Source organism: Lepidochelys kempii, chromosome 6 (genome assembly GCF_965140285.1).
Source record: "Lepidochelys kempii isolate rLepKem1 chromosome 6, rLepKem1.hap1, whole genome shotgun sequence".
Lineage (NCBI taxonomy): Eukaryota > Metazoa > Chordata > Testudines > Cheloniidae > Lepidochelys > Lepidochelys kempii.
The window spans coordinates 58,786,835-59,075,192 of NC_136385.1; the positions used below are offsets into that span (position 1 = coordinate 58,786,835).

At 44.2% G+C, this 288,358-nt stretch overlaps 2 protein-coding genes across 6 annotated transcripts; one reads left to right on the forward strand and one right to left on the reverse strand.

Annotated features, from left to right (window-relative positions):
- Positions 1-4,467: 4,467 nt before the first annotated feature.
- On the forward strand, positions 4,468-181,913 carry TSPAN18 (tetraspanin 18). Of its 3 annotated transcripts, XM_073348075.2 has the most exons (12): positions 4,468-4,713; positions 33,338-33,445; positions 99,820-99,948; positions 142,238-142,393; positions 146,653-146,742; positions 154,405-154,496; positions 155,242-155,436; positions 161,142-161,216; positions 174,340-174,438; positions 175,825-176,004; positions 179,970-180,053; positions 181,583-181,913. In XM_073348075.2, the coding sequence occupies exons 6-12, from the start codon at positions 154,434-154,436 to the stop codon at positions 181,628-181,630; spliced, it is 744 nt and encodes a 247-aa protein (XP_073204176.2). In that variant the 5' UTR covers positions 4,468-4,713; positions 33,338-33,445; positions 99,820-99,948; positions 142,238-142,393; positions 146,653-146,742; positions 154,405-154,433; the 3' UTR covers positions 181,631-181,913. The 3 variants fall into 3 exon arrangements, with proteins under 3 accessions (XP_073204176.2, XP_073204177.2, XP_073204179.2); XM_073348076.2 differs by lacking the exon at positions 142,238-142,393; XM_073348078.2 differs by lacking the exon at positions 33,338-33,445.
- A 4,407-nt stretch (positions 181,914-186,320) lies between these two features.
- Positions 186,321-231,626, reverse strand: TP53I11 (tumor protein p53 inducible protein 11). 3 transcript variants are annotated; one of them, XM_073348082.2, is made up of 7 exons: positions 231,374-231,626; positions 201,260-201,423; positions 196,976-197,034; positions 195,201-195,249; positions 194,675-194,771; positions 192,256-192,357; positions 186,321-190,299 (listed from the first exon to the last, which is right to left on the reverse strand). In XM_073348082.2, exons 2-7 carry the CDS (start codon positions 201,386-201,388, stop codon positions 190,166-190,168), a joined length of 570 nt encoding a protein of 189 aa, XP_073204183.1. In that variant the 5' UTR covers positions 201,389-201,423; positions 231,374-231,626; the 3' UTR covers positions 186,321-190,165. The 3 variants fall into 3 exon arrangements, with proteins under 3 accessions (XP_073204183.1, XP_073204186.1, XP_073204185.1); XM_073348085.2 differs by lacking the exon at positions 231,374-231,626 and adding an exon at positions 230,916-230,978; XM_073348084.2 differs by lacking the exon at positions 231,374-231,626 and adding an exon at positions 203,784-203,871.
- Positions 231,627-288,358: the final 56,732 nt, after the last annotated feature.

The following is a 288,358-nucleotide window of genomic DNA, read 5'->3' on the forward strand; positions in this document are numbered from 1 at the left end:
TACTGAGATACTGCAGGATTGGCATCCACAGAATTAGACTAGATCGATACTGACCTCTTTGCTGTCTATTCTAACTCTGGAAGACACTGTAGAATTGCAGGTGAATCCCAAAACTCTCCAAGATCATTTAATGTACTAACGGGGGAAAAGTGTGTGTTGCAAACCACAAAATGTATGCAAAATTGTGGACTGTGCAAAGTAAGCTAATAAAAATCAAAATTGTGGTGGAAGCCTAACATTACGGCATCCACAATTTCCGCATTATCACAAATGAAGTAGGGCCTTATGAATAAGGCATTTGACTGGGACTCAGATCTTAGTTCACTTCCTGGATCTGCTACAGACTTTTTGTGTCATTAGGCAGATCACTGAAATTAGTGAGAGTTAGACACCTAAATATGTTTTCTGATCTGGTTCATGCAGATCTCTGTCTGTTTCCCATCTGTTAAATGGGGATCATAATACTTCCTTTCTCCCACTCTATATCTGTTTCATCTTAGATAAGATTGTTAACTCTTGTACTATGTTTTTTCACAATGGGTTCCCAGTCTTGATTGTAAATAATATGGGGAAATGGGAAGGGAAACTGAGCAGTTGAATTACAGTTTCCAAGCCTAGCAGGTGCAACAAGTATTGATGAGCCTGAGATGCAAACTTCAGCTGTGGATCTCGAGAGGAACTTTTTCAAAGGACAATGCTGTTTTTAATTTTTTTCACTTTGATGACATACAGCCTGGGGTATTGTTAATGATATTGATGTGGCCATAGTTTTTAAGAAATACATTTTATTCTGAGAGTATCCTTTCAGTACAGAGTGTTTAAATTATTACACAGCTCTCTTAAAAGAGTTTTCTTCCTCTGAGTTGAGTCCAAGGATTCATTCAGTCTTTGTTTCTGGAGTTTTGGTTCTAGGGATTCCTGAGAGTTCTTCTGTTTCATATCACAGCTTCAAAAAGAGTGGGAAGGAAGGGGAGGAAGAAACTTGTTTAGCAAAATCGTAATGTCTGTTTGTATCTATCTGAGTATTCTTCATAGAATCAATTGTCTTCAGAAGTAAAAATAGGAATTATGCCATATACAAAAAATAAAGAAAAAGGGCTATGAGTTTTACAGCTTCACAGTCTCTCCATCTGACCCTGGGGAAACAGAGCAAGGGATGGAACACACGCTGGCAGAGTTTTAATTATGAATTTAATGATGACGTCTGAACAAACCCCCTGCTACCGGTATATCATCTGTCCCTCGTGTCACTTTCCCAGGGCCTGATGGGAGAGGCCCTGGGAAAGCAGAGTGATGGTAAATGATGTACAATACTGATTGATGTAGCTTTTATCAGAGCTACAGGAACTTACCGCCTTGGATAATCAGGTCACTTATTTAGGAGCCCAACTTTAGAGGATCAAATCTGAAAAGTTTGTGGGAAGCTCTTTGAGGCAGAGATTTTGTTTGTTATATGTTCTCTAAAGTGTCATATAAACTCATGATACAGTTAAGAATAATGTGTGATATCACTGAGCAAGGTAGCTGAAGCCAGTTCCAGGAGCAGTCTGGACAAAAGACTAATAGTCAAGTTCCAGCAAGCTGCTTCCTTCTGCTTATCGGCCTAGAGGCATTGAGCTGTGCTGAGTACACGTTCAGTACTAGGCACCACAAACAAACTGGACTGGAGTTGGGTCTTTTCTTCTCATGCTTGTAATGCAAGTTAGAGAAGACAATGGAAATAATGAGAGGAAACAGGAGGAGAGAGAGAAGCCTGGAGGCATAGGAAGTGGGAGAGACAAGGGGCAGAAAGAAGCAGAGGGGGGAGACAGGTGGGGAAATAGGAATAGGAAAAAGAGGCAGAAGGGCAGGTAAGGTGTGAGAAGTGGGAAACTGACATGAAGCACACACAGGAAATGGTTTGTGAGCGCTGAATTACACATGGGATCAAATTCATCCCTCGTATAACACCACTGAAGTCAATGGAGTTACCCAGATGAATCTGTCCATTTTATTTTTGGAGTCCTATCACTGCAATTTGTTTGAAAAATTGAAATTAATCAGCTGGATAATAGGGAGTGGTTATTCAGAATAGATAATCTGCTCTATAGTGGAGTGTTGCGGGAGAAGGAGATCATTCACATTGCTGGGAGTGCTATGGCTCTACACACTTCAGGGGCATTTGATCAGATTGTGATAGCCTTGAGAAGGCTGTTTGAGTGGTTTGTGCTGGGATGGATTCAAAACCATCCAACTTTATTTCTTTGTGCGAGATTTTAGATGACTGATAAATCACCTAAATTTGTAATAACAAAAACAGGCAAAATGTCCCTGATACATATTTAATTATACCTGGTAAAATGGGTTTTATTGAAGATTTGGTTTAAGTTTGCAGAGGATGCATTGTATTCTTTATACATAACAGAGGTTGAAACCCTGCTTTAAATGCAAAACTCAACTCAGCCCTAACTGGAGTCACAACCAGTAACTTCAGGACTGAGGAAACACTTCTCAAGTCTCTAAACTCTGGGAGCTTATGTTTCAATAATGGCCCCCCAAATTGTATGGTAAAAGGGTCATTATGTCTATGTGAGTACATACAAGATTCTGAAAACTGGGGTTACATTTAATTTAGTGCATTTGAACAATGGGGCCCCGCAGAATCAGGATGCAAATCCAGATTCTGCTTATTTTTTTATACACTTTTCCAAAGTAATTTCTGAACTATGATGTCAATACGATAGGGATGGGGGGTGGGGGAGAGTGGCAGGAGCAATCTCCTGCAATGTGTGCTGAGGACCCCCCTAAAGAAGAAGGGAAGATTATCTACATAAAGTGGACTGTTTAAAATGAGGAGGTATTGGGGAGAACATGAATGTGATCTTGGACCGAAAGATCCATGATCTGTAGTACAAGCTCTCCTTCTGGAAAATTACACAATGGCACCTTGGGTAACGAAGCAAATGAGGAATGTAGCTGTTATCCTGTGTCTAACATGTGCCCCATTCCTCCAGACCACAAAGAGTGGACAGAAGTAGTGCCATGCTGTGACACACACAGTAAAATACAAATGGAAAACCACAGGGCAAAATATAAGAAAATGTGGGATCCTTGAAATAATTTGACAGCATAACCAAGATAAGTATAATAAAGAGAAAAACAAAAATGTACTGATGATGCAGTTTTGTAGTCTTGCTCTGCAATTAGCCAGCAGTGGATTTCAGGGCCATAGTTGTTAAATACTGTGTGTGTCTATACATTAGAAAAAAGACAACATAATCCCCCCCCCCAGCAACCTGTGAAGCGTCCAAATTCTACACACATATGGTGCTGTGTTCCAGACGTACCTGTCTTCCTATTCTCTCTCCATTGTGTTCTTACACTTTCCCATTGCATCTTGTCCCTCTTGAAGTTGTTCCTCCAAACTCTGAAAGCCTGGACCCCCTTGCCTGTATGGAGCCCTATGGAAGTAAATAGGGTTCCATGTGAACGTGGGGGCTTGCCTGTATCAGACAATGTGCAGATCAGGACTTCATATTGCAAATTCTTTGGGCCAGTATCTGTCTTATTTTATGTGGGGACAGTACCTACCACAAGGGGACCCTGATAGGGACCTCTGCCATCCACTGTAAACCAAAAAATTAATGATGGATGTTGGGGAGAAGGTCACAATGTGCTGAGATCAGAAATCCTGCTACAACCCCCCTGCTATCTGTACTGTCTCTGGAATTACAGCAACTGTACCCACTTGCTGACCCATAGTTTATAACCCCATTACTCTTACCTTTGGGTTTGGCTCCCAAACTGCATGACATGTTGTTTTATGATGTAACAGGATTTTATGGACCAATGGGGAATCTGGGGCTACAAACACCTATAAGCAGGGTGCTAATATATGCATAATTAGCACTGGGTTCCAGCACCAGTGAGTTACCTGGTGTAATTTAACTGACTTCAGCGGCAGTTACACCAGGGATGAAATTAGCAGCCTAGGACACTTTCTCCTCCCACCTTTGTGGCAGTCCTTCCTACCCTAAGGTGTGTATCATGAAGAAAGGAGACTGTAGCTTAAGTAAAGCCCTTTGGGTGAACCTGGTGCCCCACCCCAAGATGTGTTCACTACATTTTCCCTATTGGAATTCCGGGGGGAGGGTGGGTAGCCTTAATTTACCCTGAGGCTGGAACCCTGCAGACAGGTGGCTTGGGAGGAATCGATAAAGTTCTCTGGGAGGGGCCGGTGTGGGGGAGAAAAACTTGAGATCGGAGAAGAAAAGAAACTTAGGAGGTCACCGGAGGGAAGCAACTGGTTTGCCACGGTGGGAGGAGAAACACCGAGCAGGAAAGTGAAGGAATAACGAATCCAAGGGGAAGGTGAGACGGGGAAAGCAGGACGAGTCTGCACAGTGCGGGGCGTAGGGAACAATGCGATGAGGGGAAGAAGAAAGAGCAGAGAAGCGGGAGGGGAGGGGGCTCTGGCGGGAGGTGGAGCTGGCTGCAGCTGGCGACTTCTAGCTCTCCCAGGTTGCTGGGCACGGGATCCGCGCAGCGAGTCAGAGCCGAGCGGCTGCAACTGAACGGAGCCCTGCCTGCAGCAGCCCGGGCGGCCGGAGCTCAGCGCCTCCCGAGAGCCCCGGCTGCAACTTGTGAGCCGGCGGCCGCCGCGGCTCTTGCCTGTGGAGAGGCGCCGCCTCCGCCGGCTGCAGCTCTTCGGAAAGTTGCCCCGGCTGCCGGACGGTAAGGGCGTCCCCGGTTCGCACGGTCCTTCCCGGTCCCCGGCGTGTGACCCCGGCCTGTCCTTATCAGCCCCACACCCCGGAGCCTCCCCCCGGCCTGCCCTTATCACTGCCCCCCGGCCTGCCCTAGTCACCCCACACCCCCGGAGCCCCCCCCCGGCCTGTCCTTATCACTGCCCCCCGGCCTGCCCTAGTCACCCCCAAACCCCCGGAGCTCCCCCTCCCGGCCTGCCCTAGTCACCCCCAAACCCCCGTAGCGCGGCTGCTCCTGCCTCTATCACCCCCTTTCCCCCCCCGTCCTACCCCAGTTACAGCGCAGGTTCCCCCCGGCCTGCCCTAGTCACCCCACACCCCCGGAGTCCCCCGTCCCCCCGGCCTGTCCTTATGCCCCACACACCCTGGAGCTCCCCCTCCCGGCCTGCCCTAGTCACCCCCACACCCCCGTAGCGCGGCTGCCCCTCCCCTCCTGCCCCTAACCCCCCACCCCCCCGTCCTGCCCCAGTTACAGCGCAGGTTCCCCCCGGCCTGCCCTAGTCACCCCACCCCCCTGAGCCCCCCCTCGGCCTGTCCTTGTCACCTCCCCCCGGCCTGCCTTAGTCACCCCACACCCCGGTAGCGCGGCTACCCCTCCCGTCCTGCCCCATCACCTCCTCCATCCCCCCGGTCCTGCCCCAGTCATAGCGCGGCTTCCCCGCGGCCTGACCTAGTCACTCCCGGAGCGTCCCCCCCCCCCCCAGGTACTGTCGTAATCACCCCATACCCCCGGAGCGCGGCTCTCCTTCCCCAGTTCACGCCCACCGTTCCCGGGTTCCCGCTCCAGTCAATAGACACCAGGGCTGCTGCTGCTGCTCCTTGCTCCCTCCCTTCAGCATCCCCCACTGGGGCGCTCTTCGGCCCTCGCTGAGGTCCTTTTTCATTCAATGCGCCCCCCTCCCCTCGCGGCTTGCTGCTCCATTAACCCTCCCCAGTGCTGCTGTCTCCCGCATCCGAGGGATGCTGCTGTCTCGGACGTTTCCAGGGTTTCCTTTGTACCTCCTTGCGCCCTCTTTTTGCCTCGGGACAAGGGAACAAATCTGGGCAGGAGGTTGCCCCCGGGTCACTCGGGTGGCTACGGCCTGGGATGGGCGAGAGGAACCGGGAAAGGCAGACAGAAGAGCGCTGTGCTTTCTCCTTTACGCCAGAGGCAGAGGGGGTGTTTCTTCGGCTCATCGCCCCCTTTGCCCCGGCAGAGGAGAGAGAAGAAGGTGCCTGTGTGTTGGATGCTGGGCTGCAGGGGTTTGTAAATTTCCCGAGGTTGAAGGGCCAGAGGTGCCTCCCTTGCAGTTGCCCATCTGATTCCTTCCCATGTCTGACTGTAAAAACAGAAAGGTGATGGTAACACCTCTTTCCAAGCTCAGGTTCCCAATGGGGGGAACTCTTGTGTACCAAGACAGGCTGGGCCACATTCATACTAGCTGAATTTGGCCGTATTGTCTCTTCTTCAAGCTGGGTATGGACATGGGTTGCTACCTTTAACATCTCTGCGTGTCCTTTTGCTTCGTGAATCCTGTTACCTCCAGAGGAATTGCTGAACGCGTTTTTCTCTCAAGAGTTACAAAGAGACTGGAATGTTCTGTTACTTATTCATATGTTTCTGGTCATGCTAACACATGAAGTTTCTGACTAGCCAAATGTCAGTGTTGCCCAGATTTCTGACTTCAGTACAGTAGGAACTGTTTAATTCAAATTTTGCTAATCCTCAAACACTATTTTAAAGGCAGCCCCAGTCTGTCCTCACTTTTCAAAAAAAGAAAATCTAATATCTAATTGCAGAAACAATGCTTTTAGTGAGGTCTGGTGTTACCAAAATGCACACCCAGGGTATTTGCTATTATAGTATGAAGTTTTATCACAAAAAAAGTTAACTACAATTGCCACAATAAATGAACTGATATTTTGTGATGCATCATCCTTGCTTTTTAAATGTTGCTTGATTGGTAACTAATAACAATTAGTGCTTTGCTGTGCTTTCCCATTAGTGATTAGTGATAGCCATTAGTGAGATGTGACTGTATATTGCATGTATTTATAGCATAACAGAACATTCAAACACATGGTGTTATTAATGGAATGAACTTTCTAGCAACGTATTTCACTTAATAGCCAGTGACTACCAAGAAGGGTCAATGGAAGTCAATTGTAGAATGTCAAATGGCTTGTCAGATAATTCTGAGTGCTAGATAATGCCGGATTCTGAGCTCAGTTTCACCAATATAAATCCAGGGTGAATTTACTGAAGTGAGTGAAATTACTATAGCTTTATACCAGTGTAACAGAATGTGGCACAATGCATTTTACAGCCTTTTCTGGTTAAGGGGTCGTTTAACATTTTCAGAAGAAAACAAAGTTTGTTTTCTTTCTTTGTTCTAAAAGTATACAAATCATGAGACTGAAAAAATCTAGCATTAGAACAAGTAGGTATTTTCTTTTATTCTTTATTTTAGAACATATGTTGTTCTCACAGCTGCTTCTTTCTCTGCCACTTTCTCTGGAGTTCTTTTGCACAGTTGATAAAATTATTGAAATGTGTGACAATCCCTTGAAGGCAGTTAATATTTCTATTATTTATTGCCGCCAGTGTACTATTTTTGTTGGATGCCCACTGGAATACCGTAGAAGACAATTTGCTAGAAAATTAAATTCTTTTTATTTTTAATAGATAAGAAGAGGGTGGGAAAAGGAAAGAAAGATTTGTTTTAATTTCTCCAAGAAATTCCAGACTGCCAGCAAAGTCCAGTTATAATTTCTGTTGAACTTCTCACGCTTTTTGCAAAGGGGAGCCTAGGCAGTGAATCATCTAGCAGCATGAGCTGTGTGCTAAGAATATGGAGATGTTACTGAGTTAGCCACTGTTGTCAATTACCTGAGTAAACATAACCCCTGAAAGTACAGATCCAAACAAAATATGCATTTTTTTGGGCCCATTCCTGTAAAAGTCAGTGGGAGCAGCACTGGGCCTTTAAAGGTTTATTTGAATTTGGATTTCTCAGTTCGCATAGCAGGTACTTGCAGGAGATTCATGAAATGATACTGGGATAGAATGGATTCCGATGACAGAGTCCAGTTTTTCCTTGTGATTTACAGAAAAGGTCTTTATTTTCTAGCTTTGTGAGAGTAAAATATCATGGGAAGACCACAAACCCTCCTCCTTCCAAAAAACCTCAATCAGATCCACTGCAACTTAATTTCCCAAAGTGGGAGTTAATAGGGGGCTGATGATTTTTTTTCAGGAAGGAGAAGTAGTATCTGAGAGTTTGCATTTTTTTCTATGTTGAAAGCATCTAATAACTCTATCCCTAGATGATCTCACTTTTGGCTAGTTGAATTGTATTATCCTTTTTGGGGTGGAGCTGGGGGAAAGGGAAACAGGAATTGTGTGCTTATGAAAATGCTGAGCTATCCTTAATTCCATTGCCAAGGTGTATGTGTGGTGTTTGATTCAAATATTTATTTCATACATGCAGCATTTTAGGTTGGTTTTAAAGAACAGAAACAATATTTGTAACCAAGTGTAACCAGTGGCGGATTAATGATTTTGCCGCCCCTAAGCCCTGAAATAATTGCTGCCCCCATATGAACTTGTTTTTAGTTTTTTTACAAATTTGCGCCGTCATTGGTGGTTTCAATACGCCCTGTGATTGGTAGAATCATGGCGTCCATAGACGCTGACTCCGTGGGTGCTCTGGAGCTGGAGCACCCACGGAGAAAAACTGGTGGGTGCAGAGCACCCACCGGCACTCCCCGCCCCTCCTCAGCTCACCTCCCCTGAGTGCGCAGCTGGGTCCTGCTTTTCCTTGCTCCCTGCCAGCGCTTGTGCGTGAAACAGCTTTGTGCGGCTGGGAGGGAGGGGGAATGTGGTGCGCTCAGGGGAGGAGGCAGGGCCGGGGCAGGGATTTGGGGAAGGGGACCAATAGGGGCAGGGAGGGGGCGGAGTTGGGGCGGGGACTTTGGGGAAGGGGTGGAGTCGGGGTGGGGCCGGGAGTGGGGGGATGTGCGAGCACCCACTGGCGTCGGGGGAAGTTGGCACCTCTGGCTGCTATTATAAATTTGCTGCTCTAGGCCTACGCCTTGTTGGCCTAGGTGATAATACTCCGCTGAGCGTAACAGTGCAGTTCATAAAACAAGAGCAACATCTGTTACTGAGACTTCAATTTGTTACTCTTTGAAGTAGCCAAGTTGACAGTTCAGATAGTTAAGTTTAATGTCCTGTGTTGAACCTTTGGTCTGGCTTAATAGTGACTGTGAAGAATCAATAACTTTAGCTTATGTTCAACTATAGCATGTCAATAGAGGAGTGAGAAGGGTTTAAAATTACCTGATTTCATGGAGCTAGTCCCTGTTAACAGATGACGATGGCTGATTTTGTGTTTCTGTAACCTAGTTCCATCATTCAGGCTTGCCAACTTGCTGCACTTTACGCATCAGAACGGGCTGGCATCTTGGATTTCTATCAGAGCTATGGCTGAACAAGCTACAGGGTCCTTACTGCTGTCAGAGTTAGTATTTTTCATCCTAGCACCCTTTTATCTTAAGTTAATATATCTGAAGTTCAGTACTGCAGGTGTTTGAAGCAGAGCCATGCCATACTTAGATGTGCATTTATTAGTGGTAGCCTTGCCTTCTCTTACACATTTTGAAGTCTCTTGCCAAAAAATAAATAAATACTAGAGATGGAAAAGTGAGTTAAATGGCTTTCTGTTTCTGTAAATGAATTTGCTTTTCTTTCACCTTTGTTCCCTCTCCCCCTCACTGTCTTATGTAGGATCCTTCCGTAATTAAAATATTATGACTTTCCTTATGGTAGCCCTTCACTTGTGGCGAGGCTCCTAATTTTATGTCATTGAAAAAAATACTAGCAGATGACATTGCATCAGCTAGTCCATGCCCATTTTCTTTTATTAAACCACAGTGCTAAGACCATATGGAAAGATAATGAGTTTAAGATGATAAACAGTTTACAGATTTGCCCAAATAAAGGACTTTCTTCCTAGAAGACACATTTTATTGCAAAATAAATAATCTGGTTCCTCTGTTTTATTTAATTACCTCTAGTCCTGTCTTTTCTCAACCTGCCGTAGGAAAACAGACACAACTGCTTTGTGATCATCAGCTACTGTAGATGTTGGGTCGTAGCTCTTACCTCAGGGAAGGCTTGAAAGAGGGTGTACAGATATTACAGAGATGAGAGACTTGTAAGTATGTGGATGGATGGGTGGCCCAAGTATTGTCCATGGAGTTCTATGATGCAGTGCAGTTTCCCATACCTTGCATATAGCTCATAGCCTGCCTGGAGAGCATACAAGCCTAAGGTCCACTTGGACCTTGTAGACACAGGCTGCGCCTCCATATTAAAGATGAGGGGCTGCACTCTATGCTAATCCTGGGTGGTTCCTAATGAAACTCTTAGTTTGGGGGTTCCAGCATATGCCATCTGAAAGCTGACCCCTCAATTCTTACGGATTTCTCCTAACAAATAATATCCCCTTGTTCTCTCATTGGGGTCTATCTCTCTCTCTGCCAGTGCTTGTCCACTGTGAACAGGGCATCCAGATGTGGTTTCAGATTGAGAAGAAATGTCTGAAATAAAGGTAGGCTCATTGGTAAAAGTTCCTTTGTACGAAGCATGAGGAATGAGGCAGAGAGAAGAGCTTCCAGACTCCTGTCTTTTCCTCATATGTCACTCTCCTAGACATTTTCCAAATGGGGGCACATCACAGGGCTGATGGCCTGAGACACATACATCACAGGTGACTGGCAGGAATTCGGACCAGAAAACCATGGGGGAAGCTGAGCTTTTCATTTTAGGGACTGAGGATTTAAAAAAACAACCACCACCAAAAAACAACACAAAAAACAAATACAAGCAGCTGGATGTGCAAAGTACATCACTGCCTTGCATTCACAGTATGACTGACTTCAGGCTGAATATTTGCACCCATGAGTGTTTCTAGTTAGCTATCTGCATGCATAGTTACCTGCTTTGAATCCATAATTGTAGTAATTGTGTCCAAATGCAAAACCTAACTTTTATGACAATCATAGAATCATAGGGCTGGAAGGGACCTCTGGGTTATCTAGATCAGTCTCCTGCACTCATGGCAGGACTAAGTATTATCTAGACCAGTGCTACTCCAAGTGGTGGTCCATGGACCGGTGCTGGTCCGCGAGCCATCGGCTGCTGGTCTGCGCGCACACTGAAAAAAAAATTGCAGGCCCCCACAACAGATAGCTTGAGAAGCACTGATCTAGACCATCCCTGACAGATGTTTGTCTAACCTGCTCTTAAAATCTCCAATGATGGAGATTCCACAAACTCCCTAGGCAATTTATTCCAGTGCTTAACCACCCTGACAGTAAGGAAGTTTTTCCTAATGTCCAGCCTTAACCACCCTTGCTGCAGTTTAAGCCAATTGCTTCTTGTCCTATCCACAGACAACAATTTTTCTCCCTCCTCCTTGTAACAACCTTTTATGTACTTGAAAACTATTATCGTGTCCACTCTCAATATTCTCTTCTCCACACTACACAAACCCAATTTTTTTAATCTTCCATCACAGGTCATGTTTTCTAGACCTTTAATTATTTTTGTTGCTCTTCTCTGGACTTTCTCCATATTTTCTACATCTTTCCTGAAATGTGGTGCTCAGAACTGGATACAATACTCAAGTTGAGGCCTAATCAGTGCTGAGCAGAGCGGAAGAATTACTTCTAGTGTCTTGCTTACAATACTCCTGCTAATACACCTCAGAATGATGTTTGCCTTTTTTTGCAATGGTGTTACACTGTTGACTCATACTTAACTTGTGATCCACTATGACCTCCAGATCCTTTTCTGCAATACTGCTCCTAGGCAGTCATTTCCCATCTTGTCTCTGTGCAACTGATGGTTCCTTCCTAAGTGGAGTACTTTGCATTTGTCCTTATTGAATTTCATCCTATTTACTGCAGGTCATTTCTCCAGTTTGTCCAGATCATTTTGAATTTTAATCCTCAGTGGTTCTCAACCAGGGGTACACAGAGGTCTCCCAAGGGGTACATCAACTCCTCTAGATATTTGCCTAGTTTTACAACTGGTAACAAGCACTAGTGAAGTCAGTACAAACTAAAATGTCATACAAACAATGGCTTGTTTATACTGCTCTATACACTATACACTGAAATGTAAATACAATATTTATATTCCAATTGATTTATTTTATAATTATATGGTAAAAATGAGAAAATAAGCATTTTTTCAATAGTGGTGTGCTGTGACACTTTTATATTTTTATGTCTGATTTTGTAAGCAAGTAATTGTTTTGTGAGGTAAAACATGGGGGTACACACGACAAATCAGTCCCCTGAAAGGGGTACAGTAGTCTGGAAAGGTTGAGAGCCACTGCTTCAAAGCACTTGCAACCCCACCCAGCTCAGTATCATCTGCAAACTTTATAAGTGTACTCTTATATGCCTTTATCTAAATCATTGACAAAGATGTTGAACAGAACCTGACCCAGAACTGATCCCTTCAGGACTCCATTCGATATGTCCTTTGAGCTTGACTATGAACCACTGATAACGACTCTCTGGTAATAGATTTCAGAGTAGCAGCCGTGTTAGTCTGTATCCGCAAAAAGAAAAGAAGTACTTGTGGCACCTTAGAGACTAACAAATTTATTTGAGCATAAAAGCTTTCGTGAGGGTTTTCCAACCAGTTATGTACTCAGAACCTAGATGGAGCTACTATAAAGTATTTCCCTAGTTTATTTATGAGACGGTCATGGGAGACAGTATCAAAAGCCTTACTAAAGTCAAGATATACCACATCTACTGCTTCCCCCATATCCACAGGGCTTATTACCCTGCCAAAGAAAGCTATTAAGTTGGTCTGACACAATTTTTTCTTGACAAATCCATGCTGTTATTTATCCCCTTATTATCTTCTAGGTATCTGAAAATTGATTGCTTAATTATTTGCTCCATTATCTTTCTGGTTACTGAAGTTAAGACGACCGGTCTGTAATTCCCTGGGTGGTTCTTATTTCCCTTTTTATAGATGGGCACTATATTTGCCCTTTTCCAGTCCTCTGGAATCTCTCCCATCTTTCATAACTTTTCAAAGATAATCACTAATAGCTCAGATACCTCCTCAATCAGCATCTTGACTATTCTAGGATGTACTTAATCAGGCCCTGGTGACTTGAAGACATCTAACTTGTCAAAGTAATTTTTAACTTGTTCTTCCGTATTTTAGCCTCTGATCCTACTTCATTTTCACTGGCATTTACTGTGTTAGATTCCAACAGCTACTAAGGTTAGTGGGGAAAACTGAAACAAAAAAGTCATTTAGCACTGCTGCACTTTCCACATTTTGTTGTTTTTCCCCCCTCATTGAGTAATGGGCCTACCGTGTCCTTGGTCTTCCTCTTGCTTCTGATGTATTTGCAGAATGTTTTCTTATTATTTTCTTTGTCTCTAGCTAGTTGAATCTCATTTTGTGCCTTGACCTTTCTAATTTTGTCCCTACATACTTGTGTTATTTGTTTATATTCATCCTTTGTAATTTGACCTTGTTTCCACTTTTTGTGGGACTCTTTATTTGAGTTTCAGATCACTGAAACAGTTAAAAACAGACATTAAGATTGTCTTAAAAATCATTCCCTGAATTTTTTCTTAATTCTAAATAGCAAATGTAGAGATGAAAAAGACATTGAAGAATATCCAGTTTATCTCATTCTCTCCAACCAGGTTTGTTCCCTATCAAACTTCCCCAAGTGTTGTTGTGTCCGATTGACTCCACTTCTCTCCTTTCATTAGCACAATTTCGCATAGTGATGTTAGTTCTTGGAAATTTTCCTGATGTCCAGCCCTTTGCTTTCCCATGGTCAGTTACATCCCGTTGGTAGCCAATATTGCAGCAAAGAAACCAAAGCATTCAGCTTTGTCTTTTTTTTTTTTTTTTTTTTATTGTCTGCAGAGCTCAGCATTCCAGTCACATCATAAACCTGTGAAATATCCTTTTCTGCTTTCCTTTTAGTTCTCATTGAGCTTCTGAGGTCCTGAGGATCACTTGCAAAATGTTGAGTGATCTGAACTCTTGTTTAGACTAGGGTTGCCAATTTTCTAATTGTTGAAAACTGGACACTCCTGCTCTGCTTCTTCCCCCACAAGGCCCCCCCCCTCGCTTCCCCCCCCTCGCTTCTCTTCCCCCCCATTGCTCACTCTCCTCCGCCCCCCGACTTACCTGCTAAGGGGCCAGGGGCCTGGTGGGGCAGAAGGGTGGGCAGTCCCCAGAATCAGGTGGAAGTGGAGGGGGGGTGGAACCCACCAAGCCAATGAGCCTGGCCCCTGTTCCTTTTCCATCCCAACAGCTAACACAATGGTGACTCCTCTTCTTTTTGGGACCCAGAGTACTTGTGACCTGAAGAGTTGAGCCTTTAGCACCTTGCAGTATTTGTTTTGTCCTACCACTGCACTGTAGTGGCTATTCCTTGTTGCACGTATATGATTAAGTTTTTAAGGAGCTGACTTGCATACAAGGAAGTTGCACTGATTTAACTAAATCAGTTTCTAAACCAATTTAGAGAAGTCTGTATAACTTTCTTGCACAGATGAGACCTACGCAAAAAAGTGGATACTAGTTTATAAAGCTAAAAATCTCGGATTTACTGCTGCTTCCTTGCCACCTGCTGATTAACTATGGATGTCTTTGAAATTTACAGTACTCTTTTTGCAGAGTTTAAAGAGGTATGGTGCTAATTTCAGGCAATTGGGTGCTGCAAGCACACCATGTGGTGCTGTGTCACACTTGGAAGCTGGAGGCGTGAGGTAACCTGAGGATACTGCAAAGATGCTTCATTTAAAGTGTGTGGGAGAGGACCTCCTGATTCAGGATTTGAAGGAGATGCCTCTAGAATACATGCAGAATGACTGCCATATTTAGGTTCAGTTAGAATGTGGATAATGATGGTGAAGAAAGTGTTCTTAAGGTGAAGTCAATGAAAATTTTGCCATTGACTTCAGTGGTTATAGAATTGGGCCCTTACAGGTCATGGTAATGTAGAGTTTTAGTACGAAGTAAGCAGGGAGGTGAAAGGAGTTTTGCATAGATTCCCTCAGTTCTGCTTGAGAAACTTCTTCAGAGGGACTGGAATGAATAGATCATTTCGTGGACTCTCACCCTCCTTTGTTAGCTATCAACCTGCTCCAGAAATAGGTGAAATTCCTTTATTTGCTATTTATTATAATTTCACATGCTCTAATATGGGCATTGCCAGCAACCTGATAAATTAATGGGGTCATCTGGTTTTGCTGGAACTGGTACAAGTTCCTCAACCCAGCTGCTATTTAGTAAATGTTTACAGCGATATATCCATTCAGCGAAAGATGGCTGATACTGTGAGTGACGTGTACAATGTTTGGAAAGTGAATGTTGTTATCAACTAACCAAGTATTGTTAGCTTATTTTAAAGGCAGCATGATCCAGTGGATAAGGCATTGAATTGGAACTCAGAATCTGGGTTCTCTTGCTGGCTCTGCCACTGACCTTCTGCATGACCTTGGGCAAGTCACTTCACTTCTCTGTTTCTGTTTTCCCCCTGTGCCTTTTGTCTGTCTTGTCTATTTAGGGTGTACACTCTTTAGAACTGCTGCTGACTCTCACTATCTATACGTACAGTGCCTAGCACAATGGGCCTCTGATCTCATTTGAGATCCCTAGGCACCTCTGTAACTCAAATACTAATAATTCATTATTAATTTCTTGGTATTCCTCCACCTTCTTTGATGTTAATGTCAGTCCAACTCTTTATGTCTTTCTGTTGATTCCAGCAGGAGTTGGCTCAGACCCTTTAATGTGGAAAGCTATTTTGGCAGAAATAATAACACTTTTATACTGTAAAACTGTTTTCACTCAAGGCTCATACCCGGCTTGAAATAGGTCTCACAATATGCCTGCCACATAGGAAAGCCTTTTTTATATGCCTTTTAAAGATGGATAAGCTGAAGCACAGAGAGGTGAATTGACTTGCTTGCTGTGTTTTAGTGGCACAGACTGGCATGGATCCCAGGAATCCTGTTGCCCGGTCCCTCTGACACAATACAGAGCTGTCTAAACTGGGGCACTGACCATTTCTGCAGTGCTTTCACTTTCCACTAAACTGTATATAAACTGTAGACCTAGCAGCTTTTAAGTGTCATGATGCCAAGTTCTTAAGAACGGTGATTTTGGTCATGTTGCTAGATATGTTTTTATGGCCCTGATTCATCTGTTGGATTTAATCTGTTGGTCTTTTTTTAGTTATTATGGAAACAGTTACTATATTTACTTTTTTATGAAGGGCTCAGTGTGTGACAGTTAAGTGCAGAAGGAGTTTTAAAGGGGTAGTTAGGGATTGTACTAAATGAGGGTGCCTGCATTTCTTAAAGAAAACATACTAAATGAAGAGAATAGCAAGCTTTCCTATTCTTGAAACGTGGCACTCACAGGACATCCATGTTAAACTGTAACAAGTGTTCTGGGCAAAAAACATGGGATTTTAAAAAATAATAATTTTTTATTTTTTTGCTTGCCTGCTAGATGGCACATCTCTCAGTCTTGTCTTGGGGACAAAGAGTGCCCAAACTGTTTCTGAGTAACAGCCGTGTTAGTCTGTATTCGCAAAAAGAAAAGGAGTACTTGTGGCACCTGAGAGACTAACCAATTTATTTGAGCATAAGCTTTCGTGAGCTACAGCTCACTTCATCGGATGCATGCTGTGGAAACTGCAGAAGACATTATATACACAGAGACCATGAAACAATACCTCCTCCCACCCCACTCTCCTGCTGGTAATAGCCCATCCAAAGTGACCACTCTCCCTACAATGTATATGATAATCAAGGTGGGCCATTTCCAGCACAAATCCAGGTTTTCTCACCCCCCCCCCCCCCCTTTTCCAAAAACCACACACACAAACTCACTCTCCTGCTGATAATAGCTTATCCAAAGTGACCACTCTCCCTACAATGTGCATGATAATCAAGGTGGGCCATTTCCAGCACAGATCCAGGTTTTCTCACCCCCCCACCCCCATACACACACACAAACTCACTCTCCTGCTGGTAACAGCCCATCCAAAGCGACCAGCAGGAGAGTGAGTTTGTGTGTGTATGGGGGTGGGGGGGGGGTGAGAAAACCTGGATTTGTGCTGGAAATGGCCCACCTTGATTATCATGCACATTGTAGGGAGAGTGGTCACTTTGGATAAGCTATTACCAGCAGGAGAGTGGGGTGAGAGGAGGTATTGTTTCATGGTCTCTGTGTATATAATGTCTTCTGCAGTTTCCACAGTATGCATCCGATGAAGTGAGCTGTAGCTCACGAAAGCTCATGCTCAAATAAATTGGTTAGTCTCTAAGGTGCCACAAGTACTCCTTTTCTTTTTGCGAAAACTATTTCTAGCTCTCAACCCACTTATGGTCTGATTTGAGAAACACTGAGAAACTATACAGTCCATTGAAGTCAGTGGGAGCTGCAGGGGCTCCTCACCTCTGAAAATCAGAACCAAGGTGTCTTGAGTTCAGCATTCTAAAAATCAGAACTTACTTTTGAAAACTTGAGCCCATATCGGGGAGACAGCAATGTAAAAGCTGTGCAGTAGATTCTTGAAATGGTGTCAAGGTCACTCTTGAGCCATGCCGGTGTTTCATCCATAATCTGCATGTGAAAACGGATCATTTTCTGGTTTCAGTATTTGGTGGTCATGAATGGTGAGGTTAGAGTAGGGAGTGAGATGAATTTGAGTCTCTACTGAAGGACACTTGGGAGAGGAGGCTTGGGAACAATTTATAGAACATGCTTGAGTGTTGAATCTGAGGACCTGATCCTGCTAGGTGCTGAGTGCCTGACTCATTCCTGATGAGTTAGGTGGAAATAGAGGGCTCTCAGAACCTCATGGAACTTCAGATCCTATGGAAATAGGTGTGGGGGCCTAGATAGTGCATCTTTGGAAAGGCCCTGTTATCTAAATTACTGTTTAAAAGAAGATAAAAATAAAATCTGAAGCTAAAACACTTCCTGACCCTTGTGCTGTGGATGCTCAAGATTTGATGATGGCTTTCGCAGGCACTGGTATATCTCATTGAATGGGATCTTGTTCCAGCACCTTCAGCTTTTGATAATTTAACACCTTACTATAGTTTGTCACCGTGGACACACAGTCCTAAGAAAAGACTTTGACTAATACGGGTGTAAATGCACAGTGGTGCCTGGCCAATTAAAGATGAGTCTTTCATTTTTAAAGTGGTGTGAACGGATGTTTCAGTCACGGGTGACAGAGACTGGAGAGATTAAGGAGTAATAGGGTTTTCCGGCTTCTGCGGCATTAAGAGTTTTTCTAACAACACAGAAAGGGGCAAAAGCTTTAGTGCTTCACATTCTGTACATTTGCTACTTTGGCTGTTTTGGGATAGTGGTGGGGAGAGCTGATTTTTCCCATCCAAAACTTAATTTAAAAGAAAACCCTCCAGTTTTGGAAAATGCTGCTGTTAATATTTTCTGGGCTTACTCCTTCTCTGCATCTTGGGTTGTTCATGGGATTCCTAAGCAGTAACACTGATCAGGAGCAGCACCAAAGTGTAGCTCTGCCCATGGGGAGCACAAGGTAATGAATGGGGTTGAGAGTCCAGTCCTTTCTCAGCACTGATCAGTATTCTCAGCATGCAGTGAGAAGCATGTTCTGGCCTCTGGACTGGGAGCCAGGTGCACCTAAACTCAAATCCTCGGTTTGATGTAGAATTCCCTCTGTGGTTGCTGACAAGTCAGATCACCTCTCTGTGCATCTGTTTCTCCAGCTGTAAAAATGACCATAATACCCAACTCCTATGGCTGCTGGGAGAATTCTAGTTAGCTAATCTTTGTAAAGTGGATCAATGATGAAAAGTGCCATGGGCTGTTTGCAAGTGCAAGAGGCTATGATGTCATAAACCCCAGGCTTGTGACTTCACAGCAGGAAAAGACAAAGCTGGGCTGATTGGAAGAAAGCCCTTACACAAACATAGAATGTGGAAACACACCCTGCCATGGAGAACCTCTGTGTGATCTTCTGCTCCATTCTGACTCTTAGCACAGGGCCTAAATGGGTCTGCTTAGTGCTTTGTGCAATCTGTCTGCACCTCCCACTTACCCCCAAATGATAGGATCTTCTTAGGGTGTCCCATTGTCTTTTGTGTTCTGTCTACTTAGTCTGTGAGCTCCTTGGGTCCCAGCACCTTGCCATTCGTTATGCCTTTTACAGCACTCTGTGAGCACTTATAAATATTAATAATAGGGTTCTTTGAATCAGTAGAGTGTTTGCTGCTTAAACTCACCTGGTCCTGCTGCTTATCCTTTATTAAAAGTTGTTATAATCCCCTGACTGTGACACCATAATAACTTCCGCAGCAGTGGAAGGGGATGTGGAATAGAGGATTATAGCTAAAGGTGGGGAAGCAGCAGCAGGAAAAGACACCTTTAAAGACGCAAAGATGCTGCTTTCCATTCAAACATTCCCTTGCAATAAAGAACGAGGAGCAGAAAATATGCTCTGGGAGCTGAACTGTTCACCTGAATAGTGCTTTTCAAACAGCTTTCCATAAACTGTCAGCGATCCTTTTATGATAATCCTGTGCTACATGTTAGATACCTTTTTTAAAAAAAGAAAATTTCTACATAGGAATACAATACTTTTAAAGGATTGAATTTTTAGTGAAGCTTTGAGGCCTGCTTGTGAGAAGAAAGTGTCTCAAACCAAGATGATGGATTGTTCACTTGAGAGCCCTCTGTGATGTTCCGGTATGTTTCTTTTTAATTCCCCCTGCAGAGAGTTACATTGTTTAGTTCTTCTAAGTGGAATGGAAGGGTATTCACTGAGACAGTAGCTTAAATACTATCATCCATATAATGGATGGGCCAGGCTCCAAAGCTAACTTTCCTCCACTCTTGAACTGCAGCAGTGCTTCCCCTGCCTTAGAAATCGGGTGGGGTGGGAGTAAAGTAAACAGGAATGAAGTGTGTGTGTGTTTTCCAGTCCCACCCACCTCCCTATTCCCCTCCTCTTATCTAGTAATTTAAGCTGCTGGCTGAGGAGAAATAAGCAGACAGGATAAGAGGTGTTTGGGCAAACTTCAGGAATCCGAAGGAGTTTGTTCTACATGGTATCAGTTAGCACTTGTCCAGAGGACCTGGGTGGTTCCTAAACAAAAATTCTGCTGGAGGTGTTGCTTTCAGGTCTCCGAGACAAGCCATCAACACAAGCCATGCTAGTTACAATATGAGGTCTCCTCCTGGGCTGGCCTGATCCTTCCTCTAGCTCTAGATTTTTGACACCATTGGATTCTGTGCTTATTGCAAAGTGGAGGGAGGAGGAATCTTTGTGGTAGCTATGTGCTGGTCACTGCATGGTGAAGGAGAGTGACTGTCTCTGAAGCACTTATGGTGTTTTGGGTCGGGTCAGGACTGTGCATGTGGGATTGGTTGAAGGATGAAAGGGCTTCTCAACCCCACACTCCCTTCTAGGACTGTTCTTAGAAAAGCAGCTTTAGCAGCCAAGTTAAATACAGCTGCATGTGCCTGGGTCATTATGTTGGTCAGGGTCTGCAAAATAATGCTTATAGCAGGAGATGAACTTCTTGGAATGCATAAAACTCTCTCCCTCTTGTGTGCCCCCCCCAAGCATTGGGGGAAAGGGTAGGGTAAGGCAGAGTTTGAACAATTAGTCTTACTTCTCTACTCTTACCTCAAAACAAACAAAAGTGGGAGGGAAGTGTTGCCCTTACTTCCTGTCCTCAAAAGCCTGGCGGTACATTGGCTCTCTGAGAAAGAAGCTTCTGGAGGTATTGAGCAAAGCTAGGCTCAGACCTACACAAGGGGCTTAGTTTTCTGCCCTATACCCCAGTTTTGAGGAACTTTTTGACTTGGAGATTTTGGGACAAGTCAGCCACCCAAATACTGATCTCCTGAATGCTGCCACCAGACATCTTGGCTGGCCCCAGCTGAAGCCCATCAGCAGTTCCTCTGCAGTAAATGTGCATCTAAATCATATGCGCTGGACACATGCTTGAGCTGTGATTGTATCAAAATTCCACTCTGCCTTTTTTGGGAGGATGAAAAAAATATGCCTGTTTGGTTTTAAACTGCACATTACATGGGCTGGAACTGAACACTCCTTTTAAAGACAAAATATTCCAGGCTGTTGCAATGTAATTGAATTTAAATGAAAGGCCATTCCTGTTTCTAAGTGGCCAAGTGCATCCACAATGGTCTGTGACAGAGGGAAGGATTCTGAGCCTGCCTCTTTCCTGCCCCTTGTCCTTCCAGCCAGGAATGTATATCAAGTCAAAGGGGGAACTTAAAGGCTGGGGACCCCGAATCAGATGCTAGGGTATCTTTACTCACTCCTATATTCTCTGGTGATAAATCTGCATGGGCAGACAACCATTAGGAATTAAACCTACTGTAGAGTTATCTGTGCCTTCCCATCACCCCCTCACCCAAAAAAGGGCATCCCTCCAAATGGACCAAGCCTGAGCCTCTCAATCTAAGGACCTTGATTCCTGAGCAACCAGACCTCAGCACATTTCTCCCCTCTTGCTTCATCACCAATGAGGAAAACTGTGATGAATGGACTGATACAGGCTTCCCTGAATACTCCCAGATGGATGAGGGAAAGCTTCTCTTTCTTCTGTAGAGCTGAGGTCTAGACTCTGTCATCTACTGGGAGGGGGAGGGGGTGTTGGGTGGCCTCTGTTGAAGACTGGATAGACTAGGGCATCCAGAAGAGAAAATGAACAAACCCCAGACAGTTTGGTGTACAGTAAAGTATGTAGCATAGTCAAGAACTTCTGGACATGCTGGAGACCCAGGTCAAGCTAAGAAATCTGATGTCCCAGAGAAACCTGTAAACTAAGCCTATGCCTGCTGTGAGGGAAGTGAGCCTTGGTATACAGAGAGATACTATGGCATCCCTACAATATCCTGTTAGGGTCTTGGGGGAAAGGAGCTGGGAGGATTCTAGTGATAATAGCCAACAGTGGGAAGGCAATAGAGTGCACAGGGCTTCAAGAAAGAAGTGAGATGTAAGCCATTGTAGTAAAACATAACTTTTTAAGATACTCAGTGTGTTGTTATGGACATTTATAACATAATCCTCACACCACCGAGCAACGTGGACAGAGTGGTTGCCCTTAAAAGGGCAATGGTTAGTATCAGTTCCTCTACTGTTACATCTCAGACACCTGAGTTTTTCTGCTATCTCAAGATTCCACTCTGCACTATTAAGTATTATGCCCATTTTACAGATTGGGAAATGGGGGCAGAGTGGTCCAGAGACATGCCTAAGGCCACCCAGAAAGTGATTGTCAGGGTTTCTGATACTCCCATCCACTTTCAGTCCCCCTAGAGTATGCCACTCCTGTATGGAGAGCTCTTACTATTGGTCTCACCATGTCCCACATACAGAATGGTGAAGGGGAAACCATCATTTTCTAGTCAGGGTTGTGAAGCTAAGATCCATATGTGGCAAAACCATGGGCCTATAGAACATGGAACTCTGCTTTTCTTTGGGATGAGATGCGGCAAGAGCACCTCTGGAGAAATGGAAGGTTTTGTCAGTGAAACTCAAGAGCAACCTGCAAACAAATAGGCTGCCCAAGGATCTTATAGCATAGAGGAATCCAACGATTGCAAGATGATTGGACAAAGTCATTTCACTGTGTGAATTTTTTGCTGCTTTGTGAAGTATTTTGCTTTCATCTGATATGACAACCATCTCCTCCTTTCTTTCCACATCAAACAGAAAATATGCTTATTCAGCAGTCATTTGATTGGAACCTAGTACTTTCTGGTTGGTGGTAAGGCACAGGATTCTGCTGTCAGTTATGCCAGTGTTAATCAGGAGCCACCCCGTTACTTTCAGTGGGATGACTCCAGATTAGTGTAATAGAATGTAGAGTTTGGCCTAGGTTATTTTTCCCTTCTTCCCCATCCCCACTGTAACCATTGTGGGTCAGATATTCTGCACGCTCACCCTGGTTGCTGTTATGTATTTTTAAATACATCTATTAATAAAGGTTTGTAATCCCCATCCTCAACCCTGAAAACAGGAAGTGAGTGTCTAGTGAGGAAAATATTTCTGGAAAATTGGGTGATTTGGATTCACTTTTGTTTGCAGAGAAACTCAGTGCATTAATTATACATCAAACTGGAACAGAAACATGCAGTAGTAATATGTCTGTGGGGGATTCTGCAGAGAACTGCTGGAACCCAGGCCATGCTGATTTTCCTAACTTATAAATTACAGGATCAGTTTCAGAGCTGTCTGCCAATCAGAACTGCACTCCTGAAGAGCTCTTTGTAGAGTCACAATGGATACAACAGAAGTGGCCAAAGAGGAACCTGAGCAGGGCAAAACTGCCTCCTATGAAGTCCTTCAGTCTGGCCTGCAGACATGCTCTTCTTTAATATAAAACTGAAGCCTTCAGGTCTCAGGATGCAATGGTGGTACTCTAATCAAGGTGGACCAGTGCACACATGACCTGCCTTCTGGGTGCCATACCTCCTTATTAAATAAAAGAATAACTACAATCTGCTTCATTTTATGCCAGTGAGGTTTAGCCCTCCAGCTCCTGCCAAGTTTCCTTAGGTGGACAAAGATTGGTCACTCCCTGATTTTATGGATGACTGTGCTGTTTCTCTGGTGCTTTCATCTATTTCACTGCCTCAGAGTCTTTTTTTAATTTTTACTGTAGGGAATTCTGACTTGTAGTAAAACTATAGTCTGTCTAGACTCTGCATTACTTAGCAAGGAGGTGAAACAAATACAACCACTGTAAGATGATGATACAGTAATTTTCTGGCCCTTCTAATAACTCTAAATGCATTCTAGAAAGGATTCAATTTATTAGCATCATTTGTTACTATGTATAAATTCCTGGAGATAAATCAGAGATTGACTGGCTGATAGATAATGAAATGGTGCAGTATGCACAGATTAGGCAGAGATCTGAAGTAGCCATGTTCTTGCCCATAAAACTGAACCTGTTGTTTGGAGTCCATACATGGCAGATGTAGCATCTTGATGTTAAATAGTCACTACAGCACATCTTGTGACATCGGCTCAGTCAGTCACTTACTCAGGAATCTAAACTGGTGAGACAAGGAGAGTTTGGATTTGTTAAACATCAGACTACATTGAGCTTATGTTCAATGCCTTGTGTAAAGGCTAGCATCTAACTCACCACACCCAGGTCCCTTCAATGTGTCTCAAGTTGAGTGTTCAAAATCACTACTTACTTTTGAAAGTCTTGGCCCTGGATTCTATTCCTGGCTCTGCCGCAGACATTCTGAGTGACCTTAGGCAACTCACTTTAGGATCAGACTTTCTCAGGGATTTGGGCACATTTTAACTTTGATTTAGGTGCCTAAATAACTTTGAAAATCTGACCCTTAGTCTCTGGCCTCAGTTCCTCAGCTGTAAAATAAGGATAATGCTTCTTTCTCCCACCCTTTGTCTGCTTTGTCTATTGAGATTATAAACTCTTCTGAACAGGGACTGTCTTTTGGGACTTTTCTATACAGGAAAATTTTACCAGTTTTAACGGGATAGTTAAACTGCAGTAGTTATGCTGCAGTAATTCCCCATGTGAGCACTCTTATTTTAGAATGAATGGCTTTTTTTGATTTATCTTACCCCCCTTCCAAAGCATCATAAGATGCACACTAAAAAAGGCACTCTAATTCTGAAATAAGTGTGTCCATCCAGGGAGTTATACTGATATAACTGTACTGGTTTAAATTTAGACTTTAGCTTATATCAGTACAGGTTTCCCATGTTTGAGTAACAGACTGATCTTTCTACTTATTGTTCACTGATGAAACTTGATCAGAAAGAGAGAGAGAATCTCTTGGCAACTACATCCAGATACCTGCATTTTGAAACCTTTCCTGCACAGTACTATTTCGGATAGCAGAACTTGCTAATGTCTGGCTTCTCATTCAAAAGAGCAGCATAGATTTAGGTTTTCAGTAATTTTGTGTTTATCTCTTAAGTACTTATATGGTCCCATTTCCATAGTATCGGAGTGCCTTACCACCTTTCAGTGCATTTATTTTTACAACCTCTGCATCCTTATTTTACAGATGAGAAATTGAGGTCCAGAGAGTGACTGCCTGTGGTCACATTGGAAGCCTCTGGCAGAGAAGGGAATTTAACCTGAGTCTCCCAAGACCCACACTATCGCCTGAAACACTGAACCATCCCTCCTCATTTTTAACAGCAATTGAATCAAAATCTGTTTCCAGAAATGGTTCCCAACTTATAGACACATAAAAAGCCAAATCCTGCAGTCCTCTTCCCATCTTCATGAAAGCAGAAGTCCCATTGACCTCAGTGAGGTTTTTAAGCTGTACCATCATTTTCAAGGTGAAAATTTTGACAGTCTTCACTATTGGTGATGTCTTTGATCCAAACTTTCACTAGTATCAGTGCATGGCTCTCAGAACATTCACCAATGTCCATTGCAGGGATAGAACCCTAACCAAAGTTTCACAACAGACATAACCCTTCCTAAACTCATGCTTTCCCCCTCAGTGATGCTGGCATAGCTGCTTGCTTGTGGGGGATGCAGAGGCACATGCTGGTTTGTTGCTGTAAGGTTGCATGACGATTTATTAAAGGCAATTTTAACATGCCCATCACCACAGTAGGGGTTGCTGGGTTGCTAATGCAAATAAACCACAGGAACTGAAGCTCTTTAAAAAAATATTTTAAAAAATTAGGCTTTGATCCAGTGAGGTGCAGAGCAACCACAATTCCCTGTGACTCAGGATCAGGCCTGAAGGGATTAAGCTGCAGAAGTGCTGAGCACTCACAACTTCCTTTGAAGTCAGTGGGAGCTGTATGTGCTCTGTACCTCTGCAGATCAGTTCCTGGGAATGTGCAGTTTGAGCAGTGATGCACAGATGCCAGAATCTCTCTGAGGGCTTCTTGGTGTCTGAGAAGAACAACACGAGTTTAATCAGATCTTCATGTAGTTGTTTATTAATTAAATCCAAGCTGCTGCACATGTTCTTTCTGACAGGAGGTGCCATGCATTTCTGGAACCATGGGACTCTGTTTTTACTGAGTGAGTTTGAGCCCTCCAGCCTGGCAGTTCCTTGGAGCCTTTTATAAAGGTATTAAAGAGCAGAAAACTTGGTGGTTGCCTCAAGCTGAGGAGGAAATGCTGTACTTGGAGGATTAATCTCAGTGCAATGAATTTTAAAGACTTTTTGTTATACGTGTTGTAGAAAGCTATCAAAATGCTTATGGTTCTGCTGTCTTACGTCCAACAGACTTTTATTTAACCCTTTCAATATTAGGAATATTTGTAAGAGGGGTGTGTGGGGGGTGGGAGGGGAGACTTAGTTTAATTGCACAAAGATAGTCCAGTGAGTTACCAAAAAGTAAGTTTTACAGCACTTGAGACAGATTCTCCACTTGCACCAGTTTTAAACCAGTGCAACTCTATTGTCTTCAGTGGAGTTTCTCCTGATTATATCGGTTTAAGGGAGAGCAGAAGCAGGCCCAAAGTTAGCAGCTTAGAGAATTTTATGGCTTAATGATGACATAGACATGACCTTCTGGACAACAGAGCTGTCCTGACCTGTATGAACTCTGAGACGTTTGGTTTGCAATGCGGTTTATGAACTGAGCCCTGCTGTTTGGTTCACAGGGGTTAGATTTGGATTAATCTCCAATCAAACCTGTGGAGAGGTGTGAGTTTGAATTTGGACATCTGAGGGAAATCTCTCAGCCACTGCTCCAGGATCCTCTCTTCTTATTTTTGATGCCTTCAGCTGGTTCATTTCAAGGGGAGGAAGCTTACCCATTTAACTCGTATCTGCTGAGCTAACAAGTGTGGACCGGGGGTTGTGAATGCATCACACCTTGAACATGTTTATGAGCGTTTGAGTTTTTAGGTAGATATTTTGCTCAGCTCTAGATAGGAAGCCTTTTGATTCACATTTTAATATAAAATAGCATCTTGTATGTGTTGGAGAGCTTCTCTTAAACCGGGGTGCCCAATCTAGGCCCCACCAGAGCATTTCATAAGCCTGCTTCAACACACTATACTAACGGCCGATTCATTAATGTTTTGTCATCACGTTTGTCTCATTTTAGTTTACACAAGTGTGTAAATAGACCATACATAGAAACAACCTATCTAAGTATATACGAAACAAGCTGAACTTAAAATATAAATCAATACAGGTGACTTTAAATCTTATTAAAATATGAAGAATCTGTTTGGCTCATACAAGGTTGTGCTCAGGTTTATATGACCATCCTGTGCAATAAGATTGGGCATCACTCTCTTAAACCATAATAGAGTGAGCACTCCAGTTTCTTGAACGTACAGCAGACCTCTGCACATCCCCAAACCTCCATTGTCTGAAATGGCTACACATAAGTATGTAATTTCCTGACCAGCATTTGCAGCCCCCATTTTGTCGTAAAACCTGCTCAAATGAGTTTGGTTCCCAGTGGCTCTGGAGGTGTGAAAGTATCTCTGTCAAGAAGGTAAACCAAGTAACAGAATAAATATCTACTGAAACCAATGACATTCCCTAACATACCTCCCTGCAACATATCCTCTCTGTAATGTATGTAAATGCCAGTGGATGGACATCAACTAAAATATAGAAAATTAGCCTCCCAGGAGGGAACTTTTGGACAGTTTCTTTTGGGGTTTTGGTTCTGTTTTTGACACATCTGTGTAACTCTTTACAGATCCCGTGAAATTGTGGTTTGGAGCCAGATAAATATTTGGATCACTTTGGAAGTATAAATAACAGAAATTGTGAGTGACAGTAAGCCGTTGAGATTGTGTCATTCCATTAACCCTCCATGAAATCGGCTGGAACAATGGATCTGTCTGTGTATACCTTTAATCATGCTTCACCAGGCAATTTCAGCCCTCCGCGGGGATTGAATGGTGAATTCAGAATCACCAAGCCCCTCAGGGTTACATTCACCATTAAGTCTTTCACTTTTAGGTTTCAGTAGACTTTGTACTCGAAATTTTTTTTTTTGTAAAGCTAGTTTGCCATTAAATGTTAGCTTTATACCAACTTCCTTTGTGACTCCTCACTTCAGAGCAGCAACATGGTTTTAGCTATAGTGCTACTCTTCTCCCTACTCTATGCCAGGCTAATAGGACGGCTAGTTCACTCCACTTTGGTGTAGGCATGGGGGTGATGGTTGGTGGGAGGAGGAATGCAGCAAAGATTATTATTTATTATTTTTATTTTTAGGTAGCACAGGGTAGTATAGCAGTCAGCAATGGGAAGAAACCAAGCAAAGACAAACCGACTGAATATCAGTGAGATTCTGTAAAAATTGAACAATAGTTATTTCCCCTCTATGCCTTCATTTCCTCCCCCCCCCCCCCAAAAAAAAAAGTTGGAGATACTGTTTCATTTGGGACATTTTAAAACAGAAGTGGACAGGACGCTGAAGAACAGGCTTTAGGAATAAATCCTGCTTTGTCTGGGATTGGGGGATGGGCAAGCTCTAAATGATACAAGATCAGGATGCTTTGAGCACAGGACTGAGAATCAGAAACTCATGAAAGCCACTCACACTATTGACACTCATTTCCTGTGTGGCCTTGGGCAAATCATTGAATTTAATTACATTTTCAATGAAAAACTATTAGCCCAGATGGAGGGGAACCAATAGACTTAATGTGTCAGTGAAACTGGGCTAGTAAATTTCACTTTTTTATTTATAGTCGGTTTTCCTTGGGTTACACTTTCTAATTCTTGCACTTAGCAGGATGGTAACAATGGATGGATTTAGATACTGCAGAGGAAGGTTGTCGTTTTCATAATAAACCATTTCCCTCTGAAATTTTCACATTTCATGGGAACATCTGCAGTTGAGATGCTTTGTAAAAGCTTGGGGTATGTTCTGTTTCATATATGGTGTCTTCTTTGATTTGAAAATGATACACATCTACACATAAATACCAAACCTATCATGGACAAGCAACAGTTGTGACCCCAATATCCTAGATTGCGATGCCATTTCCCTTTCAGATACCTGAACCTCAATAACTACATAGCAATCTACTCTGGCTGTGTGTGTGTGTGTGTGTGTGTGTGTATAATATAATATATGCGGGGGGGAGTAGGTTAAGGAAGGAGGAGGTTTATAGAGTGTGTGTGGGGCAAGGGAAAGAAGGGTTTAGGGATGAGTATATGGACATGACACTGCACCCTCTACTTCTGTGGTTAACTGGCCAGTTGATCTCTGCAGAGATCAAATATTAAACACAAAAGAAAAAATGTAAACATTTCTGAGGAAACCTTGTCTTGGAGCTGGGCTCTGAGGTGGGCCTGGGAAGCATCATTACTAAACTGATGAGAGACTTGGAGATGTGCATAAGTGTTCTAGTAACTGTGATTAGTAGATGGGCTGACTGGCACAGCATTTCCCTGTGAGAGAGCAGTGCAGGTGTTGAGATGGAGCATAGACTTGCTCTGATAGCTTCATTAAGAGCTGTCCTTGGGAGATGACTCAATTCAGAGTGGAACGGGACTGCTACTGGCTGCTTCATTACTGTTATTTTTAATTGCATAGGTAATTTGAAAATCCCAGCCTCTCTTTGTTTGGATGGAATGTTTGAAACACACCATTGCTGTTGGTCAGGGACTACAGATCATGCATCCTGCAGCTGTCAGCCTGGTGCATGTGTATGAATCTGCACCTACAAGGCAAAATAGAGGAACCTGTACCTTATGCTACCTTTATAGGATATACTAAACTGCAAGCTGTGTCCAGCCTATCACAGTACTCCCTTGGGTGAACATTGTTGCACCTGATACTATGCACAGCTTGGGCAGGGGGGAGGGAGGAATGATCTCTAAGGGGGAGGACAGAGAGAAATGGAGGTTTGAAATACCCTCCCCCCTTGCCCTCTCTCTGTTTGAGTGTAGCAAGGTGCTTTATGGCTGGGTGGCTGGTCTCCACCTTTTCAAAGTTAATGGGGCATGACAGGGAAGCAAAATAAAAGATAATTCCCCTTCCCCCCCCCTAAAATACATGACAAAAACTCTTCTTTTATTTTGTGTTGTGACTTGCATGATTTGGAATGAAGTTGGTGGGTCTCAGCCTGTCTACTGTTGGGCAGATGTCTGTATCTCACAGATCCACCCCCGTGGCTGGCATTAACTTCCCTCATTGGCAGTCTCCGTGGAGAAACCAGGGACTGAATGGACCTAGCAAACTGATCTCTTCTCAGTTGGGAGGGTGTCCCTCCAGTTCAGAGCTGTAAGTAAATTGACAGCATATTCTGTGGTGGAAGCCTGAATTTGACACGCTTCCCTTGACATATCCTGGGGGTGACCAGAGGACTTCATGGGAGCACCTCTTACCTGCAGTGAATTCTGTACATAAGAAAAAGAAGGTCTGTGATTCTATTGCAAGGTTCCCAGGGTGAGTTTTATGTGGACTGCAAATTGCCCCATTTGAATTCAGACCAAAGAGTGATCTGTCCCCAGTTTCAGTTCCTTGAGTACTTCTCCTTGACAGAGACCTTAGCCAGGCCCTCTAGAATTCACCTAATGGTTCCAGTTCATTTCTGTGTAGTGCTAGTGACTTTACTGGGGTTACACTGGGGATGAATTTAGCCCTTTGTGCCTCTATGCATCTTAGATATCACCTATAGGCAGTTAAACATGTCTTGGCAGCCACAGTGGGTTATTGAAGTGAAATGATGGGCAAACTATTTATTGGAAGGGGCAGTGACTGAGGCTGGCCTTGGTTCTATTTTAAAAACCCCCACAGAGCACTCAGTAGTGTGTTCTACCTAGTAACTGTTGCCCTCACAGGACTCCTGTGCTAGGAATCACAGGTGGTGCTCAGTTCCTGGGGGCAACTGTGGGAGCTTGCAGTGTTCTGAAGAGACTACCTATGGCAGACAGTCGGAGAGGAGGGAAGATGAAAGCAATATCTCCCCTGAGCACCCACTCACCTCAAATACTGATCTGTATAAGTGAAAACTACGGTGGTGACAGGAGTCACTTTGACGTTGGTCCCAGGGAATCGTTGCCTGAGCAGGAATGAAATGATGGATCTGACACTGGCAGTCCTGCTTACTGCGTTATTGGGACAGATGAGAGAGTAATGTGTCATTGTACTTGTTGGTCAGCCTAATCCTGCTCCTTACCTTCAAAACAGGGCTGAAATTAACAGGAAAGAACTACGAGAGGCTTTTTCGCCTGGAACCTTGCATAGGTACTGGAACTACGGTGCTACAGCACCCCCTGGTTTGAAGTGATTTCCATTCTATACAGGGATTACAGTTTGGTTCAAAATGTCTCTCAGCACCCCCACTATACAAATTGTTCCAGCCCCCCTGGAACCTTGCTCATTTGTGTTCCATCCTTCAAATCATCCATGCCCGTACTGCGCTGCTACAACTTGGTCCCAGCCTCCTTGCCGTCCCCCTCTCTCCTTTGCTGGGATGTTTGAGCAAACATGGCCAGGATTTATTTCTTGCACATATGAGGGGTTTAGCATTTGGCATTTGTGACATGGATCAGTGCATACAGCAGGATGCGGGTGCAGATGAATTCATATACAGTCGGCTTGTCCTGCACAATGATTTGGTTAAATGGGAATTGAGATTAATACTGGATTTAAGTTTCTCATAGTTGGCTGGTAATAACCTAATCTCCTCTAGGGCTGCAGGCAGGCAGGCAGCATTTCACTCAAGGCAGTTTGTGTTTGCAAAACCTGAAAGAAATTGAATTTTGATACTGAGAGGGCTTTAACCAGACCCTTTTAAAATACAGTATATGCACTTTCCATTGCTATCTCAAATGCAGCCTTTTAATTTCTATATTGTGTGACATTCACCTAGGTTCTCAGGTCTGATGGACGTTTGACAGTAATATTTCTCATTTTGTTCCCTAAGAGCTTAGCACCTTAGATCAGTTTTATAAATGTATAAATTACATTCTGGAAGTTGATAAAGTGAAATCTTTTTAGACAGATGGAGAAAAATGTTTGCACAGGGCAGTGAGTGCTCTTCAATTTAAAGAGAGTTTAGGTTCCTGAAAGCTCTTTAGGTGGCTCAGGAGATTGGTAATGGGATCTGTGGAGCATTTCATGACTGTGTTGTCAGTTCAAGTCCCATCTGGCTTGGTTGGTACTGTGTGATAGGGAGAGATGGGTTGGTCTATGCACTTTCCAGAACCAAACAGCACAATTAACACGAAGGCCCAAATTTTGAAGGTGTGTGCGCGTGCCTGCAGTTTTTGCATTTGCAATTAACTGAGACTGCAGTCCTTCCCCTTAACATCTGTGTATCTGGTTTGCATTTTCATTCAGATATTTAGCCATCTAAATAGTAAGATTTGCACCTGCAATTAATTGGGTGGGGCGAAAAAGTGAGTGTAATTTTGCAGGCTTAAAATTGCATCGGCAAAAAGGGCGGCTGGGCTGAGGTTTGCCTGAAAGTCCAGTCTAAATTTCTCTTGTTTCAGAGGAACTTGACTGACCTGGCCTGAGCCTAGGAGAGTACCTGGCAAAGAATAGCTCCCTGCCCTCCACACCAGCACGAAGGGGGTAAAAGAGGAGAAGATGAGAACCAATAGCTCCTTGCAGCTTCCTGATTCTCTTCCCCAGCCCTGGTGCAGGTTAGAACCGTCTGAGAGCTGCTCTAACTCGCACTAGCTAGCAAAGGTACCCTAGCTGCCACCCTCCAGCTGCTTCCCTTCCCTGCTCAGCCAAGGATTACAAATGAGCCACAGAGCCTGAATAGAACTGAGGCACATTGCCAGGGAATGGTGTGGGGAAAGCTTGCCCTGCCTGTGTTCTTGCAATAACAGCTCTGAGAATAAACGGAGGACTTGTTTGCAGAGCTGTCTGTATACCTTTGGGCAGAACTAAATCCATTCCATATTTTTTATTTTATTTAAATTCATGCCCTAATATTCTGAATCTCTCCCTCTGTTGTCTTTCAGCATCCGTTCCCTTGTTTGTTCTCCTTGCTAAGGTTGCTTTCCCTCTCCCTTTGCCTGCTAATGCAAAAACCTGTTATCAAATCATCATAATAATCTTCTTAAAACAGATACGCTTCAAAGCATTTACTGTCATCGTCTCCTAGGCTCCTATTACCATAAAGCATGAGGCCTTCTCTGAGGTTTGACATCCCCTGCATAACTTAAGTTTACTCTGCCAGCGCTCTCTGTGGATTTGAAGCACAGAGACAGATTGAAATTCTGACTTCCCAAGGCTCAGAGTTCATATGATGACTTGATTAAGATTTGAAAAGCAGCCTCTTTATTTCATCCATTATTTCTGTCTCTCTCTCCCACTCTTTGTTCACGGGGAATGGGAAAGTGTCAGAAATGCCCAAACAAATGGGATTCAGGTCTATTCAACAGAGCTGCAGCTCCATGAGTCCCACGCCTGGGAAGTTTGTTAGTTTGAAAACAGGATAATGGGAAAGATCCTATTTTAGTGCCTTGTAAAAAGATCGGAGGCTAATTTAATTCTTTATTTTTTCACTCCTTTTATTCACTTTCTTCTCCTTCACAGAGTATAATGGTTAGGAGAACTGAATAGAGAAGAAACCTGGAAGAACTTGGCACCTGGCAGTGACTGGAGGGAGAGAGAGATCTATGCAAACTGTACCAGCAGAAGGAGGTGTGTTTGGGGATAAGTAAGAGGATCTGGTCTTGTTTGGTTAAGAGTCTTTAGGCCCCAGCAGGGGCCATGCAGCCCAGTTTACAGGTGCACACCTCTCTGTGTTACCTGTTGCTTTGTTTGTTCTCTCAGCTGATAGGATATTTTTTGTCATGGGTAGAGGACTGGGCTAGAGCTGGCAAAGGTTTCTGTGAACCAGACTGAGGATATGTCTACACTACAAAATCAGGTCGAATTTATAGAAGTCGGTTTTTTAGAAATCGTTTTTATATATTCGAGTGTGTGTCCCCCCCACAGAAAATGCTCTAAGTGCATTAACTTGGCGGAGCGCTTCCACAGTATCGAGGCAAGTGTCGACTTCCGGAGTGTTGCACTGTAGGGAGCTATCCCACAGTTCCCGCAGTCTCCGCTGCCCATTGGAATTCTGGGTTGAGATGCCAATGCCTGATGGGGCTAAAACATTGTCGCGGGTGGTTCTGGGTACATATCGTCATGCCCCCGTTCCCTCCCTCCCTCTGTGAAAACAGCAGCAGACAATCGTTTCGCGCCTTTTTTCTTGAGTTACCTGTGCAGACGCCATACCACGGCAAGCATGGAGCCTGTTCATCTCACTGTCACCATATGTCTCCTGGGCGCTGGGAGATGTGGTACTGCATTGCTACACAGCAGCAGCAACTCCTTGCCTTGTGGCAGCAGACGGTGTAGTAGGACTGGTAGCCGTCATCGTCATGTCCGAGGTGCTCCTGGCCACTTCGGCCAGGAGCGCCTGGGCAGACATGGGCTCAAGGACTACATTAGAAGTGACTTGACCAGGTCATTCTCTTTAGTCCTGCAGTCAGTCCTATTGAACCATCTTATGGTGAGCAGGCAGGCGATATGGATTGCTAGCAGTCCTACTGTACCATCTTCTGCCAGGCAGGCAAGAGATGAGGATGGCTAGCAGTCCTACTGCACCATCTTCTGCCGAGCAGCCATGAGATGTGGATGGCTTGCAGTCCTTCTGCACTGTCTGCTGCCAGCCAAAGATGTAAAAGATAGATGGAGTGGATCAAAACAAGAAATAGACCAGATTTGTTTTGTACTCATTTGCTTCCTCCCCTCCCCCGTCTAGGGGACTCACTCCTCTAGGTCACACTGCAGTCACTCACAGAGAAGGTGCAGCGAGGTAAATCTAGCCATGTATCAATCAGAGGCCAGACCAACCTGCTTTTTCCAATAAGAACAATTACGTAGGTGCACCATTTCTTATTGGAACCCTCCGTGAAGTCCTGCCTGAAATACTCCTTGATGTAAAGCCACCCCCTTTGTTGATTTTAATTCCCTGTAAGCCAACCCTGTAAGCCTTGTTGTCAGTTGCCACTCCCTCCGTCAGAGCAACAGCAGACAATCATTCCGCACCTTTTTTCTGTGCGGACGCCATACCAAGGCAAGCATGGAGGCCGCTCAGCTCGCTTTGGCAATTAGGAGCACATTAAACACCACACGCATTATCCAGTAGTATATGCAGCACTAGAACCTGGCAGAGCAATACCGGGCAAGGAGGCGACGTCAGCGCGGTCACTTGAGTGATCAGGACATGGACACCGATTTCTCTGAAAGCATGGGCCCTGCCAATGCATGCATCATGGTGCTAATGGGGCAGGTTCATGCTGTGGAACGCCAATTCTGGGCTCAGGAAACAAGCACAGACTGGTGGGACCACATAGTGTTGCAGGTCTGGGATGATTCCCAGTGGCTGCGAAACTTTCGCATGCGTAAGGGCACTTTCATGGAACTTTGTGACTTGCTTTCCCCTGCCCTGAAGCGCATGAATACCAAGATGAGAGCAGCCCTCACAGCTGAGAAGCGAGTGGTGATAGCCCTGTGGAAGCTTGCAACGCCAGACAGCTACTGGTCAGTTGGGAATCAATTTGGAGTGGGCAAATCTACTGTGGGGGCTGCTGTGATGCAAGTAGCCAACGCAATCAAAGATCTGCTGATATCAAGGGTAGTGACCCTGGGAAATGTGCAGGTCATAGTGGATGGCTTTGCTGCAATGGGATTCCCTAACTGTGGTGGGGCCATAGACGGAACCCATATCCCTATCTTGGCACTGGAGCACCAAGCCGGCGAGTACATAAACCGCAAGGGATACTTTTTCAATAGTGCTGCAAGCTCTGGTGGATCACAAGGGACGTTTCACCAACATCAACGTGGGATGGCTGGGAAAGGTGCATGATGCTCGCATCTTCAGGAACTCTGGTCTGTTTCAAAAGCTGCAGGAAGGGACTTTATTCCCAGACCAGAAAATAACTGTTGGGGATGTTGAAATGCCTATATGTATCCTTGGGGACCCAGCCTACCCCTTAATGCCATGGCTCATGAAGCTGTACACAGGCAGCCAGGACAGTAGTCAGGAGCTGTTCAACTACAGGCTGAGCAAGTGCAGAATGGTGGTAGAATGTGCATTTGGACGTTTAAATGCGCGCTGGCGCAGTTTACTGACTCGCTTAGACCTCAGCGAAACCAATATTCCCACTGTTATTACTGCTTGCTGTGCGCTCCACAATATCTGTGAGAGTAAGGGGGAGACGTTTATGGCGGGGTGGGAGGTTGAGGCAAATTGCCTGGCTGCTAGTTACATGCAGCCAGACACCAGGGCGGTTAGAAGAGTACAGGAGGGCGCGGTACGCATCAGAGAAGCTTTGAAAACCAGTTTCATGACTGGACAGGCTACAGTGTGAAAGTTCTGTTTGTTTCTCCTTGATGAAACCCACCGCCCCTTGGTTCACTCTACTTCCCTGTAAGCTAACCACCCTCCCATCCTCCCTTCGATCACCGCTTGCAGAGGCAATAAAGTCATTGTTGCTTCACATTCATGCTTTCTTTATTCATTCATCACACAAATAGGGGGATGACTACCAAGGTAGCCCAGGAGGGGTGGTGGAGGAGGGAAGGAAAATGCCACACAGCACTTTAAAAGTTTACAACTTTAAAATTTATTGAGTGCCAGCCTTCTGTTTTTTGGGGCAATCCTCTGTGGTGGAGTGGCTGGTTGGCCGGAGGCCCCCCAACCGCATTCTTGGGCGTCTGGGTGAGGAGGCTATGGAACTTGGGGAGGAGGGCGGTTCGTTACACAGGGGCTGTAGAGGCAGTCTGTGCTCCAGCTGCCTTTGCTGCAGCTCAACCATACGCTGGAGCATATTCAATGCTGAAGCTTCAGCTTCAGCATTGAATCCTGCCTCCTCTCATCACGCTGCCGCCACATTTGAGCTTCAGCCCACCACTTACTCTCTTCAGTCCGCCACCTCTCCTCCCGGTCATTTTGTGCTTTCCTGCACTCTGACATTATTTGCCTCCACGCATTCGTCTGTGCTCTGTCAGTGTGGGAGGACAGCATGAGCTCAGAGAACATTTAATCACGAGTGCGTTTTTTTTTCTTTCTAATCTTCACTAGCCTCTGGAAAGGAGAAGATCCTTCTCAAGATGTGATCATTGAAACACATGCAGCTGGTGGAGAAAAAAAAAGGGACAGTGGTATTTAAAAAGACAGATTTTATAAAACAGTGGCTACACTCTTTCAGGGTAAACCTTGCTGTTAACATTACATACATAGCACATGTGCTTTCGTTACAAGGTTGCATTTTGCCTCCCCCCACCACGTGGCTACCCCCTCAACCGTCCCCCCTCCCCGTGGTTAACAGTGGGGAACATTTCTGTTCAGCCACAGGCAAACAGCCCAGCAGGAATGGGCTCCTCTGACTGTCCCCTGAAGAAAAGCACCCTATTTCAACCAGGTGACCATGAATGATATCTCATTCTCCTGAGGATAACACAGAGAGAGAAAGAACGGATGTTGTTTGAATGCCAGCAAACATACACTGCAATGCTTTGTTGTACAATGATTCCCGAATACGTGTTACTGGCCTGGAGTGGTAAAGTGTCCTACCATGGAGGACGCAATAAGGCTGCCCTCCCCAGAAACCTTTTGCAAAGGCTTTGGGAGTACATCCAGGAGAGCAGCGAATGCCAGGGCAAAGTAATCCTTTCACATGCTTGCTTTTAAACCATGTATAGTATTTTAAAAGGTACACTCACTGGAGGTCCCTTCTCCGCCTGCCGGGTCTAGGAGGCAGCCTTGGATGGGTTCGGGGGCTCCAGGTCCAGGGTGAGAAACAGCTCCTGGCTGTCGGGAAAACCAGTTTCTCCGCTTGCTTGCTGTGAGCTATCTACAACCTCCTCCTCATCATCATCTTCTTCGTCCCCAAAACCTGCTTCCGTGTTGCCTCCATCTCCATTGAAGGAGTCAAACAACATGGTTGAGGTAGTGGTGGCTGAACCCCCTAAAATGGCATGCAGCTCATCATAGAAGCGGCATGTTTGGGGCTCTGACCCGGAGTGGCCGTTCGCCTCTCTGGTTTTCTGGTAGGCTTGCCTCAGCTCCTTAAGTTTCACATGGCACTGCTTCGGGTCCCTGTTATGGGCTCTGTCCTTCATGCCCTGGGAGATTTTGACAAAGGTTTTGGCATTTCGAAAACTGGAACGGAGTTCTGATAGCACGGATTCCTCTCCCCATACAGTGATCAGATCCTGTACCTCCCGTTCAGTCCATGCTGGAGCTCTTTTGTGATTCTGGGACTCCGTCATGGTCACCTCTGCTGATGAGCTCTGCATGGTCACCTGCAGCTTGCCACGCTGGCCAAACAGGAAATGAGATTCAAAAGTTTGCGGTTCTTTTCCTGTCTACCTGGCCAGTGCATCTGAGTTGAGAGTGCTGTCCAGAGCGGTCACAATGGAGCACTCTGGGATAGCTCCCAGAGGCCAATACTGTCGAATTGTGTCCACAGTACCCTAAATTCGACCCGGCAAGGCCGATTTACGTGCTAATCCACTTGTCAGGGGTTGAGTCAAGAAATCGATTTTAAGAGTCCTTTAAGTCGAAAAAAAGGCCTTCATCATGTGGACGGGTACAGGTTTAGCAGCGTTAAATCGATGTAAATTCAACCTAAAGTCCTAGTGTAGACCAGGGCTGAGTGATGACACAATACCACTTGGAAATGGGGCCTAGTGTAGTTGGAGTCATAGAGAGGTTGGTGGAGTTCCATGATTTCTACACATCTGAAACTCCAAGGGGTTCAGACATCACCAGTATCTCTACGACTAAGACAGGGAGCATCTAAACTCCTTTGAACAGAATCTGAGATGTTAGACTTAATTGGTTTTATAAATAACTATGGAAGGGCCCATGATTCTTTGCAGACATTGTATATGTTACAACCAAGAGAATTTATGCATGTAGCAGTGGAATGTTTCCACCCCAGATGTGACTCAGCCCAGCAAAGGGCCATGAGCCATGTGGCTCTGTAGTGGGTATCCATCAAGGGGGAAAGTGGCATACTCCATACACTAATGAAGGGCTGAACCCCACCATCTTCACTCAGACCAAACCCACAGTTTAGTCAGTGGGCAAGGATGGTAGGGCTTGGCCCAACCATTGGCATTAAAATGTATTTTTCTATGAAGTCTTTCATGCTCAAGGTGTTTCTTGCATGGAAAACACTTTGTGGCAGACATTGGCATGTTTTTGAAACCTGCTATCTAATGCTACACCTTCTTGTGTGTGTCCCCACCCCTGCATTAGATGGGGGACACTGAAAATTTCCCACCATTGCTACCCTGATTCAGCTCCATGTACCATGGTAGCTCCCATGTAGATAGGCCATCAGCATCTCAAGAAGCATGACGTCAATTTCTGCTCAGAACTGGTCTAACGGACACAGTATTTAAAGTGCCAGCAGCCTTGTCTACACTGAGGCTCTGTAACTGGGCCAACCACCTCCTGTGTGCTCCTTGGTGGCCATACTGCAGGCAGCCTGCCTCAGTTTCTCCTTTGCACTGTTCAATAAACTCAAACCCCACATTGTCTATTCCCACCCTTTCTCAGGTTGTGCTTTACTAAATTAACAAATATTCAAAATAAAGTTTTCAAGTCTATCCAAAAATCCACACAAAACAAAGATTTCTCTTCCTCCTTCCTCCCAGGCCTTCCTGCCTGGGGCCTTTTCTTCTTTGGCAGCCACTCCCAGACCCTAGCTGTCTTGAGTCTCAGTCCTGACTCCCGGGACTCTCTGCTAGAGCCTACTCATTCCTAGCAGTCTAGGATCCCTGAGCAGTCCCTCTTTCATTGTAGCCTCCTGCTGCTCTTTACAGGACAGTCACCCTGATCTCTCCCAGGTGTGGCTCATTTTGTAATCGGGGGTGGCTAGCCCCAGCACTCCAGGCCTTCAGGGGTGATCCACCTAATTACAGGCCCACAGCAGTGGGAAAATTTTTCAAAATTTCCCTAGTGTAGACATGACTACGAAGTCACTGTACAAACAGGAGGCTGTGCTATACTGTGCTCTGACCAGTTTTGTGCTTTATGTACATTAGTGTGGTGGGATGATCTATAACCAGTAGATCTGGTTGTGGGTGTTGGATGTATACAAGTTGCCTGTATTTTTTCCCGGTCGGCTGCTCCTTTATCACTCCCGATAAGCGGGTGTGAGATCTGAAGTGGAGGCATTGGCCAAAACCCAAAGCAGGCAGGAGTCCTGGGTGTATAGTTTGGGGGAAGCTCAGTTTCTTTCCTGATAACTCTCTGCCTCTTAAGGCAGTACACTGCACACCCTGCCTAAGCCATAATCATAATCCTCTTTGCAGCAGGCGCCTCTATCCCCACGGGAAGCATTAGCAATATCACGAAGTACGGAGACTTCATTGTTCCCCTAATCTGGAAAGGGAGCCAAGACAAGACAGAGGAAACTTTAACCTGTTCAGTGCCTCTGTGTATGAGTGATCTTCACTGGGTGGGGAAATTGGGAAGTCTGTTTGCTGAAAATAAATCAGAAATACTGTCCCCCACCAAGTACTAACCTCACAGATTTATATTGCTCTATGGAATTCATTAGCGGGCATGTCTTTGAACTTGCCTCCATCAGACATGCCCTATTACCATATTTGGGAGAAATAAGCCTTTTCAAGGGAAACTAGAACTTCCTAGCAGCTGCCTAAAAGGTAGCAAAGTTAGGAAATGAAGCACTTCTTGCCAGGGCAGCGGTAATGGCAACTTTGTTACTATTTATGGACCAAGCAGGAGCTTGATGTGGTGCAAAAGAAGACCTGTCCCAAGGGGCTGAGAGTAAATAGAAAGAAAACCCAAACCAAAGAAGAGCTGAAGTTGAAGGGAAGCTGGCACCTTGGGCACTGAGATAAGGAGTCAGCTCCAGGCAGAAGGGGAAACAGAGAAGAAGGCGCACATATTTTTAAATAAAAATTGTTTGAATTCTGACTAGCATTTCTGTGACATGAGTCATGCCCCTTGCTGAACAGTGATGCCTTTTATAACCCTGGGAATGAGAGTCCAGTGTAAAACTGCAAACCACGTTCCAACCTGCTGTATATAGGGTGAAAATCAGCTCTCCATGGAGGCCCAGCACAAAGCCTGTGTGCCAGTTAAGCCCCACTGTGGCCATAAGTGGGTAGTAAGTGGCACATAAGCCTCCTCATGCTTTTCCTCTGCCTAGGGGTGAAGCTTGCACATAATGGACAAGTTAGGTTTCCCCTTCTCCCTCTGTACCAGCTCTTCTCTCAAATCTTCCTCATCCCCTATTTGCTTCTGCAGTGACTCTTACATTCTGTCTCCTGCTTGCAAAAGCCTGGCTCATTCTGTGCAGGTCTGTGCCTAGGGAAGAATCCTAGCCCCTAGCGCTGAGGTTAATGATCTCACTAAGTGAACTCTCTGTGTGAGAACTCGTCTGTGAAAGTTTGTTGCAGCCGCCTCTCTAATTAAAAAAAATCTCATAAATAGCATGAGATAGGGATCTAGAGGGTTTGCTTTTTATTTCTATCAAAACTCCCTGGAGATTTTTTAGGTAGGAAATGTAGCTCTCAAAGCTGAGATTTCTTTTAGACTTCAAAGGCCATCAGTTGAGGGCTTCTTAGAAATGCCACATCTGTTTAAACTACACTTGGGGGAGGAGGCATTTCCCCCCTCAAAAGTGCTTCAGAAAACATCTCTGTTAGACAGTGCTTGAGTTTGCTTCAGCGCGTGGTAGACAAGACACAACCTTCAAATGCACCTCAGTAGAGGGAGACAGCAGGAGGCAGAAAGATAAGATAGAAGAGCGGAATGCAAGGGTGCGGGGATGGTTTTGCCACATCCCTAATTGGTTCAGTCATGTTCCTTATTTTGCTGGAGAATTAACAGCAAGCCCTGTAATCTCTGGAGTTTTGAACAAAATTGATTTGGGAGTCAGAGTCGAATGAGCCAACTAAAATTTAAATTTAAAGAGCTTGTCCGCTCTTTGTAAGCTCTCAGTTTGTCAATTTTGTTCCCTACTGATACACAGAAGGCTTTTTTATAATTAACTCTACTTGTCACTTTGCTTTTCATTTTCTATGTGCAAATGTGAAAGCTGTGCTTCAGTTTAGCTTCCTGCTACTCTTTTAGGGCCTGATCCAAAGCATATTTGAAGTCCGTGAGCTTTGGATTAGGCCATTAAAATGGTGCAGAAAAAAAGTAATTGCCACGCACCCAGTGCACATAGAGGGGGAATTTCAAAAGTAATTAGCATTGGTCTAACTCTGCTCATATAGTGGAAAATACCCATGACTTCAATGAGAACAGAGCGGGGTGAATTCTGAGTGCTTTTGCAAGTCCTGTCCATAGTTTTTGTGTAGTGCATGTGAACACAATCTCTCACACATGCTTCTGTTTTATATAATATTATGCTCTAATAAATTGGTTAGTCTCTAAGGTGCCACAAGTCCTCCTTTTCTTTTTGCGAATACAGACTAACACGGCTGTTACTCTGAAACCTTTTATATAACTGCCTCTTAAAAGCTTGAAAGTACAATTCTTCTTTGAGTGATGGTCCCTATATGGATCCCAAACATGGATGCACATGCGCACCATGCGCCAGAGCTGGAACCATGCTGTAGCCGTGTCTGTTGATCCGCACGTGCGTCGTGCATTGTCCTCGTGTCTGCAGCTGAGGCTGTGCGGGTCGACGCCACTCCAGTTTCCTCTTTCTGTTGCATGGCCAGAGAACCCCTCTTCCGCTGCCGCCTTAGCCTCGCTAGGAAAGTTGGTTGTTCATTCTTCCTTTGCATAGGTAGTTGTAGATAGTATTTTTCTTGTTTTCATAGTGTATTAATATTGTAGTTAGGGTTCCTTTCAGAATTCTTCCCCCACTCGGGGTTTATGCCCTGGCAAGTTGACTTCAAAACCTGTGCTTCATGCCCACGCTCCTCCTCTATGAGCGATGAGTGCCAACCGTGCCTGTACTGCCTTGGCAAAGCCACTTTGTTGCCTGCTGAATCATTTGCCGTTTGTTCACGCCCCAAACGTGGGAAGCCAGGGAACTTCATCTCTGTAAATTCCTAATGGGAGAGGCTGTGCGCAGTTGGATCCAGGACTGTTGGAAGAGCTGGAATGGTGCTCGTCCCTACCAGTGAGTGTCCATCTGTCACGAACAAGGTCAGCTCCCAGACTGCTGCGCTGGATCACAGCATGGGGAGTAGGTGGCCAGCCCTCTGTGGAGAAAGAGGTGGTTAGGGACTATTTAGAAAAGCTGGACGTGCATAAGTCCATGGGGCCGGACGAGTTGCATTCGAGAGTGCTAAAGGAATTGGCGGCTGTGATTGCAGAGCCATTGGCCACTATTTTTGAAAACTCATGGCGAACGGGGGAAGTCCCGGATGACTGGAAAAAGGCTAATGTAGTGCCCATCTTTTAAAAAGGGAAGGAGGAGGATCGTGGGAACTACAGGCCAGTCAGTCTCACCTCAGTCCCCGGAAAAGTCATGGAGCAGGTCCTCAAGGAATCAATCCTGAAGCACTTACACGAGAGGAAAGTGATCAGGAACAGTCAGCATGGATTCACCAAGGGAAGGTCATGGCTGACTAATCTAATCGCCTTCTATGATGAGATTACTGGTTCTGTGGATGAAGGGAAAGCAGTGGATGTATTGTTTCTTGACTTTAGCAAAGCTTTTGACACGGTCTCCCACAGTATTCTTGTCAGCAAGTTAAAGAAGTATGGGCTGGATGAATGCACTATAAGGTGGGTAGAAAGTTGGCTAGATAGTCGGGCTCAACGGGTAGTGATCAATGGCTCCATGTCTAGTTGGCAGCCGGTGTCAAGTGGAGTGCCCCAAGGGTCGGTCCTGGGGCCGGTTTTGTTCAGTATCTTCATAAATGATCTGGAGGATGGTGTGGATTGCACTCTCAGCAAATTTGCGGATGATCCTAAACTAGGAGGAGTGGTAGATACGCTGGAGCGCAGAGATAGGATACAGAGGGACCTAGACAAATTGGAGGATTGGGCCAAAAGAAATCTGATGAGGTTCAACAAGGATAAGTGCAGGGTCCTGCACTTAGGACGGAAGAACCCAATGCACTGCTACAGACTAGGGACCGAATGGCTAGGCAGCAGTTCTGTGGAAAAGGACCTAGGGGTGACAGTGGACGAGAAGCTGGATATGAGTCAACAGTGTGCCCTTGTTGCCAAGAAGGCCAATGGCATTTTGGGCTGTATAAGTAGGGGCATAGCCAGCAGATCGAGGGACGTGATCGTTCCCCTCTATTCGACATTGGTGAGGCCTCATCTGGAGTACTGTGTCCAGTTTTGGGTCCCGCACTACAAGAAGGATGTGGATAAATTGGAGAGAGTCCAGCGAAGGGCAACAAAAATGATTAGGGGACTGGAACACATGACTTATGAGGAGAGGCGGAGGGAACTGGGATTGTTTAGTCTGCGGAAGAGAAGAATGAGGGGGGATTTGATAGCTGCTTTCAACTACCTGAGAGGTGGTTCCAAAGACGATGGTTCTAGACTATTCTCAGTGGTAGAAGAGGACAGGACAAGGAGTAATGGTCTCAAGTTGCAGTGGGGGAGGTTTAGATTGGATATTAGGAAAAACTATTTCACTATGAGGGTGGTGAAACACTGGAATGCGTTACCTAGGGAGGTGGTAGAATCTCCTTCCTTAGAGGTTTTTAAGGTCAGGCTTGACAGAGCTCTGGCTGGGATGATTTAGTTGGGGATTGGTCCTGCTTTGAGCAGGGGGTTGGACTAGATGACCTCCCTTCCAACCCTGATATTCTATGATTCTTCTTCCTGAGCACTGGATCCGTCGGTACCTCCACAGTCTGACAAATCCCACCATGGGCATAAGGGTAGGTCCCAGGCTGGGACTGCCACTAAACACAGAATTGCTTCCCTGAGCCAGGTCAGGGAGAGTAAGAAGTCAGGCATCGACCCAGCTGCTCCAGCTCCCAAGAAGTCCTGGACGGAGCACAAGGAGAAGCACCATCACAATCTGCCCTGCCATGCTGACCGCTTTTGCCGCCAACACCATCAATGCTGCTGGGCACCTCTGGTTTGCCATGGGTGGTCCTCCGCATGCTCGGCCAGCTGGAACTGCTGCTGCCCACTGTGGAGCTGCTGCTGCCTTACCCAAGTTCCCCATTACCTTCAAGTACCCCAGACACCTCGGTCCTATTTTCTCCAATGGATGAACCTCTACTGCTCTTCTCAGAGAGAGATGCGCCTTCCTCCTCAAGCTGTTAGTTCCCCAATGGCCGAACCCATCCTCTAAGTCCAAGGCCATCTCTGAATCAGACCACTCCTTCTTGCCCTGTCTTGCAGTCTGGATCCCAAGCAAGGTGGCACCAAGGCTCCCTCCCTGTGTGTGGAGGCTGTGCACCTCCGGAACAGGTGTATCAAGCACAGTGTCATGCTCTAGGCTGCATATCTCCCGGTTGCCCACAACTTCCTTGCAGACATGCTCAACGGGTCCTTCTACGTGAATTACGAGTGGGAACTGCACAATCCCACCCTACACTCTGTTTTCCTCAGGTGGGGCACCCCACACTGGAACCTGTTTGTGACCAGCGAGAACCACAAACTGCCCCTTTATTGTTCCAGGCAGGTTGTAGGGGCTGACTCACAGGGTGATGCTCTTCTCCTCTGGACTGGTGACTTCCACTATGCCTTTCCGCCCATTCCTCTGCTCCTGTAAGTCCTGTGCACGATTCGCCGGGACCGAGTGATGGCCATACTGACCAATATTGGTTCACAGACCACCTACACATCTCCGCTCGCCCCCTGCTTTACTTCCACGCATACCCGGATCTCCTCATGCTGGCACAGGGATGACACCAGCACCCCAACCCAAGCCCACTCCACCTCATGGTTTGGTATTTGGATGGAGTTTGCATGCTCTACCCCAGTGCGTGATGTCCTCATGCACAGCAGAAGGCCATCGACTAGGGCCTGCTATCAAGCAAAATGGAAACGGTTCACCATCGGGGCTCACTACCACGATTACCCGCTAGACTCCATAACCATTCTTATTCACCTCAACTACCTTCTCCAACTGAAATGGTCAGGCCTTGCCCACAATTCCATACAGGTCTACCTGGTGGCGCTCAGTGCCTTCACCCTTCCGGTGGACGGTTCCTCTGTCTTCACTCGCCCAACCACCATTTGTTTTCTCATAGGTTTGCTCAATGTCTGTTCACTGATGCTCAAACTGACCCCTTCCCTGGGACCTTAATGTCATGCTCTGCCCTCACCAAGCCACCCTTCGAATCCCTCATGGTGTGCTCTCTCTCCCACCTCTCAGTGAAGGTTATCTTCTTGGTCGCCATCACATTGGCATGATGCATTAACAAATTTGCAGCCATCATGGCTGACACCCCGCCACACACACCATCTTCCATAAGGGCCAGGTCTCCTTACACCTGCACCCCAAATTCATCCCTAAGGTGGTGTCCACGTTCCACCTCAACCAGTGCATCTGCTTCCCAGTCTTCTATCCCAAGCCCCACACCTCTCACAGAGTCAGAACATTGCACACTCTCAATGTCCACCATGCACTGGCCCTCTACCTCCAGTGCACCTGTGCACCTGTGCCTTCTGCTCTTCACCCAAGTTCTTTGTTGTCATTGCTGAAAGCTTCAAGGGGAACGCCCTCTCCTTATAGCACATCTCCAAATGGATTTCCCATTGCATCTATTAATGCTACATACTCTCCAAGATACCTCCGCCTCCTGGAGTCACGGTTCATTCCACGTGGGCACACACTACCACATCAGCCTGCCTCATGGATGTGCCATGACAGGACATTTGCCGAGCAGCCACGTGGAGCTCTGTCCACACCTTTACCTCTCACTTTTCCATTGCCCTGGCAGCAGATGAGGCCGTCAGCTGCCCCGTCTTATAGATTATAACTTCTCATGAGTCCTCGCACCCACCTTCACACTGATCACTGCTTGCTACTCACCCACGTTTGGAATCCATGTAGGGACCATCATTCAGAGAAGAAGAGGAGGTTATTACATGTAACTGGAGGTTCTTCGAGATGTGTGGTTCCTATTTTGGATTCCAATACCTGCCTCCATCCCCACTACTATTGGCTATGCTGCCTAGTGGTAAGAGGGATACTGAAGCGGCTTCAATCCACACGGCCTCTTATAGCCTCAGCTACGGACACGAGTACAATGCACGTGTGGGTCAACAGACACTTTTACAGAATTGTTCCAGCTCTGGTGCATGGCACGCATGCACACCCACATTTGGAACCCAAATAGGGACCACACATCTCAAAGAACCTCCAGTTACAGGTAAGTTATTTCCTCTTTCTTCATCTGCAAATTTTGGCCTCTTTGCATTTCAGACTGAATTATTTCCCTCTGGGTTTCAGTGGAACATGAAATTAGGATGACAGTTCTGTTTACCTCCTGCCTCAGTGCAGTGGAATGGTTGAGAAGAATGTGACCCCTTAGAAGTTATTTTCTCTGCTCCTGTTCTGTAACCAGGCTCATTATTTACCCTTCCAGGACTGCATTTTTGTGACATTTGGTGTCTCGTGTGTGTGTATACATACCACGGACACACCAGATATTGTAACCACCCCACTCCAGGGTCGAACATAGTATACTTAATCCTGTCTCAGCTGTGGGGGATGGACTAAATGACCTCTTAAGGTCCCTTCCAGCCCTACATTTCTACAGTTCTATCCTTTTCCAAGCCAAGCCACCTGCTCCTTAAATGACAGACTTAAGCTTTCAAGTAAATAAGAGAAGCACTCTGGCTTCAGCTCTGCTAATCTGTTTAACCTTCATCAGCATGAATATTTCCTCCTGGCATTGAATAAGCAGGCAATATAATTCTGATGCTAACAAACATTCATTTGGAATGCTTAGAATGGTGCTGATTGACTAAGCCTGAAGGATTGCAGAAATCCCCTGTCTAAATAAATAAATAAACCTCCTGTATGAAGGGTTGTGACAAAGTAAATAACCTTTTGTGAGTTCAGATGAGCGAAGCTGAAGTATGGTAGTTGGCCCTCTTGTTGTGCCTGGTTATTTACTTAGTTTTAATAAGAATATTCTTCTCCGCTTAAACAGATGTGTAAGAAACATTTTAAATGTTGATACACAGTGCTGTTACATTACTGTAGGGGTAAAATTTGACTCTCACTTCTAGAGTAACTGCTAGTGACTATTTTATAGTGTTCAGTGTTATTTATCCTGTTACTTATCCAGACTACTCCCATTTTAATAGTTTCAAATTTTATTCTCATTGGGCCTGATTTTTAGGGGTGCTTACCAAGTCCGTGTTAGCAGCAGTGTGGGTCTTTGTCTCCCTTTAGTGGCTAGACCAACTGAACTTTATGAGTCTGCCATTGCCTTCAAACCAATGGACCTGGCTTTTAGAGCCAAAGGTCCTGGATTCAGTCCTCACAAATAATCCAACCAGGGATATCATCACACTGGGCACACACAGCTTCCAGAAAAGTCAGCTGGAGTCATGGCACTTCTGAAAATCAGGTCCTTTGTTTGTTGGTTGATTGGGGCTTACAGGAATACAATCACTTGGGTATCAGCATCCTTTTGGGCTAGGTGCTATACAGACTACTTTAAGAGCAGCTCAGTTCTGGTACTGTATCCCATCATTTTCATATACATTGCTCATTTTTAAATAAATTTGAAAGTACAGGTGATCAGCTCAGAGGGTCTTTGTAAGAATGTTACTTTAATATCCTTTGACTTTTTCATGGTCCTTTCATAGAATCATAGAATATCAGGGTTGGAAGGGATCTCAGGAGGTCATCTAGTCCAACCCCCTGCTCAAAGCAGGACCAATCCCCAATTTTTGCCCCAGATCCCTCAATGGCCCCCCTCAAGGATTGAACTCACAACCCTGGGTTTAGCAGGCCAATGCTCACACCACTGAGCTATCCCTCCCCCCTGAAAGTGATCAGTGGTATCTTTTGAACGAAACTGCTGGTATGTAGCTTTGCCAGACAGAGCAGAGGTGCTGACATTTCAATGTGCTGGGGGGTGCCTCTCCCGGCTCCACCCTTGTGCAGAGGTGCAAATAGTATAAACTTCAAGGAGGGAGAGGAATTACTTAGGATGTCCGTACTGGGAAATAACTTAACCCATTGCTCGTAGTTAAGGAAAGGGAAATTAGGCTATGCTTCAAGGGAACTTCTTAATGTGTCCATGAGATTGTGGATTAGTCTACTAAGGAAACTGAAGGGAGCTCTATCAGTTGAGACTTTTGAGACTAGATTGCAAAAAGCACTAGAAACTATACAACAGGGGATGGTCCTCCATTGGCAGGGAAATAGACCAGAGATCTCATTCACCATTTCTGACTTCTAAGATGCTGTATAGAAACATAGCAGAAACTGGAAAGAGCAATGTTCCCCAATGCCTAAACCCTCTGCAAGTACAAGAGACTATTAGATATGGCCACCTGGTCCTAACAGATAATACCAGGTCAATGCACCAAAGGAAGGTGAAATTCCACTCTCAAAGTTTCCTGCCAATATGCCCTGTGGGGGAATTCCTTCTCTCCCCCATGCAATATTAATCTATCAATTTAATCCTGTCCACGTGAGCAAGAAGCGCAATGACTTGTCAGCTGGTCTCACTTCTTCCCTCAGATATGATCACTATTTGGGTAATTGTCCATTTGTTCCCCTCTTGAATCCTAGCAGAGTGGATTGTGCCAGTACCTCCTGGGGCAGAGAAATCCAGACACTGATTGTCCTCAGGAGGAGGAAAGAGAAAAGCTCCAATGTATATTTAACCTAAACTTCAGCTTTTATCAAATATTCGCAGGAAAATTGTGTCTGGAAATAGCCTGTTCAGACATATTGTATACTATTGTAAAATGATGAGTTCTGGTCACTCAGAGCTCGAGTCTAAGTTCAGACATCAAGTCCATGTAGTAAAAATGGTGCAATGGGATTTTCTGAAGTCAGTGCCATGTGTTGGTGGGGCTGGATGGAGCCCTTTGGTAAGGAAAGGTCATGTCTATAGAGAGTGACTATCCTAAGGTGCTGATGTTATCCCTCAGAAAATAATACCTAGCAATTAGTGCTTTTACATTCATACATCTCAAAGCAATTTACAAAGGTGGGTAGGTATAATTATCTTCATTTTTCTCATGGGGAAAAGGTGTAGAGAGGCTGCACTTGGCCTTCGGTCCTGCAAGTTGGGTAGAATTGGGACTAGAAGTCAGTTCTCCTGACTATCCATCCTACCCCCAAGGAGCACACTGCCTACATCATAACACCTTGTACCTTGACTAATCCTTATAGCACTTCTGAGAGGTAGGGATGTTTTTCCCCTATTTTATCAATAGGGAGATTGAGGCATAGAGGCACTTGGATACTGTGGAATTGGGCACTATGTAAGAATCTAGGGAGAAGATTGACCAAAGATGTGTTCCAAGTCAGCGACAGAGTCAGAAAGAGTAGGTGCCAGTTCCTGAGTCCCGGATCTGGGCTCAGTCCTCCCCGATCATGCTCTGTGCTCAGGATGACAAAAAAAAAACCTGATGCATGACCTCACTCTTCTTCTTGTTGCAGTTTTGTAGGCGGACAATGTCTCACTATAGCCACCCTGCATCCCAGGATAACTACCATTGTGTACAGTAACTTCCAAAGCCAGCTTAAAGGGCAAGAGTATAGCACTGAAAGGTACATTCATAGTCACTGAACCTGCCTACCCAGTACGTGATAACCGCTGTGACTGTCAGATTTGATCAGACTCTAAATGTGTGGAATAAATGGACTGTTACAGCAGATTCTTCCAGAGACGGGTAGGAGTCATTTTTAGAGACCTTTAGATTATGATAGCAGTGGCTTCTTCTAGCCCATCACCCATTCAGGATCTATCAGGGTTGGTGTTATAAACACGCTTTTTTGCAAGAGTTTGTAACTTGCTATTCAACTGAACTGAATCTGGTGAATGAGTTTAGCCTGGAAAAGCAATATTGCTAATTAATTAATGCTGATGATACACTTTGGGCTGATAAAACTTTTTTCATCTGAGGACCCCAAACTACTTTATACACATTGAGTAAAGTCTCATAACACTTGTCAGTTTGATTAGTATTATCCCCATTTTACAGACCGAGAAACTGAGGCACAGGGTGAGGGGAGGGAAGTGACTTGCTGAGGGCCAGAAAGAGTATCCGTGAAGCAGCCAGCAACAGATACCAGGGTCCTATGTGCTTGTTTAATTCCCACTGCAGTTATGGATCCCAACCTCCTGCTCTATTCTATAATGCAGGTTCATACTGTTATTCTATTAGTGTCTGTATGATTTGGTGACTTTTTTCCCTTGCTCGTTAATGGGTTCTCATGCTCTCTGCACACTAAATATACTTTTTATCTAGGTTTAAAGTATGGCTTTCTGTGAAGCAATTTGTACATCAAAGGCATATCTCAAGCTTATTTTATTTTTAATGGCATTGTGTGAATAGTCTTGTAATTTGCTTTCATACTTTTGCTGTTGTAGCAATTCTGAGCCCTCCTGGGTGGCTGCATCAGTTTCCTCTGGTTGCTGACTAGATGCTAAGGTTGTACAATAAGTAACTGCTAGTTCATCTATTAAACCTGCATATTAGGGTTTAATGCTACCTATGGTGTATAGCCCACAATGCATCTGATTTTAAAGATCAATTAGCATGCAATAATAATCCACATAAATACTACCCTAAAATCGCCAATAATCTGTGTTTTATGTAGGGTGTACTGTTCCCTCTCCAATTTGTTTTGCTTTTGTTCTGCCCTTTGCTGACAATATCACAGTTATCCATTAACAAACACTATTCCCCAGGCTGTTTTATATCAGTGGTGACCAACTGAATTGTTGTTAAATAGGCATTTAAGAGCTTTAATGATAGTTACCCACATCTGACCTCCTCTCATGCTCCTCCACCTGCTGACGAGGTGAAGTATTTTACCAATGCGGCTCTGAGGAAAGAGAGTGAGCAACTCTTGGGAAGTGCTGAGCAACCTCAACTCAAAGTTAGTGCGAGTGGAAGCTGCTCAGCACAAGGCAGGATTGGGCCCATATTTTGTACACTCCACAGTGAACAGGCCTGCCTTGAAAGTGTATGGCTTTAGCAGTGGCTCTAAAATTAGTCCAGGCTCTAGCAGCATAACTCACCTGTGTAGTGTGTAGCTGGCTAGAGTCACAGTCGTGTATTCTAGGTACCATAAAAATCTTTTCTAGACTTGATTAGTGACTGAACAGAAGAAATGTCAGAGAGCTGTCATGTCCACAGACTGTCCATTAGGGGCTCTCTCTCTCTACTCAGAAGAGCACGACACGACATGACACTCCTGTGTCAGGGCTGATCTAAGGGTAATTCTCTCTCTGCCTCTTTGGGCTGTGGTGAGAGATGCAGAGATCATCAAACACGGGTGTCTCCCTATGAACTGTTCCAGTGAGTGGCCCTGTGCAATGGTAGCAGCAGCCATTGGTCTCACTAAATAAGAACTTGAAGAAAGGCTGTTGCTGAAATTTATAGATGAAGCCAGTGCCTCATCCAGAAGGGAGACGCAACAGTTGTAAAGCTGTAAATAAAAGAATGGAAAGAAAGAGGGATCTACTTATCTTGTAACCTTTTAAAGGTGTAGTAAAGAGCCTTGCCTCATTTATTCAGTCTCAGACATCTATGACAATAACATTTATCTCCTGGATTACTCTGTGAAGGCTCCCTCTTCAACCATTGTGAAAGGTTTCATTTAAAATATATATATATATAATCAGACTAATCCAGTTCCCACTGGAGTTTAGTAACAGAATTCCCATCTATTTTAATGGGAGAGTGTCATCAATACTGAGGAAAGGAGTGAAAATGACAAACTGTTTAAGAAATGTAGGGAGCAGGAGCTCTTTGAAATAAAGCCGAGATGTTTCGGTGTGAACTTTCTGGGCACAACATGCCACAAAAGATAAGCTTCCTGGGAGGCAGAGACCTTGTTCTTTCTCTAGTATATTCAAACTAACTGTCTGCTGCCTGGTGTGCATAGGGATAGATGACACTGGTGGGTGAGGGAGAGGGAAGAAAGGACACCAGGAAACTTCCCACCCTCCTGCACTCCTGTCACAGAGGCCAGGAGCAGACCGGGTTCTTATACTCCTCAGTTGTTTTCTCTCAAAATTTCCACTGTTGCTACCAATACTTCAGCTCCGCTGGGAGCATCAACTTTAGTACGGTCATAGTTCAGGGCAACTGCACCTTTATTTCTCCTCAGTGGCCCAGCAAAGGCACCCATGCTCAAGCTTCCAGTTTTCCAGCTGTTGCCTTTCTTGGATGGAGACCAGCATCTCTCCCCCTTCTGACTAGGTTATTCAGAAGCTGCACAATTTCCTGCCTTCACTGTGCCGTTCCCAAGGACACCTGCATGCTTTCTCTTCAGAGGTGGATCACGCAGGTGTGATTGCTACAGCTATATGGTACTGTACAATTAAAAAAAAAACTGCACACATGCTAATATGCTCAGACATCACCCAAATGTGGATTCTGGCAGGAGCAGTCCTTCACCCCTCGATTCCAGGAGATTCCTTGTGGTTACCAGTTCATCAGAGCTTCAGCTCAGAACAAACCTTAATAGGCCAAGTCTTTCCATGTTTCCGGGAGGACTGAGGTCCTCTGTGGACCAGGGGTCTTGTCTGTTTGCTGGATCAGGAAGAAGGGCATGAGCCAGTTTAAAACCAGGCTATTTATCCAAAAACTCTTTCTTTGTCTATTGATCCATGGAGAACCCAGTTTGAACTAGTTTATGCATATTTCTCCATGTTCAAAGGGTTGATAATAGAGGAAGTTCGCTAGTATCCCCCCTCCCTACTACAGAAGGTACATACAATGCCACAGTAACATACACAAGTGCATTTTTAATAGACGGTACCCTAAAAGTGTTAACCCTAAGTCAGTAAGGTTTATCTTTATTCCAGAAGATTGTTTCAGGATATTGTCAGTCTGTCACAAGTAGCATTAGCGTAGCCAAGGTGCGCTCATGGTAGAACTGCTGTGAGCAGATTTAGATGATATGATGTTTAAAGTGCTGGTAGTTACCTGGAGCCCTGTCTACAGCAGGGCTGCCACCACCAGAACTGAACTAGTGGTAAGGAACTTCTGGCAAAGAAAGTCTAGACACGCAGATTCTCTCCGCTTTCACCTGCAATTATGATGGGCACCATTTGGTTAGCACTAGGGATTGAACTGGGTGCTTCCAGTCCTGAAAATATAAGTATAGCTTGAGCTGAAGAGCCAGGTTTTAGGTGGGGCTGTATCAGACATCCTCCCTCTATGGATCAGGCAATGAGAGGGACACGTAACACAGTGATCAGTGGGCTACACAATGGCCACGCATCTCTGACATCACCAAAAACTTTGAAGGTGAGAGAGGGCTATTCCCGTTCTCACTGGCCAGTGGGGTTAGCCTGTCAGGTGGTTGGGGGATTGCATAATATACCTTTGCAAAAGGTATAGCAGCAGCTAAGCTCCAGCAGCACTCCCAGGATCATCATGCTTGCTTTATACACAGGCTTGGCAGGATTCGATTTTAATTGATAACTGTCACTAAATGTCAGTTTCAGCTGGCGCACTGAAATAAAGGAAAATATATCAATTGGTAACCATCAGTGTGCCTGCAGGGATTGAGTGTCACCAGCCATGCAGGGAGCCCTCTGCAGCCTGATGGTCTCGGGAGTGAGTGGGTCCAGGACAGCAGAGCTGCAGAGGCCTCCCTGCGCTATCTCAGGGCCAGTGATACCCAATTCCTGCAGGCACAAGGTGTGGGAGGAGGGTATGGTCCTGGCGGGGCAGAGCAGAGACCCCTGCCTAGGACTAGGAGGAGCAGGAAGAGGCCCTGGTGGCAGGGGAGGTTACTCTGCTGCTGAACCATTCCTGCCCAGGAACAACTCCCACGCTCTTGACTGGTGGATGTGAGCGAGTGGGGTCAGTGACCTCCAATCCCTGCTGGCACAAGGTGGCAGGGAAGCTGTGGGCCTGGCCCAGCAGAGCAGAGATCCCTGGCCAGGATTGTGAGGAGGAGTCCCCAGCTGCAGAGGCAGCTATCCCTCTGTTGAAAGGCTCTGTCCCTGTGTAAGAGCTATTCAGCAGTGGGGTTGGCCTCCCACACGACAGGGAATGCGTCCTTTTCCTCGTGGCCCTGGCAGTGGGTTTTTTCTGTGTCCCACCAGGACCTCAGCCTTCTCCGCACCTTGTGCTGGCAGGGGTCCTGTGTCACCAACCCCATGGCCATGCAGGGAGCCCTCTATGGCTATCACAGCCTCACTCGGTCACTCACTAGGCAGGAACTGTTCAGCAGCAGGGCAGCCTCCCCCACAGCCAGGGTTGTCTCATCCTCCTTACAGTCTCTGCTCCGCCAGGCCAGGATGACTAGAGCCTCGCCTGCACCTTTCACCCTGCTGTCTTGAGCCTCCTGCAGCCTTAATATGAGCGCTGTCCTAACCCCAATCCTACCCCCTCCACAACCGTAAACATAAAACTAGTTATAAATAGAAAAAAAGTCTTAAAAATAAAAGTGGATTAAAAATGTCAATTAGAAAAAAATTGAATTCCGCCAAGCCTATTTGTACAGAGAATGTCTGAGAACTCCTCCCAACCGTGTGCTCCAGATTAAAGGTAAGTTTTAGCCCAATGGTGCCATATAAAGAATGGTTCAATCCCTGAGGTCTTCAGGTCGTCCTGACTCAAGTAAAACTCTCATTGTGTTCAATGGGATATTTGCCTGAGCAAGGATTTAAATATCTGCCCCATTCACTAGTAACTGAAAACTAAACTCTTGGAGACTCCTCAGTCCAAATTCTGTACTGATTGAGTGGTGTTGCATAAGGAGAAAATTGGCATGATTTGAGACCGTTGACTGCATTTGCAATTTGCTACTTCATTATTCCTCGGCAGGAGTATAGCAGACAATACAAATTTTCCCCCCACACGGGCTGATGCATGGCCCATCCAGAATACCCACAATCCTCCAAAGAGGTGCCCCATTATGAAGTCTTTGATCAGCAATGCATGAGGCACAGTTAGACAGTGAGGCCTGGAATTGGGTTAATAAAAAGCTCTGGTGAAAGACAAAAACTGTCTGGCAGTGTGTCATGAAATGGCATTATTTCCTGCTAGTTGCCCTCAGGAAATTAAAAACTCTCCAGCTTTGGTATGCATTGAGCTTGCCTGGCAACAACCATGTGTTCTATATCCACACACATTAGGATTCACCTTCCCACAAGTACAAGGTAGGCTCTTAAGTCAGTTGAAGTTACACATCAAGATTTTCCCCCATTCTTCCCAGACACTTTATAGGCCTCTCTTCCAAAATGCATATAGAATATTTAACTGAGCTGCCGGTGCCTGAACCATGGGAGATCAGTTCAGATCACTGAGACACTGGTAATAGGCTGACAGAAGCCCTAGCATATTTAATTGGAAATCATTCTTCAGATGTTTGGGATGATTTTGATGCTTGTATCTGTCAAGTTATTTTCTAGGAACCTTTTCATCTTTTTCCCCCCAATGTGAATATGAAAGTTAGACACCTTCTCCCTCCTGCCCAAAGGTTAGATTGCATTATAAAGTTATAATGATTTAGCATTTATTGAATACCAGAGGCTATAAAATACTTGTCTTCCTAGCTGATTATGGAAATCAGTCAGAGATGATGCCTATATTGTAACCTAGTGATGATTGTAGGCAGGGCCATGGGATAACAGACCCTGCTCATCTGGTTTACTGTATTGGGTTAGCTTTGGCTGCCCACTGAAAGTGCACTCTTGTCTTTTCAAGGGTGCATGAACATGGTAGGCTAATTAATTACTATCTTGTTCCTGGAATGAACCTGGACAATATGTGACATTATAGACATTTATCCTTGTTTTTGCTGAAGCTTTTGCTCATTCTTTCCTTCCACTCCCCAGCCCAAAGCCAAATTACACCATGTCGACAAAAAAAGTTGCAGGGTTTTCTTTGAAAATGTTAAGGACTATGCCAAAAGGCTGAAATCTAGAGGTGGATGAGGTATGACTTTGAACCTGTAATGAATGGTGTGGCCCATTAAGGTTACTATGCTGCCCTAACCTGGAAACCTCAGCCCTGCTGGTAGCTTAGTTTAGTGGAAAAGTGTTAGAGGTTGTACCAGACTATTGGAGATCTGCTCATAAATTAGCATTAAGTCTAAACCTGGCTGGGCATGTGCAAGCACCTAGATTTACCCTCTGTTACTCAGCGCAAAACATTATTAGACACTCAGTCAGCCTTGGGTCCAAATCCAGATCCAAGCACTTTCTGGGAAAGTTGGATACAACTTTTTTTCACTCTCTCGCTATCTGCACACACTTCGAAGCTTCTGTTTGCCACAGTATTTAGTGTTTGTGTTCACTGGGAAAAGTCATGTTCTTTTTTCCAACATGTCCATCCCTCACATAGCGAGTGGAGTGGAGGAATGTGCTTGGACCCAGATGTAAGACTGGGATTCATGAGATTTTACCATGGGGAATCCTGGTTCTTTGAAGCTGGAAACTTTGTGATCATCAGGGCCTGGAAACCCGTGTGACATAAAATTCACAAGCCCTTCTCTAACCAAACTTGGAAGAGTTCACATAGCTCTGCTAAAATTTAATCCAAAATGTGTTTTTCCTTTTTTTTTGGACTGTTGAAAGAAAAGGTCAGATCTGAAGTCCAAACTATGTGAAAATGAATAACAAACTATGTCCTGTTTCTATCATTTAAAACCCCAGCATATCCAAAGTGGTAACTCTTTTGTAAAAGGTGATTTTTTTTAGATTTGGCCAGCTGAGCAATGAGGCAATCATGTTTATAAACTATAGGATGTTGGCAGTAAGTACTGGTTCTGCACATAAATCATTTGCTGCTTTGTTAAAACCTGCTGTCCCAGGGATAAGAAAGCTATCTGGAATGCTATAAGCTCTGTTCACACCATTTTGCTTGTCACTGAGCAGATTCTACTGTAACTTCAGTACAGTCTGCTTGAGGCTCCTCCATGACTTTGTTTCTACAGCACAGAGAATACTTATCACTTATCCTTGACAGACCCACCGAGTCCCATGTACCTAAGGATTATTTGATATATTGAGTTTTGGAAGATTTGAAGCCTGGGGGTTACTCACATTGAAGAGAGCTAGTTAGGTGGTGAAGTCAGACATGACAAAAGAAACAGTCTGAGAGTCTGCTGTTCAGAAGTCCAGTGTTCAGTACAGGCTCTCCTTCCCTCCTCCCACGTCTTCCCATCCTTCCTCAAAAGTTTGTATTGGAGAGGACCGCAATTTGTTACCTGTGAATCATCAACTTCAAAGTGAAATGCTGTACGTTCTATTCTGCAATGTCTGTAGCCCTTGGAATGCTACAAGGGTGACAAGTGATTCTCCAGACTGCCAGCTATATTGATGCTTGTGAAGATCCATTTAGATCCACGTAGATCTCTAGGGTCCAAAGAGCTTGCAAAGCATCATAAAGTCCCTTCATAGAAAGTCTAATTATGAGTGGAGAGAAAAGGTGTACAATAAGATTTGGAAACACAGACCTATGTCTTCTCTTCAGTTGCATCAGGGGAACTATACTGAAATCAGTGGGGCTTGCTCTGTTGCAAGTGAGAAGAGAAATACATCCAAGGAAATGGAGAAGAATAGTGGAGGGCGGGAGGGAAGCAGCTCAAGTGGTACATGTGTCTGTTGACTGAAACAGGACCAAGAATGGAATAGCTGAGTGGGTGACTGAGATTTTGAATATGAGGTAGCAGTATTGGGTAGCTGTAGGAAGAGCTATGAAAGTAGGCAATAGAAGGTCAGGCTCCAGAAGGCACATGGAGCTCAATGGCAAAGTTTTGAAAACTAATTCATCAATCCATTTGGAGATGGATAGGAAGCTAGTGAAGATAGTATAGTCCCATTTCACAGAGTAGTGATTTGAGAGATGAGTGGATCATAAACCTTCTTGCCCACTTCATTTAAAAAATAGTAGATTTTAAATTCCACAGGTGATTGTTATCAGGACATGTACCCTTCTCCCTACTTCCTTCAGTAAACTCATTACATGCTTGCTATATTTAATAACAAAGCTCCCTGACCACTGAGCTCTCCTCATGTAACTAGTATCTCTGATCTTTGTTTCCCAGTTCCTTAGCACTAGGACCATCTCTGCACTTACAAGCTTACAGCTGTAAGAGCGCTCATGTAGCCTTGTTATGCCAATGGGAGAGAGCTCTCCTGTTGAGATAATAACACCAGCTGACCTAGCCGATAGCTATGTCAGCAGGAGAGCATCTGTGCACGTGGGCACTTATGTGAGCAAAACTTATGTTGCACAAGGGTGTGTTTTTTCACACCCCTGAGTGACAAATGTTTTGCCAACATAAGTGCTCGTGTAGACATGGCTGTAGGTTTCCCTCGTGTTGGTTTTAACCACCCACTCAAAGGGGCCTTAAGACTTCTCACTGGATGCTGTGAGATTCCACCAGTGTGCTGTAGCATTTGGTTACCAAAGGCGGGAGCACAGAGTGTTCTTCCCAAGAACTTTCTCAAATGCCATTCTCCAAGAATGCCAGACCACACTGAGGAAGAGGTCAAAGTACTTCACTTGGCAACTCTAGATGTAAAACCAGCCTGAGTTCCCTGGCTGACTCTTAGTAACTAGAAACTGTGAGGGGATAGCTATTTATTGGTTTTCCCGCTCTCCAATGCACACAAAAAATAGAAGTACTTAGGTGATGAATGATGCAGTATGACTTGTACTGTGTATAATCTTCCAGGAAAAGTTTTATAGAGGTGAGAGAGAGTTCATAAGGTACAGAGATAAAGGAACACTGTCCCAGATGGCAGGAATTGCAAAGCAGAAGATGCTTTCACCCAGCCATGGCCAGTTTGTTAGGAGGGTCAGAATGGAGGTTGATGCATGATGAGATATTGGAGTAGAGAGCACTCTCAGTGAAGTTACTCTGGATTTCCACCAGTGTAACCGAGCAGAAGTTTGGTCCCTGGGGTGGGTATTCTGAAGTAAATCCCAAGAAGACTTTAAAAACTAGGACAATTTTGAGCTGGATTCTGAAATGGGGAGTTTGAGAATGAGATGATGTGACTGCACTCTTTACATATGTAAGAAACCAATAGCAGCATGTGCTGGAGTCTGCAGAGCTGGGGCTTGGGGAGGTCACAGAGAAAGGAATTACAATAGTTGAGTTGAGAGAAGAGGGTCTGCTGTGGAACACTGGCAGCAAAATGCCACAATCATTTACAGACTAAGATTCTTTTCTCTGCTTGATGTGTCAGAGTAACTCCACCCTGCTGTGTGTGCGCAACCAGGAGAGACTAGGCTCCCACAGGTCCCAGATTCCTGTAGCACTGAACAGTGTAAGATGCCATCAATAGAATTCAAATATTCATAGATTCCAAGGCCAGATGGGACCATTGTGACCATCTAATCTGACCTCCTGTGTAGCAAAGGCCATAGAACTTCCCCAAAATAATTCGTAGAGCAAAGCTTTTTGGAAAAACATCCAATCTTGATTTAAAAGTTGTCAGTGATAGAGAATCCACCACGACCCTGGGTAAATGTTCTCATGGGTTAAGTACTCTCATCATTAAAATTTTCCAGTCTGGATTTATTTCCAATCTGAATGTGTCTAGCTTCAACTTCCAGCCTCTGGGTTGTGTTATACCTTTCTCTACTAGATTGAAGAGCTAGTTATCACATTTTGTTCCCCATATTGGTACTTGCAAATTGTAATCAAGTCACCTTTTAACCGTCTCTTTGTTAAGCTAAATAGATTGAGCTCCTGGAGATTCTCACTGTAAGGTATGTCTTCTAATCATTTAATCGTTCTCATGGCTCTTCTCTGAACCCTGTCCAATTTATCAGCATCCTTCTTTAATTGTGGGCACCAGAACTGAACACAATATTCCAGCAGCAGTCGCCCCAGTGCCAAATGCAGAGATGAAAATAACCTCTCTTCTACTCCTTGAGATTCCTCTGTTTGTACATCCCAGGATTGCATTAGCCCTTTTGGCCATAGAGTCACACAGGGTGCTCATGTTCAGCCAGTTAGCCATTGCTTCCTGTGGGACGTGACTATGACACTGCCTCACTTTTTAGAACTGTGCAGATCCTTCTCACCCAAAAAAATCTTCAAAAACAGTTCTTTGCCTCGGAAGAGGTTTGCTTTTGGGAGTGCTTTTTGGCTGCTGTCACAATGAACCCCTGGAAAATGTAGGGTATATTTTGCTCACTTTTTCTTTTGCAAGCATTATGCAGCTGTAATGATTTACTATGAAGTTTTGAGGCTAACTGCCTCATATGTTTAATTAATAACTGACACATTCTGTCCCTCAAAGAGACTGGAGAACTTCCATCTAGACCCCTAGTGATTACAGTCTGGATGCCATCCCTGTAATTAAGGAGCAGGCTGTAGGAGGCTTGTTCCCATTATGAGTAATTATTGCACTTGCTACTTTTTTCTTCCCCCTCCATATTACAGGACTGGGAAACCAGGGCTTGCCTGAAAGACAAGTCTGAAATTAAACTCCAGCGAAGAAGATGCTTTATACTAGCCTGTGCTAGATAAACTGGGATGTGTTTTGCTGCCAGCCCTCTTACCTTTATGAATAATCTGCAAGGCCACTAAGTGTTGAAAGGAAAATGCCTCTTGAGAGACCAAATGGAAGTATAGGTTGGTCAATACCCATCAATTACAGCAGCAGTGGATTTCTGCGGCATCTGTACCTTTCTTCCTCCTCTCCCTCTCATTCACCCTGCAACTCTCTCTCTCAGTGGCTTTGACAGCTGCCCATCTGCAAAGACTCTGGCTGGCTCTGAGGCCCCCAGAGTGGAGGATGCTGTGTCTTTAAGCCTTCTGTGCAGTGCTGAAATGTTATGACAGAGCATCTCGCATGGGGATGCAGTTTCCATGGCAACCCCACACTAAGATAAGCAAGCCATATTTTTTTGAAAGGTTCAAGAGCAGGGGAAGAATGAGGCGATCCGTCAGCAGGCGAGACTTGAAAAGAGGAAGCCGTGTCCATTAATCCTGCATCCCCGGCTGCTTTGTGTTTTAATTAGCGAGTGTTATTGAGGCAGGGAGAGCGGGCGCCTTACCCTGTTGGTTTTTTTGGTCTCTTTTTTTATATCCCCAGACACACACACACACACCCCCGCCCTCCCCCCCCCCCAAAAAAAGCGTCATTCAGGCTGTGAATACAGGTCAGTAATAAAGGGCCGTGAAGAGCCTTTTCCAGAGCTTGTATCCCAAGTCAGGGCTGGGAAACTGCAGCCTCTCCCATTTCAGGGGCTGAGGAGCTGAACTTATTATCCATAGACTACATAAATGTATTATATCTCTGATATCTATAACATCTATTACATCCAAAGTGGTCTCACTGCCTACAGGAGAGGTCAGGCCATGGCACCCCCGCCTCCCTCTTGGCACAGCTGATCAGGCTCGTGGGTTAGCCATGGGGTGCTTGCTTTCCCCAACATCCATAGAGGCTTTATGCATTATACAGTTATAATGCCTTCCTCAGCTGTTGTTGGAGCAAAGAGCCTGACAGCATCATTATTTGTCCCTATATATGTGTGTGAGAACCACTCTACCACTGAAATGTGGCCTCTTCTGGGGTGGAAGATAGCAAATAGGCTCACAGCTGGTGCACAGCATATCAGGAGAGGGAATATTTTGGCCTACGACAGCTCGTTCCTACAGCATATTTGCACTCGGAGACTCTTTTGGTAGCAGCTAATGTACCAGTCAGATATGGAATTATGTTGGTATGTCAGATATGGAATTATTTGTAGGAGTATTTACAAGACACCAACATAATTCCATATCTGACTGGTAGGAGTTTATTATAAAAAATGTTTTGACAACTTTTATTATTTTCAAACACTTCCGCGTTTCACCAGAAAATCAGAGTTAAAATAGATGTTGCTGCAGTGGTGATATTGTCTGCGTGGTTTCCCTGTTTATCCCTTTCTTGATACAATTGCTACTCTTTGAGGGGTTTAAAGTCCACTGTAATCTTCAACAGAAATAAAAGAAAGTGATAATTCCTGGAGAAATAGGAATAAAGAGAACATGGTCCTGCCTCATGTCCACAGGCAGGACTATAATATCCTATAAGACCTATACTATCATAGTTCAGGGGCAAGTGTTAACAGGGAGCTTTGAAGAAGACATATCAGGCAAGAGAGAGATGCTGCATGAACCAAAGTCCTTCAGTCAAAATGTATTTATTAAATTAGACTGCAGAGTCCAAAACAAATCAAGGCGACGTGTGTGCATACGCATATGTGTGTCCAAGTCAAAGGCAGGTTTTTCTCTTCAGTTTTCTCACTCATTTATTAACCTTGATATTCCACAGTCCTGAGTGGCCTTATCGCTCTGTGTGTGGTATGGTGGGAGAATGAATAGGAACTTGCCTTTTGCCCTCTGGCAGGATAGAATATTTTCCCCTGACTCTACGCTACATTCATTCATTCGGTTTATATCTTGGTCTCTGTATGTCTCTCTCCTTTATTATTTTTCCATGAATTTCAAAATCTGTAAGCCCAGCAGAGAGGCAGAAAATACAAATTTTGTTCTATGTGTTGTCAGCTCCATAAAGAGAGATCTTATGTTTTCCACCTCCCTGCAACTGCATCTGTTAAGTTATTCAGTTGTTTGACTGCAACACATGTGACCCTTTGCTGGTGCTTGAAGATCTCCCTCATCCTTTAAAGTGGATAAAGCATTGGAAAGTGTATCACAGAGAATGCTAGGTGTTTTCTGTCTCTAATTACTAATATACTTTGACAAAACCTTTCTAGTCACCTTTAAAATATTATTCACAGGTACACAGAACTCCATATTGGATCAGACCAATGATTCATCTAGTCAGGAATGCTGTCTACGAGGGTAGCCACTATCAGGCAAGAGAAGAAGGTTCAAGAAATCCAATAGTGCACAATAATGGAATAACCTTCCCACAAGGGAAGTTTCTTCCTAATCTCCACTTTGCATGCAGAGAGTTCACCAGGGCCATGTCTACCTGTGGTTTGTGCAGCACCCAGCATGTTGGAACCCCAGTCTTGACTGGGGTCTCTGGGTGCTGCTGTCTGTCTATCTTAGGTACTTATATGGCTCCCGTTACCATAGAATCTGGGCATTTCACAATCTTTAATGTATTTGTGCTGACATTTTCCCTGTGAGGTGGGGAAGTGCTATTATCTCCAGATGGGGAGAGGAGGCACAGAGAGATTGTTACTAGCCCAAGGTTGCACAAGAAATCTGTGGTAGAACAAGATATTGAACCAGGGTCTCTTCTGGCCCAGACTAGCATCCTACCCTCTGGGTCATCCCTCCTTTCTGACATAAATATTACATACTAATAACACATGAGATTTGAAGATATTTCAAGACACAACTCTTCACACAGTGCACAGTCAACTTGTGGAACTTGTTGCCAAAACTGTAAGTAGGTTCAAAAAAGAATTGGATACATTTATGGAGGATGGATTCATCAATGTCAATTGGCCAAAGTGGTCAGGAATGCAACCCCCATGCTCCGGGTGTCCTAAGCACATAACTTTCAGAAGTAGGGACTGGACAACAGGGGATGGATCACTTGATAATTGCCCTGTTCTGATCATTCCTTCTGAAGCATCTGGCACTGGGCTGGATGGATCATTGATCTGATCCAATATGGCCGTTCTTGTGGTCTAAGAGGAGGAGCCATCTGAAATTTAAGCAAGTGAATGTGTTGCAAATTCATCCTCAAATATTCAAAGTATTCTCCCCAACATTTGAGATTGTCAGGATTAGCAACACTGTCTTATTTAAAGTGAGCCTGTGATCTCAACAGACTGAGCAAATAAAAGTTTCAAGAAAAGGTTATCAGCAACTGTCAGGGACAGGGACTGTGGAGTTGTTTGGTTCTCTCTCTAAGCACCACTTGATCAGAATAAAACATAACTTTGTTTTCAAAAGGAGTTCTCTTTCTCCAAGAGATGCACTGATGGCAGCAAAGTTAAAAGCGTAAAGCCAACCAAATACTGCATCTCATATTTGTGGTCTGAGGATGCTGGGTTAAGGCCTGGTGGCATGTAACCCACTGCTGATCCCTCAAAGAAGTGACTGGTCTCAATGGGATAAGTTTCTTATGACACTTGTAGGTTGAGTTAATGACCAAGCCAGCAAAGATTGTAAGTGGCAAGAAGTGGGGTTTGGATCTGTCCATATCTATAGGGACAGCTTGACTTTGAGATTGCTCACATTCTCTTGATGTGTTAGGTGAAATTCAGCCCCTTCTGGAGGGCCAGTCTCATTTAAGTGGTGCATTTGCTTTGGGCTGGCCTTGTGCGCAGGGGTGAATATTGCCCATAGTGTAGATAAACTACTTTTGACTGTATTGTCCTCCCTTTCCGCAAGCCAAGCGTCTTAGTTCTAGAGCAGGCCAGCCAAATGCTCTCCTCGAATGATCGTCTCATATCATACCATCAGATTCTCTGGTGTCTGACTCCTGCCTCTGCTGCCCTAACATGGGAAGCGAAGGTCAGCTATGCTTCTCATTCCACAGACAAGAACCAGCCACTATTTAGAATATGTTCAGGGGGTTAGTACAGAAGGCAGACCATTTAAGATTTTGTTGCCTAATGTAAATCTCCAAATTCATGTCGTTCCATGCCTTTTAATTCTCTCAGGACTGTAGAAATGCCCCAAACTGCAACTAATTAGACTCTTGACATATTGCTGGGTTCTCTCTGTGCCTTGAGGTAGTGTCAGTTTTGAAATCCTGCCAAACAAAACTAGCCCACCTGCTTCTTCTCCAGATGTCTGTAGCCACCCAATCCTGGCAAGCCCTATTCTTGGAGTGTAAATGAGCTTGGAGCTGCTTGGGCTTCTTTCCGTTTCATGCATTCCCAACATCTGTCTAAATCAAAACCTGGCCTCCCCAGAACATTTAAAAAAAAAAAAGTCATAGGATGAATTATGTCCTATAGGCTGAAATGGGACTTAAGTGCTGGCCTTTTGCACCGAAGGGAACTTCACTTTTAATGAGCAGGTAAGAGAAACTTCCCTGCCTCTCTTTGCCAATCTGGGTTAGTTTAAATCACTGCTCCAGGGCTTGTGATGGGAATGTGCAGCCAGACAGCATTAGCCTCTGCTCTACTTATGACTCGTGCTATTGCAGGGGGCCAGCATTCTAGAGTTAGGAGCCCTGTATTCTTATTGATTACTTGCTGAATCATCATTGTAGCAGGGTTTGTTTGTTTTTTCTCTTCTCCCTCCTCTAGAGGTAATGAATTATTTGTGCATTTGAACTGCTTGTCCCTGGATAATTCAAATTACAAGCTTTTAACTCCCAATAATATTCCACACACATATATTTCTCTCTTTCTGTGTATATACCAGACCCTTCAAACAGCCACTAGGTGCATTTACGATAAATAACAATAAAGACATCAAGATGAAAAAGTAGCTAATGCAATCCATCCAACCACCTGTCTCTAGTCCCATCCAAACTGCGTTAAGCAAGCCCTTTAGAAAAAAAATTGGGTAAACAGATATGCCTTAAGGTGTGCTCTGAAATTTACTTTCCTCTGGGTGTATAAGTGAATCTTTCCTTATTCGTGTCAGTCTGTGCACATTTATTGCTGGGTGCAGTGCTGACAGGGTCTAGTCTCCGTGAAGTCAGTGGAACCGTGTCTGGTAATGTTTAAAGAAGCAGACCTTCCAAGTGTAAACTCTCTGGGAAATGGACTCTATATTTCCTTTCTCTACAGGGTAGAGCATATTGTCAGCACATAATCGTAGAATCACAGGGACCTCAATAGGTCATCTAATCCAGTCCCCTGCACTCAAGGCAGGACTGCGTAATAACTAGACCATTCCTGGCAAGTGAAAAAACAACCATTAATAACAAACTTGAGCTGTTTGGGAACAAGGTGGTGGGGATGGAGTTCAGACTTGTTAGTCCTCCCCTAAGAACAACCTGTGTAATCCAGGGATAGGCATATCAAGTCTAATTGATGCATAGTGTTTTGCATCTTCACAAAGCTGTAGAAACTGCACACTGGACTCGATAGAGAACAAAGAGAGGAAGCATGATCCAGTGGTTAGAGCACTAGCCTATACCATCAGAGACTTGGATTCAGTTCTGTACTGTGTCACAAGCTTCCAGTGTGACTGGGCAAGTCACTTAGTCTCTCTCTGCCTCATTTTCCCATCTGTAAAATGGGGAAATAGGACTTCCCTACCTCCCAGAGGCATAATGAGGATAAATCAGTCAAAAAGTGAAAGGTGCCCCGCTATTGCTGTGAGAGGAGTTGGATAACTACCTAAGAGAGACGGACAAGAATTTCACTCCAAGATTCATAAGCTGGCTCGGCACAGGCCACAGAAAAGCATCACATTTGTATTCAAATATCTATTCATATATAAAAGTTCAATATTATCCAAAGAACATTGGAGCTGGTAATGGTCACAGTAAAAACATTTTCATACACTCGCTGCTTCCACAAAACACCTTTTTACTGCAGAAATTGCCAGTTCTACAGTAATTCAGAGCAAAAAGAAAAGGAGGACTTGTGGTATCTTAGAGACTAACCAATTTATTTGAGCATGAGCTTTCGTGAGCTACAGCTCACTTCATCGGAGGCATGCATGCGGATACAGACTAACAGGGCTGCTACTCTGAAACCTGTAATTCAGAGAGTTTCTCATATATGTAATTTTTGTAAAAAGAAAAATGTGACTGAAAATACATTTTTGTTCTACAAGTTCTAATGACATAAAACTAGAACCAAGTGACTTCCTTCCAAAGGAATGTGTGTCTGTTCCTTGGTGAAATGGGATAGAAACCTTTTGATGTTGCCATGGTCCAGGACCACAAGCTGAATAGGATGAAAGTAGCCGAGGTGATGTGATTTATGACATACATGAAGGATGCTTTTGGAAAGTGGAAGTAATGGAAAGAAGGAGCTGGTATTTCTTCAGGATGGGGCCACAGGATAAGGGGGAAGAGCAGCAAATGACTTTGTTATTGAAGCCACATACATCAAAGCTGAGTTGACTGAGAAATGGTCTGGCCTAACCTACGTTTGTTGTCTTTACGGTTATTAAATGTCATGTGGCATTGTACAGCTGAGACACCAGGATATTTTTCCAACCTAAAGTTTTATGAATCTGATGAAAATTGAGACTTCTCCATTTCACAGGCCCTTTGACCTTTGGATTAAACTCATACAGTTTACGTGGGATTTAAGTGGCACACAAACCTTGTGATAGCCTTATGCACTGACGTGAATTTTTCACTGTTACTGGGCAAAGACAGGAAGCCATGGAAAATGGGAAGATGCTGGCTTGACTGGTGGAATTTTTTGGTGTTTGAGCATGTTGGTTGGAGAGAAAGGGTAAGAGTAGCATCCATGTGGGGATGTGTGACTAGTGTACTCTTTCAACAATTCCATCTGGCGTTATTTGGGGAAGATGGGATTAAATTGAAAAAGAGATGGTACCAGGTTGCTGCCTTTGTAGACCCACAGCTCATATAAGATTGCAAAGGGCTTTAAAGAATGTTAATTTCCTGAAATGGCAGAGGACGTGAATATTCAGAGTTGTTCTGTGATGCCACTTGTGTGGCCGTCACTGACTTAAATGAGTGTTGTGCAACTAACACCACTGCACCATGCTTTGGAAATGTAAGGCTTGGAAAAAGGCTTTGAATTTAACAAAACCAGCTAGAACATCAGTGCCACAATCCAGGATTCACAGTTTTATTTTAGAGACGTGCCCGGCTTGAGTTTCCTTAAAACTGAGAAGTTTTTTCCTCTGAAAAGAATATTCATTGATTTGTGTTTAGCTCTTTCCAAACCTCTAAAATCATTGTAACTAATTGGGTTAGTGTCAGCATTTATCATACTTACCTCGGTTAGTCTAGACCCATAGATCTTTCCAGATTGTTTGCTAAATTGCTTGGCACGTCTTACCTTATCTGGCCCTGTTAAATTATTACCCTCCTTTTTGACAAATCTAATCTCTGCCTTTCCTTCCGCAAAGAAAGAGACAGGCATCTACAGAGGCTTTTGCTACTTGTTTTACAGAAAGCCAGGGAACATCTTACAAACTTTTCAGAAAGATGCTTACAGCTGCTGGTGAGGATTTAAAGGGATCTAGGGTTAGTGGAGGTTGAAAGTGGGTTTTGTTGTCAGGATGGTTTGCTCAATTATGGTCTTATGTTCTTATCGTCTGCTCAGTTAGTTCAGTTTTATCAGCTAGCAGTACATCGATCTGCTGCCAACATCTGCATTTCACTGTGAAAACAAAACAAAATAGTAAGCTCAGCTAAAGTTTACAAGTTAAATACCTGCAAACTGAGGTGGGTGAAATGAGCATGGATCATGGTATCTATTAAATTTTGTGTACTACACACACCATGCTAGCGTGACTTACTCATGACCCTTTCCTCTGAGCCTATAAAATCACTATTGCTTTTCTGACAGCATGATTGAACTGCACTTTAATGGAAAACATTTATATCATTGGGCCTGAATCACACTCTGGGGAGGGCCTGATTCTCCACTCACTTGCGCCAGTGTAAACGGGGAGCGACACCACCAACATAAACAGAATCACATGGGGACAAAAATGGTATGAGTGGGAGGAGACACAAGCCAGGGAACCCTTGTTTTATGTGTCCTATACCAGCTTAAAAGTTTGTTTGTTTGTTTTTCTAGGAAAACACATCCATTTTTTTCTTCTCCCAGTAAACTATGTTCAATTGTATTTATTTTCTGGCCTTCCCTATCAGGATTTCAGTGGATTTACATTTTCACTATGGAGCTAATGTTAGCCACAGTCAGGGGAGTTGGATTTTTCCCCATGTATGTGCATAATTTTACATTATTTTTGCATAATTAAATTCCGATGCATAATATTCCTTTTCACCTCCCCTACTTTCAATGTACCATGTGGCTCAGCTGAGCTGGAGGCTTTTCTCCTGCCATAGGAAAAAAGGAGCTTTTCCGCTGCATACTTTTTTTTGTTGTGGGGACCTCTTGAGACGGTTTCTTCCCTGTGTAGGGTACATCAGTGAGTGATTTAATCTACCCTTCCTGACATCAAGGGGTCATGGCTTTTTATGAGCCTCAGTACCTCCAACAAGTGGGAAATTTCATTTTTAATTTTCCAGTGAGGAACATTTGCTTGTATCTGAAATTTCACCAGATCCCTAGTTACTAACCAAATGTATATGCACCAGGCCTGGGACTTCTGGTTTTGGTGATTGCGCTCTCTGCTGGCTCCTCCCTCCTTCTCTCAGACTCACATTCTATCCAGCAAAACACTAGAGCATGTGCTTAACTTCAAGCATTTGAGTAATCTCCTTGAAGTTCATGGAACTCGGGCTCAAAGTGAAGCCTGTATTTAAGTGCTTTGGTGAATCGGAGCCTGAAATAAGTCGGGCCCTGATGCACCACAGCTGCCCATTGGTCATTCATGTGTATGGAGCAGACTGTCTGAGGCCAGGCTGACGATGTCTCTATGAGGATAGTCAATGGGAGAGGGGCCCAAAGATTCTTTTCCCAATCTACCGCATCAGAGGCCAGTAACAATGTAACTGGGAGTGCAGGCCCTGCTGCCTCCTACCTCTGGTTGGCAATGTAGGGGCTAGCTGTCTGAAGTGGGGTAAACTGGGGCCTGGCTACCACTTCTTCCACCCGTTTGAGCTGACAAGCAGAGTTGGCTGGGTGCAGAGTAGGAGGAGCCCCAAGTTCTGGCCTAACTTCTCCTAGGGGACTCTAATGGTAACATAGCCTCTCCTCCTCCTTTGACATGCATGACAGCCCCTACAGCATTTGCGTTAGCTTGGGAGGCAACAGGCTCCAGCAGGCACAACCAATATCATAAGACGTGATCTTGCAACCCTTATGTGAGTGGTGCTTATGTGCTGAGTTGTCCTGAGGAAGTGAGGTGGAGTGAAATTGGAAGTCACAGCCACAAACCTACTCCAAGCAGATAAGTTTCCATTCCTGCTCCACCTTATCAATAGAGGTTTACGTAAAGGCAGGTGAATTCCAGGAATGGTGGGGTGACCAGGCTGAAATTAAAAATGTAACAAATAAATAAACAAATGTGGAGTAAACACTGTTTTTAACAGGAGAATAGTAGCCCTTCAAAAATTCTAGTCTTTCCAATGCACTGAGACCAGATTGTTTCTCCTTCCACATTGTGATTGGCCATTATACACAGAGCTCCTTAATCTGACATATGAACCCCTCCTTTATCTGCAGGATAGAAACGTACCAGCTCCCAGCGTGACACTACATTTCTGTGTAGAGAAGAGCTGTGGGGAGAGGAAGGAAAAGAGTGGAAGAAGATGGGGAGATGATTCAAGGGCCATCTGCTCTGGTTGGCAATGTCACCAGCCATAGGAATAAGCTAGTATTTTGTGAGTCATGGAGCCTGGGGAGCAAGGAAGGATAGCAGGAGCACACAATGACATCTCCTTGCACATTAATTTTAAGGACTTTGACGCCCAGATTTGCCCTTCCTTGTCAGCTTGCTTTGTGTCTTGATGATGTAAATCCTTATAAGTTGCACTGATATCCCGTTAAAATTCCTACATTTATAAGACATTTAGGTGTGTATAGATGCACTGGACACCTCTGCCAATAGGGACAGTCTGGGCTTGTCATAGGACATTCAAGCTACACCTGCATGGTGCCAAGAGAATGGGGGAAACAACCCTGGGGAAGAGGTCGTGTGTTCAGCTGTACAGTTGGTGTGGCCATTTGGCCAGCTCTAAAGTTGAACTGGGCCACTGGGTCTCAACAGTCTGATGGTCATGTGGCTAAAGGAAATTTTTGTCTCCCCCGTTTGGATGACAAAGTGCAGGTCAGATTGTATGGGCAAACGGTGAAAACTCTGAGAATACACTCAATGACCAGTTCTCCTATTCCCACACATATCACCTATCTGCACCATTTCTGTTTTCCTCAGTGGGACTCAACAAAGGGCCCTCTTCCCAGTCATCCCCAGTGCATCCTTCAATGGACAAATATCATTCCTGTGAATTTATTCCAACATGCAATGTGAGAGTAAGGGCGAGTCAACACATACAATGCTGCAGCTGCACTGCTGTAATGCTTAGTGAAGACGCTATCTCTGCCAGCAGAAGAGCTTCTCCCTTTGGTGTAAGTACCCCACCTCCCCAAAAGGTGGTAGCAATATCAACGGGAGAAACACTCCCATTGACCTAACTCTGTCTACACCAGGGGTTAGGTTGTTATTTCCACACCCCTGAGTGATGTAGTTATACCAACATAAGTTGGTAGTGTAGACCAGGGCTCTCAACTTCTTCTTTTTGAGGCCCCCTCAACATGCTATAAAAACTCCACAGCTCACCTGTGTTGCAATAACTGGTTTTCTGCATATAAAATCCAGGGCTGGCATTAGGGGATAGCAAGGAGGGCAATTGCCTGGGGTCTAATGCCATGGGGCCCCTGCAAAACTATATTGTTCAGGGTTCAGCTTCAGCCCTGGGTGTCGGGGCTGAGACTTCAACCCCATGCAGTGGGGCTTCAGCTTTCTACTCTGGGCCCCAGCGAGTGTAATGCTGGCCCTGCTTGACGGACCCCTGAAACCTGCTTGCGGGCCTCGGATCCCTGGTTGAGAACCACTGGTGTTGACTAAGCCTTAGTGAAGATACTACCTATGCCAATGGGAGAGCTTCTCCTGTTGGCATAGCTAATCCACCTCCTGAGAGACTCTTCTTTGGGTCTGGGACAAGAAGAGCATTGTGTAATCTCGAAAGCTTGTATTTTTCACCACAAGAAGTTGGTCCAATAAAAATATTACCTCACCCACCTTATCTCTAATATCTTTGGACCAACATGCAGTGGCAGATTTAGAGTTAGTGGAGCCCTATGTGCAGCTTCATTTTTCAGGGGCCCCACCTTGGGACCCAGCCAAGAAAAAGAATATTTTCTCTTAGCTTTCCCCCCTCATCCCCCATTTTCATTCTTTTTTTCTTCATCCTCCTCCTATATTATTAGTAATAGGAAGTAAATGAAAATAAAATGAGGTACCTTGATTGTTTTTGTAGTCCAACTTTTTTTTCACAGACTACTTGAAAATTGCTGAGCGTCTTGGCAGACCACTTAATGATCTTTCCAAAAGTTGTTTGTACCATTAGCTAACTATTGTAAAGTGCTTTGGGTAAGAGTGCTTTATTTAAAAAAAAAAAAAGTAATAACCTTTCTTTGGTTCACCTGAATGGAGTTCTTGGACCACAGTTTGAGAACTTCTGGTCTAGATGAAAGCTTGTATTTGCATTATGCCAATGTGAAAAATGTGTGAAAATAAAAAGTATAGTTGATGCATGAATGGAAAAATAAAAGTTGACTTCCTCTGAAGAAACTCTTCCATACTTCTGTCAAAACACACACAAAATAAATCAACAGTTTTCTTAAGAGATTCACCTCTACTCTGCAATTGCATTGTTATTGTGCCACAAATAACACTGATGGTTTCAACAATGATCTTCTCTTTTCCTTTTAAATTGATTTCATTGTCTCTAGTTTCATTGAAAAATGACTTCATGCTTTTTTTACGCTTCTCATCAGATATGTCAGAGGACCCTATATTTTCTGTTAATGTTAGTGCCTCTGCTTCCACTGAGCTATAGACATTTCGAACTTCCATGACAAAACTTGTAACTGAGGCTAACAATTGTGCAGCATTCAATGAATTTGTATCAATCTTTTGCAGCGATTTGCTGACGGCATTAATTCTTTGAAGTAAACGGTTCCACAAAAGAGTAAAAACAGCAATATCATACTTTTCAAACTTTTCAGCTAATGATTTTGCTTGAGTTTTTGCGCACAGTTTTTCAGAATTTGATGTGGCGATGTCTAATAAGGTTTTCTGTACATCATCATAGCTCATTTTCAAAGCCAAAATAGCATCTGTACAAGCAGACCACCTGGTGTCACAAATTCTTTTGACTGTCAAATGTTTTCCATTTGCCTGCTCCAGGCATGATTGTAGCATACTCCACCAATGCATGGAAACTGGAAAAAAGGCAAACATGTTTTGTACAAAGTCAAAAAAATATGTAGCTACCTCACAAGATTCAGCTACAGTGTTGCAGATTAAATTTAAGGAATTGCTGCAACATGGTATGAACAAAGCAGAGGGACTTGGATTGTTCAGTCTTGCCTGTAGACCTGAACATTTTCCTGACATATTTGCGGCATTATCAAAGCACTGCCCACAACAATTTTTGATGTCCAAACATAAATTTGCAGTTGTCTCTAGACATTCATAAGTGTGGGATTTTAGCGGGACAAAACCAAGAAATCGCTCTACAGCTTCACCATTGCCGGTCACATATCTTAAAATTAATATTAATTGGTCTACATGACTCACATCTGGTGTTGAATTGATTCTTAAGGAATAGTACTTGGCATCCTTTACTTCATCAGTGAATTGGTTTCTGAGCTGCTCTGCCATTATAGTGATGAATTCATCTATTCTAGCTCCAGGCAAGCAGCACACTTATTGAGCCTCCCAATATGGGGAGGAGGTGAGCAGCCCTCAGTGGTGAAAGAACAGGTTAAGGACTATTTAGAAAAGCTGGACATGCAGAAATCCATGGGTCCAAGGATGGATTAATTAATTAAATCAATTAAAGTGCCCATCGACAAATGCTTGTTTTCCTTTCCCATCGTCAGGGAATAATTTGCAAACACAACAGTAGACTGCCTTAGTGATTTCTGAAAAAAATCATCCAAATTGTCATTTCGGTTGTCCCATTTTTCTTCATCCTCAGAAAATGGGACTCGTGAAGACCTCTAAATTGCTTTTGTCCTGCAACCTCATACTCTTTTCTCCAATTTTCCATATTACCTATGTTTTTTGATTTATTTGTGAAGAAATATTCTGTCCTATCCAATTAAACAGATTTTGGCCATAATGCAATGTGTTCAGGGTAGGTTTCTTCCCTTACTTTGACAAAATTACCAATATTTTGTAGTTCAGTTGTCACTTCAGAGTTCACTTGTTCAACTTTTGCAGTTGTTGTGGTATCCCCACAACTAGGCAAGTGATCAGATCATTCAGATGTTTTCTCGCCCGTACCTTTTGATGAATGTCCACTATAATACTTCAAGCTTTTAAAAATAAGATGACAAACTGTCTTTTTGTTAGCTTCATCTTCTTGCCTCGCCTTCATTTTTTTTGCATTTTTGACTGCCAGACTCATAGTGTCGCTTCATTATTGCTAAAAAACTGACCTTGATCTTAGGCAGACCAAAAATGTCTGAAAAAGCAGGGGTGTAGCCACGGGTATGCCTGGGTGAGCCGTGGACTGCCCAATTAGGTGTAACGCAGGTAATCCCATGTTTTTATCAGGCTCTGTAAAAACGGGATTTTGAACCATTACATACTAGTGACAAATCACGGCATTGTTGCAAAGTGTGGGGGAGGGTGCTTTTGTTCAATTGGATAATTGGTCAAGCAGCCAGACTTTGATTGGCAAATGATGATTTCCCTTACTTGTTGTTATGCTATTGCTGAGAGAGCGAAAAAATGGCAAAGCAAAATGCTTTGCTAAACTACTTCAAAAAAACATGTTTAGAGCACGGTTTGCAGAATGCAGAAAGCCTGGACCACTTTGCGACTTGCAATGCTTCAGTCATTTGTGAAATTTGTCCTGCATTTTGGGGCCCCCTGTCGTTGGGGGCCCCATGCCACTGCATGATTCGTTTCACGGTAAATCTGCCACTGCCAACATGGCTACAGCAAGAGTTAAAATAACTATCTGGTACTGTGCTGTGAAAACAATGAGACCTTAATGACCACCTGTTGAAATGTTATCATGGACCCTGTGTGTATGAATGTGAAGTAGCTGAAATAAATACAGGTATATTCCTTTCAGTGTACTTCTATCAGTTTTATGCACAAAACCTTATATTACCAGCTGCGTTTCATTTTGGAAACACATTTGGGAATCCAAGAAGGGCTCTGACTGTTGTTTCCATTGGGGAAAGAGGGATATTTGTAACTACTCACACCACAGCAGGTGGTTTCTGGTTGCATGTTGTTTTTCTTTCATACACATAATTGTAATTTAGAGCAGGTTTGTGGCTGTTTGTGGAATCCTCTTCTCTCTAGGCTAAAGTGTTCTAGAATTTCAGGGCCTTCCCTTTTCTTTTCTGCATCTAATTGTTTCTGCTCTGTGCTGAATTTCTCTGGTGTTTCTGCTAGCACCTGGCAGTACCCATGTTCCAGGAACAAAAGCTTCTCTGTAGAATGACTATGACAAGAACAAGCTGTAAGTAGCCAGCTGAAGGTGACATTTCACTGGACATCCAACATATGTCATTCAGCATTGCCAAGGTTTTTTGCTCCCCATCCTATTGACACAGAAGAAAGGAGTTTGCATTTCTGATTCATTAGCGAGAGTAGCTGCTTTGAGGATTCACTGATTGTGGAGAACCAGGTGTACTTGTGTACACCTTGGGCACTTCATTTTCAGGTCCAGAAAGCTACAGAAGGCAGACACCTCTATGATGCACATTCCCCTTGGAATATGGAGTCTTATTTAGACCTTGCTTTCTAGGGGTGAGAGCAAAGGGCTGGGTGCCTGGAAGAATTTGGTGTATTATTGTAGTTTGAGCCTATGAAATACCAGATTTGTTAGTTATTTCAGCAGGAAAAATTGCGTAAAAAGCAGGGTCTTTGCTTTATAATTTGTGTGCAAAATTTCCTAAGGCAAATTAATAATGATACACTCCTCACTCCTCTCAGCCAATCAAAGGGTATGCACTGATGGCCTCTGAAGGGAATTATCTCCACCCCTGTTGTATCGGAAGGGCAAATTAAACTGTACCAGGTCTCCGGAATTGGAAAGGAGGAAATGGGGAGACCCCTGTTTTCTTCCAGAAAAGCAAAACATGTAGGGAAGCAGTTAATGTCTTTTATATAAGAAGTAAGGTCAAACTGGATTAACTAGTCAAGTCCCAGGTGGAGGCTGACGGGACCCATGAGAGAATGAAGGGCCAAACCAGAATGAGAAGCAGCATCCTCCAAACCTGGATTAGGCAGAATCCCTGTTAATCTTTCTCTATCTGCATAAAATAAAGGTTAATAACCTGACTGCAAAAGAGCCAACTGGGGAATTAAATATCACGTGAAAGGGATTATCACATTTTAAAAAGAATTTGAGAGTGACCATGACATAATAAATTCATTAGGTGCCTTTTCAGATCTGCACTGAGTTGTACAGAAGCACTGCCCCCCCCACCCCATATGAGGGGGGTGGAGGAACTTGAGCTCCTGCTTGATATTTAAGACATCAAAAACAGAGTTGCTAAAGAAAGGAGCGCACATATTTTCATTATTCATTTTTTGAGTCTTAGAGAGACCAACAGGGAGTTGGCAAATGGAGGGAGGCACAGGGGTGAGAAATAAATTATTAGCATTTTCAAATATTCACTGCAGATTAATCTGGGGAAAATGCTGGTGGTTGTTAAACCTCTTGTGTATTTCTCAGATACATTTGTTTTAACCCAGTCAGTTCTTTTTGCTTATTTCCAACCAGTAAACTTCATTTTTGGAGTTTTAAAAGGTCTTTAAGCTGAACAGAAATCTAATCCGAGCCAGAGGAGCTGACTGACCAAGCAATACCGTTAGCTGATGTTTTGGCAAATGCTCCACACAAACTACCTTCTCATTTCTTGCTCCACTAACATTCAGGCCCCCAATGTTTCTGTCTCTCGCTCACTGGCTTCCCACTAGCACTGAGAATGTTCAGCATGTGCTCATAGTGTGGATAGCATCTTCCGATTGGCACTAGAGTAAAAGCCTCTTCTTGGGCAGAACAGAGTCTCCAGTATCATTCTATAGGGACCAGATCTCTTAAAGTTTGCAGTATTCAGGTGTTATGTCTTCTGTGTTCTGCAGTAAGAGTAATAGCAAAACAGCAAGAACCAGTCAGTATAGAATTAATTTCTTGGCTGACCCATTGCTCAGGTGGTGATCAGGGGTATGTCTGAAAGATTTTAAGCAGGGTTGGCTCTGATCTGCTTTGGGGTGGGAAACATGCAAGGCTGTGAGAGCACAGTACTGAATCAATGCTCCGGTTTGGTTCTGAGGAGCCCTGTACTCCTGGAGGTACATCTCTTGTAGGAGATACAAAACAACTTGTGGACACTAGAGATCCTTAGGCACATGTTGCAACGTAAGCATATTAGGTGTGGTATCCTACACAAATTAGAGGATTGGGCCAAAAGAAATCTGATGAGGTTCAACAAAGACAAGTGCAGAGTCCTGCACTTAGGATGGAAGAATCCCATTCACTGCTACAGACTAGGGACCGAATAGCTAGGCAGCAGTTCTGCAGAAAAGGACCTTAGGGGTTACAGTGGATGAAAAGCTGGATATGAGTCAACAGTGTGCCATTGTTACCAAGAAGGCTAACAGCATTTTGGGCTGTATAAGTAGGGGCATTGCCAGCAGATTGAGGGACGTGATCGTTCCCCTCTATTTGACATTGGTGAGGCCTCATCTGGAGTACTGTGTCCAGTCTGGGGCCCCACTCCACAAGAAGGATGTGGAAAAATTGGAAAGCGTCCAGCAGAGGGCAAGAAAAGTGATTAGGGGACTGGAACACATGACTTATGAGGAGAGGCTTAGGGAACTGGGATTATTTAGTCTGCAGAAGAGAAGAATGAGGGGGGGATTTGATAGCTGCTTTCAGCTACCTGAAAGGGAGTTCCAAAGAGGATGGATCTAGACTGTTCTCAGTGGTAGCAGATAACCGAACAAGGAGTAATGGTCTCAAGTTGCAGTGGGGGCGGTTTAGGTTGGATATTAGGAAAAACTTTTTCACTAGGAGGGTGGTGAAGCACTGGAATGGGTTACCGAGGGAGGTGGTGGAATCTCCTTCCTTAGAGGTTTTTAAGGTCAGGCTTGACAAAGCCCTGGCTGGGATGATTTAGTTGGGGATTGGTCCTGCTTTGAGCAGGGGGTTGGACTAGATGACCTCCTGAGGTCCCTTCCACCCTGATATTCTGTGATTCTATTATTCTGTGTTCCTAGGTAATTACACTGAGCCTGCCTATGTTTCTCCTGTGGTCTCACTTTTCTGTTCTAAACTGTTCTATGGTATTGCTATGTAACGTTAAATTGCTACCACTTTCCACCCCAGATCTACAGTAGATACCGTTTGTATAGTATTTACAAAGTGAGAGCCTGAATTTGAGTATCCTTGATTAGGAGAGCAATCCTTACTAGGGCTGTCAATTAATCGCAGTTAACTCAAAAAATAAATCACGATTAAAAACATTAATCATGATTAATCGCACTGTTAAGCAATAGAATACCAATTGAAATGTATTAAATATTTTGGATGCTTTTCTACATTTTCAACATACTGATTTCAATTACAACACAGAGTGTACACTTCTCACTTTATATTATTTTTTATTACAAATATTTGCACTGTAAAAATGATAGTGTCTTTCAATTCACCTCATACAAGTACCATAATGCAATATCTTTATAATGAAAGTACAACTTACAGATGTAGATTTTTTTGTTACATAATTGCACTTAAAAAAACAAAACAATGTAAAACTTTAGAGCCTACAAGCCCACTCAGTCCTACTTTTTGTTCAGCCAATTACTAAGACAAAAAGCTTATGCTCAAATAAATTTGTTAGTCTCTAAGGTGCCACAAGTACTTTTTTTTTTTGCAGATGCAGACTAACACAGCTGCTACTCTGAAATAAGACAAACAAGTTTGTTTACATTGACAGGAGATACTGCTGCCTGCTTCTTATTTACAATGTCGCCGAAAAGTGAGAACAGGCATTCGTATGGCACTTCTGTAGCCGGAGTTGCAAGGAATTTACATGCCAGATAAGCTAAATATTCGTATGCCCCTTCATGCTTCGGCCACCATTCCAGAGAATGTGCTTCCATGCTGATGATGCTCATTTAAAAAAATGTGTTAATTAAATTTGTGACTGCACTCCTTGGGAGAGAATTGTATGTCTCCTACTCTGTTTTACCTGCACTCTGCCATATATTTCATATTATAGCAGTCTCAGATGATGACCCAGCACATGTTGTTCATTTTAAGAATACTTTCACTTCATATTTGACAAAACGCAAAGAAGGTACCAATGTGAGATTTCTAAAGATAGCTACAGCACTCGACCCAAGATTTAAGAATCTGAAGTGCCTTCCAAAATCTGAGAGGGACGAGGTGTGGAGCATGCTTTCAGAAGTCTTAAAAGAGCAACACTCCGATGTGGAAACTACAGAACCTGAACCACCAAAAAAGGAAAATCAACCTTCTGCTGGTGGCATCTGACTCAGATGATGAAAATGAATATGCGTTGATCTGCACTGCTTTGAATTGTTATTGAGCAGAACCCATCATCAGCATGGACACATGTTCTCTGGAAGGCTGGTTGAAGCATGAAGGGACATATGAATCTTTAGAGCTTCTGGCATGTAAATATCTTGCGATGCTGGCTACAACTGTGCCATGCAAACACCTGTTGTCACTTTCAGGTAACAAGAAGCAGGAAGCATTATCTCCTGCAAATGTAAACAAACTCGTTTGAGCGCTTGTCTGAACAAGAAGTAGGACTGAGTGGACATGCAGCCCCTAAAATTTTACACTGTTTTATTTTTGAGTGCAGTTATTTTTTGTACATAATTCTACATTTGTAAATTCAACTTTCATGATAGAGATTACACTACATTATTTGTATTAGGTGAATTGAAAAATACTATTTCTTTTGTTTTTTACAGTGCAAATATTTGTAATAAAATTAGTATAAAGTGAGCACTGTACACTTTGTATTCTGTGTTGTAATTGAAATCAATATATTTGAAAAAGTAGAAAACATCCAAAAATATTTAAATAAATCGTATTCTATTATTCTTTAACAGTGCAATTTAATTTTTTTAATCAATTGATAGCCCTAATCCTTAATCATGCAAATACTTCCATTTAATTCAGTGGGATTGCATGGGTTAGTAAGGGCTATGTGAACAAGTAAGGGCTTGCAGGTTCAAGCCTAAAATCAGAGGTAAATGTAAACTTTACAGTATTTATAAAGTAAAATTCTTTGTGAAGCTTCAAGAGAAAAGGTGCATTGTTGCTTTTATAATTAATCCATTGCTAGGTTGTCTCTTGGAGGAAGCACCCATAAGTCAGCACCTTCAGGGACCTTCTAAACGAGGACTAAACTTAGTTCAGTGGGAAAAACTATACTGAAAGGCAGTTAAGATGGTGTTTATTTGGACATTGATTTACTGTTAGAATGGTGAGGACTTGTTTGTTTGTTTTTTCTGGTGATCTTTCAACTCCCCTTTAAATGAAACATTTAAAAATATTAACATAAGCAAAATTGGATATATTGGCCTAGTATCCTGGTGGCAGGAGAGAGCTGCAATATATTGGAAAGTGAAGGGATTTAGTTATATGGGGGAGAGATTATTTTTGTGGTTAGAGTAGAGGATTAGCAACCAACACCTATGAGGTTCTAATCCCTCCATTGTGACGACGTTTCCCAGCTATGTCCTAGGTTAAGTCATGTCCCGCCTCTGTGTCTCAGTTTTCCTGACTGCAAAATGGGTATAATGCTGACCAATCTCACAGGGTGGGGTTGTGTTGTGTTGGGAAGATTAAAGTTTGAAGAAAAAAAAGGTCTGCATAAGTGCTGAATATTCTGATTTCTTTTATTTTTTGACAAGCAGTAGTTGGGGACATGTCCGAGAGTGCTCTCCTTTTGAGAAAAGCGGAGAGCATTCTGGGAGGCACCACCCCACCCCAGCTAATCCGAGTGTCCTTTTGAAGTAGTCTGAAGGTAGATTCCATCCAATTGATGGAGGCTGTACAAAGCAGCTGGGTTGCAGGTCTAGTGAGAGAGGAGTGAAGAGAGGAGCAACAAAGGAGTTAAAATAAGGGAATTGGAGAAGTCTGGCTGGTGGCAAGAGGCAAACAGAGAAATTGCAAGGCTGTGTATCACTGGTTCTTTTAATCTTGTCTGAAACCTCAGGAAATCACCTGGATGTCACTCTGTGATGCTCCCATTTCTCCAAAACGATTTGTCTGTTTAAATAAACCCCCAGAGGAGGTGCTCGGTGACTGGGGGTCACCTTTGATTGGTGACCCAAACAAGAGGAGAGAAGGTCACAGGAAAGTATGTCACAAGGGTGTGAATGAGTGTAAGATGTAACATGATTACTCTTAACTAGCAAGACCATCACAGCCACTGCCAAATCATTGGGTTCTGCATTAATCCTGCAATGTATTTGTAGTCACTTTCCTATCCTTCTCAATTAACTTCTCTCTGTCTCAATTCCAAAGGCATTAGTCTTATTTGCACGCTTCATTATACCACACTGATATGCTAGTGTGGGGTGTAATCCACCTCTTCTGCAGTATTCACTGTCAAATGAATCTAGTGCAGGTTAGAAAAGGGTACCCTGGATAAGTGGGAAAAGACACACAGAGCAAAGAGTAACTAAGTAGTAAGATTTCCTGGCTAGCATTCTAGTTATCAAGTAACATTCAAAAGCAAGTTCCTAGATGGGTCATGTGCCGGGTCTAATGGAGACATTGCTGCTATCACACTCTGCTTTTAAAATACTTGTGTTATACTATAAGGAGGGTATATTTAAGTCCTGTGTACATTCAAATTCCCTAGAAGTGTAACTCCTGGAAAGGTATAGAGATAAGACATTGCAGTGATAGGGTGAAACAAGGAGAGAGGATGGGCTTTCCAACTAGCAGATGCTCCTATTAATGAAGGCACCCGTTAATTTATAAGAACGACTGCTGCCAGCTTAAGTTAAAACGGGAGCACCATCTTTTCCTGAAGGTCTTATTTCCATAATTTAAAATGAGGTGGTTTATTTAGCAGATTTGACTGGTGCTAACCCAGCCACGCAGCATGGAGCTGTAATTTTAGTCAGGTTGGGGGATATAAAGCCTTATGAATGAAAACAACGCGTGGGAGTCACTTGCCATACTGCAGCATTATGGAAACAAAGTAATTCATAAGGCAAACCAAGGCTAAAGTGGATGATAAAGCAAAGCCATTAAATTATCACAAGTTGCAAACCCACTCCAGTAACTTCAGCTCCTGTCACATACTAACTAGAGCAGTGACTCTAGGGAAACCTGATGTTTTTACAGTATCTGTGGCTTTTGGAGCTTGTTCCCCAAACTAGGACCCTTCCCCAAATGTGACACAGACTTTTCCTGTAACTCCCTGAGCAAATCTTGGCACATAGCTGTCAATTCCTGGGTCACTTAACCAGTTGCTTTCCTGATTAAATAGAAAACTCAGGAAGCATAGACTATCGGTAGCATTTACCATCATGGAACTATTTGGATAAAACATTCCTGGCTGCTGCTTACCTTGAATCCTGGGATCCAAAATATTTTCTCTCTTCATTTGCACTTTTGTAAGAAGTGTGAATAATCTATTTTTACCTCTCTGTATACAGAGAAATGCAAGAATAATAGCATTAATTATATTCATACATTTTCCACCTCAAGGCATGTCCAGATCTGGACCCTGATCCTGAAACCCTTATGAGGAGCTCCACTGGCTCCAGTGGGACTAATTGTATAAGAATCTGGCCTTTTTTGAAAGCCTGGACAAAGTTAGCAGAACACAGACCCCAAATCAGAGACTTTTGAAATTCATAGCAGAAAGAAAACTCTTGTTGCATTGAATTTAGAGGCTTAATTTCTCTTTTGTGCATTAAGAGAATAGAAGTATTATCTGGAACTTTATCCTGTAGAAATAAAGTTGATTATTAACATTGTCTCAAAATTCTGATTCTTTGTCACCAGTGGCAGTTAATACTTTGAGAGTTGCCAGAATGGATCAGACCAGCTGTGCATCTAGTCTGTTTTCCTGTCTTCATCATTCATCAATACCTGATGCTTCAGAGAGGCAAAAATTCAAGAACATAAAGCATTACCATAAACACCTGCTTCATTGTGCAATGCTATACGAGGGGGCAGAGGGAGACAAACTTTCAAACTTTGTCCATATGACCCTCAAAAAACAAAACAAAAAACAAAAACACCTCCCCATAATTGGACAGTGACCAACCAGAAATATGAGATCAGCATATTCCAGCCCTTAGTGCACCCCTTACTTCTCAAATGCCCAAGTACAATGATGGACTTTGCTGTGTGTTCTGGAGGTCAGCAGGTCCAGGGAGTGCATTCCAGAGTTGAGGACCCCTTACACATAACATCTTCCTGGAAGCACACTCTCTTTCTTTTATTCCCAAGGTGACCATAAAGATATGTGTACTTTTATCACTTTCATATAGGAGAAAACTGTTCTGGGTAAAGATAAAATATCATCGCTCAGATGCCCAGAATATAAGATACTCGTTTGTGTCTAACCTCATGGGAATGTCTCAGATACTTCTCCAGTTTTTTCTCCATATGCCAACAAGCCAGTTAGGTGTTGTGAATCAGGCCTTTCGGAATTTGCTTTGCTGCGTCTCTCTGCTCCTTTTGTTGGTCTCTGAAGTATAGCACCTTGTTTCCTTTCAGCTAGGGACTCTCAGTGTTTTACTGCAAGAGCTCCTTATGCAGTCTGGATGTGCTGATTGCAATATGATGAAAAATGGCCTACTGGGGATTGTCCCAGAATCTGGATGTTGCCTCTCATGGTTTTGGTGGTGGTGGTGTTTTTTTTTTTTTTTTTTTCCTGGGTTGTTGTTTTTTTTTTTAAATGAGGTATTTTCTTGTTTCATTGTTGGGCAGACACACGTGCTCATCTGAAAGAAGGCAACCTGCTTAAGAGCACACCACTTTGTCTGACTTAGCAAATTAACGCTTAAGAGAGGGCAGAGGGGATGTCTGTCTGTCTGTCCGTCTGCTGGTTGAGCATAAGAAGCTATTTCTCCTCTCCTCTGCTGTGAGGAAAGCCAGTTGTTGAACCTTCTTCATCCCTCTTAGCAATCCCAAGCTATTTCTTTTCCTTAAATGATGCCACTTATCCCATACTGAGGGAGCAGTGTTGGGGAAGGGGCTTTAGCATCATATATCCTACTCCTGAGGTTCTGGCACATATGTTGTAGGGCACGCTTGATGGCCAGTCATGCCCATGCCATTTTCATCTTTTCACCTTTGTGGGACTCAGAGTTGCTTATTTCAAGTTACAGGAGGCATCTGATTCTTCAGTTAGATACACCTGAGTTGAATAAATACCTCTGCCTGGGTAGCTTCTGACTTCAAAATCTCAAAGATTTAAACTCTCCTTCATGACCTGGTGTCTAAAGCTTAGGGTTGGGCTGCACATTTGCAAAAGAGAGTGAGTTTCATGAACCCACAGCCTTCTCCTGATTCCTGGGCTGACTTCCCACGCACCTGAAAACATTTCTCAGCTGTCTGAAACTATTCCTTTATGGTCCTTGCCTCAGCTGTCTCCAGACTGCTGAGTCTTGCCAACTGGTAGCCGGACGCTGTAAGCTGTCTTAGCTAATAATGGATTGTAGGCCGCAGTTTCTCCCAGGTGAGCCAAAAGAGAGATTTTCCCCCCTGGAGGAGCTCTGCTCAGCTTACAGCATCTGGAAGTCCCATTCTGAAGATCTTTTATAGATCTGGCTTCATCTAGAATGGAATATAGACCTTGAAGAAAGCTACCTGCTTTAGTGGCTGAGACAGAACTGTGGTGATATTAGCGGGAGCCTGATTTCTGTATGAGTCCAAAACAAATAATTCAGTGGAGAGTTCAAGCAATTTAAAGTTGTTGTTTTTTTCCTCTTGCGGTTTGTTGAGAGCAAACTCTGCTTAATTAGCCCATATTCTGTCTGCCATAGATCATAATTCTCGTGGAATGGTTTAGATGAGAGCTGAGCTCTCTTAAAAGCTAATGTTATCAGGCCAATAGACTCCTTTTTGTTCACACGCTTCCTCAGTCAGGATTGCTCAAGCTCTTGCGGGAAGTGTCGTGCTCTTCCCACTCTCATGGTTTCCAGCATGGTGTGAAATGCTGACATGCAGAATGTGACGTTTATTGCAATAGTCGGGGGAGTGGGGGGGAACGGAAACAATACAAATTAGTGAGGAAAGGAATTAGGCATCAGTGAAGCCATGCTCATTTGCAGTAAGAATTCACAGGCAACCCTATAAAAAATAAAACCGGGTGCACAGCCCCACTTGTGAAGCATAACCCTACAATAACAAACCAGTGTGCATAGTAAAGCTGGGAGAATTTTTTCAGACTAAGAGTTTGTTCATCAAATAATGCTGTTTTGGTTGACCCAAAATTATTCACAAATTCATGTCAAATTAGCCAAATAGTTTTGGCCAAAAATAAATGTTTTGGGGTAGATTCATAACAGGTGATGGTGCCTGTGCCCCCCTTTTGCCTTCTGGCTCAATGGTCAGAGCACTCATCTGGAATACCCACCTTCAGGACCTCACACTGCCTGATTTGGACCAGGAATTTGAACACAAGTTTTCCATTCTCTTCCATATCCCAGGCAAGTACTCTAACTAATGGGTATAGTGTACTCTGAGGTAAGTCTCTTTCAGTCTCTCCTGATGAAGTTGTTACATTTTGTATAAATATTTAACTATTAATTGGGCCAGAGAAAGAGAGAATCACTCTGTAGCCTGGTGGTTAGGCTGCTCCCATGGGAAGCTGGCATCCGAGGTCCAGTCCCTTTTCCAGTGAATATTTAATTATTTAGACAAAGTAGAGCAGCTTCAGCAGGAGAGATTGAGAGAAATGCACCCCCGAATAGCCAATAGCCTGATGGTTAAACCACTGTCTTGGGAGTGAGGAGACCAGGGTTCACGTCCCTGCCTCAGAGCAAAGATTCAAAGTTGGGTCCCCCCATAGTAGGTGAGAGTCACAACCACTGGCCTACTAAGATATAAAACGGGGACGTGCCTCCTCCTCGTGTTTATCCATGCCCCAAAGCAAAATGTCTTGATTTCAACTGACCCAAAATGAATTTTTTTTTTTTTTTGGTATTTTGTTTCGCTGAGGAAACCAAAAAATCTTTGTTTCATGCCGATGTGAAACAAAAAAACATTTTCACATATTTTCGTTCAGCTAGTGAACCAAAAAATCAATTCGCTTTAGTGCATAGCCCAGTTCTCAGGAGCAGACCCTGCAAGTGAAGAAAGTAGCATAATGGAGGGAAAATAAATTGCTGAGAAAATAAGTTTTGGTTTCAAGCCTCTATGGATTGTTATAAGCACATGCACAGAGAACATACATTTTGAAAATTAGATATTAAAATAAGATATTTGTTCTGATGTGGAGCCTTAAGGGATGGGGGGGCATAAAATATGGCATAGATTAGCAAGACAAAAAGCCCACATTTTCAAAACTGACTAGCGACTTTGAGTACCTCCTAGTCTGTGTGCCTAAGTTGAGGCTGCTTAAAGGGGCATGATCCTCAGGAACCGGGTGCTCAGCACTTTCTGAAAATCAACCCCCTTCAAAGCATCTCAAGTTGGGCACCTAGATATGGAGGTACTCAGTCACTAGTCACTTGAAAATGTGGGCCAAAAGGTTTCACTCTATGGGGAATATTCTTTGGGAGCTCAGTCCTGCTTCCACTGTAGTGAGTGGGATTTTTAATACCGATTTCAATGGGAGCATAGTTCTTTTTGATGATTTCTGGACCTCTTCTGTTCACCAGCTCAGAACTGCTGGGTTTTCCACTTGTCTCCTAAAGATTTGCATTGCATCACTCCCTGCCTCTGTTGCTGTAGCATCTTTGTCCCAGAAAATTACTTCTCTAGCTTTAACTGTGCAACAGAGAGGCAGTGCACTGGTGATTAGCACCGGTTACTGGGTGTCAAGAGACCAGAGTGACTTTTTCACTGATATTCTGTGACCGTGATCTGTTTCTGTTTCTCCATCTGTAAAATGGGGCTTATCAAAATTGCCCATCTTTTAAAAGTGCTTTGAGATCCTCTGAACTTTAGGTACTGGGTTCATTTGATATTGCTGCAGAATTAGCAGGGGCATCTCACTGTGTTATATACATGTTACCATGTATGTGGTGTTAATAATGCAACATTAACCAAACTAACTTTCCACTTCCATGCTTTCTGGCTTCTATTGTACTCTGGGGCTTTCCAGTTGTTAAAGCCATTGAACAAAGAAGGAGAGAACAGCAAACTCTGGGATGGGGTGGAAAGAAAAAGTGAAGAACTAATGAAAAACAGTTGAGAATGGGACACATGTGCTAGTAATGTAAACTGGCAAGAGTCCTCAAGAATGCTGCCATGAGAAAGTAACCAACAGGAAATAAACAGCCTTCCCTCTCTCCCCCTGTAGTTCCCTCTTGCATACTGTAATTTCACTAAATACCATACAGCACAGAACTGCCATAAGGTGCTGTACAACTGAGCTTTAGCTGGAGGAAAACATGACCTCATCTTTTCTTTTCACCACATGCTGTGGTTGCTAATAAGTTTCTTGGTAGTAATACATATGTTTTGGTCCAGTGAACTGTCTCACACATTTTCTACCTTGCATTGCAAAAAAATAAAAAGTGGTCTGTTATAGTTTGCTGTCTCCTGAAGGATTTGAGTGTTAGGAAGCCATTACGCCTTTTTTAGATGCTGTGGGGTTGTAAGAGCTGCCTGTCTCCTGGAAATGAGGTTTTCATTCTACTGGAGGAAAAGGCAGAATGATCCTATCTTCCACCACCTTGTTAATGTTGAATCCCTCCTTGTACCGTGTGGTTCATTGTGCACTGTTTATTGTTTATTTCCAGAAGTTCTGACTCTTCACCCCTTCCAGCTACTGATGTTCTCAGATAGCCATCCATGATGAATTAGGGCATATGTGTTTGGAAGCCTCGGAGGAGTGGGCTCCATCCATACAGATTTGTGCTATCAGTAGTTCGTTCTGGCGTCACTCTGAAAATGACCCTCGCAGCTCCTGGCTCTCTATTGTTGGTGATGATGGTGCCAAAAAGATTGAAAATTCTGAGACTCTTCTTCCTTTAGGGGCCAATCCTACAGCCTTTCCTCAGTGAGTAGATCTGTTGCATGGTCAGACCCTGGTTAGCTAACACTAAGGGTGACATCTGTACTACAGCTGGGAGGTGTAATTCCCAGTTTAGCTAGATATACACATGCTGGCTCTGCTCAGACTAGTGAGCTAAAAATAGCAATATGATCACAGCAGCTAGACTCTTGCCCCCACCTCATGTACTCAGATGGGCAGAGCCATCCCTTGGGTATGGTGAATCAGGGTGACTGCTCCAGGCCTTGTGCTTTGCGGGGCCCCATGGGCCAGTGCGATTGGCTGGCACGGTCGGTCCCAGAAGTGGCGGGTCGGTCCCAGAAGTGATGGATTTGTCACTTCTGCCCCAGGCCCTGCACCCTCCTAGGGACAGCCCTGCAGATGGGGTTGTACTTGGGAGGCTAGCCCAAGTTGCTGCCCGTGCCACTTTGGCTACATTGTCACTTTTTACCTCGTTAGCTTGAGCAGAGCTAGCATGTGTACATCTATCTTAGTAGGGAATAGTGTAACACCGACAGACCCCGGTTGTCAGCAGGAGGGATTGAACCTGGGACCTCTGGAGCTTAGTGCATGAGCCTCTAGCGCATGAGCTAAAAACCAACTGCCTGTTAGCTAAGGCTGTAGAGCAGACTCCCTTCACCATAGGACTTGGTGTAAAGCTGCCTTTAATATAAAACTGCTCTAATCTGGTTAACTCCCATCAGCATTTCTTTCAGGAATCTTATTTATACTCTGCAATGATGTTGATCTGTCCCTCTAGAACAGCCTTATGCAGAGTGTGACTGATAATTTGAAAGTGAACTGTGGTAAATTCCTTGCTTTTTTAAATTATGGGTTTATTTTTTGTGTCAATAGAGCTAGGACTACCTTTGGTTTTGTAAAGGAGTTCATGAGGGAATGGGTGGGTGGGGCAGGGAGTTGGTAAGCAGAAAGTTTGCGGGCTAAGGGGTTTTAGTGTTTTTCTTTTGTGCTCAGAGAAACAATTTTCCTTTGCACTTGGCAATCTCATTTCAAGCACTAACCACAAAACTCATTGGTCTGAATTAGTGAAACCTTTATGTTTAAACCTTTGAGCCATGTGCTAGATATTTGGAAGATGACGAAAATGCCAAGACTCACAATATGTAATAGCTTTGGTTTGTGGTCATAACGGTTTAGATTGAGTGGAGGGGTGGGAAGGGAATTTTACAAGCTTTGAGTCTTCATTTCTAGAGGATAATGGAATAGCACTGTTTATCCTTTTCCATAAATACCTGCCTATGGCTTTCTCCTGAGTCTCTACCATGCAGTTATGGGTTTGTTTGAGCTTGTCTCTCTTGAAATATCATTGCTAAGTCCTTTAAAATTGTTATTTCTTTGTTTTTCTTTTAAAGAAAAATAATTGGATCTTAAGAGGAATGTTTTGTGTTTGGTGGGAAGGCTGGAGTTTGTTTAGAGAAAGGGGATCTGAAGAAGATATAAACCAGAGATACTAGCTATGAGGTATTAAGCATGCATTCCAAGAGAGAGTTGAAGAGATATACAAGGCTATAAAATACCCCCTTGCATACCAGTTTCTTTCCCTTGGAAATCTCTTAAAGCACTGAACTAGTAAAAATGTATGCTGGAGATGCCCAGAGCCTCCAATGGAATGAACAAATGGCACTAAATTCTGAAAGGGAGAATCAAAACCTGGTCAGAGTAAGCTCTCTGTCACAGGGTACTTGAATTGCCAGCAATGCAGACTCAGACCCCTGCTGTACATTGTCTGGAGCTCAGCTTTTCCTCTGATGCTTCAGTCATTCGTGGAAAATCCTCCCTAAAGGTGTCAAGAGGCGACATTATCGTGTGCTTGCTCAGATGAATGTGAGGAAGGAGATGCAGGAGGGAGAAGAGGACCTGAGAAAATGAGTGGTACAAAATACCCAGATTATCAGAGCTCATGAAGTGGCAGCTTTGAACGTGAAAGCACTAGTGCTAGAGCCTCGTAATTCCAAAGAGCAGCCAGTGTCTGCCACCAGGGAAAGGAAGGGAAAAGCAACAGCAAATCTCAATTAATAGTTCATGCCAACAGAAATTGCAGCTCCTGAGTCAATAAAGAAGGAATAATTTTTAAAAGGGTTACACTGAAGGTGGTGGTTCCTAGAATCGAGACGTTTTAAACATATTAAAACAAAGGGAGTGCTGGTTAAAAGAACAACATGTAAATTGCCGTTGTTAATGCATATGTTTTTATTAGGGACCCTGCTCCCTCAGAGTAGATAATATAATCCTATCACTCCGGAAGCACCTTCAGTTTCTTTCTCCAATAGATTTTGGGCCAGGAGGGCATTGGGATTAATGAGAGGCAGCGATTATGGGAAAATATTCCATTATCCCTACCCTTTGGCAAGCCTGGATAATTAATGAAACCTTTGCAAGAAATATCATTCGTTTCAATGTAATTGCAAAATAATTATCTCATATGGTAGGGGTGTTAACTGTGTTGATTGATAAGGTGCAGGTAACGTATGAAACATCTGCTTCAGGAATATATGCACTGCAACATTGTTCTAATTGGTCAGGTCAGCAGAATGCCCTGCAATTAAATAGATCAAAACCCGTGTCGAATGCTGGAGGTGTTTTGCCATACACACAGCATATGACATAAAGCAATCCAGTCTCCTTGGGGAGGTTTCTGCATGCCAGATGGGAATTCTTTGTTCACAGTGTTGTCAGTGGATTGGTGATTGAATTTTTGAGTATGGGCTTTTATACAGTACTTAATTACAGAACATCATGCACAACTAATAAAAAAAAAACAGAGGGAAAGGCAGAGAGTGAGAAGAAATCTTCGGACTAAACCACTGGATTGAGACTAAGGAGATCTTGGTTCATTTCCCAACTCTGACACAGACTGTGTGATCTTCTGGGCAAGTCACTTCCTTTATCTCTCTGTCTGTTTCCCATCTGTGAAATGGGGATAATAGTACTTTGTTTCTCCCACTCTTTGCTGTCCTGCCAAGTTAGACTGTAAGCTGTTCAGGGCAGGAACTGTCCCTTACTATATGTTTGTATGGCACCTACCAAAGCTGAGCTCTGTCTAGAGCTGATCAGAAATTTTCCAATGCAACTTGAGTTTTTTTGGAAAGCACCAGTTCATTAAACACAAAATTTCTTGTGAAAGCGAATCAGATTTGAAAAACTTTTGCTAAATTACAGGCAATGTTCCAGGGATAAAACTATTGTGAATGTCCATTTCACTCAACAGCTGCCAGTCCCAAGGAGCAAATTTCATTTCAGAGACGCCATGTGTCAGTCAGTGTTTCCTGAACATATTTTTGGGGGATTTTTTTAAAAATGTTGTTTCGTTCCGATTTAGAATACCAAAATTTCTCGCACACCAGAAGTCCCAAGTTTTGAGCAGCTCTAGCTCTATCTCAGTTGGAGCCTGTAGGTTCTACTATAATGCAAATAGTAACAATAAGACAGGAAGGCCTTTTGAAGACCTCTTTTTGGAGGGCGGTCAAGGAGTTATGGGGGGAAAAATTCATAGAAATTCCACAGCCTTGGTAACTTGGAACAGCCAAAATGTTCCCAAAATAGATTGTTAGTGAGTAATTTGAGAAGAACTAGTTCAGTAGGGCAAAGTGCCTTTTTGCTGATCATGCTCATGTCATGAGGGTCACTATTGCAGTGGCTGCCATTAAAAAGTCATGGCGTGCTGTTGAGTGGCATCTGAGCAAACACACAGTATTTTCCTATACATAGAATAGGAAATAATTGCATTCTTCGATGCTGCTGAGTGGTAATGGGTGAGCAATGCAGTCTTTTTAATGGCAAGCAGCCTAGGGAGATGTTGTGGGGTAAAGGAAGTGGAGTTGTTCAGCACTTGATCAAGTAGGTTGTGGGTCATCTGTTCACTATTATCTCCCCCTCTGCCCTCTCTGAACCTCATTTTAATTTCTCTGATACAGGGATGGTCAAAACCCAAACTTCAGGGGCTGCAGCATGGCCCATGGCTACTTTCCTTTTCGATAAAGTGTGCTACATGGAAACTCTGAGCCTGATTCTGATTCTCACACTGGTCTTACGCCAGACTATCACCTCTGATTTCAGCTGAGCTGTTCCTGATTTGCGCGAAGAGCAGAATCAGGCCCTTCAGCATGTGTTGTTGTGTGTAGTGCAGCCAGACTGCTGGGACCATGACAGAGCATTGCAACATGGGGTTTATGGTCTCCATGGGCTCAATTCTCATGTGAAAGAGGTGGGTTGCTATAACCTGGTCCATTTTATGCTGGATAGGTGTGAGCCTATGGGCACATTGCCAGCATCACCCTCAGGTGGGCAAAATGTGTTTTGCCCAGTGCTTGATCTGCAGCTCCTGCTGCATATGCCACTATGGGGAACTCCAAGTCTTGTACCAGGTCTGGAATGCTGTTAATGTCTGTGTGAGATTAATGTCAAGCTGTTAATGTCTGTGTAATGGGTTTTTATTCCTCATTACTGACCTGATAGATAATTCCTCAGCTGTTCCTCCAACCTGTGGGATTTTACCCACTTAATTAACTTCCTATCTTGTTAAGTTAGCTCCCCTTTTTTGCACAAGGAGCTGTGTACAACTTGTGTTCAAGGGACTTTTCTCATGATCATATCAAAGGTACCGAAGTCCCTGAGGCTGGTGCAGAGCCTTTGAAGTGAGTGGTGCTGCTGCAGAGGCCAAATTTGGAAGTGCTTTCTTGTGTTCTGATAGCAAGTTGTTGACGAGGAGCCAAGTCTGTGATATGTCATGTCTGACACAGAGGTGAGATGCCCCATCCCTGCACCCCCAAAGGAAATAAATGGAAACCGGTGACACTGGCCAGACGACCCACTTCATGCAGAGTGCCTGGTGGCATGCTTTAAAATGGAAAGCTACCATATACTCATCAGCCTTTCAGCATGTTCGTGAGCTGTCTATGTAAATAAATACACACATCAAACAAGGAGCGGACAGCTTTTTACCATGTTTCAGGCTGAGATGTTGATTAACGATGCAGCTCATCTCAGCATCTATCAAATTAGTGCTAAGACCGTGGCTGCATCTTAGCTCTATTTAATGTACAGATATTTACATCATGGTAGCTGTAAAATGTAATGAGATGTTGGCTGGATTTACATCTGTTTGGTGTTGCTCATGATTTACAGAAACATTCAGCTTAGATGTTTCTTTCATCATTATCTTCTCTGGTCTCTCACTCTCTATTCATTGTGCCTGGTTAATTGTGTTTTTATGCCCATGTGCATCATTGTGGAAGTATAGAGGGATCAGAAAAACCCACAAGAAAGGCATCCACCCCTCAGTGCTAACAAATGTTGGCAGGAGAAGGATCTGTGAGCAGGGCTGAATAAAACTTTTTATCTCCAGCACTGAACCAAGCTGCGCTCTTTAAACCAACATAAGGCTGTGAGCCACAAACACCAAATTTGAGGAGGAGATCTCAATATTACATTGTATAAGGGACACGTGTGAGCACAGTTGGGTGGCTATGCGCAACTCTAGGAACTTTTATTATGCTCAAGGCTGTTCTAGAAACAGCAGGGGTACAGAGAAAGGGGGATCACATATGAAGAAATTTCACTGAGGTGTGTACAGAAGAGGGACTCCTTACTTCCCTGGTAGGCAGAATCTGTAGAGCCTGCACATGGAGGGGGCATCTGCTTTCTGTCACACAACTCTTTGATGTTAGGGTGAGCTGGGAACTGAACCGAGAAAGACTGATGGCTCTGCTTCTACATACACCAATCCAGTGCCAGTGCCCTTATAGACTGCAAAATGTAGGAGTTAGTTTCAGCCTAGTGGTGGAGAACTTTTCCCCATCACCTCTGGGCACCTGGGCTGCACGGTAGGACACAGGATTTCAGAGAGAGGGTACAGCAGCAAGAAGCTACAAACTGGCATCTACTGTCCAAACTGGAGCCACAATGTGAAAATAAATTCCTAGTGCACTTACCAGACCAGAGAGTACAATGACTGGATTTAATTATCAAATGTGACAAATGGCTATAAATGGAATTGTAGATATCAGCAAGATGAAAGTGTGTAGAGGTTGCAGAGGAGTTTGAGCTCCTAACCGATTGGAGAGGCAAACCTACGTAGATGGCTTCCTGTCTTCTTATAGTACTAACATCACCATGTTACCAGATTTATTATAGGTGGGCGGGGAGTAAAGGGATGAAATTAATGTAGACAGTTTATATGAGAAATCCCTAATCATGAGATCTGTTAGAATTCGCAATGGTCTGGCAAATGAAAGAAGGGTAGTCCCATTTCTTCCACTGTTCAGAACTGGATTGGACCAAATATTGGACAAGGAAGGGCACAATCTTTCATTGGCTAGGAGGGATGGACTAAATGACCTAATAAGTCTTTTCTGTCTATAATATTCCATGATCAGGTAACTGGTGGATTGGGGGAATGCGGTGGACATAATATATCTGGACTTCAACACAGTCCCACATGACATTGTGATAAGTAACCTGGAGAAATGTAGACTCACTGGAACTACCATTAAGTGGATACATAATTGGTTAAACAACCACAAACAAAGAGTAACTATTAATGGAATGATGTCGGGTTGGAGGGAAGTCTTAAGTGGGGTTCCACTGGGATCTGTTCTGGGTCTGGTGTTTAACATCTTTATTAATGACCTGGATGACCTAGAGAGCATACTGATGAAGTTTGCAGATGACGCAAAGCTAGGGGGGTGGCCAATACTTTGGAGGATAGAGTTAAAATTCAGAGGGATCTTGATGAATTGCAGAGCTGGCCTATAGACAACAAAATGAAATTCAACAAAGACAAATGTGAGTTGCTACACTTAGGGAAGAAAAACCAAATGCACAAATGCAGAATTGGGGAAAACTGGCTTGGCAGCAGCACTGCCGAGAAAGATCTGGGAGTTGTGGTGGATCACAACCTCAACATGAGTCACAATTTGATGCTGTTGCAAAAAAAGCAAATGCAATTTTAGGTTGCATTAACAGAGGCATAGCATGCGAGTTACAGGTAGTGAGAATACCACTGTATTCTGTGCTGGTTAGGCCTCAGCTGAAGTACTGTGTTCAGTTTTGGTCACCAATGTATAGACAGCATGTAGCGAAACTGGGAAAGATCCAGAGGTGAGTGACAAAAATGATCAAAGGGATGGAATGCAAGCCATATGAGCAAAGGCCGAAGGAACTGGGTAGGTTTAGTTTGGAAAAAAGGAAATTAAGGGTAGATATGATAGTGGTCTTCAGATTCTTGAAAGGCTGCCATAAAAAGATGGACAAAAGTTGTCCTCCTTTAGCACAGAGGGCAGGACAAGATGGAATATGTTCAAATTACAGCATAGCATATTTAGATTAAATCTCAGGAAAAACTTCCTAACTGTAAGAACAGTAGGACAATGGAACAGACTGCCAAGGGAGGTTGTGGAAGCTTCTTCACTGGAGCTTTTCAAAAGGAGGCTGGATAGCCATCTGTCTTGGATGGTTTAGACACAACAAATCCTGCATCTTGGCAGGAGGTTAGACTACATGACCCTTGTGATCCCTTCTAACTCTATGATTAGAGATGACTGAAGGTACATGAATAAATATGTCTCTCACGAGAACACATATAACTCAAAATATAACATTAATGACCCTAACTATGATACAGCCCTGTGCTTCTGTTTCTAGTGGTGCATAGGTTGAAATGGCCTCAGACAATGAACAGTCGTTACCTACAAGGGCAGCACTATACCTTCCTAACTGAATGGGAAAATTGTTACTCAAAATGTCACCGAATCGAATCTTTGATGATTCATGGTAATTTGTGCACCTGCCTATGAAACCTTCCATCAGATAGTCTCACTTTATAAACGTGGATGAATTACCCCCCCACCCCCCCAAGAGGCAGGAAAATATCCCTATTGTACATTTGAAGAAACAGGGTTTAAAGAGATTAATGGAGTAGACTTCCATGGGCAATCTACTCATGTGCATGGACAAAATTGCACACGCAAGCATCTGTGCTTACACTTTGTACATGCAACCAGCTGCACTCATGTCAATACTACTTTTCTCCCTTTAAACAGTCTAGCACTTGCATAGGTGCTTCTGTTTGGAATATATAGCAGCCTGAGGGGCTTGCGTCTGTGAAGTGCAGGGAGCAAGTATGTATGCGTACATATGTGAGAGATGGAGGGAAGATTTAGCTGGAAATGTATTCCTAATTGACTTGCCTAAGGTCATGTAGCAAGCCAGTGTCAGAGCCAAGAATAGAAGCCGGACTCCCTGACTGTTCGTGTAGCTGTTAGACCAGGGGACTGTGCTGCCACCCTACGAATGCTGAATTAACAACATAGGAGGTGTATGTGTCACAAGTCTGGCTGTGTCAGACCTGGTCCCAACATTTAGAGTTCAGGTTTCCCTCCTTTTTTAAATCTGGGAAGTATGAAATAACACTGTCTGGGGAAGGCAAAGGTGTTTGAGGGGGTGGAGGGGAGAGATGCCGATACCAGTGTGCATGATAGGGATCTAATTGAAAGCGGCCTGGCATGATGTTAGCACTTACTAGCTTGCTGAACGCTAAAGACATTTACGTTTTGCTGGCTAGCAAAATTAGTGCTGTGCTAGCTCATGCTGGCTGGCTCATTCAGAGAGCACAACAGGGAACGGAGGCTTGGTATGCTGTGCTGCGCCCCCATCTCAGTGTGCTTCACCAGGATAGTCTGGTGGGTGATTGAAAGGAGCTTGTCTTCTATCTTTTCTCCTGAACCATGAATGCGTTTGTTACACTCTCTGGCCTCCTATGCTGTAAGAGGCTAAAACTCCAGACCGGTGTGTGACATCTGGCACTAGAAAGGGCACAGGGGATGCGAGAGCTGTGCTAGTCAGAGGAGAGAGGTGGTGAAGGGGTAATGTGAGGAGAGAGAGAAGCCCTGTAACCACTCTGGCATAGGTTTGTGTTGCGCCAGTTCCTGTCTGAATCCCATCTGTCAGTGAGAGTGCGATCTAGACCCAACGTTGCTTAGTAGAGAGGGAGAGAGCTGCAGAGCAACTACTCTGTATGGCATGTGCTTCTCCCCCCTCTCTTCCCAGCATCCTACTGACTTCTCCAAGGGGAAGACTGAGAAGATCTGATATGACCTTCCTCTACCTGCTTCTCTCCCAAGGGCCCTTCCTCCTTTACCCCAACCACTGACTACAAGGTCTTTTGTTTACTCACTATGTACATCCCCTCCAACTTTTCCCCTCCCCTCCATCCCCTCCTGGCTAGTCATGTATCTTTGTCCATTCTCATTGCCTCCCTACACCTTCACCATCCGCTTGCTGCCCTCTTCTTACCATTTACAACTACTACTTCTCTGAAACATACAGCCAGTAACTTGCCAATCTGCCTTTCACCCTCCCCACACCAGTGAAACGTCAGTCGACAAAGTCTCGAATAGTCTCTCCCTGGGCAATCCTTGTGGCCACTTTCTCTGTCCTCCTCCTCCTTGAACTTTCTGCAGTGTTTGATACTGCTGATCACTTCTTCCTCCCTGATAACCCCTCCTCCTTTGGCTTTTTCAGTCTACTCCTCTCTTTGTTCAACTCCTACTTCTAAGTGGCTCATTCAGCATCTCCTTGGGAGTTACACAGAAAATGGAGGAAGACGGGAAGTTGCACAGTGTTTTGTGCCCCTTCTCTTCTCACTCAGTACCTCATCCCTGAGAGATTTGATCCGTTCACAAGGATTCAGCTTTTATTTCCTGTCCTGTTTCTCTCTAGCCAGTCTGTCTCTCCTAGGGTGACCAGATGAAATGGACAAAATATTGGGACACATGGGGGAAGCCACAAAAAAAAGGTGGCCGGAGCAGAGTTGCTGAAGCCAAAAAAAAAAAAAAAAAAACCGCTGGAGTGGCCAAAGCCACAATATCGGGACAAATGGCATCCTGAACGTGCATTGGTCGGGACACAGGACAAAGAACTAAAAATCGGGACGTCTGGTGACCCTAGTCTCTCCATCACCTCATCCTGGATGGCTCACTGGCAGCTCTAATTAACAAGGATAAAAACGAGCTCCTTATTGTTCTTCCCAACCTCCTCTCCACTTTTGCCTTTCTCCACTGTTGTGGACAGCAGGTCTCCTCCAGGTCACATAGCATCGCTACCGTGGGGTCATCTTTGACTCCATCCTCTCTGCCTTCCTACACATCCCGACTGTTACCAAGTCTTGTAACTTCCTCACAACCTGTTGACAATCTGCTCCCACCTTTCTGTCCCAAAGGCAAAAACTGTTCCTCCTTGATCACTACAGCCTCTTCCTCTCCAACCTCCTTGTCATTCCTGTCACTCCACGCCAGTGCATCCAAAATACATCTTCCTTGCCCAGTCAGATCATTCCTCTCCCTCTTTCAGTGCTCCCTTCGCTCCCTCTGCCACTTCACTGAGTTTACATTTCTTGTCTTCATCTTTCAAATGTCTGCCCCAGCTTACATCTTGGATCTCATTTATTGTGTCCTTATTTCTTTCACTCTACCAGCCATGCTGGCCTTGATGCTGCTTTCTTTCCTTTCATTCCCACCTTCTAGCCTCTTTCCATGCTGCCCCTATGCCTGGAGGTCAGGGAATCCATGACTCTGTGAATGCGCCAACCATGAAACCCTATCTAACCTCTGAGGAGGCCGCTCTGCTCCTGAAGAGTCAGTAACAGATACAGAGCAACTCTGTTGATGCTTCATAGCCTTGGTGGACAGATTCCTCCTTCTCTGTAAAGGGCCCACTGTGCCCTGGCTGGCTACTTAGCTGTGGCATTGAGGAGTGAAAAGGGATTGCCCCTTGGGGAATTTGCTGCATTTATGCCTGGAGAAATTGTGTGTTTTCATTGAGTTAATTCAGGCACTCAAGGAACTTTTGACAAGTGCCTGCATAAGCAGAAGTGACTAAATGAAGGCTGAAATCTTCTCCCAGTTCCTGACACTAGGGTATATTTATTTTGTTTGTTTGTTGTCCCTGACAGGTCAGTCAGCCCAGTAGCACCAGCAGGTCAATGAAGAAAGGAGATCCTGACTGACACATGCTTACCTCAACCTGACTTCTGGAAAAGAACAAGTATTGCGCTGAAAACCTCTCACCGGGCAGCACTCAGGTAAGGGAGGCGGCTCTGTTAGCACTTCTAACTCTGCTGGCACCAGGCTGGCCAGTGCTTGTTCACTGTGCTGCTTTCAGCTGAGGAATCTTCCCTGGTTTGTTTCTAGAGTGGCTGCACCACCATGTAGTTCTAGAGGTGAAACTCTGCATTATGCTGACTCATGGAAACTGGAGCTAGAAAAGATGGCACCTTCTATTCCAGCTCCCTAATCCTCAAATAGGCCAACATGGCTCCCTTGCAGTGTATTCCCCTGTCTTGTTCTAAATGATGGGATTTTCCCTATTTCCCTTGAGACACTATTCCAGAGTCTAATAGAATTAATCTGTTTACCTCCCTCTTAACCCTTGACCACTGCAGATGCAATTAGTAGAAGGGGATGGAAGGACTCTGTTTCCTGCACTGTATTGAGAAGGCTGGCCACACGCAGCTCCTTGTTAGAAGCACCATAGGGCTGCACTAGCCATGTTTGGTTTAGCGTGAGTGCCTAGGGTGTGTGTTTCAGATCATAAAATTTGATGCCCTCTGCTTGTCATCTTGTATTTGCCTGTCGTGACTGGTACCCACAGACTTTTCTCTGTGAGAACACAGGAGCATTTTTATCCATCATTATTCAGGGCCTGGCAGGGCAGTGAGTTGTGTTAGATGCCTGTAGGAAGAACAATATTGCTGGAAACTAAAGAGGAATGCAAAGCTGTTGTGTTGTCTTCTCTTGCTGGTGACTATCTGGGGCAGTTTTGTCAGTGGCACTGGAGCACTCTGGTGCTGGACTCTGAGCTGAATTTCAGTTTCTCTCATAGATAAGTTGGCTGGACTGTATGAATTTGGTGTCCTTGCATCTGGTTTGACATTGCTGGAGGATCTCTGTGTCCCTCTGTATACTGGCCCCAGCCCTTTCTTTGATGAATGCTGTAGCCTCTGGCAATATTTACTGAAAGGACTTGGTGGAAGAAGCAGTTGAACATATAATCAGAGAAATTAGAGCTGAGGCATCCCTAATAGATCTTTCAGAGTAACAGCCGTGTTAGTCTGTATTCGCAAAAAGAAAAGGAGTACTTGTGGCACCTTAGAGACTAACCAATTTATTTGAGCATGAGCTGTCGTGAGCTACAGCTCACTTCATCAGATCATCTGATGAAGTGAGCTGTAGCTCACGAAAGCTCATGCTCAAATAAATTGGTTAGTCTCTAAGGTGCCACAAGTACTCCTTTTCTTTTTGCTAATAGATCTTGTTTAGACTACCCCTTCCCTCCACACAAAGGCAAATGAAGGGTCCTTCCCTACAGACCTCACCAGAACATTGTCCAATCTAGTTTTAGATATTCCAGTGGAGGAGGCTCCCAGCATTACGCTTGGGAAACTGTCCAACATCCTAAGTGATCCTCCTGGAAGGAAGCTTTTCCTGGTAGTCAGCCTCTGTTTTCTATCGTTTACCCTGGTGTCCCTTTTTCTGTGTTTTCAGGGAGCATAGACTGTCAGACCTGAGTTACCCTCTGTGAGTAAAGAGCAAAATTTTAATCTTGTTGCTTTGTGTCATTGGGAGGTTTTGGGCCAATTTCAGTAGCTAGATCAATCACTTTCTTTCTAAAGCATCTGGAGTGGTTTAACAAACACCAAGTAAGCCACTGATACCAAGATTTATTGGCCAAGACAATGTAACATAGCCTATAAAATTTTACTATAATGACTGTATTTATCAGCATAGTATTTTCTAAGCCTTGGGGATAGAGTTACATGGATTTAGTATTTGGAGGGGAAGAAGGGTTGCCTGTTGAGTCCAAAGTCAAATTATCCATTGATTTTAAATGCCATAACCAATTCCTTTTCAGCTGAGTTCTACTTGGAGGTTGGCTGCTGCATGTCTTAGAGGAGGGGAAAGCATTTGCCTCTGGGATTTTCCTTCCTGCCAGACTTAACTCCTTTGTGAGTTTCAGAAATCCTAGGAAGACAAATTGCATAGGATATGCCACATGTACTCTCCCATTCTCACACACTTATCTTGTTGCTAGCTTTTAAAAGGACTGCATTAGAGTTGGTGTTGTGGAGTACAAGGCGCACACAAAATATAAATCATGGTGGTGGTCCTGTCAGAAGCTGCATTTCTCTAGCTGGGAGCCATTGACCCTTCTTAGTGCAGTCACCAAAAAACCCACAAAACGACAACCCGACATCAGGGGAAATGGAGAGTGGGTACCAGTAGAGAGTCCCTTGTTTTTACTCCAACACCCAGCCTCGCCTATTGTTTGAGACTCCATACAGGGCACTTCTAAGCATATGGGAAAAGCAGCATCTTGCTAAACTAATTCAAAAGATTGATTTTTATAGTCAGCTTCTTTCCATCTCTTCATGAGTTTTGTTCTGCTTTTGTGCATGGAATATGTAGACAAGAGGGATCAAGGTAGATTTCTGTGTCTGTGTCCAGTGCATGCAGTGGATTTCACCTTGAGTCTCTAGTCCCAGTTTAGTTGATCACGCTAAGTAACAGAAACTATTAAGGCTTTGCTGCAGTGTTAAGAGCAAAGGCTGCTACTGTGAATTTTCCTGTAACCCATTTGTATCCAATAAAGATCCTCTTTGCCTTTCATTTTATCTTGTTTTAGAGATAAGCAGGTAGCTGGACATTGGTACAGTGACCCACTTGCAGTTTCTTCCCTTTGCTCCCAGCTTTACAGGTCCTTAACGGCCATTTCCAGAATTGTGGGACTCTGTTATAACTTGGTTCTGCCTTTCCAAAGAACTTGCCATCTGTTTGTATGATGTTCCCAACTTTCATTCGGTTAGGCTCATACCTTCTGGTGGAATGAAGGCTGGGTTTGGAGACCTGGCAAGGCTGAGTGAAGTGCCACTGAGCCAAGCATTACCCATTACTCAGTTCGCCTTAGCTGCAAACAGTGGTAGAAAATGAAGTGTGTGAAAGAGGATAGATGTAGTCCCATGTCCTCAGCTAACAAAGGAAGCTGAGGTTTAACACTGAAGACCATGGATGCCTCCCCTACTCTTGCTTTGTTTGTAAAACTGCTTGAGACTGAAGTCTTATGTGGTGCAATTTGGTGGCTTGTGCCAGTTTTGGCTGCCTACTTATCTGCACATCTTGTGCTCTCTCCATTCCATTCAGTGACAGAGACTAGTTCCACTAGCACTGGATCAACCCCATTTCCCCGGTGACAACATGGAGTATGTCTTCACTGCAAAATTAACTCTATTGATTGGCGGCCAGGCCAAAGTCTGGTTTTAAAGCTCCACTAAATTAAAGTGAGAGGGTTTTGTGTGTTAGAGGAGTGGAGGGTTAAGGGCAATACTCAAGTAAGAACTCAAGCTAACTCTGCAGTAATGATGTATCCTAAGGCTGTGTCTACACTGCAGAGTTAACCTGGGAGATTGGCTCATGGGTTTTAGCAGCCCAGATTAGCCTTCCCCAGGTTTGAGTGTTCCCATGGCAAAGCCCTAGCTAAGTTACTGTGCTTTCACTCTTTCAGCACTTGCCTGTGTGCGTGTGCATATTTTGGGGGTCTTTGAGTTGAGATGCTTTGGGATTTTTTCCCATCAGTTGTGTCAATTGCAGGAGAACTTATCCATCGGCTGAGGGGATGTCATGGGGTTGCTGGCCTCTTAAAGCAGAGTTTGGTCCCAGGCTACCCATGATGAGCTAATTTAAGGGGAACTGGCCTATCTTGGTAGTTAATTGAATAACGAGCATCTGGGCCTGATAAAACAAACATCAGGGCTCAGTTGCAGGGAGGTGCTCAGAGAGAGAGATGCTCTCCTAAGGAAGAGGAGCTCCAAGAGACCACAGTTCCTGGAGAGGAGGGTTGTGCCACCCCTGAGCCAGCAGGAGTGACTATGGGCCAGAGAGGTCAGGACTGAAAAGCAGAAGCCCCCAGGACAGCAGCTGTGCAGCCCCTAAGCCCAAGCGAAGAGAATTTATTTCAAGTTTATTTGTATTTAATAAAGTAGAATCCCAGCAGGGGAATTTTTTCTTACACCTTTTTGGACTGTGTGGAGGTCTTACGGGCCTCTGAGAGAAGGGAAACTGAGGCAGGGAGTGCCCATAATGTTACATTAGGTCAGATGGGAGCACTACAAGGCAGGCATATCACCTGAGAGGAGAATTTTGCAAAGGCCATTGGAGGACTGTCTGCACAGGAGTGATTTAGCCTGTGTCCTCACTGCACAGTGGGTAGTTTCCAGTTAGTTGGGTTCCAAAACTGTATGGAGGACCGGGTAGGGAAGGCTGTGCCTCCCCAAACAGCCTGGCCTCTGCCCCCTATCTGCCCCCTCCCACTTCTTGCCCCCTGACTATCCCCCTCAGAATCCCTTGGTTCTCGCCTACCCCCAGCTGGGTCAGCTAGCTGGGGCTGAAAGCACCTCCAAACCTGGGACAGAGTTTTTTCTGTGTGGACAGGAAGTGGGATTAGGGGTAAGAACTAGGTAAGAGTCCAACTTAATTCTGCATAGCCATAGCCATAATGTTTTCATACCATATCCTTTCCCTTTGAAGGGAAGCAGATAGAGTGTTTGAACAGTCAGCAGAAATCACAGACAGCTGTGATATTTAGCTGCTGAGGCCTGTCTGGCCTGACAAGAACAATTTTGAAATACTGAGAAGGACTTGTGGTACCTGCTCAATCAGAAGTGGGGATGGGTGAATGAGTCAAGCTCAGGAGAACATTTACATTCACCAGGGAGCAGTGGTAGCAGATAGAGAGAAAATCCCGGTGATTTCTTGGGCAGGATTAGCTTGCTGATGAACAAGAATCACTTGCTCGGAAGAAACAAGCCCCAACCCAAACAAACCCATTTAGTGATGCACATAAAACACATTCAAAGTAATATTAGCATAAATAAATCTGAATCCCCTAACTCCTGAAAAGAGAGCAGGAGAGCGTGGAGGGGGAAATGTGTAATCAGCTTTAAGAACTCGGAGGGTTTTAGGCAGTTATTGGAGTTGTTTTTGTGTGTTTGGTACTCCCCCCACCCCCCATAAAAATAGTCAGAATATAGTCCCCAATACTTCAAGCGCAGCTTTTTAGTGTTACCAGCCATTCTGGCTTTTCCTGAAACGACTGATTTCAATGGTGTGAATCCATCCAGCTACTAGGATGTGAAAAGCTCTTGAAATAACTTTTTGGGGTCCATTCATGACCTTCATATTGTGATATTCAATTGTATTGGGATTAGAACATATTAAAAATAGAAAACCTTTCCATGAATTTTTTGAAAGAAACAAATATTTGTCTTGACTTTTTTTTCCCTTTTGTTCTTTCATTGTAAAAGTGTGTGTGTGTGTGTGGGGGGGGGGGTTGCTTTAGAAAGCAGTTTTTCAATTTTGGGTTTTATGTTGAAAAACTAGAAATTTTCAAAATTTGTGAAAATTTGCCTTGAGACGAGAGGCCATTTTTTGTCACCAAAAATTTAAAAAAAAAAAAAAATTCAAGCAAAAATTGTTGACCACCTCTAGTCATGGTACCATGAAGAGTGAATTTCTCTGATCAGATTAGCAATGTTGTGTTTTTGGGGTGTTTTTTGTAATTCATAGACCTATCCAGCAGGGGTCTGTAGACTTGGAGGAGCCTACAGAAATGTATCACCTGTGTCTGTCTGTCGGCCTTATAAAAAAGGAGTGGGAGTGGAGGAGTTGCTAGTCTCAAATTTGGATGGGGATCTTATTCCCCATTTCTCTCTGGACAAGGGACTGAGTTGGTGGGGAAGACCGTGGTACTCTTCTCTCAACAAAATGAGTTCCTCCTGTGTGAGTCACCAAAATCAATCGCTTGCTCACAGTAGATTGTGCTGCTGTTCAAAATATGATTGTGCCTGCTCTCTGAGCTCTACTGGGCTCCATGAGCTTTGCTGCCCTTCTGTGGGACTTGAATGCACCCATAGACTCTGCTCGAGACCTTGGGTTTAGCTCCTCCTTGATTGGGGTTGGGAGGAATAAGTGTTGGTGTATCTCACTTACAGAATCAAAATGAAACGTCGCCCACAGTGAAGTGTGCAGAACTGTGACCCTCATGCACCTTTCTCGCATGAGCAATGAAATAGTTAACAATTTTGACATGTGAATTATTGTCATTGGGCATTTGAGTTAACACCCATTTGGATAAATGGGACAGTTCACACCTCTCTGAGCTATTGTTCCTGGCTCTCTGCAGACTCATGTAGACCATCTCTGCATTTCTATTAAGTTCACATTTGTGAGGTTTTCTTCACAACCAGGACAGCCAGAGACTCTTTATATAAATGAAACCTGAGAGCAGAGAACAAGAGTCACTTCAGAGAGGTGCCTATATCCGGGATGGGCAAACATTTTGGCCTGAAGGCCACATTGGGGTTCCAAAACTGTATGGAGGACCGGGTAGGGAAGGCTGTGCCTCCCCAAACAGCCTGGCCTCTGCCCCCTATCTGCCCCCTCCCACTTCTTGCCCCCTGACTATCCCCCTCAGAATCCCAGCCCCATCCAACCCCCCCTGCTCCTTGTCCCCTGACCTCCCCCTCCAGGGATCCCCCCTGCCCCTAACCACACCCCCCCCCGGACCCCACCCCCATCCCAACCCCCACTGCTCCCTATCCCCTGACTGCCCCGACCCCTATCCACACCCCCACACCCTGACAGGCCCCCTGGGACTCCCACGCCTATCCAACCCCCCCGTTCCCCATCCCCTGATCGTCCCCCCAGAACCTCCACCCCATCCAACCGCCCCCTGACTGCCCCCTGGTACCCCCTCCCCCTTACCATCTCGGTCAGAGCACTAGGACTGGCGGCTGCGTTGCCCGGTTGGAGCCAGCCACATCGCCACGCAATCTAGAGCACTGGGGCAGGCCAGCGACTCTCTCAGCTATGCTGCCCAGCAGGAGCTCGCAGCCCCACTGCCCAGAGTGCTGGTGGCATGGCGAGCTGAGGCTGCAGGGGAGGGGCCGGGGGCTAGCCTCCCCGGCTGGGAGCTCAAGGGCCAGGCAGGAGGGTCCCACTGGCCGGATGTGGCCCGCAGGCCACAGTTTGCTTACCTCTGGCCTATATGGAGTACGGCTATGTACCTGCTCAATCTTCTCTGAAAATTCCCTTAATGGCCAACAAGACTTTCATAGGCTCTTGACTCTCACACTGTTAGCAGCTGCCCATGCTCTGGAGATATTTTGGACGAGTCTTCTTGCCTATGGAACTGGGAGCTCTCGTGACATTTTTTTAAATGGGAGTGAATGAGGAAGAAGTAATTTGCCTCTAGAAACGTATTTATTAACAAAGATAATGTTTCCAATACCATGTGTTAGTAAAATAATTTCAGTCTGATTATATCCTGTGCAAAGTGTTTTGTCAAAAGGAGTTCACACAAAGTGACAGCATAGGAAAGCAGAACTTCCTTTCACATCATGATTCATCCGGGGGAGGCTGCAGGGCTGCTGTCACTCAGAGAATTAATAAAGGCTTTGGATTCCTTATTTTGTGATCTGTGCTGGCAGATTTGCTTTTGATTTGTAAATTTCAAAAATATTGAATGAAATTGGGGATTTACCTTAATGACAGTCAAGAATTAGTTACTCTGTTGCCTTGGAGATTCCCCATGGTGCAGACTAGGCAGCAAGCAGGGTTGGGGGTTTGTCAAGGAATGCCAGAACAAAGTTTGGGTCTGAAACACTGAGCCTTCTCCTGCTTCAAATGAAGCTCAGATCAGCAGTCACTAATATTTATTACATGCAGAAATAATAAGTGAGGACAGATGGTCTTGTGTTTAAGGCACTGAACTTGGACTAGGGAGATCTGGGTTGAAGTCCCAGTTCTGCCACAGACTTCCTGAGACACCATGGGCAAGGAAGTTTATATCTCTGTGCCTCGTTTTCCCATCTGTAAAATGGGGATAACAATTACAACTGGTCAAAGGTTGTTTTTTCACTGAAAAATGGCCTTTTATTGAAAACGAATTATTTTTGCACAAATTTTAATGTTGATTTTTTAAAAATATTTTTTTGATGAAACCTGAAAATGAAAAGGGGTTTTCTTGGGAGGGGGGAAGAGAGAGGGGAGGAAGGGTGTCAACATTCCGTTTTTCTATTTTTGTCCTCTTAGTGACAAAATGGAAAAAGAGAAAAGGGGAGAAAAACAGGTGCGATAACAGAAATAAACAAATATTTCCCACACAAAAAACTTCCCATAAAAAAAATTCATTTTTTTAAATGGTTCTTTTTTGAAACTTGCAAAATGAAAATGATTTGGTATTTTTGTGAAACGTCGTAATCATTTTTGCCTAGCTCCAGTACTAAGACTTCCTTTCTCACACTCTGTATTATTTCTTTAGATTGTAAATTTTTGGGCAGGGTTCCTCTCACTCTGTATCTGTACAGTCCCTACCACAACGGGGCTAAAGTCAGCTGGGCCTCTGGATGCTATTGTAGTTCGAATAATAAGTAATAATCTCATGGCTGTTGGTCCTGTGACAAATGAATTGTTGGTCTCAGACCAGCTCCTAATGGACACGTACCAGCATCCTTGAGACAAATGCCACCTATGTTGGCAGTATCAGCAGAGACCAGGGACTGAATGGGGCACTGACACTACTTACCAACAGGCCTTCGGTACACTTGGAAAATTCAGACCTGGCTTTCTTCACTGGGGTGGAATGAATGATGGAAGCTGGAATGTAGACCGCATACAGGCATTTTGAGCTAAATGACATAGTAATAAAAATGCCCGCACCTTGTCTGTATTACAGCTTCCACCATTTGCTATTACTGATGGAGAACTGCACAGCTAAATTCTTAGTTGTAGATGCTCCGTTAAGGATGAACTCATCAGAACTGAGAAGACATTGGCAGGGTGGCAATGAGGGAAGCTTGCACTGTTGCTGCCAGGCATGCATGTGTTCTTGGGATACCTGGAGGACCTTTCACCACCATTCGGTTTCTATTTCAAAGTCAAAACACAAAACAAGTTTTTAATTAAAGGAACAAACCTCACAGCACTGAGTGCAAGTGAACCAGATTGAAATCAAGGCATTTGAAATCACTGCTGTTAACAACTTTTTGGTTTCCTGCAATTTCCCAAAAAGAATAAAACTGTCATTAGTTAGTAGCTTTCAAACAAGCTGTAGCCCTCTCTGTGAATACTAATGTACACAAGAGCTTTGGTAGCAATCTACACCCTCTTGCTTCAGGGCATAAACCAAGCATCAAATATTGACAGTTAGGAGAAAACTTTCCTTGTGAGCAGATTCTTCCATAAGTGCGTCTGAAGTGTTTCTTTCATCTTCCTCTGAAGCATGTGGTACTGGCCGCTGTTGGTGACAGGATTCTGGACTAGATGGACCCTTGCCTGACTCAGTATGTCAGTTCCCATATTCTGCTATGTCGCTGTTAAAATGTCAGTGTAATGACTGTATAGTTGGGTAACGTATACTCTGACTAAATCCACATGCAACCCTTGCTGATTTCAAATAGGGAGTGTTGCATAGGCAAGGTGTATAGCAGGGCAGAATTTGTCCTAGGAGCTCAGCATATTGCATGGGATATTTAAATAACTCTCTATTAATGTATAGTGAGTTTAGCCTTTGTGGCAGATGGTTGTAAATTTAAGTTTTTAAACGGGTCTAAATTTTAAGCTAAAACAAAATCCACTTAAAAAAAATAGAAAAAATGTTTAAAAATATGTTTACCCTGTAAATACTCAACAAATAAGAAGCAAGGGAACAGAGTAGATCCTCTAATTCTCATATTTAAAGGCTGGACTTCCAGAACAGAGCTGAAGGTTTATTGTGTGTTACAGGCTCACTGGCTGAGTTGGGTCAGTGTATGGATTAAGCTGCTGGAAAATAATATCACTTGTCAAGCTGCCTTTACTTTTCCATTTCCCCTCCCAATTTCATACGTTATCTGTTAGCTGCACTGAAGATGAAACTCCCATTTCTTTGATTAGGACCAGAATTTGGCTGAAAGTAATCTGTCTCCTGCTGCCAAAATCTAAGGTACAAAACAAGTAATATAAAGAAGAATCAATAGTCAAATTACTTTACATTAATGAAGCTTTTTGGTGAGTTTAAATGCACCGAAGTCAGGAAATGTGAAGCTACAATTCTCACAACAACTTCATTTGTTCGTATTGTGCATGGGTAATATTCAGGGTGTCCTGCTTCAGGCCGTTCTGTGTGTCTGTATCTCGGCATGGTGGTGGTGGTTGATGTTTTTAAAAAAAGGTGTCAAACAAAGTGCTCCAGAAATTACTTACCATATAAAAAACATGCCCATTAAAACTTTTTCAAAGGCACTCAGAAATGGCTCATTTGTGAAACTGCAAAATGGCCAGTCATAAGTGTAGGTCAGCATTTTCAAACTTGGTGCTTAAAGTGAGCCACTTGAAACCATACTAAATTACCCAGGGGTCTGCCTACATTGCAAAAAACAAACACACACTGCGGCACCATGTCTCAGAGCGGAGGTTAATTGACTTAGGTTCACTCAGCAGGGCTACAAATTGCAGAGCCTAGGTTCTGAGACCTTCCCTGTGCATGGCGTTTCAGGGCTTGGGGTCCAGCCCAACCCCAAACACCTACACTGCAATTATTAGCCATACAGGACGAGCCCACAGCTGACCAGGGCCAGCTGCAGCCATGCCATGGGTCTTTTATTGCCATGTAGATGTACCTTGAACTTTAGGCATCCACATCTGAAAACACTGGCCTCACTCAGTGAGGTTTTCAAATGATTTTTACCATGAGATTGTCCTGTTTCTTGGAGCTACTGTAACTGATTAGAGTAGCCAGAGTCATCACAGTCTAATGGATTACTTCCCTGGGAATAGGGGATCAGCTCTTGTGTAATAGATCCCTTTTCAGATCCAGTAATCACTCCTACCTACTAGATCAGTTTTACAAAGGGGCCTTAGCCTCCCATGTGGGATGCAGACCGAGTAACTAACTTACTATCCTTTGTCTAGAGGAAACATTGTTGATGACCCCACAGTCTTGACAGAATGGGGAGCATGGGATATGTTGGGGGTGGGAGGGTAAGAGCACTAATGCTTACACCTTCTTACTGTTGTTTACTCACCTTCATTACTCCTCGTTCCAAGCTTGCAGATAAACCATTTTCTTGGTGCTGTTCCAGTTCCTTCTGTTACAACTGACCTTGTAAGTTACTGAGCACCCTCAACTCCAATTCACAGGATAAGGTCCTAAATGCTCTTAGTGTTTATGAAAGTTATCTTTGATGATTGTTCCTTTCCTTCCTTTGAATGACCCCAGTGGCTTGGGGAGATAAGTGAAAGAGCTCTCTCCAGCCAGCGACAAAATGACACCCTCACCACCCAGATCTCCTGATGATATCATTCATTATTTGCCTATCTCCTGCCTGTGCATTTTATCAAGTGAGCAATTCCCCCACCCCTGCCCACTGATGCTATTACTGAGGAATGTATGTTGGATGGGTACCATAGTACACATGCCCCCGCATTTGGGGTTTGAGCTTAATTTATGGGGAAGAAATGAGGGAAAAGAATATAGTTCTTCATGGAGATCCAGGTCTCAATGTGTCACAGAACCATTTAAAATACGTCTGTCAGCCAGGGAGTCTGTCTGGGCATGGGAGGGCTGGGTGAGTTTTTCAGATGTTTCCATGTGCTGCACAGTGCTGATGTTCCAGGCACGTACTACTTTAATGTTTCTTCTGGGAATGGGGTGCCAGGCATAATCAATCAGTGTTTCTTTGTGCTTCTGTCCTGTCTGAGCTGCTCTCTGCCTCATTCCTTTAAATGTTGCACTGTCTCTTTGTTTTTAATTTGTTAGTGAGGGATTGGTAGCATTCACTAGCACCAGGCAGAGGGCTCAATCCTACAAGGTGCTGAGTGACATGGCCCTGGTTTACCAAAGCACTGCAGAATGTGCTTTACTTTAAGCATATAAACACTATTTAAGTAAATAGCATTACTTAAATGCTTTGCTGAATTGTAGCCAGGAGTGCTCACACCTTGTTGGATTAAGCCCAGAGTGTGGGATAGTGAGCAAGTTGCCTCCTATACCTTTACCAGTGCACCTCAACTCTCACCTGCAGCACTCCTTGCTATCCCAGGCCTGAGCCCCCCCACCTGCCACGCTCTGCCCATGTACCTCAACTCTCCCCTGCAGCACTTCCTGCTATTCAGTCTTCTTTCCTTTCCACCAGCACCACCTCCAGCTCTGCGATGCAACTCAATCCTGAAACAAGCAATAGCCTTTTTTATTTCTATTGCTTCTCCCTATGACGTTGCAAAACCCTTTACAGAGATGGCTTGTTGAGGTGGGGGAGAGTGGTGTTTTAAGGAGAGATTTAGAGAGGAAGTGATCCAATGGCTGAGTTAGTTAGATTTGTATGTGTGAGGGATGTTCTGTGTAGACTGAGCAGCACAAGTGAAAGAGGCCTCCCTCTCCCTCACCCTCGTGAATCAGTGGGCACATTGGGATTAGAGTCCAGGCATGCCTGATTGCCTGCCCTATGCACATTCTACTAACCTCATACAGGTAGCTGAAGAGTCAGGCTGATTAAATGAGATGGTTTCTCAGGGAGTTCTGAGGTGCTGGGAAGCCACTGAAAGTAACAGAAGGCATGGGGTAAATGTGGTCTTGCTTCCGGGAGTGAGAGAACCATGTCTGTGGCAATAATCGGAATTGCAAACCATGAATCAGTCTCCTTGCTGACACCAATGTGTAAGGCGTACTTTGGCCAGAGACCCTACTGATGCACCATATTATTTCAGCAAAAAGAAGGATGACTGGAAAAAGGCTAATGTAGTGCCAATCTTTAAAAAAGGGAAGAAGGAGGATCCTGGGAACTACAGGCCAGTCAGCCTCACCTCAGTCCCTGGAAAAATCATGGAGCAGGTCCTCAAAGAATCAATCCTGAAGCACTTGCATGAGAGGAAAGTGATCAGGAACAGCCAGCATGGATTCACCAAGGGAAGGTCATGCCTGACTAATCTAATCGCCTTTTATGATGAGATTACTGGTTCTGTGGATGAAGGGAAAGCAGTGGATGTATTGTTTCTTGACTTTAGCAAAGCTTTTGACACGGTCTCCCACAGTATTCTTGTCAGCAAGTTAAGGAAGTATGGGCTGGATGAATGCACTATAAGGTGGGTAGAAAGGTGGCTAGATTGTCGGGCTCAACGGGTAGTGATCAATGGCTCCATGTCTAGTTGGCAGCCGGTATCAAGTGGAGTGCCCCAAGGGTCGGTCCTGGGGCCGGTTTTGTTCAATATCTTCATAAATGATCTGGAGGATGGTGTGGATTGCACTCTCAGCAAATTAGCGGATGATACTAAACTGGGAGGAGTGGTAGATATGCTGGAGGGGAGGGATAGGATACAGAAGGACCGACACAAATTGGAGGATTGGGCCAAAAGAAATCTGATGAGGTTCAATAAGGATAAGTGCAGGGTCCTGCACTTAGGACGGAAGAATCCAATGCACAGCTACAGACTAGGGACCGAATGGCTAGGCAGCAGTTCTGCGGAAAAGGACCTACGGGTGACAGTGGACGAGAAGCTGGATATGAGTCAGCAGTGTGCCCTTGTTGCCAAGAAGGCCAATGGCATTTTGGGATGTATAAGTAGGGGCATAGCGAGCAAATCGAGGGACGTGATCGTTCCCCTCTATTCGACATTGGTGAGGCCTCATCTGGAGGACTGTGTCCAGTTTTGGGCCCCACACTACAAGAAGGATGTGGATAAATTGGAGAGAGTCCAGCGAAGGGCAACAAAAATGATTAGGGGTCTGGAACACATGACTTATGAGGAGAGGCTGAGGGAGCTGGGATTGTTTAGCCTGCAGAAGAGAAGAATGAGGGGGGATTTGATAGCTGCTTTCAACTACCTGAAAGGGGGTTCCAAAGAGGATGGCTCTAGACTGTTCTCAATGGTAGCAGATGACAGAACGAGGAGTAATGGTCTCAAGTTGCAGTGGGGGAGGTTTAGATTGGATATTAGGAAAAACTTTTTCACTAAGAGGGTGGTGAAACACTGGAATGCGTTACCTAGGGAGGTGGTGGAATCTCCTTCCTTAGAGGTTTTTAAGGTCAGGCTTGACAAAGCCCTGGCTGGGATGATTTAACTGGGAATTGGTCCTGCTTCGAGCAGGGGGTTGGACTAGATGACCTTCTGGGGTCCCTTCCAACCCTGATATTCTGTGATTCTATGATTCTAAGGAGGGGTACTAGTGGCACCTTAGAGACTAAAAAATTTATTTGAGCATAAGCTTTCGTGGGCTACAACCCACTTCACTGGATGCATGCAGTGGAAAATACAGTAGGAAGATATATATACACACACAGAGAACATGAAAAAATGGGTGTTGCCATACCCACTATAACGAGAGTGATCAGTTAAGGTGAGCTACTATCAGCAGGAGAAAAAAAACCTTTTGTAGTGATAATCAGGATGGCCCATTTCCAACAGTTGACAAGAAGGTGTGAGCAACAGTAGGGGGGAAAAATAAGCATGGGGAAATAGTTTTACTTTGTGTAATGACCCTCCACTCCCAGTCTTTATTCAAGCCTAATTTAATGGTGTCCAGTTTGCGAATTAATTCCAATTCAGCAGTTTCTTGTCAGAGTCTGTTTTTGAAGCTTTTTTTGTTGTTGTATTGCAACTTTTAGGTCTGTAATCGAGTGACCAGGGAGATTGAAGTGTTCTTCAACTGGTTTCTGAATGTTATAATTCTTGACGACTGATTTGTGTCCATTTATTCTTTTGCGTAGAGACTGTCCAGTTTGGCCAATGTACATGGCAGCGGGGCATTGCTGGCACATGATGGCATATATATTATTTCAGAAAGAGGACCTATGCTTATTTCTTTGCTGTGCCTAATTTCCCGGCAGTTCAGCTGGGGGTGACGCTGTATTAAAAGAAATATCCTCGTTCCTGCTGCCTTCCCATAATTAGTAACTTTATACAGTACTGTCTCCTGCAATAATAGCTACCACTATTAGAGAGGAAATGGGGATATTTGACCAGCCTCGGAGGCTCCATAAATTCTTCCAAAAGAAAGGAAGGCAGCCAGCAAGCTAATCTCACATCAGGGCTGTGAGAATTTCCAGCTCCAAACATTACTCCTGAATTTAGCGTTTCTGTGCCTCTGCGTCTTGTGTTTGTAACGTTGCCAATCTGTAAAAAAAAAACAAAAAAAACCCAACACTTGACTGAGACTGTGTATCAGTATTGAAATGATTACAAATGTTCTTAGGTTATACATCTTGTTCACTGGAACTTGTGTGGTATCATGTACCATGTCTGCAGCTGGGGTTCTCAAGCTTTTTCATAACATGGATCACACTTTAATAGGGGTATTATTTCATGGTTGGCTTCCATCCCATCCATGATCACGTATCCCCTCCCCTTCACAATGATGTAACACCCATATGGCATCAGCCTACAGCAGTCGTTTGCGAGGAAGGTAAATATTAGAAAAGTTGATCAATGCGTTTTTAGCTTTCTTTAATGCAATTTGGCAGCTGGAAATGAGGAGCCAGTCCCTTATGATCGATTAGATAGCTTGAGAGCCACTGGCTTATGGGTTCCTTGCTGTGGGCATTGAATATGGAGAACAGCAGGGAAGCCAGTGGGCTTGGTGTAAGTGGTTTATCAAACATCCTGTATTAAAGAGCCCTGCTTCTTCATAGCTTATTACTTTATGCTAGGTTTTTAATCTTTCTTTAAACATCCCTTGGTGACTCCTAAGTGAGACACATGCGATCTCCTCAAACGGAGGGGATAAGCTAAAAAGAAGTAAGATGGAAGATAAGAGCATCCTGAGGAAACTCGCCCAAACTGTCATGGGTGAAATCCTGGATCCACTGAAGTCAATGGCAAAACTCCCCTGACTGTGAAGATGAATGGACATTTGTTTTTTTTACCTAATTTTTCCATACTCTCTTAATGCTTAATGGTCTAAGGGCATGAATGCATGCCTGTGTGATCTACATAGTCTCCATGGGGTGGTGGTGGAGCTCTTGGCATGAACAGCCTTCTTGTGTAATAGGTCTTATGTGACAAAATCCTAGCTCAGTGAATTGAGAACAGGCCCTAGAGGGTGAGTAATCTCTGAAGGATACCCAGTAGAGTGACCAGAATCTACAAGGAGAAAATGTGCTTCACTGGGAAATAAAAGGAAGAATCAAGCACATGGTGTTTTTAATGGCACTTAAATGATTGGTGGGTAGCATTGGTGAATAATAGTTCAGGAAAGGGGCAGGGAGTTTGTCATCTCCTTTAGAAGACAGCTGGAAACCTCAATTTATTCTGGTGGGTTTTGGTTGGTTTTTTTTTCAAGATGCAAAACTGAAAATTATCCCCTCTGTCAGGTCTGTGTGGAGACCTGCCCTGACTAGTCCTAATATGAATTGAACAGGACTTGCAAACCATTCAGTGCCTGTTGCCTGGATACAGTGCAGCGTGGCTTCCCAAGTCCTCCATGTATGTATGCAAGAGCTAAGACGCTGCAGAGAGAGTAGTAGCTGAATTAAGCTCAGTGCACCTGCAGGCAAGAGCATTAAACCCACCTGGTGCAGCTTTCAAGTGCAAGGCTTCATTTTATTCAGCTGTTATTATTTCTATTTATTGAGCTCTTTATGATAAAAGCGTGCCCCAGCTGTTCGGTGCCTTGTTCTAAAGGCTCCCACTGGGTGAAGCACATTGTGCCACTTGCAAAGCCAACTCTCTTGCTATCTCCAGAAAAAGCCTTTAATTTTAGAGACTTCTTCTGAGCCTCCTCCTGTTGCAAGCCACTATAAGAAGTCCTGCTTGCGACTGCGGGTAACGTGGCACCAGGCCCCTGTGAACCAGCTTCCGTCTCACTGAGATACTGTCAGAACAATGCAAAGAAGAACGCAGCTGTTGAATATTTAAAATAAAATGTTTCCTCTTAAACATGAAAATGCTCTTTGCAGTCCACAGACATGCAACAGCAGATGTCCGTGACTAGGCGATGGATACATTAGTCTGATGCTCACACAGGGCTATGATGACTCTATTGCAAGAAATAATATTCTCATTTTCTGAATATGTACAAGGCTGACCAAGCCACTTCATTAATAAGTCCCCACCACCATCACCCATTCAGCAAAGCAAATACACCTGTACTAACGGGTGTTGGAACTAGGGGCCCCTAGCTTGAAGTGGTTTCCATCATATAGAGAGCTTGCAGTTTGGTTCAATGGCTTTCAGCATCCCCGCTATAAAAATTGTTCCAATGCCTGGGTGTGCTTAGTTGCTTTGCTGAACTGGGATTAGAGCTGGTCAAAATGTTTGATTTCAGAACAAAATTTGATGAAAAATAGCCTTTTGAAATTTAAGTTTTTGATGCACAAACAAAAATATGCCTTTCAGATGTTTTTGGTTTTCTAAAATTGACTTTTTTGTTTTGTTTTCTATTTAAAAAAAAACAAACCTGGAAGATTTCCACAAAAAGAATTCCAAAAGAAGAAAGTGGTTTTTTTTTTGGTTTGGTTTTTTTCCTCAAAAATATTAACACAAAATACTTCTTTCCTGACAATCTCTAATTGCAGTTTGTGGTCCTCTCTCTTTGTAAAAAATAGGAAACTTCTCTTCAGATACCTGTATGGCCCAATTCCCATTGCTCTGCACCTTGTATCATCATTGTCTGCAAAGTGAATGCAGAGTTTAAAGCCATTTTGCACAGATATCAATGACAACGTAAGACTAAGGACAGTGGGTTCATAGTCTTTGTATTGATTTCAGCAGCTGCTGAGTCAGGTCTTAGAATACCTATGGAGGTAGGTAGAAAGTTTCCACATTGAACTTTCATTGAAGCGTATTTTCCCTAAAGCTTTCAGGTCACCACCTGGTAACCCTCTGTACGTTGTTGGTCTCCAGCAAAGCATGAGAAAATTAGCCATCATCATGTTTTTGCTCATTTCCAGTGCATGGAGCTGAGTCATTGAACTGAGGGGTCAGTTCAGAACTGCATAAAGAATACCCTTTCTTCTTTGAGCAAGGAGGGGGCAGGTAACTTAGACTAAGCTTAATATCCTAGAAACCTGGACAGACAAAACTGTGGGAAATATGAAAATCATATATAATGAGATATAATGTAGGCTCAGCGCTACTAGCTTAAAAAAATGGCTGAGAGAGGTCTAGGACTGAATGCTTGACACCTAGCACTTAATGTAGTCACTTGCATCTGTGCAAAGTATTGTAGATTTAAATGCCATCAGTGATGTGAGTGGAAAATTCTGATATAGTAATGTTTTTCACCCACTTTGCATTCCTTTTGCACACGTATGAATGACCACATGTAATGCAAGGTATTGAAGAGTGAGGCCTCCAGTGACTCATTGAGTAGATACCTGAAAACTAGATTGCATAAAATCTCTTTGTTCTGGACATTTGAGAGTGTAATGAAAGGGAGGATACATACATTAGCCACTGAGAATTCTCATCAGAAAACAAATTTAAAACAGTGGGACCCTCAGGGCTTGTCTACACATACCACTTATACTGCTTTAACAATACCTGCATGGTTAAAGGAGTACAGCTGCCCTAGTGTGAGCCTCCTCATACTAGTCTAAATGTCCTTAGACTGGTATCGTTTATTCCTGTGTGAGAGGAGAGTAACTATCAGGCACCTTTATACTGGTAAAATTACATCCACACTAGGGCATTTACAAATGTATTTATTGTGGTTAAAAAAATTACACCCTTAACTGAAATAGTTATACTGGTGAAACTTCTAAGTGCTGACCAGGCCTTAGTTGTAATATCTCTCTACCCATGAGACTGAGATGGGCGCTGGCCAGCAGCCCATGCCACACAACTTGTCCTATTTGAAACTAGAATACTTTTTGCTTTTCCTAGATTTTTATTTTGATATAGATGGTAGGCAAAAAGAACTTCATAATCTTAAGAATGAATGAATGGATGAGAGGAGTGAATCTTCATTCCAGTTGCTAGCAAAATGAAGAGTTATTTACAATGGACAGAGCCATGTTTTCAGGGGCTGTGCTAGTGTAAAGAAATTCTTAAAGGAAATAGACCAAATGGAGATGAAATTCTTATCTACATAGACACATCTGCGTGAGGAGCAGGACTTGATTGAATGACTGCTTTGAGGGGATAAGAAGTGATCACCAGCTGACCTACCTCTTCACCAGAGCAGCGCTTACTTCACAATAATGAGGATAAATAGTATTTGGACTGCACAGCAGCACGCTCTGATTAAAAAAAAACTATAAGACACTTTAAAACCAACATTATCTATTTCATGATAACCACTGAAATTCTTCAATTACCAGTTGGTCCCTATTCATATTTTAAATGAAAGGGGTTTATTTTATGCACACTTGAAATTACTAGTGAATGTTTAGTGAATGTTACTAGTGAATGTTAATGTTTTTTGCAGGCTTACTCCTGCAGGTGCCTTTTTATTGACTGGTGCCCAGAATGGCACCCCAGATTAAGGTGTGCAATAGAATTCATTATGAACTGTGCAGTCATATGTCTGTGGTGCTGTGTATTTGCAATAAAAAGGGGTCTTTTAATGTACATAATTTTGAAAAATCTTAATTCCATTTCAAAGAAGAAAACTTTTCTGTAGAACTCTTGGTGATGGTTACAGCCAAAACACTTTTGTGAAGGGCTTGTAAAAGTTTTGCCTGAGATTTTTATTTGATCTTTCCAAAGGTGTAATATTCCCTCACACACCTGTCCAAATGCAGGAAATAATACGCACTTTTTTTTTAAAAAAAAGAACCCCTCCCCACAGGAAAAATACAACCAGAACCTTTTAATGGTGTATGTCTATTTTTGTTAGCCTAAAAAACATCTGTAACCTCAACTTCAAGATTCAGCATTTCTGATGTCAATAATTGATACTAATGAACGGGACATGGTACAAGATAGGTACAAAGGAGCCAATTTGGGTTTAAAATGATGGCTTTCCCTACAGATATATATTCCCAGTGGCTTTATTAACAATACTTTCTCCCCCCCCCGCCCCCCAATTGAGTCGTATGGCAGGAGAGGGATGTTACAGCTCTACTGAGGCATGGCGTCTGGGCTTTTTGCTTCTGTTCTGTGACATCACTGGAGCATCTTCCAGTCCCGTCACCCACAATCAATTTTTGTTTCTTGGAGACAATCCGCCTGGAAGCCAGAATTTCTTGGTTTCCCTCAAAGTGATTTATGTGGTGATGATGGATTAGCTTAGTGGAGACTCAGTATAAATATGAACAGAGCTTGGTGCCCCTCTACGAAGAGATAGAATATCAGGCTGTATGACTGAAAGCAACTTCAAGTCTCAAATTAGGAAAAGCAGCTAAGACTGTAGTGCTAAGTTGGGTCAGTTTTGCAGTTGAAAGATTAGCTTCATTCAGATGTAACCCACAGCATTAAAAGAATGTTCACTGTAAACAAACCCAGGGAGGAGCTGACATTAGGACTCCAAACCTCGAGGACAGCCAGAGAAGCATGCATGTTGCATAGCTCTGTGTGTGTGTGTGTGTGTGTGTGTGTGTGTGTGTGTGTAGCTATTGCATCTACATAGAGGGTCAAATCAAGTGTGTTAGTCTAAGTCTCTTTACAATTCAGTAGCTGAGGGAAGAGTATTGTGCAAATCAGGCAGCTCTTACCAATGGGTGCAGCCTGCAACTGTGTGGCCTACCTTGTAACTGGCAAAGGGGGAGTTACAAAGGCTTCACTTAAACCCTTTAGCAGCACATGTGATTACTCCATATCTGAAGCAATTGAGCTGTACCCAAACACAGCATGGAAGGTCAAAAACAGGGAGCTGGACTATAAGATCTGTCATGAGATAGGCATTTGCTGTGTTTGAAGCTTGTTCTTGTCACCTCATATGCCACCTGTAGGTGATATCAAGGTTCCTTAGAGGAATTGCATAGCAGTGAACCCCAGGGACCGTTTGAAAGAATTAACACAACGATTGCCTCCTGAAGCACTGTGAATGCCTGCATGTAGGAGTGTCCGTCATGGTGAAGAAGAGACAGGATTGGGTTTTAATGAATATAAAGGAGATTCTTTATTGTGGCCGCTGGATTCAGACAAATCCTGTGGTGCTCACTAGTAGATCCCTGCAAATCTGCAGATATCGGCAGACCATGTTTGCGGATCATGGATCAGATGTAGATACAAATCTTGTATCCAGGCAGGACTTCAAGAAGGATGTGGATAAATTGGAGAGAGTCCAGCGAAGGGCAACAAAAATGATTAGGGGTCTGGAACACATGACTTATGAGGAGAGGCTGAGGGAGCTGGGATTGTTTAGCCTGCAGAAGAGAAGAATGAGGGGGGATTTGATAGCTGCTTTCAACTACCTGAAAGGGGGTTCCAAAGAGGATGGCTCTAGACTGTTCTCAATGGTAGCAGATGACAGAACGAGGAGTAATGGTCTCAAGTTGCAGTGGGGGAGGTTTAGATTGGATATTAGGAAAAACTTTTTCACTAAGAGGGTGGTGAAACACTGGAATGCGTTACCTAGGGAGGTGGTGGAATCTCCTTCCTTAGAGGTTTTTAAGGTCAGGCTTGACAAAGCCCTGGCTGGGATGATTTAACTGGGAATTGGTCCTGCTTTGAGCAGGGGGTTGGACTAGATGACCTTCTGGGGTCCCTTCCAACCCTGATATTCTATGATTCTATGATTCTATGACTCTACTCACTAGTTCTCAAACTAATATAGCATGTGCTGCTTACTGTCAAGGTGCAGGTTCCCCAAGATCTGGCCTGGACTAATAACAATAATGGAAAGAATGCCTGCCTACACCAGCCATGGGTTCTATTCTTTCCTGTAGTGCGATGTCATGGGGTGGTGGTCTGAGCTCTGGGCAAGACAAGGAGTCTATATGTTACCACTGTGTGAATTCCCAAGAGACTGGTCATGACCCATGTTTTCTGTGCACATGTGTGGTGTTCCTCATGTGGGCATTAAACCATTGCTCAGTTCTTGCTGCTACTTTCGTCTGAGCATACAGATTTCTCAATGAGGTTTAATTGGACTGTAGTAGATCTTTGTATGGGCATCTATGAAGAAAATTGAAGGGTGGGGAAAGAAGAAGAGAACCAAAGTAAGAAAGGCTGGAGTTTTTCCTCTGTAGCTCATGGCAGGGGTGGAAGATGTGGCTATATTTGGGATAGTTTGGCACGGACTTCTCCAAAGCTTGGAAAATGGTGTTACTGTTAGCCAGATAGTCTTTTAGAACTTTCTGTGCCTGAGAGATACTATTAGGTAACCATTTTTTCCCTTTGCATCTGATTAAGTCTCTAAATTGGCACCATAACTTAAACTATGCCTAGTGGAAATTGCTAGTGTCTAGGAAAATAGTTCTTTTTTGGGGGCATTTTAAATAGTATCTTTCATTTCAGAAGATCCCAATGCACTTCCCACACTAAACATGCACTCTAACAGTGAAATGTAACCACCTCTAAGGGGGTGGCACATACACCTGGTTCAAAGACGCTGGCACAAAATCTTGATCTTACCAAAAAATGTTAGTGATGCTGATGCCAGGAGACCTTCCATGCCTACATTAAACGTTATGGTACATTACAGGGAAACCTTGGCTTTTGAGAGATTAATTGAGAAGATACAATAAACTCCATGATGTTCCATGAATGTTGTATTGTAAATGCTAGGAAGCAGATAAATGGTTGGTTCTTCTGAAATTCTCTGCCATTGGAATTGGTGCCCATATTATTGTATCTGAGGATGATGACTAACTCTCACTCTCATAGGGCCATGTTATGCTCTCGGTGACACTCCTCTAACTCCTTTGAAATCAACTACTGTTGTTTTATTCATATTGCAATAGCACCTAGAGACCCCAGCCAAGAGGGGAGTTCCATTGTGGTAGGTGCTATACAAAACACACAGTCCCCACAGCAAAGAGTTACAATCTAAACAGGGGAGAAAGAATGGGATGGGAAACAGAAACACAGAGAGGCAAAATGATATATGGTCATATAATAGTTCTGTGGCTGAGCCAGGAATATAACTCAGATCTCCGGATTCCCAGTCCAGTGCCGTATCAAAGTGAAAAGTTTTAAGTTTTCCTATTCTTTCCATATGTGATGGGAAGAGAAACAGAGAATGAGAGCACATGTCCCCTGGATGGAAACCATCCCTACATGGCATCTGTGTCGCCAGTATGGATTCATGTTTTGCCTGTTACAATCCTGGAGAAAAGAACTGGACATCATAGTTTATAGCATAGTTGAATAGCATCCCTGCCGTGTAGGGTAACGTTTGAGATTAAGTTAATTGCCTTCTTTGAATTGACTTTCTACTGAACTTAGCTGATCACTGCTGTTCTCCATTTTAATGATCTTACAAGAGTGTTGGCAAAAAGCTGAAATTGTACCAACCATCCAGGCAAAATCTATCCTCAGCCAAAATGTATGTAAATCACACACATTGAAATAAAGGCCACCCTCCTGTATTTAAAGCACAGTTTAAAATGTTACCTTTTGTGTGTGCAAAACTGCCCTCTACGTAGACTGACTGTAATGGAATGATTTAGTGGCATTCTATATCTTTCTAGAAAAGAAGAGTTTATCTGACTTCTGTGAAACTGTACAAACACAAATTCTTCACATGAGGATTCAAAGCTGAGTGACCCCACTTGTGGCTCATGAAGAGTCCATATCTGACCAAGTGAAAATGGGTTTAGAGAGCTTTTTGTTCTAGTCTCCAAGTCTGTTCTCTTCACAAAACTATCACGTAGCTTGGCACAATAGGAAGTATCTGCTCAGCAGAGGCCAGGAATATGAAAAGGAGAGGGTATCGGTTGTGCAGTTGTGGGGTGCCAGGACTCAATAACATGGGAAGTTGTGCTCAGTGCATCTACAAAGCTGTATAGAAGGAGCCCAGGGCTTGAGGTGCATCAGAAGAGTTGTGTTTGGAGCCCTGGAACTGCAGTAGAACTGGATGTCACATGTTGGGGTTCAGTTGTATTCATGAAGGCCAAGAATTGGAATGGCCAATGGGTTTTCATTCCAGGAGTGAAGCGAATCAGCAGAGCTGTATCTGTTAAGCTTGAACAGGGCCTGAATGCTCTGTCTGTTTCTTTCAGCACATGCTTTTTTGCTTTCATGAGCAGTAAAAATCAATTATAAAATTATGAAAAAAATAAAGAAGAAAGAAGATTTATTGAAAATTGTCCTCTAAGTGGATGTTTAAAATACATTAGTGATAAGCCAACCCAGCGAGCCTAATAGAAGACACAGGATGATGGAAAAAGAAATCTTGCTGAGCCCTCAGTGTCCTGCATGAGTCACTAACTCCCTAGGGCAGAAACCAGAACACAAGAGATGATTGTTTTCATTTTGTGAAGCCAAAACATAGCCAATTCTGAATTTGGATGAATCCTCTTGGGAGGCATATCCCTGCACTAGTGTAACTTAGGGTGAGTAAAGGTGATGAGTCCATAAATGTAGAAATCCAGAGCCCTTGTTCTCATTTTTGCTAAATCTTTATTCAGGCAAAACACGTATTCATTTCAACGAGAGTTTTGACCAGGAAGATGCATTTTGTGGCTTCAGATTTGCAGCCCCAAAGAGCACTGGGACAGATCTGATTGCTGGCACAAAGAGGGTTTAAATATGTGGGTCAAATTCTCTGCTGGTATAACTCCTCTGGCATCAGTGGAATTATACCAGCAAGGAATTTGGCCCTATGTCTTTCTATCAGGGTTGGCACTTGTCACTACTTTATCCTCGGTATTCAAAACTTTCATCCTTCATATTGCCTCTTCAATGCTGGTGACCAGCTTTGCACTGTATTTGGCAGAAACTTCAACATCATAGGGTTTCTTGAAATAATGTCTACGACTCATGAGGGGAACAGCAGTGTATTTGTCCAGTTCCCTGAGGCCTTATAAATACTTTCTCATCTCAAGGCAGTTTATAACCTGTTCGGCTCCAGAGTTGCATAAGTTTGATGGAAATTCTCAGTTTGTGATGGAATAAGAAAGCAGAGAGGACTCAGCACATTTATTTGTGCTAATAAATGACCTCTGGCTGGAAGCTGTCTGTTAATGCCATTAAATGAACTTCTGCTGTGGAACACAGGGATGGAGCCAGAGGCACAATAAAAGGTGCATTATTATGACTGTTCAGATAATGCCAGACAATTTTGCTGTTCTAATTTAAAGATTTAATGGTTTGTTAATAATGCCTGATTTGGGAATACGGTATAGAGTCTGTCGGGGGGGGGGGGGGGGGATAATGGCATTAATAAGGGTAATTTAAATTGTTGCTGTAAACTTGTTTGCTCTGGTTTGTTAATTGAAAAATGATTTGTCTTAATGTGTGATAGAATAATTGTTCCTTCATGTATCTTGTGGGGGAGGGGCAGGGTATGTATTGGTTCATGTGTCTGTGTGCTTTTGTATGTATATCAGTATGGTAAGGCTAGGGCAGTGTGCATGTGTGTATATCAGAGTAGTGTGAATAGGGCAATATGTGTATCTGTGTGTTTTCAGCATATATCAGGTGACTGTGTCTCTGTCTATGCTAGCATGTCAATGTATGCACAATATGCATGTGAGTTTTAAATTTATGATTAATTACAGGACATCTAAGGTGAAAAAGGGAAATGAGAAACTCGTAAGTTATTGGATGTTTAACCTTGGAGAAATAAACTTTGCATCTAGTCTTTCATAAGTGCCCCCACACAACTGCCATTATAGAGATATTTGTGTGTAACTCCTGTTAACCCTAATTAGAGTTAATGGAAGATACATGTGGACATTAATGGCACAAGAAACAAAGTAGTCTCCATTTCCAAGGTTAATCCAGCAGCTTCCCTCATCACTGTTTGGCACCCTGTAATTAATTATACAGTCTCTCCCTCACTCACACGCACACTCACATACCACTTTTCGCCCTCCGTTTTTTTCAGTCACATATTATTTGGAATTAACAATCCAAAGAGCAAACAAGATTACAGCAATGACTTCAGTTACCCTTATTAATGTAATTATTCCACCCCCCTCAACTGATAGACCTTACCGTACTCCTGAATCAGACTTTATTAAACCATTAAATCTGTAAATAACAGCAGAGAAATGATCCGCTGTTGTTTGAACAGTTGTAGTAATGCAGCCTTGGCTGACCTATCATCAATACTAATAGAGTCACACACAGGAGCAGGGAGAGCTTCCATTTTGTTCTAAAGGTTGACATCATCATGATAAACAAGGAGCTCAGTGTCTGTGAGTGAGGGGAGTTTGCATAATGTCCAAGTTGTCTGTTTGTCTGTCTATGCATAGGGCTGCCATCACAGTGGTATTTTTGAAGCTCTGAATCAAAACACCTTCCCTAAATCTGTATTTATTTGTCTGACTATCTTTAGTATTTCTAGGACTGTTGTCATTGTAAAATCAAGGCTTTAGATTTATAAGTATCTTTATCCTTCTGACAAAGGAGAGCTAATGACTACATGCCAAACTGTGTGTATATTTCACTTCTGTGTAGCCATTCAGTGTCCCTGTGGATAGTATCTCTTCTGAGCTGATTTGGCTCAGAACCATCCTTGACAGCCAAGAGCCATCCTTGCTGATGTCAGGCTCCCCACATATAGCTCAGCATGCTCGCTCTTGTTCCCAATATTTCCCTGTGTTTGGAGACTGTAAGTGAGCTGAGCATTACACATTGTCATTGGCCAACTTCTGGATTCTAGGGTGAAATGACTGGCCAAAAGTAACTTTCTTTAGTGTCTGATTAGATGTGAGGGGTTTTTCTCTTTCCATTAAGAAAAGGAGTACTTGTGGCACCTTAGAGACTAACCAATTTATTTGAGCATGAGCTTTCGTGAGCTACAGCTCACTTCATCGGATGCATACCGTGGAAACTGCAGCAGACTTTATATACACACAGAGAACCTGAAGCAAATACTCACCAACAACCACATACCACACAACAGAACCACTAACCCAGGAACTTATCCTTGCAACAAAGCCCGTTGCCAACTGTGCCCACATATCTATTCAGGGGACACCATCACAGGGCCTAATAACATCAGCCACACTATCAGAGGCTCGTTCACCTGCACATCCACCAATGTGATATATGCCATCATGTGCCAGCAATGCCCCTCTGCCATTTACATTGGTCAAACTGGACAGTCTCTACGTAAAAGAATAAATGGACACAAATCAGATGTCAAGAATTATAACATTCATAAACCAGTCGGAGAACACTTCAATCTCTCTGGTCATGCAATCACAGACATGAAGGTCGCTATCTTAAAACAAAAAAACTTCAAATCCAGACTCCAGCGAGAAACTGCTGAATTGGAATTCATTTGCAAATTGGATACTATTAATTTAGGCTTATATAGAGACTGGGAGTGGCTAAGTCATTATGCAAGGTAGCCTATTTCCCCTTGTTTTTTCCTACCCCCGCCCCCCCGGATGTTCTGGTTTAACTTGGATTTAAACTTTGAGAGTGGTCAGTTTGGATAAGCTATTGCCAGCAGGAAAGTGAGTTTGTGTGTGTATGGAGGTGGGGGGGGGTGAGAAGGCCTGGATTTGTGCTGGGGGTGGCCCACCTTGATTATCATGAGCATTGTGGGGAGAGTGGTCACTTTGGATGAGCTATTGCCAGCGGGATAGTGAGTTTGTGTGTGTGGTTTTTGGGAGGGGGGTGGGGGGGTGAGAGAACCTGGATTTGTGCAGGAAATGGCCCAACTTGATTGTCATGCACATTGTGTGGAGAGTTGTCACTTTGGATGGGCTATCACCAGCAGGAGAGTGAATTTGTGGGGGGGGGGGGGGTAGAGGGCGAGAAAACCTGTATTTGTGCTGGAAATGGCCCAACTTGATGATCACTTTAGATAAGCGATTACCAGCAGGACAGTGGGGTGGGAGGAGGTATTGTTTCATATTCTCTGTGTGTATATAAAGTCTGCTGCAGTTTCCACGGTATGCATCCGATGAAGTGAGCTGTAGCTCACGAAAGCTCATGCTCAAATAAATTGGTTAGTCTCTAAGGTGCCACAAGTACTCCTTTTCTTTTTGCGAATACAGACTAACACGGCTGTTACTCTGAAACCTCTCTTTCCATTGTGATCCATTCATGCCTTTCTGGTTAAATTAATGCCATGCCTCCTCCAAGACTACTTAGAAACTACAGCGTATGCAACTGGTGATGTGTGGATGCTCCCTGGATGCTTGGTAGTTGTAGCCACAGGAAGTATTTTATACCCATTTTTCAACTGCAATGACTTCCTTTTTACTCCTAGATGCAATTTGAGGTATAAACACTGATCTATGCTTGGCTTGGATGCTGGCTTTCAGATATGATTTCCAATTAATCCCAAAAAAATCTTAAATTGATCCCACTTCTCTGCCACCATGTCAAGGTTCCTGCCCCACTCTGAACTCTAGAGTACAGATGTGGGGACCTGAATGAAAGACCCCCTAAGCTTATTCTTACCAGCTTAGGTTAAACGCTGCCACCACCAAAGTGTCTAACAACAATAACAGGGGAAGTGCCCACTTGGAAACATCTGCCCCACAAAAAAATCCCCCCAAGCACTACACCCCCTTTCCTGGGGAAGGCTTGATAAAAAATCCTCACTAATTTGCATAGGTGAACACAGACCCAAACCCTTGGATCTTAAGAACAATGAAAAGCAATGGGGTTCTTAAAAGAAGAATTTTAATTAAAGAAAAAGTAAAGAATCACCTCTGTAAAATCAGGATGGTAAATACCTTACCAGGTAATCAGATTCAAAACATAGAGAATCCCTCTAGGCAAAACCTTAAGTTACAAAAAGACAGAAAAACAGGAATATACATTCCATTCAGCACAACTTATTTTATCAGCCATTTAAACAAAACAGAATCTAACGTGTATCTAACTAGATTGCTTACTAACTCTTTACAGGAGTTCTGACCTGCATTCCTGCTCTGGTCCCAGCAAAAACATCACACAGACAGAGAGAACCTTTGTTTCTCCCTCTCGCTCCCCCACTTTGAAAGTATCTTGTCTCCTCGTTGGTTATTTTGGTCAGGTGCCAGCGAGGTTATCTTAGCTTCTTAACCCTTTACAGGTGAAAGGGTTTTTCCTCTGGCCAGGAGGGATTTAAAGGTGTTTACCCTTCCCTTTTTATTTATGACACCCACAAACTACCTTAACAGTTGCGATCAGCTGAGGTGCTTGTGCTAATAGTCCCTAGATGTAAAAGTATGTAGTAGGAGGCAGAACATACTTGTTGGAGAGTTCTCAACTCTGGAATTTTCTTCCCCACCTGGTCTGACACAGCTAGAGTTTGTTGACCATTAGAGCACAATGTGAGGTCTATCCCATTGCTCAGCATTTGCTTGAGGGGAGGTTTGATTTATTCTGTTGGGTCATTAAAAGTCCATATTGTGTTTTTTAGATATTGTTCATTGACTCTTTAGACCTTTGTACTTTATTAATTTAAATTAAAGCGATGTTTACTTATGGTTTGCTCTATGCTGGTGATTTTGGCCAGTTTCGCAATGTTGCTTAGGCGAGTGATTTTTATAGTAACATTTTTATATTCGCTAAATACCTAGTGTATGTACAATTATACAGTCAAAAAAGTGTTTTTGCCACTGTAGCTTTGTTTGGAGGAACTGTATTAGCTCTTCTGGCAAAAGTACTCTTGCTGCACCTTCAATGGGAAGTTCTACCAATATAGCTAAGCTGGCAAATCCTTTCTTATGTAGACAAGGCCTGAGTCTCTTCTGCTAGCTTGCTGAAGGTTGAAGTAATACATCAAGACCATGTCTACACTAGAAGCACTTAACCAATATTCTAGTATTCTCTGCTGGCAAAGTGCTCCTAGTGTGAACACAGCTATACCAGCAAAGTTGAGCTCTGTATTGGTACAGTATAGCCACCCTCCATGAGCAAAACAAGCTATACCGGTAAAAGCACAGCTTTGTTGGCAGAGCTTCATGTACACTAGATAGTTCTTCTGTTTTAACTACACAGCATAGTAAGAGTGGTAAAAAATCCTAGTGTGGATACAGTTATACTTTATACTGATATAACTACATCCACTAGGGCTTTTACCAATATAACTATTTCAGGGGAAAATATTACCGCCTTTCCCCCCCTCCCCCCCTCCAAACTGAAATATTATCCTGGTAAAACTTTTAAGGGTATTGTAGACCCAGGCCTAAGATACAATAGGAGGGAAGTCAGTTCAATGAATGGAACACAGCTATTGTGTTTTTTCATTTTTAATTGAAACTAGGAAAATGCAACATCTCTTGGAACAGGACTGATGGTTTCTAACAAGGCCTGGCTCTTGTTGTGTGGTTGGGAAAGTGAAATACAATCTGAGGGTAGATGTTGTCAGAGCTACTGAGGTTAAGCACCCCTGGCCTCAGGCAAATCCCCTTGTTTTTATAAGCCACTACAGAGAGGCTGTAAAATATTTTAAAATGGGTGACTCAATATTAGTCTCTAAACAGTGCAAATGTAATAATATACCATGGGTGGTAACTTGAAGCTGACTTCGTAGACTTAAAATCCCACCTTTGTTGTCTTTAACCTTGGTAGGATATTTATAAACTAAATCCACCCCAAATTAAAATACGTATAGATATATAAAACATTTGAGATAGACATTTAAGCATTCAACCAAAGGCTTGCAGATTAGAGAGCTTAGTTACAATGGTTTCCCTTGGTAGGGTAATTGCTGATATAACACTTGCTGCTGCTACCATTTCTTTCCTGCTAAACTGCTGAACAAGACCATAAATAAAACAAAATAATCTCCATCCTGGAGTGGGGAAAATTGTCACATTCCCTTTTTTCCAGGAGTTTGAACCACTTTGGTGGCACAATAACACCACCTGGTTTGTAATTTGAAGATGGGACCAGCTTCAGAATCACTGAACCAACAATAGGGACACAAGTGGTGGGAAAGCAATTTATTCTGGGCCTTTGGTGTGGGGCTAAGCAGCATTACCGTGTTCCACAGAACTCAGTTCTCCAGCAGACACGGGTAAATTCTGCAGTTATTTAGTTGTCTATGACTTGGTTGCTGTGTCAGAAGGATACTGATCTGAAACACTTTGCAGTCAGTGAGCCCATCTGCAGCACTGAAGTCCTGGAATGGTGTGAGAAGTGTTAGAGAAATTTTGGTTGAGAAGCCGGGGTTGTTTGCCTGGAGTGATGTCTTTGGCTTAAATCTGTGGATAGGTAACGTATCACATGATGAGTCCCTTTCTGTCACAGGATCAGAAAAACAACCTGTAAATACCAGTTTTTTGTGATGGTAGCTGGTATTTTCAGACAGGGTATTTAAAGTTGTGTCAAAATGAAAGAGCTAGAATTTAAGCCTGACTTGGGTATCAGCCATTATTCTTCCACTTCCTCTGTTGGATTTGAACAGAGCTAAAGCAATCAGCAGGAGATACTCAGCTCCTCTTTCTTTTGGGTATCTTTGAGCAAAAGCAGTTGTTCCTAGAGTACAATATAAAGGTGTCTTTGTAGGAGTCCCAAAAGGCTTTATAGAGTTAAATAGATTAAGGCAGTGGACAGTTTATTGTGTAACATGTGCATGGTATGTGATACAGCTAATGATGTAAAGACATCACATTGCAGAAGAGGGAAATTAGGAAGTATCAGTGAGGGAGAAAACCTAGCTTGTCAACAGAGAGTTGATGTTGGGGAGAGATGCAGGAAAGCTCAGGTCTGGGAATCATGAGGGCTCAGTCAGGGCAAGAAGAGCCTGCACTGTTTTCACCAGCTGTGCAGCTCTCCGTAGAAACACCACATCTTAATTCTTCATCCCTTTTCGGGGCTCATCAGGCTGAAAGAGGGGAAACTAACTCTGTCACTTACACATATTCAGCCATAGTGAGTAGAAACACTAATGTCATAGTGGACAAAGCATAGCCTGCAAACCAAGTGTGCCTCAGAATTCTGCAACGTGGCCCAAGGCCATCCCGCTCTTTGTGAGCAGATACCAATCAACAAATGATAGGCACACTGGAAACAGAGTGGATAGAAATTAGTAGGTGTGTGACTCATTAAACTACAGCTCCCATTGTACGTCTCTCAACAAGACAGTGTCTACCTGTATATCTCCAGTATTTATTCTGTTGTCTAGTCGCGGCACATCTGTCGCTAGAGCACTTGGTTTTGCTGTTCTCACTAGTGGACATTAAAATGGATTCCTAGTGTAGAGTAAGGGTGGTGCTGATAAGCGGAAGCAGACCAAAATTATTTTTAGGGCTAATTAATAATTAGTGCATCTGGTATCCAGAGTAGCAGTTCATGTGTGTCACCAGAAAGTTAGTGAGGCCCTCTCTCCCATGGGATGGGAGTGAATATTGAACTGTCTCTCAACTGAAAGGAGTTTTTCTCTCTGTATGAATAATATTCAAAGTGAGCTGAGTGAGAGTGTACAGTTAAAATCCTCAAGAAAATCAATTTTGTTTGAAAGGCTGGTTCCCATTTCTGAGCTACTTGTGAGAGAGCAGCTGTAAGCCCTGTGTTTTCTAAAAGCAGAAACAACCCCTCAAGATTTTATTAGCAATCAAGAGCCTGAACTTTTTGACCCTTGATGCCCTTGGGACACTCACACTTCTGCTGACCCCTTTGAGGACCTAATGCAATCTGCTGCCAGTGAGGGACAACTGGCAGTCTAGTAGCCCCCTGTAGCACTCTCTCTTGTGGCTGGTATGTAGTCACATGATAAAAGGTAGCAGGTCGGTGACATCTGGCATACACATGGCCCTCCCTCCAGGGTCAATTGCAACAACCAACATCTTTTAGCCCTGACACTGCTGCTGGTCTCTTGCTACTTGCAGATGCTCTCTGAGGGGGAAAGAGGAACATGCATGCCATAGCTGTGAAAGGAAAACATTGTTTCCTTTCAGACCATTAACATTTCACTGCTATGTTGCTTTTGCCTGTCACCCCTCAAGACCCTACGCTGGACCTTTCCTTGGGCACAAGCTAAATGAATTGGATGGATTCAGCTTAATAGCTTGGAAGAAGACAATGGCTCCAAATATGAAGGTGAAATCTCAAATAACAGCTTGGGTTGAAAATCAAACCCAGATCCTTCTTTAAGATTTGGATGAGGATGCCATTTCCTCCTCACACACTTCCCAACTCTCAGCATGGCAGCAGCTCTTTTACTGCACAGGTCAGTGGTCTACTTTTCCTCATTTCTCTTACCACTAGAACCCAATGACACCCCACAGGTTCTGGCTGACTCCAACCCCATGGCCCCGCTCCGGTGGCTTAGTCTATTCCTACAGACCTACAACAACATAACAAGCTCTGGTTTTCCCTTTGAATTGTGTGAACATTGACCATGCAGCATAAGTGGATTGTGAAGAGGATCTTCAGAAAGTTTGGCAAAATGTTTGAGTGCTTTCCCAGGCCACTGGAGCTCACCACTACCAACTGAGCATCTGCCCCCAAAGTCATCGGAGTCATCTGAGGATTCTACGTGATGAAGAACCTCAGCTCCATCATGCCCTACATATACAGAGAACAGGTAGTTCACTGTGTCACCATTCATAGCAATAAAGTGTTAATTCTGGAACCTAATGATGATATAATGGTGTGATTCCACAAGCCTTCTGTGCAAGGAACTCCTGTTGACTTCAGTATGAGTTCTGCAAGCAGAGAGCTTTCAGAATCAAACTCTAAATGTTAATATTATTTCAATACTGATCACTGTAGCAGCAACTGAGTTGCTTAGGGATTGTGAGCAGAGCTTAGGTAGAAGGCTTCCATTTTTTTCTTATCTATCACTTAGTTAGTTATCTATCACTTAGAGCTTAGTTACAATGGTTTCCCTTGGTAGGGTAATTGCTGATATAACACTTGCTGCTGCTACCATTTCTTTCCTGCTAAACTGCTGAACAAGACCATAAATAAAACAAAATAATCTCCATCCTGGAGTGGGGAAAATTGTCACATTCCCTTTTTTTGCTTCCTAAAGCAATTTGTCATTCAGTTTGTATGAAGGAATTAACTTGTATAGTGGCATTCTAAACTATAGTGAAGGTCATTTGAAAAGCTTTTTTTTTAATCCACATTTTGAATCCTGTGCTCCTGGGAGCTTTATTGCCCTTCCCTAGTGCTTTTCATTAGAAATCTCAAAGCATTTAACAAATATTACTGAATTAAGCCTCTCAAACTCCCTGGGAGGAAGTTATTACTAACCCCCATTTTATAGATTGGGAAACTGAGACAAAACTAACTTAAAGTGATTTGTCCATGGTCACACAGTGAGTCACTGTCAGAACTGTGAATAGAACCCAGAATTCCTGACTCCCAAGCCTGTGCTCAAGCCACTTGACCTTGCTGCTGCTTCAGACCATTGCCATTCTAAGTGGATTTGGTGTAATCCACTCTAGCAAGGAAAATGCAAAGTGGTGACTTCATATTTTAAGTAAACAAAAATTGTAAAATATTTTATCTTAAAATGCATTTGTACAGCAGATGATGCAGAGACTTGATCTAGGAGTAAGTTTTATGTTTGTAAAGCATTTTAGTTTCCCTTTTAATGTTTGAAATTTAACCCTCCCCCCCCCCTTCCAGCAGTAGTGATGGAACAGTTGAATGTTACATTGCCTGAGCCAACTTCCCTTGTCCTAGGAAGAGGCGTAACAACAACTGTGCGATCTGACTGGGAGAGTTCTCAAAAAGGGCATTCTTTCTGCTCTCAAAACATACCAAAACATCCTGCTGCTCTCCACACACTTCAGCCTAAACCTAGGCCAATCACCCTCCAAATCTGGTTTTGATACTTACAAAAATTAAAAACAATGTTTTAGCAGGCGGCAGAATTGCTTTCAAATTGCGTGTTGAGCGAGAAAAGAGACACAACTGAACTGAGATTAAGGCTCCACTCGTGGTAAAGATTAACTATTTAAGTCTTTCATTATTTCACAGATCATTTAGACCCTTCCTGACTGATGCAGAGGTTGGGCTGTATGATCCCAGGGGAACTTTTCAGTCATATCTCCTATGGGTCCTGTGGAATGTCCTGTTTTTAAATTATACAACTGCATAAAAATTGCTGTTCTCCATAACAATGTTTCCAGATCTGAAACTGATGCAGGTCCTGGTAGATGATTCAGCAACATAGGAAATGTCAGACTGGATCACGGATCCAGATTCTCTTTCTGACCGTAGCCAGTGCCAGGTGTTTCACAAGAAGGTACAAAAAACTCTATAATGGATATTTATGGACTCACATGCCCATGGGGTGCATTTCTTCCTAATTGCTGGCAGTTAATAGTTGACTTATGTCCTTCCTTGTGTTGGGTCTAATGAGGAAGGCGCCACCCCCCCTTCCCCTCACCTTTCATTCAGTGACAATGTGTTTCTTCTTCTGCTTTATGGACATGTTTGCTGCCTCCTGACTAATGTTTCAAATCTTGCCCTAACCATTATTACTTTGGGGCAAGTAATGTCATGTTGATTCCAATTAGACATATTTTACATTCCCTGCTTCCAGTCTTCTTCTCATAGCAGATGGCACAATAATCAAGAATGTGAAAATTAAATTTCATCTGTATCCAGGGCATTCTCCTCTCACACACACATTTTCTCTCACTCACTCACTGGTTACTTTTTTTTAAAAAAAAGAAACTCCATATAGTTCTGTTGGCCCATACCTGTCCTTATGTGTTTTTTTATGACTGATGTTGGTTCAGGCTTTGCCCCATGCTATTCCCAGTCTGGTTTTAGGTATTTCTAGAGAGGAGGCTTCCACTGTTTTTGTTATGTATTATTTAGATTAAAGGAGAGCCAAACAAATGTGCTCACTCTTAAGCAGTTTCCAAACACAAAAGAAGACACTGTCCTTTCTCTGAGGAGCTCCCAATATTTAAAACAAAGTCTCCCTTGACTTCTGCAGTGTATAAACCACCATGCTGAGAAATGTTTCACAAGCCTCTGATTGAAAGGCTATATTGTGCTTTAACCCCAGCAAGTCTCCTTGGGAAGAAATGGTATTCGTCTTTCTGTTCAGTACTGAGGTTTTTTGTTTGTTTAAAGCCAAAGTGTAAGTGCTCTGTGTAGACCATTAGCTGTCTGAGAGGAGACAATACTTCTCTTTGGGTGAAATTCACCCCTTTGCAGAAGTCCATGGGATGACCTCTGCACTACCTAGGCCTCACATAGGCCTTGTGCTGACCCAGTACTTAGGACTGAATTTCACTCAGTGCCTGCCTTCTTGAATCCTGCTTAGGAACTCTATGCTTAAGGTATAAGGATGTTTCTGGGAGATGATATAGTTCTTCTCTGTGGCCTTGTCTTCACTAGGAAAATGTGCTCTGCACACAAGTTAGTTAATATGAGGTAAAATCCTAGTGACGTCAAGGCAGGGTCTTGTTTTCACTAGGATTTTCCCTCCTGTTGGCTAATTCGAGTTGAGAACACATCTTTTTTTCCTAGTGAAGGCAAGTCCTTTGAGACTGATCCAATGCCCAGAAAAATCCATTGGATTTGGATCAGGCCTTATATGCTTAAGGAGTAAGGACATTTCGAAGAGGACACACAGTTCTTTCTCTGCACATTGGGTTATGCAAGGATATCTCAGTTTCCTTTTGGAGGTAGCAAAGGGAGTAAGCTGCCACTGCCCAGCAGAACCCAACCCACTATCCTCATTCAAAAAAGTGAATACAGTTACTTCTGAAAACACTAGAACAGTGGTTCTCAAACTAGGACCGCCGTTTGTTCAGGGAAAGGCCCTGGTGGGCCAGGCCGGTTTGTTTACCTGCCACGTCTGCAGGTTCGGCTGATCGTGGCTCCCACTGGCTGCGGTTCACTGCTCCAGTCCAATGGGGGCTGCGGGAAGCGGCGTGGGCCGAGGGATGTGCTGGCCACTCTTCCTACAGCCCCCATTGGCCTGGAGCAGCGAACCGCAGCCAGTGGGAGCCGCGATCGGTTGAACCTGTGGACGCTGCAGGTAAACAAACTGGCCCGGCCCACCAGGGGCTTTCCCTGAACAAGCGGTGGCCCTAGTTTGAGAACAACTGCACTAGAATGCAGCAGCAGTCCTCTTGCTACTAAGCAAACTTTCCCAGGAATGTGAAAGAGATGCCTGCTATGTCTGAGCATTACAGTTGATGCACCACTCTCTTAAGTGGTGTCACTTTACTGCAGAAATTCAAGAGACACTCTGCAGACTAAATGAAGCAGATGCTGCTTTGAACCCTGAGGATGCAGCATTACAGCAGCACAACAAAGGAAGCCCTATGTTCACTTCAACGTTAGCAGCCTGATTTATTGGAGCTGAAGTGCGCAGCTTGTCGTGACGCTTCATAAACATGGTTAAGGCTTTTGTAGGAGCAGCTTAATTAGGCCCCTTTTATTTCTTAATTCCTGGAAGTGGTGGAGTGTGCTCGGCTCGCCTTGATGGCAGCAAGAATTCCAGTGATTTATGCTCCGAGAAGTGGAGGTGAATTTGTTGCCATGGCACTCTAAGGTGTCTCCAAAACCCACAGCTCCTGTCCGCTGAATAGGCTCCCAGCAGCACATCCTAATTGCTGTTGTGCAGCACCAAAACAAATGATCAGAGATTTCCACAAAGACTATAATCAAAGGAGCATCTCTTACTTTTTAATGTGTGCTGAATGGGTTCATTTGTAAGCTTATTACGACTTCAGAGAGAGATGCTGTTAGGACAATCATTAGGTGCCTGTGAAAATAGGAGGGTAAACCAGGACACATTCCAGAATAACCTCTACTGTAATATTTGTGCATTAAAAGTACCTTCCATACCAAGCAGCCATGTTCATTTTCCTGTTGCAAGTGCCATAAATTAAGGAATCCCCTCCCCAGAAAAGGTAAACTAGGCACGTTCAAAATAAGGTCATGGTCAGGTTAAAAAAAGACACCCAAAAACCCTAGATGTCTGGAAAGCAGCAAACTGACCAGCACTGATCTTTTGTATCTCGATAGCGCTTGTCACCCTAAGGGATGCCAAAGCACTTAGGGGCCAAATCTTGAAGTCTTTATTCCAATTGTACTCAATCTATACTCCTATTGGGTACAACAGAATTCTTTGCTGGCTGTCTGGGACCCTTCATTGTACATTACACCAGTGGTTGCGTTAGACATCTCTTTTAGGGGAAGGTGGAGAAGGGAACATTCAATAACTCATATATCTTAACATACCAAGATGAAGGGCCTAAATATATCAACTCCAGTTTATTTTCCTGGAAAACTTCTGAACCTGGGCGGTGGGCTTCAGTCATGGTTATCTATATCTATATATCTATTTTGACTTTCTTTCTTGAATAGAGTTAGAAATACCTGTAGTAAATCTTGTTGTGGAGAGGGGTTGTACCCTTGCCTAATTCAGGCCAGGTGGCTGTAATCAATTCCAGTTGTTTTTAAGACCACTGTCTCCTTGGCTTGTCATGGAGTAAGTTACAGGGGCCATTTACAGTGGCACTGAATCTTCTGTGCTTGAACACAATGGATTTTATGGTATATTTATTTGCTGGTTCATCTCCTACCAATCAAACTCAGTCAGTGCCACCTCAGTCACCTGAATCATTCTTCATTTCTTATGTCATATCTTAATTCTAAATTATTATCCCCTCAGGGGAGGAAGCTTGTCTGTGTTTTGTGGGGCTCCCAGAACAGCTCTGGAGGAATAAATCTTACTAATACACTACTATTATTAATAATAAAGGGTATTTAGAACTTCAGAAAAGATAAATACCAAAAAATTCTGATAATGTTATTTTTGTAATGAATTCATTCTGCCTGTGTTCAGAATGATCAAACTCATCCATTTAAACATGAAGGTTTTTTTGATCCGTAGTTGTTTTATTACAAGGTTTTGGGATGGTCGCTAATCTTTGCATTTCAGACTTGTTTCTCTATTTTGCTTTAACATCAGTGTAGGCACCATCTAGAGTAGAGAGAGGGCATGTGCTTCACTTTTTATAAATAGTTTATGTACTGAGAGTTGTGTTTATTTGGTATTAAAAATTATTAAAAAGACTATTAGTCCTCCAATTAACTAACCAAAGCTCTGCCAAAGCTCTGTCTCCATCATTCTTGGCAATCTCTGCTGCTCTTCAGATCATAATTACAAATACATATCAATCCACTTCACTTTAAGTGTCCCATCATTGCTAATTCACTTGGTGTGCACTGGAATGGTGCTGACTGCAGGGAACTCAATTGGTTTTCATATGCAATGAATTTATTAGTTTCCGTGCAGGCCTGGGTTTGAAGATCCCAGCCAAAATGTCTGTGTGCAACTGGAATCCTGGCACAATCTGTAGAAAGACCTACGACTTGTTGGGGGTATGTTCTCTTCCTGAAGCATGTGTATAATTCCCAGCAACACTAATAGGAAGTTATACATGCATATCAAGGGGCGAATAGATCCCTTGGTTAGTATGGCAAATGCACATCCTTTGCTCCTTAATCTGGAGAAGGGAATTGAAATTGCTCAGTATATGCCATGCTATGAATAGGAAGTTGGCATCTTACTACAGTGAGATGTGTGTGATGATATTCAGAGCACTCCAACAACACGTAAAGAGCCAAAGATCTTTCTAAATAAGGCAATGTACGTGTTCTGTTTTTTCAGCTTTTTGTCTGATAGTTCTCCAAAGGGTAGGCAATCTGCTTTATGGCTCCAACTAGCAACTCCTTGGCTCCAAGGCATGTGCTGTGTATTGCATGCAGGACACTACTGCTCAACAATTGGGCTGAATCATCAGTTAATTGTTATTGAGGTGAAGGTTTCATTGTGGAGTGCTGACGGTGGGTCAGTTAAACTTGGGAGATGGTTTGGTTCTGTTTGTTCTGATTATGGTAGTGCAAATAGACTGGAGTTAGAGAAACTTTAGAGATGTCCCTCTTGTTCTTTTTTGTGATTTGGGAGGGACACGACCACAGCCCTGTGTTCGCATGAATATGTTTTTGGGTCTACACAGCTTTCCATCACAATAGGTATTTGTTTTTACCTCCTCCTGGTGAAACCATTAAAAACAAAGTGACCATCCTGTTCCATAGCACTGTTCTGTATTAAAGCAGGTAACAAGAGCATGGGGTCCCAAAGCCCCTGCCAGAAAATGAGTCTGTTTATTGCGGCTTTTTCGGGGGAGGAGCACAGAGGGCATTAACAAGTTGTGCTAGGCAGAAGAGTCTGTGGCTCGTAGTGTACTCCCTTTTGATTGCCTGTTTGCCTTAAAAATCAATGATTTCCCCTCCCTCTGGCCTGAAAAGTATCAGGGAATTTAAGAGATTAAAATTCATGGTTTGTGGTGCACAAGGTTGCCACAGCAACTGCCCTATGTATTTATTTTTTTTTGGATGGATTACTGCATCTTGCAAACAGTCATCAGCTCGGCAAGATACTGAGGCATTTACTCCAAACCAAAGAAGACTGAATCATTGGAAATTAGAGGGAAGGGGAGCAGAAGAGAGTGTCAAGGAGTCAGTCCCTATAAAAGTAAGATCTGTTTAGGCTAACAGAAGAAGTGGAAGAGTGTTTGTGTGTGATGTCAAGCGCTCTAAGTTTTGGGAGTCCCTAGGAAGCACACAGAGCATTTCTGCACCAGAAGTACGTGGAATTATGATATGTCATGTCTTGTTGCCTTTAGAGCCGTTGGGTCAAATTCACTCCTGATGCAATTCTAGTAACTTGCACCCAGGGTGAATTTGGTCTGTTCTTGAAGGCCAACATTTTCTAACCTGGGTGCCCAAAGTTAGGATCTAAATCTATATTTAGATACCTAAATAGCCGTCTTCCATGAAAAGAAAGTGTTCTCCAGAAAATGTAATGAATGGGCCAGATTGTTTCTCAAGGAAATAACAGAAACATCAGTGGGCCTGGGGCTGGCGTCAGTGTGGTCTGAGGGAGTAGGGTGCTGTACTGTATGTCAGTATCCCTGAGTTCTGTTCCTGATTCTACCATTAACCTGGCAAGACCTTTCCTCTCTCTCGGTCTCAGTTTGCTCATCAGTAAAATGGGGATAATGATATTTATCTTCTTTTGCAAGGCACTTTGACAGAGTGGGAGTAGCCTAAGGCTGTAAGCTTCCCTGCAAGGGCTGAATTGGGGAGATAACTAATTAAGGACTGGGTGATTGGGGGAGGTTTAGGTTGGATATTAGGAAAAACTTTTTCACTAGGAGAGTGGTGAAGCACTGGAATGCATTACCTAGGGAGGTGGTGGAATCTCCTTCCTTTGAGGGTTTAAGGTCAGGCTGGACAAAGCCCTGGCTGCGATGATTTAGGTTGAGGATTGTACTAGATGACCTCCTGAGGTCCCTTCCAACCCTGATATTCTATTATTCTATGATTAACCAGTTAATAAGGGGATTCTGCTCATCAGTTAGGGATGGTTGAAAGTGGGTGGGGGGGAGGTGCGAGGAAAAGGAAGGGAAAAGAAACCCAGGATCTCAGAGGGGTGAGGTCTCCCCACTATCTCTCACCCTGTACCTAGGGAATAGGGTGAAGCTTGGGGAAAGACTTGGACTGTGGGGACAGAAAACTGCACAAAAAAAAATTGTAAATAAAGCACACTGTGGTGAACCTACATAGGTGTGAGCACTGCTTGCAAAGCGAGATGCAGGGTGTGGTAAAGCATACTCTGTGAAAAGTCAGGGCTTGTCTGGGATATTCCCCTTCTGGTGTAGGAGAAAGGCCAGAAAGGAAAGTCACCCAGAAGGCACAGCGGAGCGAGCACCATGGAAGAACTTGTGCACTGGATAGTTGAACAGAAAAAGGAGTTACATAAAACTCTCCAGGAATTTCAACAGACCCAGCAGCAGGGGAGACCATCCTTGTTGTCCTGGCAAGTTGATTTTAGGCCAATCGCAGGTGCAATGACAGTTCTTGGAGAAAATGGTGTGCCCCCCAGTAAGGAATGATAACAGAATGATGGGCATGGGACAGTGCAAAATGAGCCCAACAGATGACCCCGATGCCTTTTTGTTAATGTTTAAGAAGGTGACTTCAGCAGTGGGCTGGGAGAAGAGGGTATTGGCCTTCTGATTGACTTCCTACCTCTGGAGAGAAGCGTAAGCTAATTATATGGCTGAGTATGATGCTGTAAAGGTGGCCATTTTCAGTGCTGCCAACCCCAAATGTTCAAAACTAATGTTAGGCTCCCCCAAAATCATGAGATTGGCTTTTAAATCATGAGATTATGTAAAATAATAGATCTGGTGTTCTTTGTATTTGCCTTCTGCTCTTTGAACCTTTAGGGTGCACTGCGGTCGCATTCTGAAGCTTTCTCCACAGCTGTGAGGGTTAGAAACATACTTTTTCTTTAAGAATGAAGACTGACATCATCACATTTCCATTTAATTGCAGGAGCTGGGGCTTTAAGAAAAACAATTATCAGGAGACTCATGACGAAATCATGAGAATTGGCAACACTGCATTTTAGATGGGATGGGTCTGTCTGAAGAACAATATAGGCAGAAGCTTCAAGCTGTAGAAGACCTACTGTAAATAGAGCACACTATGGTGAGCCTATGCAGAAATGCTTGTAAAGTGAGATGCAGGCTGTGGGAGCATGCTCTCTGACAACCACTTTGAGATCTTGGTGTGAAAAGTATTATGTAAGATTTTCGTAAGTATTGTTGTTGTTTATTAAACTCCATTCAATGCTTCCTAGCATAGTGCTTTGGAAACATAAAGCAAAAATTATACATATTATTTATATTCCAGAGCTGCTGCTATTTATTACACACACCCCTAAGTGTTTCAACCCAGCCCCTACTCTCCCTTCCCCATGTTCCCTAATGATTCAGTCCAAATGATGGAACACTTGTGACCAGAGTTTCTGGGACAAGGCATACATGGTCACTTTGTTGCAGAATTCTGACTTGATTAACAGTAGAAAGACAGGAACCAGAAGAGACCCAGGACTGCTGAACTGTTGCCCAGAATGCTGTGCTTGTGAAGGAAACAGTGAGAACGGCTTTAGTTGTAGCTCAGTTTAAATTAAAATCATAGGGGGATTGGGGTGGTGTTTAATATTTAAGAAGAGTCTATCCGGTTAATGTTTTAAGGCATCTGTGTGCTCCTAGGGACCTCACAAAATTAGCTGTGCAGAGCAGTTAAATGCCATCAGGCAGTGCAGCAACTTCACTTGGCTTCAGTGTTGCAAGGGGAGGCAGTTGTCACAGGAAACGGGCCTTTATTATAGTGACATTAGTATTTTAATGCAACTAAAGAGGAGCTAGATTGACTGTAATTTAGTATCTAGTTCCATGGCCTTGTGCAGTCTTCTCAACACTGCTCCATGGGGTCCAATTGTACTTACACAGTGCACTCTGGAATCTAATTGGATTTACATGCAGTAATGTTTTCATATCACAGTGATGACTGCTATGTAAGAGCCATAAAATTCCAGTGCAATTAGTTATTTATACAGTGGCTACAGTTACAGGATAATGAACGGGGCTGATAGCCCATGCAAGCGCCAATACTATCAAAATACCATATGGGTCACCTTTTTTTCGAAGCCTTCCTGTCAGGCAGAGTTAGTGAGGGTTTAAGATTAAACTGGGCCAGATCCACCAAAATATCTCCCCTTCCTTTTCCACCATAAAGATACTGACCTCTTGCAAACATCCAGAAGGGACATGACCCCTAGCTGCTGCCTGCCCCTCAAAGGGGCATGTGGACCTTGTGTGTGTATCCATTTCCCTACATCCTGCACAGACAGCACATATGGGGGGGAAGGACTGACAACAGCTGGTTGAACTGATGATCTGCTGTATCAGGATGCCTTGTCACTACATGACCCAAAAGCCAATCACCTGGCCTTTAACCCTGCTCTATGAAGTGTCTAGGAATCTATAGTGTGGGAGGGGGCTCAGGGTAGGGGGTTGGGGTTCAGGAGGAGTGCGGCAGGAGGCTCGGGGCAGGGGGTTGGGGTGCAGGAGGGGTGCGGGCTGTGGCAAGGGTTTAGGGGCCTCAGGGAAGGAGGTTGGGGTGCGGGGTGCAGGAGGGGTTCGGGGTGTGGGCTCTGGCCCGGCGCCGCTTACCTTGAGCGGCTCTGGAGTGGCAGCGGCACACAGCGGAGCTAAGACAGGCTCCTTGCCTGCCCTGGCCCCGCGCCGCTCCCAGAAGCGGCCAGCACCACGTTCCTATGGCCCCTGGGGGAGGGGGGGGGCAGAGGGCTCCACACGCTGCCCTTGCCTGCAGGTACCTCTCCTGAAGCGCCCATTGGCTGCGGTTCCCCAGCCCACTGTCCCCACCCCTGCCCACACACGGACACGGGGGACGCAGGGACATGGTGCCAGCCGGGTCCAGGAGCGGCGCAGGGCCAGGCCAAGCAGGGAGCCTGCCTTAACCCCTCAGCGCCACGGCAGGTGGCAATCCCTCGGGCCGAATCCAAAGCCCTGACAGGCCAGATTCGGCCCACAGGCCATAGTTTGCCCACCTCTGCCTTAATCAAAGACCCTTCCAGGGAACTGAGCTCAAAGCAAAGGTTTGGGAATGAGGAGGAAGCGGATCAGGAAAACTTGCTGCAGTGGTGTGAGGAGTTGTGTGACATGATAAGACAGTGTGTCGAATGTGTACGTGCTTACCAAGACAAGGCAGGGTGGCCTTGGGATCGAGCCTTCCAAACAAGGAGACGTGGCATCATCCATAACTCTGACACTCCCTGTGTTTCTCCCAGAAACACTAATTAAATCTCTTCCTGTTTGAGTCTCAGGCCCGGTAGGGTGACCAGATGTCCTGATTTTATAGGGACAGTCCCGATTTTGGGGGCTTTTTCTTATATAGGCACCTATTACCCCGCACCACCGTCCCGATTTTTTACACTTGCTATCTGGTCACCCTAGGCCCTGTGGTTTTACACTTGCTATAATTTGCCTTCATGACTAAATCATAGTGATTAACCTGAAAGAGTCTGTTTCACAGGGACTTCCTGCCCTTCCAGACCACAGAGTGAAGGTGGAGCCTGCTCTTTTGTGTCATCTGTCACTTTCTTTCATCTCTAGTGCCACAACGCCTGCTGCTATCTACTGAAGCATCTCAGTTTTTCCTCTGTGTAGTATTGTAATTCCTTTAAAATATTGTGATTTAAGAAAATATAAAATTTCCCCTCCCACGCAGGCCTCTGAAGACTTACAGCGGTGTAATTATATGCATCCGCAGCAGGAATAGGAATCCTATCAGTCTCATTATTTTCTTAATAATAGGGTTATATAGCATAGCAACATCTCCAAACTAAAAGTTAGAGCCATCTTCTCTGCCAAGCGGCACCTACCCCTGTACTTCTGGCAACACATGGAGTGAGAGTGTGAAGAAATATGCCACTCAAACGGGCAACATTAAGGATGGAGCTTCGCAAGAAAAGAGAGAGAGTGTGTGTGAACCACTGAAGAACAGAGAGTGTGTGAAAGCAGAGGGAATAATGCAAAAGAATGTGAATATTAATTACATTTTAAAATTAATTTGCTTCAATCACATTGAGCCCCTTTTGTGTTCACTTTCCACAAGTATTAAATGATAGAGTTTTACTAGCAGAAACCTTCACAGGAGGCAAATCTCAAAGTCATGTACACAAGTATTTGTGGAAAACAGATTTTAAATTTGCACATCTGAGTATGCACCTTCATCCAGTCAGGGAACAGGAAATAGCCCTGTATGATTTATCTGGCCACTCCCAGCTAAACAGCCCATCTTGGGTTTAGAAAATCTGTGATCAAGCCACAGACTAAAAACGATTTTGAAAAGATTAATTTGAATTACAATGATGCCTAGAGGACCCAACTGAGGATCAGGGTCTTATTGCAGTAGGTGCTATCCAAACAGTTTTATAAAAGGCAACCCCTCCCACAAAGCGGCCACAGTCTCAGATTGTGACCAGATTAAACAAATGGATGCAACAGGTGAGAGGGTGAGCAGACAAAGAGGAAAGTAACTAGACTGTTTTCATAACTGTAGTCTCAGCTCACCCCCAACCTGTGCAAAAGATGTTTACTTATATTTGAACAATTAAGATATCAGAGGAGTTGTGATCTGCTTCCAGATACTACTTGAGCAGAAATGAAAAGGTTAAATTCACTGAAGAAATTTAACTGTGAATTATTTGCACAGCTCTAGTATGTCAGTCTGAGTGTCTGCGTCTGTCTGACTAGGTCTATGTCTTTCTGCATACACTTGTTTTTATAAGGCCTTTTATTCAAGTATCTCAAAGCATTTAACAATAATTAGTAGTATCATTTATGCCCCTTTTATAGATGGTGAAACTGAGGTACAGAGAAGTGAAATAATTTGCCCAAGTACGCATGAAAAGTCATTTCCAGAATCAAGGCTAGACCCCAGGAATCCCAATCTGCTTCTCTAATAACTAGACCACACTTAATACAGAGACATTCTACAGCTGCTCCTCTGCCTCTTTCATTTTCCCAGTAAATGACCTGTAAAGTTACTGCAGATTAAAGTTTGCATAAATATCCTGTAAAATGCTGAAATGCTGCTGTTGATAAATCTAATACTGTAGTAGGGGGTGTGTTTGTGTGTGTGTGTGTGTATAGATATATATAGATACGTAGATATGGTCTGTGGATATTTAAACCACTCTGAAGAAATTGGATGCTTTTCAGGGTGCTAAAACCTTTTCATTATTGCTAATGTGCACCAAATTAAGGACGCAATTAGACAAAGTGTATTCATCAGGATGGTATGTTTTTATAAATGGTTTATTCAACATAATTGTATTTTATTGACTGTTGCAGTAATTGAATATTTATTTCTTATAGGACAAGCTTGGCCAATAAAAGATACATGGAGTGCACCGCTCATTAGAGGTCAGAAAAGAAATCGTGCTTGAAGCCTCAAGAGCTACATAGGTGAAGTTTTTAAATTACTCTTCTGCAATCCAATAGGCTTTCTCCAGCATCTATTATGTATGTGTCTGCTGTTCTTCCGAGAGGAATATTTCTGTTCTCATAAGGAGCTTCATGGGAGGTACGAACAGGTTATAGTGTGTTTTCTTGGTGAGAGATTCAATAGTCATAGGGCTGGATTCCCAAACTAAATCCAGCCCACTTCATGCTACTAAGGTGGCATAAATGGGCTGAAGCCAGGTAACAGAGAATTCCTATGTCAACGGGGAACTCCCTGCTGGTGCAGGTGTGCTGAATCCAGTCACTGTGCCTTTGGGCCTGCCTGCCTCCCTCCCTCCTTCAGATACACCCACACACCTGGGTAAAGGGGGTATGCCTGGCCCGTTGTTGGGGTAGGGATATGTTGGAGCTACCCTATACTACATCAGTCCTCCACTGATATAAAGTCCTTATCCTACCTTAGAGCTGCCTAGAAGCAACTCCAAGAGGCATCCAAGCCAGGGCTGGTTCTGGGAATTGGGGCACTGGCTCAGGAGAGGCACTGGCCCATAATGTCCAATTCCCTTTAAAGGCTAAACGGCAACAGGAACAGGCTTGGAATATTCATTCCTGAACAGGCTGTTACACTTCAATATTTGTAGTCTCATAACACCTAGAGGGCACAATCAGTATCAAGACACCATTGTGCTGGGTGCTGCACAAGCATATATGAAGGCAGAGGGCATACATGCTGCAGGGAGCTTATGATCTAAGGAGACAAGTGACACATGAAGAGTGGAGGACAGAGGGACTGATTTGTAGTTATATAGATACAACTGTAGTTTTTAAACGGAGTTCAAATATGTAAAATAGGTGTGAATTCTCAGGTACACCTTAAGCCATCAGTAATAGGCTAATTTTTATTGGAGTCAGAGCAGATGAGATTCTTGAGGAGGAATTTGAAAGGAGGGGAAGAGTGGCCTTATGGAACAGTTCAAGGAGGGTATTCATGCTTGAGGAAGGTACAGAGATGTCTGCACAAGATGGGTGCACAACTCACGGGACAATGTGATAAGAGATGAGAAGAGAAGCAGGGAGAAATCAAGTTCCGAAGGACCTTAAGATGAGTGCACATACTTGAATTTATTTGAAGTAGTGAAACAGAGGGCGCCAGTAGAGAGATTAATGAGTGGAATGATCTACTAAATGATCTGTGCACGTGTGTTTTGAATGGACTTGAGGGGACGATGTGGAAGTTACAGTAATCAAGGCTGAAGATGAGGAAGGCCTGAATAAGAATTCTGACGGGTTGGCAGATCTTAGAGATGTTGTGGAGGAAGAAATAGCCGGAAGATTTGGACGTGGCCTGGATCTTCTGGGCAAGAGAGAATCATAGAATCATAGAATAACAGAGTTGGAAGGGACCTCTGGAGGCCATCTAGTCCAACCCCCTGCCCAGAGCAGGACCAATCCCAACTAAATCATCCCAGCCAGAGCTTTGTCAAGCCTGACCTTAAAAACTTCTAAGGAAGGGGATTCCACCACCTCCCTAGGTAACGCATTCCCGTGTTTCACCACCCTCCTAGTGAAAAAGTTTTTCCTAATATCCAACCTAAACCTCCCTCACTGCAACTTGAGACCATTACTCCTTATCCTGTCATCTGCTGTCACTGAGAATAGTCTAGATCCATCCTCTTTGGATCCACCTTTCAGGTAGTTAAAAGCAGCTATCAAATCCCCCCTCATTCTTCTCTTCTGTAGACTAAACAATCCCAGTTCCCTCAGCCTCTCCTCATAACTCATGTGTTCCAGTCCCCTAATCATTTTTGTTGCCCTTCGCTGGACTCTCTCCAATTTCTCCACATCCTTCTTATAGTGTGGGGCCCAAAACTGGACACAGTACTCCAGATGAGGCCTCACCAATGTCGAATAGAGGGGAACGATCACGTCCCTCGATCTGCTGTCAGTGCCCCTACTTATACAGCCCAAAATGCCATTGGCCTTCTTGGCAACAAGGGCACACTGTTGACTCATATCCAGCTTCTCATCCACTGTCACCCCTAGGTCCTTCTCTGTAGAACTGCTGCCTAGCTATTCGGTCCCTAGTCTGTAGCAGTGCATTGGATTCTTCCGTCGAGAGCGCAAAGTCAAAACTGAACACCAGACTACAGACATGAGTGATAGGGAGGATTGTGACAGTGAATGGGAGTGTGGAGGGAGATTTTCAGAGGAAGAGATAAGGAGCTGACTTTTGGTCATGCTGAAGTTTACGGTGGTGGCTAGACATGCAAGAAGAGATGTGTGAGAGAGAGAGGGAGATGTGGAGCTGGAGGGAGGGAGATGGAACAAATTTCAGTATTTCAAATGCAGTGCATTTTTGTCTAAGGTTATTATAACACCTGGAGCACATCTCCTGGCTAGTCTGCTTCTTTGTGAGCTTCACCACCACATTGTAAGATACAATTCGTAGAGGGAGAGACAGGAAAAAAAAGTAGCACGCACAGAAAACACTTGGAAACCATGAATGAAGGCAAAAGTGTCATGTAAATGGGAGAGTTGGAGTTTGGACAAATTAAGGAAAGTTTACACTAACTTTTGGACTTCTGTCTGTTGCTTAATTAGAGGGTCATGTTATATGAACCCCTCTCCAACCCCGCAGAACTAAACCTGTTGTATATTTAGGACACTAAAGACATTTCTATGGGGTATAGTAAAACATGGGGCCAGATTCTGACTGCATTGGTGTAAATTTGGAATAATTCAAAATGCATTGTGTGTGATTAAAAAATTAATGACTTTCAGTGAGTCAGAACTACCCTCAGTAATTTAATATCAGTGATTTTATCTTAGGAACCTATAATCAATTATCTTCTACTAAAAGCCTCTGCTTCAATAAATATACAGTAGTTGTCGTTAAAACGTCAGCAGTTACCACATGGAGTGATCAGAAATCCCTCACTTACTAAAGTACAGCAGATACCACTGTGTTGTAACTCTGGGTAATTCAGTGGTGTGTTCTCTGGTGACACAAACCAGTTGTACACACATCTTACCTGTCTGGATAAACCAGGATTATGGTTGATTTACATGGCTGGAGCATTCCAAGCAGACAAGACACCCTGGAGTTTTTAATGGTGAGCTCTTTTCAGATTGGTATCTGTAATAGAGATTTGAAAGGGCTCTGTAAGTGAGAGGTTGAGGCTCTCTGCAAACTGCAGGTTGTAGAACTGCAACCTGAACCCACCTCTGATCCTTTCACAAATCTGTTCAGTGGGGTGATGGTGTCTGCATTGCATTGATCTCAAATGACAGACAGACATGATGGCTCTGATATATTCTGTTCATGGCTTCACCAACAGAGACCTTGCATTGTTGCTGCTGATTTGTATGTGTTTGAACATGAGTTGAAGGATTTTTTGAATTCCCCATCTTGCAGCAGTGCCAAGTTGGCCCTCTTGTTTTTTGTTGTTTTGCTTTGTCTGTAAAGCCAGGTGGAATTGAGTACTTGCAGAGGTGAGTTCAGAGCCCAGACTTGGCATCAGCTCTGAGGGTATTGGCTGCCTTAGTCAAACTAGAAAATAACCACCTGTCAGAGCTCAGTCACTAAACATTTTTGCTGCCATTGGCTGACTTCATGTGACAGCCGTCCCTGGCAGTCATGTTTTCAAGTCTTGAATACTCATTAGATATGGAGTCTGGCTGCCCTACTCAGCAACAAATGCTATCGCATGCAGAACAGGCATAAATATATTAGGAGCAAGGTATGGAATTGTCCATTTAGGTTTAAAAGAAGAATAAGCTAGATCCTGGCTGTAATAAATCAGCAGATCTCTGAAGAATTCGCTTCTTGGGCAGTAGGTAAATATAGATGGGGAAAGTGAGACAGGGAGGTGGTGTGGCTTATGCAAGTCTATTCAACATGTCAATATTAGAACTGGCATTAGACTCAGGAGTTCCTGGTTCCAGTCCTTTGCTTAGACCACTAGGCCGTGCTTCTGATGGGGTCTGTGCTGTGACAGAGATGTTTGTAAAGTAGAGTGGCTGTGGCTACAATACAGCTAGGTTTGATATCCCTCTTATCTCTTTTTCCTCTGGAGTCGTCATAATTTAGAGGACATAGGTAGGCATTGAACTTGCAGGGTATTAAAGGGTTCCCTGGTAATTTTCAGGGCCTGCATGATGTGATGATGATTCTTCATAACTTGTGTCACAGCATCATGACTTTGTGTTGTGAAGTATACTCCAGGGTGCCATTCAGTCTGGGGGCTGCTGAAGCACCAATGTCCTGTGGCAGGATAGCAAATCTGTCTAATCTATCCCTCATGTGGCCCTTACCACCATAATATCGGAGTACCTAGTTCAAGAGAATTGAAAGCTTACCTTCCTTCCTCATGAACCTAAGAATTCCCCTACTACCTTTCCTCCTACATTGCCCAAGAACACCTCTTCCCATGATATCCGGTGTAAGGGCTCTAACTCCCCTGGGAATCTTAAACCTCACCCCTGCAACCTTAGATGACCCACATGGACAGCTATCTTTGTCCCTGCCCCCTCCCCTCCCACACACACAAACACACACACACTTGTTCTCGGGATTAAGCCATTATTATGCTAGGTGGTAAAACATCTCCATGGTCCTGAGGGGAGCATTGTTGATATTAATAACTGGGTAGATGTTCGCATCCCCTGGCACAGATTGGTACGGTACTTTCAGTTTTCCCGTCAGTGTGGAATTGGATAAATACTCCTCTGTCAATGTCATGAAATGCATCCATAAGGACAGCCAGAAAAGAGATGGAAAAGAGTTTGGGAGCCAGCATGCAATCTTGTTTGGTGCCACTGGTGACTGGAAAGGGGTCCGATATCTCACCATTTCCACTACTCTGGCCATCATCCCACCACGGACAGACCGAATGGCAGAAATAACATTTCGCAGAGCATCCAAAGATGAACAATAGAGTCCAGAGTCCCTCACAATTCACAAAGTCTAAAGCTTTAGCTAAGTCAATGAACCCCACGTTGAAGTTTTGCTACCTAGGGAATATGTGGTCACAGAATGCTACAATTGATGAGATTACCAATTACACAGCTACGGCCCAGCTCTGCATTTGGAATGCTGTCACACCTCCTATGGAATGGTAGGGGGGTTAAAATAAGTACTAAGCTAAATGTCTATCAGGCAGTCATGCTTACAACACGTTGCCACCACATTAGGAAACTTGATCAGTTCCATGTGCACTGTCTTTGGTCTGTTTGCAGGGTCAAATGATAGAACAAGACTGGCAATATCTAAATCCTTAATTGTTGTTGGATGTCTGGCATCCAAAGCATGTTCATAAAAGCTCAGCTAGGTTGGTCTGGATCTCATTCCTATGGCTGACTCAAGAATACCTAAGGCCATATTTCCTGGTCAGCTAAAGTAAGGCGCCTGGTCTCGTGGTAGCCGGTACAAACAATATAAAGACACACTGAAGTCAAACTTGAAAGCGTCTCAAGTTGACCCAAGCAACTGAGAAGCAACAGCCCATGACAGAGCAAGATGGCATCAGGTCTCCATTAACGGCTTTGAAGCAAGGCCCATTAGCGCTTTATGGATAGCACAATGCAAAGAATACAACAGCCTGCAGCGGACGCAGGCAATCTTGTCTGTCCCACACGTAACTGTGTTCGCAGTTCTTGCGCTGCGTATACGTGTTCACCTATAGCAGCTGCTGCATCCTTGTATGGCACAACTGATGTGAGGCTCTGTCAAGTCATTGTTGGGTGGAAGAGTCACTTTTCATAGCAGTCAGTAGATCAGTCTTTTAAGAAATACATAGCCCCTGATTTTCAGGGCCCCCACAGCTTCTGTGTGTTGCTCAAGCAGCACAAAGAGGCTATAAAGCTAACTTAACTAGTCTCCTGAAGATTCTCTCCCTGTAGGGGAAATCCCAGGGTGGTACAGAGCCACATGCATAGCAGGAATCCATAGCACCTTTGCTTTTTCAGGCATGCACGTGTGTATGTATATACGTACGTGTGAGAGTATGCTGCGGAAGCCCCTGTTCTACTACAAAGACACAGGAAGGGACTAGTTTAATTTTTTAAGTGGTCAGATGCTGTGCAGCAAACAAAAACACTGTGAACTCTGTTGTTTACCTGAGGCAGCCCCTTGCTGGGAGAGCAGCCCGTCAAGGGCTTCTCTGAGCAGCTTTGCTATAGCAAATCAGTTACCATGGTCACGGAGGGAAGGACCATGGTGTGACAATACAGCAGCTTCAAGTTGTGTGGATTAGTAAAAACAACGAGGGAGCGAAAGGACCGGATTTATTGGGGTGCTCGGTGATGTACCCACCTATGTGGAGACACAGTCACCTTGTCACACTGTAAGACACTGGTCCCCAAACTGTGGGGCATGCCCCCCTGTGAGAAATGTTCAGGGGACACAATGAGGCCAGCCGCTGGGGGAGCAGGAAGGGAGCCCCACCCAGCCCTGCTCTGCCCCCAGCTCTGCTCCGACCCAGCCACAGCTTGGGCCCCAGCCATGGCCCTGCTCCCAGCCCTGACCATGGGCTGCGCTCCCAGCCCAGGTTCCAACCATGGCCCCCTCCTCACCATGGCACCCGACTGCGGTTCCTGGTGGGTGGGGAGGTAGACAGGTTCCATTACGTATTTGGGGATCACTTCTGTAAGCTCTTTGGGGCAGGCGTGGTCTTCCTCTGTGTTCTAACAGCATAAGGGAGCCCTGGTTGGGCCTCTAGGTGCTGCAGTGTAAATGCTAAATTACTGCCAGGGGAGCTTGCAATCTACTTCACACATGGAGTTGCACAACCAATTCAGCTGCGTTTGTATTTTCCTTTACGAACAAATCCTGCCACATCTGTATCCATGGGCTGTTCCTGCAATAAGACTGTGCAGGATAGTGTGTGGGGCACCAGGACTTCAGTGGAACTATGGCAATTTACGCTAACAGAGAATAAGGCCCTCTGCTCCCAGCCTGAGTAAATAGGCTGTAGGAAAGAATCAGTGGATGCCAGATCAGTTACTGCTGATCTGTGAATCCTGCAGGCTGATCCTCCTAGTCATGGAGCTAAAATCCCCACTCCCACTTCTCCTTTAGCTTCCAAAATCTGCCTGGAACATTTCTTCATCCCTGTTGCCTTTCCTCTGAAGAATGAGCCTGTACAGAATGGGGCTTCATGGGATACAGGCATTGTAAACCCTTTGAGTGGGCACCGCGCTCTCTGTGCTCCACTTCCATATGGTTGTGTTGAAGTCACCGGAGTGATGCGATTTATGCCTGAGCGGGATATGGCTGAGGATTTGCTGGTTAGTGCAGGATGCTTAGGCCATGTAGTCAAATGTGCACAGTGCCCCACATATTGGTAGGGAGTCTGGCTGGACAAAGGGCTGAAGGGCACAAGGATTATTTGTGTTGCTCTGCTTTATGAGCAAGGGATTGTTTCAATCTGTTGCAATCTTTACCTTCTGTCTCCCATTCCAGTCCCCACACTCTGGGGAGAATATGCCGGATATTAGCAGTGATCATTACCTCCTATTATCCTGTATCATGATACCTTGTTCAGCTAAGAAATGAGCCCTTCTGTGTAATGAACTCCATAGGGCCTTGGGGAAATAGAAGGGGAAACTGGCTTATGTCACTCAGGTAACAGGAGTGTGCACTAAGGAAGCATTGTTGTTTTGCAGGAATAATTGGATCGAGCAGCCTGGAGACCATGGAGGGGGATTGTCTGAGCTGCATGAAGTACCTGATGTTTGTTTTCAATTTCTTCATATTTGTAAGTGTTCTGGAAATCTCTACCCCTGCGTGCTCTCTGTCTCCCACCACACCCCATCTCTAAGTTTCTGTCAGTCTCTAACTCCTTGGTGTTCCCCTTAGATGAGCTGACAGGATCTGCTGTGCTTTGGCAAAGTTGCCATGATGCAGAAAGATCCCTTCAGCTTTGTATTAACCCTGACTTAAAAGTGTACAGCTCCAGGTTCAGCTAGCCAGCGCAGAGTTTGACTCAGCTGGCAGTGAGCCCGTGGAGAGGATACTACTGCTAGCAGCTAACAAGGCCGATGTTTGTAGCACCTAAGGAATAAGGTTCTAGTCCAGGCTGGTGTAATCACTGGCTGTTTCTTCCCATGTAGGGGAAGCACAATAGCTGTTGAGGGAGGGATTTCTTTCCCTTCCCCGCTGGAACCCTCTCCTGTACATCTAGGGAGTCAGGCTCTGCACAGAGATGAGGACTAGGGTGTGTGACTTTAGGCAGGGAATATACAGCTGGCACAGGTGACATGGTAATCTTAAGAAACAAAGACGCTGCTTGCTGTACGTGTCCCCAGTAATGGGAAAATGAGGGGAAAGAGCTGTGGAGACTGCACTGTTCGTAAGCAGAGTCGCATGCTTTACAGAGAACGTTTGCTGTGGAGCAAGAGCACTCAAAGGGAACTTCTTTGGACAAAATCTGCTGAAGAGTCCAGTCTATCATCGGACTATTAACTCTCTGCTCTTCTCTTCTCCTCTCTCTCCCATGGTAGCTGGGAGGGGCCTGCCTGCTGGGCATTGGGATCTGGGTCATTGTAGATCCTACAGGATTTCGAGAGATTGTGGCTGCCAACCCTCTGCTCTTCACGGGGGCGTACATCATGCTGGCCATGGGAGCAATGCTGTTCCTGCTGGGCTTTCTCGGCTGCTGTGGTGCTGTCCGTGAGAACAAATGCCTCCTGCTTTTTGTAAGTGTCCCAGCATTTCCTCTGTCATTCTAGTGTCCTTGGAGAGCATGGGCTATGGTGTTTTGTTGGGGAGAGTTATCGTGTGATACTGGATCCATGTGACCATGTCTCATTGCAGCCTTTCTTCTGTTACATAGTTAGTAGTGTTTAAAGCACTTTAGTATACAGTCAGAAATGCAGACAGCTTGATTCTCCCCTGCACCCAGTCTCTGTGTGGGCCTAGTGGAAATGGGGGCCTGACTCTCTGTTGCCCAACTCTGGCATAAGTTAAAGGTGCAGGGGCCAGTTTTAACTTCTGTCACTGACACACAGTCCCTCAAGAACCTTATGCTAGTTGCGAATCGGGTGTAGTGGAGTCTCACTCTACCACAGCCCTCCCTTTCCTTGCAACACCCTCTTCCTTCCTTTCCCCAGAAGGGAAGTACAGGAGATGGGGAGATGCCTCTGCCACTTTGTGCCAGCAGAGATTTTCCCTGTCCACAGGGGGAATTCTCCCATGTGAATCACTAAATGCCACATGACAAAATCCCAAATCTTCCGAGTGGAGGAGGAAGTCCTGTCACCACTATCACAAAAGGAAATAAGCAAAATTAGTTGTTAGTCATTTAGAACATGGCTATCTCTGGGGTTTGTTAGACTTGGGCACCGTCGGACCTGCAGGGGCAGTAAGTTCCAAAGAGCAGGGCCCCCAGCTGAGAAAGCAGTTCTGCCTGTTCCAGTGCATTCTGCTCCAGTGACCATCAGCAAGAGCATCCCTGCTAATCTTAATTGCTGTGATAGGATGTGAGGTAAAAAGCAGGCTTTCTAATAAACAGGTTCCACACTTTAATGATTGTCCCCAGCACCTTAAATTGCACCTGGCAGCAAACAGGGAGCGTGGACTGGAGTTTTGTGCGTATAGCATCAGGCCCAACTGAGGGCGCATGTCATTTTACACTTGTGTGTTAAGGACATATGCCTGTTTATCCTGAATGCACATTCATATTGTACCAAAACTGTGGCCACCAAGCATTTTTAAGCCCACTATGATCTCTCAGAATTTCATGGCAGCAGCAGAGGAAGAAGTCTAATCTTCCCACACCTACCGCTTGAGCTAGAGGAGAATCTCCTTCAGCTTTCTACAGTAATAGGGCCCATCACACACAGCTGAGGAGTTTTGATTCCTTCTAGCAGAAGGCCGTAGTATGAGCACAGCCTTATACGAGCCAAATCATTACAACACATACTCATGCACGTAGAACCACAGATTGCCCCCGCCCATTCCCTTCTGATGTAGAACATGAACATTTTCCTTACCCTGGGCATAGGAATCATTAAGCAGCCCTTACCAGTATTTTACAAGCCATATAAGTAGATACTGGGCAAGTCATGAACTTGTGGGTAGATTTCCTACTGGGCCATTTCAAATAGAGAACGTGCAGAGTAGAGTATCTTAACAGGGTCCTATCAGTTGGTATAAACCTCCCAGCTCAGATCTGCTTGGTGGACTTTCCATTGCATCTTTAGATGGGTGGCTGATCCTATATACATCCTTCTCCACTTCTTACAAGTCCCAGATTTAAAAGTTTCATTGACCAATTTTCCCTTGAATTACAGGGTTAAACCTTAAACTCTGTGTGGGCATCACGCACTGTTTAGAAACTCTTAACCACTAAAATAACCATTTTTGACTTCTGCCGCAAGAACTGATCCTGCAGGGTTTCCTGCCATTATCTCTTACTGGAAAACATTCCCAGTTACGTGACTGAACACAGAGCTCTGTTGTTTTGTTTCTTGTTTTTATCAAGTACAACCTTCTGTTTCTCCCTCGGAGTTTGTTGGTTGTTTTTAAACCTTGGTTTTTCAGTGTGTTTTGTAATCATATCTTACTCACAGAGCCTTGCAAAAGCACCAGCAGCTGCTGCCCCACAGCACAATTTTACCAGAACACGAACATTAAACTGGCTGAAGGAGAAGCTGGCAGTATCCCTGGAGATCTGACAGACTCCACTGAGCTAAATTCTCCTTTCCTTTCCTTCCCCACCTCTTCCCAAATTCCTCCTTTGATGATAGCACATGCTTCCCTTCTGGGAGTCAACTGGTTTGAGCCTTCCCTCACTCACCCCCAGGGAAGACCAGGAATAAATCCATTGAAGTCAATGGTGCAACACCAGTATGAACTTGATGTAATGGAGTGGAGAATGAGGCCCCATAAGTATGAGACTAATTGAAATCCAGTCCTTATGAGAGTTAGAACTTCAGTCATGTGAGGAGATATCTTGGGCTATTTTTTGGTATATGAATGGTGCAATCTCTCTTTAATTTAGGACTTCCAGGCTGACCTCAATGGAGTTGCACCAAGCCTGAATATTGTCCCTAGTGTTCTAGTTATATTGCAGTGCAGGCAATTTCATGGTTATTACTTTTCTGCTTCTCAAAGATAGTTCTAAGCCCGGCTGCTTCATTTATTTACTTTTATTATTATTTTATTTTACACTGGGAATCTGAAAAATAGATGGGGTGGAAGTAACATAGGGCTATGCAGCAGGGATAGTTAAGTGTAACCATCTAGTGAGGAATTAGCATGATCCCTTGTTCAAGGCAATCCAGGATGTTTTGGTAGCAAAGTCAAATTGCTGTTTAAGAGGATGTGGTGACGTCCCATTCCCTATTATCCCAAGTCCACTGGCAATAAAACACCTGTTTAAGTGGGTATGGTGAGGTCCATATGGTATCAGATGCATTCCCAGCATGTACTTTGTTACAGACCACACCAGATGCACTTGGAAAATTTGAAAGTGTGGGAACCAAGAGTCTGGAGGGAGTTAGGCTTTAGTTGATGGAAATGCAAATAATCTGTAAATTTTTCCTTGTGAGGCTGGAATATCCATGCAGGAGTTGGGGAGTAGTGTGGTTCCCAAGGTAATAGGATCGGGGGAAGGTGCTTGATAAAATCAAGTCCATGTACAAGTTGTTCAAAAATTGATGAGTCAGGGCTGCCTGAGAGAGATTTCACATTGATACATAATGCATGTCTGAAGCTTTTAGCTCAAATGTACACAGGAGGCAAGAGGGTCACAGAGACAAGGACAAGTAAGGGAGATGCTTCTGCAGACAGGTTCTAGATTCTGGCCATTGTTTTTGCAGAACCTTTTGTTTTTCTTGGTGCTGTTCTATTCTGGTAAGAAACCTCACTGTTGTATTCAACCTGTTGCCGCAAGCACCAGGCTGCCAAGTGCTTCCGGCCACCTCAGGCTATCCCAGCATTGGACACACAAAGCAGCACACTCAGGCCTTCTGCACATTAGAAACAAACTAATCTGTGGAATGTTCTAGAGCTCTTAGCTACTGCTGCCCAAACTTCTCAGAGAGAATGTGTGTCTTACACAAGCACATGAACACACTTCAATTTTTTATGATTTTTTTTTTTTTGCTTGTGAATAACATTTCCCCATTGGTCCAAATTCAGCCCTGGCATAAGTGGTGCAACTTCTGTTGACTCCAGCTGGGTGGATTTAGCAAAATGTGGGTATGTATACATGCATAATTTTTAAGAAAGGAAAGAATGATATATCATCAGTCCCTCTTTCTCTCTGCTCCTGCTCCCAGCCCCTGAAATTGTCACCCTGAGGTTTGTGTCCTTTGAGAGAGAGTTGCTTTCTCTTTCAGGTGACTGGGGACTGTATTGCTGAAATTCTGGCAGAGCTAAAATGTCAACTGGCAGTTGAGATGCAGTGATAAGAGATTCAAACATGCCAATATGTCAAAATCAAAAGTGTTTATGGAAACGTATGACTTTAATTGGGAAGATTTCTCAGGTGGGATTTCTGGTCAAAACAAAATAGAGACTCACCACAGAATAGCCAACAACAAGCTGGCTTGGGTGGTCATCTGGGATGTAAATCATGCAGAGCAGGGATTTGAACCGGAGACTCCCACTGGGCTATGGGTTGTTCTGGGGTGAGTGGAGTGGCTGTTCTCTCTTAGTTTTCACATACAAATATTTAAAAAACTCTCCTTTTTGTTCTGATGCAAACAAAAACAAAATTCAAAACCTCAATTTTTTTTGCAAAATAGAATTCTTGTTTTCTTCCCCTAACAATCACTGTTGACATTTTTACAGTGAATATGGAAAGTCCAAGAGGTCTGCACTGTTCAAGTGCAAGCCAGTTTGGGGATGATAACTGATGCATTATGATCGCTTAGATAATCTATGAGCAGCTGCACCATTGCTATGCTGGCCCTGCATTAGTGTTTGGGTGAAAGTGTATCTGCCAGTAATCAATAAACGAACATGTAATTAATCCAACAACTCTGCTAATCACTGATCACCTTAGACGAAAAACATTGGAGATCCTTTGATGGATGGTGCTGTAGATTTGCATAGTATCTTTAATTCAAATCACTACCTCTCTGCCCTCCTCTTGTGAAACTAAAAATAGAAGCAATTTCTGAATGGGGGGAGTGAGCCATTTAGCAGTCTAAGGCAATGAGAACAGATTATAGTTCAATGGGCCAGTGGGTCAACGAACAGGAACTATTAAATTTAAAGCCCTGCTCCTCCAATCACTCCTGTTCTGTCATCTGACTCCAGGAGCTGTTTCTTTTGCTTCCCACTCAGGAGCAGGAAGGGAGATTGGAAAGGGCAGTGGATACAGCCCTCTAATAGGAAAAAGCATCTACAGCTTTAATAATTGACACAAAAAAAGGTATCCTGTCCATTCCAAGGAGGGAGTTTGAATTCTCTTTCTATTGCTGAAAACTGTTGCTAAATCACAGGCAATATGTTCCAGACGTCATTCATAACACATGGTCTAGGGATCAGAAAAATCCTTCTGGCCCCATCCAACTTACTGCTGTGTCAGAAAGGCCCTCACTGCTCTCCTTCCACAGAAACAATTCCAGGTGTATCTTGAGTTCATTTCTAGTTCTTGCTTAAGCCACCTGCATCAGTAACTTGTTCCATATGTTTATTATTCTCTGTGTCATGCAGTCCTGCCTGTGTCCTCTATTTACTCCTCATTTCCCCATATCAGGCCAATCCTAAATCATTACTGAGTTCTCACTCCAGTATTGAGAACATCCTGAGGTTCTTAAATCTTGAAGGAATTACATTTATACTCCCTTTAAGGATGGAGCCATGTAAAGGGGCCATATTGTAATGAAAATCAGGCCTTCAAGTCTTTGAATCCTGTTCTCCTTCACGGTTATGGTTGTGTTTGTGAGTTAGGGCTGCGGGATTTAGCCTACTTAGGACTGGCCTTTCTACAGCATTTGTACAACTTTATATCAGTTTAGAAATCAATGTTGTTAAAGTGGTTCAACCCCTTAGTGTGGAAATAGTTCTAGCACTACAAAGATGCTCATATCAGCCTATCTAAGTACCCCTACATTTACAGGAATAAGCTGTGCCATGTAAACACTTTTATACTGGTATAACTTCATCTGCACTAGGGAGTTGTACTGCTTTAATGATATCAGTTCCTAAACCAATACAGTTGCTGTTGTACAAATTCTGTGTGTAGACCAGCCTTAGACTGTCCCTAGTTTATGCCCTTTCACTGACCCACACACACACACACACTCACTCTCTCTAAAAAAAAAAAAAAAAAAAAAAAAGCTTCATTCTCCATTTTTTCCATTGCTTTGGTGATTCTGAAAACCTTTGTTCATACTGTTTGTGACATATACCTAATGGCCGTCTGCCTCTTTTCTTTTTCTTCCAGTTCTTCATGTTTATTTTGTTAATCTTCCTGGCAGAGCTCTCAGCTGCAATCCTGGCTTTTATCTTCAGAGAACATGTAAGTACTATGTTGTGGACATGATGGAAGCACTCTGAGCCCCTGTGGGGTTTTGCTCAGGTGGAGCTCAGCTTCAGTTGGTGGTTTGTGTGTCTGCTGAGCAAGTGTTTGTTTAGAATATCATCCAACCAGCCATGTTATTACCCTTGGCCTGAAGAATTTCCAGCCAGTGAATATAAACTAACCTAACTTGTGCTAGGTAGCTGGTTTATATACCTAAGAGAGATGCTGTGAGATACATAGGAGAACGGCTGAATTTTTCAGAGTCCAGATTCATGTGCAGGGACATCACTGTATCAGAAGTTACAAATATCCTTAAAAGTTAAAAATATCCTTAGATATTTTTAAGGTCAGGCTTGACAAAGCCCTGGCTGGGATGATTTAGTTGGGGATTGGTCCTGCTTTGAGCAGGGCGTTGGACTAGATCACCTCCTGATATCCCTTCCAACCCTGATATTCTATGATTCTAAGTTCATTTTGAGCCTGGGCATCAAAGTTTGGATTTCACTTCAGAGTTGTACACTTACTACTGAGCTGAGAAGTGACATTTTCCCAGATGCTACCTGAGGGAACAAGTAGAGCCCACAGAGTTGTTAGTCATCTCTTCTCTCCCTGTTGTCACCATCTTGGATTCGACACTCGGGGGGCAAGAGCCCAAATAAACACACCAACTGAAAAGTGTGGGTGAAGCATAGGTGGAGAATTTGGAGTGTGTGGGAGTGTAGTTGAGTGTGGGAGTCCATCAAACTGCATTGTCATTGGCTATCCTAGAATAACGATGCTATTTTAATATTTGTACCATATTTTGTTGTTTTAATTGTGCGGTGCACTTAGTGTGGCAGGTGGGCCCTATGGAATCTAAGTAAACAAATCCCAAATAGAACTAAGTCTGACCCTCAGTTGTAAGAACTGCTGCTGCAGTATATACTCCATCAGTGGGGAGGAGGCTGCCTTTCTTGCATGCTCGAATGTGTAATCCATGGATTGGAAGGAGGCATATTATCTCTAGCCCTCCTGATCAGAAAGGCAAAGCACCAAGTTGAGGATGGCCTTCAAGGAGTGTTATGAGAATCAGTTAGATAACGTAATTTCATTTCTTATTATATTTCCTATATAAATGTTTCAGTATATTTACAAAAGAAGACAGGGAGCTTAGGGTGTATGTAAGGGGACCTTAAATCTAGAAGGTAATCAGATACCATGGTGATCACAGTGGTATAGTATGTGCTTGGAAGAATTTGGATTAATTGAAAACCCAGAATCCTCTCTCTAGGCTTGTGACGGGGTGGGACTCACCCCTCTGGCGCCTCCCTGCTGGTTGTCATGGGAATTAGCTCTGCCCACCAGGGTGCCCTCCTCTGGTAGTGCCTCGCCACTGTCACTTTCGTTCCAGGACCCACACTACTCCCAGGACTGCAGCATCCTCCTCAGTGACACTGCCCTCCAGCTGTGCCACACTCTGTGTTCTCTCCCCCCCGGGGGACTTGTATTCTCCATCCAGCCACTATCTCAGTGGCAATTACAGTTCTTTGTCCCAGGGCCACTTCCCATGTGGCTCCAGCATCCTTTTCTGCCCTTATCTCAGGGCCTCATCCTGCAGGCCTTGGCAGCCTTCCAGGAGATCTCTCTAGCTCCCCTGGTCCCTGCTTGTAGCACTGAATTGTCCCAGGGGCTGGGTCTCCTTACTCCTGCTAGGAGACTGGTTTTCTCTGCTCAAACTCCAGTCAGCTACTGAACTCTGTTCTGCCCTGCAGCCCTTCTTATATGAGCCTGCCATGCCATGATTGGCTACTCCTCTCAGCCCCTTTCTAATTGGCTGCCTATTGTGAATATTCCTTGCGAAAAAAAACTCTAGTTTATCCAGAGAGCTAGTTGCTCATCCCTGTAGAAAGAAGTGACCCATGGAACTACAGCAGCATAGTGACTAGTTAAAGGGGATGCAGCGGCCCGTGGCTGCTATTCATAGGGTCCTTGGGCTGGGACCCAGAGTAGTGGGTTGGATTGGGTCCCCCACCCCCTCACACACCCCCAAGCCACTAGGGAAGTGGCTTAAGCCCTGAGGAAGGGAGTTGAGAAGGTCCAGAGAAGGGGCTGCATATTGAATTGTGAAACACTCCCAGAAGGAGATCAGATGGTTTAGTGGCCGAGCTGGAGAGCTGGGGTCAGTGAAAGGCCCAGAGTAAATGAAGACAGTGTCTCCAGGGAGGAAGCCCTGTAGGTAGGGCCCCATACCAGGGCTGGGACAATTTAAAGATTGAGCCCAAGAGGGCTACAGAGATAGGGGTACTGAAATAGGCCCCAGCTGGATTGTGTGCCCTGGGAGGGGTCTGTTTTGTTTCACATACAGGCTGTGTGTGAGACACTTTGGGGCGGGGGGGGGGGGGGGGCTGAGTCATTGAAAACCCACCTGAGAAACCACCAACGGAGGTCACCGCAGACTCAGAAAGTGCAGGCACACACATCTGGCCAGCAGGCACTCGTGAGAGGTGGGTGCCATCCCATTACAGGATGTCTAATTTAAAACCCTTATGGCAATAAGGGAAGGGAGCTCCGAAAATTATCTTTCATTTTCCATTGTGACTGTAAATACAATGATACATCTGTCTGTGTAGCTGCTGCCATTGGGGTGCCCCCTCCACACCCACAAAATGCCTGACCCTGATGAGGAGGAGAAAGAATGGGACTAGAGAGGGTATGTTCAGCAAGATCCTGCAAGCCAATGCTGTATTGGACTGTGAACAAGAGGGCCTGGAGGGTGAATATTGCAGAGAGTATGGAGAAGGAAAGAGCAGACAGAAGAGAGAATCCCAGCAGGAGAGGGAAATGCACCAGGACATAATGAGGCTTCTTTTAGGCAGCAAACACAGATGCTGCAGGCTCTGATTGACTTACAGGTCCAGCAATCATGTGCTTGCCTCCCTTTGTCATGACTGGAGAACTCCGTACTAGCACCTCTCTCTATATCCCCCAACGTTCCACATGGCAATAGGGGCTGCATCCCTACCCCTGCCACGCCAAGCTGGGGGACAGTAAGGGCAACTGCAGCTTCACATACACTGACCTGTGAGAGCCACGGTTGGTGTATGTGTAGCCAAAATGGACTGAAATGGCCAGGAATGTTTTCTACCTTTCTAATTGTAAAGTTCTGTTCCATTAATTTATTTTTTAGAGTTTGTATTGTACTTGTTTTTTAATTGCACATGATTGTTGCACTGTTTTTGGTACACAATACATATCTATTTTATTTCAATCTTATGAATACATTCATCTTTATTACATCACAACATATACTGCAGAATGCCTGGTGCTACTCAAAGCACCCAGTACTTGTAATTGTACAGGACCACAGAACTCATAAGTTCAGTGAAAAGCACAGTGTAGTAATTATAAATGTACAGCAAGCACCGCATAACTCATAAGTGCATTTAAAGACTGTTATATTCATAAATGTACACGAAGCATTACACAATAACAGCTGCCAAAACTTCAGGGCCAGGTAGGGCACAGTCCACCACACCACATTACTGTGGATGATCATTAAAGTGCTCTTGCAAGGCATCCGTCTGCTGCATAGTTTCATGCTGAGCTCTTCTACTCACCTTTTTGTCTGGCTCTTTAAACTCAGCAGACAGCCATTCCACCTTCACCCCAGCAGCAACTTTCCCCCCTTTATCTACAGATACTGTGTAGGGAACAACCACTGGGATATTTTTCTCACTGAGATTGAATCTTGTGAGTAAACCACACCAGTGTCTCTTCAATATATCAGAAGCAGATTCAGCTGTCATTCTGCACCCTGCTGAATGGGTAGTTGAACCTTTCCTTGGTGCTGTCCTGATGGCCAGTGTATGACTTCACAAGCCTGGAATGCAAGAGGTAGGCGGGGTAGCATTTCAGCATCACAAAATGGCAATCCACCAATCATGAAAGAATATCCCTGCTTGCAGCTTTCCCAAGCAGTCCTCTGTTCCTGATGATGCAAACATCTTGCACTTTCCCTGACCAGCCCACACTGATATCTGTGCAATGTTCCTGATGATTAACCAATGCTTGCATAACTATAGAAAAGTAGCCCTTTCTACTGGCGGGGGGAGGGATAGCTCAGTGGTTTGAGCATTGGCCTGCTAAACCCAGGGTTGTGAGTTCAATCCTTGAGGGTGCCATTTAGGGATCTGGGGCAAAAATTGGGGATTGATCCTGCTTTGAGCAGGGGGTTGGACTAGATGACCTCCTGAGGTCCCTTCCAACCCTGATATTCTGTGATGTACTGTGGCAAGCTGGGCAGGTGCGAAAATACGGATGGGTGCGCCGTCTATCACCCTGCTGCACTTCAGGAACCTCATTGCTGCAAATTCATCCACTATGTCCTGCACATTGGCCAAGAGTCACAGTCCTGCATAGCAGGAGACGATTAATGGCCTAAACATTTGCATGACAACGGTCCCCACTGTGGATTTTCCAACTCCAAAATGATTTCCCAGCAACCAGGCATTGCAGGTTTCCACAGTGTGGTCACCACTCGCTTCTCCACTGTCAGTGCAACTCTCAGTCTTGTGTCCATACACTAGAGTGCTAGGGTGAGCTTGGCACATGGATCTAGGAATGTGGCCTGTTGCCTATGAAAGTTCTGCAGCCACTACTCGTTGTCCAAACCCGCATTATGATGCGATCCCACCAGTCACTGCTCATTTCTCAGACCCAGCAGCTATGCTCCATCATCTGCAGCTGTTCCATGAACTCCACCACCATCCTTGAATTGTTGTGGTGGTTTTTTGCTATGTCCTCAGAAAAATAGCCATGCCCCTATTGCTGAGGTTCTTCCTGCAGCTCTGCAAATACTGGAGGATTGTTCATCCTGTGTTTGCAACATTCATGACAATAGTGCTGAGCTGGGTGAGCTTCTTGCTTCTGTCAGAGATGATGGACAGTGAGAAGTGCCACGCAGGTTTGTGGGATCTTAAAAAAGGTGTGAAAATTATGAGATATGAATGACATGGGATTGAGAAAGTTGCGTTGTTTGGAGCTTGACCCCTTGTGTCCAGTGCCCCTGCACAACTCATTTCTGCCCCCCCATGCATTGCCTAAATTTCTACAAAAGACAGTGTACCACAGGAGATGGATGGCACAATGGGATGCCTACCTGTGGTGCACCATGCTGTGCATCAACACAAGCGCTCCTAGGGAGTATATGCAGCGCCAATGCAAGAAGCTGAGTGTGCATGCACACAAGTGATATACTAACTGCAGCAGCTTTATGCCTACATACCTTATATCGATCAGTTTGTTGTGTAGACAGAGTCTAAGGCTCGTCACAACTTAGCCTCTCCCTAGTTGTCTCTGGTGCTTCTTGTTGCTTTGCCCCCTGCCTACGTGTGATTGTAGTCTCCTTTACCCATTTGTCTCTCTAGGAGCCTTTGCATTTCCTTTCTTGTCTCCCTTGTGAACTAGTCCATAAAGGCAAAATCCTGTACCCCTTCAAGTCCCTCTTCAGATCAAGACTCACTGTAATGACCACAAGAAGCTGCCAACTAATAGTGAATAGCAGGCGGCTACTGGTGACTTCTTGTATTTATCTTATTTATTTGGCCTGTGCAGACTCATGTTGTTGTTGTTGGTTCCTCATCTTCCTTCCCATTTCCCTTCCAGTTGTTTGTTACAGCTATTTATTGTGTCTTGTCTGAGACTATAAGCCCGTTGTGGGCAGGGACTTTCTTTTACTCTGTCAACGCAGCACCTGTCATAGTGAGGCCCAATCCTGACTGGGGCCTCTGGGCACTACTGCAATGGACATGTTAATAAAAATAATGTGTAAATTTGTCATAGCTCATACACTGAGTGTTGCAGAAACATGTGGGTGAGCAAGTATAGAAGGACCTTGTAATAAGGCAGATTTGATTTACTCCAGCCAGGCTACACTGTTGTTTGTATAACAGTTTTATAAACCCAGGAGAGAGGAAATAGTTGGAAAGCTGATAGCAAAATAATACTATATTTGTACAGTAGGATGGTCTGTAGGGATAGAGGGGAAGACTTTTTTTTGTTTTTGTTATAAGCGGGTGGTCTTTGTATCCTTGCTTCACAATTAAGCAGTAGGGAAAGAACAGTGCTTTGTAAACAATGGGGTTGCTCCATTCCGAATGAGAGTGAGACTGTGCCTTAGTGGGAATAGTTGCAGCTCTGTAAATAGAGGTTACAGCATGGGGGGTCTAGGATGGTCTGGTCAGTGGAGCTCTTGCGTTAAGAGTTCTTGAGAGGATTGCTCCAGCAAAGCACAAGAAGTGGGCCTCACACATAGAAGTGCTGCCCTTCCCCCCACACACACTGCTCTGCAGATTCAGGTATTTCTACACCAGGTTTATCTTTATAGGGGACAGATAACTAAACGTTAATGAATAGGCTCTTGGGGTATGAGGAGACAGCTTGTGGTGACTGACTGCACCTAGTTCTGGAACAGAGGCTAGGTAAACATATGGACCTGATGCTCCTTTCACTTACACCAGTATAATTCTGTTACGTCAGTGGGGTTTAGTCCCAATTTACAGGGGGTTAGTGAGAGAAGAATCAGGCCCAGTGGGGGTATGATCCAGCTGTCCTCATGCAGGAAAAGCTCCCACTAACCTCAGCGTGAGTTCCATGACTGCAGGAGCAGATTCTTAGCTCTGTTCTCTCTGGCTGTGCATATGTAATTTATTATCGCCAGTGAGAGTCACTGGATGGGAGCAGCCCCCTACTGTGGCTTGTCAGCATGTTTGTATTCCTCTAGGGCTCAACGTGGCCACGTACCAGTGCTTTCAACCCCCAATGAAGCCATCGGAAGTTGAGGATACTCACTACCTTGCAAGATCAGCCCATTAGCTGGTTATTTCAGATAGAGTTGGCTTTGAATTGGGTTATTGTGTTAAAATCTGTCTATGAAGTAACAAGAACCAGATGAAACCTCCATCAAAATGGCCAGCTGAGGCATGAAAAAATCTTTTAGAAAACCTACAGTTTCTAGAGGTGGACATCTCCTACTGCAGCAAGTTAGTGGTTTATGAACAAGAAATTGGGAAGAACTTCAGAAATTCTACCCATTGCCCATTCACAGACACGGAGTCACTGGAGACAGCTGTACATGTGCTAAACTTAGCTTGCAAGGTCTCTTCGTTTGTTCCCTCCTCAGGCTTCTTCTCAACAAAGCCTATTTTTCTGTTGTACTTTTTTAAACATCCCCATCTTGTGCATTCTGTGGTTTGGGAATTATTTGTGATTCGTTTGGCTTTTGTCTGTGGCAGTGGCTCTTAACCAGGAGTATGTATACCCCTGGGATACACAGAGGTCTTCCAGGGGTACATCAACTCAACTGGATATTTGCCTAGTTTTACAGCAGGCTACATAGAAAGCACTAGCAAAGTCAGTACAAACTAAAATTTCATATAGACAATCACTTGTTTATCCTGCTCTATACAATTAAATGTATGTACAGTATTTACAGTATATTCCAATCATTTTATTTTATAATTATATGGTAAAAATAAGAAAGTAAGCAATTTTTCAGTAGTAGTGGGCTGTGACACTTTTGTATTTTTATTTCTGATTTTGTAAGCAAGTAGTTTTTAAGTGAGGTGAAACTAGGGGGTATGCAAGACAAATCAGACTCCTGAAAGGGATACAATAGTCTGGAAAAGTTGAGAACCAATGGTCTATGGGTTAGCCCAAGGCTGGGTGGCTGGACAGCCTGCCTGCCAGAGGGACAAGGCTTGATCTCTGTTTGAAACTATGTCTGGAAGTAAGTATTTGAACCGTTTCTATAAGATGGTGCTCAGACACCTTTTCTCTCTAGTACTGAAGCACGTACAAATGATGGGACAACCCAGACATGGTAGCAGAGATCTAGGAGTGAAGGTCAATGTTGTTAAAATAATTCATTTCAGAGACAAGTGGTTAAAAAGTTATCCTGGTTACTTTCCACACTGCAATGTGGAATGCAGATGCAAGCAAGTGGCTTTTCTTGGAAACTCCTTAAGTTGTGTGATGCTGTTGTAGTCAGCGTTCTACTCTGTATGAACACAGTCTCTAGGTGCATCCAGTGACACAGAAGTAATGGATAGACTCCCAACTGCTCACTTTCCAGACAGAGTGCAATACAACTTTATCTTGTATAGCATCTTGCCTGCAAACTAGCTCCCAGAACGCTCTACTGAGTTAAATAATACAGTTATAGTGTTAAATAATTAATAGCGGAGGGAGGAAAAGAAATGAAGAATCAAAGACGAGGGAGGAAAGAGTTGTTTTCTGCTGAGATTTGAAATGAGATGAAGAGTCAGTGAGGTGGGGAGAGAGGAGGGGGTGTTCCAGATAGCAGGAGTAGCAGAGGAGAAGGCTCTCACCTCATTAGCAATGAGAACTGTGTGAAGTGGACAGAGTGAACTGGGGCTAGAGGAGGAGAGAGGCTAGAGAGAGACATGGTCTGAGAGACAAGAAGGGGAGCTTTGAAGTGGATGCTGAAATGCATGGCAATCAGTCATGAGATTTGTTTCCCTCACCTGTTCCAGGTAGCCTCACGGTTTCCTCGGAGGGTAGTGGGGGAAGGAGGTTTGTGAAGATGCAGCACTCTGTTTCATCTGGGTGCTGGTTATATTACTCCATACGATGATCAGTTCCTTCTATGAACAATAAATTGAGAGAGAAACACAGCCCAAACCAAAGGTGACTTGTCTTGGGCATAGGACCTGCTTCTTCTTTGCCCCTCTGAGGCCTTGATGGGAGGAACACTGATGGAATTCTTGGTTTTTTTTTTTTTTTAAAGACTGGGTTTAGTGTGTTTTGGGTAACAGCTCCACATGGAGCTTCTTTCATTCTCTGCAAGGTGCGTTTGTGTTTAGCGATAATATATTAGCACCCATATTGGAGAGTCAACAAATTCCCTCGTTGGGCAAAAAGGCAATGCAGTAGGGACAGTGTGGGCTAGTGGATAAGGCACGCGGCTGGGAGTCAGGATCCCTAGGTTCTATTCCCTGCCACTGTACTGCTGTTTGATCTTGTGCAAGACACTTCAGCTCTTGGTGCCTCAGTTCCCTCAAATTGAAAAATGATGCTTACCTTCCTGTGCAAAGCACCTTGAGCTCCATGGAAGAAAAGCACTATGTAAGAGAGAAATCTTGTTGTTAGGGCCTTTGTTCCATCTGAATAGCTCATGGTATCATACACCGAGGTACAGAAACCTCATTGGCTCCTTTATTAGCCTCAGACAAAGGGGAAAATGAATATGGGGTTGGGAATATCTTGTTGACTTTTATTCTGTTTATTATGTTTTTATGTATTTATTTAAAGAAGAAAGTCACTCATGCAGCCCCATCTTTAACATTTCTCTGAACTTCGGACATTTGAGACAAACTACAGTTTAACAGCCACAAAGGGGAATTGCTTATTTTTCTGGAAAACATGCCCCCAGTCTAGCCTTGGGCTTTGTTTTAGGCCAAGCCTCATAAAAATCACACACAAACTCTGAACAATTTCCTCTGGGATCACTCCTGTCAAACTAAAGGTTTCACTTTATATTCAAATGACTCTTTCATTTCAGACCCAGCCAAAGGCAGCCCGTTGGGATTATTACCAACTGTAATATTAGTTTCAAAGTCTGCACTTAAGAAACAGACAAGCCCCAATAAAAAGCTGGTGTTGCTGTCTCCCTAGGATAAGCGCCTGGGTGGGTAAATCATGCAAAAGAAGGGAAGGCAAGCAGAGTGCTGAGCATATGGTTTCTGCACCTTCTAACCCAGCCATTCCCAATGTGCTGATTTCTCAAGGGAAAATCCATATCTTGTGTGATTGGTGGCACTCAGAGTTTCAAAAGCACATAAGTGTCTTAGCCTAAGTCCAGGAGTCAGATTCACAAGAGGGACTTAGATGCTGCAATGTTGAGACCTCTCTCATTTTTTCCTGTTGAAGCTGTTCAAGTAATGCAAATAATTACACAGTAATTGGGACGGGAGCTGGAAGCTGGTCCTCACACCTCTTAGATGAAGCCCTAACAACTAGGCTACAGAATCATTCTTTATCTGGCCCAATGAATATTGGTTTATCCACAGAGGAACAGCTTCAACAGGAGAGACAGACCTGTGCCAGAGTACCCGGTAGCCCAATGGTTAGGGGGGCACTCCTAGGAATGGGGGAGACCCAAGTTTAAATCCCTGCTCCACATCAAGCAGAGGGAATGGGGATTTGAACCTGAGCTTTCCACATCCTGGATGCATGCTCTAACCACAAGGCTAAAGTGTATTGTGGAGGGTGATACCACCACTTCCTCCTCCTCCTGGTTATTTGGTGAGGGTTTAGCTGTGCTGACAGCATGCCTACCAGATCGGGCCCTACAGGCGGGGGACACCTAGTTGGTGAATCGCGCTGGAGTTTAGGCATAAGTTAGGCTCCAAGGTGCTGGGCGGTGTCAGGACTGACTGACTGGGCACACGCCCAGCTACCAAAATTTAGGCACCTTGGAATTTTAATGGCAGAATTTTAGATGCCTATAGAGTTAGGCAGCAGCGGAGCAGGGGTTTTGTGAATGCCCGTGGCACCTCAGTGTTGGACTTTGGTGCCTAAAGTGGCAGTTAGGCAGCAAAGTCCCCCTTGGAATCCCATCTTGTGGAGCCTACAGGTCACAGAAAGTCAATGGGACTCTTAAATTTTAGAAAATGGTACTCAGAGTCAAGTTATATTTTAGTTCATCATTTAGATTTTTAAAACTGGCCTGTACAAAACCTGTCAGGGAACAAAAATAAAAGAGTGAAACTTTGGCCACACTGAAGACAATAGAAAAATTCCCACTGACTTCAGTGGGGTCAGAATTTCACTTAAAGTTTCCATTAAGTTTTGTCATAAAGTTCCAGTGAAACCATTGATTTTTTTTTAAAGAAATGCACCCACCCCTACAATGTTTGGAACTTCCACACTGCATCACATAGAACCTGAAAGCAAACTGACTTGTGCTATTTTTATTTATTATATTTACAATTGCTTGTTTCACGTCCACAGTGCATTTTGACACTGAATAGTGCACAAAACAAAGTGGTCCCTTTCCCAAAGGGCTTACAGTCTTGGGCCCTGATCCTGTAGTATATGAGCCGGGGTCAGACAGCTGTACTTATGTGAGCCCTGTTGACATCAGTGGAGCTCTGGGCTGACAGACAGGTCTTGCCTGTGTGGATCACAATGCAGAATTGAGGTTTTAGAGAGAGAGAGAGCGAAGACAAGACTTAATGGTGCAAAAAGGATCCCTTAAAGTTTTTATTATGAAATGACAGCAGGATTATAAAATGCCTCAGAGTTTTCAGTTTAACCAGACTTTTAAAACTTTATTTTTACTGTTCCTCAGAAAAAAGGTGATAACTAAACATAGGATTTGATTGTTTCAAGGTCTCTGTTGTTGTTGTTTGTTTTACAGATACTTTGAGGGAAATTATTATTATAATTTTTCTGTTTTACGATAAACAAAAATAAACCTGATTTTACTAATTTTCATTGCCCAAGCTGAAGGAAATGTAAAAAATAAACATAAATGGTGGAAATGCAAAGTGGATTTTTAAAATTCTTTCTTTCTGGATCATTGTTAGTACAGTAGACAAAGAAATGCGTTTTCTAATATCTACTGTTAAAGTTGACAGTGACCCTTTGCGTTTTATTACCTGGATTTATATCCATCTTTGTTCACAGAAGGTACAATATTAGGGTGTCATTCTGATCTCACTCACACTGGAAAAATCTGGAGTAATTCCACTGAAGAAAAATGGAGAGTTATACTAGTGTAAATGAGAGGAGAATCATGCCTTTCAGATATGAATTTTCCAAGGTCTGGTAGATTTAACTGCTGTGTTTATGTGGCTTTTCAGATCTGTCTTTAGTGTCTTTAGTGTCTCTTTGTTATATGAAGCACTTTTAAATAGCTCCATATATAAAAAAATTAAAAGAGAATGTTAACTTAAAAATATATGTAGAAATCAATTTTTAACTTTTAATTTTAAACAAGTCCAGCTGGTTTTAGCGAACAAGTGCCATTCGCCATGGATAATGCTAAGGTGCAGCCAGCATTTTATAGATGTCAGTGTTTCCCCTACATTTTATAAAAGCATGACCACTGACTGTAAAACTGAAGATGCAGAAGAATGCACAACAAAGGGAGCATTGGGTGCAAAATACTCACATGCCAATCAGTATCGTCAGGCATAAAGACCCTTCCACATGCACAACTGTCCAGCCCTTGCACACAACATGCACATAGTGTCATCTAAACCCTGCATGCGTAATGGGCTTTCCACACAAAGCATGAACTCTTTTCAGGCCTGATCCAGCCACCACGCAGGTAAATGTAAAGAAACCAGATTACTTCATGGGGCATTGCATTAGGCCAGTGGTGGGCAACTTGCGGCCCGCAGGCCTCACGCGGCCCGTCAGGGTAATCTGCTGGTGGCCCATGAGACAGTGTTTACATTGACCATCCACATCACCGTTCCCGGCCAATAGGAGCTGCGGGAAGCAGCGTGGGCTGCAGGGACATGCTGGCTGCCACTTCCCGCAGCTCCCAATGGCCGGGAACGGCAAACCGTGACCACTGGGAGCTGCGGGCAGCCATGCCTGTGGACGGTCAATGTAAACACTGTCTCGCGGCCCACCAGCAGATTACCCTGACGGGCCACAGATAGCCCACCACTGCATTAGGCTCTTAATCCCTTGCAGGCTTCATCTTCATACTTGCCTGTAGTTGTGGTTTGAACTGAGGGGCAGATCTGTTACAGCTTGATCCTGCAAGAGCCTGCTGAAAGCTGGTGAGCATTGTTAACTCCCACTGAAGCCAATGGGAGTTGCAGGTGTTCAGCACCTTTACGGAGGTGTTAAGCACCACCACCTCACATTGGGCCCTTAGTTTCTAATTGAGCAGCAGATGCATTGTTCACTGTCAAAGGATGCCAAGCTGATGTCCATGCACCAAAGCAGGGAGTTCCTGGCTTATAAAATAATTTTAGTTTACTCTGTCAGGTGCTAACTGCACAGGATCTCGTATCTACACTTAGATTTGTAATGAATAATAGCATCACCAGAGTACTTTGAATTGAGGTGCTGGCAGTAATTTGTGTTCTGTGTATTTCAGCTGACCAGAGAATACTTCACCAAGGAGCTAAAGAAGCACTATCAGGGGAACAATGAGACTGATGTCTTCTCTTCCACCTGGAACTCGGTTATGATCACAGTAAGCTGATTTGCTCCTGAATCTCCTGGTGGCAGCTAGCTCTGTCACTAATATAAAGGGAAGCATTGCCCCCGTGCTGTAGCCTAAGCTTGTCTGCTGTGAAGCATACATTGCTGCATACAAACCAATCTGGACTGTATTTATCAATTAGGAGTTAGATTAAAATTCTACCAGCAACAACCCCTTGTAAAAGTGATGTAGTATTTGAGCTGCCCGCAGAAGGGGGAGAGTGCAGTATTGGAGACAGTCAGCTAGCTGGATGGTGCTGGGGATGGGCCATCACTGCAGACCCTTTCACCTCTAGGATTCTGCTTCAAATCCAGGTTAGGTCAGCTAGGGCCAAAAGTTGTTACTATCTCATGGTTTTTCAATGGCCCCGGTGAAATGAGTTGGTGGCTGATAGTTTGCAGTGTTGTTGTAGCCATATTGGTCCCAGGATATTAGAGAGACCAGATGGATGAGGTAATATCTTTTATTGGACCAATTTCTATGGGTTTGAGAGAGAAGCTTTTGAGCTGCACAGAGCTCTTCTTCAGGTGGCTTATAGTCTAATTACTAGTATGGAAGTACTGGCCATCTTAATTGGGACGGTAAGCGGGGAAGTCAAGGATTGCTGTAAAGTCTGAATTCCCCTCTCCTTTACTAGAAGTTGTCCCCCACTCTCTTCTCCAGTTGCAGGAAGTAAGGGCTGTGTTTGTGGAAAGTTTGCATTAGTACAACCCATTCTGTGCCTATTCGGCAGATAAATACATGACATCAGTCTCCACAGCTTTCAATTCAGTTTTAAAATGAAAGAAGAGAGCTGCCCTTAATGCTGATTCAGGAATTTAAAGAAGAAGTTTACATTTGATGCATGAAACGTTTAAACTTTTTGCAGCCTGAAAGGTGGTAGATGCAGCAAATCACTTGAGTGCTTGCAGTGGCCCTTCAGTGAATCGTCTAGTGCATTAGAGCTGGCATGGGAGGAAGCAGCAGCATCTTGGATATCAGCCACAGGGAGGACTGGGAAATAAGGAGCCTGGATTGTATTCTGTGCTCTGCTACTGATTCACTCTGTGATCTTGAGCATGTAGCTTTGGCTATGATGCAGAGCCCATTGAAGTCAACAGCAAGACTTCCAGCGGGCTTTGGATCAGGCCCTTAATCTCTGTGTCTGTGTCCCCATCTCGGGATAATGATACTTTATAAAGTGGTTTGAGATCAATGGATGAAAGAGGTGCCAGGATAAAAACACAAATGCAGCCACATTGCCCTCACTCTCCCTTCACTGAACACCGACCCTTCACACCCCACAAAATCATGACTTGGAAAGGATTTGTGGTGGTTCCTTTCAGAAGTGACAATATGGAACCTATGGATTTCTGTCCTTCCTGTGTCCCTCCCTAGTTTGGCTGCTGTGGAGTGAATGGGCCAGAAGATTTTGAAACAGCTCCTCATTTTCGACTCCTCCATTCAGAATATGTGGTACCGGAAGCTTGTTGCCGGCGAGAGCTCCAGACCCGGGATGGGGCATTTGTCAGCAAGGAGGACTGCCTCATGGGAAAAGACACGTACCAGAACCGACAGGTAAGGGGAAATAATCCCGGAGCTGACAGGTGCTTCACCCTGAGCTTTAAACAGACTATGGTATGGAAGCTAATGGGGTTTATGGGTCCCTTTCATGGTGACCATAACTCAGTTCTTAAACATTCCTAAATACCTAAATAAACAATGGATTTACACTGCCTGCCAGCTCTCGGTATCAGTGTACAGCCTGGGTCTTGTTTTGACAGTGTCCTTTCACTCCATGGGCTTTAAATATACTGCAGCAGCACGACTTTGTGTCATCAATAGCAATTTGCATATTTCCCCAAATCTAATGGATGAAGAGAGTTGGAGTCAAAGGATTATGTAGCTTTTTGTTGCATTTTCCAGCCTTAAATCTGCAGCTGAACACTTGATTCTTGTATTTGATTCTTTCACCTTCTCTCATTGTTATTGCTATTTACATTGCACAGAGTCTGATGGGTCACAAAACTCAGGAAAGGGCCATTTATGCAGTTATTTGCTTAAAAATAAACCCCAAATCAATGCTCTTGAACATGATGCAGAATCAGGCGTTGCTCTTTTTGCATAGATGGCAAGACACCCAGAAATTAAATACAATCCTAACCTAGATCATTAGTGACTGAGCATCATTGCCATCTGTCAGCTGTTTAGTGACCCAGGTTTGGAATGAGTTTTGTTCCTACCAGGGGAATGTCAACACCACAAAGAAACCATGTCTACAATCAGAACTTATTGTCACTTGTTGGCCCTTTCAACAGAGAGGTGAAGATTGAATGGGCGATGGAGTTTCAAGTGCCCTCTCATCACTGGTGATGGTCCCTCCAATGCAGGAGATAAGCGCATTGGCAGAGTGGGGGGAGAGCAGCTTGCATTGTTGTGCCCTTATCATTCTGGTTCTGGAGATAAACAGACTATTTCACTCTCCCAGGCTCTCAGTCCAGCACTTTCCATTAGCCCAAATTTTAACAAGGACATTCAGTATAATGTCACTTTTTTCTGGCCTACACTTTACTGAGCCTTCTGGTTAGCCAAATCCAGACTCCCTACCCTGTCCCCACCCCTACAGAAATATGCACCCTACACTTACCCAAAACCGTCATGTTTCAAAAAACTTTCAGCAAAACGACTTGTACTTTGGCTGGCTCTTGCTGGTTTTCACCCAGCAACAATGGGACAATTGAACTGTATGAGAGACTGCCGCCACATCTCCCTCTTCTAAGCAGCACTGGTTCCATTTCCAGCACTTGACAGCAGATTGCAGATTAGTTTAGAACCAGTCTGTGAGCTGTTCCCCCGTCTGGGTGAGAGATCGTAGCAGACGCTGCAATGCTGCTTCTGCCAGATCTGATTGCCTCTAGCACACAAGGGAGAGAGAGAAGCAACAAACACTCGAGAGGGGAAAAGACATTAATCTTGACAAACAGGGCTAAAGAGGACAACAAAAATGTCTCTCTTCCTATTGTTGCATTTCGGTTTGTGGTGTCACTGGAGCATATTGAGTCCATACGTTCCCATCTCAATCCTTTGGAAAGGGAGATTCTTGTTACTCTGTGTGTGTTAGTGTAACATGTTGACTGGAGAAAGAGCACGTGAGACAACTGTCAGAAATAGTCCTAACCAGTAAAGGAGGAGGGAGGTTCTTTGAATGTTGTTTGAGCTCAAACATTCCTGGACCAAAGTCAAGTTCTTGGCAAGCAGAGCTGCTAGGCGGATGCTGGCCTAGTTTGTGTTGAAAACTTTTCTTGGCATGCTGACCCTGCCGAGCAGCAGGAGCCGTTCAAAGGGCGCTATGGGGATAGATGCTAGAGCGAGGCGTGCTGCCACACCCCCTGGTTTGAAGTGGTTTCCATCATATACAGGGCTTACCGTTTGGTTCAATGGCTCTCAGCACCCCCACTATACAAATTGTTTCGGCCTCCCTGGCTACGGGAGACCCTCAGGTCAAAGTTGGAGTTGTGTTTGAATAAGCACCCAAAAGGTTGGATGCTCAGTTCTGCGAGCTGGAAGTCAGACAAGAACTGTTCGTAGCACCTTGTCGGCTCTAGAAAAGTTGGCACCAGTAGCATAATAACTCCTGCACTAGTGTAGCTGCCACAGGTACTAGCTGCAGTGTAAAAATCAGTACAGTCCAGGCTGAGGAAATATAACACAGTGGTAAAAGCACCTGAGCCCTGTTTACACTGCCACTTGCACTGCTGCTGATAAACCCGTTCTAATTCTCCCTGTATAGATGCATCTTTTGGCTCCAAGGTCTCTTAACAACTAATGTGTATAGAACGCCATCCAAAGCCCAGTAGGATGGAGTGGTCCAGTGGTTTCCTGACAGTGCCTTGTATTGTCGTATTGCAGAGATCTCATTCTGGGGCTTGCAGAATAGCTCTTTTGGCCAATGTAGGGAAGCACCATTGATGGACTCTGGAGAGAGCCACAGCAGGTGGTAGGCAAGGTCACTACAATATGAGGCCCTTGAGAGTCAGGGATACTGAAACGAGAGGATGGTGGAAGACTTTGTCCCTATCTCCAGAAGGGAGAAAGATCTCTCAGTTAACACACACAAAGTTATTTGCCACTAAAAATGATGTTCCCTGCCCTTTAGCCAAAGGACTTAATAAAGAAAGCACTTGAGCCCTTGTAGAGTGCTGTCAGATACAGCAATACATGAAGACACGCTCTATAAATGCATGTGTGCACTCCATCCACTGTCCCCAGTCTTTGACTTGCAAGTGTCTTTGCCGAACTATGGCTCATTGCACGGTTTCCCTTGAAAAGGACATGCAGCAGTTTTGCTTGCAATGTGCTCCCCATGGGTGTTTGAGATTTTTTCATTTTTCTTCACCCAGATGACCTTTACATCATCTCTTTATTTCGGAAGGTCTGGTTGAGACCAGAATCCATGACATGCTCAGTAAGGCCACTGATTCTTTTTTTCCATTTCTGAAGAAGATAAAAATTAGGTGATTAAAACAGCCCAGGATTCTGTCTGTGTGCATGCATGGAGAGCGAGGGAGGGTGTGCTTGCGGGGATGTGTGGGTGGGTGTACACTGAGAGAGTATGTGTCCATGGATGAGTGCACATGTGAGTGTACATTTGTGTATGTGTTCAGTAGGAGGTATGGACGTTTTTACGGAACAGACTCTGATGTCCCTGTTTCTTTTCACACAACCCATTTGCAGAAATTTGCTAGTTTGCTGAAGGATTTTGTGGGCTAGCACAACTGAGATTTGGATAAACTGGTGCCTCCCAACAGAGTTCTTCTCTCTACTGGAGCTTTTACAGGTGCTTCCCATCGTACTAATAATTAATATGAATGACAAATAACTTTTAGGATGATAAGGTTTACTTTACACTTCAGTGTTCCCATGTATGCAAGGATCTCAAAGCTCTTAACAAGCATTAACTCTCTCAGGAGAATGTTAGGTAAGTATGATTTGACCCATGTTACAGATGGGAAAACTAAGGAACAGAGACAGTGACTGGCTCCAGGCTGCTCAGTGAATTATTGTCCAAGCTCGGAATAGAACCCAGGAACCTTGACTCCTGGTCCCCTCCTCTAATTGCTGCTGTAAAATGAAGCCTCAAGCAAACCAGCCTAAATAATGGAAGCCACCCAGTGTTGTACTATCTGATTTTGTCCATCCTCCCATCTCAACTTGTCCTATCCCTGCTGCAGTGTGAAGGCTTCTCCAGTGCTACTCTTGTCTGCCCTGCTGAAGGTTATGACCAGTGTTGGTTAGCGATGGGTTATGGCTCTGTTAGCCAAGCCCATTTCCCATCAACTGCAGCCTCAGCCTCCAAGGGCTGTCCTCCCTAAAGGCCCCATGGAGTGGGTCTCTGTTATTCACTGTCTGTTGACTGGAGGTCATGTATCTGGTTTCTGGGTCTGACATGCATCAGGTACACAAACAAGGGTCATAAGCAAATGTCTGTAGAAGAAACGGGGCTGCTGCTTGTCTGTTTTTCACAATGGTTTATTCTTTCCTAGGGCTGTTACACTGTGATCCTGAACTCCTTCGAAACCTATGTGTACCTTGCAGGAGCTCTCACCATTGGCGTCTTGGCTATTGAGGTACCAGAGCTGTTAATGTGCTAAATATGCAGTATCTATACAAGTGCAGCCAGTAGCATGAACAGGAGCTGCACATTCACCTTTCAACAGGACCCTTCCCCATCAAAATGCAGGGAGATTATAGTTCAGAGTAACTAGTAAGTAAGGGCTGGATTTTCTGTCCGTCTGCATGCAGGGCAGAGAAATCCCTTATCGTACACGCCTGCACTGCCATCTGGCGTTATGCCTGGTATAAAATTACAGGCCCATAAGAAGCTTTAAGGAATCCAGCATTTTTCCCAGTAGTACCCAGAGGCCCCATTTCAGGCCCGGTTGTGTGTTTCTGCAGCACAGACACATAAAAGAGATGGTCCCTGCCCTTAAAACAAGATGAAATGAGTGAGTGTCACTGACCATTGGAGGAGAGGATAATAGTAACACAACCATGTGGTCCGAGGGGATAACTAGAAGCACATCTTGATTAATATGTTTCAAACTGTGCCTTTTTAAGGGGCATCTGTATAGAGTCTGAAACTATAGTGGCCTGAGATTATGAACATATACAGTATTGCCAACCCCAAATGTTCAAAAATCATGAGAATGGTTTTAAAATCATGTCAAAACAATAGATCTGGGGTTCTTTTTATTTGCCTTCTGCTTTTTGAGCCTTTATGGTGAACTGGGGTCACATTTTGAAGCTTTCTCCACAGTCACGAGGGCTAGGAACTTACTTTTTCTTTAGGAATGAAGGCAGAAATCATCACCTATCCACTTGACTCCAGGAACTGGGACTTTAAGGAAAACAATAACGATCATGGGACTCATGACAAAATCATGAGAGTTGGCAACACTGCATATATCTCCATTATAGAAAGCATCCGTATTTGGCATTTTGGGGCTGACATAAGCAGAGCCAGGTTTCCATCAGAAAGTCTCCCCTACTTGAACATGACGCTGCTTTGGGACACTGTCACAGGGGCTCTGGCGTGTGGTTTCCTGATACGCTGGCAATGTGTGTGGGGCTGATGCACTTGGATCTCTAGAGGGGAGTTTCAGAGAGTGAGGGTGGCTTGCCTTCCTGCCAAAGGGAGCAGCAGCTACTGGGACCAGCAAAGCATTCCACCCCCTGGCTGGAGAGTGAGCTCCATGGCAGGCGAGGGTGCAGAGTGGGCTGTGGGAGCCCTGCAGATTAGTAGTGTACCCTACCCAGAACACTTGCAGACAATTTGGAAAGAGCCCAGGTTGGTGTGGTAGCCATCGTCCACGAGGGTGTTTTTGTTGATAGTGGGTGGGAATAGGGTTTAAAGTAATGGGAAGTGTGGAGAAGAGTGCAGCCCCTCCTCTGCTAAAACCCTTTTCTCTCCCAGGCTTGGGTAAGCAATACCTTGCCTTCTCTTTCACCCTGGTTGGCGTGAGGAGAGCTCCCCCTCCTCATTCAGTCTATATTAAGTCAGGGCAGCCCTAGGCCTCAGTAAGGGTTTTTCACTGTTCTGTAAGATATGGCTGATGGCTGTGTTTTGTTTGTCCTTTTCTTTCTCATCCCTTTCCAGCTGTTTGCCATGATCTTTGCAATGTGTCTCTTTCGAGGGATCCAGTAGGAGATGCCCCCTGAGCAACTGCGATGCTCCTATGTACTTGGAAGAAAGACCGAAAAAAAGAGGGGGGGAAAACTTTATTTTTTTTTTTTTTTTACAAAATGGAGACAAAAAAGGGTTGTAATATATGAATGACCAAAAGGATTGTACTTCAGGGGCGGGAACTTTGAGGTGCTGTGCACTACATTAAGCCACACCGACCTTCTCCCAGAGCAACCTGCACAGACATTGATCAGGAGCAAAGTGCAATGAATTGCATTAGAGACTGACGGCGCTTGCAGGGTGGGTGGGAGGGAAGACAACTGAAATGGTCCCCATCAGAGCAGGACACTGCCTAGTATATTCACAACTTTATTGTTTTAGATAGTGAAGAAAGAGAAGAACGCCACAGGGGCTAGATTCAGTACCCAAAGGAAGCAGGTCAACCACAGCACATGGGTGTAAAGGTCAGGAAAGTTTCAAACAACCAGACAAAAAGGGCTTTTGATACCCAGAAAACTGTGGCAGCCGTTGTTTACTAATTTCCATTTCTGGTCTAAAGTTTTAACTGCCAGCCAGGAAATGGCTGTAGGAAATGGCTCAGTAGAGGAGGGTCAACTACCATCACTTAACACCTCCAGGAGAACTCTTGGACCACTTGGAGTGGAGTATGCCTTTCCCTGGAGTCCCATCACAGGGGATGAGGTGACCCTGTGGGAAATGAGGAAGATCCTCCTCTAATAGGGGCTGGGAGAGGGCTGAGATACAATCAGAAGTTTGGTGCATACCTTTCCTTATTTACTCTGTCACTTTGGTTTTTTGTTCAGTGTTTTGTGAGAGGAGAACAAGGGGTTCCCAAATCCTGATCTTACCCCTCTCTCCTTTAAAAATGATTGGTCTGGCCAAAAATAGCTGATGCTGCCAGCCTCAGGGCAAGGGCATATTGTTTTGTCTTCTAAATCTTGGCCACTCAATTCCGACATGCAAAATTGTAGTTTGTACTTTTGTAGTGCTCTGTTAGCTTAATTATCTGCACTGGGTTCCAATGTTCCTTCCAGCCAGGTGGGGAATTCCCAAACATGGTACTGGTGGCAAAGGGGCCCATTTGTAGTTGTCTCCCACGCTATTTGCTTTGTGAATCTTGAGACTTCATTTATGATCTGAGTTTCCCTTTAGCTTGTCCCAGGGGGCTGAGAAGAGAGTGGAATCAACTAAAGTCATTTTAACGTAGCCTCCTGGATTATTAGGGTTTCCTCCGTTGAGATGCCACTTTGACATTTAAATAGTGTCATCCATTTAATCATTTAAAACCAAACCTGAGAAAAATGCATAAGGACCTTGATAGAGGGTTACAAAGGATAGAACTGAGGCTCCAAGACAGGTGAAGCATTTACAGTGATAGAAGTGGGCCCATGTCCTCGGGGATTTCCTAGAAGGGACCATGCAGATGTGATATAGGTAATGGTGAAGCAGGCCTGCCTACTACCTGGCAAAGGACCTTGACTTAATATGCACCAGGGTGAAGAATTAGGCTGCTGAAGGATAAGAATAGGACATTAGAACCTCACATACAGAGTTTCTGAGGACATGTGGAAATCGCTTGGAGATATGAGTCTAATCATCAGAGAGATCTGTGCATGGACATGAAGAAAATCAGTCCCCACCCACAAATGAAGTCAGCAGTGGAGAAATGATGGAATTGGGCAGAGCTATTGAACAGTGAAAGGCCTCAGATGCTGTGTTAAAACTTTTATTGAAAGGGCTTCTAGGTAATTACCCCTAGGAGCAGTTTTATTGATGCATTTTAGACTTAAATTCTGCTCCTATGTATAATGAAGGAAAGTGGCTTTGCTAACAAAACTGGCAGTATCTGCACCTGCTGGAAGGCTCTGTAATTTGTTCCTAAAACTTTAAAAAAAAAACAATCGGCTGCACTTAATGGTCTAGCGTGGGAGGAGTTTTTGAGTGGTCAACCCACCACGAGAGGTGTGTGCATAGGGGAAACTGAGCCATAACATTGTGCTAATCCACTGGGATGGGGACAGACTCAATAATTGATGTTCCTCTCTAGATACAGGCAGATGAAGGGAAAAGGCTGTGTGACCCTGCCCCAAGAGCTAGTCACTGTGCACACTGAAGAGAGTGATTCCCAAGGGAGGAAAAAAACTAAAAAGAACACAGTTGTTAAGGTGTGGGGGGAAGGGGAGGAAGTAGTAGCCAAAACAACCCCCATTACTCAGCTTATAATAGCCAGAATCTGTAGCTGGCAATAGAATCTGAATAGCTAACATCCAAAACACCATAAACAGCAGGAAAGAGTGTTTGTTCTTGTCAGTTGGTGTCTGGATCTCTGGCTGGGTGCCTAACCTGTGACAGCTAGAATTCTTGCTGGCTGGAGGAGCAACCCATCTTCTTTGCTTTCAGAGTCCTCCCTTCAGTCCCCTTAATTACTCTATTGTGAAAGGTTCCCTTTGGCCCAGATCGCATCTTGAAATTTAGCAGATGGAGAAGGCCCTGCCTGGCCTAGGGTTGTGTAATTGAAAATGAAAAACACAGCTCTGCTTACAAGCACAAAGAATCTGATTCAAACCTGGAAAGGACATCCTTCTGAGTGTGCCTTTTCCAGAGTGGAGTCTGTCAGCATGTGCACAGTCCAATAGAGGAACAGGGATAACTACAATAGCAAACCCTAAATGTTGCCTTTCCAGGCTTATTCCCTTTTCATTTTCCTATTTATCACTTTTTTTATCTTTTTTTATTCCCTCTATTCTTTTCCTGTCATGGCTGTTCTCTCGCCTTCCCCCATTTATTTAGTCTCTTCCTGTGTCCCTTTTTCTCTCATAGAAAAGAACTTTTCTTTTTTCCATCTTGTCTTTCTCTCTTATCTCATCCATACACCCCTCTTGTCTCTTCTCCTTTCTTTCCCTTTTTCTGTCCTCCCTGCCTCTGTTATGCAGTTGTCATCTACCCCCATTCTCACCTTAGGCTACAGGGGATGGATCACTTGATGATTACCTGTTCTGTTCATTCCCTCCAAAGCACCTGGCATTAGCCACTGTCCGAAGACAGGATACTGGGCTAGATGGACCTTTGGTCTGACCCAGTATGGCTGTGCTGATGATCTTGCTGAAACCTTCATATCCTCTCTTTAAAGGGCTAGAATCACAGGAATGTAGGACTGGAAGGGACCTCAAGAGGTCATCTAATCCAGTCCCCTGCACTCATGGCAGGACTAAGTATTATCTAGACCATCCCTGACAGGTGTTTGTCTAACCTGTTCTTCCAAATCTCTAATGGCAGAGATTCCACAACCTCCCCAGGTCATTTTTTCCAGTGCTTAACCACCCTGACAGGAAGTTCTTCCTAATGTCTAAGCTAAATTGCCCTCGCTGCAATTTAAGACCATTACTTTTTGTCCTGTCCTCAGTTGATAAGGAGAAATTTTTTCACTTTCCTCTTTCTAACAACTTTTTACATATTTGAAGACTATTATCATGGCCTGTCTCCCCTCGCTTTCTCTTCATCAGATTAAACAAATCCCATTTTTTTCCATCTTTCCTTGTAGGTCATGTTTTCTAGAGCTCTAAATATTTTTGTTGCTCTCCTCTGGACTTTCTCCAATTTGTTGACATTTCCCGAAGTGTGGTGCCCTGAACTGGACACAGTACTTTAGAAGAGCCTTATCAGTACTGACTAGAGTGGAAGGATTACCTCTCCTGTCTGGCTTACAACGCTCTTCCTAATACATCCCAGAACGATGTTTGCTTTTTTGCAACACCATTACAGTGTTGGCTCATATTTAGTTTGTGATCCACTATAACCCCCAGATCCTTTTCTGCAGTACTCCTTCCTAGGCAGTCATTTCCCATTTTGTATTTGTGCAATTCATTAATCCTTCTTAAGTGGAGTACTTTGCATTTGTCCTTATTGAATTTCATCCTATTTACTTCAGAGTATTTCTCCAGTTTAAGATCATTTTGAATTCTCATCCTGTCCTGAGACACACTCGAGAATCCAGAAAGCAGCACCCTCCAATAAAGAAATTGAGACAGCTGTTAAGATATGCACAAACCCCTCATGTAGGTTCCAGCCATCTTGGGTCATCTGAAATGCTGGGGAGAGGTATGGCATTTTAATGAAAAGGAGACTCCAGAATGGGGGATCCTTTGTTACTGTGAGACACAAGTTTTGTTTTTTGATCACCATGATGTGTCACTGCCTTTGTCTGTGGTCTCATGCTGTATAATCAACAATGCTGGGTCTTGTTCTTCCCAGAGCTCTAGCCAGGAGGAACAAACAATTTTTTCCCTTTTGAGTTCTTTTGGGGGCAGAGTGTTGAGGTATAATCACTCCTCACTTGAGAGCTCTGTGTAGGAAAGCAACTTATATAGAGTCACCACAGTGTTAGCCCCCATGCTGTAGAATTATCTAGAGCAGTTTGTTTCTGTAAGTCCACCCCTCTGTGTCGATTATTTAACTCTTAAATTACTGTTGCGAGTGCCTGGGAAACAGCCTGCGTGTGAAAGAACGTTGAAATCTATTTTAAAAATTGTAAATGTTCCTTTTATTAGATAGTGGAGCTAATTTATCCTTTATTGCCTATTGTAATGCTTTTTATATTGAAAGGATTTTTTGTAATATAAACCAGAACATGAGCCTGAAGCATTCTGCAGAGGTTGTGTGCATTTCTTAAAAAAATAAATAAATAAAGGTATTGTGACAGTGCTGTGGGACATCTTTAATTTTCACTATTCACATGATTGGGGGTTTTTTATGTTAAGTACAGTCACTTTTCTCACCAAAGGAGGAATAAACTCAGATAAGATGAGGTATAAACTGAATCCAAAAAACCTAAGAGACAGGAAAGGCTGGCTGGCCCAGGGAGTGGCAGTGGGACTAGAGAGCCTTTCTCCTCCCCAGTGCCAATGCTGGCTTGCCTTGAGGTCAGTAAGGAACCTGCTTGAATTTTTAGCCTCCCTCACCTTAAGTTTTGGGCTGTAAGAATCCAAGGTTTTGGTTCTGCCCATTGCAGACACAGGAACCATTTGGAGAAACCCACTCTGTAACTGCAGGCTCGTCTCTGTTCAGAACTCAGTCACCTGGAGAATACTTCTCTGCTGTGCAGAGGGCTGTACAAACACCTTGCAATGCTGTCCCCCCCCCCCTCCGTCAAGGTAAGTCAGGTTCATTACCCTCATTTCAGAGATGGGGAAACTGATGGCTGGAAGGTGAAGTGACTTGGCCAAGATCTAGCTAGTCAGTGGCAGAGCCAGGATTAAAGCCTAATAATTTTTGCCTCCCAACTGTGTTCTTGACTGCTAGCCTGTGCTGCCACTTAGCAATTGTCCTCATGCTTCTAGGCCCAATCCCTGTGAAACTTCAGCAAGGTGGTACTGCTGCTGCCTAACCTACCTTAAAAGAGTGGAAGGAACCACCCAGCAGTGACTAATACCTGGTTCCTCTCTCCTGTAGGATTTAATTCTAAAATACAATTGTAAACTCCCCCAGTAAAGCCCAAAGTGAGGCAGCAACCCCTTGCTAGCTATACGCTTCTGGCAGTGCTGCGTGGTATTGCCTGGATCCTTCCCTTAGAAATAGCCACAGTGCTCCAGCCCTGATCCCTCTCACTGTCCCTTGTAGAGTCAGCCATGGGTAACTAGTGATTGCTAGGGAGGATTGCATACACCTTTTCTCAGACAGGGTACATCTCTCTCTACATTAGAGCTGAGAGGTGTAAATTCCAGTACCCTGAGACAGCCCCACTGCAGCTTAGAGAGAGAGTTGATCAAGCTCATACTCTGACTGGAAGTGCAGCTACTGCAGCATGGGCTAGCCAGCTTCTTCAGCCCTATCTAACCTTCCTGCTCTGGTGTAAACATACCCACACAGGCATGGGACCACCTGATGTTCCATATACTCTGTCCTCATCACTAGAGCATATTAATTTGCAAATGACTTCCCCCCCCACTGTTCCCTCCTTGCCCCAGTCCCTAGGGCACCACTAGGACTTGGTTACAAGATTTTAAAAAAAAAAAAAAAAAAAAAAAAATGCTCTGAGCATTGCAGAGTAGGTTGGTTTTAATGCTCCATTCTATCCATCTTCCTGGGAGCAGGCCTTTAGCATTGAATTACCACTCAGAGCCACCACCCCCCCCCACCCCTCTGCTCTCTCCAGCTCACTGAGGGAGTAACACACACCAGAGGACAGAATCATTGTGGCAGCTACCCATTTGCTCAAACACTTGAAATTAGAGCAGCAAAACCCTCTTCTGAACATTCCCATCCAGGAACCAGGGAAGGGGGCTGGGGCTTCAGATGCAGAGGTGGTTCACTGCCATGACAGGTTCACAGGTGGGGCCTTCTGACAGTGGTTCAGAGCTAAAGCCTATTGAGCTATGGTGCATTGATTAATACAAGCTCAGCCCTGGTTGCCCGTGGTGTATGCTGGGGGCAGCACTTTTCTACCCCCCCCCCCCAAAGAAAGATACTGTCCTCCTGCCTGCCTATTCCTGCTGAAATAAAATTAACCCAGGATCCACATAGTTACAGGTTCCATTCCAGACAGTACCCCTGAGGATCATGATGAATTTTAACTATATACATGCTCTTCTACTGGCCAGGCTGGAGAGTTACAACACCTGCACCATTAGCAAGTAGCTTAGGGTCCAGAGTTTTCACCCCAGGCTAAGTGCAGCAAGAGGTATCAAGTTCTTTTTTTCCAGTCATCACATTTAGTAACCGCTCCAATATTTTCAGTATTCCCCCTTGACCCAGACATTGCAATACACACAGCAGACCAAGTTCATGCAGCTGTTTGTAAATGCCAGAAGCAGGTAAACAGGCTTTGGGGGAGAGCGGTAGTGAAAATGCACTAGGCTTTACTATGAATGCTCAGTGGATGTCCATGTTAACTTTAATTAGGGATTTTTTTTCTGGCTACTGGGGCCCTTAAAGCTAATATTCTTCAGCAGCCACCTCAGTTCTCATTCTCAACAGCCAGGAGCCTGCCCATGCTCATTCCAGGGCTGTCAGCTCTACTCCTGTGCACATACTGGTTCAGCCCAATAGCTCCCCCTGTTGGTGCATAAATAAGTCCATGCCATCTAGCCAATCCTTCTGGTTTCAGTCCAGTGGAGAACAAGCAGCATAGTACTGGAAAGCGTGGGGGGCAAGGTACTTTCTTCTCCAGGATTGTCACTAGAAGCATAGAAGAACCAGTCCTCCTCAGCCTCAAGAGCAATAGGAGGAAATGGTCAGAGAACAGCAAAGTCCTAGAATGCCTGAAAAGGCACAACAAGTACTTTTATCCCATCCAAATAGGATCCTGAAGACAAGACCTCAGCATTTGGTCCTTTTTTCTGCTGAATCCAAAAGGAAATTGGTACATTAGGAGTGGAGAAGACCAGCTGGCTCATCTAGTCCCTCACTTTACTAGAGTAGATTCACACAAGTAGCCACAGACAGTGATTTAGTCCCTGCAGTCCTCATTGGCACAAGCCTTTTAATAGCGATACAGCTCCACAAGCAGTAGCAAAGATGGGTGCTCTAGCATAGACAGGACATAAGGAGTATTTTAACCATGGCCTTATCTAGACCAAAGTAGGGGACTGGTTAAAGTGGCATTGGCTGATCTATGCTAGAGCACTCACTAGCATTACCCACAGGGGAACTACTGCAATAGGAATTAAGGAAAAAAATACAAGCAGCAGCAGACTATATACCAAACTTCCAAGACAATGAGGCTTATTCATTCTTGGAGACTATTCAACAGCTCTTTACATTTCTCCCCTAATGCAACCCAAGTGTTCTTTCTCCATCCTTTTACACCACTCTCCCTCGAAGAGATCCACACAAGATTTGGATGTAGCTTGGCTGTGTTTCACGGGACTGTGTTGGAAAAGGGAATAAAGATGCCACCCTCTTTTCTTGCTGTATTTAACTCCGTGTGTCCTGCATTCCTATAGGATCTGTCAGCACAGAGTAAATACATTGGGTGTTGTCTCTAAAAAACCACGACACTACCTGATTGGAGCTGTGTCAGCAGCCCTGCCTTAGGGGGCTGGCCAGGATTAGTTCTGAAATCTGCTCACTAAAGGGAGAAAGGCTATAGGTGTGAGAGCAAGGCAAATGAACAGCTCCAAGCCTACAGGAGCTGGATTGAGTCCTTGGCTGGCTGCCTTTGCTTCCTCTCCCCTTTGGGATTCAGTTTGTGTGTGCTGCTATCATTTTGTGCTTTGCTGAAAAGGTTTCTGAGTTTGTGATTCCACTGGCCAGCTTCCTCCATTGTCCACGAGCCTGACTGGTCCTTACATCTTGTCAGCCTTCCCTGCTGTGTTCACTTGCCTTTTCTAGGCAGAATATGGTAGAGGAGGGGCTGCAGAGGTCAGCTCTCCCCCTGCACTTCATGTGGCAATGGTGCCAGCACTGGGTTTGCACACGGATTCATGCTGGTAAGTGGAAAAGAAGGTAATTGCTTTAGAACAAGAAGGAACCACCAAAAAAAGAATGCAAAGTTACTAACAGAAACCCCGACTCCCCTCCCCCAGAAAGCCTCAGAGATTAGACTTTCTTGGGTCGCCGTCCAACTTGGTAATAATAGTAAACGGTGATAAGGATGAAGAAGATCCGGCTGGTGAGGAGGAGCATGGCACCTGTGGATATCCGGCCACTCTCAACAAGGGTGATGGTGGTAACTGAAGGAGAAGGAGGGAGACAAGGCACAGGTTGATAGTGAAATAACAGAGTACATTTAAATACAGTGCAGTTCTCTAGTGCCCTTTAGTGAAGATTCTCAAAGAGGATTTGAGAAAACTACAAGACAGCCTTGCAATTGCTATCCATCAATCTGTTTGTCTGCTTCTAACACTGCTGCCCCACTACATCATTCACTGACTCATTAAGCAACTGATTATATAGCTTAAAGAAATAACACTGGGGCCACATTCAGCATTGGAGTAAGTTACATATGGGGCATGGACAGTGTCCCATGTACTGTGCAATTTCAGTCTCAGAATTTGCCATGGCATTTACCCCTTGCCCTACACTAATAATCATTTAAAATTTCACTTAGGAAAAAGAAAACTATCTTCAGGCAGACAGCCTGAAATACCCTACTCTGGGTAGTTCTGAAACCTACCGCTGACTGCTTAAATAGCGAGTTTGTTAATTTCATTGCTGTTTTTTTCAAAGCAGAAATATTAATAAAATGTGCTTCTCTCACAAACACACCCCTCAGTAGGTAACAAGTTGCAGCTATGCCCTGCCAGAACCTGCCACTTTCCCCCATGGCCACTCTACAAAGCCGCCAATGCGCTGTCTATGCAAGAAACTGTGGCAGATTGGAAACCATGTGTGAACCATGTAAATTTAATGTAATTTACTATCAGAGCATGTTGTCCCATGTCTTATTCATGTAATAAAAATCCTCCATTTTAAAGTAAGTGAAGCTACCATAGAATTTCCAGTCTGCCACGCCAGAATGCCGCAGAATCAAGGGACCTAATTGTAGAACTTCGCTCCAGCTTGCTGTGGAGTGCCTGGAATAAGTGGGCTGGGAAGTGGGTGTTTGTGGTAAAATAGAGCTGGGTAGACCAATGGCATTCCATAGGTATGCACACAAATATAACTTCCTGCCCATGAAGAAGGAAGAGGGGGAGGGTGGTGGAAAAAGAAACAAAGAAGGATGTTTAAGATCCTGAGCCTGATTCTCCGCTGCCTTGTGCGGTCATTTATTTTGTTCCCGCTTTCCACAGGCATGCTACTGTAGCAGCCTAGTCCACTCTTAAGAGCAACCAGGCCTATTCTGAGGCAGAGCCTATTTCAGAACAGCTGCTTGGGGCCTGTACCGGGTATTATCAGACCCAGCTGGGAAGCAGTCAGGTGAATGATGAGCAGCTGATGTCTGCCAAGGCTGAGAGAGACTGCTATAGAAAACAGGTTGCTTCCCAGGCAAATGGTCTATAGGCAACCTGGGGAAGAGCTGACTGGAGGCTTTGGCAAGGAAGTCCCTGGGTCAGGGAAAAGGTAGCTATTGGATTTATATTGAACTGTTTGAAAGTTGTTGGGACAATCAACAGTAGCCTGCAGAAAGGGCCTGAACAGATGCAGGGTGTGGCATTTAAACCCTTTCTGGGCTGGTCAGCAACCCCACTGGCCTATAGCTCCTCTTGTGACTTTGTAGTGCTTTATGCCCTCTTTGCCCCCTTGCTGCACAGTTTGTGGATAACCACATAAGAAGCAAGGTGGCAGATGCTGTGCCCTGGAGGGCTGGGTATTATGGCGATGGTCACTCTACAAGTGTCAGACTGCATCGACGACTTTGCCTCCTTTACTGTATCCTCTCTCTTCAGCCCTCTGACTGGGTAAGTTTCACTCACGCTGAACACCAGAGGCCCAATTATGGTCTCTGCTGCACTACAGTAAGTCTAGAGACCACCGCTAAATTCAATGAGGGGACTCCAGATTTTCACCAACGTAAATAAGAGCAGAATCTTTCCCCCCACTGAATGCCAGATCAGTGCAAGTTATACTGCTTTGCCATTTACAGGATTCCCTTCCTCCCAGGCACTTGTGTGGGGAAGGGATATCCTATCACTTGGCCAATCCCCTCTGCTTTCCGCCCCACCACACCCTCCAGTAGAGCTACTCACCTAGGAACTGCACCCCAAAGTAACAGGCTTCTGTCAGCAGGGTCCAACGGATGACTACCTTCTCAGATGTGTACAGGGCATTCCACATGATAAGGGAGAGACCTGAGACAAGAGCACATAGAAAAACTGCTTCACAGGCTGAGAGATGTTGCAGGAGAAAGGGGCAGCTCAGAGACCCCTCTATGGGGAATCTCGGAAGTAACAACAACTAATTCATGGGGCTAACACTCATAGGCATGATAGAGCTGTGCTGATGGAACTGAGTAATCTACTGTGATGGCCCAAAGTTACAGATGGGGTTGCTGCAATGTATTTGGATGGATCCACCTTCCAGGCTTGACACTGCTAGAGTGCCCCAACCTGAATCCTGTAACCAAGATTGTCTCCACCACACCTAGATAATATGGTAATGCATGCACTAGAAATGCAAACACTACAAACGTGATGGGATGGAGAGGGGGACTAGAGCGACTCATTGTGAACAATCCCAGTGTCAAAGAGGTTGTTTACTGGGACATAGGTATTCATGACATCCCAGTATGGAAGAACCACCTGCAGCTCCGTGCCTACCACTCCATGTGACTCACTAAACTGCCAAACTCCCTCTCCCAAAATCCAGATCTCAAATAGGCCAACTCTAGTAATAAGCTTTTTGCCTTGCATGGCTCTGAGTCATGTTCATGCCTTTTCCAGAAAGCACCACTGTTCAGCAGCCCTGAGACAGAGAGAATGGAGAAGTCCTGTCCTGACCTTATTGTCCTCCTTGTTGGAGGAGACAAAGGGAAACCAGAGGCCAACAAAAGGGGAGCTGTATCACAGCACTGGGATTTTCAAGAGCAGGCTGTGCTTCCATTCTGCACCACCGGGTGCTGCTACAGGCTAAGGAGAGGAAATGGGCAGCGGATAAGCTGAGAACAGGTTTCCTTATGTACCAGAACCCCTGATTCTGCTACCTACCAGGCACAGTACCCGTGGGTGATTCCTGCCACCATTTAAAAACAAAACAAAAAAACACCACACGAGACCTTGCACTTGGATGCACTGTAATAAGCAGACGGGAGGGAGAGCTCAGTGGTTTGAGCATTGGCCTGCTAAACCCAGGGTTGAGAGTTCAATCCTTGAGGGGGCCATTGAGGGATCCGGGGCAAAATTTGGGGAGTGGTCCTGCTTTGAGCAGGGGGTTGGACTAGAGGACCTCCTGAGGTCCCTTCCAACCCTGATATTCTATGATCATCTCTCCAGCCATCACTCCCTCTGTCCATTATCCTCAGCATCCCAGAGATGGATTCAAAGAGTGATCAGACGCTGTGGGTATGATCTGTGTTAGTTTAGTGCTAGTGAAAGACAGTACGGCAGGCTTCTCCCCTCCCTACTATACACGCCACCCTGAGAGTCTGAACTTCCATAAAACCAATCTATTCATTGGGGTCACTGTGCTGGATCTGTAAAAGCGGCAAAGAGTCCTGTGGCACCTTATAGACTAACAGACTGCATCCGACGAAGTGGGTATTCACCCACAAAAGCTCATGCTCCAATACGTCTTGGTCTATAAGGTGCCACAGGACTCTTTGCCACTTCTAATCTATTCATTGCCATTCCCAAGAGAAATCTGCCTAGAGTCCTGTGGCACCTTATAGACCAAGACGTATTGGAGCATGAGCTTCTGCGGGTGAATACCCACTTCGTCGGATGCAGTCTGTTAGTCTATAAGGTGCCACAGGACACTCTGCTGCTTTTAATCTATGCATTGTCATTCCCAAGAGAAAGTCTGTCAGCACTATGTTTTCCCTAAGCCTCCCACCTTCAGCTCCTCCACCCTCCAGTTTTGCTGCTTCCGCCTCCTCCTCCCCACATGGCACTGAAAGAGGGCTGACTCATGTTCTGCATCTTTCCATGCTTGCTAAGGCTGGAGGTTGCAGAACATGGCGCTGGAGGAGGCAGCCCTGCTTCCCCCAAAGACTCCAGCCTTGTCCCTCTGAGGCAACCGCCACACTGGAACAGGCCAGTGCCTTGCCTAGCCCAGTACCCCCATGTTCTGCGTCAAGGCTAGATGGGCCATCTAGCCTTGTGTCCTCCACCCCCTCCTGCTGAACCAGTTCTGACTCATGGCCCTTCCAGTCTAGTATTCCATTTCTGGCAGCTTGCAATCTCCTCCCCTCACACTGTGCAATACAATGTTAGAGACCGTATGGAGGGAGGGGGCTTTCTTGATCCTAGAGCTAACAAAAAAATCCACTTGATGAAGGTGCATTTACCTGAACATTGCCTGGCTCTGTCCTACCCAGGTCTGACATTAGGTCTGGTACAGAGCTTTCCTTTATCCTCCCCATTAGGATTCTTCACTCAGAGCTTCTCAACATCTTAGTTAGATGTTAGTCCCACAGACTGAATCTCTAAGCTCAGTCTCAGCATTACTTACTGAGGAGGGCTCCTCCATACAGCCTGATGGGAGTCTTGCTGTTGACGGATTCTTCTTCAAAGACGGCGTCATAGAGCTGATCAGGGAAAGTGAGAGCCTAAAAGGAGCAGGAAGGAAACTGAGGGAATCTCAGTTGCTCTACATGAGATCGGGTCACTTGAAGACAATAAAAGTAGAAGAGCAGCAGCTCCCCCTGGGTTGGAGACACATACTGTAGAACAGGGGTGCTACCTGTGTTTTGGGTCACTTGGGGGGGGGGGGGGAGAATTAGAGAAATGAGACCCCTGCTGCCAACTGTGGTTTTATGAACCTGCTACTAGAGGCTGGGACTCAAGTGTTAGGAACAACCTGTCAGGGAAGCTGTTGGTAAAATTAGTTAGAGAGAGACAGCTGATCACAGGCCAGGAAGAGAAAGCAGCAGCAGCTTTTGGAGGGTAGTGATGATGCCTAGGGCCATGGAGGTTGCTAGGTGATGACTTTGGCAGCACCGGGTTGGGCTCTTTCTGGGAATGGTTCTCCCACTTACCATGATGGCGACCCCAGAGAATACGATGGCAGAGACGAATTGCCAGACCCTGCATGGGAAGAAACACAGATCAGAGGCACAGAGATTCCCCACACTCTCACTCTTCCATCTGCCCAAGCAGGGTGGCCCCAGGTATATCCCAGAGGACACCCCCACCCAGGATATAGGGCAAAGGGAATTCAGTTTGTGATCCTTTCTTTATGTGGATGGAGAAACTGTCTTTGATTAGAAGCAACCAGTATGGAATATAGATAACCACCAAGGGATTTCCTGGCTAGCTGGAACACAAACAGTTTGGGGCATCTGACTGAGGTAGATGGTAAAGGCCTCAAGTCAGCTGGGCATTTGGGGCATGATTGATTTCAGTGGTGCACAATGGAGGAAGGACAGGTCTCCTTTGGGCATCAGTGGCTAGGTTAATGGGCTGGAGTATTGCACATTCAGTTTTTCTCCTCTTCTAGGCTTGTCTATAGTCACAACGTTTGATTTAGTAGCCAATAAGGGCTGGGCACCTGACTGGACATTCCCATCAGCTATAGGACCAACCTAGAATCCCTGGCACACTGCAACTTACCCCCAAACTCATCAGCTCATACAGTCCCACTACTTACTTTTACTCATTCAAGACTCCCACCCTGACACATTTGGCAAACCTTTCCTACAAGTTTCTACTTGTAGCCAACAGGCTGCACAATCTCCCAAATCCTTGTAGTCTCTTAGCTTGTGTGGTCTTGAAGGAAGAAACCTGCTCACAGCTGCCTAAAAGTTTCTACAGCTTAAACAAACACCACACCGGCCTCCTCCCCCCCACCCACCAATCCCTCTCATAACAGAGGCCCCAATGCACCTTGGGACCCATGAATTAGACTCACCACATCCAGTCCACACCTGGGACACTGCCTTGTGACAGAATTCTCAGGTCCACAGCCAGCCCTGGAGATTTCTCACCCCCCAGCAGTGGTTCAGCAATAGCTCAAAAGGCAGGGTTTGCCCCTTTGTATTTAAAAGGGGCTATATCCACATTCAGAGCCCAGAGATAATCACTGAGGCAGAGACCTAACATAAGATCCCAGATGATGTTTAATGCCAGGGGCTCTGTTCTAGAACACAGGGGAGACCCTCTTAGATACCATACAAGAGTACAAGTCCCCACTTGACACCCCCACAGATGAGGGACTCCTATGCCCAGATCCTCAAAGGAATTTAGGTGCCTACCTGCCCTTGATTTCAATGGAAGTTAGATGCCTAATCACAGTTGAGTGATACCTTCATACCACCACATAGCATACAACTGGGACAGGCCCATCAAAGAGGTAGGGACGTCACCATGCCTCACACAAGTGAGAAATCTGCTGTGCACACTGAAGTGTGATACTCTACCTACCCACCCACCCAGCACAGGGGACACAAACCACCCATTGGCAAAGGGGACATCACCCAGTACACCCCCTACTGCAGAGGAGACATCCACACAAATACTGCATGGGTGAGTCACCTGTCCACCTGAGCCCCTCTTGTTCAGGGTCGTCATAGGAGTGCCTGTACAGCCACCTGGGCTCATCAGCCCAGGTGCCTTGTTATAAGAAGCATCTGCCTCCCTGACCATTGTGTTGACAAGAAGCCCCAAGGGCACCCTTCTGTGGCTAGTAAGGCTAAGGAGGATGCAAGGCTGCAAATGTGAATGGGGAGAAGGTATCAGCCCAGGTAAATATTTAAGCCCAAGATGACCCTTAATCTCACAAGCCTCATCACTCAGACTCTCCATGGAAACTTACCTGAGCCCCAAGGGTTCCCGCACAGCAAATTTTATTTCATTGCCCAGGACTTGACTGATCTGAAATTCAAATGAGAACACGTGAGGTGTCTGAACAGCCTATCCCCAAGCTCCTGCAGATAGTGTCCATCAGTCTGAGGAGAGGGCACATATCCAACCCTATGGGGAATCTTACCTCTGGGTGGAATCTCTTCCCCCTCATCGAGATCTGTTGGCTCCCTTTGGTAAGTTCCCAAAGGATCATTTGATTATTTGGAGCCCCACCCCCTAAGAAACTCCTTCCCCCCCCCCCCCCCCCCCCATGGAACATCTCCTCTTACGGGTGGGAGGGAGTAGCTGTCTGTTTGCACAGATGGTGGCTGCTGGCTGTGGAGAAATATGCATGGGGCCATGATTCTCCAGCATGTCCATTCTGTAGATGCATTCCTTCACTAGAAGCAGAGCCCCTCATAGCTCCCACTCCCCTTAAAGTGTTCTATTCTGTAGACCACCAGGAAGCATCCTCTGACCACGGTTCAAAAGCCACTCTTCTAGGGGTACCCCCAACCAGATATAAGGTATGGGGAGCTGTACACCCTTAGGAATTATGGATTAATGCAGGTAGACAAGACAGGCCACTCCCCCTGCCGCCAGCATTATCCCTATTCCCTCTGTGATTTCACACTATCAGACTCTGGCTAACCCCAATAAAATAACATTCTCTCTCTCCGTCCCAGGCAGGATGGGAGCTTAGCTGATTGCAAAATGGCAGCCATGTTTGCCTGCACAGTTACCAAGGTGCCTCCATCTCACTCAGTTGGGGAGGAAAAAACAGCTTTGTGTTCCATTCTGTGTCATTTCCTGCATGTAGGGAAAGGCATGGGGGAGGCCCTCAGGGCCAGAGAGAGCTACTTACAGCTGTGACAAGTTTATGCAAGTACTCTTTCCCCACCCTCCAGGGCCAGACTAGTCCCAGATGGTGTTCAGAGACAACTCTCAGCAGGATAAAAATGTTCCCAGGGAAGACTAGGCTGAGGTGGCCTTCCAGAAGAGCACAAAGCAGTTACCTAGATATGGGTTTTTTTTTTTTTTTTTTTTTTTAAAACTACTCCATTCATCCATTTGTAACCCAATCCTCCATGGGCACCAGGAGTGTCTTATAAATAATTGCACTAATTTCTGAGGTATCTGCATTAGATTATGCTGAGTGGATTGACTGGCTGTGTGCATAAAGCCCAAGCTTAAAGTCACCTAATGGGTGCCCTCACAATAAAATTCCAGCAGTGGTTTAATAGTTTAAAGACAGTGTTCATATCCATTAATGTGAAAGCAGTTTACAGCCAGCCTTAGCACATCAGAAGAGCATAGTGCACAGTGCTTAAATTGCTGCTTTATTTTTGCCACGATAGCTCATCTCCATGATTTACAGAAGTCTGAGGAAAACAGCCACAGCATTCTCTGGCAAAGGGGTTCTAGAAATTAAAGTAGAGGTGGAAGGGGCTCAGAGTGAGAGGTCAGTGATCCCGTCCCATTATAGTCCAGCCGACTGTCAAATATTAAGTCTCCGTGAGCATTTTGGGTACATCTCACCCCCGGTCAATACACCAAGACTATCTTTTCCTTTTACATGCATAGATTTGTTTTCAGCCCCAGACAAACTTATTTACACATCTCTGCACTGGACATACCAACGCATCAGACTTTTTTCTAAATACCCAATTCCAAGGGATCATTTCCTGTACAGGTTCCCACCCAAGGAAGTGTTGCCGTTCTGCCTCAAGAATTGACAAATGCTCATTTCCTTCCTTGCTACGTCTCACAATGATTCCAAAACACTTAGTTGAATTCAACTTGCAAAATTAGAATCAGGAACTGGCTTTGATCGGCTGCGTGAGTCAATCCAATGCATCTCTTCCAAAACAGAGGTCATTTGTGAAGTTCAGAGCTGGGTTTGAACTGTGAACACCCCCAAAGGTTTGGGTGGGTTTGTATCGGGGATTTTGATTTGCACCTGCCTCTCACATTAATGAGCTTCAACTGAGCAAGTCTGAACAGATATAACCAACTGGACAGGCCTTCCCCAGCTCCAACATTTTGAAACTTATTTAGATAAAGGGGGATCCAGATGGAATTAGAAGTGGACAATGATCTAATGAAAGTGACCTGATACCGTATGTCTTTTTCCATCTCTAACTCCTAAGACTATGGGCCTGATACTCAACCACAGTTAAGTCCTCTTTGTGCAGCTCCAGTGACACTCCTAAAGGGGCAAGTTGGGGGTTCTTCTAATGGAGGGGAAGCTCCAAGTGATATAAAGTTACCCAAGGCCCCTTGACTTCCCCTCCATATATGGGGCATTGCAGGGCAGGCTTAGAAAGGAAATATGGAGCGATAGAGGTGAGAAGGGGTGGGGGATGAGTGTACCGCTCTGTCAATCCTGGACCAATGTTATGAGCCCCAGGGGGACCATTCCTGTGGCTGCTCTGACTTATGTCAGGCTGATTCAGCCCCATATGGCCCTGATATCGGGGAGGTATCTTAAAGCCACCTGTATCTCCCCAACTCAGCTGAACCCAGCATGAGCTCAACTGAGAATCAAACCCAGTGACTAATTCCTTCAAGCGACTGTCAATCCCTGCTCTTCAGTGTCTTGCAGTCTCTGGCTTTTGCAATTCCCTGTCAAAAGCTTCTATGTTATTGCTCTTACACAGGCACTGCTTACTATGGAGAACTCTGTTTCTGTATGAGCAATACAGTGTGTGTGTGATGAAGCTGTGTGTCAGCATGAGCAAGGGGGGGAGATTGGGGGGGAGAAATGGATGGATGTTTGTGTCTGACTGTGTTCTCAAAGAGAATATAAACCACCCACAAAGTTATGTATATTCCTAAATTTATAAAGCATTATCTCTAATAAGGTGAGAATAGCAGCTTGAAACTCCAGGCCCTGCCACCCCCAGAGGCCTGGCAATTCCACCCACAGCTGCGATTCTACTGTATGCCACACCAGATGTAGCTGCATCTCAGTTGCAAAGCACTTCCTGAAGGGTTTGCTGCACCAAAGGACAGTGAAAGATTCAAAGAGTCACCGAGCCTCCACATACATGCTCTCACTGGATGTGGGTTCCAGTGATTATTATGGCACAAAGATAATATGCTGTGGTGATTTGGGTGATGGGCTATTCTAAATGTTGCAGCTAAGCAGATGCTAGGATTTCAGGGATCCCAGCCTAGTTTTTTTTACTGGTCCTCTGCCTTTCCGGACATCTCTATTTCCTCTTTTCTCTTGCCCTGAGCACATTTTCCCATTTCCCCTCCCCTAAACACACTTCTGTTGTCTTCCTCTTTCCTGCCCTCTTCATGTATCTTACTCCTTCCTCTCGCCCTATCACATTTCAGGTTGCTTCACTGATCAGGTGGTTATTCTACATTCACAAAAGTTTAGAAATAGGCATCTTTTTCCACAGGACGGGGACCAAGCCCCACCATCCAAACCAATCTTCCTCTTAGTTCAACTTGCATCAGCTAGAGAGGTCTGAGCCTCAGAGTCCAAATACCAATCCAGAATTTTGGTTTGGTCCATCCTGCATGGTTCACATTTGAATTTCCCCAAAGTTTAGGGTGTGTTTGGATGTGGGGATTTTGCTTTGGGTTCCTCCCTACCACCACCCACTTGTTTTTACCTCAGGCAGGGGAAGGGAGAACTGTCAACTGAGCCTCATCCCATTATCTATCTGGTCTTTGCTATTTCTTCTTCTTTTGGACCACTCCTGGGCAATGAAATGTCTCTTTAGTAACCTTTTCATTTAGCTGCATGCCACTAGAGATTCCTGATGCAGAACATCTCCCAGCTTCTCACCTCCACAGGTCTCTCTGCAAGTCTTTGTTACCAGACCATTGCAAACATCTATCCTGCCACAAAGAACATCGGGTTCAGAGATGGGTTGCCAAGTTGTTCCCACACTGCCGTTTCCTCCTTCCCTTCCCATTAAAAACAGTTTGGCTCAAGTAAAACCAGCACGTTTGAGCCCCCTGCACTGCCTGGAACCAGTTTTCCCTTCTTTGTGTGGAGACAGGTCAATGACGGGCACAATGGGGGAGGGTGGTGCAAGTTCTCCAGTTCTCACTCTCCTCAGGGACACCCAATGTCTGACCCATTGTAAGAGGCTCTTTCAATCCCACTTTTCCCTGCTGTGGGGCAGCCAAGAACACCACCCCTGCTGTCCCTCTGTTTAGGACCATCCAATTTCCTCACCCCATACACCCAGAATAGTGTTATATTATTACAGTGCATGGGGGTGAATCTTACCTTAGACCTATGAACTTCCCCATCATCATCTTCCCCTCCAACTCCCAAGATCTTCCGTGTCTTGAGTCGGCTCACCAGGTCTGTCTGGCTATGCTTCTTCATTAGAGGTGGGGGTTGCTTGGTTGCCATGGTGATTCACGTGCAGTTGCTGACTTCGGAAGAAACTGAAAGGACAGAGGAAGTCAGAAGTGCTGACAAGAAGCATCTTTCATGGGGTTAAACCCCTTATGAGGGACTGAGCATCCTCCCATTAAAGATGCTGGAGACACTTAGCACCTGGCAGGATTGGGTCCAAAATTAGTTGTGTCCTCCGTGGACAAGAATGGGGCATTGCTGTTCTCATGACACGCCAGGCTAGATTTGTCCACAGCTGGACAGAGGATTCTGAGTTCATTTTGAACTAATGAGGAGCATTTCTACCTGTTTGTTACCTCACTATCATTCCATATCCATAAACGTGAAAGCAGTTTACAGCCAGCCTTAGCACATCAGAAGAGCTTAGTGCACAGTGCTTAAATTGCTGCTTTATTTTTGCCACGATAGCTCATCTCCATGATTTACAGAAGTCTGAGGAAAACAGCCACAGCATTCTCTGGCAAAGGGGTTCTAGAAATTAAAGTAGAGGTGGAAGGGGCTCAGAGTGAGAGGTCAGTGATCCCGTCCCATTATAGTCCAGCCGACGACTGTCAAATATTAAGTCTCAGTGAGCATTTTGGGCACATCTCACCCCCAGTCAATACACCAACTACCTCTGTACCCATTTGAAAGAAATCACCAGAGCTCAAAAAAAGGGAGGTTCTGGGGTTTTAACGTAGTTACTTTAGGGCTGGTAACAGTGCCAGCCTGACAGTCTTAGGGACTGATGTCCTTTAGCCCCAGAACAAGTTAAGTACAGGCAGCAACAGTGCAAACTGGCTTCCCCTCTAATTCCCTGACCAGGAGCAACTCCTTCTAGAGCCCCAGGAAGTTCTGGCACCATGGTCCATTCACTTGTTGGCCTCTCCACAGTGTGTGTGTGCAAGGAGCACCACACAGCCCATTGTGTGAGTAGTTTTGTTTTGTTTTTAAGTTGTGGACACATGTCCCCACAGGAACAGAGACCCATCACCATTTCACAATGGTAACCTCCAGGGAACCATCCATTAAGGAGTTCCAGACAAGAGAGCAGTAGCAACTGCATCCACAGAGTTCCCTTCCTCTCTAACTGCATCAAAGACCCAAGGAAATTCTGTCCACAGAGAATAAATTCTACATTTTGAGTTTCCTCAGAAGCCACAAAACGATAGGCTCAAAAACCACAGAAGAAACCTCCAGCATAAACATTCTTTTCATGTTCTTTTACTGTTTCCACAGTATGCATCCGATGAAGTGAGCAGTAGCTCACGAAAGCTTATGCTCAAATAAATTGGTTAGTCTCTAAGGTGCCACAAGTACTCCTATTCTTTTCATGGCTGCTCCAATTAAACCTCTGCTCAGTGTGCTTTTATCTTCTTAATTATAGTGGGTGGAAGAGCTTTGTTATCAGCTGGGAGTCTGTCTTCTCTCCAGAAGATAGAAGGAGGGGGAGCCCAGCCAATCTAAAACCTTCTGTTGGGCTAGCTGGTACTAAGTGCTCTTAAAGAGAAGTTGCCTGCAGCTTCACTCATCTGACCCCTCTGGACTGATCATGAAGAGACCACATTAGCAAGGTCCTGGGTATATCAGTCTCCTCTGAGATCTCACCATGTGGTCTGATGGCATAAATGAAGGACTATCTTTCTGTGATTTCTGAGGGGATCCCAGTGAGAGAATGTGTAAAGAGGATGGTAATGCAGAAGGCAGGGGTGCCTGAGCTTTAAGTGTCTATGGGGAGATGTGACAGACAGCTCTGGCAATATGACAGAGACTCTAGGACTTCACTTAACTTGTATCAAAGAGAGCAGATTTCAGCCACCCTCATCTTTAACAGACATGCAAGGTTCAGGCTCTGGGGGCTAGAGAACCCAGGATGCAGTGCTCCATCTGGGTCGGTGTAGCTTGCATGCTGGGATGGGTGGTGTCTTCCAGCTGTTCCTCTATATTAAAGAGGACAGCCATGAATTTCATGGAAAAAACTACAGGGTGCATTTGGCCTGTGAGCCTCACTTCGTCCATCCTGGTATAAAGGGATGTCTGATGCAGACTGAAGTCAGAAGCTTAGCATCTTCTCACAGTATTTCCCAACACAGAGGACACTAAATTACTCTAGGGGAACAGTTGGGGGTGAAGAAAGCTGTGGGGCCCCGTTTATTTACTTGCAGCATGGGTTATGGGGCAAATGGCAAGTAGCTCCTTGACAGCCATTCACCTTCCCTTCCTGCTTCTGAAGCGGTTCCTAATGGAGCCCATCCTTGGGAGCAACTCATGTAGAGGGCCACTGTCCACCAATCTTCTCTTCCCTTGGTTGAACTGAGTCCCACAGGAGCACAGTTCCATAAAGCACTAGAGACAAAACCCCCTGCCCTCCCAAAACTCAGGACTGGGAGAGAGAGAGAGACTGACTCACACACGGCAATGGCTGCTCCAACTGAAGATTGCTTGGCACCTTCTCAGATCAGACAGTCCTGGTCTTACTTTCTTTCATTCCATCTTGTCTTGGTCTAGAAACAAACATTTGTTTCTGAGCAGGCATGGGACTCTAATCTGGCAAGTCCCTTGCTCAGTCCAGATTTTTCCATAGCTGTTCCATGCATGTGGAATCCGAGCTAGCGTATGTCTACACTGCAACTGGGAGATATGGTTCCAAGCGGGTAGATGGACATGCTAGCTGTGCTCAAGCTAGCATGCTAAAAACAGCAGCATGGCTCTGCAGGCATGGGTGGCAGCTCAGGCTAGCCACCCAAGTATGTACCCAGGCAGTCAGGTGGGTTTGGACTCTGGCAGCTAGCCCAAGCTGTCAACCACACTGCTCTTTTTAGTGCATTAGCTTCAGCAAAGTTAGTGTCTGTCTAGCCATGTTGGGACCTGTTGTGGAGACATAACTCTAGTGTCAAAAGGGGACAGGGCTGTTCAGAATATCCCAGATGAAATGTGTTAGCTGAGGGAAGCTATTCTGGTGTCAGGTGTGGAGAAAGCGCGTCAATTGTTTACACTGCATGCTAAGCACAGAGTAAGCATTCACAGGGTAAGTTAACACAGTAACATGATCAGGCTATCACAGGTTGTCACACCCTACAACTGTGCTGGATCTGGCCATGACAAGCAGTATACAGCGCCACAGCTCACTGTGAGGCTCTATGCTTTAGAGAGTTAAAGCAGGGGCTCTCAAACTGGGGGTTGGGACCCCTCAGGGGGTTGTGAGGTAATTACATGGGGGCAGGGGTCGCACACTGTCAGCCTCCACCCCAAAACCAGCTTCGCCTCCAGCATTTACAATGGTGTTAAAAGTGTTTTTAATTTATAAAGCGGGGAGAGGGGGTGGGGTGTCTCACTCAGAGGCTTGCTATGTGAAAGGGGTCACCAGTACAAAAAGTTTGAGAATCATTGAGTTAAAGGGTTTTGCTTGGTTCAGCCCACAGCTGCACCGAGATTCAGGTACCTTCATACAGCCATTTGACTGTACACGGATGCATAGGTTTGTTAGCGGCCATTAAGCTGTATTATACATCTCCAGTGTTTGAACCTAGAGAAACTGACCTGCAAGTAGGAAGCTGAGCAAAGGTAGATTGATCGCTCCTGGACTGGAAGTGGACTTACGGGAAGGGACTGGACATCATGTCTTGATTGTTGCAATTGTCAGTGTCACTTCAGGGGAGCAGTATGCACTAACAGCTACCTGAGGGTCTGCCCTAGAGCTCAGCAAGTGGTGGTTACCTTGCCATATAGCACTGCTGGCATACAGATGTGTGAATGCAGAGCATGTTAAGGGGAAAACCCATGGTTGAGCCAGAGTTAAGGGTGTAGTGAAGAAAAGCCATCAGCTGAACAGTGTTCTCTAGCAGGGCCTATGCTGGTGTCAGACCAAGAGCTGACACTGTTGCTCTGGTCTCAGAATTCCCTAAGATTGCCAACTATTTCCATGACACAAACCCACAGGATCTTTGGACAAATGTCATGGCTGACTCCTGTACTCAAATGAATTACTGAAATGGCTCTGACCAGACTCTTAGAATTCTTTCCATCTAAACAGTTCTGCTGTTTACTTTCCAAACACTTCTTTTGCAAGAAAAGTACAATCCAAGGTTTTTGAGTTGTTGACTTGAGCCCAGCTCCCTTCCATCATCCTTGGGAATAGCTGCAGTACAGCCAATGGCAGCTGTCAGAACTTAGAGAGAGATTTAGCCAGTGAGGAGATGGCTATGGGAATTAGGATGCGGCCCCTTTTCCACACTGGAGCACAAGCCAGGTAGGTTAAAGCTAGAGACTAGGGAAGCAGTTTGGAATAGTTAATTCAAATTTTGTCCCCATATCGGATGCAAATTTTCCCACACAAAATCTGAACTAAATCTGTGCCCAAAACTTCAGCTGAACCTGAACCCCCAAGTCTGACCCCAAACTAGTCCCCCAAAATCAGTACCAAGGCTCCAGAAAGCTTGGCATACACTTTTATTATTCCCCTACACGCACACTTTCTGCTACCTCTACTTCCTGGCTGGACATTGAAGCACAAGGAATAGTTTGCTCCCATGGATTTCCAAGTTGGCTGGAATCAGGAAGCACCTGAGATGCCATTGGAAGGCCTGTTGTCATGCTATTCTAGTCCTCTTTTCTGATCCTATTGGGATCCAAGAAGTGGGCGGGCGGAAGCCCACCCACTGCTAAAGGGCCTCCCCTCAGCCCAAGGAGAGTGTCCACAGGTCCTGGAAACCAAATAGTTCCAGGGGACAACTAATGAAACAGGGACAGGAGTGAGATCAAAAGGGTCAAACTAAGGGAACCTGACAGGGACATCGAGCAGAGAACCCCGGACAGTGCCCACTGTGCCTAGAAGGCATCAAGGGAGCCAGCGGATGCCACCCAGAGGAACTCTGCCCAGATTCAAAGGCACTTGGATCAGATTAAAAAGTGTCTGGGCTATCAGATGCTTCTCTTGCCCAATGGGAATCTAAGGACTGTTCAACGTTCATTCAGTGATGGATGAAATGAGGTAAGGAGAGAAAGCAAGACTCAGGGTTGTGGCTGGCTGGTGAAGAGCAACCACACAAGGATTGACTCACGTTACTGGGGCTCAAGCCGGAATCTTCACTTGACTTCTCCCTGAAACCTTCTCTCATAGTATTTGTCTGACAAGGCCAAACTGCCTCCTGGAGGAAAGAATGAGGCGATAACTTACTGAGGATGGGCTGGATGCCAGAATCACTGGCACTGACTAATTAATGGCTGTTAACATTAATGTTAAGTGCCTAATTCCAGCTCCTCAAAGCAGAGTTGTGGTTTCTGCTCCCGGCCCTGTTGCCCTTAGGATATGACTGGGAATAGCAGAGATAAGGTCTGTGCAAAGCCCTATGGCCCAGCCTCTCAGAGTGAGTATTGCTCGCCTCTGCAGAAGCGGATTTAGTTGCACATTTAGCTGCAGGGCTGTAATATTCATCTCCTTCAATGTTTGCTGGGGTGGGGGAGAAAGAAGAGTGGAACTTGCTAAGAGACAAAATCTGCCACAAGGAGAGGAATTGAGCCTAAGCAGCAGCATCCCCTAGCTTCCAAACATATAGAAGCCCTTCCTTATGAACGTCATACATTTGGGGTTCAGTGGTTGTAGTGGCAGGGAAGGGATACACAGCTTGGGAGATTCACTCCACACAGCATCTCACCATACCACACTGGGGATATATCGCAGAGAAATAATGCTGATCCTGCCTCCTGCTCTAGCCCTCTTTCGGGCCAGAGGCTTCTGGTTTGTAAATTTTTTTTTTTTAAATCAAGTGAGGAAGGATATTCATCACCATGTTGTCTCCTAGGGAGAACAGGCAAGTCAGAGAAAGGGGGTGTGGTGGGACAACGGCTCAGGGGCCGAGCATGTGATACAGGGCCTTTTGTCTCTCTAGAGCACCAGTTCCACTCTGACCAAAGGCCAGTTGTAACCAAAATTCACTCCCATCTGATGGCTGGTGAAATGAGTTGCTAGGTCTCAGTCCAATTCTTAGTGGATGTTTGCTCACATCGCCATTAGTATTACCCTGAGGCTGCTTGAAGGTATGCCAGGGACTGGCCAAATGCCAAGACAACACTGGAGTGGGCACGTGGAATGTAAAGGTTACTTCAGGCCACTTGTGTGCCTAGACCCCAACCCCCAAACACAGCTTTGGTCCTGTTCCTCATGAGAAAAATTTCCACCTCCCAGAGGTGATGTGAGAATTAATTTTTTAGTGTGTGAGAGACAGACATACTGCAAGAGCTGCTCTAATTGAAGATTGCTTGACACCTTCTCAGATCAAACTTGATCAGCTGGCAAGAGCAAACGGGATGTGTGGAGGAACATTCAAGGGGGTGAAAGGCAATGCCAGCTCCACCATCAGGGGAAGGCAGGGCTCAGGCAGGGAGAAGAGGAGGATGTGGGGGGCAATGCTTGGATGAGCAGCAAGGGCCAGTCCCACATTGTGTCCTGTTTTCCCTTTGGGAAATATGGTCACCCTAGTCTAATACCACCTCAGCACCCCTCTTGCCCAATCTGCTTCTTTCTCCTAGCCTCATTGCCCCTTCCAGAACTAACACAGCCGAGTTGTGGAACTGAAGAGGCAAATCTATTGGGAAGGAGAATGAAGCTTGGATGTGTGAGGGTCTTGGAAGCCAAATCTGTACTCAGACCACACAGGCTTGGAGGGTGTATATTGACTGATGAGAAGTGCCAAATTGACAAATGAAGTAGTCTGTTTAGCCACAGAACAGGTACATGTCAGGCAGCAGCAGGACAAACTTCCCCCTTAAACCAAAACACAGTCAGTCATTCTCCCTCCCCCTCAATCCCCAGGCATTACCCAGAAGCACAATTCTAGGAATGAGCGGGGCATGGAGTCTCCAAGGCTCATTCAGCCTTGACCTAATGAAACCATCAAGTACTGAGGTAACACCAGGACATCTGGGGCCTCCTTGATCCTGCTACATTGCCTTGATGTCCCTTTGTCTTTGCAGCATGTCCAAGTCAGTTCCAAAATCCCCTTCTCTCTCTGCATGAGCCCATTACGTCTCCTAAAGCCCACTCATAGCACTTTATTAGAAAGGCTGCAGAGCATCTCATACTCCATTATCCCACAAGACCCCCATAGTAACACCTCCCCAGTGTTACCCAGGTATCTCACAACATTTCCACTGAAGGCTACAAGGACATGAAATGCATTTGAGCCAGGATCTCTAGAGGAGCCTTATTAATCCAGCTTGTCCCCAATATGGTCATTTCTCCTACCTGGCCATACCCATGCTGGGCAAAGGACTATTTCATCTGGCTCTGGTGTTGGCACATCAGCATGGGGAATCCCAACACAGTGAGCATGTAGAAGTTCCCTCATAGCCCATAAGTAAAAGGCTGCCTGGGAACTTCTGCACGCTCACTGTGTACATTTATAAATCACTTGACAAATATTAGCTAATTAACCCTTTTACAAATGGGAAACTAAAGCAAGTAACTTTGCTTCTCTAGGATTCAAGGTCACACAGTGAGTCAGAGCTAGAGCTGAAATTAAAACTAAGATGTCCTGACTCCTAGCCCTATGGTCAGTCCACTAGACCCTGGACCATATGCCTTGCGTTTCCACTTGCCTTTGCTCTTTGTGCACTAAATCTTCGCTCAGCTCATCTGAAGTATCTCAATGGCATGAAGACGACTTCCCTGACACAGGAAAGGAATATGTAAGATACCCAAATGCAAAGCCATTTCTCCCTTGTACAAAGAGCCAGCATTGCACTCTGTCTGCAAATAGCTCAAAGAGAAGAACAACCCACCCTTTTATTTCTTTGAGGGATAACATCATGCTGCCTTTGGTAGATTGAATCAGCTTCATTTTCATTTTAACCTGGGGAACTGGATGAGTCAGGGGATCCTTTAGCTTCTAGGTGGTCAGCTAAGAACTGACTCATATCAGCAGTCACCAAAAAGTTGTCAGATGGCTATTCAGTGGCCTCTGTGAAACGAGTTTGGCAGTCTGATTCCTAGGGGACAGGTTTCACTATCCCAAGGAGCACTAATTTGTCCCCTTGTTGACAGTCTCAGCAAAGGGGTTGGGCTGAAGGGGCCAAGAGTCTGAACTCTGTTCTCTCAGTGCTCGAGATGGCCCCTCTCCAGTGTGGTATTTTCATTTGATACACTTCAGCTATTCTTCCAAAGATTCTGCAATGGGCAAGCTTCTGGTACCTGGATTCCATAGTGAGACACCTGTCAAACATGTTGGAATTAGTATTTCAGAACTACAGGCTATGATCATTTCTTTTTATTGTGATTTACGGTCTTAGAGGTACTACCAGGTCCTTCATCAGGGGTCAGCTTCAACACACTCAAGTCAACTGCCTACCATCTCTATACAAAGAAAGCTACCACATGGCATTCTTTTTCATGGGGTGGGATATGGAGATTTCCTCAATCTGTAATGAAGAAGTGCAAGGTAGATGCACCATTTGGGAGAAGTGACACCCTGCACAGCAGCTGTATTATACTTGGCTTGCATAAATGTGACTAATGTCCACAGCTTTTCTTTTGCTGCCTCTTCTTGTAAGGCTTCACAGAGAGTAATTCACTTGTCCAGCTCCTCCACTGCCTTTCCTAGGCTCTGGCTGTCCCTTCTGTAGTGTACAGCAACCATGGGAATTACCAAGTTTAGGGCAGGTTGCCCTACACACTGAAGGCTAATCAGCATGGCTATGCTGGCTTCAAAAGGGACCAATTGGGCTTGAAAGCATGGGGTGATCAAAGGTAAGTTTGGGAGAGGGGTGCAGGATTAGGGTTTATTATATTCTAACAACAAGATGTGTTGTAAAGAGGAAAGGGGATGGATCACTTGATAACTTGGTCCTGCTCTGTTCATTCCCTCTGAAGCACCTGGCATTGCCCACTGTCAGAAAAATGGATACTGACTAGATGGACCACTTATCTGACCCACTGTGGCTACTCTTATCATTAAAAAGATTTTAGGCCACAGCAACATGTCATGTATTTATATTCTCCCCCCACCCCACCCCCCAAACACTTTACCATAGTACTTGAGCACCTAACAATCCTTAGTGTATTTGCCCTCACAGCACCCCTAGAAGATAGCACTTTCCTATTATATCATTTTACAGACAGGGAACTGAGGCAGAGAGACTTGCCCACACTCACAGAGGAAGTGGATCTGGGTCTCCTAAACCGCAAGCTAATGCCCTAACCACCAACTCTCTCTGGCATGCCAATCTACTGGAGATGCCAGAGAAACAGTCAGTCCCAAATCTCCACTCTGATTTGAGCTAACCCCTCTCCCTGGTTTCTTTGGCTGGGTCTTCACTGCAAAAAAAAAAAAAAAAAAAAGGGGGGGGGGGGGGGGGAAGGGGTTAGTTTTACAGCAGGATGGCTCATGCAGGCTGGCGATCCCACCTTAAAATCATAGTGGAGACAAGGCATGGGTTGTTTTTTACCAGAACATAATGAGGTGAACTCTGCACTCTGCCTAGTTTACGTAGCAGTGAAATTACAGTGCCTGGTCACCACTAAGAGTTACAATGGGACAGTCAATCTGCATTCGTTAACCCGGGGTGGAGCAGCACCTTTTTTAGGAAGCAAAGACAAACCTTAAGTATCAACTTAAATATGTTGCAGTGGATGGGACAGAGATCTGAGCTGAGGTTTCCCTCCTATCTATTGATCGCTCTGCTTTCAGCCAACCAAACTGGGGTATCACTTACTATGCAGCCCCACAGGTGTGCCCTGTGGCCCAGTTGCAGCATATGGAACAGTACACTGTGGACAATTACATAGCTGTTCCTGGGATTTATGCTTTTTTAACTGCATACTCTGGATGAGAGGGGCCACTCTTTCCCTTGACTCTTTCCAAGCTGTCTCGGCAGGTGAGCATGTCCCATAAGGTCCAGGGAAATGAAATCAGATCCAGTTTGAACAGGACCAGCCTTTAGGGGTGGGAAAAATAATTAACTCTCAAACATTAGAGAGTCCTGTAGTGTGACTGCAATGGTAGTACAGGATCAGTCTGCAATTCACATACAGTAAGAGAACTGGAGAGACAGCATTCTTCTCCCACTGTGATAACAGGCTTTAGAATGGAAGAAGGAGCCCACATGATGCTGTCAAGAATGTCTCTTGCCAGAGAGACAAGGTGGGTGAGGTAATATTGCACCATGACCCTCTTCTGGGGACAAAAATTACTATATGACCCCAGAAGGGGGGGGGAACAAAGCTGAAGCCTGATCCCTGCCACACCGGACCGAAGCTCAAGAGGCTTAAGCCCCAGGTGGGGGGCCTGTAGCCTGAGCACACCACCCAGGGCTGAAGGCCTTGGGTGGGTGGTGCGGCTTGGACTTTGGCTTCAGCGACCACATTAAAACAGGGTCAGGACCCATTTTGGGGTTCTGACCCACAGTTTGACAATTGCTATGCAGTACTGTGTACAATCGGTGACTCACAGGGAGAGAACTGGAATGGTGTGTGTCTTTTCTAAGAGCACACTAGAAGGAGCTGCTAGTTAAATCCCAACAAGTAGGGCGGTGGGTCTTCATTCTGTGGAGTGCCTTGCGGGGGATGGATAGCTCAGTGGTTTGAGCATTGGCCTGCTAAGCCCTGGGTTGAGTTCAGACCTTTAGGGGGGCCGTTTAGGGATTGGTACTGCTTTGAGCAGGGGGTTGGACTAGATGACCTCCTGGCCTGATATTCTATGATAAAAGGAAACTCCTCTTATCAAGTCAAACTATCTAGTGGGTAAGGCACATTCATTGGGGCTCAAGCAGCACAAAGTAACAGCTAACAGGGCTCCATGCTATTGTCAGGTAAGCACTAGAGGGTCTGTATAAACTAGGCACTATTGTCATCTCTCCAGGAAGCTCTAGAAAAATAAAATCCAAGGTGCTTCTCATCACTTCTGAAGTCACCTCTGCTCTCCCCTTACACCCTGAGCACTGCCCACACATGCATGCTCTCCATCCAGCCTGCTAGCTATGATTTTAGATGGCACTCAGCACCAGGACACTGTTCCCTGCACAACCTGAACTCTCATGTAACATCCCTTCTCTCCCATACCCTCCATGGGCCACCCATGCTCCTCCCACAGATCCTTTGCTCTACCCGCTTTCCTTATGCTCCTTTTACTTCCCCCAGAGTCTTTCCTGTGCTCATGCTCCCCAGTAGAGCTACATGGCCATTTGCACATGTCATCGCTTTATAATTTGCCGCAAAAATCCCCTACGGGAGGAAAGCAGCAGAGAAAATGAATGCATCATTACTGCTATTATTAGCAAAACCAATGCCCACACCCCCATCTCCTTAGAAAAAAGCAAGCATGGGGAACTTTGCAGAGACAGTGCTGTAGTGAGGTTGCCCTAATTTGCACACTTGTTGCAAGGGACTTTAGGAGGTGCAAAATTGCTGGGGCACAGAACCACCCAACTACCCCCCCTCCCACTCCTGCCATTTTTCCTACACTGGGGGCCCCCCTCCTATGGGGTCATAGTACAGGCATGTATTGCCTCCCATCTCCCTCCAACCAGCTGGGGCCCTGGGGGTGGGGGGCTGAGGGGAGGAGGGAAGGAAAGTTAAGTGACTAGAGGAATGGGATTAGGGCTGGGGAACAAGATGGGGCCAAAAACATTGCAGAAGTGGAAGGGGCACAGGGGAATGTATGGAGAACATCCTATCTACACATCTCTAGCTGACATCAATTTCAGGCTGTGACAGGGTTTTGAGAGAGACACAAATTCAATTTTTAAAAAGCCATGGGAAGGAATTTCCCCACAGAATAAAACAATCCCCAACAGTCTGTCCTGGCACTTACTGGAAAAGATTGCCAGAGGCCCAGGTTCAGGGAGTCACCTCCTTTTTCTCTGGAGGGGAAGCTATTGGATCTCAATGTTATTGCTTGCCTGACTCTTTGTAGCCTTGCTCCCTTAGCTCCAAGCTGGAATTTTCAAATCCATTTTTCTTGTTTGGCACTCAAAATTGCAAGCCCATTAGCAAGAATTTTTAATGAATCTGTAAACTCAGGGGTTGTACCGTATGATTGGAGAATTGCTAACATAGTTCCTATTTTTAAGAAAGGGAAAAAAGGTGATCTGGGTAACTACAGGCCTGTTAGTTTGACATCTGTAGTATGCAAGGTCTTAGAAAAAATTTTGAAGGAGAAAGTAGTTAAGGACATTGAAGTCAATGGTAAATGGGACAAAATACAACATGATTTTACAAAAGGTAGATCGTGCCAAACCAACCTGATCTCCTTCTTTGAGAAAGTAACAGATTTTTTAGACAAAGGAAACGCAGTGGATCTAATTTACCTAGATTTCAGTAAGGCGTTTGATACTGTGCCATATGGGGAATTAGTTAAATTGGAAAAGATGGGGATCAATATGAAAATTGAAAGGTGGATAAGAAACTGGTTAAAGGGGAGACTACAATGGGTCCTACTGAAAGGTGACCTGTCAGGCTGGAGGGAGGTTACCAGTGGAGTTCCTCAAGGATCAGTTTTGGGACCAATCTTTTTATTATGAACCTCAGCACAAAAAGTGGGAGTGTGCTAATAAAGTTTGTGGATGATACAAAGCTGGGACGTATTGCCAATTTAGAGAAGGGCCGGGATATTATGCAGAAGGATTTGGATGACCTTGTAAACTGGAGTAATAGTAATAGGATCAATTTAATAGTGGGAAGTGTAAGGTTATGCATTTAGGGATTAATAACAAGAATTTTAGTTATAAGCAGGGGACGCATCAATTAGAAGTAACAGAGGAGAAGGAGAAGGACCTTGGAGTATTGATTGATCATAGGAGGACTATGAGCCGCCAATGTGATATGGCTGTGAAAAAAAGTTAATGCGGTCTTGGGATGCATCAGGAGAGGTATTTCCAGTAGAGATAAGGAGGTTTTAGTACTGTTATACTAGGCACTGGTGAGACCTCACCAGGAATACCGTGTGCAGTTCTGGTCTCCCATGTTTAAGAAGGATGAATTCAAACTGGAACAGGTACACAGAATGGCTACTAGGATGATTTGAGGAATGGAAAACTTGTCTTATGAAAGGAGACTCAAGGAGCTTGGCTTGTTTAGCCTAACTAAAAGAAGGTTGAGGGGAGATAGGATTGCTCTCTATAAATATATCAGAGGGATAAATACCAGAGAGGGAGAGGAATTATTTAAGCTCAGTACCAATGTGGACACAAGAACAAATGGATATAAACTGGTCATTGGGAAGTTTAGACTTGAAATTAGACGAAGGTTTCTAACCATCAGAGGAGTGAAGTTCTGGAATTACCTTCCCAGGGAAGCAGTGGGGGCAAAAGATCTATCTGGCTTTAAGATTAAACTCGATAAGTGTATGGAGGACATGGTATGATGGGATAACATAATTTTGGTAATTAACTGATCTTTAAATATTCATGGTAAATAGGCCTAATGGCCTGTGATGGGATGTTAGATGGGGTGGGATCTGAGTTACCCAGGAAACAATTTTCTGTAGTATCTGGCTGGTGAATCTTGCCCATATACTCAGGGTTTAGCGGATTGCCATATTTGGGGTCGGGAAGAAATTTTCCTCCAGGGCAGACTGGAAGAGGCCCTGGAGGTTTTTCATCTCTCTCTAGCATGGGGCATGGGTCACTTGCTGGAGGATTCTCTGCTCCTTGAAGTCTTTAAACCATGATTTGAGGACTTCAATAGCTCAGACATAGGTGAGAGGTTTATAGCAGGAGTGGGTAGGTGAGATTCTGTGGCCTGCGTTGTGCAGGAGGTCAGACTAGATGATCATAATGGTCCCTTCTGACCTTAGTATCTATGAATCTGTGTGTTCTGGTTCAGGGATTTTATTTTCCAAGGGTTTCAGCTTTCTTATGAGGGGAGCCAGGAAGTTTCCTTCTGATTCTCTCATACTTCAAAGTTGAAAAGTTTCACACTGATTTTTTTTTTAAAAAGGTGTTTAGTTTTCCAATAAAAGTTAAAAAGCTGTCCATTTTATTAGTGTCCTTAAATGTGAGCTATAATTAAACACAGCACCCACGCTGCTACATGGCTGATAATTGCCACCTGCAAAGATGCGACAAGCCTTCCAAAGATAGGCCACAGATGCAACAAAGTGTTTGTTCATGATAGGAAAGGCATCTTACATCAGCTTTGCTGAACATGCTGTGTGGCACACTGCACATGCTGTATCATAGGTTGCATGTGCTCTGCCACATACACATGCTGTCACATAACATGCTGTCAGACAGGTCATACAGTTTAGTCTGTGTACATTTTGCCACATCTTACTCATGCTGACACACACCATGACACATTGTTCATGCTCGGTCATGCCTGACAATATACATGTGCATGCTTATACATGCAATCACATACACCATATATGCTCTGTCACACTAACTTGCTTTTCAGAAAGATCGCCCGACTGCCCTGTGCTAGGGCCGAATGTTTTGACTGTTATATAAAGTACGCAAGATGCAGTCTGCCAATTCAACGGCTCCCATTTCTAAGTATTATTTTCATAAGAGACTCAATTCCCTTTTATTTCTTCCACTGATAATGTGGTACCTCTTAGCACTGAGCCCACTGCAGCAATCCATCAGCAAGGAACTACTGTAGATCTGATGAGTCAACCTGCATTGCCAGTTTCAAAGTAGCTCCAGAATCTAGAGCATCACTTTAATAATTGATTGGACTGCCATGCCAAACAGCACAGGGATAACTGCCTCTCTTGATCCATCAGGCTTGGACTAAGAACTCCTACGTGGACTGTAATTCTCCAGGGTTGCTAACAGATGATGATATGGAGAGACAGGTGGGATACAAGCTTCCATCATGCAAAAATGCATTTAAAATATACTTCTCTCCAGACACACTGAATGGTAATTAGATGACTCAGGTGTCATAAGCAGAATGCTCTGTGTTCCCCAGGGTACTAGGGAGGGGAGGAAGAGAGGAGAAAATATAATGGAATATTCACTGCACATGCTCTTCTCCTTTAAGAGGACTAAAAGGGCATGCATGTGTTACTCTTTCATTTGTTTCCCATCTAGCCCTGCTGTGTGTTCCTAGAGTACATTCCTGGAATCTTAATGTATTACCTGTCCTGCAGGAGATTTCTATCATCTCCTCTCTCACACACACCTTACAGGATAAGAAGAATTTTAAAAGGGTCAGGACTGTAATTCCATCAAAATTCACTGAGAGAATCCTTTCAATTCTGCAGAAGAATCTAATATTGTCCAACATTTTGTCTTTTCTCACTTGAGGGAATACAACGGATCAAATTTAAAGGAATAGCAGGGAAAGATTCCTTAAAGATACCTGTAATGGGTGAGTTGGGCTCAGACTCACCTGTGATAGATCAGTTGCACTCCCACCCCACCCAAACTGATCCTGATCAGCTGAGGATTAGATGGTGTGGGTCAATTATAGGGTGCAGTTGGGAAGGAGTTGGGTGATGTCCCTAAAAGGCTGGGAGAACTGACTAGCCTTGAAAGGAGAGGGTAATTTGAGAGAAGATGATGTGGGTGGAGATGCAGTCTAGAGGAAGCATGCCAAGGAAGAAGCCCTGAGGGTCAGCAGGCTGAGAGGCAGTGCTCTGTAGAAAGTGGGGAAGAATTCTGCTGAGTGCAGGAGATGATGAACCTGCAGACAACCTAGCCCAGGAAGGGTAGAAGAGTTTGTTCCTTTGTTTTGTACTTTGGGAGAGAGACACCTAAGAAGAGCCCAGGAGGGCTGGAAGACCTTGTGTTTGTTACCTTTGACTTGTTGGACATCATTGCTTTTGGACATTAGTTCTACCACCTTCTGGCATACCCAGTGAGTGACATGACTGGAAGACCAAGTCACCCTTCCCAACCACTAAGGCTTGAAGGTGGAATAGGGTGCAGTTGCAGGTCTTGCCATGAGAGGATGATTTCAGCATGGTGAGTCCCATCACAATCTTTTAAAAAATTCCATAGGAAAAAAATCTGAAATGGGTATTAACAGTATTGTAACTGTTTGGGTAATTACTGAAAAAGGTTGAGAACTCATTTTACAATTGGCAGCCTCAAACTTGTTCACTTCTGTGACCTGAAAACAATCCAATTTTCTTCCCAGAATCCTTTATGCCCCATTTCCTAGAGTACTTTCTGGTGTTTCAATTTAAAAAAAACCTGGTGCAGAGAGCTCAGTTCATTGAGCCATATGTGATAAGTCCGCATATTCACTACACACACTTTTATATAGATAAATAATTTCACATTAAGTATAATTGATGCATCCTTATGAAGTTTTGACTTCTATATCTAGCTATAGTCAAATTAAGCTAATAATATCTGGCTTCCAGCATTCAGAAAGCTTTCTGGTTGTGAAGGAAGGCTAGAAAAAAAAATTCTGATCTACTCTGGGGTCATGATCAGCACTGAACAGTGCTTCAGAATACTGTAGTGTCATTTAAAGGGATTCTCAGGTTCATTCTCCCATTTTGCTACCTCTAATGGAAAGAACTCTAGTGATATTTAGAAAGACTTGCCAATTCATAAACATTGAATTGTGATCTCTCTCTCCCATGTGTACCCAACTCTGGGTGTTCTGACCAAAAAATTTGGTTTAAACTTTTACTCCCTCTACCCAACTGTTACTTGAGTGTCAAGCTTGGTTGTTCTTTTGGGCCTCAAAGCCACAGGACTCCACCAAACACACAAGTTGATTTCACCAAAATGTCCCTGGTGATTTTGCATCACCCCATCACTTAAAGCAGAGGCTCTCAACCTTTCTGGTCTACTGTACCCTTTCTTGAGTCCAATTTGTCTTGCATACCCCCACGGTTCACCTGACTTAAGCTACTTGCTTACAAAAAAAAAAAAATCAGACAAATACAAAAAAAAGTGTCCCAGCACTGAAATTGCTTTCTCATTTTTACCACAAACATAAAATAAACTATAAAATGTACTTATTTCAGTGTATTGTATATAGAGCAGTATAAACAAGTCATTGTCTGCTTGAAAATTTGGTTTGTACTGACTGCTAGGGCTTTTTATGTAGCCTGTTGTAAAGCTAGGCAAATATCTAGAAGAGTTGATGCAGATCCTGGAAGACCTCTGAGTACCCCCAGGGGTACATGTACCCTTTGTTGAGAACCACTGAATGAAATAAAAAATTTTGTAGCCCTAATAGGTCCTGAGATCAGACCTTAAAAATCCTGTCTTATCCATAGGAAACTTGCTTGCATTACTCAGGAGTAGTGAGGGCACATCCATCCCAGATAAGTGTCAATAAAATAATCATGTATATGATGTATAGGAGATGGACCTGAGCCCCCTGGTTTGAATCCAGACCAAGCCTTCCCTCAAATTCTGGGGGTATTTGAATGTGGGACTTTAATTTTGGCCCATTTCTAATTACACATTTAGATAGTGTACTATGGTGAAAGCACATTAGCATCTTGCAGTTTCCACAGGCTGAATTGTTGCTCTACAACTAAGATTGATATCTATACCCGGATATGGCCCCCTCAGTGTGGAAGACTGACTGGCATTAGCTTTTTGTTCCTGGCCCTATTAATTCCCCTGCGTGCCAAGTTTTGTTTTGGGGCGGGGGTCACCTGCAGCGTGGTAACATGCTCTTACCTCCTCCCTAGACCACTCAACAGTATTAACCACCCGTCATCACTCTCCACTACAGTTCCGAGGCTTATCACTCCCTTGTGGCTTTTTCTGCACAAATGTGTCATTTATATACGCACACACAGCTACCCTCTGTGATCTGATTTGTAGAAAGCAGTCTGGAGGCAGCAGACTACAACTACTAACTGGGACCACAAGGTGTAACTCAGCCCCTCCTTCCCACCAAACATACCCACTCCCATCACTGCACCGGATCTGTAGCCTGTCCCCAGCTGGTGAAATCACCACCACATTTTTCTGACACCATCATGGTTTCTATGGCAATGGGCTGATGCAAGAGTTTCAAATCTGACATTTCTAGCTTGAGAGCACCCAATGAGGCAGGGTGGATTCCAGGACTGGGAGGGAAGATGACTTCTAATGGCACAGAGAGCACTTTAATAATTCACAAGTGCAAGGAAGCAAAAAGAAGTGAAACTATTTGAAAGCAGGTTCCAGTCTACCCTTTTATTTGGGTTCTATGGGGGATGGGGAGGGGAGAAGTGGACTCAGCAGAACAGAGTCCTGCAATATCCAGTAGACCAGCAAAGTGTGGCATGCAGTCATGCTCACTGAGGCCTTCTGAATGGACTAGTATTTACACAAAGACATGTGTACTGTTTAGTGGATAGAGCAGGGCACTTGGAGACAGGAGACCTGGATTTTATTTCTAGCTCTGCCACTGACTTGCCATGTGGCCATGGATAAAACATGTATCCTCCCCAGGCCTCTGTTTCCCCACCTTTAAATTGGAGATAATGTGATTGATTTGGCTCACATGGGTGCTATTAAGATTAAATATCTAAAGTTTTTGAACTGTTCAGAGTTAGAGATTGTACTACATTGGATTAATCATGTTATCTAGTTGATAGCCTGCTTATGGTATAAATCAGAGCTTCAGAGGAAGGCTAAAAACCTCCATTGGAGTATCTGGCTAACTATACAATATTGATCAAAATCAGGGAAGTCACTTCTGGCCTCTGACAACCAGCTTATGCTCTGTAGCATGAGATCGGAGGTGTCTTTACTTGCTACGGGCAGAAAAATCAGAACTGACTTTTTGGTTCTTTGGCCATTCTAAAAGTTTTGCTGAAACCTTTTTTCTGTTTAGGTTGACACAAACAAATTTCATGTTGAGTAAAATGAAAGATAAATTCAAACAACGTTTCAGGTCTAAGTTAAACTGAAGTTTCAAGAGTTATTTTAAATGTGGGGGGGAGGGAGTGATGTGTGTTGAAAGTCTTAAAAAAAATTTTTAATTTGAGGTTTTGACCAAAACAAAATTTGAAAAATTTTACATGAATTCATGAAGTTTTGGCTGACTTGAATCTGCATTTTTTTTTTTTTTTTTTTTGGTGTGGGGAAAAAGAGTTCCAGGTGAAAGATTTTGCCCAGTTCTAGCTGTTATCTTGAAGTGCAAGTAGGAATACTTCACATCAATATTTACTTCAGATATTCAAGGAGCTCCTTTTTTAAAAAAATCCCTGCTGTTTGGATACCACCTATAGTTGCCATAAAACTAACCAGGCCATACATAGGTCAAGGTGGTCATGTGTGACACAGGGATGGCATAGTGCACAAATACCTTTAACTCACTGGTGATACCATAAAAAATGGTCTTTCCCATTCAGCTCTTGACAGTCAGTTTAGAGGTACCAATGTCGCCTGTGCTCATGGTAATGCCCACTCAGCAGCTGATGCAGGACTGACTTTGCTTTTACTTGCTCTGCTAAATCAGGGAATATACATGGTGTGTGCATGCACACCCCACAAACGGCTAACTCTAGAATTATACACAGATCAACAAGGCTCTGGCTTGAAATGTGACACTTAATCTCACCTTTCTCAATTTCATAACATGCACCAGCAGCAATGGGTATTCAGCACACAAGCACCTTTTTAGAACAGTGTTATCAGAAAAAGGGAATAAACGGAAGGCACCTGTACAGACTGAAAAGGGCAATGCTTCTTACACTTCCAGAGGGGTTTCCCAGATCTGCAAAAGGCTGATGCAAGGTCCATATATGGAATAGTCAAGAGTGGTTTCTTGTAGCAGCAGCATTTCAGATGTATATCATTACTGCCTAGAAGCCTCAGACATGTTGGGGCCCTGCTGTCCCATTCACTATGTTCTAATGGATGATCCTTGCATCATTGATGCATTTGTCAATATGGATTCACACAGCAGGATAAGAAGTGGAGTGGTCCTTTCTGTTCTACCGGATGTCAGTGTAGAACATGTTTCCTTAACAAGCCCTGTTTTTCCACATGTGGAAGGAATAAAATGTCTAGATCTAGGGAATAATATTTTAAAAAAAGCCAAGAGGGGAGGGGGATGTGGACTCATTCCCAGGTCTGTCTCCCTTTTCAGACCCCATGGCTGGTGACATGCTCACATCTAAAAGTGATTTGGGAAATAATCCCTCATACTTGACCAAAAGTGCAGAGATCTCTCCACCCCACTCCTAATCCAGTTAGGACATCTGAAAGTTTAAAGTTTTAGTTCTGAGGAAAGGGATACATTACAAGAAAAGCCTCAGGTGAAGTGTGGCAATGACATGCACACTTTTGACTTGTCCTTAGGACGCTAAAATGCCGATCTCTGAAATCACTGTCCTGAGGATGGCCCTTCCTCACAGGGATTTCAAGTGCCACCAATTCCACATGGATGGTACAGAATCATCCTCGGAGCACTGTGATATTGGAGGGGATTCTCCAATGGATCTCTACTAGCAGTGGAACTGACAGGTCATCAGACTCAAGGGTAGTAGTGGGGAAGATAGCAGTTGCTAGATGCCTCTTACACATCAGGGGTTATGGAAGCATCTTTCACATTTCCATGCCTGAAAACTCCACATGCTGAGAACACAAAGGCATGAAGGAAGTAGTATCAGCATACAGAAAACACAAATTCCTCATTAGCAGAATAACTCCAAGCAGGAGAAACGCGAGTCTCAAGGCAGGTCTATGCTACCACTTTCATTGAACTAATGTACGTTGCTCGGGGGGGGGGGGGGGGAGGAAGGGGGGTGAAAGACCCCCTCTCCTCCCAAGCAACACCAGTTTAGCACTGTCCACACCAGCGCCACCGACATGCTTCCGCTTCTCACTGAGGTGGAGTAATTATGCAGATGGGAGCGCGTGCTCTATCAGCATAGCGCATCTTCACAGATGCGCCATATTGACGCAGCTGCACCAATGCAGCTCGGTCGTGTAAACTTGCCCTCAGACTTCAGTTAGTACTTCCCTTGCTACCTCTTCTGTGGCTTCAGATAACGACTCACAGGGCTGACACTGTTTTTCTCAGCCTGCTCCAAATACTTCCCAGGGATCAACAAAAAGGTGGAGATGTAGCAGCTGCATCACAATGCCATCCAGAACTGCCTGGTGAAAGTCATCGCACCGCATCTGGGGGAGGTTGCCATGAACTGCGTTAGACAGCCAGTTGCGACCTGACGTGGTCGTCACCAGTGAGGCCCAGGAAAAGATCATCCTTGTCGACATCACGGTCTCCTTTGAGAACAGGACCCCAGCCTTCCGCGAAACCCGAGGTCGTAAAATAGAAAAATACACCCCCACCCCCCCGCGGCAGACACCTTGAGAGCAAAGGGCTACAAGGTGCAGATGGACGCCCTGATCGTCAGAGCCCTGGGCGCCTGGGACCCCTGCAACGAGCGTGTGCTGCAGACCTGTGGGATCGGTCGATGCTACGCACGGCTCATGCGGCGCCTCATGGTCTTGGACACCATCCGATGGTCCAGGGACATCTACATTGATTACATCACCGGCCACCGACAGTACCAGGAGGTGTGAGCCGGAACAACATCATGCATCAAACTATGAGAAAGGGAATGAGAGATTTCTTCCATTGGACCATATGAACTGGAACCATAAACTCACTGAGTATTAAATCTCACCAAATGAGGTTAAATCCATCCCATTCATCGCATCCACTCATACTCCACACCTGAACATAGCCATTATATGAACATACCCTCATCTCAATGTCTGTACTTTTACCCCCAATTGGGGATATTGCAGATTATGTATTCCTTACACCAGCTGCTCCTAAACCAAACTTCATACCCCTTGATAATCTATACATTATTCCCTGATAACCAGAAACTTCTATGCTTAAACTCTGTACTGTTTTCTTTTTATTTTAAGATCTTAATAAAATTCTTATCTTTGTTTGCTTTGTGCTGTAGATGGGGTGGTAACTTGATTTACTCAGGACATTTTAGGTTAGCTACTTCATTCATATCTCTGGATAAGATCAACCTTTAATCCACCCCAATAGATTCATTGGCAACGGCTGGGACAGGAGTCAAAGGGGCTCATCAAATCTGACATAGGGTGTGATGTGCAACAGGGTAGTGCCCAGGTTCTATCCAGAACACTAGAACAAGGGTATGTTCAGAATCTGCACAGTAGTGAATCAGCACAGCTGCGTGTACGTTGGTGTTACAACTCTCCTGTGCTCAACAGTATGTCATACCTGAGCAAGTGTGTCCTAAGCCCTATATTGTCATCACTTCCAGAGTCTCAACTTCAAGTGTTAAGGGCCTATGCTTTGGCAACGTCCTGTTCTCTCTATCTTAAAGTCCTGAGTAACTATGGATCTATTACTACAGAGTCAGATTTGTCCACCATATTAGGTGCAGCCCTTGAGTTCCTGGCAAGCTTCCAATGCAACCCACAGCAGGGCAAAGTTTGGGTGTTCCTTTATTATTAAGCATTTCCCATAGTAATTTCTGCTCCAGGGCGCGCACATCCTGGACTTAGTCTTTACTCACATGGCAAATCCCCAGGCTTTGCCAAGCAAACATTATCTGGCTCCTCAGGAATCTGCAACACAAGTTCCTGCACTTTTACTTTGGTCACTGGGGAGGACAGTCAGAGTCTTGTAGTTCACTGGTGTACACTATGTATTACCCTTCAGCTGTATGGCATGTAATTAAAGGGTGAGTGAAGGATATTCAAGCTCTTGCTAAGCCCTGGAACTCTGAAATAAACTGGTTTCATAACATGCCATGCTTTCTGGAATGCCTCGCTTTTTAGTGATTGACTTGTCTAATGCCTTTCACCCTTAAGGACCCCCAGAGCTCTTCAACCTTTATATACAGTATTGGAACGTCCAGCTCTACAGTGGAATATAGCAACTTTTAATGCTGTTTGAGAATGCTACCTGACTTACATGCCCCTCCCCCATTACTGTAATCTTTAATCCATTTATCCTCAAAACCCCTCTGAGGTAGGCTAATAGATTTCCAAGACCAGAGGGGACCATTATCAGCTAGTCCAGGGATTCTCAAACTGGGGGTTGCAAGATGGTTACATGCGGGATGTGAGCGTACAGCCCTGACCCTGGCCATGCATGGGGCTCCAAGCCCCCAGTAAGTTACCCTCCCCCATTTTTAGTTTATTTGGGGGCGGGAGAGATTGCAGTCAGAGGCAGACTGTGTGAAAGGGATCGCCAATACAAAATTTGAGAACCACTGATCTACTCTGGCCTCCTCTATAAACATAGCCATAGAACTTTCCCAAAACAATGCGTAGAGCAGAGCTTTCAGAATAACCTCCAATTCAGATTTAAAAGCTGTCAGTGATGGAGAATCCCCCACAGCCCATGGTCAATTGTTCCAGTGTCTACATCACTCAGTTATAATTTCACCTTGTATCTAGTCTGAATTGTCTAGTTTAAACTTAGTCATTGGATCATGTTATACCTTCCTCTGTTAAATTTAATAGCTCTTTATTAAGTATTTGTTCCCCTGTGGATACTTAGGCTCATCAAGTCACCTCCTAACCTTCCCTGTTAGGCTCAAGGAGCTCCATCTATTTTGCTCATCATGAAAAGGCATGTTTTCCTATCCACTAATCATTCTTATGGTTCTTCTCTGAACCCTCTCCAATCTATCAACATCCTTCTTGAATTGTTAACAGAACTGAACACGCTATTCCAGCAGTAATTGCACCAGTGCCAAATACAAAGGTAAAATAACCTCAATTTATGCATCCAAGGATCACATCAGCCCTTTTGACCAGTGTCTCACTGGGTGCTCATGTTCAACTGATTCTCTACCAGGACTCCCAAATCTTTTCTAGAGTCACTGCTTCCTAAGATAGTCTCTCCTCCCCTCCACCCCCCATTGTAAAGTATGGCCTACATTCTTTGTTCCTACAAGTACACATTTATCCATATTAAAATGTAATTTGCTCGGTAAACTGGGCACAAGTAAATGTTCCAGAGTGCTCTGTATCAGTGACCTGTCCTCCTCATTCATCACTCCCCCAATTTTTGCATCAGCTGCAAATTTTAGTGATTACTTTCTTCCATGTGGTTAAGCATTAGAGCACAGAGCCAAGAACCAATCCCTGCGGAACCCCACTAGAAAGAAATCTGCTTGATGATTCCCTGTATACAATTACACTGAGACCTACCAGTTAGGCAGCTTTTAATCCACCTATGTGCCATGGTTTTTTTTAATCAAAATGTTGTGTGGTATCAGGTCAAACACCTTACGTAAGTCTAATAACTATCACCTTTATCAACCAAATTTGTAATCTCAAAGTTGTGACACAGGATCTGTTTTCCATAAACCTACTTTGACTGGCATTAATTACCTTCAATTCTTTATTAAAGTGAGTCCCATATCAGTTGCTTCATTATCTTGCCAGCAATTGAGGTCAGGCTGACAGGCCTATGATTACCTAGGTCATCCCATTCACCCTTTTTAAATATTCACATAGATGAGGAACCGAGGCACAGAGTATATAAGTGACTGTCCTATGGTTACACAGGAAGTCTGGGGCAGAGCTGAATGTGACCCCAAATGAATAATGTATCCAGCTGAATCTGCAGATGGATTTTGAGAAGCATGAAGTTAGAGTCAAAAAACATACCTGCTCCCTATACTCTTCCAACAAAGCACAAGGGGATCTTTTAGTGACAGTCAAGGCCTAGGATTATTATTTCATATACAAGATGGCACCCCTAGCAACACTATGTCCCTTAGTGCTACAGTGGTTCCTTGACAGAGCTGTCAGTCAGAGGCAAACGTACCAGCTGCTGAGTCACCAACATAATTTCTCAAGATCTGAGGGTTTTCTTTGTAGGCCTCTTACTCAGCTGCTGAGCTAGCCTCATACTGCTGTCTCTGAAGGCTGACAGGATTACAGCCTGAAATAGCATAGCTGCAAGCCCTGTGTCCGTAGCAGGCACTAGGCCAGACTGCTGTCCCTGTCTGACTTTCCCCTTGCAGCTGTGCATGTCACAGTTCGAGATACCTTGCATGTGGTTTATATTTAAAACAGGAAGAAGGATTTCTTTAGAATGCAGCCTCCTTCTGTTCCTTAACACCATAATCTCCCTCTTAGATGCATACCCCTCAGTCAGGCTGCTGCTAGCAAGTCCAAAGGCACACCTGTGTGCACAGCTGCATGCATTCACACTGTTGCTGACCCCACAGCAGAACATAGAACTGTTGCTCAATTTAGGATCAAACTCACTTGGACATACAAGAGTGAAAGAAATCTATAGTCCAGATTAAAATGCTAGGGCCAACACCAATGAAGCCCATAATAATGATGTGGGTCCCAGTCTCCTTTCTGAGCTTGGCCCAGTAAATTCAGGAGCCAAAGTTCATCCCCCTACCTATACAATTGTTTTTTTTTTTTTTGTAGAAGAAACCGTTTGCACCTTTCCCAGACCATCTAAGGCTGCTAGTGGACATACAATTCACCACAGACATTCTTTTCTTGATATCTCTCCAGCTCTTGCTGTGAAGCTTGCCCTTTCCCCTTCTCTTGGCAGATGTCACCAAGCTTCTACCCCACAGCCACATTGAAGAGAGAGAGAAAAAAAAAGAGGGGAGCAGACACTGTTTTGGCACAATGAGCAGAGGGTTGGGACGCAGAAGGCCTTGAGAAAGTCCCTTTGCCTTTCTTCCTTGGTTTACCCCTTTGAAATGGGAATAACCCTGACTCATCCCTATTTTATGGATAAATTAGTCAATGTCAAGCACTGTAAAAATGTGCTAAGTAGGCAGTCCCACGTTATGGATATTTTCCCAAGGGGAAAGTTAATGATTCTTGTGACTGGAACACCCAGGTGTCATGGCTGGTCACATGAAGAATGGGAAAGAGATATGTATCTTCTTTATGAAACATTACAGAGTTTGGTCTAGTGATTTGAAACAGAGAGATCTGGGAGTCAAGACTATAGTGTTCTTATACTGACCCTCTTTGTGTGTGTCCTCCAGTAATGGGAAGTGATTTCCTGTGTCTCACTCTCCCAGTCTAGAAAATGGGGATAACCCTAACTGGCTGGACAGAGGGGCTGAGAATTAGTTTGTCTTTATAAAGTTCTTTTGAGATCTCAAAGTAGAAAGCACTGAAGACAAATGACTTCACATTCAGTTATATTTGTAAGACAAAACCTTAAAGTTCCAGCTTGATTTTTAATCTTTACAGATAAGTTCACCTATAGTGCTAAAAGAGAACTGATGACCTGGGGAACCCTAGTTAGTTTGGCATCTAGGAACCAAGAAAAAAGCTTAACTTACAAAAGAAGTTACAAGATTCCATTTAACATCAGCTTGTATCTCTGGTCCGCTCCTAGGGCTATTTTTAAATCTGCTCTAGAGACACAAGCCTCCAAGTGCATCTGATGAAGTGAGCTGTAGCTCACGAAAGCTTATGCTCAAATTGCTTAGTCTCTAAGGTGCCACAAGTACTCCTTTTCTTTCCAAGGATTTGTTTTTATGCTACTATATTTGAAATGTGAAAATATCTGCTTTCTATAAATAGTATCCTCAAAGTGCCAAGACCTTGCCTGCTGGTTTAGGCCCCCCCTCCCAACCCCCCCCCCCCACACACAACCCCAAACAATATAAATAATATTTGTTTGTGTATCTTCCAGTGAAAGGGAAAGAATTAAAACTACAACAGCAAAGGAAAAACACAGGCACAGAAGATGTGCAATACCATATCAAAATCTCAGTCTCACTGGTCTGGTATCAGCGTTTTTATGCGTGCTTTAAGCCTGTTCTAATCAGTTAAGTCACCTCCATAGCAAGTCTAAGGATTTTAATTTCTTTAGACTCCAGGGCTTTTCTGACAAGCTTCCTCTTTCTGGGGAAATCCCCCTTTCTAAAGCATAGTGGTAATTTTGTGTTACTTTTCTTTACACAAGGATCTTGAACTTCATTATATTGCAGTCTCTTAGTAGTTCAGCTAGAAACAGTGTTACTACTTGAACCACTGCTTGAGTGTGTCTCTTTAGAACTAAGGCAAGAAAGGCTTCTCCCCTTGCCTGCTCTAAGGGCCCATTAACACTGCAATGAGACACCCATGACTGGCCCATGCCAGCTGATTTGGGGGCTTTTTAATTGCCATGTAGACAGTTGGGCTCAGGCTACAGCCTGAGCTCTGGGACCCTTCCAGCTCACAGGATCCTAGAGCCTGGGCTCCAGCCCAAACATCTACACAACAATTCAACAGCCCCACGAGCCGACACAGGCCAGCAGCAGGTATAATTACAGCTTAGACATGCCCTAACGTCTCATCATACAGCAGCACTGGTGATCGCTCTAGTGTAGAGGAAGCATTGGCAGCTGCTACCCTTTTTACTACCATATCCTTGAGGCCTGCTCTGTGCAGTTACAAATGACCCAGTGATTTAATAGGTGGGGACCAGTGGGAGTCATGTCTACCTTTAGCGCTCCCTATTGTTGAGATGGGGAGAAATTTTTCAGGGAAGGGGTGGGGGAGAATGCATGTGCACACACAGTCCTAGGGACTAAAAGAATAACCATCCCCCTCCACACACACACACACACACGTCAAGCCATCTTAACTTGATTGGAACCCCCACCTAACCCGCCATTAAACCCAGTTTAACACTAACTCTCCCAGCTTGCCCTTCTGAGATAGGGCTAATGTTGAAGAGCTTCTACACTAGGGCAATGGGAGCTACATGAGCACCTAGAAAGATCTTTAAATCGAGCTGCATTCTTTCCACCTCTGGACTTCATCCTTCCTTCAACCTCCTTCAGCGTAACAGATAATCCCATGATTTTTCCTGCTTTCAGGCACTCTCAACTCCTCTTTTCCTCACATGTGCTATTGTGATCTGCTGCTTCCTTTATAACAGCTTTGAAATCCATCCTTATCTGTCCCTGCCTCTCTCTTGCTCGGTGCTATAGGTTCCTTTTCCACAGGCTCCTTAACAGCCACATAGCTCTTCTACTACAGAGTATCCAGAATACCAATGCCAAAATTAACTTCTAGCTGTGACTAGATCACACAGACCCCAGCCTCATACAAGTCCCTCCACTGGTTCTATGTCCCCTACTGCATTTATTTCAAATTTCTGCTCTGCACAGCCAAGGCTCTGCCCCTGCCTACATCTCATCTGTGGTCACCTGCCACTTCCTTATTTGGACCCTGCACCTCCCTCTTTCCACCAATTCCAGTGTTTCATGTTAACACTGGCTGAAGACAGTCTCTGCACCAAAGAGCTGACCACCTAGACATTGACAGGATACAGATTGCGTCAGCCAAGCAATGCTCACACAGACTAAGGTGGTTCCTTCTCCTTCCATCTGGCCATCCTGTCTTATGTTCTTCAGCACCCTGTCTCATGATCAGTTCAGATTGTGTGGCAGTTACCAGGTTTTGCTTCCTATGTAAAGGACCATGCATACCTTCATTGTGCTCATGCAGATGTCAAATCATCAGTACCCACTATTAAGGGTTCTTTAGTTGATTAGGACAATTTCACCTGTGTCAGCTCATGGTCAAATCCAGTTTATTCTCCCACAGCTGGGTGAACTGAGAAGCAAATGTGAGTGGACTTATAACTTTTTTGTTGTAAAAGCAGGCAGTGACTAAGATGCACAGGGAGCAAAAACAACAACAACAAAAACACAATTGATACAAGAGTAGTTTCAGAGTAGCAGCCGTGTTAGTCTGTATTTGCAAAAAGAAAAGGAGTACTTGTGGCACCTTAGAGACTAACCAATTTATTTGAGCATAAGCTTTCGTGAGCTACAGCTCACTTCATCGGATGCAGAGGAGTTGTATCTCTCCAAACACAAGGAGCTCCACTCCCTAACCCAGAGAAGAAAAAAAAAATAAAAATAAAATCACTGCCAGCCACAGTTGCCTTTGTCCACTTCAGGTCTACCCTGTGGCAGCTCTTTAGATTGAAGTGTTATAGGATGGAATATGCAAGTGGCAGCATGAGTCCAGAAAGGCCACATAGCCACTCACCTCTTGCCCTACCACTACTCATGCTTGGCAGAGACCGGAGAGGGTCCTACGTGCCTTCGCAAAGTTTTGCGTTGGGAAATTTGGAAGTGGCTTTAGGAATAGAAGTTACCGATTTGCACTGAGACAGAGAATTGAGAGGCAAAATAAACCGTACACTTGGATGTTCAGATTCTGCAGATGGGGAGTCTCAAAGTAATGCTATAGTTCACAGCCCTTTCTCTCACTGATGTTTCCTTGAGACAAACACACAGGCCATCATTCCTGTAACAAGCAGTACAATAACTAGAAGCAAAGGAAACCCCCTACAATTACAGGCAGATTACCTGCTTCCTCACCCACAAAGGGATCTCCTTTTCTGATGCATGTAGCACTGTCCCATATCAAAATGCAAAGACCCCTGCAAACACACACACGTGCATACAGGTTAAACAGCTGGAAGTGTTTTTCTGATACTCTTGTATAACGATTACTATACAACCCCCCAAACAATACATTACCACACACATGCCCCCCACACACAGCACCAATATTTGTCCGCTCACGTGAATTTCATGCCAATACTTTGAGTGGGAAAAAAATGCACAAACTGCTTATTCCTAACAAACAAAGATGAAGTGAGAAATCTCAAGGCATTTACCATTACAGCGGTTCCCCGAACTATTCGTTACCGGTGAGCAGGAAGTGGCTCTTAACACAAAACCACATCAGAAAGGATTTGCATTGCTTTACAACTTTCCATCTCCAAAGTCAATGCAAATACTGGGAACGTGAGAGGGGGAATCAGCAAATCCCTCAGTCCGCCAGCACACCACAAGCCAGCCGGAGGTGCAAAGAAACACAAGCGGCGCAGCAGAGAGACATCCGTGCAGTGCCTTCCCAAGGCATGAGCGGTTTCTGTGCAGCATCGTGGTACCTTTGTTTGTTCTGACTCCGGGAAACCCCTAAAAATAGTTTCTGCAACAGGGGCCCGCCAGACCAGCTCAAACTAGCGAGCAGCAAAGAAACATTTCCACAGAGAGACGGAGAAATGCTGGGCTAGAAATTGGGGGGGAAGAGAGAGAGAAGTAATCGCACTGAAACCGAACACAAACTTACAGCCTTAGAGCATGTTCTCCCTGGAGTTGGAGGGGGGGTTGCGTGGTCTATCGAACGACACCCCCACGTGAAAAATAATTTCCACAGCCAGAGACCAATTCACATCTTGCTGGTCAGTTGCAGAGACAGAAACTGACTAGACGGAGCGCTCTCCGCCGGGGGCCCTTTGTGTAATCTACACTTACCATAATACAAGAGCCAAACCTAGCACCTCCTCTACATTACCATATTACACCAATCCCACGTCGCACCGAAAAGCAAAACTGCTGTGCAGTTGCCACCCACACGCTGTGGTGATTAGCTTAAGCGACATCAGCAGGAACCGAGCGCCTAGAAATCAAGTCTGCAGGAGCACGTTTACCGTAATTAATAGAACACACCGTGCATACTTTTTCAATTGACTGAGTGTAGCACCACACTAACCGTAATGCATAAATATTGCATCCACATTATTATACTGCTTAGTTTTAGAGAGACGCCCTGAGATTAGCCCATGCCGATTTAGCTTTTACCATAAGAGCAGGAATAATGTACCCTTAGCTATGCATTATTTATGTGGCCGTAAATCCATTGGGGGACTTTGGGGATACAGTATATTAAAAAAGTAAGAGTTATGCTCATGTCACTAAACCCCCCCAGACTAAATTGTAGCCTTTAGTGAATTAAAGTGAATTAAATCTCTCTCTCTCACACACACACACACCCCTCCCAAATGTGAACACAGAGTACAGCACTTGAACAAAGATCCAACTGCCCCAGTATGTCTCTCCTTCTCCTCACAGTCCCTTCTGGATTTCAGGCCTCTTCTTTCTCCATCTTGTACCATCTTCTCCATCCCTGTCAGTATGTCTTCATTCTTCCTCTTGCTTTAGAACCTGTCCCTGTCCCTGTCCCATTTTGTAACCACACTGAGCACTTTCAAAACAAATAACAGCAGAACCTATTATGGCACAAAGCCAAGCTCAAAACACTCTGCAGACTACCAAAGAAACTCAAGCCCTGCATCAGACAAAAGCTTGTGTAAATGGACAAATCTTGCAATGTCCTTTGAAAGGTGTGTTTAAAACCCTTTCACTATGTATCAAACATACATTTTGAAATATCTTTAAAGCCAATGTGCCTTTGTCTTGACTTTGTAGCACCCCCAGTATAGATCTGTTGCCTGTCTGAATACTGCTCTTCTAATGTACCACAAACCTGAAAAGCAAAAACCCTAGTTATTCCAGTCTTGTTCTCCCTCCTGCCACCCTCTACTAGAACCTCATTCCTGATCTGCAAAGCCCCCTGTTATTCCAATCTTGGGTCCCCCTTCCTATAACTCTGTTGATGCACCTTATTTCTGACCTGTAGCAATCCTTGCTATTCCAGTCCTGAGCAAAGACTGAAAAGTCTGGCTGCTTGTATTGATTTATTTATTTTTTGTTAATTATGATGGATGTTAGTTCAGTTGAGATCAACAGACTGATTATATTTGCAATCCAAACAAGACTCAAGCCAAGGGCTCCAGACTAGTAACTAACCCACTGTTCTCCCATTCCCCTCCCCCCATTCATTAATGTCCAAATTATTTGTATGGAATGTCACACATCATAGACTATTTAGGATTCTAGCAAAAACACAAGGAACAAGAATAAAGAAGTGCATCAAAGGCCCAATTCCTGGGGGTGGCGGACAAACAACATGGTATCAATGTGAAAATAAATCATTTGTGGAGAATAACATAACTTGCATCTTTGCTCATCCTTTGGTCCCATTTACAAAATCCACCAATGAGATTAAATTTTATTTATGCATTTCTCTAAAAAGATTGTCAGCTCCAAACCATAGACTAAAAGCAATTGCCTTTCAGATGGTTTCAAGAGCCCCTTGTAATAAAAGAGAAGAGGGAAGGAAGCTCCTCTTTGGGACTGTGGTTATCCTTTTCACATTTTGAACCCTATTATACAATTCCCTTCTTAAAAAAAAATATCAGAAAAAAACAAAATTGTTTCAGTGGAATTCATGCAGGGGAAAAGGGCTGGACTGACCACCCTAGAGACTGCAGCCCAGAGAACACATGGAGCATGGGCAGCAGCTGGGTACACTTCCCCATGCTAACCACTACCAATGATCCTCAGTCCTGTCCTGGTGGAAGACTCCCACGATCATATCCAGCAATAGGGATGTCTGGGGAACTAGTCAGATGCTTTTTAATTCCATTGCAATACATTAGAGTAGGGGAGATTTGGGGGGGAGGGAGGGGGATGGACATAATGAGGAAATGATAAAAAGCTTCTAACATTAGGGGCAGTTAGTATGTCGTCTCTAGGGATCAGTCAAAAGCTCCATTTCTATATGCCAAAGGAACTGGTAGCTTTTGTGATTTCCACACTTACTAGGAACCTTTTCATTTCACATAAGCCAAAGCTAGTTAGAACATGGAATTTCCATTCTATGGAAACTGACATTTTGAATCTTTTTTTAATTCTAAATTGAAGCAAAAATCTAAAATTTCCCCTGGAACAAATGCCAGAAAAAAGTCAAGTCAGAACCATCAAGATATTTCATTCTGATCAAGTCAAAACATCAGAATATAATACTATGTATATATTCAAAACAAAATAAAACATTTTCACCTTATTGAAATGAAATGTTTTGACATTATCTAGACAAAATTAATTTATATTTTTATCACAAATTTAGCTTAAATCCACACATTCCAGGAAAGCATTTTGATTGCAAATCAATGGGCCCTAGGCTCCTAAGTGCCTAAATCTCTTTTAAAAATGGGAATTAGGTACTTTAGAAAATATTGTTCCTGTACTGATTTGAATCCATAACCTAGAGGCCAGGTCTAAACCGAAAGTTAGGTCAACACAGCTACATTGCTCAGGGTGAGAAAAATCCACAACCTGAGTGACGTAGTTAAGCCAACCCTCACTGTAGACAGCGCTAGGACAAAGGAAGAATTCTTCCATTGACCTAGCTACCATCTGCTTGGGGAGGGGACTAACTACAGCACTGGGAGAACCCCTCCTGTTGCTGTAGTGAGTGTCTACACTGAAGCGGTAGAGCCGCGCAGCTGCAGTGCTCTAGCTGTACCGCAGCATCATGTCTTGTGAAGGCATAGCCAGTCAAAAGTCTCCAGCTCCTCTTCCTAACGCCTTGAACCATCCAATCCTCCCATCTACCTACTCCAGTATGAAACCAGGCTCAGGCACTTAAAAGGGCAAGCTCAGTTTGCATCAATATGGTTCAGTCTTTCAACTGTGCCACAACCATGTTTCAAAACCAAGTCCGAGTCATGCTGGTGGTTAGTCTCAAAAGCATCATCTATACTGGAGAAAAACCGTGTATAATTTAAATGTAAGTATTGACCAAGGAATGGCTGATACATTACAAATATCGCCACCAGCAAGTTCATTTCATTTGCCTTTAACTCTGTGTCCACATATAGCAGCATAGCACGTTGCCTTCTGGAAGCCTATCCCATGATTTCTGCCCCAACACAACTGTTCTATACAGTAGCTTGTGGAAGTGACCAAATAATTATGAGAAGACTAATGATAATAATGTGTAAACTAGTTTGCCAGTACTTCCCATCTGCTTAGCAGTGTAATATTATGAGGATTGTAGTGTTTAAATTTGTTCACAGCAAGATTAATTAGTATATGCAGTATAAAGTCCCCTTTACAACATTTGTATCAAATTTGTGTGACTAGGAGCTAACTGTGTGATTTATTATTACTCTCCACTGTAAAGGAGACCACACACTATTCTGAGTTATCAGCTCACTGTTCCTCTGGGAACAGAATCAGATGCATTAAATCAGGCAAGGGAGAGGAAGGAGTAAAACATAACCTCCAAACTATGAGCCTGAGTCAAATAGAGGGTGGAGGTGTTGGAAACAGTGATGTAGAAGAAGGAAAAGGGAGAGCATTTGGGAGAGAAGATATGGATTTTGGTTTTGGCTGATGAAGATACTTGAGAGAGACAGGCTAAGATAGTGGATTGAAAGGAAAGAGGCTGCTGATCAAAGGTGGAGTGGGAGATGGTGTGATTCGTCATTATAGAGATGGTAGCTAAAGCCATATAAATGGGTGAGATTGCCCAGAGGTATAAAATAAAGTGTAAAAAGCAGAAGGCCAAGGACAGGTAGCCCTTGGTGTACAGCCACAGCAGGAAAGGGGAGTAGGAGGACCCACCATAAGAGACACTGAAAGAACAATCTGAAAGGTAGGAAGAAAAGCAGAGAGGAGAATGTAACTAAAGCCCAGAGATAAGATGTCTAGCAGGAGAGAGAATGATTAATAGCATGAAATGCACCAGAAAGGTATAAACCACTGGAGGACAACCTGCGGCCCACGGGCCACATGTTGCCCATTAGGGTAATCTGATTGTGGGTCGCAAGACATTTTGCTGTTGTTGACCGTCCGCAGGCATGGCTCCCTGCAGCTCCCAGTGGCCACGGTTAGCCATTGCCCTTCGCCCACCACTGGTCTAAACACATGCTTAGCCCTCCAAGGACTTACAGTGTGTACCTGCCCACTGATTAATCTTTTAATTACTACCACCAGCTGGGTCTAAGAGGTTACACCCCCTACACACCATGTGTTCTGCTGCAGTGGTTTCAGAACTGCTATCACAAAGAACTGGCTAAGGAGATTCTAGCATGGGAGAAAGGCAGCATAAACCCAATGGGAGAAAAAACGTATTTCACTTGTTTATAGAGTCTTTGTTCAAACTTATGACACATACATTGTTTATACAATTCTTGGGTCACGTGCAAAACTGGCCTGATTTCAGATCGCCAGAAAATACAGCTTATTAAACATGATATATCTGAAATGTGTCAAGGAGACTACGCTAACAGGATCTGTTATATGTAATATTTAAAGATATAAAAATTTATGTCCCTGGAGGACATAGTTTAGCAGTCTAAGCATCAGATATTAAACACTTTTAGACCACATCTAGAATAAAACAACACTGAGGCAGAGCGTATAGTCTCCCCCGAGGTTTCAGAAGCTTAAATTCTTTCATTTGATGCATTACAAATGTTGATTGATTAGATGTATAAACCATATTCCACTAGGCAGCACTTCCTCATGTGTCTGAGGATCTGAGGTTCTCAGGTTGGCTGAACTGGCCTGGTTAGCGATGTCATTTATTCACAGGCAATTGGATATGATGTTATCAATTAGTGGTGTCATTGGATGTTGCCTTTAGCTTTCATGATATGTACACAATGGATGTCAGCCTGCTTCTGAGAAAAAGTTCAATATACAGGATAGCTAACACAGTGCTCTAAGGAGTCTGCCTGTACAATACCTAGCACAATGGCCCTCTGTTCTTAACTGGCCCTTACGCACTACAATAATTAATAACAAACCACTCCAGACACAAACAATAAGAGCTCCTACTGAAGAGTACCAGGATTACTGGAAAAGGGGACAAAAGGAGAAAAACTAATCAATAGTTTATAAATCTGTCAGTTTTCCCATCAACACCTCCCACATTGCCAACCAGCCATGTCCTCAGGTCCCTGAGGCTTCAGAATGTGACCCTAGTGATCTTGCTAGAACATGCTTACACAGATAGCAGTTCTCAGGACTCTGCATTGAGCAGTTCTTCCAGAGGAGTCTGTCTGGAAAGTGCAGGCAGTAGATGGGGAACAGTCTTAACGCACGGTAAGAATCCGAACCCCCAAACATGATGGTAACAGCAAACTGAGTCTTTCATATATAAAAACACTAATATTCTGTGCAGAAGTGCTCAGAGTTTGAGCCTACTCGGACTGTTCCTCCCTTCAGGATTCCCTGATTCTAACTGGTCAACTGAGAGTCAACAAGATAGCTGTGGCAGAGCCATGACCTCAGAGATTCAAAAAAGTTGCCATTGTACAGCTGGATATCAACTGGGCATCACAGAAACATACTCAGCAATCCACAGCAGGCAACTCACTTCCACTCCTCACAGGAGTTAAAACAGCACCGGTTGTCTCAACACTCACTGCTTCAATCTCAATAGACCAGAGGCACTGTCCATGGACTGCAACAGAGGGTCAGATCCTGGTACAGTGTAACACTGACAGACCCCAGTCATCAGGATCAAACCTGGGGCCTCTGGAGCTTAATGCATGAGCCTCTAGTCCATGAGCTAAAAGCAAACCAGCTGTTAGCTAAGACTGTACAGCAGACTCATTAATCTCTCTCTAAGTGGTCTTGGTGCCACTAGATGGGACAGAACACCACACCCATAAGGTGCGTGGGTTAGAATAGCAGGAACTTTTTCCTGTGGAACCCACTTTTCTCTGTTGCCTCCTGATCATATCATCCCTTCCCCTTCACTGGCCTCCTATCCAACTCTGAATCCAAAGCGCCCACTTGATTTTCAAAACTCCACGATGGATTCCCCTCTCTGATCTGACATCCACCTCTTCCTCTGGCCACTTACTCCATTCCTCAGACTGGGGCCTCCTCTTTATCACGCTCTTCATAGCCAAGAGTCATTCACTTATTTTATGCTGTCTGAGACTCTCACTCTCTTTATAACATGCTGAATCACTTGCTCTTTCATTCTAACCCTGTGGCTCACCATTTCTTCTCTCAGGGAAGTATTCTGTGATATTTTCTTTGACAGTTTATTTTTCTATAGTACCCAAGTTGCACATTTGGGGACCCAGATGGGAAATAGATATTTTTGCCTGTGAGAATAAGTGAAGACACATTCCCTTCACAACAGAGCTGATCTTACAGTGGTATTCACACCTCTCAGCATGTTCACTGTAATTTGAAGGCTAGACACTCTGTATTACAGTAATGTGTCTACACCAGACTTCACCTCCCTTTCTTGGTACTGAGATTCCTAATTCTTTAGCTCAAGGAGTGGCTTTTGGAGCCTGAAGTCCTAAATTCAGTCCCCATAGATGACCCACATGGGAGCATTGTCACAAAAACTGACTTACACACAGGAGTCAGTGCATGAAATAAACACTTCACCCTTTTCTTGGGCCTTCCATCTGAGTATCTCAAAGTGCTTAATAAATATTAAATGATGCTCAGAATCCCACAGTGACACAGATTAATAATATTATCTGCATTTCACAAATGGAGAAACTGAGGCACAGAAAAGCTAGGTGACTTGACTAAGGTCACAGCACGTCAATGGCACATCCCGGGAATAGAACCCAGGATTGTTAATTCTCAGTCATCTTTGCTAACAGCTTGGCAGAAACTCCCCTATCTGTGACAGCAGTGGGGTCAGAGGTTGTTCAATATGCCAATAAACTCAAATTTTAATACTCCTGCCACTCCTCACCTTCATGCTGTAACTGTTCTGAGGAATTCCCATGACTGTTCCAAGCTGGTGGGGCCACTCCTTCCGCTCTGAGCTCTGATGCCTCACTCATAAGTGCAGTCAGAAGGAGAAGGGCTTGCAAAGGGCCCTTAGAGCACAGCAACCAATGCACATCCCTATTCCCAAAATGGTTTAAAAAAAAAAAAAAGATGCTTGCACAGGGGGAGGGCACATGAGCACAGACCCTCAGAGGAATTAGGGGAGGCAGTCTCTGTCTTTGCAAAATGATTATTCTTGGCTACATTAAGGAGAAGCAGACATACTACCGTGGCTTTTTGCAACCTGGATAATGACCGTGTCCTCAGGTGCTGCCTGTGATATAGGTACTATACTCACATCTAGAATTAGTTTTGTATTGTAGTCATTATACCTGGACTGTGATTATATGCTGTACTATATTTATTCTTCCCTGTGATTAGATCTGCTCCAGGCAGCCTTGCATGGAATTTGTAATGAAGTCAGCTCTGGAGACTGTAGGGGTCTGCGTAATTACTGAATATCAGCCCTTGTTCAAGTCCATTTCAGTGCAGCTCCAGAGCTACATCCACATTTTGCCAGATTTTTGCATTTCCAGTTTTCTTTGCCTTGATTCACAGCATGTGACTGAGATACACAATAGCCTGAATCTGAGATTACCTTTGCAGCGAAGCACGAAAGAGGGCAACAGTCACCTCCTCTTCAAGGGCAGAGAGGGATGGGAGAGACTGGCGGTGCAGGGCAGCACCTCCAGGGAGTCCCCTCAGACAGCTGTCCCTTTGGTGGTTTCTGCTGGTACCTAAGGCATTTAAGAAAATGAATGGTAAGGAGATACCACATTGCAAGTGATTCAGGAAATAAGCTGCCTGGTTGTTTTGATTTTCATTTACTGACAGAGACAGGGGGACACACATAGACTCCCTTCTCTGATTGCTATTTGAGTTTCTGCTCACAGCCCTGTGATGCACAGGAGGGTGGCTTCCAGCTGAGAGAGAATTGCTGCATGGGGAGGAGGAGTGGAACCTGACAGAGCTGCTGTCTGCATTTTTGAAATCTCTTTTCTAGCCCCATACAGTGGATGCCATGCAGTGCCCTTCCCCTACCTACTGCACCTTCACTCACACTGAGGGGGACAGTCACTGTGATGGGGGGGCTCTACAGAAGGAAGATGGAGGGGTAACACGGGGAGGAAAAACAGGGAAATCCCCTGAGAGAACCTTCATCAGAGACAGATCACAAGCAGGGCTAGAGGTCATACTTCCCACAAACCAAGGGGACCTCAGCGATAATGCTGAGAACTCTGGGTAATCCTCTTGCCCAGCTGGAAGAGTGTGAATAATGCTGAGAATTCGTGGCAATAGGTGTTATCGAAACAAAGCAATAACACAAACAAACAGGGACAGACCTTCCTTCCAACCCACTCCCCTCTGATCTGACCTGGAAAAAGAAATAAGAAGCCTTGCTCCCAAATCCCCTTCCCAAGGCTGACTGTGCCAGGTGTTCCAGCCCAAGGCTGCAATGCTTTCCATCCCCAGCTGCAGACCAGCCTGCTGGCACCTCAGTGGAATTATTAATGATGTGGTGTTTGCCTCCCTGACTCTGAGCCCCTGTGTCACACAGAGATGCTGCCTGCTAGCATTCGGCTCCAGAGTCGTCTTTTAACGTCATTGTGTGGGCCTTAGGTGTGGGTTCAGAGCAGTTGTTTTCAAATCATACACTTAAGAAGCTCTTAGTCCTGTCAACCTTCCTGGGTCTGATTACATGAACTTGCTTGCTCTGCTGAACTCTTTGGCCTCCCTTCCCCCCTCTCCCATCCTTAGCCGATGGCATTCTGTCTGCTTCAATATCTATGAGACATGGATTACCTAATGTCTGTAAATCGCTCTGAAGAGGAAAGGTGCTGTATAAATGCCATGTAGTAGAGCTGGATCTGGAGTGGCTTCTATACTGGCAGCTACATGGTCACCTGAGCATTTCCATTCTAAACCCCTATTTTCAGTTGCTTCTATGTTCCTCATCTTTCACTTTACAGGCTGACATTCCTAGGCCTAATCTCTGTTTGAAGATAACATGATTTTTCTTGGATTGATTCATTATGGGGAAGGTTCAGTTAAAAGGGTCCAGCCATATCTGAAGGGGGGGAAAAAAAACATTTTCTACATTCTGGAAAGATTCTTTCAGCCTCTTTTTGAACAGGTCTAATCTCAAAGTGGCTGGGGAGAGAAGGTTGAAATTTGGCGGGAAAGTAGCCCTCAGCAAGGAGAAGTGCTTTAGCATGTTTCAGTGTAAATTGAGTTTAATTTGAAGGAATTATGTGTATGGTGCATAAACACTGTACAACTCACACCTTCTCTTGCTAAGTCTTCGGCTATCCCTTGATGCAAGGATGATGTCTGCCAAGGGGGTTCATTGGTGGGTTTTTAGGTGGCTGAGGAGCCCAATTTGTGTCCTGCAGATTTTCCCACAGAAATGGCAGGTGTAATATTGGAGGAGACATAGTTGTTGGCTGGACTATTGTGCCCTTTTTCTCCCCCTTTGTTGCTTCTCTGTCTCATGAGCATATCTGCTCTCCTCAAAGTGAGTTGTGGCTTGGTATATGGTGTGGCACCACAGTGTTCTGTTCCGTGCCGAGCCCTCCCAGTTTGCTGGGTTTATACGTCCCTTTTTAAGGTGTACTTTCAGTATGTCTTTGAAGAACTTCCGCTGCCTTCTGTAAGCCCTTCTTCCCTGACTTAACTGAGAGAAGAGTACTTGCTTCGGGAGGCGAGTGTCAGGCATACATACACAGTGGCCAGCCCAGTGGAGTTGGTGTTTCATGACCTGCGCTTCTATATTGCTGATGCTGACTGCAGGAAGAACACTGATGTTAGTGCGTTGGTCTTCCCAGCTGATCCTGAGAATCCTCCTGATGCAGCGCTGCTGGAACCACTCCAGCCACTTGAGACGTCATCTGTTGGTTACCCAGGTCTCACTTCCATAGAGAAGGGTGGAGAGGACAACTTCCTTGTAAACCAAGATCTTGGTACCTGTTTGCAGATCCCTGTCATTGAATACTCGTTTGAGTAGTCTTCCAAAGGATGTACTGACAGAGCGGATCCTGTATTCGATTTCTGTGTCAACGCTGGCTGTTTAGGAGAAGTGGCTGCCAAGGCATGGAAAATGGTCCATATTTTCCAGGGATTCTCTCTTGCTAAGTGTGCAATTAAGGAAGGCCATTTTGTGAATATGCATCTATTCTAGTCTGTAGAGGTTCTTATACCATGCTCTTCACAGTCATATATCTGAGCACCTTGCAGCAGTGCATTAAATGATGTGACTAACATTTGTCATGTGTGGTTTGTTCTTTCTCTCACACTCTACCCACATGTGTGCGTAGCTAACAGTTGCATGCTGAAAACCTTAGTGCAGTTGCATGGGGAATGAAGCAAGCGGAATCCTTGCCTCACTGTGTATCTTGTGAGCTGCACAGTGACTAAGGGAAGGTCCCTATGAACCTCATAAGGCATGAAACGAAACAAGGGAGAATTCTTTTGCATTTTGTAATGTACTTCGGAGGGAGATCTGATCTGATGCACCTTAACAGCAGCTTCTAAGGTTCACAGAGTAGGATTTCCTGCTGCAGACATCCTAGGACAAATGAGACGGGGCATTTCAGTGGTCTCTATCTGAATGATTCCACACTTCGGCTTTTGCACACCCTATTACCAGTTTGGGACTTACCAGCAGATCTCCAAAGTTCTGTAGAACGAGGGTGCTTTTTATGTTTTTTTCTTTTTTTCTTTCCTTTTTTTAATTTGGAAAAAATAACCTTGGGAATTCCATTCAAAAATCTTTGTTAAGAGAATGCTACAAGCTCATAATTAAGTGCACCAACACCAAGAGATGCAAATGCTAAATGTATCCCATAGCTCTGTTCCCTTGTGTATATGCTGCATGACAGCCCAGGCTTGAATTACATACTATTTCTCAAATACACTATATTATTATTTATTAATCACTTATTACCATAGTGACTAAGAGCCCACCAAAATGGAGCCGCACTGTGCTATGCATTAGAGTAAAAAAAAAAATTTTTTTTTTGCAACCTTAAATACACTTGGGAAGCATTTGTAGTACTGTGTATTATTCTGTATATGCCTGAGAGAATCCATGTATGTAGTTTATATGAGAAGTACAGTCAACCATACTTACACAGCATATTACAGATTAAGCATAAGATCAGAGAGTAATAGTGAAAATTACTTGGCATATATAGGCCAGCTAATGTTGCAGCTAAATTATCTTTGCTGTTAACTGCTTCATCCCCTGAATTGCAACTAGGGACGGCTGTGCTGCTGCACAAAAAAGGAAATGCATAGTACATAGTTGCTGCTGAAGGCCCCACTGCTGCAATGAGAGAGCAGCTATCACAACCCCCTGAGCTCATGCAACAACTCCAGGGGCAATTAAAATATAGGTAACAGAGAGAAGAGAACTAATTGGCAACAAAGGGCAACAAAATGATTAGGGGTCTGGAACACATGACTTATGAGGAGAGGCTGAGGGAGCTGGGATTGTTTAGCCTGCAGAAGAGAAGAATGAGGGGGGATTTGATAGCTGCTTTCAACTACCTGAAAGGGGGTTCCAAAGAGGATGGCTCTAGACTGTTCTCAATTGTAGCAGATGACAGAACGAGGAGTAATGGTCTCAAGTTGCAGTGGGGGAGGTTTAGATTGGATATTAGGAAAAACTTTTTCACTAAGAGGGTGGTGAAACACTGGAATGCGTTACCTAGGGAGGTGGTAGAATCTCCTTCCTTAGAGGTTTTTAAGGTCAGGCTTGACAAAGCCCTGGCTGGGATGATTTGACTGGGAGTTGGTCCTGCTTTGAGCAGGGGGTTGGACTAGATGACCTTCTGGGGTCCCTACCAACCCTGATATTCTATGATTCTATGAATTTATCATGTAAACATTTTGTTCTTAAAGAGATAAAATATAGGAAACAAAGGGTAGGAATCAATGGTCAGCTTTCACAGTGGAGAAAGGTAAATAGTGGGGTCCTCCAAGGATCTCTACTGGGACCAGTGCTGTTCAACACATTCATAAATGATCTGGAAAAAAGGGTGAATTTTGGCAAAATTTTTAGAAGATACAAAATTACTCAAGCTAGTTGAGCCTAGATCAAACTGTGAAGAGTTACAAAAGGATCTCACAAAACTGGATGACTGGGCAAGAAAATGGCACATGAAATTCAATGTTGATAAATGCAAAGCGATGCACCTTTGAAAACATCATCCCACTTACATATACAAACTATGGGGTCCAAATTAGCTGTTACCACTCAAGAAAGAAATGTTCATATTATCATGGGTAGTTCTATGAAAACAGCTGCTCAATGTGCAGTGGCAGTCAAAAACGCTAACAGAATGTTAGGAACCATTAGGAAAGGGATAGATAAAGTCATAAAATATCATAATGTCACTATAGAAATCCACACTGTGAATACTGTGCGCAATTCTGGTCACCCCATCTCACAAAGGATCTATTAGAATTGAGGAAAGTTCAAAGGGCAACAAAAATAATTAGGGGAATGGCTTCCATATTAGGAGAAGTTAAAAAAAACTGAGATGGTACAACTTTAGAAAAGAAATGAGTAAAGGGTGATATGATCAGGGCCGGCTCCAGCTTTTTTGCTGCCCCAAGCAGCAAAGACAAAAAAAAAAGAAAAAAAAAAGAAGCCGGGCCTGTTGCCGAATTGCTGCCGAAGAGGGAGTGAAGGGCCTGCCGCCAAATTGCCGCCGAAGACGCGGATGTGCCGTCCTAATCATGGACAGAGTGCTGCCCCATTCTATTGGCCGCCCCAGGCAACTGCTTCCTTCACTGGTGCCTGGAGCCGGCCCTGGATATGATAGGGGTCTATAAAATAATGAATGGTGAGGAGAAAATGAATGCAGAAGTGTTATTTACTACTTCACATAAGACAAGAACCAGCGGTCACCCAGTGACGTTAATAGGCAACAGGTTTAGAACAAACATAAGGAAGTACTTCTTCACACATCGATCTGTGGAATTTGTTGCCAGGAGATGGTGTGAAGGCCAAAAGTATAACTGGGTTCAAAAAAGGATTAGATAAGTTCATGGAGGATAGGTCTATCACTAGCTATTAGCCAAGATGGTGAGGGTCAGGGACCATGCTCTGGCTGTCCCGAAACCTCTGATTCCTACAAGCTGGGAGTGGATGTCGGGGGTGGCTCACTCAATGATGTCCTTACAGGATACTGGGCTTAATGGACCATTGGTCTGACTCAGTATGTCTGTTCTTATGTTCTTTGGGTTGGAGCTGGGGGAAATAATGGATCTTTCAGTTCACTGGCAATTCTGAAAATAAATTATTTAGGATCACACTGAAAACAAATTTTTTTCAAAATTTTTCGTGAATCAAAAAGTAAAAAAAATGTCTTGGGTTGAACAAAATGCTTTAATGTTTTTGATTTTTTTTAAATAAAATGAAGGAAATTTTGAAACAAATGTAGTTTTGACCCAAAATAGCAAAATGTTTCTATTTAGGAATTTTTAAAGGGGAGTGGTATTGGCCAGAACAATTTGGTAAAACAGACTCAAAGTTTGAAAATTTAACAGTGTTGCTGAATCTGCATTCTTCCCTGAAGAAGAAAAAAAAAGTTTCGGACAAAACATTTCAACCCAATCCATTCAGGGCCTGCTGGTTCTGAGACTGACAATTCAGCTTGTGGAGCAAAGAAGCTCCTGGCCCTTAGCCACAGTTCCAGGCTGCTGTCCTCCTGCTGTCCCTGCTCTGCACAAGACCCCCATTCCATTCAAACATTCATACTCCCACATGCAATCAGGATGCACAATCCACAGATTTCATCAAGATAATAAACATTTTATTGAATAGAAACATAGAAATAAATAATAAACAGTGAACAAAATTGGAGTGACTTCAGCTTCTGCAAAATGGAAAAGGACCAGAATTACTCATTAGGATTGCAAAAAGAAAAGGAGTACTTGTGGCACCTTAGAGACTAACAAATTTACTTGAGCATAAGCTAAGCATATAATAAATGTGTTAGTCTCTAAGGTGCCACAAGTCCTCCTTTTCTTTTTGTGGATACAGACTAACATGGCTGCTACTCTGAAACCTGTCATTAGGATTGAAATTTTTACATTTAAATGAATAAAAGTGCTACTTCGTGCCCTTCAGCCTGCTGGGATCCAGTAGGGTCTCCTCACCGCTCCTGTCTGAAAACAAAATGATGTTGGTTAGCGAAAGGCTGCTAAAGATTTCTATGCAGTTATTAAAAACATCAGCTCAGGGTAAAGAAAAGATGCTTCCAGGAAAGATGTGGCAGGTTACCAAGAGGTGTTGTACCATCCCCCAGTACTTCCCCTCACTGCCTTTGCAACCCATCTGTGCCCTGCTAGGCATATTGGACACACAGGTGATTGTCTGAGGAGAAGCTACCACCACTTCACTTGTGGGAACTAAGGCTAAGGGAAGTCTTGGGCTTTGATACTGTTCTGCTGGAGAAACTAAAGAAAGGGGAAGAAAGAAATCAGTAAAGATTAGAGGGCAGATTCTCTGAGGCAGTGTTTCCTTTGCACCGCCAGAATAGTGACTGGCCGAGAATTCCCTTGGCAGCCTAGGCAGAATCTCTCAGCAGTCACAAAGCCAACAACTGGTTTCTACACCAACCCCAACTTCCACAGTGTAAGCAGGGTATGTATGGAAGGGGGCAGAGTGTAACATGCTCCGTCAGTTGCCACCACGTGACGTGGTATAGGGACTTAGCCAGCTGTGGACCACAGCCAGATGTCACAAGTTTCATGTCTCCAATGTACGTCAAACTGAGGTTGGGACAGTATAGGAATCAGAGAGCTGTAGCTGACTTCCTCCTGGCCCCCTCTTTCTCTGCCAAGCAGATCTTAACATAGGAGAGAATCTGGCCCTACAGCATGTAATAATAATAATAATGCATAGCATCAACAAATCACACCTCATCCATAGATCTCAGAGCATATTTGAAAGGTGGATAAATATCATTATCCCAAGCTAACAGATGGAGAAAATGGTAGCTTTCTTTGTTCCATTCAGGACCTGTGATGTATCCTCCCCATAGCATCTGCAGCATTCACCCTGCCCAAAATTCACCTGGGGACTTCGCAACGCTCTCCTGCCACCTGGGACCTCCATAGCCGCCTTCATCTTCAGCTCTCTGATTACATATTAATGCATATGTAACATGATTAATTAGAGTGTTATGTCCTTGTAACAGCCTACCACTGCTACTAGCTCATGGAAATCATTCTTTGGCTTAAGCGGTAGAGGTCTGTATGTCAGTGCACAAGGTCCTGGATTCAAATCCTGCTAATGATGTATCTTGGGGATCATTACACATAGCACTATGGAAGTTGAGGGCATTCAGCACCTTGCAGGACTGGGCCATAAAGGCATCTCACCTTGGGATGACAGTGGGTTGACAATAATCCCAGCAGGGTGCAAATGCTCCCACTGCCTTTTAGCTTTATAAATACAATGTTGTTTGGTACATTTTATATATATATTTAAATGGCACAAAATGACTTTGCCAACTCCCATATTTTCCAGCATGTTGAGCTCTGTTCTCAGTATATTTTGCCAATCTACTAAACATGTTTTCATATCCACTAGAGTAAATAAAAGGCTTTCTGCATCTGGCCTCTTCATGTCTCTGGGTGCTCTGACAGCCGCTCTTAGATGAAATGTATTGCTTATTCCAAGTGACTATTCCAATATTCCAGTTTCCTTACTAGGAGGCAAGAAGAAACAATAGTATCTCTGGCAACAAATGGGGATTAGATGCTTAAAGTGAGAAGGATCCTTTAATTTAGGCTGCAAATTTAGGTTTACTTTAGGAAAAAGGGGGTTCAGAGAGGAGACTACAAATCGGGCTTTTATGGGCCTCTAGTGGAGACCTTTCTTCATTGACACTGGCCCTGTGGTCCAAGGCATCTTCTGTCCTCAAGGACAGTGATTTCCCTGGGATTCTCTTCCACAGTCAGGACACAATTTTTCTCCTTCTTTGTGGCCCAGAGCATGCAGCAGAAAATTAATGCTGCCTCAGGCAGCATTCATTCTTCATGATGTTTCCTACAGATCAGCTGCAGTCTTGGGGGCTGTGTGGACAGTACACAAGAACATGGTTAATGTTCACTGTGTGCATATATGAAATTTTCAAAAACACCATCTCAGCAATTTCCAGCCATTTGTGAGCAGGACAGGATTAGGCGTAATTGTACAAGCCATTAATCCACTTAGTTAATTAACCTGAGACTGTACAGATTCAGCAGCATGAATCTAGCCACAAACAGTGTTACATTAACAGAGAGGTCACTGTTAAAGGCAACTCATGCAAAACATTTCTTCTGGAACAGAAAGCCAAGTTTGATAAAGAGCCCAGTTGCATACAAAATACATGACAGGATGCACATTGAACTCTAAACTTTTTGGGTCACTTTGCAGTTTGGTTCTCTCCTCTTGTTTTTATCCAATGTTTGTATCACCCACAAATATGGTGCTGGTTGAATGTACACCAATGAAGCAACCAATGAATACTGTAGCGAGAAGCTTATTTTACTTAGTTTAATTGGACAAAAAAGCCTGTAGAAACTCTGAGAGTCCCTGACTGGGCTACAACTGGCAGCAACCATCGCTGTCTGAAGACACAGGGTAACATTCTTAAAAATGACAACGGTCATGTTTACGCTAGGATAAAAGGTGTGTCTTTAACACAGGTGAGCTAATATTTGTTAACTATCTGGTGGTAAAGCCATAGTGTAGACAAGGCAAGCTGCTCTTTTAACATGTGTTCTCTGGTTGAAGTAAACCTTGTGCCAAATGCGTGTGTGTTAGGGGGGCGGGGAGGGAGAACACCTGAGATGGAAGCTGGAATGCCAGGGGAGCATACAGTCTCAGCACACTCCCCCACAGTCACAAAGCCTGTGATGGCAAGATATTAAGACTGAATGGGTCTAACACCCAAACAAGGGAGCAACCACCACAGGGACACTTTCTTAGATGGCCTGACTGGGTAACTGGGGAAAAAACAAACTGAAAAACGAAGACTTTACACCGAGCCTGAAACAAAGGCTATTAAGGAATAGGGTAATAGAGCACACACAGGGAGGGTGAGGCTTTGGAAAAAGCAGTTCTCCTTGAGTGGGGAGCAGATAGGAGTGGAGGACACACTCCACGGAAGGTAAACAGAGACAAGGCTGAGTCTCAAGAGCTCCTTGGCTTCCTTAGAGAATGAACATTGAGTCCAGTTTTTTTCCTCCTGTAACTCATGAGGGAAGCCCATTTACTTTAGCTTTGTAGTGAAACATAAGATTAGATGAGTCTAACCATGCATGTAGATGGTTATTTTTTAAAGCTCTTTCTCCACTGCTTTGTTTCATTTGCTAATAAACAGGCTATATAGCTATTCAGAGGCTCCCAAAAGGAAGAGACACAGATGTCCAGCCAGGCCTGCACAGCAATAAGCAATTGGTACCTACCCCAGTCTAAGAGGGGGAGAATTGTGACATTCCACCCCAAGATAGGTAAGGGAACGAGGCCTGTCCCCTGTCAGATTCACTCAGACTAGAAAGGGGACAAAGATGCAATCATCCCAGTACCTCTCTCAGGCTGGTTCCTAGGAGGGTGACCAGATAGCAAATGTGAAATATCAGGACGGGGTGGTGGTGGTAATAGGCACCTATATAAGACAAAACCCCGAATATTGGAACCGTCCCTGTAAAATCGGGACATCTGGTCACTCTACCAGCTAAGGTATGTTAAACTACAAATTGCCTTTTCTATGCTAGGGTTTTAACATATGCCAGTTAACATATTCGGTAACATGTTAAAATCACCTTTTTATTGTAGTGAAGACCAAGCCTAAGCGACTTTGCAGCACAAGTTCTATGAAAAGTCAGTTTTTCCAAGGTCAGTGGGATTTGTGCTTCTAAGGCAGAGGGGGACAAACTATGGCCTGCTAGCCACATCCGGCCCGCGGGACCGTCCTGCCCAGCCCTTGAGTTCCCGGCCAGGGAGGCTAACCCCTGGCTCCTCCCCTGCAGCCTCAGCTCACCGTGCCACCAGCGCTCTGGGCAGCGGGACTGCGAGCTCCTGCTGGTCAGTGCGACAGCATGGCTGGCTCCAGCTGGGTGGCACGGCTACCAGTCCTGGTGCTCTGAGCAGCATGGTAAGGGGGCGGGGAGTGTGTGTGGGGGGGTTGATAAGGGGCAGAGGGTCCCAGGGGGCAGTCAGGGAACAGAGGGCGGTTGGTTAGGTGTGGGAGTCCCGGGGGGCCTGTCAGGGGGCGGGGATGTGGATAGGGGTCGGGGCAGACAGGGGGTGGGGTGGGGGGTGTAGCCAGACAGCCAGCCCCCCCCCCCTCAGACCAGCATTGCTGGAAACACAGGAGGAAGCCGCAACAGGGCACTTAACATATATTCCAGCACAGCCTTTGAAGCTGTGAAAGCACAGGTGTGCTGCTACAATGTGCCTCTGGGAACAGATACAACGATTAAGCTCACAGCAGGCAGAGGCCCTGTGACAGACATGGCTCTTAGCCCCTACTAAATAGCGTGATGCACACACACCAACATCCTAGGTGGGAAAATATTTACCCTGATAAAAGAAATGTCCAGTAGTCGACACTTATTGTTTCTCTCCCTTGCAAGTGTAAACTACTCTTGCGAAAGCTGGCGTCACCCAGACAGACCAGCCTCAATTTGGCATAAGAAAGGAGAAAGAGAATAAAGGAGTACAGAGGTATAAGTAGGGGACCTACAGCACCATGATTTTTGAGTGCTTTTCGCTATCTATCTGCTGGTCAGATAAGTGACAGCCTCCCAAGGCTTCTGCAGCTAAGAGGGTCCCTAAGCCTTGTCCCTTATTCGTCTTTCCGCGGAATTGAGTGACCGATCCTGGCTTGGCACCGCTGGAATCGAGAGATGCAAGGAGGGTAAGAAGCACCCACACCTGATCTCCTACCTTTAGTGTACACATATTTTGAAATAGAGCTCTATACTTTGTTTTCTTTCTTTGGGATTGTGGCTTCAGTTTTGTAACTTGTTTGTGTGTGTAACATCTCTACATTTAAATAAGTAGGCACTAGCAATTTTGTAACCACATGATTAGAATCTAGCTTAATAAATTTTGGTAACCATTTGTGCATAAGCCTGACTTGTTTTCTCTGGTTTACTGTAAAGCAGCCAACACAATTAAAGAACCTCAGCCGTTTTGGCTCTAAAGCCTGGCCATTAGGTGAGAGTACTAAGAGCCTAGTGTTGAGTTGTGCCGCCTCCACGGGGCAAACTCTTGGGGCACCTGTCAGTCAATCCTGGCTGCCCGCTGCGAAGGAGCTCTGAGCTCTAGCAGTTAAAGTCACGGGTGTGGAGAGGCTGTTAGTGCTGCCATTGGGGCACCTGTCAGTCAGTATTGACTGCCCGCTGCGAAGGAGCTCTGAGCTCTAGCAGTTAAAGTCACGGGTGGTTAGGACCTTGGGGCATCCGTCAGCCTAGCCCGGGCTGCCCGCCGCGAAGGGACAGTGCGTCCTAGCGGTTAAAGTCACGGATGGTATAAACGGGCATAGCTGGCACCTCACCAAACATCCTTGGCCATCGGCTAACAGGGGGTTAGATAGGGGGTGGGGTCCCAGGGGGGCAGTTAGGGGTGGGGGGTCCTAGGAGGGGACAGTCAGGGGACAAGAAGCAGGGGGGGTTGGATGGGTCGGGGGTTCTGAGGGGGGCAGTCAGGGGGTGGGAAGTGGGAGCGGCAGATAGGGGGCGGAGGTCAGGCTGTTTGAGGAGGCACAGCCTTCCCTACCCGGCCCTCCATACAGTTTTGGAACCCTGATGTGGCCCTCAGGCCAAAAAGTTTGCCCACCCCTGTTCTAAGTCATGTCGACACTCTTGCAAATTCCACCTGGATAGCTCATTATTTGGAAGGGAGCAGATCAGTGGACTGCCTAGCAGTGTAACAGTCTGCAGACCACAGTTTGAGAACCACAAGTCTAGATCTTTGAAGACAATTGGCAAATGGTCCTTATTCTGTAAGGACATAGCCAATAGTTGTCATATAAACACTGGAATTACTGCACGGCTGTTGGTATCACATGTAAAAACCAGCACTATTTCAGCCAAGCAGATGCCGTTCATTTGGGGGAGGGGCTGAAGAAAGGAAGGGGCAGCCGCCCATGAATATATTTTAGCAGTCATCATTAGTACTTTGCCCCTCAGAGAACAGATGGTGCCAGGTAGAGACTGGGGCAGGTTTGGGGGGAGGGGAGGGCAGAACCAGAGAGGTAGGCAGAGCAGGCAAATCCACCCACCAACGAGAGAGGAGCCAGAAAGGTAGGAAGGGCAGGATAGGGTAGCTTGTTCTGCTTTTGTGAGGAATGTTGACCTGGGCCTTTGAATCTTGCTAAACATGACAACAAAACGGCTCCCTTTACAGATGAGTGCTTATCACTGAGTGCCCCCATGGCACTTCCTCAAAGAAAACCTGCTGGACAACACAGTACAGATAAGAGGGTGATACAGGGAGACTGTATGCCAGGTGGGACGGTGTTACTAGCAGGAAGACTGGGCAATGGATGGAAGTTTGATAATGAATTGGGGTCAAGCCATGGTACTAGCTGTAGGTGATACTCAGCAGGCACATGGCACTAGCTGGGATGGGATAAAGGCAGGTGGGTGCCCGGCACTTTACCATTAGGACATAATTATTTTACTATATTCCAGCTGGTTCCCATTGAAGTTTATGGGAGTCTTTCCATTCACTGGTTTCAGAGTAACAGCCGTGTTAGTCTGTATTCGCAAAAAGAAAAGGAGTACTTGTGGCCCCTTAGAGACTAACCAATTTATTAGAGCATAAGCTTTCGTGAGCTACAGCTCACTTCCTCAGATGCATATCGTGGAAACTGCAGCAGGCTTTATATATACACAGAGAATATGAAACAATACCTCCTCCCACCCCACTGTCCTGCTGGTAATAGCTTATCTAAAGTGATCATCAGGTGGGCCACTTCCAGCACAAATCCAGGTTTTCTCACCCTCCACGCCCCCACACAAATTCACTCTCCTGTTGGTGATAGCCCATCCAAAGTGACAACTCTTTACACAATGTGCATGACAATCAAGTTGGGCTATTTCCTGCACAAATCCAGGTTTTCTCACATCCCCCCCACCCCCATACACACACAAACTCACTCTCCTGCTGGTAATAGCTCATCCAAACTGACCACTCTTCAAGTTTAAATTCAAGTTAAACCAGAACATCTGGGGGGGGGGGTGTAGGAAAAAACAAGAGGAAACAGGCTACCTTGCATAATGACTTAGCCACTCCCAGTCTCTATTTAAGCCTAAATTAATAGTATCCAATTTGCAAATGAATTCCAATTCAGCAGTTTCTCGCTGGAGTCTGGATTTGAAGTTTTTTTGTTTTAAGATAGCGACCTTCATGTCTGTGATTGCGTGACCAGAGAGATTGAAGTGTTCTCCGACTGGTTTATGAATGTTATAATTCTTGACATCTGATTTGTGTCCATTTATTCTTTTACGTAGAGACTGTCCAGTTTGACCAATGTATATGGCAGAGGGGCATTGCTGGCACATGATGGCATATATCACATTGGTGGATGTGCAGGTGAACGAGCCTCTGATAGTGTGGCTGATGTTATTAGGCCCTGTGATGGTGTCCCCTGAATAGATATGTGGGCACAGTTGGCAACGGGCTTTGTTGCAAGGATAAGTTCCTGGGTTAGTGGTTCTGTTGTGTGGTATGTGGTTGTTGGTGAGTATTTGCTTCAGGTTGCAGGGCTGTCTGTAGGCAAGGACTGGCCTGTCTCCCAAGATTTGTGAGAGTGTTGGGTCATCCTTTAGGATAGGTTGTAGATCCTTAATAATGCGTTGGAGGGGTTTTAGTTGTGGGCTGAAGGTGACGGCTAGTGGCGTTCTGTTATTTTCTTTGTTAGGCCTGTCCTGTAGTAGGTAACTTCTGGGAACTCTTCTGGCTCTATCAATCTGTTTCTTTACTTGGTCAGGCTGGAGAGTTCTCACTGCATATTGTTAATTTAGAGTGTGCTGGAAGGGGTTTTATTCTCTAACAATGTTTCCAATTACTGCTGTGAGAAACAGATTTAAGGCACTTAACAGAAGTCTATTGAGCTGACATGAATCAGATTCATTAAATTAATCTAAATAAATTGCCCCTCAAAGAAGGAAGGGAGACAGGTAGAGGCAAACCTGTCCCCAGAGAGAGATTTGGGCAACAGTGAATGCAAAACCTAGTTCATGAGTCTGAGTGCTGGCTCCAGAAAGTGAAGGGGTGTGTGTGTGAAGGGGGCTAGGGTTTTTTGCTGCATACATTGGCCTTGTGGTATCTCACTCTGCACAGAATGATTTTTCTGTCTCCATTCTGTGGATGGATGTGCAACAGCTAGTATTTTATCCCACAACCAGAAATGAATATTGCAGCTGTGTGAGCACCACCCACCCCCTTCTGTCTGGAATAAAAGGCTCGATTAAATGAAGGGAGGCTCCAAGAAGCAGACAAATTACATTATAGAGAAAGAGAGATTCTAGCTTCTCATGTTTGGTGCCAGTTCCTTTATGGACTGTTCATTAATTTAATCCTGCAATCTCTGAGGCTGGTTCACTGACTCAGCTGGTGTTAACCCTAAAATCTCTGGAGCTGGTTCACTGAATGAGTCAGTGTTAACTATTAACCTAATCTCTGGTGCTTCTACTTTGCATAGGTCACAATTAACTCTATAATCTCTGGTGCTAGCTCACTATTAAATCCGTGTTAACCCTATAATCTCCAGTGCTGGGAAAGACTGTTTTTCCCTGATACCATACCAAACCCAATTCTGAATCTAAAGAGGCATCAGATTGTGTGAAATCAAGTATGAAATGGATTACCATGAATTGGCAAACTCCATCTCTCCCTCTAGACTTTGGGTTTGATATGGCAGTCAGATTATGTATTCATGTATAGCTACTTGAATCTTTCATGGAGAAGCATTAAGGGCCAGCTTGGATAGAGCAGGAGAATCAGTCCTAGGCAGAGGGATCCAGTATTAGAGAGAAGAGAGACCCCCTCTTTCCTTACCATTGTGAGTCATAATTGGGTTCTTTCAGGATCTGTCTTAAAGACTCTCTGCGTTCTGATCTTCTTTTGCTGGGAACTGAAGGGAGACAATTTGTCATCTAGCACTTTCAATTATGTCATGGCTGCACAATGGAGTCTGAGACAATGTGTAAAGATTCATTAGATCACTCACTGGACTCTTCCACTGAATGCGTCTGATGAAGTGAGCTGTAGCTCACGAAAGCTTTTTATGCTCAAATAAATTGGTTAGTCTCTAAGGTGCCACAAGCACTCCTTTTCTTTTTGCGAATACAGACTAACATGGCTGCTACTCTGAAACCTGTCACTGGACATTGGTATTTCTGTAGGGGAAAGCTGGAAATGGGGTGAAAGTGTAAAGGATCAATGTCTGAAGGGCATATGACCTCCCAGATTTCTGAGTGGGGAATGTATGGGAATAATATTATCCTCAAGGGAATTAGATAATACGCATGTGCCAAAAAAGAAAAAAAAAACCCAAACTCAGAAGTGACACACAAATAGTGAGTGGTTAAAAGACAATTAAAATAGAAACTATATAAGAGTCAAAAAATGAAAATAAGGATGCACTGTAGTTTTTAAAAACTGTATATAGGCAAGTTTTATCAAAATAAATAGAATGACGTAAGGCTTAAAAATAACTCAATACTGAACGAAGGAAATTAACATTTAAAAAATTATAAAGACAACAGGCAAGGATTAAAAACTAGGTAACAATAAAAGTAGAGGCTTTCAACAGGACAATAACCTGCCTAAAAAATCATAGCAATTAATAACAGGCAGGTGGTGGGATAATGGGAGATAGAGAAAAAAAGTTCATGATTCTTTAGCTGAAATTAACAAACTATATGCCTAGTATCACTCTGGACTAGACTGTGAAAGCATTACTCTCTGCTTTACTCTCTTTGGTGAGCAGCTGCTCAAACAAGGAGTCCCACTGAATTCAGTGTATGGATAACTACTCACCAGAGTGAGTAAGGGCTTCTCAATTTGTCCCTCTGCTTGTATGTTGTATCTGTTTCCTAGTACCTTACATGTGTGGAGCGTTTTTTGTTTTTTGTATTGTGAGCTCTTCAGGACAGAGTCTCTCGTCTTACTTGTCTGTGCAACATCTACTACATTTTAGGCACTACTGTAATATAAATTGGTGATTTATGATCATTATTGATGTTGACCTCTTAATTTGCCCTCTTTTCTGGAATTTATATTAACATGTGCTATTAATATATGTTCATGTTATGTATTTATATACCTGTATGCAACAGGGCCAGATTATGCTCTTACTGAAACTGGTGAAAATCCATAGTAACAAGACTGAAATCAAGGAAATTAATCCAGATTATGACCTGTGTAAATGAGAGCAGGATTCTTAACTTTCAACTCCACCATGGCTCTCAAGCTCTTGGATAGGGTTGCCAGCTTTCTAATTGCAGAAAACCGAACACCCTTGCCCCACTCCCTGTCCCTTATCCAAGGCCCCACCCCCACTCACTCCATCCCCCCTCCCTCCATTGCTCGCTCTCCACCACCCTTCCTCACTCACTCATTTTCACTGGGCTGGGGCAGGGTGCTCCAGCTGGGGGTATGGGCTCTGGGGAGGGGCCAGGGATGAGGGGTTTGGGCTGCAAGAAGGGGCTCTGGGTTGGGGGGTAGGGCTAAGGAGTTCAGAGTGTGGGAGGGGGTACAGGCTCTGGGCTGGGGGTACAGACTCTGGGATGGGGCCAGAAATGAGGGGTTCAGGATGCAGGAGGGGGCTCTGGGGTGGGGTTTGGGATGCGGGAGGGGATAAGGGCTCTGGGGTGGGGCTGAGGATGAGGGTTTTGGGGTGCAAGAGGGGGCTCCAGGCTGGGGCCAAGGAGTTCAGAGTGTGGGAGGGGGCTCAGGGCTGGGATGCGGGGTGGGGTGCAGGAGGGGGTGCAGGCTCTGGGAGGGAATTTGGTTGCAGGAGCAGGCTCAGGGCTGGGACAGGGGGTTGGGGTGCGGGCTCCAGGTGGCTCCTGGGAAGTGGCAACATGTCCCTCTGGCTCTGCATGCTGCCCCTGCCCACAGGCGCTGCCCCTGCAACTCTCATTGGCCGTGGTTCCCAGTCAATGGGAACTGCAGAGCCAGTACCCCAGGCTGGGGCAGCATGTGGCGCCTCCCTGGCCGCCCCTCCACCTAGGAGCTGGACATGCCAGCTGCTTCCTGGGAGCCGTGTGGAGCCGGGCAGGGAGCCTGCCTTAGCCCCACTGCGCCGCCAACGGGACTTTTAACAGCCTGGTCAGCGGTGTTGACCGGAGCTGCCAGGGTCACTTTTCGAGCAGGTGTTCCGGTCAAAAATCAGACACCTGGCAACCCTAGTCTTGAATCTCCTTCAGGGGACCACTGAGATGGGAATAAGACCCTGCACCATCCTCTGGCATCTTCTGCAGAGTAGCAAAATTGTCTGACACTTAAAGATTACTGTGTGTCTACCTAAAAATATTGCAGAAAAGAAAAATAAAATCCAATCAACCTACTCCCCTCTCCCACAAAAATAAGTTAAAGGATGTAAACAGGACAGGCTGATCATGGCTGTTTGTGATCAGCATGAATCAATGATGCCTGGGAGTCTGTGACTAACTGGATTACCATTGGGTCTTGCATCACCAGGCAAGAAAATGTACTAACTGTGATGCATCAGCCTGTTTCCTTGTTTTTGAACCCTCCAGACAGAGAAAACTGGAGTGATTTTGTTTTTAGTCCACCAGCTTGATAATTCTGCACCTGTAGCATGCTGTCTTCCACTAGGGATGGAGCAAGGCTTAACACAACTGACCTGGATCTATCCCCAAACTACTATCGGCAGGTGGCAGCGGGTACTGATAGAAAAGAAAAAACAACGAGGCATCCTTATGGCACCTTAGAGACTAACAAATTTATTAGGGCATAAGTTTTCGTGGGCTAAAATCCACTTCATCAGATGCATGGAGTGGAAAATACAGTAACAGGTATATATATACATAGTACATGAAAAGATGGGAGTTGCCTTACCAAGTGTGGGGGGAGGGGGGCAGTGCTAACGAGACAATTCAATTAACAGTAGAATACCAAGGGAGGAAAAATCACTTTTGTGGTGGTAATGAGGGTGGCCCATTTCAAACAGTTGACAAGAACGTGTAAGTAACAGTAGGTGGAAATTAGTATGGGGGAAATTAGTTTTTGGAGTGACCCATCCACTCCCAGTCTTTATTCAGGACTAATTTGATGGTGTCCAGTTTGCAAATTAATTCCAGTTCTGCAGTTTCTCGCTGGAGTCTGTTTTTGAAGTTTTTTTGTTAAAGAATTACCAATTTTAAGTCTGGTATTGAGTGACCAGGGAGATTGAAGTGTTCTCCTACTGATTTTTGAATGTTATAATTCCTGATGTCAGATTTGTGTCCATTTATTCTTTTACATAGAGACTGTCCGGAGAGGTATAGATCCAATGTACATGGCAGAGGGGCATTGCTGGCACATGATGGCATCTATCACATTGGTAGATGTGCAGCTGAATGAACCTCTGATGATGTGGCTGATGTGGTTAGGTCCTATGATGGTGTCCCTTGAATAGATATGCGGACAGAGTTGGCACCGGGGTTTGTTGCAGGGTTTGGTTTCTGGGTTAGTGTTTTTGTTGTGTGGTGTGTAGTTGCTGGTGAGTATTTGCTTCAGGTTGGCAGGCTGCTGTAAGCGAGGACTGGCCTGTCTCCCAAGGTCTGTGAGAGTGAGGGATCATCCTTCAGGATAGGATCTGAATTGTCTTCTTAGCACTGACCCCCCACTTGGTAAGGTAATTCCCATCTTTTCATGTACTTTGTATATATACACTTGCTCCTGTATTTTCCACTCCATGCATCTGATGAAGTGGGTTCTAGCCCACAAAAGCTTATGCCCAAATAAATTTGTTAGTCTTTAAGGTGCCACAAGGACTCCTCTTTGTTCTTTCTTAGAGGGACATCTTGCCACATGCCCTGGGATTCTGCGCTATGAGAATCACTGTTCGGCAACTCCAAATAGTTTCTAAATGTAAAGGGATCTTGGGAAAATTTAATAAAGGGAAAGATATTGGATTTTTCTTAGCAGCACCCAGGGAATTTCTATGTTGATCAAACTGTGTTCATGATGTAGTACCCCAGGATCCTGGCACAGTGCAGGTGGAAAGAAAAACACTCTGGTATATGCCTCTCCTGATTGCCTCTGCCTGGAGTTCAGCTACTGAGCATTGCTCTGTACCGCAAGTCCCACTCCCTATAACAATCGCCCCCCAAATCAGGCTGAATGCATTAACTCATGCAGCAGCTGTGGGACCTCAGGTTCAAGAGGGACTTCTAAAGCACCTTTCATGATGAGGTGAGAGTGGCAGAGTTGCCAGTGCCACCCAGGAGACTTTGAAAAATGTCTGATGGTATTTGAAAACCATTCTGTTTGTGTAGCACACAGCTGGTGCATTTCTCTTCACTCCACCTTTAATCCTAAAGAAATTTACTTGACAAATTAGGATTTGCATTTCTGAGGTGCTAATCCTCTCCTCCAGTTTATTCCACCTACCTGATGTCCTGACCCTCTGTTTGTGACATCATGATTGGTGCCATGGAGGCGATTGTTATGTCACAAGCAGAGGCGTAAGGGGCTCAGAATGGGGAATAACTAGCAGGAGTAACTAACTGAACTCCTAAGAAATGTGGATCCTCTTTTCATGAACATGCCTCAGTAATAAAGAACACAGCGAGAAGCATATAGGAAACACATACTGAACTGTGACTAAATAGGGTATTTTTTGAAAAATCCCATACAGCTTTAAATTCTGATCTCAGTGACAACCCCTCTGGAGCCAATGAAAACTGGTTAGAGGAGAGCATTGCCCATCATGTCAAATATGAATCTATCTATTAACATTCACTCTTCCCCTCCCCGCCCCCCAGGATTCCGTGCTCCCTGAGCTTTCCAGGAGATCGGGATTCATGCAGGGGGAGAAAAGAGACTTGTCCCAAAACCACAGAAAGAGTGAGTTTTGGAGAAAAATGAACTGTTGAAGTCACACTTTGCATGAGCTGGCAAGGGCTTATGAAAGCTGAAGCTGGGTATCTGGCTTGGCATAAGTTCAGCTATGCTCTGCCTCTGTGAGGGAGCTAAGTCCTGTAAAGCTAAAGGAAACATCCAGCAGAGCTTCCTTGTCCGCCGTGACTCATGAGACATGGATGTGTTGGGAAGGAAGGACGTATTTTAATTGCTTTCACAGGAATGCAATCCAGTGATTTGAAGATTCTACTCCAGCTCCTCTTGACTTGGCTTCATCAACATTATGGCTCTTTCATGTCCACTTTCAAGAGTGCGCAAACAATACTGAGTTCTGCTATCCCAAGCCAGACATGCAGTTCAGCAATCCAACACTTGACTGCACTGGTGAAGGTACTGAAGAGAACAATTCTGCATAAGGAAGAGAGATATAATTAGATGAGGTCAAATAGGTCTGTCTAACCATGGCTGCCACCATCCGTTGATCAGTGTCATTCGTGGTGGTGGTAGGGAGCTAATGCTTTCCCCATTAGGTCACTACACAATGCATAAACATTTTGTACAGATGGATTTGTGGCTAAGACACAGGGCTGGGACTCAGGAGACTGGATTAAATGATCAGCTTTATTACAGGCTTCCTGTGTCATCTGGGGCAAGTCCCTTAGTCTGGCTAAGCCTCAGTGTTCCATCTGTACAATGAGGAGACTAGTACACATCTATTTTCTAGGAGGATTGTGAGGTAGAGCTGGTGAAAAAAAATGTTCACAGAAAATTTAAAAATAAAATATCCCCCTGCCCCCGCCCCGAATTTCCCATTGACAAACCAAAACTGAAAATTAGGCAATACGGATTTTTGAAAACTGTTGACTTTTTTTTTTTAAATTGTTTTTTCAGGAACAATCAGAAAATTTCTACCAAAATGAGAAATCCGGAACATTGAGCTCTCTCTAGTGTGAGGATAAACCCACTAGTGTTTGTGTGGTGCTCAGACACTACAGTGATGAGGGACATAGAAGTAACTAGAGCTCAATGGTGCAAGGTGATGGGCCCTCTGGCCCTGATCCAGCAAAGCACTTACGCATGTGCTCAACTTTAAGCATGGACTTCAATGGGACAGCTTACAGGATTGAAGTTAAACGTGTTTGAGTGCTCAGGGAGGGCCACAATGCTCAGCACCTTCTAGGATTGAACCCCTAGAGAATGACAGAGGCCTGCTGTTATGTCCAGTATTTCCAACGGTCAGAGCACTGCAGCTTTAGAGGGGAGCCAGTGTGGTCTTTTTCAGTGCCTAGCTCCATGTGTGTTTGGTACAGATTAAAGCTTTCTGTACCGTAGCCAACTGCCTGCTCCAATCAATCTAATCCAACTGTCTGTAGGAGCAATTAAGTGAGATCTATGGCAGCACAGTTAGCACTTGGTGCCTCAGTCCTGATCATTTTCACAGACTCACGGATGGAAAATTATTAGTATATCATTTTTTTTTTTGGCCATTAAAGTTGAGGCAAAGCTGCTGGTTTCTGCTCTGCTGTTCATTTCCTGTCATCTTAAAAAGCTTTAGCCTAGCAATTAATGAAATAAACAACCAGGGCCATCACAGTACTCAGCACCCAGCCCATCACTACAGTGTACCCATGTCCTGGCATATAAACAGCTGCCAGCTTCCCCTCCCCTGGTAGCAGGAGGCCCTGGAGGGCTTGGGGGAGGGACAGAGTCTGTATTTTACTCTCTAGAGTATGCTGGAGCTTTTCAGAAGCTTTTAATTACCCAGCCAGCAGCTGAAATAATGAAAGGACTTTCAAATGCAGCGGGTGGTGCTGTGAAATATGCAATATAATGGAATCTGTATAATTGTATCCAGGAGACTCAAACAACCCCTTCTCTTTCTTTCTTTTCTAAAGGCTGAGCATGTTCTTGGAAGGCAAGAGGGAAAAAGAGGTTCCTTAGGCTTTTGGATGACCTGGGTGGACAAGCCCAGCTACAGGACTTAGGAAGGCCAAGAGGACACTAAGCTTCTACCATTTACAGGTTAGAGAAACAACGTAACCTAGTGCTTAGAGCAACCAACTAGGAAGGAGTCAAGACTGTTGGGTACTATTCCACTAAGTCTCTGTGGAACCTCAGGCAAATCATGTCACCTCTGTGGGCCTCAGTGTACCCGGCTATACAGTTGGTATAATACCTCCTTCTCAGGGATGTTATGAGGCTTAAACAGTGAATGAATACTGAAGAGTACTTGCAGAGTTTCATCAGTGCTAGGTGCATTTATGGCTCTATATAGATGATGATGATGACATATTTTTGTTATTGTTACAAATTCAGTTCAAGCTGCTGATAATTATTGTGGTTAAAGATAAACAAACAGCATCAGTTGGAGGCTTGAGGGGGAAATTATTTACAATGAATGGAACTGTTTGCTTTGTAATTTCTTTCTTCATGACTCCTCAGGAGATATGGGTGCAATATGAGCCATATGTGTGACGTGAGGAAAGCTGAGCTCCAAAGCAGTGTTACGTCTGTGGCGAGGTTCCTGTATCAGATGAGGGAAGGTTACTGAGGAAAAAGGGGTGACCTGGATCACTCAATGAATTTGATCTCCATTTCCTTTTGACTCCCAGTCATTTGCTGTAACTGCTAGACACGTGGTCTTGGAGCCCATGGGGCTGGAAAAGATCTCTGGGCCCATATTCCTCCAGGAGTGCAGGATTCTCTGCTACAATGAACCTCTCTACTTGTTTTCACCGATCAACTCATTAACTTCTCCAATAACAGAGCTTCCCCTCAGCACAATGTTCCATTGTCAATATGACCTACTAGACATCAAACCTGTTTTCACTGGGGACCACACAGATTCTTAGGCCCATGTCTCCACATTTACTGTCAACACACAAAGTACCATTAGCCACCCTCTTTCTTACTTATGGGTTCCCACACTGTCCCCTCATTGAGCCGACTAAACCTACCCAGTCACTGCCAAAGCACTTGCCACCCACCAACAAGTACTGCCCTATAAACCACACGCAACCACTCCATCCTGTCATCTACAGCCCCAGTTTAAGTTTATGTTCATTAGAGAGTGGCTTGAATCAAAACCTCAGATGAGCCTAAACCAATAACTTTATATCACTACAGTAGACTGCATCAAAATCTTGGATCTGAATGCTCTTAAATTTCAGGAATTTGGAGTGGATTATATAGATTATAAAGATATAAAGTTATATAGATTGAAAATCTGGATGCAGATTTCCCACAAAATCTGGAGTGGATAAAGTCAGTGTTTGGATTGTCTCATTAAAGAGCGAGATTTGAGCTGTGAACCTAGATCTTCCCAAGGGACTAACTCACCATTTGTGGTGTTAACGATGCCATCAGAGACTGCAGAGTATTTTCAGTGGGTGGAGGTGGTTTTTTTTAAAGAAATGTGAAGTTATAATCTTTCTCTTTCCATGATGTTCAGGCTTATGAGGCCCATTATGTATGGTTAACTGCAAACTAAACAACACTGATTCAGCCTAGAGATTATCCTTGGTCTGTAAATAACAAGTCTGTCTCATTCTCTTATTTTGTGACATGTCTAAATCATTGGAACTGATGCAAAATAGAAAGCACAAGCTGATGACTGTAAATAAAATGGGAAATTTGAGTCAGATACTCCCTACAAGTCAGTGGAAACAAGCCAGATATATTCCGAATTATGACAGTGGAGGTTGACAGGCCCTGGCAGCTTCAGTGTTGGTTATGAGGCCAATAGAGCAGAAGATTGACTAATAGTGTCACACTGGGCATCCTCATCAATTTGCACACAGGCCAAGGGGGGGGAACTCCCAGCCAAATCCTCCAGTATGATGAACAGAAGAAGGCTTTGCCATGCAGTGGAGCTGGGGATTGCTGGATGGATAGAAGGACAAGAACAGCAGTGAAATGGCCTTCGTCCCATAATGAGCTAATAATGAAAAAATAAACAGAAAAATCCTTTCCCCCTCTCCCTACAAAATGACTGGCATGTAACAAGCAGCCATGAATTAATTGGCTTTGTCTCTAGGACAAAGATTTCCTTTGACAGGGATTTGTGACAGTTTCTAAACAAATGGCTCAATAAATATTTTGTAAAGCCTATAGATTTCTGGGGTGTGCCACTGGGAGCAGTAGCTACAGTGTTCTGCTCGTTAGCCCATTTAGCCTTGCAATTGTTTAGGGTATTAACAGGGTATTTCTTCTTAAGAGGAAACAATATGATGGGGCATTTTCATGAAGGGGAGACAATAGCCCACCTGGAATTGAAGCAAGATTCCACCATCATTTTAAACCAAAGAAGTGACCAGTGGCCAACTTGGCACCAACTTTCATGTGTGCAGGAAAGAGGTACTGTTGTCTGGAAACTGGCCAAATTCTGTACTGTCTATTCACAATGGTGTGAACATCTCTGGCAATTTACGGTCTTATTTCTCTGCTCCTTACTGAAACACTCAGAAATCTTTTTTCACCCCCGGGGTTAACTGAATTTTTCCTCCACTTGAATATTTTTTTTTCTTTTTAACAGTCTGGGGTGGGGTGGGGGGGGTTGGGAGGGGGGTGTCTCCTGACAGCAGTTATTACTAGAGTTAACTCATAACAAGTTTGTAACCAGTGAATTGATCCAGGCTGGCTAATTGGTGCTATTTCTGTAGGTCTGCACATAAAACGCTTGCCATGGTTTCCCCTTCTGAATGAATGCAGCTAGAGTCATGTGGGTTTCAGCTGAACAACCGCACATGGATTCAAATCCAATTTATATCAAACAGACTTCAGGTTTAGTTGTGTTTTTCCCTCTTCTTCAGCTATTCATGTCAAGCCTAATTCTCCACCATCAACTTGTTAAGGGGGCATTATCTCAGGGATCAGTTGTATTCCTGTTGTTATTCTCTCTTACTTTTTTTCATCCTTGATTATATAAAGCACCAGATTACATCAGTTAATGGTTTGAGCCTACAGAATATGCACAGAAACAACATATTTCAAATGTAAGAAAATCTGTAAAATAAGCCAGAGGGCCTGATTCTCCCCTATCTTGCACCCTGTTGTGTCATTTTACACTTGTGCAAAGGGAACATACAGTGTCTGTAAAATGCGCTCTGGTTTGGTATCATTTTACCCTCATTCTGGATTGGTGTGAATGCTAATACAAAGTGCAAGGCAATGAGGAACTGGGACCAAAGACTTCAGCTAAGCACCAAAGGGTTCCCAGCTGGCTCCTCTGATATCTCATGATTAGAAAGACTTTGGACTTATTCATGTCAATAGTCCCTTTGACAGAACAGGGCTACTTGTTTGAGTAAGATGAGCAGGGTTTTCCCCAAAATCTTGAACCAGCAGAACTTTGGTCCTTATGTGTTTTGTTTTAATCCATTCAGCTGTATTTCTATACTCAGCTGGAGCTGCTAATTGCTAAGACCTGTATGGAATGTGGGATGCTGCACCAGATCTTTCATTTCATGTAAAGGTGGAGGTCATCCTGCACCCTGGTTTTACCTGTGATCTCGAACATGCTATTTGCCCTGCAGCACCAGGAGTCAAAGAGGCAAAATTGGAAATTATGTGTCATTTTGTCTGCCTTTGTGTTATGATGTGGTCTAAGGAAGCTCATTTTGATGGGTACATTGAGCTATCTTGGCAATCATTCCCTATCTCTGGGTTTTGTCATTGTTTGTCTTTGTTGCAGAAGGGACGGAGTAGTCAAATTTTAGCGCATTATCCCTTTTCAACTGGGTAAGGATAGCCATCTGTTTTTGCACAGTGGCTGATAGCTATTCCTGACTGTAGGCAACAATCCTGCTTTGGAAAAAAGCTGGACTGGATGATCTCATGGGTTTTTCCCCATCCCTAACTTTTTTGATTCTTGCATATTGATCTGCTACTAATTCTTCTGTACTTGCTTCTTCATATAGTATTTGTCTGTATTGGAAGTCAAGACCACCTATCTTGGGTGCTTCTCAGCCACAGTTAGATATTTTAAGAAAGATTTTAATGATATGTCAAGAAATTTTTGCATTTTTCTTTGAATTTGCTGCTGCTGTATTTGTCTTCCATGAATTCCACAGAATAAAATGCAACAAAATAGAGGTTTATGTAACTCCTTCTATACTCAAGACATCCCAAAATCTTAAAACAAAGCAAAGAGTTGTATACTAGAGCAACAAATCCAGGGTCTTCAGACAAGAGTCAAATTACTGGATAGAGGACCAACATGACCCTCACGTTGATGACAAAACAAAGTCCCTGAATCTTCAGCTTTGAAAACATAGACCTCACCTACTTGAGCTAAGTGCTGTCTGCTCCAGTTCGAGGCATCTTCTCCATAGGATGCATACACACAAAGCCAATGTATTACAATAAGCGTGCAGAGACTGCTGTCATATTTGCTTACAATCTTGCACTGTCTATGTTACAGAACTCATGTACATGTGCGTGTATATGTAACTGGCTTAACATAGCTTCATGTCCCTTTTGTAATGGTGTTATCACCCCAGCAAGGAGTTCTGGCAGCCCCAGTTGGGAAAAGATACAGAAAAACAAAAGAAAATGCAAAGAGGGGCAAATAAAATAAAATAAAAAGCTCAGCAAGAAGGAATGAGACACATGAAGAGAGACTGAGAAAGCTAGATTTATATAATCTGCCAAAAAGAAGAGTTGGAAAGGGGGGAGGGAAATATTATCACAGTCTATATATACCCCGAAGACAACACTGTAAATCAGGGGTGGGCAAACTTTTTGGCCTGAGGGCCACATCGGGGTTCCAAAACTGAATGGAGGGCTGGATAGGGAAGGCTGTGCCTCCCCAAACAGCCTGGCGCCTGCCCCCTATCCGCCCCCTCCCACTTCCTGCCCCCTATCCTCCCGACTGCCTCCCTCAGAACCCCTGACACATCCAACCCCTCCCGCTTCTTGTCCCCTGACCGCCCCCTCCCGGGACCCCCCACTCCCTATCCAACCCACCCTGCTCCCTGTCCCCTGATTACCCCGACCTCTATCCACACCCCCGGCCCCTGACTCCCATGCCTATCCAACCCCCCTATTCCCCGTCCCCTGACTGCCTGCTGGGACCCCCCTGCCCCTTATCCAACTCCCCTGCCCCCTTACCATCTCAGAGCAGCAGGACTGGCAGCTGTACCGCCCGGCCGGAGCCAGCCATGCCGCCGTGCTGCCCGGCAGGAGCTCGCATTCCTGCTGCCCAGAGCACTGGTGGCACGGCGCGCTGAGGCTGTGGGGCAGGAGGGACAGCAGGGGAGGGGCCAGGGGCTAGCCTCCCTGGCCAGGAGCTCAAGGGCTGGGCAGGATGGTTCCGTGGGCCGGATGTGGCCTGTGGGCCGTAGTTTGCCCACCTCTGCTGTAAATGAAGGGAAGGGAATTAGTGGCAGTTGAACACGACACTAGGACAAGGAAAAATGGCCTGCAGCTAAGGGCGGGGGGCGGAGTGGGTGGAGTTTAGGGTAGATGAGAAGAACAAACTCTTAACAGTAAGAACAACTGGGCAGTGGTATAGGCTCTTTGAAGGAGGTGGTCAGGACATTTGTATCACAGAGAGCCTGTCCGTAAGGTGTGTGTCTACCTACTGTGCTCATCCCTCTGGTACCTGAACACCTGAGATTCAGGTACAGGCAAGACACTAGTGGCAATTATGTTGAGAGGAACCCTGCAGATTGCACAGGACCCAACTAGATGAGACAAATGACCATTTCTGACTGGACTATCTGTGAGCAAAACAGGCTGCAGTGCCCCTTTCAAAGTCCCCTTCTGGGGAAAGCAAGTGAGGAGAAGGTCTGCTGCTTCACAACAGCTCAGAGCTTGTGGCTGTCTTTAACAATAAAAGGAGGAGTAGCGAATGCTTGTTTTTCTTCTATTTCCAGAATATTAAAGGTCCAAATCATGACTACTCCAGACTAGCAGGCTAATGCGTGGGGGAGCGCCGCTAATAATGCCTGCAGTACTGAAAGGCTCAAAGGGGTCATGGGGAAATCACTGTGCCTGTGCACTGGACAGTCCCACTGCACCCAGTGGGAGTGGCCAGGTAGCACATGCTGTGGCTGAGCAGGCTACTCATTACCTGGCTTCCATTGGCAGAGTGCCACCTTTCCCAGGGTGCACCTTCTCGCCTCCAGGGTGCTACTCTAGGACCTCATTGCAGATGGAGGTGATGGACGAGCGTGTGACCTCTGCCAGGCTTCCCCATGCTTTCTCGCCAGTGAGCTGTTTCCAGGCCCTACAATCTCACTGATATGACATTCATTCTTTCCTTGACAGCACGACAGAGCCCTGCTTACCTGCTTGTCAGAAATGATAAGTGTGAATCCCCAGCATAAACCCAATGCAGCTCTGGGCAGCTCACTTCACTTTTAATGATTCTGGCAACTTGTGTTCCCCGGTCACTTGCATGGATTAATCAGAGGTACAAGAAACAATCCTCTCGTTAATTGCATTCTGCATGGAAAGGGAAACTAGGTTTCCTTGAATAAACCCAGGGGTTACAGTTCATATAACCCCCTGACATTCTGCCTAGAAAAGGCCAGTCTGTCCATCAATTGTCTGTAGCATCACTTGGGGACGTTACCATGGAGTGACAGGGCACATAAGTTGTAAAAAATACATTGGTACTGTGAGCATGCTGTCTCTCTCGCTCCCTCCCCTTGACAAATGAATGTGCCACAAGATCTAGTACATGACTAAACTCAATCCCCTCTACCTAATTACCATTTTGTGGAAGATTGCACAGTATTTGCAGCTGTAAAACTGCCATTCAGAGCAGTCTACTTTATTTTAATGGGAATAAGATCCTTCCCAGATGGACAGTTTAAGCCAAATTATGATGATTATTTATATAATAACCCTACTCACCTTACTCACACAAAGCCTCTGATAGAATTGGCCTTATTAGTATCAACAATTGGCATAAACATCACATGCCACCAAAAACACACTCTCTCCTCTGTTTTAATGGGCCAGTAGTTACCTGGTTTATATTTTTACTGTATCTCAACAATGGCTCCTGCAGATCTCTTGGCAATTACACTAAGCACATACACGAGTAGTCATTACCATATTCTGAGTGCCCAGCACTGATTCCTAAAGGACCAAAATAAGCTCATTACTCTCCAAATGAAACAAGCAGCCTGCAATACATCCCTCCCGCCCCTCTTAGGCCCTGAGCCAAAGCCCACAGAAGTTGGTGGAAAGATTCAATTGACTTCTATGGACTTTAATCAGGCGCATAGTGAATTGCAGAAAGTTTCTTCTCTTATGGAATCTAACTTTACCAGTCAGCTGTCCATCATCCCAAGACAGTATTAACATCATCTTCTATATTAAACAGGGGAAACATTTTAATCTGTGTATGGGTCAGGCCGCATTACTTTTTCACAGTTTGAGATGTTTCCTAGCAGAATCTGGCTGCACACCAAGCAGACCATTTGCTTGTACTTTGCTCTCTAACACACTGGCTGCATTAACCACTTTCACATTTATACATCTCCAGATCCCTGCAAAAATAACCCTGGAACATGGGTCAGTCAGAGCACAAAAATAATAATACCCAACCCTGCAAGTCTAGAGAAGCCAAAGAGAGAACCCCACAAAGCCTTATCTGGACAACCTGCCCATGCACTACATGAAAAATAAAGTGTATGGATTTGAACTTGTGTATGCAAGAGCATGACTTACACATTGGGGTTGATTCTTGCCTTGGATCATCATCACCAAGTTTTTAGGTTTCATTTTGTTTTGGTGGGGAAAAATCCCACTTTCTCTCACTTTGGGGGCTTTGTTTTTAATAAGTCCCCTTTATGATGTTTAAATCTGGCCTCCAAAGTGACTAGTCACTTCTTAAAATGTAGACCCATGTCTCTAAATCTGTGTCCATCAATATTTTGAGCCGTTTTTCTCTCGTAAACCCTTGGGGCAAATTCTGCCCTCATTTTCCCCCCCACTGAGCCTGATTCCATTCCCTTTGAAGTTTATTGGCGTCTTTCCACTAACTTTAGTGGCAGTTGGATCAAGGCCATCAATCTCAGTGGGGAAGCAGTGGTGGATGTGAGAGCAGGTTTGGGATCATATCTTTTGAATAGACTTGTTAATAGCAATTCTGTTCTACTCCTAACAGTAATGTGAATTTACACAACTTCAAAGCCAGAATGTACATTGCTGTGTAAATCCCCTGTGGCTTTGAACTGAGGTTTGTAGACATTGAAACACCTGACAATTACATTCTATTACCAACAATGTACACACATCAGGAAATGACACCTTTCACATAGCGCTTTGCTCGTCATCTCTGAGTGGAGAACGTGTACTGAAGCTACACTTAATGAGCATGATCTTTGAGTCATCTCGCTTCATAAGTAAGTTTCCCTATTCTGAGGTGAAAGAGATAGTGAACCTTTTACAGAACTACCATTAAACAATATATTGATTTCCACCAGACAGCCCCATTCACACACCTGGTTGTGTGTATTTTGTTCTCCTTGGAATTGGAGTCTGGCCTGCAGACATATCAAACTAAGCAATACAAAATATTCCATGAATAGATAGCTACTAATTCCCTTTTGTCAGACATTGCTACAGGATAATGGGAAGTTGCCAGAGGCAGCAAATTATGCAAAATCCTTGAGCAACAATTATTAGACCTGCCCTCAAAATGATACTGTCACAGCTGGACTAACCCTTTAAGATGGGTCCAGCCCCACCTGTGACACACTTTGCTTATTTTCTTCACCTGGCGGATGAGCTAGTTACATGTCAGGCAGGTCAAGTGGCTAAAATCAGGCTGCCTGGGGTGAAGAGAAGATAGAAGCCTCTAGAGATCCAAGAGAAGAGCGGTACTGTGAGGTAGGGCTGGGACCTGGCTACAGTTTTAACCATTACACAGTGCCAGGAAGAAGAGCTGTGGAATCCCTTAATGAGGAGGTTTCAGAGTAGCAGCCGTGTTAGTCTGTATTCGCAAAAAGAAAAGGAGTACTTGTGGCACCTCAGAGACTAACCAATTTATTTGAGCATAAGCTTTCGTGAGCTACAGCTCATTTCTTCGGACGCATTTTCCACTGAATGCATCCGATGAAGTGAGCTGTAGCTCACGAAAGCTCATGCTCAAATAAATTGGTTAGTCTCTGAGGTGCCACAAGTACTCCTTTTCTTTTTTTAATGAGGAGGAAGGTTTGGACATGAGGGGCCAAAGAAACTATATATTTATAAATACTTAATAAATTGGACTCCCAGGACGTGGGAGTATTATGTTAAGTAATTTAGACTGTGAACAAATGATTATGGTAATAAGGGGAACGGAGGGCCGTGTGGCTGACACGCCAGGGATAGTGCCTTGCTGGGATGTGTTCCAGGGATAGTGCCTTGCTGCAGATATACTGTTGTTTGCAGTCTTATTTCAATATAGAGTAATAATATAAGTCTTCTATAGCACCTTCCATTCTAGGATTTCAAAGTGCTTTCTAAATATTAGTGAGCTAAGCCTCACAACGCTCCTATGAAATGGGTTGATGCTATTGTCCTCATTACCCAGATAGGACGCAGAGAGTTTCATTACTTGTTCACGGTCACAGAAGCAAGTCAGAAGAGAACCAGGAGTCTTCTACCCTCACCAGGGACAGCACTTTTTTTATAGTATTGTTGTTATTATTTATCAATAATGTGTTAGGTGCTTTATAGCCAGGTATGAAGAAATGGTATGTGCCCCAAATTGCTGACAATCTAACCAGACTTCCTTCCAGGCACTTACATGACCTCCTTCATTGGAGCACCTCACAAACATTAATGAATTTAGTCTCATAATACCCTTGTGAGGTGTTATCCTCATTTTATAGATGGGGACCTGTGCCATGCAGAGGGGATGGACTTGCCCAAGGTCACACACATCCGTTTATGGCAGAGCTGGGAATGGAACCTAGATCTGCTGTGTCCAAGTCCAGTGCCTTAATCACAAAACCAGCCTTCTTCCTTCACCACAAATGTACAGCATAAGTAATGTGCTCTGCCTTTACTTCTCTCTGTGTGCTTAAAGCTACAGAACAGCTTCAGCTTTGTTCATTTCCCTTTCTGGGCCTAAACCTGATCTTCTTCTTGAAGTTAAAGAGAGTGTTAAAAGATCTGTGATATAACAAGCCAGGCTAGAGGGATCGTTTCTTAATACTGAAGAATTCTTCCCTGAATGAATCACTTGGCAATCTCTGCTCCTCAGCTGCTCCCTGAGGCACCAGGGCTCACCACACCCAAGATGAGAACATTATCATGTGAAAAAGAAAATCCTGTGGCAAGAAATAAGGGCACCTGTTATTAGTGAAATAGTCATCATGCAGAGCTCTCCCTGAAGGTGAAATTCATCCTGTGCAGACGGCCAGCATGGGCTTACACAGGATAAACGTGATGCATAAACCTTGTGCTTACCCTTTGCTCCAAGTTGAATTTCACTCTGAAAGCATAATAATATCCATTGCCTTCTTGCTAACGCTTTTGCATGTTCATTGTGACCAGAGGTTGCACCTCTGATCTGTCAAAGGACACAAAATGTTGGTCTGAATTATTAATAGTGATTTCATGGTTTATTTTATTTAGATCAAGTTCCTTTTCTCCCAAGGATGCAGTTAGCACTGCTGGCTCTTCCCTTTATGGGTGTTATCCCTATGAAGACTGGACTCTTTGAATTATGGATCTGTCTCCAAAGAAAGATTTTTCCCATTGCTCTGAAACCAGATTTTCACTGAGTCAGTTGTGCTTTCCCTCCAGGGCTTGGTTAGGAAGTCCCAGCTGTAATTCACTATGCCAGCGATAGATGCAGGTAAAGCTGAAGAGGTTCCAAGGAGCAGGTCAGCAGGTGTCTATTGTCATCCACCTTTCATTTGGCTCTCAATAACTGATCAATATTTTCTGAAGATGTGTTTGTGATCTAGACCCAGGGCTGCTGATCTCTGGTATGATATTCATCTTTGCAAGTGATGGGAGAAGGGTGAGCATATGATTAATGCCAAAGGGGAATGGCCATCATATATTATATGTGTACAGGGTATTCAGAGCTTTGTTTTCCTCCCACTGTTCAGACTGTTCTGAGCAGCAGTTAAGGAGAATGGGAAGTGCTTGGCTGATTTGTGGAAGTCTAGAATGCTCTTTGAACGTACTGTTAGACCTATGGTGAGTTGGGATTTGTAATGACTGTGTTAAATAACATGCTAAGGCAATCGAGAAACTATCACAGCTTTTGTAGGAGCAAATCATGTTTTCTAACTTACTAGAGTTCTTTGAAAGTGTTTACCTAAGAGACAATAAAGGGGAATTTGTGGACATAATTTTCTTCAATTGAAGTATAGGGGCATAGGACTGGAAATGGAAGGGATCTCCTGTGTCAAGTCCAGTCCCCTGCTATCACAGGCAAAACCTGTCATTTAATCCTGTTTGTAAATTAATCAAGCTCCATTTTAGAACTAGTTAGGCTGTTTGTCCCCACTACTTCCACTGGGAGGCTGTTCCAGAACCTTACTCCTCTGATGGTCAGAAACCTTCTTCCAATTTCCAGCATAAATTTATTCATGACCAGTTTATGCCCATTTGTCCTTGTGCCAACATTGTCCCTTAGCTTAAATAGCTCTTCTTCCGCCATGGTGTTTACCCCCTTGATGTGTTTTTATAGGATTTGTACTATTACTCCAATCCTCTAACACATACAGTTTTTCCTGTACAATATTCCTCCTCTTTACTGTCCTCCTCTTTACTGGTAATACCTCCCAGCTTTGTGTCATTAGCAAATTTCATTAGCACACTCCTGCTTTTTGTGCCAAGGTTATAACTGAAAATGTTAAATAAGGTAGTTCCCAAGACCAGAGTTCCCAAGAACCTCCTCTCATAACCGCCCTCCTGCTTGAATTTTCTCCTTTCATCACAACCTGGTGTTGTCTCCGCTGTAGTCATTTCCTTACCAATGTTAAGACTCCTGTACTAATCTCCAGCTCCTCCATTTTAACTAATTATTTCCCATGTGGTACCATGTCAAATGCTATACCGAAGACCAGAGAGATTAGATCTACTGCATTTCCCTTGTCTAAGAAATCATATATTTTATCAAAGAAAGATATCAGGTTAGTCTGACACGATCTAGCTTTGATAAACTCATGTTGCATTTTATCCCATTTTCCATTTAATTCCATGTCTTTAACTATTTTTCCTCCAATTTTTTTCTAACTTCTTGCATACAACTGAGGTCAGACTCATGGTTGTGTAGTTGTCCAGGTCACATATTTCCCTCAAAAGGTACTACATTTGCTACTCTCCAGTCATATGGAATCCCCCTCCTCACCCCAATTTGATGGATTTATTATTGCCATTGGACTTGCAATATTATGTGTCGATTCTTTCAATATTCTGGGATGGAGATTATCCAGTCCTCGGAATTTGACCACATTAAGATCTTTAAATTCTCCTTCCACCTTGGATGTGATAACTGATATATCTACACAAAGAAAAGAAGTACTTGTGGCACCTTAGAGACTAACAAAGTGAGCTGTAGCTCATGAAAGCTTATGCTCAAATAAATTTGTTAATCTCTAAGGTGCCACAAGTCCTCCTTTTCTTTTTGCGGATACAGACTAACACGGCTGCTACTCTGAAACCTGATATATTTATACACTCATTCCCAGAGCCATCTTGCCTTTGCCCCCAAATTCTACATTATTATTCTTACTGAAGACTGAGGCAAAGTACTTATATAGTTTTTGGACCATATCTAGATTATCCATAATCTCTACCCCATCCTCGCTGCACAGTGGCCCGCTTCTTCTCTTCTTGTTTATATGGCTAAAGAACCAGGTAGTGATGATCACAATATAAACACCTAGAGCGATGAGAGGAGCAGAAACTGACCAGTTTGGGCAGCAACACTGCAAGGTTCTCTAACCCCACCCTATCAATATCCCTCAGCTCTGTCCTGGACACGCCACCTCTTGGAATGAGATGACATTTCTGACACCATTCTCCATTCAATCCTTGGACTTCCTGCTGACACTGCCAAAAAGGAGGCCAATATATGGGCATATGGACACTAAGAGTTGGACTGAGACCATCTAGGTCCTCTCACTCAGGCTACTGAACAGCTATTGGGCTATAAAAGCTTTTGGTGATTTTTTTTAATCTATTCTATTCAATATAAGGTCTTATACCACACTTATCACTGTGAAGTTATGTGAAAGACACAGTGTAGGATGGGATTGATTCTCTTTTCCTCACACCTTGGTCATGGACTTGAAGTCAACCACCACACTGCAGATACTGGAGTTATTTTTGTTATTAATAATACATTTATCAGTATGTTAAATCCCATGTTCTTTAATAAGGGAATTATTAAGCGCATGTGTGTCTGAGAAAGAGAATCTATGTATCTGGAAAACTTTGTCTTAGATATGATGTGCCCCAGTTATCCAAAAATAATTTGGTTAGTGCATGAACCCTGGTTTCTTTCAGGTCAACAGAACCTACAAGATCAGAGTACTGGGGCTGCAAAATTACTTGTTCAGCATTGTGCTGTGCCACCCTATGTTACATTGTGTCATTCATATTATTTCTTGATGTGCCATGACATGAAGAGACAGTGTAAACTGACCCATTTTTTGGATCATCATATATCTATAAATATGGGCAACAGAAGAAGTGGAGTGTTCTGGACTGCAGCAATTCCATCAAAGTAGGTCTGATGACTAGACCCGCTACCAGCAGAAGACGCCTGACTGCTGACTGGCTATGTCATTTCATACAACTATCAGGGCTATTAGTTACATCATATAACATCAGTGGTCATTAATTTGTTTTGTTTGGCATCTGTGATGTCAAACAACAGGACTGCAATATACAACAGAACTAACTGCATTGAACAGCACACCCTGCCTACAGCCTATATTAACCTCTAAAGCTCTTAGACACAAAAATGAAATTCTATTGGCATCTATGTCAGAATTAATTATCTTAACATTAGTTAATGCTAATAGCAGCCCTTTGAAGATGCAAAATGCTAGAGAAGTGGTAAGTATTACTGTTAACTTGTGACAGAATCTGTATATCAAACAATATGAGCATCTGTTCTCTGAATTACAATACAGACACTGGACCAAATTCATTCCTGACATAAGGAGACACTAATGAGGGTTGTACTCGCTTTCAGTAGAGATGAATTTGGCTCCCAGAAACACACACAAAGTATATACAATTAGGGTGATTATTAACCTTTGGAACAAACTATTAAGGTAAGTGATGGATTCTCCATCTCCTGAATTATTCAGATCTAGACTGAATGCCTTTCTGGAGGATATGCTTTAGTTAAGTACAAGTTATTGAGCTCATTACAAGAGTAAATGGATTAAATTATATGGCCTGTGTTATGCAGGAAGACAAACTAGATGATCTAATGTGTCCCTTCTAGTCTTAATGTCAAATTAAATTGAATAATATTATTTGACATGACAAGCTTCCTTGCTTTTGACTTCATGGTATTTTTCACCATGTGTATTAAGCCTAATGGATTTGGTAAGAGTCTGCCTTTGCTTTGCACATTCCTCCTTTCACTAATATGCAAAGTGTGACCTCTCCCTGCAGGAATCTGCGGATGTCCACCTTGTTGTTTCTTCGCTTTTGGATAAGGTTGTTAGCTCCTGATGTTACATGCGAATAAATTGTTTTCTGTTTGTTCATTTTTTGATCCTCTCCTGCTTTGCAGTGCAGGGAGTGTCTGCTGCTTCGGTTTATATTGGCACCAGAAGTTTAGTGTTCTCTGTTTGCTGATTTATGGGGGGGAATTGACCCAGTTCTGCCATTCAGCCATCGTTGCTGGAGTTCCTGTATACATGTAGTACTAGATTTGTTTGCAGAATTGAAGATGTAGAGTTTCTAGAGGAACATAGCAAGCACCATACTGGATCAGACAGTGGTCCTTCTAGTCCAGAATACTGCCTCTAACCATACCCAATGATGCTTCATAAAAAGGTGAACAGAACCATGCAATAAACAGATATGGAATAACCAGTCCACAGGGAAAGATTTTCCCCTCCCACTCCCCCTGCCACCTCCATTTGTTAGTGTTTGGCTTATACCCTGAAGCATGGGGATTTATATCCCTGTCAAAACTCTTGGGTTTTTCAAATTGTGTTTTTTAACCCTTATTATTATATCTCTGGATGTTCTCATTCCATATATTAATATCCACTCCTCTTTGGTATTCTGCTAAGCTCTTGGCCTCAATACCTTGTGGCAGTGAATTCCACAGGCTTATTGTTCATTGTGTGGAAAAAAGCATTTCCTTGTATCCGTTTTATGTTTTCTGCTTTTGTTTCATTGAATGTCCTCTGGCTCTTGTATTATGAGACACGCAAAGAGAAGGATTTACTTTCTCCATCCCATTCATTATTTCATATAATGCTACCATGTCCTCTTTTATTAATCTTCTCTATAAAGTAGACAGTTCCAGTCTTTTCAATCTCTCTTCCAGTCAAGTTATTCCATGCTTCTAATCATTCTCATTGTGCATCTCTAAACTCGCTGTATTTCTGCTACGTTCTTTTTCAGACAGTGACCAGAACTGAACACAGTATTCCAGGTGGGGACATACTATTGATTTATATCATCATGACATTTCATTTTCAATATTATTCTCCAGCTCATTCCTTACACATATTAATTGTTTGTTTGTTTTACTACTGATGCATATTGAGCTGAGATTTTTATTGAGCTTTTGCCCACAATGATGGTCAGGTCTTTATCCTGAGCTATTGCAATTAATTTAGAACCCAGTAGTGTACGTGAGTAGAAAATTACTCCTTCCAGGGTGCATTACTTTGCATTTGTTTGTCCCAGCTGATACAGTTGCTTGTTAAAGACGGGTCCCAGACTTCACTCCCATACAATGGCATGGGTTAAATTAATCAATTTCCTATTGAATAGTTTCGAAAGTAATTTTCTGAGCTGGTTGTATCAATATTGTGATTTCTTATAATGTTTTTGTTGCCATTCTGAAATTTCCTGATACATTTAATATGAGGCCTAGTTATGTATAATTAAGAGTGCATTTAATATTTATGATTGTAATAAAATGTTTTTGTTGTTTCCAAGTTGGTATATAGGATTCCTGTGTTGCAGTGTGGTTTTAGTAGATGAAAGCCCCTTCAGAGACCATTTTGCATAGGTGATAACATGATCAGGCCATCAGCATGGGGCTCAGATACCATGGTGATAGGCAACCTTTTAAAGTCCTAGACAGGTGTAGCATACTGTAGGCATTTTCTCTGAGTTGTTTAGTGAGCGTACACACAGAGAGACATACACACTGCAAGAAAAAATATATACCTTGTCTATTACAGAATCCCTCTGGCTTTCATCATGACCTCTATTTTGAGGCACAGAAGAATATTTTTTAGTATCTCTGTGATCATTTCTATTGTGTAGCAGGCAGAGCAAGCTCCGGAGTATTTGCTGCTCTGGATAAACTAGGAAAGCTCTGCTTGTCCCAGCCTGCAGTGATCTACACTGTAAACTTTTGCAGCTCTAAGTGACTTCCTGTATGGTGCAGCCAGCTCTTTTCACAGAAAGGGGAAAGCCTGGGGGATTGACACTAGTAACTAAATCAAAGTGAGGGTGTTTGCTGTTCCACTCTGGCTGGGAAACTCAGAGCAGTTACCGGAGGATAGTTCCTACATTGGCAAGAGGGTACAGATCTGGGAGATTCACAGCTGATTTCTAAGGTTTGGAGATAGCATATTGCCTTAAACAGATGGAAAGAAGCTTCCCCTCTTACTACAGCTTAAAGTAAGGCCTGTGTTGAGGGGGAGGAATACTCAAGTTAATGACACAACTTGTGCAAAAGAGTCAGAGTTGATTTAGCTACTTTAGTCAGCAAAGTAAAATATCTGATAGACTTTAGTTCCCTTCAGCTATACTTAAAAATGGCTGGAATGCAAGCAGTTTATTAATAAAGGGGTCTGTTAATTAGCCTGGTCAACCTGGGTTGACTAATTTGCCTAATTATTCTAGCCTGGTTAGCTTAGAGCACTGAGGGGTAGAACTGATCATGTTTATAGTTGCCCATAACAATGAGAGAGATTATGGAGAGAGGTCTACAGGTGTGCTGGTTGGCAGCAAATGTATATTAAGCAGGAGAATGGTGTTTTCAGGTGCTTTGAAAACAGAGAAGGAAAGAGAAGCTGTGGGTTAGAGGGAGTAGAAGCCCTAAGTTAGGGGGAAAGGCAGACAGGCTGGCTGTGGACAGGGACTGCTCAGAAAATATAATGCTACCCTGGAGCTCTGCTGTCTACAGGTGCTTGTATGGGGGGAATGGCTGACCTATATGTGATCGGGTCCCTGGGGTCCAATCTGGACTGTGGGACTGTTGAGCCCTTCAAACCCACAAACCTGGGCTGTCTATCACAACATGATGCTGATGCCCAGCTACAAACCTCTGGTAGGCACTACACTTACAGAGACCTCCACAGGCAGGGGCATGCCCTACTGAGTTACACTGAATGATCTCCTAGCCATTCATGAACCATCAATAGGGAGACTCCAGACAATTCTCCCCAGCCTTGCACCCCAGAACTGTACCATCTTGAACTGGTCAGAAGACTGGCCAGTGCAAGTTCATTAAGTAGTTTACCACTCCCTAAGTGTGGAATGGACATGCACTAGCCTTTGTAAACTGAGTTGACATTTCCCAAGCACTTCAACCAAAACGCACGGTTTTAGGTAAAATATATTAAAAAAGGTTTATTAACTACAGAAAGATTTTAGGTGATTATAAGTAGCAGGCATAGAGATCAGACTTGGTTACTTTAGACTGCAAATTTATTTTTGTTTCTTAGTTCTACAAACTAAGCAGGATTTGAATCAAGCAGCACCTCACCCTGACAGATGGTACAAACAGGTCACAAATTCTCAATATACAGACTGGACTCCATTTCCAGCCTGGAACAACCCTTCCCCATTTCAAAGTCTTTGTTCTCTAGATGTTCCTCTAGGTGCTGAATTGGGGTGGGGGAGGCCAAAGGATGATGTCACTTCCTGTCTTTTATATTTTCTTCCAGATTAGTGGAAGGTTCTTTGCTGTGACATGGGAATCAGGCAGTCCCCACTGCTCAAGCCGTCTCCACTGCATACATGCTCTCTCTGAGAAGTCTCTAGGATGGTTGCTGCAAGATTGGATTCCCTTTAATGGGTCATCAGCATATCTGGCTGGTCCTTTCTTGAAGCTGAAAGGTTGGCTGTGAGCATCTCCCAACTTCACAACGTATTTCAGTAACACATATAGCAATGCCTCATATATAATGATAGCACATACAATCCAACAGGATATTAATTTTCAACAGATTAAGACTTTCAAAATGATACCTCACAAGGCATACTTCGTATAAAATATATCATAACTATAGGACAGTGGTGAATAGGGGGGTTCCAGAGTGCTACTTTGAGGTACAGTGTGTCTCAGTATCTATTTCTTTTCCCCTTTAAAGTGAAATCCTTTCCTGTTGCCCAGGAAGAAGGCAACAGAGGTGGCACTAGGCAAATTGAATTCTTTGAAGCTGCATTTTGCTGGAAAAGTTCATGCTTTTTTTTCCTGAAAAATCCTCTGATGATGTTAATAGCCTAACACTGTACACAGCTTGAGGAACGTGAAGCGGGGGGCAGGGAGGGAGAGGAACCAAGGGAATCCTGCAGGGAGATATTTATTTTTTTTAAAAACTACCTGCTATTTGATACCTTTCTAAAGGCCAAAAAATGGCTCTTTGTGAGTGTTTTAATGAGCCCATGGAACGGCTCTTCCAAAGGGTGGCTTAGTGCACCCTGAAGTAGAAAAACGTGCTCTAGTGGATAGGGCTGGGCAGAGGGAGTCAAACCTGGGTTCTGCGCCTAGCTTAGGGTGACCAGACAGCAAATGTGAAAAATCGAGACAGGAGGTGGGCGGTAATAGGAGCCTATATAAGAAAAAGTCCCAAAAATCAGGACTGCTCTATAAAATCAGAATATCGGGTCACCCTAAAGTAGCATTGCTATTGACCGGCTGTGTGAACTTGGGCAAATCACTTCATCTCCCACCCTCTGTCTGTCTTGCCTATTAAGACTGCAAGTTCTTCAGGGCAGGAGTTGTCTCACACTCTCTGTGTGCATAGCTCCTAGCACAATGGGACCTATGCAAATAATAGTCCAGAGAAAGAGAATTTATCCCAACTCATCCTTTGGTTTGGTGGTGGAATTTTAACAAGGGGCCCCTCCTGCCCCTTCCTGCTTACCATCCATTTGTATATCCGTGATCAGCCAGCTCCACTTTAATGTTGCTCCCTTTAATTTCTAGAGCCTAGGAATTATTTTCCCCTTGAGCAACCACTACTTAACCACCCCCTCACTCCTCCTTCACAAAATTATAACTCCAAAGTTATGCAGGAGTCTTCCCTTGCCCCCATTGTATAATTAGGATTTTAATTAAATTTCTCAAGATGTATGTATGTATGTATGTATGGTAGGCTGCTCAACCCCCCTTTGCTCCAAATGACAATTGTAAAAGCCGCTCATTCTCCTCCTCCTGCATTTACGGCTTTTTTTTGGCCCAGCAAGGACTTGCCTCTTCCTTTTCCTCTGATTGTGCTGGAGACAGTAAGTGAATTTGACTGGGAAACAATTTCTCGGAAAGTCAAAAATCTGCTTCCCTCCCTGCTCAGGGGGCAGAGGCACTGGAAAAGATCAATAATAAAGTCACTGTGTCCTTCACACACATCAGAGCCCATAATAGCCATTATTTTCAGGTTTTCCACAGTCAACAGAAAATTCATGCCTGTTATGGTAACTGCAGAGCTCACATTGCAATGGTGTCCATTTCCCCCCCGCCCACCCCACGGGAATCATGAAGCAGGGGGAGGGAGTATCAATATCTCCTGGTTTTGCTTGTTTGTTTTTCCCCTGCCATTACACCTGTGTCATGAGGTTGTTATTGTAGGACTGGCAGCTCAGAGGACTAGTAAAGAGATATGGAGCTTTTCACCTTTAGATCACTGAGAGAGTGACTGAAAGCTGTCATCCTTTCCTGGCCTCTATGAAATAGTTTGGGTGAGCTCACTCCAGTTCCTAATAGCCGGGTGTCTATACCACAAAGCTCCCATCATAAAGGGCATTAAATTCCCCTTTCTGGGAAGTTTCAGCAGAGAGGCCAAGGACAGAATGGGCATGGGGACTATATTATATATCTCCTCTAGCACTGATGCCAGCAAGGCAGGCTTTACTCCTGGAGAAATTCTGTGCCAAAAAATAAAAAATTCTGCACACAATATTTTAAAGTTTTGCAACATTCTGCATATTTTATTTTTCAAACTAATACAACATAATCATGATAGTTTCATTTATTTTGGTCATTTATTTCAAAATACCTGTCAGCAACTATGTCTGTAACAATACAGACAACAAAGATTCAGGAAATATTTTTTGACAAATAGATTCCTTACTAGGCATATAAATACAGAACTTTTGAGTAATAATTCATGTAAACTGCAATACAGAAGCAGAGCAAAGGCTCGGGGAGTCAGGGGTAACGGAGGAGCTGAGAGAGAGAAGGAGCCTGGGAGTGAACATGGAGGGTTGTGGGTACATCTGCCCATCCCCACGTGTCCTTGCAACCTCATTCAACCACCCTCCATCCCACTATATGGCCCTGTACTTCCTTTCCCTCCATTCCCATGTGGCGCTGCACTCCCACTCAGCCCATACCCCAGTCTGTCCCCGCCCACTAGCTCTTCTGAACTACAGTCTTTGACCCTCCCCCAGCAGCCCCATATGCCCCACACTGTCTGTCCCCTCCCCCCCCACCATGCCTCCTGATCTGGCCCAAGGGGAAGGGTGCTGTGAGGAACACAGCCTCTTCTCTTCCTGATCTGCAGCTTCTGGTGCCACAACAGCCCTTTGTGGACGAAAGGCATAACTGCAGCACTTCTCCAGCAGAATGTATTTTCTGCAGAGAAAACAAAAAATTCTGGGCAGGACATGAATTCTGCATGTGCGCCATGGCACTGAATTCCCCCAGGAGTAAGGGTTGAGACATATTATTAGGGCAGTGGGGGAAGGAATGCTTGCATTGGTGCTGCCTGCACTGTCATTTGCTTGTGTATAAAAAGAGGACTTCAGCCTCCAGCTCTATCAGAACAGTACCTGGCTAACATGCAGGGCTGGGAGTCATACTAGACCTGTGTTTTCAGTTCTACCACAGGCCCTCTGTATGACCTTGGGCCATTGTTTGACTTCTCTGGGGCAGATCCTCAGATGGTGTAAATTGTCATAGCTCCACTGACTTCTGTGTTTGTTTTCTAATCTGCAGTATGGGAGCTCGGAGGATCCATTCATGCTTGTAAGGTGCTTTATGAACCTTGAAGGGGAAGTTTTAGAGATGACCAAAACTAGTGACATATCTGATCATTATGAATCTTCTGAAAACATACCATCTACTACAGATGGTACTCCTAGGGATGCAGTTTATTCTGCTGTTGTGATGTAATTTGGTAGCAGTATTTTTGGCAATGATGGAAAGCAAGAGAGCAGTTTGAATGAGTGAAGTTTGTAGACTGGGAGAAGGTGGTGTTACCTCTCCTGACTTCCTTCCTTTTGATTGCCTTTGTATCAGGGAGTGTGGAGCTCTGCTGCTTCAGTTACTCCCCAGGAGCATTTTGGTCATGCTCCATCCATGAAACATCAGGGACAAGTGCAATAATACCTGTCAGATGATGAGATCTGATAGGAAATCAGTGTTCCGTGCACAAAAGCAAACAGAATGTGACAAAGCCCATTGAAATGGAAATCAACTGAAGAAAATAAACCAGGAGGAAAGAATAACCTGCCAATGAACCCAAACCTAGTGGAAAAGCACCAGAGATGACCTACTAAGTGAGACCAATGCATCATCTGCACAGCCAAGTCCACATGGTGACCTTCTAAACTTTGGACTGCTCTAAATGCACTGGGTATGCCCAGCAAATGTTGCTCCAGCCCACTGTGATAGGCGCACCCCATGTTCAGGCCACTATTCCATACATGTCTGGAGAACATCAGCTTAAAACAGCAGTGTGAACATTGCGGACTGAGGAATGTAATGGAATGTGCAGTGACTGGAATGCCCAGCAAGAATGCAAGCAAGCACAAGGGAGGAAAGAGAGTGAGAAGCTGGTGTGGCTTGAAGGAATAGATACATCAAGTCTAACGCTGGAAGAGGCACTCCCCTTATCTCAGGCTGCCAGTTTCAGGTGAAAGTCTGAATTTAGCTGCACCAGTTTCAAACCTGAGAAAGCTGAAGATTGTGTTTGGTAGACATTGCATCACAGAGCAAACCCCATCCCATTGCAATTGGACTAGAAGCATGGAGAGGGGTGACCATTAGGCGCTCCACGTATGTTGTGGTTAGAACCCAGACCCAAACTTTTGAGGGATTATCCAGCCTACTGACTACCCCCAAGGAGCTGACAATCATGCTGTGTAAAATGGATGAATTGGCATCCCTTACTGAGGGAAGGGGAATCTTTATATGCTTTCTCATGAACTGGGCAGGAGGGAAGCAGACTGTAGAGTCTTTCTAAGCGTGATCACACTTCCCTGTCCAGTCCTCCACCCTTGCTCTGGGAATTCTTGCCTCAAGGCCATTATTTAACATTCCCTGTTTAATGTAAGTTTTGGGTTAAGTTCTACCTTTGGATGAACATGGACTCTGATGTCATGAACTAAATTTCTTGCTATTATAGCTAACTTCCCCGGAGGCTTCTGAGGACTTCCTGTTGGCTTGGATTCTGTTTCACTGTTTTTATTGTTCTATATGTATTTCTTTTACAGTCTGAGCCCCTTTTTGGTAGAAATGCCTGTTTCCCCATCTGTAAGACGGGAATGTTGTGAGAAGTTATTAGAGTTTGTAAAGTGCTTTAAAGACGCAAAGCACTAAGTAACAGCATATCCTGTTTGTTATGGCTTCCTCCTCTATGACTGATCCCTGCCTTGTGTCTCTACCCAACTCCGTATAACTCATCTTCCCTTTTACTTGGCATAATGAGCATTTTTCATATACCCTTTCTTGTGCCCAGTTACAGAATTTCTCTACTTATCTCACATTCTCTATCCTCCATGTGCGTTTCTAAGCGCCTTGGTGTGGCGTGTGACATTGTCCTTCAGTGATGTTGCCTAGACACTGGATCATGTCAGCTTTCAGACAGTTACCTAACATTTTAAAAGCCTGACCTGCCATACTGGTACAGGTTCCAGGAAGTTAGGTTTTGTATCCAGCTTAGAAATACTGTAATCCTGGGAAGATTCCAGACCTAGGACTTTGGAACAATAGGAGAAGAAACACTCCCCAAGAGAATCCAATTTCTATTTAAACTAGAGCTGGTAAGAAAATGGGGATACATTTCTTGTGCAAATTTCATCCTTTTATTTTTATTTTTTTGGTCAAAATTTGAAAATTTCAGTTCAACCATTTTTAACTAGCTCTAGTTTAAACTTAGCCTGGTGCCTGCTGGATCAGGCCTTTGGGAGTTTAACCAGTACTCTATAGGACACCCATGCTCAATAAAACTGTATCCTATCGTCAGCATTATTATCCTCCAAATCTGTAAAACCTCTGAGTTCACAGTCAGTTCTTTGTGTTCCTCGCCTGTCACTAAGGCCAAGGGGTGTGAAAAATCCACACCCCTACGCAATGTAGTTCTACTGTCCTAATGCCCTGTGTAAACAGCGCTGTCAATGGGAAGGCTTATTCCATCAACCTAGCTACCACTTAGGTGGAGTACCTCCACTGATGGGAGAAGTACCCCCATCGGCATTAGCAGCATCTTCACTGAAGCACTGCATCACTGCAGCGTTTTTGTGTAGACCCTCCCTCAGAGCGAGGAACCCATGAGATGCTGTAGTGTTCTGTTTATTTCACTTTGCAATCGCTTCTTATTGCCATCTGTCCCCTCCAAAATAAAGGCCACTACGGCAGCTTCTTGGGAGGTTTAATTTTTCTTTCTGCCCTGGTTCCTATGGAGACACATAGCTTGATTTACAAGAGACTGGAAATATCATCCAAGGATTACTGGGCATGATACAGTTTCTAAAACAACTCCAAGCCCACCCCTTCCCACCTGCAAAAACTGAATGGTGGTAGAGAGACAGGCTGCCTGCTTAACCAGCTGTGCTCTTCTCTGGCCTCATTCAGAAGGACTCTGCTCCCTGTTTACTCAAAGGCTCACTTCCCCATGTCTTTCCATTATTGCTCTAAACAGTATCAGGCTGTCTGATCACTAGTCCTTGGCGGATGTGTGATGAGTAAGCGGATCTACGTCTAAACAGTGGTTTTCCTGGCCTGTGGGTTTAATTGTATAAACCCAATCAATGCCTGACAGCCTTAGCAAGGCGAGGAACAATGTTGGGTGTGTGTGGAACAGCTTTGCAAGATGCCAATCACTTTTACTGGTTTATTTAAATGTTTGATGTAAAGTGGATTTTATGGCTGATGAAGTGTATCAGATTTTCAGCCCCGGAGATGGACATCCTCTTTTTCCAGAGAACATGCACAGCACAGGCCAAGGCAGGACAGAGCATCTCTCACAGCTCTCCGAGTGTGTCTGGCCCCTGATCTGGAAAAGTCCCTGAAGGAATGAGGGGGTGTATATGTTCTCATTCATTCATTAGCCTTTAGGCTGAGTGTGCCAGCAAGTGGACAGTGAAATGACAAAGATGATGGTGGGGTGGGGAGTTACAGTATGGACAGCTGCCCATGGGAACTGGATGCAGGGCCACATACTCCTCACACACCAGCCAGTGAATAGTGATCAGACAGCCTGATACTGTTTTGACAATAGCCTTTTTTACTCAAAATTTCCCACTGTTCCCCTACCATTGGTGCAGCTGCACTGGCAGTATCAGTGGTGGGAATGCTAGTGTTGCCAGGGTAACGGCCTTTTAATCATGGTGGTGTTATTCAACCAGGCCCAGATGGTTTGGTGGTGAAAACAGCAGCAGCCATGGACATGGGTTCAGACCTGGGATGCTAGAGCTTTATAGTCACTTGGTGCCCATGGTTCTACTGCCAAACCAGAATATAAAAGTATGTGTCCACAGCGATGGCATGGGCTACAGTCTGCAACTTGGCATTACTGCACGGAAGTCTGTGTGATTCTCCATTTGGCCAGCTCTAATCCACATCTGTGCCTTCCCAGCCCAAGCTCTAATGCTGTCAGCTCAGTTCAAGCTCAAAGGCATCTCTGTGTTTTCCTTCCATTAGGAAGCTGTGTCTGGTACAGGTTCTGAAATGGACATTAATAATACAAGCTTTTAATGATGCACAGTGTAAGTGGGGCAGAGGATAAATGTACACAAAGGAGAGGGAAATGGGGCAGCACTGCAAGGGTCTGAGATTCATGGACAGTTCTTTCTCAGGGGAGGACAGCTGGAGAGAGATCAGAACAGAAAAGGGGATGATTGGAGCCTAGCTCAATGCCCCACAACTACTGGGAAAAACACACATGAATGGATTTTGCCATCAAAGTAGATCAGAATACTTGCCCCAGGTCAGAGAGAGAAAATAGGAAAAAGAGTAGACACATCTCCCATACGACAAGATGCAATAAAAGCACACTGCCTGTCAGTGCAGACCTCATTCATCATGCTCTGAAAAACTTCAAATGTTATCACATTCAGACAGCTCTGATTTTGGGTGGTGGTGGGTTTGTTTTTTGTTTTTTTTTTCCTTTCCCTTATTTCACTTACTGTTCAGTTGGATCATGGACTGCTTGATCTGAATGTCCCCAAGAGGTTCCTGAAGAGGACTGTTTAATCAGAGAAACAGAGGGGAATTTGTTGAGGATCAAACAAATTCACATACATTTTAATACAAATGGGCCATGCATGATAACGCTTGCTAAGCAGCTGCCCATGAGTGAGGCAGAAAGTGGCCACAAATGCGTAATACATCAGAAGAAAATTCGGGGTGATGATCTGATGTATAGCTAATGATGCAAGATGATGCCCTACCCGCACCTTAGTGCACTGTTTCAGCCAGAAGAACAAGTCAGCCTTAATAAACCTCCCATTATTATAGCAGTGTGTTGTCCTCAGCATTCCAGCAGCAGGATATCACTCTGAGGCTGGGGTGAGCTATCCCAATGGTTTGCTGCTCTCAGGAGAATTCTTGAGTCAGATAATGCGTCTTCCTCTTGCTCCTCCCTTATCTCTATTTTCTTAGGCCAGGATTTCAGTTTTCTCCTCCAGTCCCTTGAGTGGTTGACTGTCTGAGAACTCCAGCTTTTTTCTTCTTTCTCCAGGTCTCCAGAGAAAAGCAGCATTAGTTGTGTCTCAGCCTGGTGAGGTGTCAATGTGTGGAAATCAGTAACTCTTGATCTGTTCAGAGTGCAAATATCACTCGGGGAACAGCAGAGTAGGGGATGGTTGGGCTCAGCTATGTGTCATCCACAATCCTTGCTCAGTCAGAAAGAGACACCTTTTACAGAA

Excerpts from the sequence above, each read along its gene's own strand:
- TP53I11 (XM_073348082.2), bottom strand. The coding sequence starts at position 201,388 with ATGGCAACCAAGCAACCCCCACCTCTAATGAAGAAGCATAGCCAGACA. Across the intron at positions 194,772-195,200 it reads TCTCTGGGGTCGCCATCATG|GCTCTCACTTTCCCTGATCA; the intron begins GTAAGTGGGAGA and ends TGCTCCTTTTAG. Across the intron at positions 192,358-194,674 it reads GTATGGAGGAGCCCTCCTCA|GTCTCTCCCTTATCATGTGG; the intron begins GTAAGTAATGCT and ends CTCTTGTCTCAG.
- TSPAN18 (XM_073348075.2), top strand. The coding sequence starts at position 154,434 with ATGGAGGGGGATTGTCTGAGCTGCATGAAGTACCTGATGTTTGTTTTC. Across the intron at positions 154,497-155,241 it reads TTTTCAATTTCTTCATATTT|CTGGGAGGGGCCTGCCTGCT; the intron begins GTAAGTGTTCTG and ends CTCCCATGGTAG. Across the intron at positions 155,437-161,141 it reads ACAAATGCCTCCTGCTTTTT|TTCTTCATGTTTATTTTGTT; the intron begins GTAAGTGTCCCA and ends TTTTTCTTCCAG.